Consider the following 288,358-nt stretch of genomic DNA (forward strand, 5'->3'; position numbering starts at 1 on the left):
ATACAAAGTTGGGATTGTTTTCATTTTGTTATACGTATGTTTCGAAACATACACTACTCCACTATTGATTGTGATATTATTTTTATCTTTCCATGATACTCAAAACTGACTCTCAATTTGTCAGGTGTACATTTGAATAGAAACACATATCTGATTATCCCTTTCAAAAGTTGAGTAGTATATACTTTGGTCCGATGTAAGCGTTAACTATCGGAAATAAGTGGTTGTGGTTACCTACTTGTATACTACATTGAGATTTATATTTATGTATTTTTCATACCAGTCTCGATTATCCGACGAAACATATTGGACGTAAAGGGCCAAACAGCGGTGAAAATATATGAATGGATAACTGAAAGATTTTGATCTATTACAATGTCAAGCAACTTTGTTGATGTGTGCATATGTTAAGGTCAGTGTGAAGCTAGTTTCAATCCCGATTAGTTATGTACAACGATATGAAGGAACAATATGTAATATATTTTCGTTCTTGCTCATCTGGGCAAAGAATTAAGGGCTTTGTGTTTTTGTTTGGGTTTTGTGTATATACCAATGTGTTTTGACCAATTGTATCATCAATATCGTGAAAATTAACATTAGTCTTCAGTTCCTAGTATATGTATATGTACAGTTCCTTTATTTCCGCTGGCATATATATGCATAGGTGGATGCTGCACAATGTCACGTGGTTCTACAACAGACAAGCGAATGTTATTCCAACTCAGACGTGCATTAGCCATCACCACAACGCCACAATTTCCCCGTATACGGGATGACAGATTAAAGATCAAACAATGACAAATGGTAATGTATAAGAGAAGTATAAACATGGGTTTTAATTTGGATGTAAACTTGGTGGAAACTGCCAATACACGCTGTCAAAGTCCAGCGTTTGATGCCCCGTCTGTGTCAACGGTATCCCGCCGTGTTGAACGTCACAGGAATGCCTGGGCAACCTCGTTCTGGCTCGGTTCTTGTGATAGCCTCTGTCATGCTGTTTGTGTATTCGGCCAGATTAAAATAAACAGTTTCAGTCACGTTTCCGCCTTGCCAAAATTTCTCTTTCGAATGAGCGATGTGATCTACTACATATGTGTCACTGCTTGTCTGTTTTAGAAACGTTTCATTTTTTTACTTGAACTTGTTTTTGACCACCGTGTTTATTTTGCGTCGATCAGTATTGTATTTGACTGATTAGTTTAAAACATGAAATTAGATCAAATGTAGGTATTTACCCGGATCTGTCTGTGTCTTGTCCATGTGACTGCGCAATAACAAGTCCAATGCATGAACATCGCGGCCCTGCGCTGGTGATATGTGACACGCTAAAAGTTACTGATGTCACAGAATGTTACTGATGCGGAGATACCCGTAGTCTCAAACCTATTACAGATGGGGGTTTCAACAGGTTAAAGGAAACATTGACGCGCTAAATTGTTTGTGAATTCTTTCCAGAATAGAAACGCCATTCATATGTACCTACCGGGCAATACACAGTTTTCATTATTACTTACACATCTGCCAGGACGTCAATTTTCAACGGGTATGCCTATAGGACGCCGCAGTTTCCGTCCGGGATAAGCACTTGAAAATGTAGGATTATGGTTTCAAGAATATAAAAACTGTAATATGCATGTTCCTTAAACACTGAAGTGGTGCCACTGACATTTGACCAGCAACACTGTGCAATAGCCATCGTATATTTCATGTCCTGTGAAAAATGTCACAGCCACTGGCGAAGGAGTGAGGGTATGCAAGGATTTACTTTCGTGGATCTGGTCAACCTCAACCCGTTACAGTCCTACCACTACTCTCCTCGTCCACCTGGTCCCGAAAATACTCTAAGGCGCCGCGATTCGCTGTGCAGAGTTGCGTCCCTTGGGCACGCCAGAAACCTATGATTGTGGGTTCCAATCCCGATTCTCCCCGTTTATGTTTCTAGGTTTGTCAGCACCATACCCGTGCTCGTGGGTTTCACCGAAGTGGTAAACGTCTGAGACCTGCATCACTTCGGGATTCATCCCATATTAAGCTGGCACGCCGTGATATAACTGGAATAATGTTAAAAGCGTTAAACCCAACTCACTCACTCACTCTGGACAATACTTCAGCTGTTTTGTGTATCATTATAACAATGTTTCACTTCGAAGTGTGCGTTGCTCTATTTTCGTACTAAGATGGCAACAGGTATAGTACAATGTATATACAGTATTGAGCAATAGACTGCCTTATGCTACATATATACTCACCGACAAAATAAACGCGACTATCATACATGAATTATTCATATTCAAGAAATGTTGGATTGGTTCGATGCACAAGCGAACATACTGTTACGTTGCGTGAACCGACGCTCATGAACGCTTGACATACGTCATAGATCCATGACTTGAGATGCACCATTTGTCTCGTGCAGGATTAGCGTGTACAGTTTGGAAATCACGTGCAGCATATCGTGATAAGAATAATGACACTCTGTAATAACACTTGACTGATTGCAAGTTTTGTCATTACGTGGGACAAACTGGAAACATCTCTTCTTAACGTACATACTTCTCTATATGTGTCTATGGTTCGCGTTTCTTTTGGCGCTGAGAACACATTTGTATGTACATGTGTGCACGATACATATACATGGACATGTTTCCTAATTTAACTGCATTAGACCTTGTGTTCACAGTGTTCGGATGGTATATACTTAATGCTAACAGCACCGTACCTTTGCTGGTGAGTTTCACCAAAGTGGTAAACGTCTGAGACCCGAATCACTTTTTAATCTTGCGTTACGCTGATACGCCTTGATCTAACTGGAATACTGTTCAAAACAGCGATAAACCAAACTCAATCACTCACTCACTTAATTCTAAACTAAGAATAGAAAGGACACACAAGCAGAAAATGATACTCATCTTCAACTCTATTAAGATTGCATAGTGAACATACATATATTTTCGAATTCCCTGGGACCGCCTCCGTGGTCTAGTGGTAGAGCGTCCGCCCGGAGAGCGGAAGGTCCGCAGTTCGATCCCCGGTCGCGTCATACCAAAAGACGTTAAAAGATGGTACGTGTTGTTACCCTGTCTGGCGCTCGGCATTAAGTGGCTAAAACAAGGATTGGTCGGCTCGGAGTCAGTATACTGTGTCTGAGTTGGGTAGTCATGTTAAACTGCGGCATGGTATCTCAGTGTGCTAGCACTATAAATCGGCATCAGTCCTCACTAGCTCAAGCAGCCACACACACTCGGACATGCACGTCGCTATATAAGTTAAACCCCATTTCACCTCACCTCACCTCGATTCCTTGGCCTCGGTTTGTCAGAATAGCGTCCACATTCAATTACAAGCAAGCTCCGACGTTCATACAGTTTGACTCCCACTCCATGAAGGTTCATTCACCAAAAGGAAAGTCAATTCTTAAATTAACTTAATATAAGAGTGGACGTACCTAGAATCCTTGCCATATTCACTATATGCCATAGCAATTTTGAGTGTTTTAACACCCAGAAACCTTTATTGAGCACATCGATGTAGCTTTTCAAATACATCAAATTTGTATAATACATCAAATTTGTATAATCCCCATTCTCCTGCCCCCCCCCCCCCCCCCCCCCCCCCACCCCCACCCCCACCCCTTTCTATACTCTATCTTTCATGAAAACATGTACACTTACTTTGGTATAACTACGGTTAACAGTTTGTGTCCACATATCAAAGCTCGACTCAAGTTAGTCTATATCCTTCTGTAAACCAGAAATGGTACTTACACAATATCATCAGCAAATAGTAACACAAATACTGTAGATATAAACAGTCTGTAAGTAACTGTATGACATTTTCACAGAATTTGTAAAGCAAGTTCATTGATGAAAAATGAAAACAAAAAGTGTTCAAATGCAACCTTGTCTAACACCAAGGTCATATTTTAGTGTTTCAGTTAAGTCGCCCTTGTTTCTGGTAGAAACCTTTACATTTTCATATATATATAACTCACCATTATTCTCGTTTTATTACTAAGACCATGTTCGTTTAAAATATTTCAGTATATTTCCTCGGACAGAATCAAAAGCTTTTGCAAATTCGACAAACATAACGTATACTTTCCCACCACTGGTACTGAAAGTGACCGTGTATCTTTCCCTAAAAAACTGCTGGTGACTCACTGTTTTATTCATTGTATCTGTTCAAAACACTAGTCCTTTGTTGATGATAAACGTGAATAATTTGCTAAAACACTTAACATTGTAATACCCCTGTATTTATTGGTGTTCTCCAACGCGCCTTGTTTGTACGTCACATTCCTGTATAAGCCTTGTTTGTACAATCAAAGAGCGTCATACGACTATTGCTCAAAAGTTGTTTGATCAAGGTTACAACATTCAAGGCCTCAGTAAGGCTTTCAAGACGTTTTATGGAAGACATGTGGATGCCATTTCAAGATTTCAACGCATCTGTGACACAAATGATATGTCTGCTGCAATTCCCTACTTTGTACCATATGTTGCCGTGTGTGTGTATTTTTCAGGTGAATAACTGACTTGCCTTTGCATGTGTTTGTAAATAAGTAAAGATAAATATAGATCTAAGTCCATTTCAGGGGTTAAGATCAAACGTGTTTAGATAAAACAACAAGACTTCTGTTTCCTTGAGGATTTAAACATGATCCTTAATAGGATTACACTAAACACGATTACCATATACACTTGTGGTAATACCTAAGGGACTGGTCATTTATTATAGGAGGGGGGGGGGGGGGTGTGTCATAAAAAAGGGACCAGTTCCAAGTAATATTTTTTCATCATTTTCACCAGCCTGGTAAACATCCATGAACTTCAACCTGAAATGGTGTTGAGAACGACGTTAAGCGCTAACTATATGAAAGACCCCTTACATAGCTGTGAATACAGGTTACACTCAGCTGACGCAGATCCTGCATACGATACGATGAGGGCGTGGCAGCATCCCCACCCCGTGCTAACTAATTGCCTGGTAGAGGTGGGAGTAGGATGCCCTGGGGTTATCAGAAGCACGAAGAAAGGGTGGGGAAGACAATAGTTCTGATGACGTCAAATCTACAGTTGAGGTGTTGCATGTGATAAATGTCACACGAAGGTCGCTTGGCACGTGTATTTCCGCAATTGAAAAGCTTTTTGTTCGGTTGTCTTTCAAACAAATGTTGACCATAGGTGTCTGGTACATTATCTCATAACCATCCGGGTTATCGCTGACGTCACATTCCTGTATAAGCATTTCAGATCGAAAACGAAAACTGGTTGCGGGTTTGTTGGGCCCTCATCTTTAAACCGTTAGCGGATTTGGTTTTTAAAAAATCGCAAATTAGATATATGATTATTCAAATATGTGGTTGTCACTATGGTAACAGAAAACACAGCAGAGTTTATGCATGTAAGAGGAACAAGGTCAGGGGCCCGCCGGGGATTCATGGTCAGAATGGTAATTCGTGAAAATCTGTGGCAGAATAGGTCTTCGGCCACCCTTACTTGCCATAAAAGGCATCTATGCTTGTCGTAAGAGGCGACTAATGGGATCGGGTGGTCAGGCTTGGTTGATGTCATCGTATCCCAATTGCGTGGATCGATGCTCATCTTATCAATCTCTGGTATGTCTGGTCCAGACTCCATTATTTACAGACCGCCGTCATACAGCAGGAATATTGCTGAGTGCGGCGTTAAACAACAACAACAACAAACAAATAAATCATAATTGATTTTGAGCGAAATCATGCTAGATGAAACATCTACATTACGTAATTTTGTTTTTGTGTCTAACAGGTGTGGTTTGGTGAGGTTGTTGGGATAACAATAGCCTTAACTTAAGCAATAAATATTTAAAAAACAAACAAACATAAAGATCAGAATGGCTCCCCAGGAATACACGTCAGCGCCAGCACAAACGTGGAACGGATGGTCTGGATGAGATTAGGCTGGTTGTACGTGTTCGAATCCCGGCGGTTTGGAGTTTCAGTATTGGTTTTCCTGGCCCAGACTCGATTATTCACCTGCCGCCGTGAGTGGCTGCAACATTGCTGACTGTGGCGTTCAACTACAAACGTCCAAACCATTGCTGAGGCTGCCAACCACCCTCTGGTATTCGGGATTCGGCGGGTCCATTTAACTGGTATTTGGGACACAGCAGTGTGGTTCAAATACAACCCTATTTGGTATGCAGATTGAATATGAATAACTAATGGGGTGCGTAAAAAATCAAATTGCACTCTTTTATGATCTAGGAATGTGGTTCTGTAGGTTTCCGTCTGTGATCAACATTCTGCCTTTGAAGAGAACATTGACATGTGCTTTTTGGATTTATGTTAGCGGATAGTATTCGAGATTCAAGGGTAGGCAAATGAAACTCATGGTAGATGGTATTCGTGATTAAGAGGAGGTATTTTGGCATCCTCATCACTTTAATATCACGTGTAATATTTCCACTGTCAAAGTTCTTACTTACATATTCACTTTGATGTGTTGATCATTCTTGTCCTCAAAATGAAAAAAAGGATGAAACTTTAAGTATCAATGTAACAATGTAATTAGCGTATGTGAAGAAATGTAATATAAAACATACATGCCTGTATACCACTCTTGAGCATCCCCGCTATACAAACACCGTAAAGATATACGTTTATACCTACCTGACATTGTGGCATTCAATCAGCAAGACGTGTGCAGAAAACAAGACGTAAAGTGGAACCGATTTGGTATTCTTGGCAAGTTCGAATTTCACAATTCAAAGTTAGAGTAGGACCTCGGTAACCTATGTTTGTCGTATGAGGCAACTAAATGGATGGATGGTCAGGCTGAGTGACTTCGTTGTCTACCTGTCATAGTACCCCGACGTTGTGGGTCGTTGTTCAAATCACTGGATTGTCTGGTCCCGATTTGATTAATTAGATGCCTGAGTCATGCATCTGCTATGTTGCTGAGTTCGCCACTAAATACAAACAAATATCGCCCGTCGGATATCGTGTCCATAGGAAATAGATTGTGGTCGGCAATTTTGTGTGTGATGAACAAATGTTCTCTTGGTAATTGTGTACTTTACCCATTTTGGGCCCACGATAGACAAGGAACAGGCATTAAGGTATCAAGGGTAGCATTGACGTTTTCTCAACCGTGGTAACAAGATCTCTCACCGCTGGAAGTTTGTAGATACTTATGCAGGTATATGAACTGTTGATGCAGACGGCCGTATTTAACCCAATCTTCATTAACGACGGGTGCTAATGGTAGGCCAGGACAAGCTCATCCGTTTAATGAACACCTGGTGTCAATACACCTCATGATGGGACGTTGTCATCATTATATAATCATTATGACTAACAAATAACCATGTTTCGTAGCCTAAATGCAATGTGGCGTTATCTTCCTATACCAACAAATTAATACGAAGGATTAAAGATTATATAAAGAAACAAAGTAATACATATTGACTATAAACATCGATTATCAAATCAACCACATGTATTTTCAGTTATAGAGTTTCATGTATAATAATCAATAATGTTAGCCTATGCGATTAAAATCGAATTCTCAACATTAAAAGAGTAGCTTAATCCCAACCCCTCCCGTCTCCATGGACACAGGTATTCCGGGTGTCGAGGCTATCCCTGGGGGTTCGCTACACTCTGAGGGGCAGCACGTAGGCACTACAGGATAGGCTGTGAATGCCAATAATTCGAACGTTTGTCCCCGCTCATCGTGGGAAACGCTTTATCGCAGTGTTCGACAACCCACGTAATCTTTACAAATACAGAGGACAACGGTTTAATCGAATAGCTGATAACTTTTGAAATTCCGAAATCTCTACAACTTTAGGGAGTTTTGTTCCCATTTGTAAATTTCCATGGATGTGCTGATATTTGTTCATATCGTGGTGGCAAGGAGGGGCAGAGTGATGATGGTATTGTCTACAGTAGATCTGGCTAAGAAAATGTTAGCTTGACAGGATAAGATAATTATTGTGCGCAGTAATTGTACTGTGGGCTTACAAACCACGTCGGTTTAACTGCAATTTTTCACCCTGTCAGTGTGCATCCTATCTGAAGGGAGCAGGAATGCTTTCAGATGCGATCATGGTTTTATGAAAATGTTCAATTCAATTTTCATGTTGCAATGTATACTTCTACAATTCTAGTGAACAACAGTGAATTGGTTTATATCGGTCTCATCCTTCCCATGCATGATATATTGTGCAATAATAAGTCAGTTACAATAAACAGAGGGACATTTAAGGATCATTTTCAGGGACCATTTTCTCTTTTGCCACAATAAAATCACTATAAAACTTATCACATATACATATACAACTACAATGTTAAAAATAAATAAAATGAAAAAGATTCATCTATTCATTTAACTATTCATACAAATCTACACACCCATACAAATATATATATTTTCGCACACACATTCATTACTCATATCCACACACACACACACACACACACACACACACACGCACGCACGCACGCACGCACGCACGCCCACACGCACACACGCACACACGCACACACACAGACATTAATACATTACACACGCTTGAGTAACATGTTGTACAAGTTGCGCCTCTTAACAACACTTAACAACAGCGACAACTAACGGGATCGGGTGGTCAAGTTCGCTGACTTGGTTGATGCAGGTCATCGGTCTCAATTGGGTGGATCGATGTTCATGATCTTTTTACAGTTGGAATACTGCTGAGTGCGGCTTAAAACAACAAACAAACAAACTTAACAAAACGTATGTTTCGTGTTTCAAGGAATGCATAAGGAAACGTTTAGTTAACGCAACGAATAACCTAAACACTTTTAGTATACGGAATTTTATCTGTAGGTATTATAATTGTGTACTTTCGTAACTAACTGTTTCCATTTACATTCTTTGAAACATGAAGAATACGTCTCTATTTTCATTTTCTTCTCTTATGTCTGATAAATGTGAATAAGAATACTCAAAAGGTCATGTCAGGGTTTTTTCATTCATAGTGTATATTTCCTTCACTCCTCCCAATTAAGGAGAGGAGAATATTTGCTAGCAGCGGCTGCATCTAAACATTGACATTAGATTGATAACGCACTCTGATGAAATGAATCCTAAAACGTTTCAAGTGGAGAGTTTATAAACCTGCACTCAGACCCAACGGTGCTGTTAACATGCTTGTTCGATAACGCCCTGTCTTCAACAGACTGCACCACGCACGGCCAATTAAGGCCCCGCTGCTCTACGTTCGCTTTCAATTGTTTAAAACGTACCTATAGTCTTTAAGTTTAAGAATTGTATTTGTAATAGTTTCGGCTGTCGTGAAAGCTGTGGTCGCTGGAACAGAAGGGTGAAGTATATTAAATAATCCTTATGTTATGTAATTTGTACGACAACCAACTTAATTAGGAAAACAGTTGAATTAAACGAAAGGAAAAGTAGGAATGACATTTATAAGAAGGGACGTATGATAATTAAAATATTAATGCTTGCCAGTGGAAGTTGTTACTGAATTTGTAGCAGTAACAATAGCAGTCGTATGAGTATGATTAAAAGTTGAACATGCATTATTCTAGAGGGCGAGGGTTGGGGTTGGGTGTTAAATAAAATTTACGCAGCTTTTACTAATACATAGTTGTTTGTTGGATGTTGTGAAACAAATGTTTGGTAACAAATATGGCTGCCCTTTCAGAGATAAAATGCGTGTCTTGAAGCAGATCTGTTGTAAGCCGCGTGCACACGGGACCGGGGCAGTTGTAGTGGGTTGTATGTCAGTGTACAGTATACGTTGTATCAAACAGTACTGAACGTGGTAGAATGTGCATTAATAACGTCATAGCAGTTGTCGATGTTGTAGTTGTGACAGTAGTGGTAAATGTGTAGAAGAAAAGAGAATTTAATCAGTCATAAACAAACAAACAGGGCCACGTTCACAAAGTGTTTGTAGCACTACGACTGTCGAAAGTCTTTGTTAAAGTGTGTTAAAGTAATTGCTGTCCAGATCTCCATGCGTCCGTTTAGTTCGTGTCTTCAGAGTGAACTTCAGTCAGTCTAGTAGCGATACTGAGCAGTGTTAGTGAGCATTGATCTAGCAGAATCATACCAACATCTGTCTGGGTGGGATACCAGGCTATCAGAAGGCAGTGACCAGAGACATATATAGGAATGTTACTATGTACATAAACACTTGATAAGAACAACCTCTCATCCTCATTTCGAACTTAATTCGCCATCTTTGATGTGTGTGTATGGTTGAGGAATGTGGTCATTTCGACATTCCAAAGAGAGATAACTCTAAGCTACAGAAGGGCAAAGAAGAAGGGAGACTGGGAGTTCTTGCATTGCTACACCAAACTACAGGGACAACGACAAAATAATTAATGTCGAGTTTGTTTTTTATGTAATTAAAAATTGAAAGAACTGTTGTTAAATTTGATTATGTCTATTTAACACGTCACCCATTCCTGCAACAGGTTGTAAAAATAATCTGTAGCTAGATAGTTTTGTGTAAAAATAAATTGGTTTCATGAAGACTGGTGTAAGAAAGGAACTTGCAAACCACGTGGCCTCTTCCGTGTTTGAAATATAACTTCATTTTTTAAGTTGGGATTTTAAGATATCCAGACATACCCCAGTTCCGTTTTATGAGATTTGTTTGTTTTTTACAAATTTTAAATCAAATATGAAATATGAAAATATGACCATGTAGAAGTATTGTTTTAGTGCCGACCAAGCGCTAGTACAGTTAGTTCATTTTCGATATGATATCGTTAAGTGAAGACATTTTCTATAGAAAATGAATCATATGATAAAATCAACTGAGAGATATAGTCTCTTTCGGTCCTCAGTTTATTCACCTAGGACAAAGTTACCTTAAATGTAAATGTTTATTGTATAAAAGGCTACCGGCCCAAATACGAGAAGTGCATAGTATGCAGTGAAGTATCATTTTACAAACAGATTCACATGTTCCATTCAAGTACAATTCTGCTTTTGTAGGCATATTTGAAATATGATATGACATATTTTAATTCGTGATAATTTGTAGTTGCCAGTTGCGAGTAAATTGTTGGATTGAAGGTCAAATTACTATTTGTTATGTATTGCTTTCGAATGTTTACTGAGGATGGACATATAAATGTAAAATTGATACACATCATTTAGGTTAAAATATGTAAATAATCTTCCTGTTTTTGTAATGATATGGTATTCCCATGTATCAATATTAAACCTTATAATCTAACTAGAGCACGGGCAAAATCACTAACAAATGTACAAAAATCGAATATGTTAAATATTTCTCTTCTTCTAGGCTTATCTTAAACAAATGTATAACCTTCATATCGAGTACTAGATGATAAGGTGTTATTCCATTTTTGGCTGCACATATATTTCAGTCTGGCTTGAAAGAGGTTAAGAAAACTAACTATACATCCAACATTTTGGTAAAATTTAAATTGCCAATCCAAAAGAATAACCAGCGTCGTAAAGCCAGGCTTAGCCAACTCCTGAACTTATCAGCATATGCCTGACAGTACTTGCCCAGGTCTGTCTACCTATTTAATCAAGATTAAATAACGTTTCGTGTAGCTTATTGGAAAGTCTATTAGTTGGCATATGATGTAGTTGTAGTAAATATTTAATGTATTTTATTGAAACTGTTTACGTTGAAAGTGGTAATACCTGTACCAAATATGTTCACAAGCTAGATATTGGACACTTTCGATTATCTCTAATCTTTGACGCCCCCACATTTCGTATTCACACAGTATGGATTTAAATTTTGAATCAGGCATTTCCAAGTAGGATATATCCATATGTCCAAACAAATTAAAACACAATTGATAGTTACTTTTTCCCATCAAAAGACAAATGTGACAGGGTTCTTGGTAAATTTAAAGATGGATTTATAAACAGTGCTTACATAGAATAAAAGTGCTTATATTCTGATAAACTTTTGCCATATGATTACGATAATGTCATTTCTCACATTTTTAACAATTCCACCTTTCCGGATAACAATTATTTTATGTTTTTGATAGGTTGACGTTTTACTTCCATGTCTTACAATAACACTACCAACAATACCCCCCCTTCTCCATCAGAAATAATAAACACGAGCAAACAGCAATAGAAATAATTCCTGCAAATCAGGGAATAATTGTACTCCTCTGGGACGCGTATCAAAAATTTCAGCAGCCAACTCATCAATAAAAAGTAAAAAAGGAAATTGGGCTTAATTTTCAGCCCTGTTTCGTCCAATAGGGTAATCGAAGCGTTGATTAAAACCAAGGTACACATGATGTCATAGAATAATTCATAGACTGAATCATATTTAACATTTTAACAGGTAGACAACATTTTGGAGGACATATGTAGCAGAGGTGGTCTACACGTCTACGGGTTGAAATTCCGTTTAGTAATAACCAAGTTGTGTGTATTTTTACACCCTGAAATACACAATAACACTCAGTGAGAGCATCATTTCTCACAGAGTAGAAAATAACAAATAAAACCACAGCATGATAATTATGTGACATGCGAATCCAAAGATGCATACCACATACATCATACACTTTCAGTACTTAGAGGACCGCCTCCGTGGCCTAGTGGATAGAGCCTTCGCCCGGAGAGCGGAAGGTCGTGGATTCAATGCCCAGCCGCGTCATACCAAAAGAACTTAGAAGATGGTACTTGTTGTTATCCTGCCTGGCTCTCGGGGGAAAAAACGTCAGCCCGTATCCCTCCTCAAAAAGTTATATATGTATGCATTGTTGCTTAATCATTTTAATCATATACCTTTTTAGGTGCGATACGGGCAGAAGTCTTACCCATAAATGTCCATATATTCACAATACACTACCATATGCATGATAAAAGCTTCATACAAATATTCAAATAATTGGCTGTCCTGGAGAATCATTCACTACATCTCTCACAAATCATAGAAAATGTATTATATCTTATTTAAATAATCTTATTAATGAAAAGATATATTTATATTTTTAATGTTTATGCAATTAGTTGTTAAGATACCTTAAAGGTAAGTCTTCAAAATGTGTCAACTTGCTGTCGTCTGTCAGTGACTCGTCAGTGTAGTGACAAAGGTGAAAGTGAGGGTTAAAAAGCAAAGCTGAACCTGAAGAAAACAATAGGTTCAGCCACTCAACCGGAACATCTGGCTGGAACGGGAATGGTAGTGACTGACCCAAGCGGAACTAAATTAAAATCTTAAAGGTGTAGTATCACCTCTTCATTAAAATCCTTAAAACCCATACTGCAAACTACTACTAATACTAAATGCTAATATTTATGCTAATACTAACTACACCATATGCTTACTATTGTTTAGGTCTGTGACTGACACACAGACATAAGTATTTTCCATCAACAGAATCAAATGTTGTTGTTTTTTATAAAGTCCACAAAGTATAATCTAGCTTTACGTTTACTTAAATATTTTCTTCATACAAGCAGTTAGTTATCCATTGTTCCATATCCGGACCTAAAATCTGCTTGTTCTTCACGTATTTTGTTAATATTTTCGGTCCATGTTTTTCATCTTCAGTTAATTTAATTACTGTTGCACATATCTTTCCGAATCTATATGACAAGGATTCATGCATTTAACTTTCTTCCAAAATAATTTACTGTTATCTAGGATCTCTCTAAGATGCTCTCTATAGATGCTCTTTCTTTGATGAAGTTCACTTACGAAATCTAGTGGTTGACTTGTATCTATTGCTAAAACCACTACATTACCCGTACTCTTTACCTTCAGAGTGCTCGTCGGGCTGTTTACTTTTATAGCATTCATCATTATACCATTGTCATGGGAATCATCTCCTAGTTGACATAGCCTTCCACTTAATTATAGAAGGAACTTGTAACAAAACCCATGAAAATGCTACCACAGAACTATCAATACAGCTTTTTTCAATATCAACACAGATCAAGTCTTATTTGCAGCTGGCAGAATGCAATCTAGTACAGAACTCATCAAATCGACACCCATCCCATAAACAACGTTCATGATGATTAGAAACTGTTCGTTCAGATTGCATCGTTTATGTTGAGGTGTACAGAGGTGTGATTCTGCTCTGCTGTGGTTTTATAATGACTTACACAAATTAAAAAAAAGTTTGTACTTGTACCATTGTGATAAATATATGTACATTCACCAAGGTTACTATATCCTCACTACAACGACCATGCATGATGTGGATATCTAAGGCAATACGTAAGTCAATGAGGCTTTGACCAAATCTGTTTACTACAGGATCTTTTGATTTACGGGGCTTATCAAACGGATCGTTAGTTTTACCAGCAATATTATTACTCGAGTAATCAGACACGTTTCAAGCATTTTAGCGCCACCCTTCTTTGTTGTAATACACCCAGACCGACTATGTATGTTAGTGAAATATCTACATGCGGCATTGGTATTCATTTTGATAACTATCTGAAATACCACACAGACCTGATGAAAGGTTAATACAAGACCACTGTATGTTTCTCTAGATGGTCCCAAGTACTGAGCCATAATCTGTGATGCCAAACAGCAGAGGAAAGAATTGAAAGGGTAAACGAAAAACAGGCTGTCATGAAAAGATACTATAAAACCGACAAAAGTGTTTTTTTCCATATTTATATGAACTCTCTGCCAATAGCAGAGTCAATTGTACGATTCCAACTATATCATGAGCATGTGTTAATGAATCACTCTCAAAAAGTGATGTTACCAGGTGTCCACGACAAAACATTAATCCGTTTCAGTTTCTGTTTTTTTTTCAATATGTTTGTGTCTAATTGTAAATAAAACACACAAACAGGATACGATTTCAGAAAATGGTGATGAATATGGTTATATATGGAAAGTAATGCTTCACGTTATCAAAGTGTACTGGTGTGTGAGGGATGATTATATTACATATTAGGAAGAACATTTATCCATATTTGGAAAAAACAAAAAACATAACAAGTTACATTGTTTAAGCTAGTCGATCTAAGCATAATATATTCCATTGTATGTTAATATATCTAAATTGTATGTGTGCATATTGTTCTTGAAAACTGAAAAGACGGTTATGATAAATAGACAAATATTAAACATGGATATACTCGTACATAGTTGATATATTAAAATATTTCTTTTGAGAAGAAGGTGTATTTATTTTTAGGGCTCTGGTCCATAATACAGTTACTTCACATTCATATTTTACAACGTGATTTTGCAGAAAGCGTTTTAACAGGTCAGGGTCTTTGGTGAAAAAGGGATTCACAAACTGGTTTAAATTTTCCGATATGTGCATCATTTGTAAATCAGTATATGCTGTATGTATGGTTAGAAATTGGAATTCCTCCTCAACAGAGTTTGCATAATTATGCTACTTAGACAACAATCAAGCAACCTCATGCATCTCCCCCTTTCAATTTCAGCATGTATTAGTCACCTGAAACGAATAACTCCCTGTTACACCCCCTCTACGACGACTATATGCGTTCTGTTGAAGCAGACAACGACGACGTGAGTCGTGACTCAGAAGGTCGTTACTTCAACACTAGGCGCGTGCCGGACTGAAAAAGTGGAATGCAATGGACAGCTTTCTTTTCAAGATGTCTACCTTGTCAATTCTGCCGTATTTAATTTTCTCGCTGAAATTGTGACACCCAAACTAATCATTTGTTGTTACTTCATCCGAGATAGGCGTGTAGCTGTGCGAGGTCGCTATCTCCCAGACGCTGGCTTGTGTCGGCAAATGCCCTCGTCTGTCATTTGTCATCATTTCATATCGCTATGTACATTGTACCTACCCATGCCTCCTCCGGATCATGACATACACCTGATATTGGTCTATCTTTATCATGAGTGGATACCTTTTATCCCAATCGTCATTCTGCCCACATTTATTCGTTCTTCCATGTGTTCAACCGAAAATGAGATTTGTGTTTGTCATTGCCATAACAACGCTTTTCACGAGCTTTCACATTTGACATACAGTTGGGGTAAATCAGGGTACGCCAATGAATAAGTATGATTCTGTTTATGATTTAAACATGTGATTGCTTAACCTGTCTCTGTCTGAATATGTATGCATATACTTTAATAATTACGAATATGCATGAACAATCATCTGTAAATATGTTGATAGATTTAGCCTGTAGCTTTTCTGGTCTTTTCATGTTCTGCTATATTTGTTTAGAATTGAAATGTACAGAATATTATTTCATGCATACAATTGAATATAAAATGTCAGTGCCATTTATGATGGGCGTGAGCAAGTCTCTCTCTCTCTCTCTCTCTGTCTCTCTCTCTCTGTCTCTCTCTCTCTCTCTCTCTCTCTCTCTCTCTCTCTCCCTCTCTTTCTCTCGCTCCCTCTCTCTCTCTCTCTCGCTCACTCACTCTCTATCTCTCTATCTCTCTATCTCTCACACACACACAGAGCAAATGTATATGGATGATAGGCATGTCAGGTCTCTCTTTTTCTCCCATTAGTGTGTTGCGAACACCTATTGTCATCCCCAATGTTTAGTGAGCCATTCATATTATTTTCGACGATATTTTCCCTTTTACGACATGTACGATCTGTGGTCTGTAAGAGAAGCTATAGTAAGCGTTCTGTGCACCAGGCGGACATAGCTATGAGAGAGCTCCTTTAAGGCCATGGCAGGTGTTAGGCCAGGCACCGTATCGTGCCATGTCCGTCTCTAGCTGCCAGTCTGTCGTACACAAGCATTCAACTAAGCTTGCTTTCGACAGTTGGAGATAAAGAAATGGTCAACGGTTAGAATGTTGTATCAAAATAAGAATAAATTAGTAATTTCTATCTCGTTTTCGGGTCATTGAATGCCCTATTAATCCCTGAGTTGCTAGTTTGATTTACACATAGTCAACGACTACCATACGGTGACTGCCAGAGTGCAACTTATTATTTAGTGTGTTGAATATACCATTGTTGTACAATGGTTTTAAAAAAACATTGTTTGCAAAATTGGTATAAATGTATATATGATATAAACACTGCCACACAACATATCCCATTCGAAATAAAGCTAAATGTTCAACGTGATTAATAAATTTGAAATGAAACCCCGTTAATCCGAACCATACCGTTCCCAGCAATATTGTCCGGATTAACTAATTGTTGGTACGTATTGATGTAGTGACTATTAATAGACGTCCAGTAGAGTATTCGTAGGGAAATGAGGTTACCGGATTGTAGAAGTCCAGCCTAACGAGGTTTCACTGTATTCATAGTTAAGTAGGAACACTTGCTTCATATATTAAGATCCACGTGAGTTCACTTTAAGTGCACTATCCTGCATTATCCGTATTCAGTAGCAACACCTATCGTTAGATCTCAGAGACACGTATGTGTCTTACATACTCAATGAAAGAGACATTCCCACATAGTGATATATTCGATTAATAAGGGTATTCGTTTCTCGGGCATCAGCGCCTCATTGCAAAAACATAGTTTTCAAATTCCCTGCGTCATATGAATCATATTCTGTTATCCCTAAAGAAATGCTTGACAACTACAACTGTATTAACGGCCGAGTTCAGTGTGTGCCCAGTTGTGTTTGTTGTTATTCTTGGTGGGAATAAAAATAAAAACAAAATAAAGTCATCCCGCCCTCCTCACTTTTCTAAAAAAATTGTGCCAGAGAAACATTTATCATTTTTATTTCTTATAAACGGACATTTTCATTGTTAGAATTTACTTTCGATTATCCCATTATGGATTTTATACACACTTTAAGTTCTCTGAGCATGTTTCATTGTACTTACAAGTTAGATGTGAATCTGGCCACTGTTGTACATTTTACTTCCTGGTGATTTTTTTAATGAAGAAGAAGAAGAAAAATTGTTTATTTTTGTCTTACCCATGGTCACAAAATACATAACACCACAAGATAAAACATGGCCACCCATTAATGTATATGTGGTTGTATCATATCTACATCCTTATAAAACAGGCGGGGATTGTCCTGCAATCACATCACCATGTACACATGTAATTAGAGAGAAGTTAGCAACTTAACCCCCAGTTTCCCCCTATCTCAACAGCACCACGGTGCCAACAATCCATCTGATAATATCCACCCTACACCTATTTACATTGTAGCTTTGATTTTTACATTTATTAGTTCTCGTGATAAATTGCATTCAGGAATTCGCCGGACTTCCCCGTTTGATTATATTATAAACAATGACGGTTTACTTCAACGAGTGTGCCTTTCTCTTATATGCCATTTATCGACTAAAATTTCTAGCAACGGTTTCACGGCCGCCGCCCAAGCCAACGGAGCTCCGAGCCCAGGCCGATGAGGTGACAAGGCACGGGAATAATTGACCCCCAGTGATGTTGCCCTCTCGGTGTCACGTGGCAACGTCAGAGCATCAATCAACCAATCATGTCACAGGTGTTGGCCATGTTTTAATGCGTGTGATACATGTTGGCATAATGCTTTTAATACCTGCATGTCTGGTATCATTGGGGTTTTTTCGCAAGCATAACTGGGATCTCTTTGATTAAGTGGGATATTTTGGAAAGTTGATGTAATGAAACGTAATTTATTTTAGGAAATAAGGAAAAAATGCTGATCCTTTTAAGTGATTTCCATGACAACATATGAAGTTTTTCTATATTGTTCGCGTGGTTTCGGAGCACCATCGAGAAGACCTTCCAGAAGTACCTGCATTTACCATGACTCATTATACCATCCTTAATCCAAAATCTAGGCGTCACGAATAAGTCTTTGCGATATAAATTATACAAAACTACCAAAGATTTTCTTTTAAAAGTGTACTAATGTAATATTTGTCGAGGGTTTTTTTTCTTTTGGATTGCTGTAATAATAACGTATAATGTGATTGATTATGTATTATCTGTGTAAACAGGCGTGATTCAACCAACATTGTTTTAGTTTTCAGATGTCGTTTCCAAAATGTTATGTTGTGTCGAACGAAACCAAGAAACGAAAAGACTTATATAAGCGGTACGGTTTCGAACAAAGTTTCTCATCTAGTTTCAACATGCATTTTGCCCCTTTAAAGTCCTAGTTATACGTCTGTCCATGTGGATGGGGACCCACGTTATACAACAGTTTTTCATCTTCTTTATGTTTCAGTTTGTGCCTTAATGTGTTCAATCAACATGTTCATCAGTTATTATGATTTGAATTAGTTTGTCGATGATCTGAAATAATGAGACTATTGTCTAAAGCTTGCTGATAAAAACAGCTTTATCGAGCAATTGTTTTTACTACTACTACTATTACTATTATTATTATTACTACTACTACTACTACTACTACTACTACCACCACCACCTCCACTACTCCTACTGACAGTAATTTTCTAAAGCTACGGATGTCACCTGTTGTGCAATCACAGGACATGCAACCATCCCTTCTGACAACATCAGGTGTTAATCTCCCCCAAAGTGTAGCAGCCACGCTCCATCAATGGTTATCTCTGTACAGGTGACACTAAGACACCCATGTCTTCCCCAACCAACACAGATATCAACACTGTATATACCATTGCCTGTTTTTAAGGTTTATCTATGTATAGTAGATTTCGTGATTCTGGTAATCTCGATTGGCAACAACTATAATGGCATGTATTATTATGACGAGGGTTGCGAACGAAAGCGACGTCATTGTTTGGGCGTTATCTGGCGATTACCTGTCAGGTGTTATACGCAGTTAATGCAATCAGTTGAGAGGAGGAGCAATGAGGTGTGACAGAAACGGGGTGTAGCCGCACGACTGAAAATATTACTGAACATACTGAGCACCAAAGACCAGTTAGTGATTAGAAGTATCCCCAATGGAATCATTTTATTAAAATATGACGTTCAATTAGGTATTGGCTCCAAAGCAGACAGACAGACAGACACATAATTTATTTGAGTCTCACCTCGTAACATATATAGTACATTTGGAATAAACTCTTTAAAAATATCTCAGGAAAAGGTTTATAAAGTAACGAGCCACTCCCTACGGAGTTATTAGAAACTATATTACATTGGTAAAAACATGTATACATTTGCACATATATTACATACGAAATAGATGGCTGTACCAGGCTATTCACAAAAGAGAATAATCTATAGTACTACATGGTGTAAAGCATCCGACCTGGTTGTCAAAATATTTTTGCAGATCTTGGAAGTTCAATTCTGGGCTGGACAGTATAAAACCTACTTTCTGTAAATTACTAAAACTATCAAAATTAGAACATACATAACGACATTTGGAAATAAGATAAAACTTAAGATCTTCATAGTGTGGACAATATAATAAAACAAGCCTTTTATCTTCTATTGTCGCTATCATTTGCTTGTGTAAGTTGGATAACACTCATTAATCACAACGTAAAGGGACCGACCATTTGTTATTATGGGGCTGGGATTTTATATATAAAAAATAATTTATCACAGAAAATTCTTGAAAAAAATATTTATGCTTCAGACTGTTAAACATACTTGTCTTGACACAACAAATACATTGTTGCAAGATGTTTAAAATATATATATTTAGACACATGATTAAATAAAAAATATATCTGCTTTTGCATCTGTAAAAAAAGGCAAAAAAGTATTTAGTCTCCTAAAAAAAATACTATCACGACCCCCCACCCCACCCCATTAAATGGTCGGTCTCTAACTTGTTTTGCCAAAACCAATATGGAGGAGTACAACACATCTGATGACATTCTTTCTAACCATGACAATGTGTATCAGCAACATTTATATTTCATTACATCCTCGAGTATAATATAGTTACAGAGTAGTGTACCAAGTGTGAACACCTTTCAAAATAGTTAGCATAAGAATCGAAACATTTTGAGATAGTTATATATACATCAAACTTTAAACCTAAATGTAACGTGCGGCAATGCTCGCCTTCATTGTATGTACATTGACTGGTGATATGAAATGCAGCAGGCATCTTGAATATTCAAAGGCTATAAAGTGTTATTTTTCGTAAAAGCGTGAAAAATATTTATATTCTTCTAACTGATTTACTAACATAAATCCAACATGGTATTTACATGCAATGTATTCGTTATTTATCTCCACGTTTATATATTTTGTAATCTAATAAACATTTATATTTGCGTGAGGTACTGTTATTTCATTCCAATATCATCTGTCCTTTGCCTTTTTCTGTTATTGGATAAGTTTTTATAATATCATATCAACTAAACATATTAGATCATCAGATCTTAAGGAAGAAAATGAAAACGGTTTCGTCAATACATGGGACTCGTCGAAAATGAAAGTTAAGATCAGGGTTATTTGACAAAAACAAATGTCAGATGAAGCTTTAAAGCAAATAATGTCAACATTTCTTGTTTCGAAATGCGGAAATAATTTTATATTTACTAGTGGCAAATGTTAATACATGTTCGTCATGAACATATTGATTGTCTGTGGCGGTATCATTATTTTAAATTTAAGTATTTTTTCACCTTCTTTTCCGTCGCTTGATATTGCCCTTTCATAACGTACATGTATAGTTGATTTCCACATTTGGAGAGAAAGATGTGAACAAATAGTTTATTTGGTGCGGATCGTCGTTTAAATTATTAAATTCACATTCCCTGAAATATGCTTAGCCATCGATATCTCTAAACGGTTTTCCCCTTCGCTTTAATTCTATTTCTGAAATAGTTATCTTTTTCTTATCCTTTTTTTTCAAAGTTTGCAGATATGAAACAAAAAAGTCATGCCAATACTGCCTCCATGTTTGTCTGTTTCCCGGCATCTGCTCCATCTTCAACGCGTGGATGACACTCAGCCTATCTGGGAGGAGGTGCCCCTTGCTGGGCCTCCACTCAATCAGCCAATCACAGCAGCGGGGGTGAAGACTTCGTCACACGTTCTTCCGTGTGATATTGACAAGCCATGTGGGTGGTACCTGTACTTCTTACTTGAGTCACCGCACAGGTGTAAGGTGTGGAGAAGAAACTTGCAGGTGTAAACAGGTAATTTAAACATTTTGTTTGCTTTCTCACACGTTATATGTAAATTTATGTAAATGTGTCACACCATGTATTCTACTGACTCTGTATGATTGCAATGTACTCGATTTGGACAAATGCTGTTTAAATATTTGATATTGTTGTTCTATTCAGAAACATTACGTTGCAAAAGTGTTGAACATTTAGTATATTTGTCGTTTTTCTCAAGACCCATGTTCATTTGAGATCCCTTCGGTTGGATAAATCATGATTAGTTATGCAAGAAACATGCTTTGTCTTTATGAAGATAATTACAAAATGAACGCATGGTGTATGACGTAATGAACGGCATGTCCCGTTTATATGTGTTCTTACACATGCAATTAGTTAGTGATAATCTATGGTAATTTTCTATAAAATTCTATGACAATATTGGTATAATAGTAAAGAATATAAATTCAGTAAATAAAAAAACCAGACTTAAAAACTCAGAAATGATGTACAGATGTTTACGTTTACATACAATTGAAAGGGTTCAACAACAACATAGATTTTCTGCCCAATACAAATCAAATAATTTAAATATAAGGACCGCATTTAAGCTATTTATTTCGGTTAACGTTGTCGATATTTGATTTTTGTATAAGTTTACGTTGAAACTTATAAACGTTGTTGATTAGATTATCATATGTAATTATAACACGTGTGGTAGGCACTTTATAAGTTCATATATATTATTGTCAACTTGTACCATATCTCTCTATTAAGCAGAAGGCTGTGATTAGCGATATGTATATAACAATATTTCTTAAACCATGTAATTGGTACCTCCGTATTGCCTCTGTGTGGGGGAATATATTCTCCTGAGTTAAACAATCTATATTTGCCCCTCAGTTCTGGAAGAAAACAATTTTTAAAATTGGATCAGAGTGAAAACAAAATGGAATAGTGCATTAAATAATTGCTATCTTCTGATTCCAGTGTTATTGCAACAATATAAGAAGACACGTTAAACGCTGATATCGTACGTAAATTAACATTTTCAGTTCACCCACCAACATGTATTTTGAACTGTGTACTGTATGGTAAGTAAAAAAGGAACTTGGGTGGGTTTTTCTATCTCAAATTAGTATTCATATATTTCAAAGATACTAATATATTATGTATGGGTTTAGAATAATTGAGCAAAATGTGTTCGTTTTTATATTCAAAATCTAAACAAGTGAAGAAGTAACATTTTGTCACCACTACTCTATAGAATACACATATATGTAAAACACTTCGAAATCATGCCTTGAGATGGAATACATCTCAGTTTACATCCCTCTGCCTTTCAAGCATCCCAATTCTTATGCACAGCGTAACAAAGACAAGAGCGGAGGGAGGAGGGTGCAAATTATACCATCACACACGTGTCACTGAGCCCTGTGAACCTTGTAATACCAGAAACAGCATGGAAAACATGACCAAATATAACACTATACTGATATTTGAACACATTTTTACTATTTACAAGTGGTACACTGTCTATGTATCAGTGTAGAAGGTTGCCATTTAAATATACTCACTCAATGAGACATTAGAAAGGGCTAAATGGGTATTGGGAACTAGAAGATTTGTGTTGACCGAAAAACCAGTATTAGATAAACCTCAATATTTACATTCAGAAAATGTTTGAGACTATGAATTGGAATATAGATTAGTGCGTGATGAATATTGTAACTTGATTAATCTTGTTGTGATATTGTACATACAGTGATGACTTAATGAAATATATTTTAACAGGAAATGTAGTCTTTTTAATACCCAACTTGCACTGATTTGATGGTTTTTCGCAAATTCTAAGATTTATATAATTTCGACATCGCTTTTACAAATAACCTTACTTTACCTCCCCAAACCTTAGCGGGGATGGTAACTTTCATCGAGAATGCTGTTTAAAACCATCACAGTCATTGCAGAATTTCTGTTGTTATTTCTATCTCGTAGTGATGACCCGGTGAACGCGCTACTTGTATTGCATAATGGTATAATATCAATACTAGGTGCATTGCATGTATAGGTGAATTTTAGGCCCAATAATAAGTGAGATATTTCTCTATAGTTTCCTGAGTATGCATATAAGTTAAAAACAGGTTCAACAACTTACAAGAAATGCATCCTTCAGTTGACACTAAATCATTTCAACCTGGCTTCCACCGTTGTGCATCATGTAGAGCACGGGTCAAAACGTTTCTGTCCAGATTGACGCTTTCAGTTATGTTTACAGACGACTCTGGCTGTCATAGCCAATACAAACAACTACAACATATTACACTGCCTATTCAATAAATGCTAGGAAGTACAGTATGATAGTTTAATTTGAAAAATAAAACATGTTTATAATTACCTGTTCCTTGTTCCGGTTATAATGATAACTAGTTGAAGATGTACAGTCTGTAAAGTTTAAAAACTTCTCTGCGATGTCAACCTATTGTCCGGAAACCTTTAAAGGGCCATTTGTTTTGTTTGTTTTTTTTAATTTCAAGATACTAAATTGAAATTTCAAGATACATACCATATTGAAATTTCAAGATAATAAATTATTATTTTTTTAATTTTAGTTTGAAATTTCAAAGTATGTATCTTGAAATTTCAACTTAGTATGTTACAATTATAACAAAGCATCTTGAGATTTCAACATAACATCTTGGAATTTCAACTTTAAAAAACGGAAAAAAACAAGTGCCCCTTAAAGACTCCGTACTATTGTTTAAACACTCCATTCGTTTTAAGGAATGAGCATTTGCTTGTGAATGTTTCATGCCTGTATTATCTTGAACTCACATTTCGATTAACGTAGGTTAATATTTGTTTTGACACTCATGTGATTTATTTATTATTTTGTTGATACTCGAACCCGCATCGTATGATTTGAAAACGTGAGTAAGTCGACCTCGGTTACGGCGGCACATGGTAGAACATAAACAAGAGTTTAACAAACTATGATACATCTATGATGATTTTGAAGATGCAGTTCTGTCATGGGAATCTTGTTTCATAGATTTCCCTACGATTATCAAGATGCAAGTTTGGGACGAAGAGGAAAACGTCTTCTATGACACTCACTGCACTGAATGAAAATCACACGTCTGTTGAATTCTCTAAATTGAAATAATTCAATAATCATAGGATTTGACTTATTTCAGTTATATACTGGGCGATTCTCCCATATGCTACACTGCATGTGTAATACATTTGGAATCGCAGATTTCGTTATTGGGAGCAATGTGGTAAATCGCGATGGAGCTTCAAGTTATCAATATTATATTAATATATCTGTACTTGTTCCTGTAATGCCCCCATAACAATCTGGCATATTTGAGTCACTGAGTCCCTGTATACTCTACAGTATTATATTTATTTACTTATTCTTTGCAAACATATGACTAAATAATAGAAAACGCTTAGGTTGATCGCTCATTATAGAGCGCCGCCGGAATAATAACATAAATGTGTTTATCTCATAGAACCTCAAGCCATTCGTGCCTCGCCCTGTATTCGACAGTTGATAAATACTACCAACAATATATTCCAGAAATAACAACATTATCGTCTACATTTGTTCTGTTTGTGTCTATTATCGAGGTGTACATTCCTCTCTGATAACCAAAAGATGAACACAGAGAGTCGTTCCATTTCTCACATCATGTCCTCCTTCTCATTGTGGTGTTATCTCCCCTGTCTATCACTCGTCTGACACGCATTGTCGCCAGGTGGCGCTATCCGTAACCAAGGTATCGTCTGTGCAGGCAGGGTGGGGCACACAGAGAGAGAATGTCTGTATATTGATGAGACAAGTCTGACGTTAACGTCCGAGACTGTGTTAGAAGTATGTTTTACACATGTTTGAGAGAAATCTTCACTTGTAATTGTTGATTAAAATTGAATGTAAAATTATGTGTCGGTTTAGGAATATACCTGGGACTTCATTTTCTCACCTGTGCCCATTCTGGGTCAGAATAAGTCTTCAGTATCTCCTGTTTGTCGTAACAGCCGACTGCAATGAGGATCGGTGACCCTGTTCTGTAACTCATCTAAATGTATGTCATTATACCCCGATGTCGCAGATTGTTGTTCTTGCTATCACTGGTTTGTCTGACTCAGACTTTAATATAATTCCGGTCGTCGTGATATATCTGGAATAGTTACAGACTGTGGCATTAAACAGAATTCACTCACTATCTCAGAATGAAATGTATTTCAAACTACAGTTATTCAAAGGCATGAAAACGTTGAAAGAAATTTAAATACAGTAAACTACATTTATAACACGATTATAACGAACAGACGGATATAACGAACTGGTTTTTTTTGTCCTGGCCATTTGCTGTACATATATATATATATGCTTATAACGAACTACGGTTATAACAAACTAAAATATGTGGTCCCCTTGAGTTTGTTATAACCGTAGTTTAGTAAGTTTAACATACACTTCAAAGCCTTTCAGACAGTACCCACTCGCAACAGCACCCTTGTTCAAGGTTCCCTACATTCGCTAACTTACTATTGAATCAGTCAAAGCAAGCATTCAATGATGAGCTATATCATCTATATCTCAACACATTTGTTAAACTGATTTAACATACTTCAAAAAAAGAAAGTGTAAAACGGAACATGTGTGGCCTTGATGATGGACGGGATCGTCGCAACCACTCCTCACATCCTACCCTAAAAGGAAACGTCCTTGAAATCATACCAAAACACAACCGTGCTTCTCTTATTATCATTAATAAATGGTACGATTATATCTAGGAACTGGGGCCCTGAAGTAATTGCTTAGCATTGGTATTCGTCAAGGTAGCATGGCTTCAGGAAGGAATACCCAGGATCATGTGTTTGTCAGGTTTTCCTACACAGCCGGACTGACTCTTGATCTGGATCAGTAGTGATGACGTTCAGTTATTGCAGGCACAAATTCATGGGATAGTCCTCATGTATTATCAATTTCACTTTGGCATGACGAGTTCCAGCCATTATATGTTCTCACATCAGTTTTGAAGTGGCTAAAGTTTTACGTTGGAGGTGCCATTTGGGAATTGCCCAGGGCACCGAGAATTGATTTTTATGTGATGTTTGAATCCAGTTCTAGCGTCTAGCTGTTCGTGTTGACAGCTGAGGCTCATCCATTTTTAGAAAATCATTAATTCCTGCGATAACAGCGCATTGTCCATACTCCCTAAACATGGGATGTCATGCTAACTATATCGGTCATCTTGGGATTCTCTACCGTGATAAAACTTTATCATGATTCCATTTTCGCAGTAAGAGTCATAATGGATTATATTCTTTATGCGTCGATGTTTAGTTTTTACTCGTAGGAACAGAGTAGCATTGACCTACTTTATTTTTTTAAATTTTCAGTCTATGATAAGATGTCTCAAAGACTCCAGATAAAAAAATGTCAAGATGTAAAGCAATAATTTATATGAATGTTGTGTTTCGTTACCTAGGCGGTCTAGGGTATCTGTAGAAAGTGTTATTGACAAATGTGATAATCTATCAAATTAGGTTTCAAGAGCTTTTCAAAGAGCTTGTGTATAGAATTCATATCGAATACCGATAAGGCAGTGAATTGAGAAAATATTACGGCATCTGTTAATCAAAAACTGTCAGTACAAACCAATGGAAATTCGCCTTGATGATTATACAACGTTAGATTGCAGCTTAGATAAACAACGTAATGATAACCTTATATGTACCGCTAAAAGGGGAGGTAACTGCCGTGGAGCATGAAAATGTCCGACAGGTAAATAGTCCAATTAGTCGCATGTTATTACAGCAGACGATAAATCCCCGTCTTCTGATTGGTTAAAGGCAGACAGCCCCGCCTCCCTTGTTGACAGGTCGATCTCATGTTAATGACAGCTCTTCTCTGTCATGTAACGGTCACTCAGATGCTCAACAGTCAAGTAGGACGCCATTTCGGAACATTTCGGAAACGTATTTAGGAAATACACTGCCATGAAAGACATACACCGTTCATGGTGAATCACTGCAGGAGAAAGCTGAACGTACCTGTAATTTTCGATCGACAGGTGAGTCGTTGCCCATTTGCACTATATCCCATATGAACATAAGGTGTCGAGCGTTTACATACATTACCACGCGTGTTATCTACCGATTGTTTACATTGCAGGTTATCTCAATGAAATACCCAGTCTATGCCAAACGACACGCCTGTATATCGTATTTACATCAAACACGAGTCCCTTGTGATTCATACCAGCATATTCAATAATTGCAATGAAACTGCTTGTAAATCACTTCCCGTCGGTATACAATCCCGAAATACACAACTTGCTTGTATGTTATTCGACAAAACCTAAGTTTATTCATATTTAAAAAATCTCGTCAATGAAAAACGCTTTTGTAAACATGGCAATTACTGTGTTGTTCTTAGTGGCATGGCATGCATATGTTTCTAACAGCCTTTATATTTAGTATACTAGTCTTGTGTTATTTCTTGAACTGATATTTCAGTGTGATAGACGTCCAATGTCGTCTTGACTTGTCATCACACATTTGCTAACTCTTCACGTCCCTCTCATCCTGCCCTATCCCCGCTCTCCGCAGGTGTTAGTCCGACACACAGCACTCCTCTTACAGCTGACAGACCGCCTCCGTGGTCTTGTGGTAGAGCGTCCGCCCGGAGAGCGGAAGGTCCAGGGTTCGATCCCGGGCCGCGTCATACAAAAAGACGTTAAAAGATTGTACTTGTTGTTACCCTGTCTGGCGCTCGGCATTAAGGGGCTAAAACAAGGACTGGTCGGCTCGGAGTCAGTATACTGTGTCTGAGTGGGGTATTCATGTTAAACTGCGGCATGGTATCTCAGTGAGCTAGCACTATAAATCGGCATCAGTCCGGACTAGTACAAGCAGCCACACACACACATACACGCGCATGCACGTCGCTATATAAGTGCAATAATCTTGGACGCGACGTTAAACCCAATTTCACCTCACCTCACCTACAGCTGACATATAAGTTTTAGAATAATATCTACGGTTAAGTTGGGACCTTCCAAAGATTTATCAAAAATCACTTCAGTATGCAGGGTCTACTCGAACAGCACGAACGAGAATGTTGTGTTGAGTGTGCGTTGAGCCTATCCCCCAACCCTCCATTCATCAATAGGGCAGATATACAAGGGGCTTGTCCCTATATCAAACTCTGTATAAATAATGTCTATCCACGAGTCGGTCGTGGTTTGCAGCGTGTCATTCTACTAAGCTCGATCTAACAGGTGAGTAAAAAGTCATGTACTCACGTCCACCCACTCACTCATTCTATCCATCATCGTCGACACCGCCTTGATGTGGTAGTTGAGGATGCCTTTACATCGGCACGTACACATGAGTAATTAAATATATGTCGTATAGATTACTTAACAAATATTAATGATATAAATTGGCAACTGCATATGCCAATGTCATCAGTTTGGACAACACGTCTATATTTTTTGTACATACCAATTGTAGAGTGTCCCAGACTATACGTCCATCTTCTACAATAGTTCTAGCGTATTGTACTATTTTGTTCTTTTTTAAGTCCAGTATTACCACTACACCGTCTCGCTATTACTACTGGTCAACCATTACAACTTCTACGTCTCAGTGTTATTACTAGCCTACTATTGCAACTACGTGATGCTCTTACTGCTTTTGTTACCAGTAGTCTAGCATAACAATAAAACTATCTAGCTACTACTAGTGTAGTGTTACCATGATTGGTGTATTTTAACTGCAACCATTCCTCGATGTTATTTGTTGATTAATGGTCTATTTTAACTACAACTATTCCTAGATGTTATTTGTCTATTATTAGTCAACTTCAGCTACAACTATTCCTAGATTTTATTTGTCCAATATTAGTCTATTTATCTACAACTATTCCTAGATGTTTTTGTCTACTATTGGTCTATTTATCTACATCTATTCCTCGATGTTATTTGTCTATTAATGGTCTATTTTAACTACAACTATTCCCAAATGTTATTTGTCTATTAATGGTCTATTTTAACTACAACTATTCCTAAATGTTATTTGTCTATTATTGGTCAATTTTAACTACAACTATTCCCAGATGTTATTAGTCTATTATTACAGCTAACACAACTTAATGTTACACCTAATCTAGTACTACTGCGTGCATTACGATTCTAGTGTTACAATGACTACTACAACTACTATGACTACAACTGGTATAGTGTTACAATTACTGCTTATCTAGTACCAGCTACACCGTGTCTTGTATTACAACAGCAAATATTTCAAATATAGTGCACCACATCAGTCTGCTTGTGGCTATCCCTACCACAAGCCACCTCTACCACTATCTATTTCGAATGAAGCAAGCAACGCTGTTGCCTTTTTACCCATGTTCTTTGTGTCTAAATAAGAATACAGTACAATAATAACCAATATAAATTAAACCGATCTCATAAACACGCAACCAAATGAAGGTTTAAAGAAAAATGTGTTACAAATCACAAGCCTAGAAATAGTTTACAGGGAAATGTTTCTTCCTGAATCAGAAAAAGTAAATATATTTTTTTGCAGAAGCGCACCAGATAGACATTGGGATACAATAAATTTAAATTTAATGTCTATAAATTTAAATGAAAGCTCGAAGCGTCAAACACAAGTGCAGGCGTTTAAAAATTTAGATCAGGCATAAAGCAATGTCCCACATAAGCACTGTGCTTTAACGCTAATCCTATTACCATACAGGGTTTGGTTGTAGATTGCAATCAGCGTGTTAGACACTGGTACGATATGCCACTCATAGCACTGACGCGGACAAGGACACGCCACGAGCATCGTCTCTGTGTGGTCCCCTAGTGGTATGGTACCCACACCACTTGTACACCCTTGGCGTTCGTTGCCCCCCTTGCACTTATTGACCATTTCAGATCAAACGCCGTAATAAGTGTCCAATCATCAACTTCAAATATACACCTGGACAAGACTACAAGTAGGTATTGACACCCTTGTAAAACCCATACATTAAAGTCAAGTACGTATTTGCATTTTATACACGGAGTCCATAGTAAGCCTGTGTGCTATTGTGTATTGTATGTGTATTGTTATTCTAGTTCCAATATTCCGGGTAATACATCGCATACAATGTTATTTTTTGCGTTTTATTAATGTATACTACTGCAATAAACAGTTTATTATTATATAGTACTATTAAGGGATATATAGAAATTCCGTGTGATAAGCAACTAATAGTTGATACTATGTATCCCAAAGCAACATAAATCACTATTTGATACTCTCAAAAATTTTGATGTGTTGATTTGGTAACAAGTATGGTCGTGGCTATCAAACATCTTTCATGTTATATCTGCTGCATGTGTTATTTTAAATGTATGTTGACATACAAAAACCTATTCCTGTGAACGAAGTAGCGACGGTTTTGTCATATGACACATTGTAGGCAGTTTCACAAGTATCAAACTTATCGAGCCCTCGTCTGAAAATGTTTTATTATTATTGTGTGAATTCAAAACAAAATGATAATACGTATTTTTCACAAACTAATTTGAGTTGCCACATGTAAAACTGTAAATATCAACTCTCTCTAAACGGTTGAGCAAACCTGGTTGAGCCCAAAATTATTTAGTTTTCTTGTTATCATTACAATCATTTACAAACCTAATCTCAAGTTATAAATTGAGCTGGAGCAGGATGACTTCTGAAGCCTGAAACTTCAAATTTTGTGGTAAATATATTGTTGTGTGGTTTTCGCCGAAAATAAACAAAGCGTATTGCATACAGAGGTTGAGTTTATCACTGCGGAGTCGGCGTGTCTGCGGTTGTTGTCTGTTGGCCTTGATGTACTGCGCCAGAAGCTAGACACTACTTGTGAAACACCCGGCTGCTTTCACCTTAAACAGGTTTGATCACAAACTGTCAAATAAATTCAAAGAATGCGATTAAGGATGTAGTGTCCTTCAACTTCTTCTTTAATACACACTGTTTCAGAATGGATATATATCACCAACCCAAATCGACAGTTCAGATGACACAACGGCAGTTAACGTGAAAAAATTGCCAGAACTCAATATGACTAAATTGACCGATAAATTTAAGCTACCCCAGGCCAGCTAAGTAAAAAATATGTGTCTATGTCGTAAAACGCCAAAGAAAAAGTATCCTACACATCCAAACTGTGTTCTAAAATCAGTCTACGTGTGGTATTAAATTGTCTTGCTGTTCATTAACTATTAGGTATGGACATAAATAAACGCGTCAATAACAAAAGCAGATCTGTTAAGAGAGTCGCCCGTAGATTATCTGGTGACACAGTGACTTAAAGCTTTAGTTTGAAGCGTGATATGTTGTTTCTCATTGGCCACACCGGACTATGTTAGAACTCGGCGTGTAGAACTATGATGTATATGTTTGTTATAGCTTGCTGTAAAGGGTGTTCCTTCGAATGATACTTGAACAGACTGGAAGCGTATTTGCTGAAGATTCACTTAAGTGTCTCATAACAATACACAGTAAATTGTAAGCTAGTTTAACCAATGTAATAACGCACCATTGTCTTTAAGTGGTGTCTGGAATCTGCATATCAACAGACATCGGTTATGTAGACACGAGCTGTAGACGCTATTTGCATATACCCGTGTGGGTGGTATTTTGTTGCCAAAAATACTTTAAGCCAATATTGAAACACCACATTCTGACAAATAGATTATACACATTTGTTTTAGATTAAATTTATTAGTAATATGTATTTTCTCATTTGCTATTGACGACAATATGTGCGATATATATATACACCTGTTATTGCCTGCAGATATTTCATACAGTCAACGGAAATCGTGATGCCATTTAACCTTTAACGTTTAAGTTATTATTGTCCCAGAAAATCATAGGGCCTTCGCTGTTTTCCTGTTTGTATCTCCCATAAACATATTAGGTTTTGTTTCATGTCAATGGGTGTTCGAAATGTACCTTCACAGCTCAAATGTATAATAAGTCATGATGTTACATTAGATGCAAATGACGCTTAATAATGAGTTCTTACGAAGGATATTGTTAGACCGATATACATATTACGATATTTCCGAAATAATAGTGAACGGAGATAGGAGATTTATGAGTATTGAATATCTTAAACCTTATGAATAGGAGTGAAAGGATGTTTAATGTAATTACAGAAGTCATTAATAAAGATATGTATGCCATTCATTGTCATTTAGAATGTTCTTCCTGGCGTGTGTCTGATGGCATATAAATTCATTGATATTATTTACATTTTCACTTTTACAGTTGGGCGTTTGAATTGAGAAGTAGATTGGTAGATGGGGTTATGGTGTCTGATGCATGTGTTACCAAAGCTGTGTTCTTAATTTTGCAATTATATATAGGAATACATTATTTTTCAAAATGGACCAAAACAGGTTGACGAAAACAGTCATTTCGTATTAGCAAAACTCTTACCAATATATACCCTTAACAGGCGCATAACGGGATGGTTGGTTTCGTCGTCTTGGTACCCTGTACAGTGACTGAGGTCAAGAACACCTGTAACACCTGTTCATGCCAATCACGATGCAGCTAACCATTACCTGCATTTGTGTTGGATGAAAAGTCCAATACCCGAGTCGTGTGAAATTATTTTCAGTCTAATAAGCTCAGATAATAATACTCCATATCGTTACACTAAAATCTATTGAAAATGATGCTAAGTTTGGGCTGGTAGCTACAGACGAAACGTTTTATGACACAGATTGGAACCATGCTCTCAAAGTGTTTCAAGTTTTACAAGTCTTGGCCTTTCATAAACATGTTACATTCACATAGACATATAATCACTTTTCTTCCGTAATGTATTAATACTATGTTATGGCAAGGTGTAATAGAGGAAAGTAAGATCATACCTCAAATCAGGCTATTCCTACATACGCTGCCGGACAAAAGAAAGTATACATATGGAAATTGGATTTATAAAAAATTACAAACGTTTTCATGACGTTACAAAGCTGAAAACAGTGGCCGAAACACTACAAACTTAAGGTCCCACACACACAACTATTTTACCTATTTCAAATACATCACCATCGAAATACCATTTCGTGTTTGTTTCATTTTAGCCACCATAAAAAATGGGTGAGTACTTTATTTTGCCCGGCAGTTTAGGAAGTAGGACATCAGCCGGGAGACTGTGGACAAACGAAATCAGAAATAAAGTTGTTTTTGAGCCACCAATACAAGTGTCAACGTCACGGCACCTCCCGACAAGAGATGGTATCCTTTTTGAAGCATTTCAATGGGGTGTTATGGCAGTAGATTGCAGCTATACCTAACCCGAGGCCTACTCCCTCAATTAGTTTTCTCTCCCCTGCCGGGTGTCAAAATCCCTCACCCTAGTTTTGGGGGATAACGCTCATTCAGAGAGGGTTTGATAAATGGGGAGGTGGACGGGGTGACGTGAGGGGGGACCACGCTGATTTGGGAAGAATCAATCATCAGCCACCCAGCCTGTAGACACGAACGCCGATCGCTGGATTTGTCAATAGTGGATTATTATGGTTGGTATTTATAAATGGCATTAGGTTTAACCATTATATGATTCGCTGGGATCTCCTATCACACGGCGGTCTGTGGGGGCGGTGGTTGACACAATGCTACAGTAAAGCGTCTTGCAGGCGCCTGGTGTTATAGCGAGTAGAACCCCTTGGCTGCAATGAACATTATTAAAGCTATGTGCAAGTCTAATTGAGAACAATTTTAAGAAATTTTAGTTTGTGAACTCATCTAAATAGGTATAGGTGTAAGTAAAGTCTTTATTAATTATCCAGCATCGTCCTGATTATGTTTCTTGGTTTCTCAGTGCCAGAACGTGCTCATGGGTTTCATCAAAATGGTAAACGTGGAAGACTTGCATTCAATAGAGCTGTCTTCACACACAAACTTGACGCGCCGTCATATAACTGAAATACTGTTCAAAGCGGCGTGAAGTCGAACTCACTGACACATTCTTTCTTAATCAACATAAATCGGGGGTATATGACGCATGTTTCCCTTCCAATTATAACATTGCTATCACATATTGTAGTTTTCCTTTGATGACGAGCCATCTGATAACGTGGAAATATCGAGTGGAAAAGCATGACAATGTTTCTCGAAATGTGAAACTTATCTCATGCTTGAGCTCATCCTACGGTGTTTAAGGGGCGGTGGGGTAGCCTAGTGGTTAAAGTGTTCGTTCGTCACGCCGAAGGTCCGGGTTCGATTCCCCACATGGACACAATGTGTGAAGCCCATGTCTGGTGTGCCGGGCCCCGCCGTTATATTGCTTGAATACTGCTGGCAGCGGTGTAAAACCAAACTCACTCACTCATCCATCTTCCCGAGACAAGGGAATTCACTGATTATAAAAGTCCAGTTTTTACCCTTGCCGAACTCGGCTGCAATTATGGAGTTATATTTTGGCTTGACTAACGAGTCCATGCATAGTCCAATCAAAAAACGCGTAACGAAATCGACATTCGTTTTGTAAACAACATAGATTTCAACGTGCAGATTTGGGTCGACTGCAGGATTTTCATGAGATGTGTGCTGTCAACTGGTCGTCGACAGATATTTTCCAAATCTTTACATGTTTATAATCAAGGTGGTCACGTGATTTGATGCACTTCGCGTGGTAAGACCCGTTTTATTTCTATTTATAACTTGATGTCGATCAGATCGTCTTGACTGGGCACCTCCATGTTTGTTTGAAGTAAATGCAAGTGACATGAGCGGTGGGATCTGATTGGTCAATAGGCGGGGCATAGAAGGGACATAACTCGTAATAGTCACTAGTGGCGCTACGATCGAGCCCAGAAATTCCATCCTAGTTCGGTAAGGGTGGAAACTGACCTTTTACAGTCACTTAACTCCCTTGCCTTGGGAAGATGTCACTAATTCTACATAACGCAATACTATATGGTACTGTATATAGAATGTGGTAGTCAACAATCTGTCAATAAACACAGTTGGGTAGCCCAGTGGTATTGATGGTTGAAGGGCCGAGTTCGAATCTCGAAATTTGTGTCATCTTCGAGGCAAATGAGAGGTTCCCTCTCCGTAATATAACTGGAATATTGCAAAAGCAGCGAAATAGCACACATACTCATAAACATGTGTATTATCTGAATCGGTCACCGTATGTCCAGTCCATCTTTAGTGGCGTATATTCATCTTTTTATGAAATCCAAGTCCATCTTTGGTGGTGTATTTTCATCATTGTATGAAATCCCAGTCCATCTTTGGTGGTGTATTTTCATCATTGTATGAAATCCCAGTCCATCTTTGGTGGCGTCCCAATTCATATTTTTATGAAATCCCAGTTCATCTTTGGAGGTGTCCAAATTCATCACTGTAGGAAATCCTAGTCCATCTCTGGTGGTGTCCCTATTCATCATTCTATGAATCCCAGTCCATCTTTAGTGGTGTATTTTCATCATTGTATGAATCCCAGTCCATCTTTGGTGGTGTCCCAATTCAATTTTTTATGAAATCCCAATCCATCTTTGGTGGTGTATATTCACCATTGTATGAAATCCGAGTCCATCTTTGGTGGTATCCCAGTGAATATTTGAAAGTGATCCAAATCCATGTTTCTATGTGGTCCCAAAGAATGTCACAATTCATAACTCGTTAGGTCCATACCTTTCTTTGGTGGTGTCTCAATTAATCCTTCTTGATTGTCTCAACCAAACATTGTAGATGGTGAAAAATGGGATGCTGAATATGACTGCAGTGGTGGTCATATAAAAAGTTGGGAATAAACCTGAGGGGAGTCAGCGTTGGGATGAGCCATGCAAAACTATTAGCACATAAAATATCATATCACATGGAAATCACCTGTCAAAACTTAACGCCAACCACAAATTCGTAAAGAGGTATTCCTACGGATCATTGTACAATATAGTGTATCACAACAACAACCCGAATCTATACATAGTCGGGACACGTTTTGACAAAGAACCGTATCCTTTTCTATATCATGTTTAGGGGTTATGGACGCAGCAGCCGCCTGAGTCACCTTAGTTCGCTTTACAGTGTTGCATCCCTTAGCCATACCAGGATCCGCTAGTGTTTGGTTCGAATCCAAAATTCGCCTAGATTATCCGTTTCACTAAGGTGGTAAATGTCTAAACGTACGCCATTTTGGGCTTCCCTCCCACAATATACTGACACGCTGTGATATAGCTGAAATAATGTCCAAAGGGGCGCTCACTCACTGTATTGATTTGATGCGCATGGTTTAAATAGAAAGGCGTCCTGATTTTGTACATACCACCTTCTGTTGCTTCACGTGTCCACTACACATCTTTAACTACACGTGTATGTGTTAATGCTCGTAACTTCCATCTGTTTGCTCGTATATTGACATATAACCACACTCTACACATAATCACTTTATCAGCTAATACATTGCCGTTACTATAACCTTATCACCTGTCAAAATGCGGAGCTTTCCATTCCGTCCGCCATGAGAAGTAGTTCGTGCGTAAAGATAGCACCTGAAGGGCCCTCAGTAAAGCTTAGGTGCACATTGAAAGTTTGAACATGAGTCTATGGGTTTGGACTCGGCAACATAGGAGTCTACAAGTACCTTCCTTCACGCCCGTGTGGCAGTAGGAGGATGCACCGGAAAGGGAAATGGTTGCGTTGGTGGCTTACGGGAATTGGCAAGGTAACTCCTGACACTGTTAGAAATAAGACGGTCATGTCACGAGCTGCAGCTTCAAACGTGACCTTTCGACTATTGTAGTTCTTTGATCGAAACGTTTTATAGCTGTATATATTAATGGCTGTAAATTATCACTTGTTCAGTTACTCCATGTTGATGAGCTACCGTGATGGTGAAATGAACTCCCTCTATGCTTCTTTGATATACTCTCTATATTCCACAATTCACTAAGTCGCGCTAGATTAAAGATATTTTTGATAATGCTTTCGTAGTTTTGCCGAATTTGATGATTCAATAAGTAGCAACATTGAGATAGGTAACGATATTTGTCACTGTTCCGAGAAAAGTATTCTTACAGACTAAATCTATAATTCAACTTCCCTCAGCTTAAACACAATTGTTTTCCCTCTACTTCCCTCTACCGCAACTGACACGTGAGGAAAGTGTTTGACGTGTCGTCTTCTCAGAAGCTGTCTCTCCTCAGATTCACTGTTGGACGTAGTTAGGAAGAGAGACGATTGTTCAGCAGCAGTAAACTGTTCATTACAGCTTATCTCCCGCTATAAATGTCTATGTAATTCACAGAACACAATAGCCAAGTGTCAGCAAGCAGCAGACGACACAAGCTGATAAAATAGGACACACACACACGCACAGCGGTAGCAGACGACAAAGTAGTGGAATTTGTTCAAGCAGGTCTAACTGTAGGATTAGAGATTTCGGAGGTGCAAAAAGTGCGTTAGCATCAGAAGTGGAAAACGTCCGTTGCAGATGCATTTATGTATTTGAAGCAGACGACACACTGGTCAAAGTCCAGATCTATCCTATCTGTGAGTATGACCGTCGTGGTTTAGTCCTTACCGGGGTGGGTCGGCTGATTAATGAAACCCTGGCAGGCAACAGAACAAACCGCCTTTTCCCTGCTGATCAGCCCACTTCATGTTACCACGTTGACTCGCAAGGAGATTGGACTAATGTACGACCTAAGTGTTTAGTTTGTGCTTACTGATTAGTTGTGTTCTCGTTCCAGGCAGACCGATCTGATAGTGACCGCTACACCGACCACACTGGGATATACAGCGGAAGGCAGCACATGGAGAACTGAAGGACATGACGCCAGCATCTGCTTCAAGTAAATTTGTCTCTCTGTGGGTGGTGATTTCCCGAGCTGTCGACATTTAGTGCAGGACCTAATAACACAAGGAGGCGGAATTGTGATACAACAACAGGGGATTCCAGGAAACTATTCACTGATGTTTTGGGCAGCATGTTGAAGTTTGAACTAGACTAGCTCAGAGGGAGTTTTCCAAAGGATGCATGGCACGGAAATAATGGCGGCTGTCCATAGTGCTCCTCATCTTCCTCAACCCATCCAGGTACATAACTTCCCATCAACCATCCTTAAAAAGAACTACGAACCGTATGTACGGGGTGTCGACAATCACTACGTCAACGATTTTGAAGATGATGACGACTTCAGTGATCATGACTCTCACTATTCCGAAGACCTCCAAGACGACCTAGACCGAGCTGAGGTCGTACAAAAGATACCCAATATAACACAACAATTACTGGACTTTACAGAAATGGTGAATGCGGATATCAAAAAGTTTTTTGGTCGGAATAAGAACGAGGAAGATGCATGTGACATATACGAGGACAAGTGGATGCCGACCAAGTCCGGGCGTGAACTGTATTACGCAGATCTGTTAAGAGTGGCTCAGGGGGACGTAGATGTGTCCAAAACCAAGGAGGTTGTATCCCCGATCTCACCAAAGACCGACCCTGATAACAGGCATAGGTTTAGTGGGAAACTAGATGCCAAGATAGGATTGGGTCCACTTAATGAACTATTTGACCTCGGTCTTCGGCCTTCAATTATAGAAAAAGATAATAAATTTAAGAGATTAAAACGAGTGAGGTTAGATGATCAGAAACAGACTGATGTGGTCCCCATGCACGACCGTACGTTTCCAGACTCGTTCTGGAAGGAACCTGGTAGTGAGCGGCCAACTGATAACCACAAAACGGAGACAACAACACCGGGTATTCTGAACTCTTCTAAACCTCCAGACTTTAGTGATCTCCTTCAAAGTTGGACAGGGGGGCATAGTAATTTCCCAGAGGAGATGTCTAGTGAGGGGAGTATGGACTCTTCAGTACCAGCTGATATACAACACTTGTAGCAGGCGATGTCTTTGTGTTTCCAGTTGCACAGAAAGTTGCAAGATTCTCATTGAAGTCACATTGACGTAAATCACTTCATATCATTAAATAGATACAGAAAACACGAAGAAGACGGCATTCGTATCGCCCAAGCGCGTATGCAATGAGCGCTTAAGAAGATCCATGACTGTGTCTTTGGAGTTCCATTATACAAATGACTCCAGTAACTGTCACCATTCTATGATTAATAGCGCTATTCGTAGAATCTCAAAATTGAATTTGATTGAACATGTTATCCGAAGATTTAGAACAGACTCGAACAGCCACATGGTACTCTGATCAGAATGCAACAGACTAGAACCTATTACTTCAAGACGTCAAAGAACTATAGGACCTTCACAGAATCAGTTGTACCGGACAGACTTTCTTCATGCGGCATAACCTTGCCATGCCATGTAGTCACAGCAGGCCTTTCAGTGCTGACTACTGGAACTCATGTTATTCATTACCTTATGTACGCCTCACTTAATCACATGTTTTGGTGTTTCCATGCTGGACACAGATCTGAGAATATATTATGTTTTATCATTTTTTGGAATCACTTTCTTTCTCACTGCCATTGATAATATAATGTAGTCCCACATCAGATGTCAATTTTTACTTTAGTGGCTTGTATGTATATTAGCTTTAAGATAAAGAGGTGATAAGCGCAAATTATATCACAATATGCACCGAAACCATTTACAGTGTTATTGGATACTGTTTGGAAAAAACTCAATTTGAAACATGAATATTTTGATAGAAAACTGGCATAGGTGCAATGCAAGATATTATCTAAATGTACTTCCATCATTGCATGAACTGACTAACAAATGTTATTCCAGATATCCTTCACAAGTCGATACTGACAAGTTACATGTTACCATTCTTTGGAACCGAGGGGATGTTAAGGGTATATTAATGTGTTTTGATAGCTATGTTTTCATTTATCACTTGCTCATTAACACAGGGTACAGTTTCAGTGCAATGGTTTGTAATGACTTTTATCAACATATCGCTTTAATTGCCATTCATCAGTGAGTGAGTGAGTGAGTATGGTTTAACGCCGCTTTTAGCAATATTCCAGCAATATCACGGCGGGGGACACCAGAAATGGGCTTCACACATTGTACCCATGTCGGGAATCGAACCCGGGTCTTCGGCGTGACGATCGAACGCTCTAACCACTAGGCTACCCGACCGCCCCCCATTCATCAGGAATAGACAGCAATGAATAATTATTTAATCATAAGCAAATGGATACATTCTGCCAATTTCCGATTGCCAGTGCAAGACACTTTGTTTTATTCAAGATGTCCTCGTGATGAACATGTTGTTCTCAATCGGAGAAGATTATGAGAATGAGGGCACGCGGAAGGGTTTAATCCGAATTTTGTATTTTTCAATATTTCATAATTTAACGACATGTATTTCAAAGATGCAACGTTAAAGAGATTATCCTGATAAATTATGACAAAATGTTCTCTTTACATGTTTCCTTATCGTAATTTCAAAATTCAAACGATATTTATGTATCACAAGGTCATAAACTATCTCATCTTATGTAAAAGTTTCATGTATTTTACACTCATTTTTGTCTTTTTCTATCTCATCCTGGGAGACCTTATAACCAGGATGTGTAAAACTGACGCGTTAGGATAAAAATGATATTTGTGTCAGCTTTAAGTTATTATTGATTATACAATGATTGCTGTGAGAGAAAGAGATTAATGCACGATAATAAAATAAGTCTTGCAAACCCATTTCCTTGTCTTTCTTGCGTATTGAGTATAAACAAACACGGAACACATATTCCTATTTATTTATTAAATCTATCATTAGAACATTCAGACAGACAGATTTATATCGTATATGTGTCCATGAGGCCAATAGTACAATGATATTTGTTGTAGGACAATTCGTCGTGCAGCACCACTGGTATTTTGCAGCTGAATAGATGTACATGTTTGAGTTTTATTAATATTCAATGTATCATCCTTCTTTCAAATATTTTATTTAAAAATCTGCGAGTTTGAGGAGAATGTGGCTATGTTTGCTGTTCATTAACTGTACACATTTTCTTTGCGTTGGATACGTGTAATAATAGTTAGGTAGGTATTTGATTCTTATACCTTCACATACTGGACATATTAATAACACATGGTATTCCTCTTCTTGGCAATATTTGCAGTAGGGACACAACGATGCTAAAACATCATTATGTTTGGAGTGTCTGTATAACTGTTTATTAAGGGTATCTATACCCCACCTGAACTTCGTTAAACATCTGTGTAAACAAATAGAACGAATAGTTGTTACATACATGTCTGGCATTATTTCCATACCATTTCCCATCTTTTCTAGTTACCTAACAAATGAAAAATGAAATACACATAGAGGACATTCAGTGTATACATGCATATTATTAGCTCACAACAAATGAATAGAAAGTATTGTACCGTAGTTTATTATTCGTCATCTTTCCGTCCGTCCTTGGCTAAAACCGACTCAAGGAATTCACAAAGATGTGTTCAAGCATGAGAAATTAAAAGAATACCGTTATACTACTTTAATCTCCTCAGAAACCGCAATTCCAAACGGGATGTCACTGAGAGGATGTCTAACACATCAGAGCCATCCGTGTCATATACACTGTATTGTTATCCTCTTCTCAGAGCTGAACTCTGGACAACACAACTGAACATATAGAGGCTCATCAAATTAAAATAATAGAGTTTAGTATGTTTCAAACTGATTTTGTAAACAAAACATTTCAAAAAAGTCCCCGAAACAACTGACACACGTGTATTGGTGCCATATGTATTCACATTACACAATTACATAACTATTTTATGTAGGAAAGTTTGTTGACGTTCAATAACACTACCTATAGAATAAAAATGGAAGGGTGTTTAAGGTAAAATTTACTTTATTCTCATATGGAAAAAAATGTGAATCAAGAAAAATGTATATGGAAATGTACATAGTACTGTAAGGGACACCTCACTGTGCCCTCGCCTATTATTCTGTTTAAAAGTGCAGTCAGCCATACTTTATGGGGAGACAATAGGGTAGTTAACTATAGTCTGTTGCAGAATATCAGGCATACGTTTATTCATTTATACATATACACATTACAAATATACAGATTATAATACGCAATATATTACAGTCAACATATTTAATGATTGACATGTACTGTCCATCCCACATCTATTTTATATATTAATGTCTACAGTAACTTGTAAACTATTCAAGTATACTGCAGTGTGTTCACCTTGATTTGCTAAGAAAAGCACACTTTTACCTGTGGACTATTAGTCGATATACCGAATTGATATACATCGTGACAAATAGAACTGAACGTGTTGTGTATTTATACAACATGACATACAAAATTCACAGGTGTTTGAATCTTCATCCAAATGTTGTCACACTTTTATTATAAATCCACACACAGCACATTCACTTCCACATGTCATGTTGTATCACTTTGTTGACGTTCAATAACACAAAGTAGAGAATAAAAGCGGAAACATATTTCATGTTGGTATATTTGATTCATTATATGCACATACATTTTCATTAATGTGTAAATATGATAATTATGATATAACTTGCATATGACACTTTAATGATATTCTGAACGCCGCACTGAGTCTTTCATATAAATCACATTGTCTGCAGTTTCCAGAATAAATTATCCCCAGGACCTTTACAGAAATAATTAATAAATACCACGTGGTGGTTTTAGTTATCCATTTCAATAAACCGATGATGGAATGCATATATAATTAAAGAATAAAACCTTTTAATCCAGCAAAGTGATTTTTATGATAACCAAAACATTCAATGTTTCATCACAGAAGTCCAATCAAGTGTCTAAAACATCTTCCTTCTAATGTTAAAGAAGGGTAAGTCATTGCCTCTTCTCGGACCAAACTCCACAGCAATTGCAGAATGTTCACAATGCAGTATCTTGCGGAAGATTTGTTACCGAGTTAATCTGAGGTTCATCGTGAGGGTTTAGGGATGGATCTTCTTACAAACTCGGGGGTAACAATATTGAAAATTAACAGCAATTGCTTTGTCTAAAAGGAAGTTATCTATATTTCGTGTAAATACGCTATTAGTTCGACGAGAGGGGGATTACAGGGGACAACGCTGCGTTGGCGTTAATCCCCCATTCCACCTTGACGTGGCAGGGGAGGAATCCCCCACAGCTGCCTCCCAGCGTCACTGACGAAGCAGATTTCTGTATGACAATCTTATATATTCATATCGATATGCTTTTTTTTTTATCTTACGGTCAGGAATGTGCCTGCGTTGGAGTGCCTATCTCTTTTTTACTTGAGATGATTAAAAGTATGATAACTGGTAGTGTAACTTGAACTAGTTATACGTGGATTACCTATTCATATTTTGATAAAGTCAGTTCGATTATACTGCCGGGGATATCATACAAATGGTATCATTATACAACACACGAACATGCACACACACACACACACACACACACACACACACACACACACACCTGACTTGACTTTGCATGTGAGTGTGACCGGTGCCACCGGTGGGGCAGGATACGCCCACCGTTTCGCGAATACGTCACTATTTAATGTGCTTACACATGCTTACGATTTAGTCGAGATTTCTTATGATTATGAAAAATGTTTTGTCGCTTGCATTATATAGAAGAAATAAAGGACGAGTGGGAGCTGTGTATCGTACAATAAAACACTGCAGGGAGAATAAACCATGTGGGGCGCAGCCAGTGGTAGCTGCCTATCTTACAATAAAACACAGCAGGGAGAATAAACCATGTGGGGCGCAGCCAGTGGGAGTTGTGTATCGTACAATAAAACACTGCAGGGAGAATAAACCATGTGGGGCGCAGCCAGTGGTAGCTGTGTATCTTACAATAAAACACTGCAGGGAGAATAAACCATGTGGGGCGCAGCCAGTGGTAGCTGTGTATCTTACAATAAAACACTGCAGGGAGAATAAACCATGTGGGGCGTAGCCCCAAGTGATTGATTCACACTGCAGTGTTTTATTGTACGATACACAACGACCACGAGTCGTTTATTTCTTATATGAGATATCAACAGTATGTACAGCATCTTAAATAATGATGATTCCCTGAATTGAATCCTCACCGCGGCAATGTCGGACAAGTCCATTTTATGAACAGGGTTTGGTCTTTCCCTCATATTCTCACAATTTTCACTTCAATTATTTGTACATTTTGTCCCAATACTGAGTGATATACTAAGTATCTCTTTTAATTTTGGAAGCGATCGTTCGGCCATTGTGTTTATCTACGTTAACCAGCTACATCTATGGGGAACAAGTCACTTGACACAGCCCTCTCAAAAATAACGATGTCCAATTTACGACGTCATCATTTCACCAGAAATGACGTCATGATAGAACAATGTTTTATCGGGAATTAAACCATGCCTCGTATTTCGTTGTTCTTTGCGTGGCTATCCTGTTTATCGCGCTAAATGTCCCTTATTGCGACTGAATCATCTTTACTTACCACAATACATACATGCAAGACACAACGGTAGGAGATGCATACATAGCTTGTATATAAATTAGCTCGTTTATCAGTCAAAATTAGTCAATAAATTATATTTGTGACAACATGTTAGCTAGTGGTTTAGTAATATATTTTTTTATGTTTGAACATGATAAGTAAGCTTCAAAAACACAAAGACACAGCACATTCAATTCTATGTCATGTTTTATAAAGACGCAACACCTACAGGTATATATGTCATGTTGTATATAAACACAACCCATTCAGGTTTGAATGTCATATCGTATACAGATACAACACTTTCAGTTCTATATGTCATGTTGTATACAGACACAACACATTCAGTTCTATATGTCATGCTGTATATAGACACAACACATTCAGGTCTTAATGTCATATCGTATATAGAAACAACACATTCAGTTCTATATGTCATGTTCTATACAGACACACCACATTCAGTTCTATATGTCATATCGTATATAGACACAACACATTCTGTTCTTTATGTCATGTTGTATATAGACACACCACATTCAGTTCTAAATGTCAAGTCGTATACAGATACAACACTTTCAGTTCTATATGTCATGTTGTATACAGACACAACACATTCAGTTCTATATGTCATGTTGTATATAGACACAACACATTCGGGTCTGTAAGTCATGTTGTATATAGACACAGCACATTCAAGTCTGTATGTCATGTTGTTTATAGACACAACACTTTCAGGTCGGTTTGTCGTGTTTTATATAGACACAACACCTTCAGATGTATATGTTATGTTGTATATAGACACAACACATAAAGGTCGGTATGTCGTGTTGTATATAGACACACCACCTTCAGATGTATATGTTATGTTGTATATAGACACAACACATTCAGTTCTATATATCATATCGTATATAGACACAACACATTCAGGTCTGTATGTCATGATGTATGTATAGACAACACATTCATGTCTATATGTCATATCATATACAGATACAACACTTTCAGTTCTATATGTCATGCTGCATACAGACACAACACATTCAGTTCTAAATGCCATATCGTATATAGATACAACACCTTCAATTCTATGTGTCATGTTGCATATAGACACAACACATTCATGTCTACATATCATGTTGTATATAGACACACCACATTCAGGTCTGTATGTCATGTTGTATATAGACACAACACATCCATGTCTATATGTCATGTTGCATATAGACACAACACATTCAAGTCTATATTTCATGTTGTATATAGACACAACGCATTCAGGTCTGTATGTCATGTTGTATATAGACACAACACATTCAGGTCTATATGCCATATATAGATACAACACATTCAGTTCTATATGTCATATCGTATATAGATACAACACATTCAGGTCTGTATGTCATGTTGTATATAGACACAACACATTCAAGTCTATATTTCATGTTGTATATAGACACAACGCATTCAGGTCTGTATGTCATGTTGTATATAGACACAACACATTCAGGTCTATATGCCATATATAGATACAACACATTCAGTTCTATATGTCATATCGTATATAGATACAACACATTCAGGTCTGTATGTCATGTTGTATATATAGACACAACACATTCAGGTCGGTATGTCGTGTTGTATATAGACACAACACCTTCAGATGTATATGTTATGTTGTATATAGACACAACACATTCAAGTCTATATGTCATGTTGTATATAGACACAACACCTTCAGATGTATATGTTATGTTGTATATAGACACAACACATTCAAGTCTATATGTTATGTTGTATATAGACACAACACCTTCAGATGTATATGTTATGTTGTATATAGACACAACACCTTCAGATGTATATGTTATGTTGTATGTAGACACAACACATTCAGGTCGGTATGTCGTGTTGTATATAGACACAACACCTTCAGATGTATATGTTATGTTGTATATAGACACAACACATTCAAGTCTATATGTCATGTTGTATATAGACACAACACATTCCTGTCTGTATGTCATTGTGTATATAGACACAACACATTCACGTCTATATGTCATGTTGTATATAGACACAACACATTCATGTCTATATGTCATATTGTAAACAGACACAACACATTCAGTTCTATATGTCATATCGTATATAGATACAACACATTCCTGTCTGTATGTCATGTTGTATATAGACACAACATATTCAGGTCTATATACCATATCGTATACAGATGCAACATATTCAGGTCTGTATGTCATGTTGTATATAGACACAGCACCTACAGGTCTGTATGTCATGTTGTATATAGACACAACACATCCAGGTCTCTATGTCATGTTGTATTTAGACACAACAAATTAAGGTCTGTATGTCATGTTGTATATATAGACACAACAACTTCAGTTCTATGTGTCATGTTGTATATAGACACAACACATTCAGGTCTATATGCCATATATAGATACAACACATTCAGTTCTATATATCATATCGTATATAGATACAACACATTCAGGTCTGTATGTCATGTTGTATATATAGACAACACATTCAGGTCTATATGTCATGTTGTATATAGACACAACACATTCACGTCTATATGTCATATCTCATATAGACACAACACATTCAGTTCTATATATAATTTCGTATATAGACACAACACATTCAGGTCTGTATGTCATGTTGTATATAGACACAACATATTCAGGTCTATATACCATATCGTATACAGATACAACATATTCAGGTCTGTATGTCATGTTGTATATAGACACAGCACCTACAGGTCTGTATGTCATGTTGTATATAGACACAACACATCCAGGTCTATATGTCATGTTGTATTTAGACACAACACATTAAGGTCTGTATGTCATGTTGTATATATAGACACAACACCTTCAGTTCTATGTGTCATGTTGTATATAGACACAACACATTCGGTTCTATATGCCATGTTGTATATAGATACAACACATTCAGGTCGGTTTGTCGTGTTTTATATAGACACAACACCTTCAGATGTATATGTTATGTTGTATATAGACAAAACACATTCAGGTCGGTATGTCGTGTTGTATATAGACACAACACATTAAGGTCTATATGTCATGTTGTTTATAGACACAACACTTTCAGATATGTATGTCATGTTGTATAAAGACACAACACATTCACGTCTATATGTCATATCGTATATAGACACAACACCTTCAGATGTATATGTTATGTTGTATATAGACACAACACATTCAGGTCGGTATGTCGTGTTGTATATAGACACAACACATAAAGGTCGGTATGTCGTGTTGTATATAGACACACCACCTTCAGATGTATATGTTATGTTGTATATAGACACAACACATTCACGTCTATATTTCATGTTGTATATAGACACAACACATTCCTGTCTGTATGTCATGTTGTATATAGACACAACACATTCACGTCTATATGTCATATCGTATATAGACACAACACTTTCAGGTCGGTTTGTCGTGTTTTATATAGACACAACACCTTCAGATGTATATGTTATGTTGTATATAGACACAACACCTTCAGATGTATATGTTATGTTGTATATAGACACAACACATAAAGGTCGGTATGTCGTGTTGTATATAGACACACCACCTTCAGATGTATATGTTATGTTGTATATAGACACAACACATTCAAGTCTATATTTCATGTTGTATATAGACACAACACATTCCTGTCTGTATGTCATGTTGTATATAGACACAACACATTCACGTCTATATGTCATATCGTATATAGACACAACACTTTCAGGTCGGTTTGTCGTGTTTTATATAGACACAACACCTTCAGATGTATATGTTATGTTGTATATAGACACAACACATAAAGGTCGGTATGTCGTGTTGTATATAGACACACCACCTTCAGATGTATATGTTATGTTGTATATAGACACAACACATTCACGTCTATATGTCATGTTGTATATAGACACAACACATTCCTGTCTGTATGTCAAGTTGTATATAGACACAACACATTCAGTTCTACGTCATTGATATATGCCATGTTGTATATAGACACAACACCTTCAGGTCTTTATGTCGTAGTGTACAAAGACACAACACATTCAGTTCTACGTCATTGATATATGTCATGTTGTACATCACGGCATGCTGTAGGAAGACTACATGGCGTCCAGTATAACACATACCGACTTCAAAGCTAGGTGGGAGATGCCAGGACCACTTCAAGCACCAACGGTTAACGTCCCAGTCGGTGCATGTATGAAATATACACTGATATTGGGATGCTAGTGTTTCATAAACTCAAATATACAAACAGACCATGAGTAAATGAAGTTATTCAATGGATGTATCTGAACAATTGTAAAAATGTTATGCACCATCTCGACATTTTTTTATTAATATTCCGAACTTATCTTTTGGCAATACCTTTGAGTTTGATCTAATTTTGATAAGATCTAAGATACAACGATATCTGCTGAAAAGTTGGTAAAAGAACACCGTGTGTTTCTCCGAAGCGAACGAATGGGTAGTCAACTATTGCCATGGCACACTTACAAAACATGTCTTTAGATAATCGATTTCGGTTTCTGTATGTCTATATGAGTATGCCACTTTGAAAAGAAAAACAAATTTGTTTCGTGAGAGAGTTAATACAGGATAAGATTTTTTTTAAACAGCTATTTCATATGGAAATATATTGGAAGCGGTGTTTAGCCTTTTTTCAAAGGCATACATTATACATAGTCATGTACGATGACACAGGCGATGTGACTAAGTTACAGTTCAAATTATCCTCTCGGTCCGACCTCAGACCCGAGACAAGATAGTTGTTACGGACAGAAGGCTTTGTTTAAATTTTGTCTAAAACTGAAGGCGGCTTAATCCCCTTTGATGTGGGTCGTGGGGGAACCTAACGCCAGACGCTGTCTGAAGACCCGAATTTCACCTGCGTCAACACAACAAGGATTTGAAATTTCATTTAGTTATTATAAATGTGTTGAATAAATACACATGAAGACGATGGCCATTAAGTATGTAAACAGCGCTCGTCGGCGAGTATCGGCCCCTCTAAAGCCGTAGCGGTGTAGCCTTATAACATTAGCTGAGTATGTGAGTATGCGTGATGGTTATCGTGGCATAGAGCACGCAGTAAGACATAATCAATTGTTTGCCTTTTAAAGACAACACTGGGCGTTCACTAGGATTACGATAGTCTTTGATTGTTGCTATGTCTAGTGCTCATATTCGAGAAGAGCATATTTCATATATAGCTAAACCTCGTTTATCCGGATGGTACAACTCCAGTGAAATCGTCCTGATTAATGTAAGTCCGTATACACGCACCATAGGTACTTTGTAATGTAACTTTGTAACAGTACGGGTAAATCGTATTTCTTCTGGTCACAATAATGTGTTATTCATTACACAGTTACTATTTTAGGGTCAGGAATAAGGTAAGCGCTCTGTCAGACACAAGGTACGGGTTTGGTCCTATTGTGCTGTATGCGAACCATGTCATGAGTCTTAATCTTCTTACGTCGTCGTCTTCGGCACAAACTATTAACAAATAGAGAACATCCATAAATCCTCTTTTGTAATTGAAAATAAATGATACTCTTATTGAATAATTCAACCATGATCAAACTAGTATTTTATTATTTGGGGCCGAAATCATAAATATCCCTTGACTGTATTTCATAACTACATTTCTATAAATTTATCTGGAGAAATGTATACATAAAGTTACAATTTCTTGAACTTTTACAAACATAAAATTTCATGACTTTATTTCGTTATAAATTTACTATCAGTTTCTCGGGAAATACTTAATATATCATGCATCAAGTTACGATTCCTTGAATCGAGGGACGTTGAACGTTGCTCATGATATCAATCACTGGATTGTTTGGTCCATACGCAATTTATTTACATGTTGTTGAGTGCGGCGTTTACAACAAGCAAAACTCTATTCACTGACGAACCTGGCCAGTCAAAAGGTTCGATAGATTAATATACTGACAGAAGCCAATGAGGACACACACACACACACACACACACACACACACACACACACACACACACACACACACACACACACACACATTCTGACATGCGTTGAATTTGTATGCGCGCTATTTCAAAATTTCAAATGTACTGGCAGTAAAGCTTATTTTCCTTTATTCCAATTGTTCCTTTAATCTATTCCATCAGTATTTGTTGTTTAATAAGGGTAATCTGATCAGAATGGGTCCCAGTTGCTTAATTATTGTTGTAAGAGGCGACTAAAACAGATATCAGGATGTGGTGGTCAGGGCATTGTGCTTTCAGTCATTGGTTTGTCTGGTCCAGATTTGATTTTTTACATGCCTTCGAGTCATAAAGCTGGAATATTGCTGATTGCGGCTTCAAACAACAAAATACATGCCTTCGTAATATAGCTGGACATTGCTGATTGGCGTTTAACAACATTCACGTTTTTTCCTGTACTAAAGACGTTACAATGGATTATTTGTCTCCTTGTTATCTTTGTCCTGTTTTATGACCAGAATATTGTTAAGAGTTTTTGCTCTCTCGATTTCAGATATTATGACACAATTATTGTATGTAGGGTTTTTTCATAATATTCAATGGCGTTATTAGAGTATGACTATAGTGCTACAGTGATTATGTTTAATTTATTGAATTGCGCTGAAGTATTATTTCAGAAATCTGGAAATTTAATACAAACATATTTTCTATTCGGCGAATACCAGTATTTCGTTTGAAGTCTGTAGAATATCCCTATGCAGTTGCCATGAACTAACTGTTACATTACCCGTGTTCCCTTATCAAAGTTTACCGTTAAAGGAAAATATTGTCCCCTTCTAACAGAATATATTTTAGATTTCTAGCTTCATCATTCACACATTTATTATTTCAAAAATAGTTTTTAAAAAGTATTCCACTTTTTTAAAGGACCATGTAATGTTATCGTACACTGACACAGTACAACGAAATGTAAGGTTTTCTTAAAGTCATTTTGAAATATGGATACATGTTATGTATGGCCGTAAGGGACGATAGATATACTGTTATGGCCGAGTGTTCCATATTTATGAATATAATGAAGAAGGGAATACATGTATATATCATTTGATTCAGAACTTACGATTATTCATAACATCAAAGAAAATAATGAGATGTCGACCTGGGCAAATACGAACATACTGAATTGTGTTGTTGTTGTAACTAGGTGCGGGTCTGAACGAAAAGAATTCTCAAACCATATATTTGATATAAATTTGATATTTCTTTCGCTGTTACTGGACAGTACTCAAATTATTGATTTAGGATATCAGAATAATTGATTTCAGAACATTAAAGACAATAAATTTTAGCCATTGCAATAAAGGAACATTTACACGGATAACACGTCAAACAAAATAACTATGAGCTACAACGGTAAATGGCACAAACAGTTTTTATCATATTAAAATACAAAATATAATAATTTACTCTCAATATCTGCCTGTCGTGTCCTGTGTATCACTTCGTTTTTTATGAAATATCAATTTTTGCGGGGGGTTCATGTGATAGACATGCTGTTATGACCGTAAATTGGACAATGGCATTTAAAATCATATGTGAAAAGTACGCTATACTCTATTGTAACATGCATTTATGCAGTAGTTATACGTTCTCATGGCAAAGTTCCATTTTTTGGCTTTTAAATTAGTGATTTTCTTGTGCAATAAAGGCTTTGGCGTTTACAATTGGGTATATTTACATTATAGAATAAACAATATTAAGCAATTTCTGGAGTCAACATTTCAGTGAATTTTCGTTAACTGTTCACGGGTTTCATTGTCACAAAAGACGTCAGAGATAGGTTCTATTCAAAACGCATGGGTTGTATTCAGGATCATATATGTTTATCAGTTATAATTAAAACATGACATGTATATGTAAATTCATATGGCAGGCACACACTCTGGTCATTTACTTCTTTAAACGGTATTACAACACTGAACATATAGTATGATTGCCCTAATGTTGTTATATACACTCACTTGTTGCTGTTGCTGAAATAATGTTGCTGAAATAATACATCTATGTGAACATTTCTAGTTCGACTGACAGCAAAACATGATACGTATTTTTCATTTTCAAGAAATATAGTATACAGCTTATTTCTTTTAGCATTGGTTTGTGGATACTGTTCCCTTTCATGTGACGACAGAGAAACGAGTATGAATACCCGTAAGGCTATGACGATTTCATGAATTACTTATTAATGTATATAGTCTCCTTATTTGGCATTTCTCTAGTCTTATTCGAATCATTCTTTACGCAAATAATATATTCTAATTACATGTTAAACAATCTATTGGTTTAGGAACAGCCATGGCGGTAAACATACTTTACTGTTAATGATAATAATAACTTGGAAAATACGAACTGTTTTGTAAGATCTAAATTTAGGTGAACAGAATTCATGAAAGATGTTAAATATAAATTTTTCTTTAAAAATTGGACTACATTAAGAGTATATGATTTAAGATCTTGATCGAATTGGTTCTGAACGTTAAATATTGTCTTTCTGTTTGTAAGCAGTTCCCGACAATAAACCGTTTTAGGTCTCACGCTACACGAATAATTTTCATACAAAATACATGTATATATGAGTTTGAACATTTTAGCATAATCAGATTTAGCCAAATTATGTTGACGTTTTGTCCGACAACATTTTGAGTATTTTCTGGAAAATTATGAGTTTTAACTTTAGAATAATAGTTTTGTCAATATACGACATGAGAGTTGATTTTTTAATAATTATTTATAACCAGATGCATAAATCATGTATAAATACCGCCGTCATATAGCTCTGCAATACTGCTGACAAACAAGCAAACATATGCATAGATGAATAGAGGGGTTAAAGTCACACCCTTCAGGCTGGTGGTTTCAAGTGGAAGAAATAAACATTCATTAAAGCATGAGGTACGGACAGGTTTAGATGTTGAGTGAAAACAGTTTACGTGTCGTTTCAGCCATTTACATAAACTTTTTCCATTCTGCGTTGTGTACATTTATTGTAAATTAAATTCCTACACACATGGCTCAGTGCCTGCAGTTGATTTCATGTTGATGTTTTGAAAATATGATATTATTATTTATAATTATCATCAAACACTAACCAAAATGATCCGTACTGAAGTTTATTTTTAATTGATTAGTAATGTTGTTTATTTATTAAGGTAATTTCATCCTAAATCTATATACGGCCTCAACATTGACACACTCCCTCCTCCGAGCCGGACAAACATGAGGACCATGATGAGGACAAGGACAACATGATGACCAGACTGGCCAAGTAATCAACAATGGGGCAGTGTAAACAGGAAATTATAAAAAGATGGTTAAGCGGATTTCAATACACGCAATTAGTTTAAATGGGAATGACAACCAAAAAATCAGTACCATGTCGACTACTTCATCAGATACACATGTTTCTGTTGATATGCAGACGCAAAAGAATGTAAATTACAATATAATAAAGCTGTGATGTTTGCGTATTTGTGGTTTAAATACACGAAGCGTCATAAAATACCGATGACATGGATTTCGTACAAAGTATTTAGACTATCATATTTTGTTTTGTTTTGTTTCTTTCAATGTAGCCTTCTATGTTTATATTCAGGTGAAATCGGAATTTGAAAAACTATATAGCATTAAAGGTAATGTTATATAATCTGTATTTCTACAAAGTACTGTTTTCATAATGTAGCAATTTGTCCTTATTTGTAATAATGCTTTTATTGTGTGTTTTCTAGCTCTATCTTTACTCTGTATTCTCACACTGTATGTCCATCGAGGTTAAAAGTTGCTTCCAAATCACACTGAACGTAGTGTGAAGTATCCAATGGCTACTCACAATATTATGGCGAAAATACTTAAAATAAAATGTCGGTTCGTCTTTTTCATTAAGTTGAATATTATTCAGAATGATTTATTTCTTATTTAATCTTAATTTATTTATTTTTTCATAGATATGTTATGAGATTTCATATTTTCTTTTCATGTTAAATAAAATTAAAATAAGGAGCATAAAAAAACAAAGCTTTCATATTTAATGCATACCTTTTACACGCAAAAAACAGATTATTTCAATACATGTGTTTAAAGGATGTTGGTTTTTTAACAGAAAAGACGGTAAGCGTCATTTATCTAGTCCAACCTGGCAATTACGGGTATCCCCCGGGGTGACAGTGGTTGATGTTACCAGGCGCTCTGCCGTCCCTGACAACGCCGGTCACATGGAGAGGGATGCTACCTACCCGTGTTGACCGTGGGGTGATTGATGGCCGGTAAGTGTGCCTAATTCCCCGGGGAGTTGCCAGCTCTCTGACGCCACATTCATGTCCCTGCTGCATGCCCACACAGAACCAGGAGCATCCACGTACTCGCTGCCATTTCGGTTCCTTGCTTTCAAAGACCCAACTCATTGTAGCTGTACTTGAGTATAGCGTCCCTACACATCGTACCTGGGGAACGTTCACTCTTGTCACTTTATTAATTTTTATTTATATTTTATTAGTTTGCAATAAGTAGAAAAGCATCCAAGGTCGTGTTTTTTTGTTTCTGCAGAACCGTTTCCCGCGAGAACATTGAACCAGTGTTTAAGCAGTGTTTAATGACATGTTAAGCATGAATCGACATTCTGGATGTCGTTCAATGAGAATAAATTGAGACACTGCAAATAATGTGAATAAACTTAAGTTGATAAAATTATGGTATGAAGCAACGTCATAAAAGCGCATAGAAAGGTTACCAACGCTGTTTTTTTCTAATCCGCCTTACCCTGATGACCACCGTCCAGTTTCAACCTGGATTTTCTCCTCCATGCTCTCGCGATAATCAACGAGATAACTGTCCTCAGAGAATCCGGGATTTGTCAAAAAGGGAAGCACACTACCAAAGTCATCAAGTAAAAAAACCATGCTATTGGAACTAACACAGGCTTGCCTGTGAGGGCACCCCTCCACCCTCCAGTGTATCAGTGCGCAGGGCACACCGGCCCACGAACAAATTGCGAGGCATGCCTGTTCATATCCTAGTTTCATGAGAAGGTTTTCTTCCAGACAACGTCATATCGTCCGTGTCGGCGGTGAACTGTACCACATCTAGGAGCACAAACGCCGATGTACCGGGGAAAGATATCAAGTGAAAAGTTTTGATTGGAAAGTGGAAAGGAGGGGATATCGATCAAATACGATGAAAGAAAAATATCCGTAGTCCCGTTTATATGGACACATGTGGACACTTGCGTATTATAGATTCGTTTATAATTACAAAGGTATGCAAAAGTGGCCATGGTTTGACGTCCACACGTATACTGGCCTAGGTATCATTAAAGATGCTACCCGTGAGGATCCGAGTTCGAACTGGCCACCAGCAACTCATACTTGCCGTTAGAGGAGACTAACGGGATCGGGTGGTCAGGCCAACTGACTTGGTTCATGCATGTCATCGTGGCCAATTGCGCAGATTGTCTGGTCCAGACTCGATTTATTTACAGACCGCCGTCATATAGATGGAATATTGCTGAGTGCGGCGTTAAACAACAGCAAACATCCTTTCGGTAACAGTTTTTTTCTGGTCTAGACTCGACTGCTTACTTGGTGTCCTGAAAAAACTGAATAGTTTTGATTGCAGCGTTTAACAACATTTACTCACTCACGGCGTTAAACAACAAACAAACAAATGCATGTCAATAGGTAGTGCTAATGTATATTTACACGTACATTATTTGGTCTCATAAATCCATATCATTGAAACAAACTTGGAAACTGCGTTTACGGCAACATAAGGGACTGACCACTAACGTGACTGGTGTGGCATGTAGATGTCCGTGCAGCAAGAACCATGGAAGGCGTTTGTTTCTCTGTCTCCAAAAAGTGTAAATGTCTCTATTCTGATAATCAGATATGATACATATGAACTTAACAATTGTTAGCTTAAAGTTACACCTCATTATGGGTAATATTAACGTGTGGTAATTATACTTATGCCTTTGGAAGTGCATTTACACAGAATGTATATATGCCTACATATGCAATTTGGGGGGGGGGGGGGGTAACCTCGTGCATGGTTAAAGCGTTCGCTCGTCACTCCGAAAGCTCGAGTTCGATTCTCCACATGGGTACAATGTGTGACGCCAATTTCCGCGATATTGTTGGGATATTGCTAGAGGCGGCGTCAACCATACTCACTCACATAGGCGACTTGGAGTCATATAAACGATACTAAGAAGCGAGAATCTGTTCTGAAGACATTGTCAGTGCAACTGTACAAATAGGTAGTTATATAGATGTTTTCGCGGATCTGCAACATTGTCATCTTCCTATTTTGCATATATTTTCTTGTATACTCATAACATGTTTCACTCTGCGTGTGGCGTTAACGGCTTATTACTTAAAAAGAACAAGTATTGCCTAAATCCAAATTCAAAATCAACCCAGCCTCAAATCTAATCAGAGTACCCCTCCCTCCCTTGCGGTGTTGAACCACACGTTTCAGCATTCCACTGCGCCTAGCGTCTGAGCTAGCCGGGACAGCGATCTCGCGGCTCAACCCACCGTCATGCGACCAGGAATACCACTACACACAACCAGGAAAATAGCTAGGATGCTATTTGTTGTCAATTGAGAAGATTGGCTCGTTTGATCTGTAGATAAGGCTATCTTGTCAAGTTGCTTTAATAACTGTTATGACTAGAGGCATTTGGGTCAGTTTGCTTTGACTCACGGGCTGATCGTTATTAAAATTATGAGAAAATGAAATATAATTATCGCATTTCATATATTCGTATTCGTATTATACTTATTGCACGTATATTGCGACGTACATACACGTGTGTGTGTGTGTGTGTGTGTGTGGCTGCTTCAGTAGCTATATAGTTGATTTATGCCGGTTTTATAGTTCTACCCCTCTGAAATACTATGCCGCAGTTTAACATGGCATACACCACTCGGAAACATTATACTGACTCCTGGTCTGTTAGTCCTTGTTTTAGTCCCTTAGTGCAGAGCACCAAGAAAGGTAAAAACAAGAGCCGTCCTTGAACGTATTTTTATGACGCGGCCATGGAATCGAACCACTGTCCTTCTGCTTTTCGGACAGACGCTCTCTGCTCTACCGACTACACTGTGGAGGCTGGCAGTATTAGCAGTTTAAGACTGTTAACAATATTTTTTCTTTTTCGCACTTTTAATTTCAATACGAATCAGCTTGACCCCACTCTCATCAGCTTGACCCCGCCCTCATCAGCTTGACCCTACCCTCATCAGCTTGACCCTACCCTAATCAGCTTGACCCTATCCTCATCAGCTTGACCCTATCCTCATCAGCTTGACCCTACCCTCATCAGCTTGACCCTACCCTCATCAGCTTGACCCCACCCTCATCAGCTCCACTCCATCCTCACTAGCTGCACCTCTTCATCATCAGACCCTAATTAGCAGCACCCCACGCACATCAGCTTCACCCCCACCCACATCAGATCCCAGCAGAGTATCTCAGTGGGTTAGCACTATAAAACCTGCATCACACACAAACACGCAGGCGCGCACGCACGCACGCACGCACAAACACACACACACACGCACGCATGCACCCACACACAAACATACATACACACGCACGCACGCAGACACACGCTATATAAGTGCATTAATCTTAAACGCGACTTTAAATCCCCTTCGCCCTCACCCTGCCCTCATCAGCTACACCCTGCGTTGAGCTGCAAGCCCGCGGGCGTGGAGGCGGATAGTCCTCTGTCTGTCTTACCCTTGACGAGTTTTTATAAATTACTTTCGATTTTGCTGACACTTTTCCGTTATCGTGCCTTCAATATATCCATTTGTGTTAACCCAGGCCAAGACCCGCAGATGCGTTTTCTCATATCTGTGTTAATTTCCCGAGCAAGCGGACTTTGATTCGCAAATACAGCCAATTGTCCCGAAACAATAGTTCCCTCCGATCTGCTGCCTGGCATCTTTCTCTAGCCAGCTAAATGTGCTGTTGTGTTTTGGCTTATTTAATATTACGCTCGACAAATTCATAACGCGTAGGTAGGCAAGAGGGGCGAGTAGCCGAGCACCCCCAACAACCACCTATTTGGGGTATCCACGCAGTCGCGAAATTATCGTCTGCTCACCTTAGCAGACGATAGCTAGATGATTTTCGCGGGAAATAATCATTGAAACTTGACGTCATCTGAACCGTATTTCTTCCACGTTAGAATGTACAACTGACAATTATCACATTGTGTTAAACACAATAAAACTCTTTAGACGTTTGAGCATGTGATAACTTTTCAACAGGCTATAGACAAATAACAAAAGACTGACCTAGGAAAACCAATGTCATTACAATTGTAATAATGTCACCATGGCATGACAAAGGGCAGCATACCTACATAGTAAGTAAATCACATCTTAGCACTAAACAACGCTTCAAGCACAGCACATCACAGAACAAGAGAGATCATCATTTACAAGACAACATGTCTTCTTAAATACATTTGAATAAATGCATTAGTTATCGTTCCTTACTCGGGAATGTGATAGCTGGCCACAACCCGTATTGGTATGATTTATTTTCTTATAACAGTCAATATATAAATATTGTCTGTGGTCATTGTTCAATTAATTCAAGACGACCTGCTTCAGTATAACGTCTCCGGTGTTTATGTCCGACTGTTGTGTGCTCATGCGAGCTGCATGCGGTACTGATAACGAGTGGTGAATGCACACTGAGAAGGGACATGGATGCAATAGCGTTGGAATAGTGATCTCCTTTATCTGGTTATAAAGATGGTTAATTGTCACGGTGTTTTTAATATTCTCACAAGCTGGACTCCGGTGGCAAAATTCTACTAGTCCTTATGATACCATAACTATTGGGCAGTTTGGCAAGGACGACGGGACTAGTGGCAATGTCTAGTGCTGTAAATGAGATTAAGACGGGGAGTGAAGTGGTGGGTCAGCAAAACAAATCACGACTGTATGCGAGGTGAATAGACCAGACACATCTAATCCGGATAACACATTCAAAGATTAATTTGCAGCACCGTGAGTGAGTGAGTGAGTGAGTGAGTGTTGTTAAACGCTGCTACCAACAAAATTCCAGGTTTTTTTCAAGACAACCAGTAAACAATCGAGTCTAGACCAGAAAAAAACTGTAACCGAAAGGATATTTGTTGTTGTTTAACGCCGCACTCAGCAATATTCCAGCTATATGACGGAGGTCAGTTAATAATCGAGTCAGGATCGGACCATCCAGTAATTTACATCATGAGCATCGATCTACGCAATTTGGATACGATGACATGCATCAACCAAGTCAACGAGCCTGACCACTCGATCCCGTTAGTCGCCTCTTACGGCAAGGATGGTTCCTGTAAACCTATTCTAACCCGGATTTTCACGGGTCAATCGAAAGGATGAGCAACGATGTACGACATTGAAGTACGATGCCCACCCAATCCCCACAATAGCAGGCTTGCAACAGAGATACTTGAGATCGACACTGACCCAAATCATCCATCTTCACGAAGCATGGGCGTTAACTGACTATAAAAGTCCAGGTCTACCCTTGCTGAACTAGGCTGAAATTTCCAGGCTCGATCGTAGCGCCACCAGTGGCTATTACGAGTTATATCCCTTCTATGTTCCTCCTACTGACCAATCAGATTCCATATACTAGTGTCATATCACTATTTTACCTAGTTTGGCAAGGGTGGAAACTGGACTTTCATAGTCGGATAACTCCCCTGCCTCGGGAAGATGCAATCCCCACGACACCTTTCACGAGGGCTGGTCAAAAAGTTCTGAGCCTGATTTAATCTCAACGATGGGCCATAACAAAGTGAACTAGTCAATGTAGTAAATTGTTTTAGTTGTTAATTGTGAGTGTATTTGGTCTGTTAAGGCCGCTTGTATATTAGTAACAGCCAGTTGAACGTGATAGGGGTCCAAATGGACACAGAAATGGAAAAGAACGAGTACCAAACTGTCATCAAGGTTTTTTTTACCTTTGAGACCAGTACTCCCCAAAAAATTCATGCCAGCATGTCATCAAGTGTATGAGGATAAGTCCCTTAGCTATTCCACTGTTAAACATTGGGCAGCTATGTTTAAGACTGGGAGAACAAGCTTTGATGATGACCCTAGGTTTGGACGTCCTTCAACTTCCATCAGTGAAGATTCAATCAAGGAGATAGAAAAAAACTTATACTGTCAGATAGACAGTATATAGTCAGACATATTACGATTGCTGAACTTGAGGAGTGAGTGAGTGAGTTGGGTTTAATGCCACTTTTAACATTATTCCAGTTATATCACGGCGTGTCAGCTTAAAGTGGGGGGAAAGCCCGAAGTGATGCAGGTCTCAGACGATTACCACTTGGGTGAAACCCACGAGCACGGGTATGGTGCTGACAAACTTAGAAACATAATCAGGGTGAACCGGGATTCGAACCAACAATCATAGGTTTCAGGCGTGTCTAGGAGCCCCAGTTGCACAGCGAATCGCGGCGTCTTAGGCCATCCGTGCTTCATATCAAAGTGTATGAGACTTTTTGTCCACATTATTAAATACCTTTTAGTTAACTATTATATTGAATTTTGATTTTGTAGTGGTTGTATGATCAGTCCTATGTGACTATTTGGGGATTACATAGTATATACCTTTTCTTCTTGGTTCCAGGGAATTTCTTCTCCAAACAATCTCCAAATATGTAGTAAAATAAATGCATGGTCAAAGGGAGATAATAGTGAAGGGGTTTTCCGTATGTAAGACCAATCTGACTGTAGGCAAAGTGAGTGTAGGCAAAAAGATCTGTAGGCAATCTGTTGGTAAAGTGAATGTAGGCAATGTGAATTATAGGTACTCTGACTGTAGGCAAAATGAACTGCAATAGTTGATTCGGTAAATTGAAATACCGTACTCATCTGCTCACTGAGACAGAGGGCAATTAGTTGTTCAATGTTTGCTGACTTTAATAAACATGGTTGTGTTCAATGGAATCTCATCAGTCTGACGTTGCAGTTTATCCAAATTACACATGGAAACAGTGGAGATTAGTGCCATTTTAACTAGCTGCAGTGCTCAAACGCAACATATATGAAATGTGACCAAAATCAAATCGTATCAATACAAAAACAGACAATTTAACCAAATAAAATTTCTAATACATATGTGTGCCCTACTCATGCAGGTGAGTCCCAAAGAAGGGCAGGTCGCCAGAAATTACTAAGGCTGAAGGCTACCTCTTTTACATTTAAAGCAACAAAAATGACCGCTGCTAAAATCAAAAGTATTGTTTAGTGCAACACGCGTAAGAAGACTGTCAGGAGAAATCATCATTTTTTATCTTGTGACTCTTGTCAGTGATGGACTCACAGAGTATGTGAACCTGGAAATATTGTCACCCAGTGCAAGGAGCTCACCCAGCAAGAGGACTTTTCCCCTTCACTTGCTGTCTGTGTTGAGGAAGGTGCTATGTCTACAAGTCGTGGAGGTTGTGATGCAGGATATTCAGTTTGAGGTAAGGTGGCAGTCCGAAACCTCCACTGCTACTGGAGATGTCACCATGGCACACAAAGAACAGTGCAGAATAGCTTAACAATAAAAATTTTTTGTAATTATACACTAAATATACTAAATCACTACGGATTTGTGATAGTTAATGAGGTTCAATTTCCAATAAAAATGTGGGTTAATTTTCTAAAAACAAATACAGGCCATTTTCATTAAATTTTGGACCATTTTCATTACATTTGGGGCCATTTTCTCTAAATTGTCTGTGGCCATTTTCTCCTGTCCTTGCATGCTCAGAAATTAGTTATTATAATAATCCAGATATTCAAAATGGAAATCAATTAGAAAGGATAACTTGCGGATGTATTTATTGATTTTATAACCGGTCTGTTCTGAAAAGAAAATTTGGACACTTTGACAAAATTGTCCTGGTCCGTTTTAGGCGTTGTCCATTTTTGTGACACCTGTAGACGATAAGCTCTCAACATAGTTTTGTACGACGCTGTCGCTGCATGGAGTATTAAAGGGAAGTAACTCTATTACCTACCATGCGTGGCAAGCGAAAACCGTGGACATGTCGATAACACAAATGCACGATGTCCTCAGAATCATTTGATAAACAGAGGGAAAGTTGTTTTGACGGACTAGACTTGAGCAGGAAGGGATCTATCGACGTCCCGATTGTTGATCTTGTAAAGCTGATAAATGACCAGTCCAACTATTTCACAACCAGCTCGTGTTCAGGAAGAATACTCTTGTTTGAACAGGTGAGACAGCACTGGTTTTCTTGTTAATATCAATGTTAGTATTATTTCCTACCCAATATGAATATATTATATTTGTTATGAATTGCGTATTCAATGGGATCCTAATTTGCCAGAAAACTTCACTTTGGTCATGTTAGTCGAATTTACTCGGCATTCAAACATTGCTATCGGACCCCTGCATTGGGATATAAGTTTGTTATGGAAACAAATTACCAAATAAACACAAATGAAAGAGAGTATGAGAAAAGAGAGTCCCCCACACTTGTGACTCGGATAGGCCCTATGGTCCTGTACCCACAACAATATCGTACAGCTTACTTTTTCTTTAAAATCGGGAAGACCAGTTCAATCCTTGATGGTTTTAGCTGTAGATCTACTCTAATCTATTTACTGTACAGTTGCATATACAAATTCATATGTACGTATTGAATGTATATGTCTTACAAAGCAACACAAAATTTTGGAAAGATTTTGAAGTTGTTCGGGGTGGTGAGGTAGCCTAGTGATTACCATGGTTACAGCATTCGTTCGTCATGCAAAACGCCTGGGTTCTATTCCCCACATTGAGTAAAAGCAGCTTAAAACCATACTCACTTAAACTTGTTCTTTCTGTATTTCTGTTTCGTCATCATGCTCATGTAGGTGCCATTTTAATGTATTAGATCATGTGAGATATGATGTTGTTAATATGTTTTGAACTTTAGTTTTTTGGGGAGGCTAGCGTGAAACTTTCTTGGGCAGATGTGACTTCTGTCTGATTATAACTAAACAAAAGGAGTTTATTTTTATCTTGTGTACATTAATATTACCACCTCTTAGTCCACTAAGTGATAGTATGTCAATTAATCACAGTCAATTGTCTAAGGCAGTACCTTTATCTGTTTAAGGATGTATTCAAGAAACCTCTGATTTTGGAATTAAATCCCAGATTTGTCCTGATTATGTTTCTAGGTTTGTTAGTACCATTCCAAGTTCTTTAGTTTCACTGAAGTGCTAAACATTGTTTACCTGCATCAATTTTGGCTTTCATTCCGCATCAAGCTGACATAGTGTAATGTGACTGACATACTGTGCAGCATCACACCTCGCTCCTTTAAACTGGCCACAGTGCCGCTGATATTTGGGGATGAGATGCCTATTTCCACATGGTATATGTGTCACCTGCAATGAAATTTTGAAGATTAACTGGAATGTTGACGTTCAAGAAAGAGAAAAGGACCAAGTACTGAACCCTGGAGTACCCCTGCACTGGTAGTTTCTCACTTTAGAAACTTCCCAAATTTGTGTTCAGCATATTCAGAACAAGTGTTTGAACAGGATTGCTTAAATAACTTTCAACCTTTGCCTTTGCCATTTTTGCCACCACTAGTGCCATACCACTTTTTTTATTATAATAATAAAAATGCATTTCTAAATTTATAAAAGTGTATGTTTTGATAAATATACAGCTAAGCATTCTTAGCTCCATCCATTGAAGCACCTTCACTCAGTACAGAAGGGAACACCTTTTAATACAGCTGTGGGAGTGGGGCGATACACAGATGCAAAGATGGATTGCAATTTTTTAATTATTGATACAAGTATTCAACATAGTCACATACTAAGTAAACAATATCAAATCTTACTATAAGTGTTTGCTTTAATAACAGTTACAGCATACACAAATATTAGTGAAAATTAGTAGTGGAAACATAATTATTTTCATCCATTGCACCATTCTTGACACTGCCAACTGTGAGTGATTGTGATACGTATCAGATCACACAGTAGGTGTACATGGTGTATGGTCGTGGACCTACTTTATAAGTAGTTGGTTTACCATGTTTACAGAGGGGTTTTTTTCATTTGTGTAATAAAATTAACTTATAAATTCTCTATTTTTGACTTTGCATTTTTGTGAAATTTGATAGTTAGTATTAAACATTCTATAGCATTTAACGGGCACAAGTTGGAATACTGGAGAAGCTATGTATTCATCAAACTACATCCAACACTTTGAGTGATGTTAGTGGGTCAGTATTAGTAACCTGGATCCCCTGACCTTGAACCTTGTCATCATGATCATAGCATTTGTCTCCATCAGGTATCATGGGTATTGTCCATATGTTATGCCACCAGCTACAGACAAACTGTGATTATGCTCATTTGAAAGCCGTTTTTTCTAGATACATACAGCAAATTACCATTTATCTTTAAAATGAATTTACAAAAACACAAACCAAATATCCTTATTTTATCATGTTTATAGAGTTGTTTGATAATGCAACATTGAACTTCTGAAAAGATTGTTTATCATATTTTATATCATTCTTATAATCTGTATTTCTGTGGCTTCTGTGAATGGTGTTGATGAGCATTAACATTGTACCAGGACTGCCTGTATTTAAGCCCCGGGCCTAATTACGGGAAATAGCACTTTCTCTTTTAAAATATGTTATCCAAAATCAAGCCTAGGGCTCAATTTCAGAAGTGCTTAAGCTTTCTTACCTAAATAATTATGCTGAAAAATAAGTAACTGTTAAGCTGTTTTAACTGAGAAAGTATATAACATAAGTTTTAACTTTGAATTGGAAATAACTTCATAGGATGCAAACCTTGAACTTGCACTTACTGTTGAATGCACATTAAGATTTGCCTCGTGTAGTGCATCGCCACATAATAACTATCAAAGGGATTTAAGTCATGAAGTTAAGGAAGATCACTCCAAAATAAATATCCGAATTTCATGTATTCATAGAATTATATCCGTTTCTAAGCCCATGAGCATAATTACACATGGGCCCTAATGCGGGAAGTTCACATCTTCAGGATGACCGTCACCGTTTGTCATGTTTTCTCTGTTCACACAGGACACAGGGAACCGAGTGAAGAAGAAGGGATGTAAATGGCTGTTTACCTCTCATGATTTCGTCCAACCAGAAGAAGTGGTAACGCATTATCTACATTATCTGTCATGTATCTGAAACCTTTTCCAGTATCCTATATTCTATACTATATTAACTGCCTGTAAGTTATCATCATTATTGTGAGGGGGCATAGGTGGCCACATTGTCCAACATGTCCAAGGTGCAGAGTTGCTCCCTTTAGGCATCACAGAAACATATGATCATGGGTTTGAATCCTAGATTCGCTGTTACTGCATTTCTTAGCATAACCATGGCATAACCATTCTCATGGGTTTCACCAAAGTGGTAAATGCCTAAGACCCCACTACTTCAGGGTTTCCTTCATGTGAGAACTGAAAGTGCAGTACTGTTCCAAGGGGCGTTAACACTTAAACCCAAATCACTCTTTAGCATGAGTGCTGAGAAAAGTGAGTGATATTCCCTGCAAGGTATCCGTGCGTGGTCCTCAAGGAGGAACTTGTCGAAGGAACTACCAACTGTAGCTGCTAGTGAACTAGATCTGAGGAACATTAGCAAGACATGTTGTCCTGATGCTAGCGGATGTTCTGCGCAGGTGAGCAGCCTCAGAGCCTTGGAGGGTGACGCTGTGTTTAAATTCGAGCCCATGGTCCTCCACGTCCAGTGCCGGTCAGTGGCAGATGCCCAGAGTCTGGTGAGATCTTGTAACATGTTAAATCAAGATATCTGATTTTGGCAGGAAAATAATAATAGTAATAATAATAATAATCATCATCATCTTTCATGATTCACAATTTTGTGTACTCTATGTGCATTTGACAGAGAGTAAAAGTTCGTAGGGAAAGGGTTTCTTGGAGCATATGTTTTTTGTCCTTTTTCTGAAAACAGACATGCTTTGTGATGATTTGACCATCAAGTGGCAAGTCTTTAGCATGTTTAGTGGCTGGTACACGTATGGAATGGATCTCTTTCCAAAAGTTAAGGATTTTATGTGAAGGATATGAAGAGGTATCTTGTGTTGAGATCTGAGCACACGTGATTGTGTGTCTGAAAGAGTAGCTCAGAGCTCAGAAGATGGGTCTGGGCTTAGTAGTAAATAATATTTTCCATTGAAAAAATGTTACATATTATCATGATTATTATTTCTTCATGCTGGCAATAAACATACTATGAAGTGCAAAACCAACATGAATTTTTAATGCTGATTTCCAAACCTTGAGAAATTGTTTGTCACAAAGGAATTCCTGCTGCAGTGATTGAGTAGAATAACTGTTTTATGTCAACACTGCCTGGGTGTGTGACAAGGGCATGTGTTTTCTCCTTCAGCATGCCTGTGCAGTTGCTTCAGGATTCAGGAACTCGGGCATAACCATCGGTTCTCGAGGCAAGATAATAACAGTAAGTTAAACCTGTCTTACTTGCTGGGAGGCTCTCCAAAATAGAATCAGTAATTCTACCATAAATTTCGAATTTACTCAATTGTGATTGGTCAGTCACAGACTATTAAATCACGATAAACCTCTGTGATTAAAATAGCTGGTTGGACGTCCGCATCTCCGCAGAAGCTAATATTCATAAGAATAGTACTTTTTTTCAGTCATTGTCGGTAGGCATATTTAAATAACTATATCCACAATTACAATTTACAAAATGCAAAGTTACTACAATTTTCATAGGATGTGTGGCAATACATTTCGTGCAGAAAACAGGATTCTACAAATAGAATGTGTTTTAAGTTTTGGGGACAATAGAGAGCTTGGAATTTGGCGCTTTTCTATATGTGATTGTGACGTCATATCTTTTGCGTCACAATGAACGATATGACATCATAATGGTGATGTGTGGTGTGGAATTAAGTTTTGCAAAGGGTGCTTAGTTTCTTTAAGGGTGCTCACCTCATGTTAGCGTTTTATTTAGTCATGGTAGAATGGCGATAAACGTACTGTGTTTTCAATGTAGAGCTAGGTTACCTGTAGATTGAATCTGTGCATTTGGCTCCAAATTCAATTTAGTGCAGTTAAATCTACAGGTAACCTATCTCTACATTGAAAACAAAGTATGTTTATTTCCTAAGTAAAACCAGTCTTACTGGGAGGTTTTCGGGGCAAGATAATCTATGTGTTTGTATGTTAACCATTCAGCTTTTGGGTCCCAATGCTTCTCATTCTGTGGGTGAATAGTTTCCCAGTGACTCATGCTTGTTGTAAGAATAATGAAAACTTCGTGGTGATAGTGTGTGGTCTGCTGATACCATGCTCATGATGTCAACCCCTGATTTGCCTAGTCAAGAATACATTTTTGACATGTCATCGTAGTATGGATGGACTATTTCCCAGTCACTCACTCAAACATCACCAGAAGACATAGGAGAGTAACCATTACATTATTCCTTCTCAGACTAGTCATAGCCTCCCTGAGACTAACCTCCCAGTGGTTTCTTCTGCCTGTGGGAGGGGGCACGGCTGGCCCAGTTGTCTAAGGCCCCACGATTTGCAGTGCAGAGTTACGTCCATGGGACACGCCAGAAACCTATGATTGTGGGTTCGAATCCGGGTTCGCCTCAATTATGTAACTAGGTTTGTCAGCACCATACCCATGCTAGTGGGTTTCATCAAAGTGGTAAACGTCTGAGACCTGCATCACTTTGGGCTTTCCTCCCACATTAAGCTGACATGCCATGATATAACTAGAATACTGATAAAGGAGCGTTAAACCCAACTCACTCACTCACTCTTCCTGTGGGGATCTTGTGATAGAATTGCTTATCAGCAACCTATCATGTTCATGAAAGCAACTTAATGGATCAGGTGGTCAGAGTCAGCGGTTTGGTTCATGTTATCAAACCCAAGTGACATGGGACTTTGCTTGTAATATCAATAACTGGTCACAATTAGACCACCGTCATATAGCTGGAATATCATAAACAACAATGAATTATTCCAATACTGCAAGTGCCTATAGGTTGTCTCATGTGGGACTGATGTGGCAGGTGAGAGTTGAGTGACGTGTACACTGCTTGGAGTCAGTTCCATGTTGGAGGCACCTGCGTTTGCCTTACGAGGACAATGTACAATGTGTGTAGCGAAACTCCAGACAATGTGTGGAGCTATTGTGGATGTACTCACATGTCATTATTTCTTATCCTGCTATTACTTTTGTTGCCAAATCTCACAACACAGCACCAAAAGACTCCCCCACTGGAGCCCCCACTGCACATGCTCTCCTCTTGCCATGCAATTTCTCCTACTACTTATCGCTTCAACTGTGCGGTGGGCTCTACGGTTGGCTCTCAAATCCTTTTGATGTGTGACTTAGGTTTTCTCAACTGTGTTTTCTTATCGTTTAAGAGGTGTGTATATGCTTGGGGGTGTTAGGTTGTCTTTTACGTACGTAGTTTTGAGTGGTTGGAGGTTAAGTCAGTTTGAGTGGGACGTGAGCCTTGTCGTCGTTTGCTTACGTATTTTCTCTCACTTTTACTCCTTTTTCTTCAAGTGGGCTTGTGTTTTGAAGTGTTATTTTTGCATTTATTGCTATTGTTGTGCATTTTGATATGTTCTATCAGATTATTTAGGTATGTTTAGTCTTTGATACCACTTTTTTCTGTATGCCCTCAGTAATTTGTCACGGCTGACTCTGAACTCATTCTTCATGAGTCTGGGTCAGGTAAGATCTACATGGAGGGTTGCCACCACCCCTCCCGCATCCTCCGTTCGGGGACTCTCTGGTCCCTCCTATGTCTACAGCAAGAGTACAGGGTGCAGTTCCTTGATTGTTAGCTCAGATTTCAGCGGTGGTCCCGTCCTTGGAGCGCCAATCTATCCTGCAGCAACAGAGGCATCCGCAGCAGCAGCAGCCAGGAGTTTCAACGTCGGCTTCCAGTCAACTTGAGATGTTGTCACCTAGACCCCTGATGCCTGCTGAGCGGTTGCAGATTGAGGAATTGGCAGGACGTCATCCATCATCTACAGGTCCTCTTTTGCAGCCAGACATGTTGCAGCCTGATGACTTGCTACAAAGTGATTGCAGTCCACCTGCAGTCACCTGGGCGTCAATTGCAGCCTGATGATTGTTGGCAGTCCAAGTATAGGGAGCCGTCGCAGCCGGAGGTATCTCCTGATCAGTGGAGGGGTTTGAGGGGTTGAGGGGTGCTGGTCTCCTAAAAGTTCATATCACCGATCACCAGCCAGTTGCAGATCTTCTGATCGGGCTCCATGTCATCGTTTGTCCACTTAGGGAGCTGGTGGCCGCTTGTCCTACTATGGTGGTCATTGTTCCTCTCCTGGTAGGTCACAGGATTGTCAGACAGAACATCTTCCATCCAGAGCTACCAGTCAGGCGTACAGCGGCAGATTGTTGGGGACAAGAGGTCTTCCACGTTCAACGTTAAGAGACACAGTGATTGTGGGGTTTTATTCCATTATTATCTTAGTTTCCACAAAACTCAGGAGGATTCACAACCTCAAACAGAGTTTCTTTGATAGACTTTGTTTCAACCCATCATCTGTTTGTTGACGCTTCTCTGATTGCTTAGGGGGCACATCTCGACCAACTAACAGCGTAGGGATTGTGGCAAATACAAGTTTGAGACTGGCACATGAACAAACTAGGGTTTCTAGCAGCCCTTCGGGGCTGTGCAGCATTGGTGGACTTCTCTCCATTCTGCCCAGGTCATGATACCAACGGACAACTCCACTGTGGCATATACATATAAACAAACAGGGATCAACTCAGCGTCTGATTGACATTCTTCAGATGCATGTTCAGGCTCGCCAAATACCAAGAGTGTCAAATATTCTGGCCAACACCCTTTTCCAGCCTGGGAAACTGGCTTCAACGGAATGGATGTTTCACTCCAATGCATTCTTGCTACCAGTGCACAAGTTGGGAACTGCAAACATGGACTTATTACTGCTGGTGTTTATGTCTCTCACTCCGGATGAGATGGCAGTCGATCGCGCTGTTCTGTTGATCAGTTGAGAGGGTCTCCATGCCTACACTTACCCTCCACGTGTATTGCCTAAGATTTCTGTGACAACCACTGTCCGTCTTACTGGCTGGCTCAGGTGTGGTTTCTGTCTGTCGTCCTGTCTGGTTACCATAGTGGTACGCAATCCTTCCTCCCATCAACACCATCTGTCTCCAGAGTCAATTGATCAGCAAGCCGTAAGGAAGAGAGGTTGTTCTGCGAGTGCGATTAATGCTGTGGGTCCAGCGCATCACAATTCCACTAGGTCTCTAAATGATGTTTGTGACTTATGCAGAGAAGTGTTTTAATCCTTCTGTTATACTGTATTAGCTTAAATTGTAACTAATTATCTGCTTTTCTTGTTGCCTTAGCTACATCGGTTTGTGAACTTCCTGCTTTGGATGTGACATGGCAAAGTGGTTTTGGGGTTATTTTGGAATTTTGTTGCTAAGAATCATCAGCTTGGACAGGAGGACCGCTGTGTCATGATGTTTAACCTTGTGCAGCTACCTTCTATTCTTGGGGATGAGGATGTAGAAAATTTATCTTTGTGCCCGTTTCGAGTGCTGCATCGTGATATCAAGTCACGAAGCCATTTCAGCATCAGATTGTTTCTCCCTACTTCTCAATCTTCTAATGTTGAAAGAATACTTTGGCTTACTGGTTGAGACTGACTATACTGGAGGCTTATGAACATGCTGGTGTACCGCCTCCTCAAACTCATAACCCTCATGAAATTAGGGCGTTGGCTTCGACGCTGGCTCTGCGCACCAACTGTTTGGTGACAGATATTGTCAAGGGTTGTTTCTGGGTTACTGACATTGCTTTCTCCAACTGTTATACCATGGACCGTTCTGTCAAGGACATCAATGGTCTTCACCAGTTCGGAACTCTTGTGTTAGTGCAGCAACTCAACAATCCTTGAAGGGAAATGATAGGTTCGTTGCTACCGTCTCTCCCTGCACCAAGTATCTACCTTTCATTGCTTGCCTGGGCAGTTCAATGGGGTTAGGGCTGTGGTGTGGTCTTATTGCAGTTTGTATCGTTTGTCCCATCTCCCCTCTGTTTCCAGTGGGTCTAGATGGAGACTAGTGAAGAGCGCCCTACAGTTGGACCACAAGAAGTATGACTTGAGTCTGGTCTATAACATTCGGCAGTCACCACCTGGGCTTCAGTTTGCAGATTCGCCAGTACCCTCCTCCTACTGAGTGATGCTTGCAGACAGTCGTAGCAGGATAAGAAATCATTTACAGTCATCTAATATTTATGATATTAGATACTTATCCTGTTAAGACAGGTCTCTAGGACCCACCCATCCGTCCCTGCTACTGTCAACCTCCATTGTACTGTGTTGAAGTAAGAAGGGGAAGTTGCATGGCGTGAGGGGAGCATGCAGGATGGTGTTTCTTCCACTTTACCCAGGCGATTTGGCAGAAAACACAGGAGCTTGGTCTTGCTGTTGGATACAGAGATAACCCCCTTGTGGAACAGTGGATCCGACGAGCTGCTGCCTTGCCTCTGCTGCCTCTTCAACAGGTTCAGGATGCATGGATTGACTCCATGAACCAGTCTCCCGATGTACCGAATGCTGACGAATTCAACGACTACATAGTCACAAACTGGGTGGATTATGAAGCCAGATTCCCTCTTTCACTGTGGAACCATCACCAGACATTCGGCCCAAGTACCAAGAACAACCTGGAGGGTTTCCACAGTCGCCTCAATGCATCACTGAATCATCGTCATCCTAATCTCTACAGGTTCATCGAGATCATCAAGAAGATTGAGAAATCTGAGAAGACCAAGCTATCTCAGACCTAGGTGCAGCTCCACCAGCAAGAAAGCGTGTGTAGGGGAGATTGACAATCGACTTTCCAGACTGAAGGATCAGCTATCCCAGGGTGTCAAGACACCACTCCAGTTCTTGGATGCTGTTGGCAAACTTCTGAAGATGGATTAAGGTTGTGTCAGTGTGACAACCTGGATGTGAACTGTGATGTGAACTGTGAAATAAACTTTAACTGAACTCTAAGGGGCAAATATTTTAAAACAATGGATTTAAGGGATGGATGAATTAGAATGTTGAATGAAATAAAGTAAAAGAGGGTATCAAGCATCTTGAGTCATTTCTTTTGTCTATAATAAGACAAGTCCATTTTCAGGATAGGGGTTAATTACCTGATTAACATGTGCAACCAGGTATGACATTGTTGTTTTAAGGTGTCTCACAACTGGGCTGTCTTACTAATGGGAGGAGACCCCTGTAGGGGAGTGTTTTGGCGCTGTATTATGGGTTTCTGGAACCAATAATACAAGTAGGAAATTGCAGACATTCTTAGCAGGATAGGCATCCAATACACATGTATCATTAATGTTAAATTACTGTAATTTTTTCTCACTTGGGACCATTCTTTTGGGTTGTGAACCTTTTTCAAATTTGCATCTGTCCACATAATGCCACAAGTGTGTTACATATTGCATAAGCTCCCAACAGTGATACATATCTTAGTTACAGTAAGTGACAAAGCACATTTTTGTATTATTCACTGCAGTAGAGTTCATATATACTACTCAAAATTTGATAAGGATCGTAGATATTTTTCTAAATAAAAAAACAAAATAACTGCATAACTGGCAATATTGTGTTCAAGTGAAATCAAAAACGTCTCCAACACACGTGCACGTGCATTTCATGCCATGGGAAATGCGTTTCACATCACAGTTCATGCTTTTGCTACCATTGCACGATTTCCAATCAGGCAACGGTGTCTGATTCATTGTGAAACTGTAAACTCAATTGAGTGTTTACACTACGTTTATCTACGCAATGCCCCCTCAACGTGTAAGGCGTCGCCTGACGACAGAACAACTGGGCAGATGTATTGGAATGCTTGATGCTGGCTATTCACAACGTGACGTTGCCAATGCACTAAATGTCAGCCAGAGCGTTGTAAGCAGGGCCTGGTCTCGACAGCAAAATTTTGGTACAGCAGCACACCGACATGGGGGTGGTCGTCAGAGGTCGACAACCCAACGCCAAGATCATTTTGTGGCTCTTCAGGCACGATGTCATCCCTTCTGGACAGCAACCAGCCTACGTAACGACCTCCTGAACGCCTCGGGGGTGAATGTGTCCACTCAGACGATACGGAATCGTCTTCACAATGCAGGTCTCTACTCGAGAAGGGCATGTGTCCGAATCCCCCTGACTGTTCGACACCGGCGGGAGCGATTGGAATTGGCTGAAGATCATGTCACTTGGACACGAAACGATTGGGTTCCAGTTCTGTTCACCGATGAGTCCAGGTATTGTTTGGACTTTACAGACAGGAGGCAGCGGGTGTGGCTACGACAACGTGAACGTTTCCATGATGCCAACATCAGTGAACATGACCGTTATGGTGGTGGTTCCATCATGGTCTGGGGTGGAATCAACAGAGATGGAAGGACAGATCTTCATGTCCTGGAGAGAGGAACAATGACGGGGGTGAGGTACCGGGATGAGATCCTCGATGTGTACGTCAGACCCTACGCTGGTGCTGTTGGCCCTGAGTTCATCCTGACGGATGATAACGCCCGTCCTCATCGCGCCAGGGTGGTTGAGCAGTAGCTTGAGCAGGACACAATTGTCCGCATGGATTGGCCAGCGCGCTCGCCGGACTTGAACCCGATTGAGCATGTCTGGAACATGCTGCAGGTTGCCCTTTCAAGCCGTAGAGCACAACCCACGACTTTGGCAGAGCTCGGACATGCCCTCGTGGAAGAGTGGAACAACCTTCCCATTGGGAACATCCGGGTGCTTATTGACAGCATATCTCGACGTTGTCAGGCCGTCATTGATGCAAGGGGAGGTCATACTCGATATTGACACTTCATCGACTAAGTGTAATGATGGACTATCCCTCATAACTGTGTAATTCTTTCTCTTGTTTGCTGTTAACATTTTTTAATGAAATGCCTTTTGGTGTTTGCAGATTTCAAACATTCCATATTGATACAAGTTCATGCCGTTCATGAGTTTTCATTCATAACATGATTAAACACGTTTCTGAGTCAGAGTCATGTCTTTTGTTATGTTTGTGGTAACTTACACACATATCACCTAGTGATCCTTATCAAATTTTGAGTAGTATATATGATGCCTTATTTGATCAGTAAATACAGATCTGGAGAGACATACAGCTACGCAAAAAAGGTACATTGGAAAATTACATGGTCATAGTGATCATGGTTATACTGTTGGTTTCTACAATCATGTCACAGGGCTCCAGGTAACTTTTGGAGCAGTTGAGTTTTTACTCAAAGGTTTTTATTTTAATTGGGTTATTACATATTTCATTGGGATTACCAATATTATTTCTCTCATCTATTCATCACCCTATTGGGTTTTTCCCAAAATGAGTAAGCATTTTGAAATTTAAAAAAAAATGAAATAATGCTTTAGATGTATATAACGGTCCTAAATATAGGCTTGACTTGGAAAGTAAATTAACTCGCAATTGTGTTTCGGAAATTAGCTCTGTTGTACGCATGCTGTAAAAGCTTCATTGGGCATTTACGAGTGCTGTCTTCAAACAATTGCATTTTCCATTTAATGCATGCGTATCTGTACACAAGTTAATTGGGTTTTGAGTAGTTTGGGGGGGTATTTTACTCAAATACGCAGCTTATTTGTAGCTCTGATTTCATGTGTATGTTTACGCGAGCAACTCATTATTAACTTAGGTTATGGTGGTTGATTGTGTATGTTAGTTCCTTAATGGATTGTTGCTCATGCTGTCAACCACTAGTTTGTCTTGCCCAGACTTTATTCACAAGCCATCATGAAATAGTGGGAAAACTGATAAATGTAGTATGTAACAACTCACTCACTGCTACTCTGTGTACACAGGCGGTGAGAAGCACTCATTCTCTGGAAGTTCCGCTGTCCAAGGATCGAAGATTGATGGTCTCACATGAGGTTCGGTGGTTTGTTTTTCTGTTACATTTGTGAGAGTCTCGTTTGGGTTGTCATAGCAACAATGGGCTATAAGCGTGATCAAGGGAGAAAAATGTAATGCTTATTTTCGTAATATAGGATTTTGTTTTGATAAAGAATGGGTATTTGGCCTAAAGTTCTCAACTGAAACAAACCATTCATAATGATGTGATGTTTATGAAGGACATCTGTACACAATGTACCTACTCCAGGAAAAGTGCTATGCATTATTTACAAAATGTTTTTCAATATTAAATTGCCAGTTTTTATAATCGGATCATGTATTATTTGTGACATTATCATATTGAAATACAGAAACTGTTATAGATAATGTAAGGACATTTGTAACTGTTCCTCAGTTGTTTGACACTTTCTGCTGCTTCCTCTACTTCTTTGTGTCTTATGATCATTCAGTGCCTGTGACCCTCTGGTGAAACAGTGACCTTGAGCCAACCTTTCAGCAGGTACTGGGGATTTCTAGGATATATAGCATCACACTGATCACACTTAGGTCGTTGGATTTCAAAGAAATCCCCAGTACCTGATGAAAGGTGGTCACAAGCATTATTGCATCTGTATATTCAGGATATACAAATGGGTTTATGGCACTAGTGATGCTATGTAGATACTCTTAGGGACACACATAATTTAGGGGTTATAAATGGCAGTTGGAGGGCTGATATGGGGGTTAAGGGTTGATTTGGGGTATGATATGAAAACTGCCTATAATAACCTTTTTATCATATACCCATAACATCTAATTGTAAAATGCATCCATTCATAAAACATCTCTAAATTCCATGCATGTTTGTTTTAACATGTTCATCTTGACGGAGGGGGCATGGGTGGCCCCGTCGTCTAAGGCGCCGCGATTCGCTGTGCAGAGTTGCGTCCCTTGGGCACGCCAGAAACCTGTGATTGTGGGTTCGAATCCCGGTTCGCCCCAATTATGTTTCTAGGTTTGTCAGCACCATACCCATGCTCATGGGTTTCACTGGACTGGTAAACGTCTTGAGACCCGAATCACTTCGGGCTTTCCTCCCACATCAAGCTGACATGCCGTGATATAACTGGAATACTGTTAAAAGCGGCGTTAAACCCAACTCACTCACTCACTCACTCATCTTGATGGAAGACATTGGCACGGGAAAGCAATATAAAGCACCAGGGAACGGAACTCTAGTCTCTCACCACCCGTGTTGATATTAATCGCACATTCAAAATGCATTGACATGCCATATCAGCCCTTCTGAGGGTGTTATACGGGTCTAGTTTGTTGCCCCTTGTGATCTGACCCTCTCAAAGTTTGCTCTATCGCACATGCTGAATGTCTCATATCATTGATGGGTATATGATAATAAGTATTAATGAATACTCCAAACCTAGCATGGAGCTTCACGATGAGATGATATAGTGAAGATAATGATGACTACATAGTAAAGTATGTGAAAATCACTTCTTTTGAAAGAAATTTTATTTTATTTATTTCAGTATTTGAAATTTCTTGCCGATTGTGCCAATGCCAAGATGCAAGAAAACTTGACAAGAATAGAAAGGTTGGTGTTGGCCCATCTCAAACATCCATGCCCTCAACATGTTCAGTGCAGCAATTAGGGGATAAACATTTTGTGTTTCATAGATTTGCTTATGGTGTTGGCTCCAAATTTAATTTCCAGGCATCAAATGCTCAACAACACAAAGGGAAAAAACAAAGACAGGTCGCAAGCCACTTTAGTACGGACTAGTACAAGCAGTCACACACATGTACATGCACATCACTATGTAAATGCATTAATTTTGACTGAAACGTAAGACCATTTCAACCATTTAATTAACCTCACCTGTTGCATATGGACTAGTGCTACAAAAGAATCACTGGTCCCACTGAAATTTCCTTGACTACGAGACATCAGAGCAAGATTTCATACCTTTCTGTTGCAATTGTCCACTTTTTTTTCTTTGTTAATGGTACCTTATTCTCTTGTTTGTAATGCACACCTTTTTTCACAGCAGTGTGAAGGAGGGTGTACATTATACAGAACAGATAATAAGTTTTGATTTTTTTATTAATGAATAGTTTTAAAATACAATGGAGTAAATACTCCAGAACTTTGGCAAATAAGACCTATTTAAAAAATTCCCAGTTTTTTAACAAAACTATTTTTACCCTATTTTGCCAGTCCAGGAAAGTAAGATGGAAGCCTAGATAAACGCCTGTGTTCCTGGAATATTGCTGACTGAGGCATTCACTCACATGGCTTATGAAGCTTTCATGTTAATTTTTAACACTTCAATGATCGTCGGTGCTGTTTTGAAATGTTACAATCTCATTAAAATCAGATCTTAGTTTTCGTTATCGCTAAACAAAGTTTTGAGGACACCCCATTACGGGTCACGTCAGAACGGCCTTTTATACGACCGATCAAAGCGTCACTTACCAGATCAAGAAAGTGAAGGTCGGAATGGGTTGTCTGATCATGCAACCTCGAAAACGTTAACACAGGGTATTCCAAATGAAAGTTACGGCCCGTACGACTGATTCCGTCAAAATTATTGTGTATCTCTCGCTTCCGTGGGATAAACATTTGAACAGAGGAAGTGTTGCACAGTATGTAGGAAGCACTGCAATACAATCTCAACCATATATTAAACATTCTGGAATGTTCGTTTGTTCAGTTTTCAAAATTTTAATCAAGAACTGTGTCAACATATTTTTCAAGCGTAGTCTGAAAAGGAAGTCGCCTCTTGATACGAGTGCCGTAAAGCTCGAGAAAGCTGCGTTGTAATTGGCTGATGTCGACTTCTTGTTAGTCATTTCAGTGGTCAGTCAAAGTTTGCGAAAGGTCATTCTGACGTGACCCTTAATGGGATGTCCTCAGATCTTTGTGTAGCAGCAACAAGAACTCAGATATGATTTTAATGAGATTGGAAATGTTAGGAACCAGGTTTGTCCAAGATTTTGTCAATGTGTTTTTTGCTGACGCTTAATCAGCGCTATTGTTTTTATGAAGATATTTGTGTTTTAGGTTTCATGAGAACTTCAGTGCGATGCTGTCGAAACCAGAGAGCGAGAAGACTAAGAAGAACAGGAAGAACAGAAAGGCCAGACCTGACACTGTGCAGCAGTCACCCTGCAATGCTGATGTTGAAGGGAAGAACAATGTCGTTGATGACGATATTAGTCCAAGTTTTTTGTTTGATAATACGTAAAAATAAACTGTTTCCTTTCTACTGCGCTTACTGTCATTCTTTTAACAGTACTGATTTAGTGCCCTGGTGTTACCATGGTTACATCCAACTTCTGAAACATGAGGTAGTGTTACATGATATCTTGAAATCGCACCAATGCAAATCTCTGCAAAAAAAGAAACCCAAAAGTGATTTAATACGTATATGTTATATATATATATAAATAAGCAAGGGTTGGTGATCGATTGGTCAAAATTTGCACTGTGGTTGACCTGGAGGGCCATCGCAGGATCTGGATGTTGTGATTCCTCAAAAAGACTGTTGCCAGTTTTGCCATGTGAGGTTGGGTATAGTCTGGTTGGCAAATGAAGTTCACTTGTTGCATATTGGGAAGGAAGTGTGGCCGAAGAATCTCATCCGTGTAACACTTTGCAGTTAAATTCCCTTGAACTTGCACCAAGTCAATTCTACCTGTATGCAGTTTCGGGTATAATGTACCCCGTGAAACCTGTAAACACGTCTCCCATCCGCACGACGAAGCAAAAAACGTCATCTCAAAACCAAACTTGTCGCAATCGCAGTTGTGGCCATACTCTGGGACCTTGGCACCATTGACGTTCCAGCCAACGTTGCTGTTCCTTCAAAATGATCCCTTGAGTTGGTTGTCTAGCGCGAAAAACCTGGGAGTCCGAATAATAAAAAATAAATCAATAAAGCAGAAGTTCCAAGATTAATTCTGTATATACACGAAGCATAGTGTGAAAGAGCAGGAGTGGGTACACACATCAGACAGCTGCTGTGCCAGGACCAAGGGTCAGAAGTGATGAAGGCCCTGGACGTCAGTGACAGAGATGTCACAGAGATAATTGGAAGCAAAGACTGTATCTGACTTCCAAAAGCACCCTTCCATAACAGCGGATAGGGAGCAGTTGCTCTGTAAGTCCATGGGAGAGGCGACGATTCAAGTCTCATGAGGATTGGACGTGACAGTAGCGGCCTGTAGTACGTAGTATGATTGACCTGGAGCAAAAGTGATCTTGGATGGAGAGGAACAATCACCATCAATCTGAACATCACACAAAGGTGAAGGAGCGCAAAGAGGGTCGACTAAAGGCGTATCCAAGGCAGCTTTGGATGCATCAGTGAATGATTCTGTAATATTCCAAAAAAACATCTCCACAGTGTGGCAATGAGAAAGACGATAAAGTGATCAGGTCATGTGAGGTCGCTATTCACAGGATTACAATGCTTGTTTGGGTGATGCTGGGATGTGTTTGGGTGAATTGTTTTTTAGAAGCTGGAAACTCTGTACGAGCACGTTTCCACGTAGGATTGAAGAAGAAAAAAGAATTGCAAAGTGTGAGGTTAGATAAGTTTTAAAATTGAGTGTTCTAAGTATTCAGAATATATATTGGGGACTTGTGACAGAAGAGAGAAAAAGTGGTCAAGTGGAGCCATATTGTTCATGCAACAGTATCTTTTTATCTTGAATTACTGTCACATTCTCTATCTGCCGTAGAGCACAGACAGTAAACTACATTTATCATGAACACAAACTGACGGATATAATAAACTCTTTTGGGGGTCTTGGCCATTTGCTGTAAATTTTATTATATAAACTTGATGGATATAACAAAAACACAAAATAAATGAGATGGCGAACTCACTATGTGGTCCCATGTGTACTCTGTCAATGACAAAGTTTATGTTTACAATGAACTGTTAAACACTGAGCTGCTCAATTATCACCAAACAGCCTATCAAAATATATCCGTGGCCATATGCATTTGTTCAAAGCAGCAATAATCAATTGAAGGCAAGTGATTAACTGCATTAAGTACTGACACCCTTTTTTTCAAATTACGCCCTCAATAAATAATAGTGATTAGGCTGTAGCAGTTGAAGTGGATATATTCTGTGTAGGAAATGTCTGGAGTGTGGAAATGTGACTTGATCCAAAATGTCTGACAGTCGAACTGCTTATAACGAATTAAAATTTGTAGTCCTATTGAGTTGGTTTTAACCGTTGTTTACTGTACTCAAGTTAGCACATCCATGTATCTAGTGAACAGCACTTTCCACTTAATCCAACAGCCCTGGCATCGGTGTAAATCTCGATGTCCATACATCTCAAGGGACACTGTAGTACAAAGTGTACAAGGTTTGAGGACATGGTCAGGATATTATTGTACAACACATGACCAAATTGACAAATCCCCACTTGACAGAGCCTTTACAGGGATTGATTTAGCAATATAAAAGATGCACCAATGGAACCTATTTTTGAAAATGTAACTTTATATTCATGTCTAAATGAATCGGGTGCATGTAAAAAAATAATCAAATTTGTGTCTGACTAACCACCCCCACAAAGTCGATCTTTGAACTCAATATCTGTAAGGTGTACTGACCAAACTACATCACCCTTTCCTGTACTATGTGTAATTTGTCATACGTTAATGGGCTTCATGCCGTCAAACTTGTAGTACTTCCAGATTATGGGCATGTTGCTATTGTGTTTTACATCAAAATGTTAATTTTTGTGACATTGGCAGCAGGCCATCCTGTTTGAACTTTGGTAAATTTATGGCACCAGGGTGCAACCTGGTTATGTGTGGTGCAGCTTGGTTTTCATGACAACATGCACCTGGTGCAAGAGTTGAATGAAGTTCCTCGAATCGAGCCCTGCTTTAGCTGTACTCTATTGATACTTGGTGTTACTTTCCAGAGTTATTCTCACGTGTCTCAATTATGAACACATGATACAAGTGTAGTGTAATCTCACTGTCAACACAACCCGTGAAGATCTGGGTAGAGTATAGGTCTTCAGCAACCCATGCTTGCCATAAGAGGTGACTATGCTTGTCGTAAGAGGCAACTAACAAGATCGGGTGGTCAGGCTCGCTGACTTGGTTGATGCATGTCATCATATCCCAATTGCATACAACAATGTTCATGATGTCAATCACTGGATTGTCCAGACTGGATATTTACAGACTGCGTCATATAACTGGAATATTGCTGAGTGCGTTGTGAAACAACAAACAAGTACTGTCAGCACAATATATGTGTTTCACAGAGGTGGTAGATGTGATCTTTCATCAAGTTCCTCCTACATCAAGAGACCCGTGAAGATCCAGGGTAGAATAGGTCTTCAGCAACCCATGCTTGCTGTAAAAGGCAACTGTGCTTGTTGTAAGAAGCAACTAACGGGATCGAGTTGTCAGACTCGCTGACTTGGTTGATGCATGTCATCGTATCCCAATTGCGTGGATCGATGCTCATGATATTAATCTCTGGTCTGTCTGGTCCAGACTCGATTATTTACAGACCGCCGTCATATAGCTGGAATATTGCTGAGTGCGACGTTAAACAACAAACAAACAAACAACCAATTTCACATCAAGGTGTGGTACCACTGGGATACATGTCCACTGTACCACTGTACCACTGTACCTAAACCCCCCACTCCTGAAGTATTACAGGGAGGAAAATATATTTTCTGAATTAATTATTGTCAACACATATTCACCAAAAACATTTTAAAATGCATCATATAGTTTATTTAGACAAACAGGATTTTGTTAAAAATATTAAAAAAAATATATTGCATCTATCTATAATTGTAATATTGAAAATATGAAAGTTATAAAATTGTCTGTACATATTAGGCTGTATCCACAAAATAGTGTATCACCATAATATATACACATCACAATAGCTGCTAATTCTGGTCACATGATACAAAACGTCTGTAGAGAGAGGCTAAACAACCCTCTGGTTCCATGCAAAATAGATCAGAGAGAGACTTGTACAAAGTTACACATTGAAAACAAAATGAACAAAATTATGACAGAACAGTGGCAACACAGAGATTTGGTTCCTATTATGCAATGTGTTGATTCTCAGGAAACAAATCACAGTACATTGTCTCCATTTGTTTTCTTTAAAACATTAAAAAACATATTTTAAGATTACCATGAGAACAACTGGTACTGGTTCATCATACAAATTAATGTACACAGAACAGAGAGGAACATGACATTAAACTTTGACAGATGCTTCTACGAGACAAACATTGTATTGCACCCTATTATCCAAGCATCACTTACAAGTTGTAGTCTACAGTTGAAAAAACATAAAGCTTTGAGCAATTCTTTTACCCTTTAAATGCTGATAGAATGGAATGGAGCATTGCAAAATGTGCTACCAACCCCACTATGATTCCTGTTCTGTGCAATATGAATAAGACATTTGAAACATTATTTTCTATCTTCCAATTGTTATTTAAATCATTCGTTACAGTGAAAAAACAACTTGCATGGAGCATATTTTGTATAAAGTTGCTGAGAGAAAAGTATTGAAGTTTTGGTTCATTTGTCGCATGATGATATGTTTATACCCTATCATGAGAAATTGAAAATTATGATACAAAAGTCATGTATAAAAAGTAAAAAGGTTGTATCATGTTGATATCGTCATACAAATACTTATTCAAATCTTGAAATCGACAGATCGACCTCTATTATATAACAATATTCTAGTAAATACTATAAAATATTATCCTCATTGGCAATGCTATTAACATGATAAAACAATCATTTGCATTGTTATCTTGCTTAACTGAATATGAAACAATATCACAAAACATATTGCAAATTGTTAAACTGAGTTGATGAAACATAGGTCCACATGCCTGAACATTTCAGGTGAAACTGAAAACCAAAATGTCCATTAGCAAGATTTATTGTTTGGTACATTTTAACGAATTTTGTTTTATATTCAAATATTATGCTAGCAATCAGTACAGTGTAAGGACTTCAGTGTCCACATTGATTTGTTTACAGCAGCTGAAACTATGAGTTTTGTGGTTATCATGCAAAACCAATTAGATGACAAAATTCTTTATCATAATTGCAAAATATGGATGTAAGTTTTACAAATACAGTTGCACAATAAAACTGTCACATTTGGTCTGAAGATTAAGGACGTTTTCACAAAACATTAAAGTCAGTCATCTGTTGGAAAAGCTGTTATAAATCACAATCTTGTATCAAACACCTTGTTATCGTCATCGAAGGCCTTGTTAATTTTGCCTTCCTTCATGGAGATGCTAGTGGAGGCCTGTGCAAGGTTGGCTGCGTATTGTGATGAGAATCTCTCATCTTGAGGGTCCGCCATATACTGTGGGTTCATGTACGCATATGTCTGATTGGAGAATGGTCCTGGGAGTATTCCTGACTGCTCTGATCCAGACTCCCCACCAGATGTGGACAGATCATCATCTTTATCAGATATGCTGTCAGATTGTTCTTGGGCGAAGTTGACAAACACCTGAAACAAATTCAATTCAGGTCTTAAAGCATGCAGAGTTCTTAAAAGGGGACTAGCCCTGGGGAAAATGGCAGTCCTAGCAAATTTAATTCCCACTTAAAATGACTCTGTAATAGTCTGCTAACTAAAATCATCAGTACACACAATCTCAAGGTTCTGGCCTGCTGGCCTTCATCAGGCACACTCCTTTGGTTTAGCACTACATTACTAAAGAAGCTTGTTCAAGGCAAGTGGTTAACTGCTGTTAGCTGTTGCTGAATTAAATTAACTTATATTTTATGATGAAGATTAACATGTTCCGGAGGAATGGATTAACTGACTGTAACAGTCAAGTTTATTATGAATTTCTGGGCTCAATCTATTGCCACCTGGGGCCATTACAAGTTCTGTCCCTTCTATTGACCAATCAGATTCCTCATCTCATATCACTTGCATTTGCTTCAGTAAAGATGATCTGATTGATATAATCAAGCTATTAAAATAAAACGGGTCTTACTCCGCGAAGTGCATCAAATCATGTGAGCACCTTGATTAAAAACATGAAAAGATTTTGACAGTATCTGTTAACACTAAGTTGACGATACACATGCTTCGCAAATCCTGCGAACGACCAAATTTCGTTACGCGATTTTGATTGGATTATCCATAGACTCATTAGTCCAGCCAAGAAATAACTCCATAATTACAGTCTAGTTCCTCCCTTGCCTCAGGAAGATGGAAGATTAATTGAACCAATACAGATAATGCAAAGTATCCAGAGAAGTTCTCAGCTTCACAAGTCATTACATCGTCTAGACCTTGGTTTCAGATGGGCACAAGATCACAGCGTGAAGTCTCACATAGAGATCTAGTTGCACACACAATTGGGATTTGTTGTTGCCTCACTTAAAGAGGTAAATCTGCTTCTGAGATGGAGAAGAGGCATTGATGGCAGGTATCAACTGTCTTCTGTCACTAAAGGGGCTTGAATTAAACTGAAGTATTAATACAATGTGATTCACTCATGACCATCATTATTGTGATGTGTATTAGCCAGAGAGTGTGACTAACAATATTGTTTGAGATATGGAATATCGTTATTTACAATACTTTAAGTATCCAGCGATGCTTGCGATAAGGAATATCGTTATTAACAATACTTACAGTATCCAGTGATGTTTGAGATATGGAATATTGTTATTAACAATACTTAAAGTATCCAGTGATGTTTGAGAGAGGGAATATCGTTATTAACAATACTTACAGTATCTAGTAATGTTTGAGATATGGAATATCATAATAAACAATACTTACAGTATCCAGTGATGTTTGAGCGAGGGAATATTGTTATTAACAATACTTACAGTATCCAGCGATGCTTGAGATATGGAATATTGTTATTAACAATACTTACAGTATCCAGTGATGTTTGAGATATGGAATATCATTATTAACAATACTTACAGTATCCAGTGATGTTTGAGATATGGAATATCATTATTAACAATACTTACAGTATCCAGTGATTTTTGAGATATGGAATATCATTTTTTATAGTACTTACAGTATCCAGTGATGTTTGAGATATGGAATATCATTTTTTAAAATACTTACAGTATCCAGTGTAGTTTGAGAGAGGGAGTATCTGGTGATGTGGTTTTTCTCTTGGGCTGTCTGGAGGATGGAGAACAGCTCTGACACAGATGTTGTGTTGCGCGGAATGCCAACTTCAAGTACACTGGTGTGCTGGTCCTGTAGTATTATCATGCACAAGTATTATCATGGGTGTACCCTGAACAACAGGCACAAGTATTATCATGGGTGTACCCTGAACAACAGGCACAAGTATTATCATGGGTGTACCCTGAACAACAGGCACAAGTATTATCATGGGTGTACCCTGAACAACAGGCACAAGTATTATCATGGGTGTACCCTTAACAACAGGCACGAGGAAGTCAGCATGGCCGGGCTCCCAGCCTATTCCATGGAACAACTAGTGTTATTAAAGTAATAGAGTGTGGGACAGACAGTAAACACTATTCCACACTGAGAGGCACCTATTCCTGGAAGGCCTCATTCTACATAGTGATCTGCTAGGTACTTCCTATATAGATGACACTGTGGCCCAATGTTTTCACTCGCATAGATCAATGTTGTGCTAAGTAGAACAATAATCTAATCATGTTGAAAACACAAACCCAAGTTAGATACAGCCCTATTCCCACTTTGTCAGACTTCAGCCCTATCCCCACTTTGTCAGACTTCAGCCCTATCAGACTTCACCCTATCCCCACTGACTTCAGCCCTATCCCTAGTTTGTCAGACTTCAGCCCTATCCCTAGTTTGTCAGACTTCAGCCCTATCCCTACTTTGTCAGACTTCAGCCCTATCAGACTTCACCCTGTCCCCACTGACTTCAGCGCTATCCCTAGTTTGTCAGACTTCAGCCCTATCCCCACTTTGTCAGACTTCAGCCCTATCAGACTTCACCCTGTCCCCACTGACTTCAGCGCTATCCCTAGTTTGTCAGACTTCAGCCCTATCCCCACTTTGTCAGACTTCAGCCCTATCAGACTTCACCCTGTCCCCACAGACTTCAGCCCTATCCCTAGTTTGTCAGACTTCAGCCCTATCCCCACTTTGTCAGACTTCAGCCCTATCCCCACTTTGTCAGACTTCAGCCCTATCAGACTTCACCCTGTCCCCACAGACTTCAGCCCTATCCCTAGTTTGTCAGACTTCACCCCTTTCCCCACTTTGTCAGATTTCACACCTATCAGACTTCACCCCACAATGGTAATTCTGCCCATGACTTCAGCATAAACTTGAGATATTTCTATAAAAAAGTGAACATTGACAAACCTCAATCCCATGGTATAGCTACACATGTCAATGTTTCACATTACGGGATCTTATGGTTTCTTAGAAGAGTTGTAAAGATTTTTCTTAAACTTGAAGTCTTTGATAGGCATTTAGAAGTTGCGAGAACATGGATGCATGACACTTTTTATGGATAGCAACCTGTATTCTTTGTTATGGCGTTTCAGAGCTACTTCTTGCTCTGTAAGTTCATGGATGGATGGATGGATGGATGATAGATAGATATGTTTACCTAACAAATTGTGGAATGAATGTACAGTAGAACATGGATATAACGAACTGCAAAGGACCGCAGAAATCAGTTCGTTATATACGTCGTTCGATATATACGTTATATATGTCGGAAACGTCCGCCATCTTGGCTCAAGAAAAACACAATACACATACACGTTTATCCACGTTTCCTCTCGCATCTACCGGTGATTCAGTTAAAAAGTACCCAATGATACAACTTCAAAATATTTTGATCTAGTTGTAGGATTAATGTTTGTTTTACAGACAAGATTGGTCCAAATTACATGGACAGGTAAGATTAACATAATGCAAGTTTAATAAGGTCGAATCATCACCAGTGATTGTGTTGATTCGCCGCTGATTGTGTACAGCCAATTGTCAGTGACACTTGACACTGAGTGATATTTCTCAGTTCGCTATACACGTCACTAATTAGTGGTAGATGGGCTTGTGGGGAATCAGATATCAGTTCATTATATCTGTTAGTTCGCTGTAGAGAGTTAATTATGTACGTAAATTTTATATGATAATATATAGGAGATAATTCAGGGATTTTTTAACAGTTTGTTGTATTTGTTTGTTCGCTCTATCCATGTTCGTTATAACCGTGTTCTACTGTACAAAGATGACAATGTAATGACAAAGCCTATGACATAGGATTAATGGACAAAGATAACAGTATAATGACAAAGCCTATGACATAGGATTAATGGACAAAGATAACAGTATAATGATGAAGTCAGAGAGATTCATCTTGTTTGGGTTTTTATTTAAAAAGCAATTTTTACAAATTTAATTCCATGAATCCTGTAATGATCCTCATAAAGTTTTAGGCTCTTCCAGCCAGTTTGGAGGAGTTTGAAAGTTAATAGATGGATGCACAGATGACATACCAATGCCACAAGTTCACTTTGACCTTTGGCCATGCTGACCTCAAATGTGTCCTTTACCAACCATGTTGACTTTTACATCAAGAGTTGATAAAGTAAACGATCAGAACTACTACAGTTCCTCAAACTGACCCTAAAGTGGTGACACAGATATAGAGGCTGGGGTTGGTACTAGTTCCATAGTGATTCTGCTGGGTCTACAATGTTCTACAGAGGCCTATAGGATTCAACAGTGTTCTATAGGATTCTACAGGATTCTACAGAGTTCACAGGTATATAACATAGCATCAATAGATAATATGAAAGTTCAAAAGCATTCAGAAGGATGACTGGGAGAACATCATACTCATTTGAATGTCACAAGGTGGAACATTTTATTGAATCATATATACATTTATATATAGTCTAAGGGATCCGAGCATTCTGAGGACATTGGAGAAGGAAGATTGTTGATCTGTGTCACTGGCCTTGGATGATAGCACAGGGAAGTTCATATAGCGACATGCAGAATCGATGTAAAACATAATAATATAATCAAAAGAGAAATGTTACACTGGAGTTAAGGTAAGGTGAGGTGAGGTGAGGTGAAATGAGGTTTGATGATGCTTTTAATGAGTATGGCATTAATATAGCGACGTGCATGAACGCATGTTTGTTTTTTAGTCCAGACTAATGTTGATTTTATAGTGAGAGCCCACTGAGATACCATGATGCAGTTTAACATTAATATTCCACACAGACACAGTATACAGACTCCTTGTTTTAGCACCTTAATTCCGAGTGCCAGGCAGGGTAACAACAAGGACCATTTTTGAATGTCTTTTGCTATGACACAGCCGGGAGGGAATCCCCGACCTTCCAATCTCCACTGGAATTAGTCAACTCTCTTTACCGACTTTCAAAGAGAGTGTATAGCCAATTGGAAAAAAGGAAGTGTGTCCGGCAGCACTCATTTGCTCCTTATCCCATGGTTCTCCTGCCATATCTACCTACCAATGTTCATGTCTAATGTGTTTCTCAGAAGATGACATGAAACTCTACTCAGGAGTTTCAAGCCAGTATGAGTATGTTCTATAACTTACTTACAATCAAATATTTAGAATGTTGAAAAGAACAGTTGATATTCAGAATGATGGTGATTAATATATTAACACGTCTCTCATCTTCAAGCACATCATCGTATGATGATGTTATGGATGTTTCTCTAGAGATGGCAAGATATGTACTGACATATAGATCTACCAAAACTGTGACATGAATTTTGCAGTATATAGTCACAATGTTGCCAATAAGAAACATCAACATGGTCAAGAAAAATATCAGAATACAAAAACTTGATAAACATTGAACAAGTGTTTTTAATAAAATACATGCTGCTTGAGGAGGTGGTCCTGCAGATCACCCACCAAACATGACATACATATCATGTTTTAACTCAGATTGCCAGGGTAACAAGCTTTTGTCAGCAAGAGTTTGTTATTTTGGTATATGTTCTCATCATGCTACAGTGAAACCCTTACAGTCCTTGCATCTGATGACATGTAACTGGAGGCAGATCTGTATAATGTGAGGGACTCCCATGATTAATTAAACAGGAGTTTCAGAAAATACTGTCTGGAATGTGAAGGTTTCACTGTATTCAACATATACCATCCAGGATAGAATTTGTAGCTACAAACTGATCATGCTGATAGAAGAAACATGGCACCAATGACCCAGTACACAGTATGACATACACCCTGATCACAAGTAGACACTGACATCCTTGACAATACTTTGTATCAACATCCCAACTTTCCTTACATGTCCTCCAATCTATTCTGACCCTGAATCCCTAGGTATTAACTACAGGCACATACAGACCATAGTATCCAAATAACCATACAAGGTACCCATCCTTCATGATTTAAGGGATTCACTGAGGCCACAACCTAAATTTGGTGAGACCCAAATGTTTGAAACCATTGTGCCATATTTCTTGAGTATTAGAAAAGGCTTGCCTTACTGTGAGATGTGCAGAGTTGAGAGAGTAGTGGTCAGTTGAGCTCAAGTAGGAATACAGCATCGCATGGTCCAGAGGGGAAATAAAATAATAACACTACTGACCTTGCCTCCCACACTGACCTTGATGGTCGCGCCAGGGAAGCGGTTGAGGAAGGCCTGCTCGATGTTGAAGCGGTTGTTGGACAAGCCCTGAATGTGCATTGTCACGGTATAGCCATCGCCGAACCTGGATTATTATAAGGAATTCATTAGATCCATATATGTAGGTCACTTTGTGAGTGAATTAGCAGCAGTTGGTTTTCACACACTCTTAACAATATTTCAGCATATCAAAGCTGGCAACACCAAAAATGGGCTTCAGACATTGCAACCATTGGGGTGAATGAATGTGTGAGGGAGTCTGGTTTTAGGCAGATTTTAGTAATATTCCTGCAATATCACAGCTGAGGGACACCAGAAATGGGCTTCACACATTGTACCCATGTGGGTAATCGAACCCGGGTCACTGGTATGACGAGCAAACGCTGTAACCACGAGGCTACCCCACAGCCCTGTAACCATTTGGGACTCAAACTGGCCGACTGTGACAACCTAATGCTAGGATACACTAGGATACCCCACCCAGGTAAAGGCACACCATATAAAAATCTAATACCGGTAATCTGTATACCAACCATGGCCTAACAAACGTCTGTTTGTTTGTATTTTTGTTGTGTCAATCAAATCTGTAAATCAAGATGATAATTTGGATTTGCCCAAAATGTAATAACATCTACCAGTATCTTTGAAACATTATTTAACATTTTTTCATGCATTGTAGAAGTATATGGTTGACTTACTTCGTCTTGAGATGCTGGGCACTGCCAAGACACATGAGTCTGCCATTGACCATGATGGCCAGTCGGGAACACAGGGAATCACATTCATCCATGCTGGAATCCAGTTCAACAGATATTGAATCAAAATAGTTTTATACATATATAAGAAATGTGTTCTTTGCAACACAGAATGAAAAAGACCAACAAAGTTATAACCAAATCATTTCCAGTGAGTGAGTGAGTGAGTATGGTCTTACGCCGCTTTTAGCAATATTCCAGCAATATCACGGTTGGGGACACCAGAAATGGGCTTCACACATTGTACCCATGTCGGGAATCGAACGCGGGTCTTCGGCGTGGCAAGCGAACGCTGTAACACTAGGCTACCTGACCGCCCCCAAATCGATTCCAAGCCACATATGTATGGAGTGAGTCAGTGAATGTTGTTTCTCTAGGTAGATCAGAGCAGCATGTAAACAATGGAGACTGGAACACCAGGGACTGACAGTCTAGGTAACGATCCACATCATCGGAGCACAAAGACATGCCAGCAGCAGCCCCACCTCAGAGCCTGACCACTGGTCTGTGTCCTTCTCAGATGGCTCGGCCATAAAATACTTGGTACCTACTCTGACCCGCCCTTCCTTTCATTCTTAACATTGGCTTCAAATCAATTAAATTTCTTAAAAAATTATTCTTAATTGAAGAAATTGTTATACTCACTGTGTCCGTCCATGTTGGACTGCAGTGCATATACGTTATTTGGGGGAAATAGTTCCTTAACTCACCTGTGTGAAGTAAGAACAATGGACTGTCCATTCTGTCCAGCCTTAGATATACACTTCCACACAAGCCTCCTGGTGGCAGGGTCCATGCCTGACGTGGGTTCATCCTGCAAGGGGAGGTAAGTGTACTGAATCCTAATCCAAATCCAGTCATGATATAGAAACTTTATCGGTGTAGGAATTATGGAAATCAACTTCTTTATGTGTGAAATTAACAACTGTCAATAAATTTGGTTTGATGCATGATGGCCCTTATAATAAGACAATGAGTGAAAGGAGTGAATATTGTTTTACACATTAATAAACAAGGCTTGGACCAGACAAACCAATGATTGATATGACGAGAAATGCCATCAGAGTGTGATCAACCAAGTCACAGACTCTGACCATTCCATGCCCAATTTTGTTGGCTTTAACAACAAGCATAAAGTGTTTCAGGCCAAGTGAGTCCCACGACTCCAACAGGGACAAAGATGGTGATATTTGAAGGACTAGGTTTGGGTATTTGAAGAACTAGGTTTTGAGTATTTGAAGATGAACTAGGTTTGAATATTTGAAGAAGAATGAGGTTAGAGTACTTTAAGACTGTCAGACTGAAGTGTATTTACCAGGAAGAGGACGGGTGGTTCTCCCAACATGGCGATGGCCAGTGACAGCTTCCTCTTGGTGCCACCACTGTATGTGTTGATGGTCTTCTGAGCGTAGGCAGCCAGGTGGAGCTTGCCCACCAAGTCCACAACCACCTGGTTTCACAAAAGAAACTCCTCTTAATAAACTTTGCAAGTATAAAGATGATAAACATCTTCCCAAGGCATGTGAGTTAACTTATGTTAAAAGTCCAGTTTCCACTCCTGCCAAACTGGACTCGATCGTAGCACCATCAGTGGCTATAATGAGTTATGTCCCTACTATGTCCCCCCACTGACCAATCATATTCCATATATTCAAAGTCAATATGATCCCATCGATAATAAAGATCTTTATTGCAATAAAACAGTTTTTACCTCGCAAGTACATCAAATCACTTGATCACCTTGATTAAAACATGAAATGATTTGGAAAATATCTGTCAACGCCCATTTGACAGTACACACTGTCTGCAAATCCTGCAATCCAACAAATTCACCATGGCAGTTGCCATGTTGTTTATGAACCGGATGTCGATTTCAATACAGGATTTTGATTGAACAATGCATAGACTCGTTAGTCCAGACAAAATATAACTCCATAATTCCAGCCTAGTTCAGCAAGGATGGCAACTGGACTTTTACAGTCAGTTAACTCCTTTGCTTCAGGCAGATGGATGATTACATGCTATTTAAACACTACTGTGAACAATTGACAACCACAGAAATGTCTTAATTTGCTATTGATCATTCCAGTTGTTTCTATGCATCATAATGCTTGCTTTCAGCCAGGCCAATTTGTGTCCCTGTTGTACCAAGGGTTTACAAAGGTTCTTGGGTCAAAGTGTGTCAATGAAATTTCATCTGTTCAAAATCAAACAAGGTATTTCTTTTCTTTCAAAAATGTACAGCAGACTGATCAATAAAACAGGAACAGTTCTGGCTTCATGTTATTTCTGGTGTAAGAGAATAGCACAATTGATCACCTTGTGAGCGTATTGTTCAGACATGCCCTTCAGTTTGGCATAGCAGAAGAGGATCTCCTCTCCACTGAGGAAACCATCCAACCCCCCCTCCTGTGGACAGTACCCTATCTCCTGACCAAGGTAGGGGTCGCCTGTGCTGATCCTGAAAAGTGAGTGAGTGAGTGAGTTTGGTTTACTGTCTTGGCGATTAATTCACTTATACCATTGTGAATCAGCTTAATATTGGAAGGAAGCCCCAAATTATGCATGATATTGACACTTACCATCTTGGTGACACCCACATTAAAGTGCTGACTCTGAGAGATGATTTTGAGCTTTTAACCCTATACTATCAGATAAGATACAAAGCTAAGGCCACACTTTTTTAAATTTTATGTTTCATGGATTTATTCCAGCTTTTCCACAAAAGTTTGTTTAAAAATATAAATTAGAATAAATGTCAATTATTAATTTATATGAAAGTCATTCTGCTGTGGAGGTAATGTGGCCTCTTGAATCACTGATAGTGATGTAGACATGGAATTCATATACAACATTTTTTATTGTATAAGAAGGTCTGTATTACTAGTTGAAGAGATAATAAAAATATTAGTATGTATAATTTTTTTTTTAGACTGGCTGCTTTTTAAGTAGGAGCGCCTGGCTCGTGAAACGAAAAATATATGATGTGTGGCCAAAGGGGCGTAACCCTTCACAGCAAATTGAGGCACCTCAAACCTCTGGGTTTGCTCAGGTATGCATCTCTGCTAGAGGTGTTCATGCACAACTTACTTGTGTCCATTCAGGTATGCAGCTCCGCTGGAGGTGTTGGTGTCCCCGGTCAACATCCGGAAGGTTGTTGTCTTGCCAGCTCCATTAACTCCCAGCAGCCCGAAACACTGAGTTGAAGAAGATAGTGGATATAAAACACATAGGAAAAGGGTGGTGGTATTTGTGACATCTTGTTTTAAGAAAAGTATGATTTATCCTTCACACATGACACAATGCTACGTGTCATTTGCATACTAGTAACCTAGTTATTGCTTCATACAAAACAACAGTTATGTAAAAGAGATAACAACAGTTAGGCAATATGAAGTGGTTGATAGCAAGAGGCATTAAGTTACAGTCTTCTGGAGACTAATCCAAGTATAACCAATACTTGGCAGCATTTTTACCACCTCATCCTACAAATATTTGTTTGATTGTGTGTTTCATGCAGCAGTCAACAATACTTCATAATATCAATCACTAGTTTGTTCAGCCCAGACTTCATGGTTTACAGGCTGTCATCAAATAGTTGGAATATGCTGAGTGCTGTGTGGAACAAACAAACCTTTTTCTATACAACATGTGGCTATAGATCGTGCAAATTAACATCATTATTATGTTATATAGTAGAACCTGACAATATTCTTATCTTCCTCAGTTCCTTACCTCTCCCTTTGAGACACCGAAGCACAGGTTGTCCACAGCCAGGAATCCCTTCATGTGTCGACGGTACATCTGCAGGAAGGTCAAGGTCACAATAATAACCAAGCTACAAATAGGACTCAACATCTATCTCAAGTAGAACCATGGTTTAAGAAGTGGATTGCACTGAATGCGAACAAGTTGACCCAAAACCTACACCAAATTACACTGTATGATGAAAGTGATCAACTTGATGAAAGCAGCAGCACATCTGTATAACCTTCTGGAAGACCAAACTACAAATCAGAAAAGCCTTGTTTTTCATTTCTTTTTTAACCACCTACAGACAGGATTAAAGACACAAAAAATGTCTCGTCTAAATATAGTCCAGGAATTTCAGTAAATTGATTTTATTAAACAATATCCTGCCCCACCTTTGAAAGTCCATTGACATAGAGAATGTCATCCTTTGTCTGTCCATGTTGTATACGAAGTCTCTCGTTGTGGACATCTCCATCTTCCTCAGGGATGTCCAACAGGCGGCTTGGGATTCTGCAGCAGGAGACATTCAGTTCAAGTCTTTATTTACGTTAAGCTTTTACAACTTATCCATGCAAAAGATTATTATAACATATAAATACAGGATTGATCACATATACACATGGAGATACACTGTCTCTTCTTGATTTGCTAGGTTTTGAAGAATGTACCAAGACAAGACATTTGTGTATCATTCGTTACGTACAGTTGTACAAAGAGCTTTTTACAGTAAGATGGTTTGATATAAAGATTTCTTAAATTATTGTACTATGGGCATTTTAATATTACATGTCAAATCTATAGGTCTTCAGCATGACAAGTGAACACATGACATTTATTGTTAATGATTTGTGACATCTTGTGAGCATAATTCCTGTGAACCTTATACTTAGAAATCCTTCTTTAGTCATCAACCAAATTGTTTTAAATAACATCAGAGAAAATGACTAAAGTTAAAAAAGAATGAGAAGGGTTTCATTCCAATTTTAACAGTATACCAGCAAGTAGGACTCCAACTCAGTCTCCTGTCAACCAATACTATAACAACTGGGCTACTCCATTGCTCTTACAAGAGAGTGAGTGAGTTGGGTTTAACACCACTTTGAACAGTATACCAGTAATATCACTGAATGTCAGCTTGATGTGGGAGGACAGCCTGGAGTGATGTAGGTTTTAGACTTATACCACTTTGGTTTGCCCATAAGGAAAGAAGACGGAGTTATACCTTGTCCATAATAAACAGGAGAGATGAAATGGAGGTTAACGTCGCTTGCAAGATTACTGCACTTATATAGCAACATGCATGCACATGTGTCTGAGTGGCTGCTTATACTAGTTCGGACTTATGACGATTTATAGTGCTAGCCCACTGAGATACCCTGCCGCAATAAACATGAATACCCCATTCAGACACAGCATACTGACTCTGAGCCGACCAGTCCTTGTTTTAGCCTCTTAATGCCAGCCACCAGGCAGGGTAACAACAAGTTCTATCTATTAATGTCTCTCCGGGCAGATGCTCTACCACTAGACCACAGGGGCAGCCCCATAATAAACAGGAGCACATTTTAACGTATGCACGACACATTGTACATATATTACAACTAAGAATATTAACTTCATAAAAGGATCTTATGAACATTTTGTTTTTGAAAAAAATTAAATGAGTTTGAATAGAGAATTCAAGAAGAACTTTTCAAACATAATAAACTAAAACATCACATTACAAAGGTTACCTTGCGCCATTGCTGCGTTTACTTTCAATAATGATTGTGATTATGAAGAACACGAGACCCTGAATCCCCATGGCAAGCAGGTTCCAGCCTAGCATCTCGAAGGAGAAGGGACTTTCATACACATCGTCTCCGAACCTAGCAAACAGCAGGTACTTGTAGTGGTTCACGGTGACATCAATGAGACCTTGACCCATGCAGAATTGAGGGAATATGAGGAACAAGTAGCGGCAGACATCGAAGGCTTCACCAATGCGCTGAAGAATGAAGGGATATTTTAAGTTTCTTTGTTTGTTTGTCAAACGTTTGTTTTGTTTAAGTTTATTTGTTTGTTGTTTAATGCCGCACTCAGCATTTAACTGCTATATTAGAGCTGTCTGTAGACAATCGAGTCTGGACCAGACAATCCAGTGATTGACATCATGATCATTGATAATTGGGATATGATGACATGCATCAACCAGGTCAGCGATCCCATTAGACGCCTCTTACGACAAGCATGGGTTGCTTTAGACCTTTTCGAACCCGGATCTTAAGGATAGATTTAGTGAATTCGCATGCTACCTGTGTATACAAACACAAACATTCTTAATTTGAGATCTGCTCATCATAACAGTGAAAGTTCTCATACTATTTCTCTATCATATCATATCATATCATAGCATACACACTGTGTCCTTATTTCATAGCATAATTATATAATAGTGTGAACTTTATGCACTTCAATATTTTCCAGTTTTCAAAATATATTCATTTCTAACGATGCCTGAAAACTGTAATATTAGGAACTACTGCCTCATGTTTATCCTACTTCAAGGCCTATTCTCAGTATTGTATGTAAGTAGCCTACCGTGCCGATAGTCTGGAAGATGATCAGCACAAAGATGGTGATGATGGTGAGTATGCCGATGAGCATGTTGATGCAGAACAGAGTGAGGTAGGCTGCTGATGCACTCTTGAATAGCTTCAGTGTCATGTACATCAGTGGTATCACGGACCATCTGGAGAAAAACAGGGGATTGTTAGCTCACCTGATCTTGTCAACTGTCATGGGTTTTGTCTGACATCAATGAAAAAACAAAATGGCTACCGCAGTATTTCAAGTTGTTGGATGATGGTTATGATATTCTTTACAATAAAGGTTTCATTTCGAAACATGAAATACATGCATGGCAGTCATAAGGAAAAATATGCACCTCAACTGACTATCACATTTTGTGAAAGTTGGAGAAAATCCAATCATACAGAAACACTCAGTTGATAAATGTTCAAAATAAGGATGCTTCAGACCAAATGAAGTATATTACAAAGAAGGAAAACACTGTTGTTTGTCTGTTTTTGTTGTTGTTTCTAACTCATCATATGAAAAAGCCTGTAAATGTTTGAATTCAGACCAGACAGTCCAGTGACTGTGTGCAACAATCCATGCCATCAGGGTACAATGACATGCAATCAACTAAGTCACCAGATCTGACCACCCAATCATTGTGTCACATCTTAAAAAACCCATAGGTTGCTAGGGGCGATTGTAACGCAGGTTCCACAAAGGGTGTTTTAGTCTGGGGTCATGAGGAACTGTGGACTGTACTTACCCGTACAACATGATGAGACTGACCACTGCAGCCAGGTTCTGTCTGTCCCAGTAAGGTCCGAGTCGGAATATGGCCAATGCCACCACAGCCAGGGCCACAGTAAAACTGTATAGTAACTGGGACACACAGATCAAAGGTTAAGTGAATTTGTTACAACATTCATTTTCAAATAAAGCAGCAATCTAATGGAGTGAGTGAGTGAGTGAGTGAGTAAGGGTACAGTTAGCAATATTCACGAGCTGTAAAATATCAAGTCTAGAGTTTAACGCTGCTTTTAACATTATTCCAGTTATATTTTGGTGTGTCAGCTTAATGTGGGAGGAGAGCCCTAAGTGATGCAGGTCTCAGACGTTTACCACTTCAATGTAGCCAACGAGCATGGGTATGGTGCTGACAAACCTAGAAACATAATCGAGGCGAACCGAGATTCAAACCCACAGTCATAGGTTTTTGGTGTGCCCAAGGGAACCAACTCTGCACAGCGAATCACAGCGCCTTCGACGACTGGGCCACCCGTGCCCCCGATAAACAAGTAACCGGAGGGTACCAACAATAGTCCATCAGGGCACGATGATAGGCAAACAACAAATCATCTCATCACCAATCTTACAACAGGCAAGGGACACTGACTCCCATTCAACCCAGAGTCCTACTTCACACATTGTACCCATGAGGGGAATAGAACCTGGGCCTTTGGCATGACAAGCAAGCACTTCAACCACTAGGCCACCCAACCTCTCTTCATCGGGAGACACTGAGTGAGTGAAGGTCCTCTTATGAGCAGGCAGCAGTTTATGATCATTATTGCTATTTATTATTATGATACTACTGACCATGTCCCATATGAATGAAGTGACCCAGTAGAGGACAGGCCCAACTCCGCTGATGAACTGCAGCTGTTTCTCTTTGTTCAGGTCTTCATTGACGAGGTAGACCATGAAGGCAGTGGAGATGAAGGTGAAGGCCAGCAGGAAGACCAATGAGATTCCAGCATCTGTGGCTTGCTGACCCCTATTAACATTGAATGCATTTGGTGTGATGCTGCCTTGAACAGTATTTCACTATGTCACAAACGTGTTTAGCATTTAGAAACACCATTATCATCAACCATCAAATATTTTATTATTTTGTCACATAAATAGGGAAGACTCATCCACTTAAATTTCTTTGTTTGTTGTTTAACGCTGCACTCAGCAATATTCCAGCTTTAAGACGGTGGTCTGTAAATAATCCAGTCTGGACCAGACAATCCAGTGATTGACATCATGAGCATCAATCCACACAATTGGGATACGATGGCATGCATCAACCAAGTCAGCAAGCCTGACCACCTGATCCCATTAGTCGCCTGTTACGGCAAACATAGTCGAATTTTATGGCAAGCATGGGTTGCTGCTCTACCCCGGATCTTCACAGGTCTATTTACTTAAGTGACAAGACTGATAACTAATATTATTCATCGAGATAAATAATTTGCTTTCATTTCAAAATATATCAAACTGTAAATTAAAGATGACTGGATATATGAAGAAGGTGCATACTCACATGCTATCCAGTGACAATGTCATTGTGTGCAATGTGATTGGATGACTGTAGACACTGATGCCATATTTGGATGGGTCCATACCAGCCTTCTGTCCTAATTTGGCTCTGAGGAGAGAGTTACTGAAGGCGTTGAAGAATGCTGGCATGGCATGGTAACCTTCGTTGTTGAACCACACAGTGGCAGCCATGTCTGTGTCTGTTCCCTCTGGGCCAACTTCGTAGGACCAACCTCCGTACCTGCATGGTCAGATGTACAGTGAGTGAATGCTATGTAACAGTGGCAGCAGACCAGGTAAACTAGCCAATAAGGATTAGCAATGATCCACACCATCAAGGTACAATGATCCACATCAAGGTACAATGATCCACATCAAAGTACAATGATCCACACCATCGAGATACAATGATCCACACCATTGAGATACAATGATCCACACCATCAAGGTACAATGATCCACACCATCAAGGTACAATAATCCACACCATCAAGGTACAATGATCCACACCATCAAGGTACAATAATCCACACCATCAAGGTACAATGATCCACACCATCAAGGTACAATGATCCAAACCATCAAGATACAATGATCCACACCATCAAGGTACAATGATCCACACCATCAAGGTACAATAATCCACACCATCAAGGTACAATGATCCACACCATCAAGTTCCAATGATCCACACCATCAAGGTACAATAATCCACACAATCAAGGTACAATGATCCACACCATCAAGGTACAATGATCCACACCATCAAGGTACAATAATCCACACCATCAAGGTTCCAATGATCCACACAATCCAGGTACAATGACCCACACCATCAAGGTACAATGATCTACACCATCTAGGTACAAAATAATCCACACCATCAAGGTACAATGATCTACACCATCTAGGTACAAAATAATCCATACCATCAAGGTACAATGATCTACACGATCAAGGTACAATGACATACAGCCAGCCAAAATACAGAGCCTGACAACCAAATCCCTAGTTTTAGCTGGCTCTTACAAGCATGTTGGTTCTGATATGTAACAAAAATGTTAAATAATTGTTTTTATGTTACTTCAGGCTGGCTCATCTATGAAAAATAAAATCAACAATTGTCTGCCCAAAATCACAAGAAATACATAAAAACATATTTCTCATATCAATGTTGTTTTCTTTGCTAATGTTCATCTTTCAAGAATACAATTGAATTGGATTTATTTTACCTTTTCTCTAGGAAGTCATCAAAACTGTGTAGAAGATACTGTGAGATGTCTTCGCCAAGCAGGTCTTGCAGGTAGTTGCCGGTCGGGGTTTGGATGTGTCTGGGAATTGGGACTGAACCAGGGGCACACTGCTGCTTGAAATTCTCACACTTACATCCATCGTTGTTTGTCTGGGGGACACGGGGGGTGAAGCTTCTATTCGTCCAGTCACATGTGATTGGTAAACTGAAAATGATGTTTTTACTTTGTAACACTCAGAACCTTGTTCCACAAAGCAATCTTATGATGATCATAAGTCCCATACTTTAACATAGACCTACGACAGCCATTGTGCTAAGACGATCATAAGTCCCATACGTCAACACAGGCCCTAACATGAAATGCCGCAATTTCAGAGCCAATTCTAAAAATAAAAGAGGAAAAAACAAACATGATGAATGGCTGATGGACACCATGCTATGACAAAAACTTGCATAAAAGTAAAACTTCAGGCAGGTTCTTACCCAGAATCAAATCCATCTAAACAAACAGTGCCGACGCCAGGCTTCTGGGTCAATGTTTCTGCGATTCTGTCACTCAGTGATTCATAGCTCATATCCCTGGAAAAAAACAATGCATATGTAAGCAAGCCCTATATTGTGAAACAAATCTTGACTAGTAACACATCAGATTGTATATTAGGAAATACAAGATAACTGAGGTTGAATAACGTTTGAGATGAGTCTATTGAAATGTATCTGTGTTGTCATTGATTTGTGCCAAAGCTATAAGATTTGTTTGTTTTTTGTTTAATGCCATACTCGATAACATTCCAGCTGTATGATGGTGGTCTGTAAATAATCAAGTGGACCAGAAAATCCAAAGATTGACATCATGAGCATCGATCTACACAATTGGGATATGATGACATGCATTAACCAAGTCAGCAGGCCTGACCACCCAATCCCATTAGTCGTCTTTTATGGCAAGCATGAGCTGCTGAAGACCTGTTCTAATCTGGACCTTCACGGGTACCAAAGGTATAAGAAAAATGGTTTAATGTGTAAACATGACATATAACTTTGATTCCCATTATAGGAGTGAGGTGAAATTTGCTGCTCTCAGTACATTGCATTGTTGTGTGAAGATGACAAATAAGCCTAGAGGTTTATACCGATATGGACAATCAAACTGGATAAGAACTACATACACAATAACAAATGGATTTGAAAGAAATGACGGTCAGTGTACATACTTGAAGAACATGTAGTTGTCAGGGCCATACATGTCAGGTGTGAGGAGCAAGCTAGGCATGGACTCCGTCTCGGGGCGGATCCTGGCAAAGCCCATTGATGCCAAAAATAGCAGGAACGGCAAAAGCACGATGGAGAGGTACATGCGCCAGTCACGGCGGTAGTGGTGGAAACGTTTCATCAACAACGCTGACATCTGCTGCAGCTTCAGGGACAAACCGGAGTATCTCAACCGACCGGTGTCCAGCATGTTCACTGTCGTCTCTGGGGAAATGGTGTTCACAAGTGTTCACAAGAGTTCACTGAACACATACACTTCAAATTTGTTTTTGCCTTGGCAAAATAGTTTACATACAAATACTTCAGATAATTGAAAATGGATTCCACAACCAATAAAGCATTGTTACCATAACAAAAACTCATAAAGTATGTTTCCATGACCAAGACTGAATATATTGTTATTACCTTCACCAAGATAGGATATTTCTTTGTGAAGAAGACTAATACTGTATGAATTAGTGTTAACTTGACTAAGCTGATATTAAATATTGTTACCTTGCCGTTTCAAGACTGTATTAAGTATTGTTACCCAAACTATGATTGAATTAAGTGTTGTTACCTTGACTGCTTGTCTCCGATGTTGTATCGCTTGCAGTCTCGGTGGTAGTGTGAGTACGTAATGGTTTGAGGCGCTCTTTCTCCAGGACTTCTTCATTGAGGACAACATTGTCATCTGCCAGAGCTGTCACTTTCAGGAACACCTGGAATGGTAAGATAAGCATCACAAAAGCTGATCCTCCCTTTTGAAACATATATAGGATTATGGGGTCAGTTATATGTTGCAAACTGAGATCATCATCAGGTGTTTCAGAAGTGAACAGAAATCAGGTTCTAAAAGATTTTACAAGACATTACATCATCCCATCTTGGTAAATTGTCAAAAAAAAAAATCAAAAATGTAATCTAGCTCTTCACAGGAAACCTTTTCATTGGAATGAATTCTTTCTCATTCATCAAAAGCCATTTTTATTTTTGATGTGAGCAGTAAATGATATATTGAAATCTGATGTTAGTGAGCGAGGGAAACTTCAATACCTCAGATCTCATGACCATAAAAAAATATGGATATATCCTTATCAGAAGAATGGAGTGGAAATGCGAGACCATAGTGCTGTTACTGATTCTGCTGGGAGTTAATAGTGTGGTTTAATTTCACAAGTAATTTATCAAAAATAATCAAGTTTTGATGTACTATGTAGTGTGAGTCAGCGACGTCTGAATGTGTTTTAAACACAATGAGAATTATATCCAAATTGTTTTTGCATTTCGGAAAACACATTATCGAGTTTAATCTACATTTGTTCATCTTACATCTTCAAGGGTAGTATCAGAGACGCCGTAGCTGCTTATACACAGGTGATTACAGTGTTCGTCGAGTCGTCTGAAGAATACGTCAAACGGTGTGTGGACACTGTCCTCTCGTGGCAGGTTGAAGGTCATCTCAGTCCCAAATTCCTCCACAAGCTGGGTTTTTGGCAACATTGTCTTCATGAAGGCCAGGACTTGAGTGCTAGTGCAGTCACCTGTATTGGAGGGAGGTCATGAGTGAAAAGCAATTTTAGTCAGAAATAATACAGCCATATAACATCCACCAGTGGTTATAGTGGTGATGTTTGTGAGATGCATCTGTTTAGGATGAAACGATGTGTGTTGTTGTTTCTGGTGTCCACTCATCTAAGTACTATCCATACAGACATTGTGTCCACATAATCCCCATTTTGTTGTTTTGTCAAACAGGCCCACCTATATGACACATGGACAGCTCAATGACAAGAATCTCTAATAATTCCCAATGACATCCTAATTATGCTGAGCATTTCTTTGATACTTCTATGTATGCTTTTGAATAATTACAGCCCCAGGGTACATCATTATTGGTTGTATTCATTTGTACTCACTTTGGTTTCCATTGAATGTTCCGGAGGCCTAAAAAATATAATTGTTTTCAGTTAAAATTCTAAGATTAATACATCATTTACCTTATAACCTAATCTTCTTAAAATATGTATTGTATATCAACAACAAAACAATAGCATGGCTCTATGTTTTAGCATTTGGATATCATTGATAATATTCATTTTCGAGATACAGAAAAAAGATCTGCTGGTACAAAGAAGTTAGAAGTTAGAACACTGATTGGCTCATGTGACTTCGTATGATAATGTCTTCAGATCTTCACAGAGTGGTAGTGTATAGGAGTCACAAATCTGATTGTAATAAGAGTGTTTAAACCCTTAATTCAGCTTACAGTGTTGGAAAGAATTGAGTCTAACGTCATAGTAATATACTACTCAAAATTTGATAAGGATCGTAGATATTTTTCTTAATAAAAAAACAAAATAACTGCATAACTGGCAATATTGTGTTCAAGTGAAATCAAAAACGTCTCCAACACACGTGCACGTGCATTTCATGCCATGGGAAATGCGTTTCACATCACAGTTCATGCTTTTGCTACCATTGCACGATTTCCAATCAGGCAACGGTGTCTGATTCATTGTGAAACTGTAAACTCAACTGAGTGTTTACACTACGTTTATCTACGCAATGCCCCCTCAACGTGTAAGGCGTCGCCTGACGACAGAATAACTGGGAAGATGTATTGGAATGCTTGATGCTGGCTATTCACAACGTGACGTTGCCAATGCACTAAACGTCAGCCAGAGCGTTGTAAGCAGGGCCTGGTCCCGACAGCAAAATTTTGGTACAGCAGCACACCCACATGGGGGTGGTCGTCAGAGGTCGACAACCCAACGCCAAGATCATTTTGTGGCTCTTCAGGCACGACGTCATCCCTTCTGGACAGCAACCAGCCTACGTAACGACCTCCTGAACGCCTCGGGGGTGAATGTGTCCACTCAGACGATACGGAATCGTCTTCACAATGCAGGTCTCTACTCGAGAAGGGCATGTGTCCGAATCCCCCTGACTGTTCGACTCCGGCGGGAGCGATTGGAATGGGCTGAAGATCATGTCACTTGGACACGGAACGATTGGGTTCCAGTTCTGTTCACCGATGAGTCCAGGTATTGTTTGGACTTTACAGACAGGAGGCAGCGGGTGTGGCGACGACAACGTGAACGTTTCCATGATGCCAACATTAGTGAACATGACCGTTATGGTGGTGGTTCCATCATGGTCTGGGGTGGAATCAACAGAGATGGAAGGACAGATCTTCATGTCTTGGAGAAAGGAACAATGACGGGGGTGAGGTACCGGGATGAGATCCTCGATGTGTACGTCAGACCCTACGCTGGTGCTGTTGGCCCTGAGTTCATCCTGATGGATAACACCCGTCCTCATCACGCCAGGGTGGTTGAGCAGTACCTTGAGCAGGAGACAATTGTCCGCATGGATTGGCCAGCGCGCTCGCCGGACTTGAACCCGATTGAGCATGTCTGGAACATGCTGCAGGTTGCCCTTTCACGCCGTAGAGCACAACCCACGACTTTGGCAGAGCTCGGACATGCCCTCGTGGAAGAGTGGAACAACCTTCCCATTGGGAACATCCGGGTGTTTATTGACAGCATATCTCGACGTTGTCAGGCCGTCATTGATGCAAGGGGAGGTCATACTCGATATTGACACTTCATCGACTAAGTGTAATGATGGACTATCCCTCATAACTGTGTAATTCTTTCTCTTGTTTGCTGTTAACATTTTTTAATGAAATGCCTTTTGGTGTTTGCAGATTTCAAACATTCCATATTGATACAAGTTCATGCCGTTCATGCATTTTCATTCATAACATGATTAAACACGTTTCTGAGTCAGAGTCATGTCTTTTGTTATGTTTGTGGTAACTTACACACATATCACCTAGTGATCCTTATCAAATTTTGAGTAGTATATTACAGCTACACAATAGCTGCAGCCATCATGGTTGCCTCTGAGCACCACTTCATAAATTGCTGCTGTGCAATCTCATTAAATCTGATCATTTACTCCAATATGACACGGGTCTGCAGAGATTATGGCATCTTCCGGAGGCAAGGGAGTTTAACTGACAGTAAAAGTCCTGTTTCTACCCTTGCTGAACTAGGCTGGAATTTCAGAGTTATATTTTGGCCGGACTCACAAGTCTATGCAAACCTCAATCAAAATCGTGCAATGAACTAGACATCCGGTTCGTAAACAACATGGATTCCAATGTGCTGATTTCAGTCGACTGCAGGATTTAGGCCTTGTCAGATATTTTGCAAACCTTTGCATATTTCTAATCATGGTACTCAAACGATTTGATGCACTTCGCGAAGTAAGACCTCTTTTATTACACAATAGATGCTTGAGTATCGATCAGATCATTTGACTGGGCACTGCAATTTTGTTTGAAGCAAATGCAAGTGATATGAGAGGTGTAAATTCAAATGTAGTTTGGCAAGGGTGGAAACTGGACTTTTGTAGTCAGTTGACACCTTGCCTCGGGAAGTATCATATCAGAGTAAAAGGTCTGATTTTAATGCAGAGAGGTATCATATCGTATAGTAGTAAAAGATCTGATTTTAATGCAGAGAGACACTGTATTGGAGTAAAAGATCTCACTTTAAGTGAAGCTTCTCTCTCAAAAAGAAATGAAACATGTCCAACCTCCATCTTGGTAGCCTTCTCCACAGTGAGATGGTACCCCCCACCCAGCTTCCCCTTCAGGAACATGGGGGACCCACAACACAGAATGTGACCCTCGTGCATGATGGCGATGGTGTCTCCGAGGGTATCGGCCTCATCCAGGTGATGCGTGGACAGCAGGATGGTCCGCTCTGGGATAGGTAAACAAATATAATTGTATGTAAAGGTGTTCCTGATTGTTGACTGGCCTATTGATTGAGTGAGGTTAGTGAACTACTCTCAGTATTTCAGTTACATCATGGACTCAGCTTGATGTGTGAAGAAACCCTGAGATGCAGATCTTGCAGATATTTACAACTTCGGTGAAACCAACGAGCACGGGCATGGTGCTGACAAACTTAGAAACATATCAGGGTGATCATATTTTTCTGTTATAGAACTCTGCACTTTGAGTTCCGGCTCCTTAGATGATTAGGCTATCCATATATATGATTAAGTTGATGGGAAAGCATTGTTTAATAGAATATCATGACAATTTTGAAGCTATTGTTTGCCTTCATATATATGAAAGTAATGTAAAAAACTCATTTATGGGGAGTAAATATTGAACAGAAATCAACAAGAATCTCAGAGGTATTCACATTTTTCAAAGGAGTAAACAATACAAATGTCTATCTTTTCCTAATATTCCCATTACCACTATCAGTATTACTGCTATACACTATGTTCTCACCAAGTCTCTGTTTCGTGATCAGGTTCCAAATGTGTTTCCTTGCGTGTGGGTCTACTCCACTGGTGGGTTCATCCAACACGACTGCCGTCGACCCTCCAACAAACGCTAGGGCCACACACAATCTACGCTTCATACCCCCAGACAGCTGACTGACTCGGACATAACGCACATGATACAAGTCGACATCAGAGAGGAGGCTGGAAGACAAATCAAGAGAGAAATCATAACAAAAATAATCAAATGTCTGAAACTCTAGCCAATTCAGGTGTTAATTTGAGCTTTTCTATATGTGCATAAAAAGATAGTTTCATTCATCTATTCTGGTGTTGTGAATAAAGCAGTAACTTAGCATACCTCTTGATTTCACTGGCTCGGTCACTGGACGACCAGTCACACTTGATGCCAGAATACAGCTCCATGTGCTCCAGGACGGTCATGCTGCAGGATAGGTACATGTGTGTTATACATAAACAAGTAGGAAACCAGTTAGATTAAAGCTATTATTCATTAATATTATATGTTATCCACCACACACATAGTTAAAAAGATTTAAATCCAAAACGTCCACTTTCCAACACCTCAGCTCTTACATGGTACTTCAATGTTTCATGAGAATGCTGGGCATCACTCCATTTTTTAAAGGGATGTGCACAAGCTTCTTCCTCTTTCATTTTTTCTAAAGTTTAAACTTATTCACTAAAATAACCGGGTGTTATGATTATGGGAGCTTGATTTTCTGATGAGGATGCAGCACCTCTAAACATGAAGTTTCTATTTTTAATACTTTCTTCATGTTGATGTCTAATTGTATATGGTGGGCTCTGTTTGGATGTCATATTAAACCATACAAATTCACCCAGAGTACATTTTTGGACCAGGCAAAACAGTGAATGACTGAATGATAGATTGGTCAGCAAACAATACAGTTGGGGTACAATGAAATGGCCAGTTAGGTCATAAATAGCAGCCAATCAATCCTCATTTGGGTTAGCAAGTATGGGGAACTAGTGATCTGTTCAGAATCCCCTGCTGAAGTCAATCTCTTAGAATGGAATGGAAGGTACAGACACCCTGAATCTCCAGAGACACTTACTAGTCTAGAAGTGTGTTGTGTTGAGGGCAGAAGCCAATGGCTCCAGCAGACCCCTTCTGGTTGATGAACACTTCTCCAGACGTGGGCTCCAAGATCCCAATCAACATTTTCCTGGGGAAGAGCATTGGTATTATATTTAGTATTTAGTAATAAGTATAATTTGGCAAAACACATATGTAAGTTTGTACTTGTTTTTTGCTTTAGGCAAAATTCAGCAATATTCCAGCCATGACTGCAGCCTGTAAATTTCATGGCTGGACCAGACAATTCAGAGATGAGACTGTGCACAGCCATCAGGGTACAATGACACATGATCAGCCAGGTCACTGAATCCGACCGCCCATTCGTTTTGTAGCCTCTTACAACAGTATAGGTTGCTGGGGACCTATTCTAATCCGGAAGCCCCACACGGGTAGTAAGTTTGAAACCTGCAGTGTCTTATATATCAATGTTGCATGCACATGTGTGAGTGTGGCTGCTTTGTACTGGTCAGAACTAATGCCAGTTTTATAATGTAAGCCCACTGAGATACCATGTTGAAGGCTTTACATGTATATCATACACAGACACAGTATACTGAATCTGAGCAGACATGTCCTTATTTTAAAGCTTAAAGGCCAAACACTAGTCAGTGTACAACAGCAAGTACCATCTTTTAACATGTGTTGGTATGACATGACCAGGTATCAAACCATTGCCCTTCTGCTCTCCAGGTAGATGCTCAAACAACTAAATCATGGAGGCGGTAATTGGTTGGTTTGTTGTTTAACGCCGCACTCAGCAATGTTCCAGCTATAGGACGGCGGTCTGTAAATAATTGAGTCTGGACCAGACAATCCAGTGAATGACAACAAGAGCATCAATCCTCAAGATTTGGATCGATGACATGCATCAACCAAGTCAGTGAGCCTGACCATCCGATCCCGTTAGTAGCCTCTCAAGCATAATCGCCTTTTACAGCAAGCATGGGTTGCTGAAGACCTATTCTACCCCACATATTCACGGGTCATGTGGAGGCAGTAATATTGGGGTATTGAACCAAGGTGTAACTTGAAAATAATTATGAAAATCTGACGGTAAGCCTACATTGTAGTTGTCTTGGCGGCACCGTTGTGTCCAAGTAGGGCAGTAACTTGTCCTTCATAGAAGTCGGCACTGATGTTGTCAACAGTCACTTTCTTCCCATACTTCTTGGTGAGATTCCTCACCGCCATGCCAGGTATTCCTGAACCACCTCCACTCGACTCGAACAGCGTGACTGAGAGTGAGAAGAGTGGGTGAGTTTTGTCTACAAATACCTTGATCAAAACTTCAGTTATATCACTACCTGCCCATGATCATAGGTTTCTGGCATGCCTAAGGGACACAACTCTCCACAACAAATTGTAGCACCAGGTATTTATCTAGTATTCCAAACTAAGTGCCCTTCTCAAGCAAATGAGAAAAAAAATCATTATTTTGTTCCAGAATGGGCTTTATTTTAAAGTTCTTATTTGCTTAAATTTGTAGGTATTTTAACATGGCTAAAACAAAATTGACATGAATTGGGAAGGTTTTAATTCTAATGCAGGAATTTGTATTGACAACTATTACTGACGTGAGACCAAATATCTGCCTCCGGGCAGGTCAAGATAAATCCATGGACACTTTAATCTTTAATGTGTAAATCTGGGCTTTGAACCCTTGACAAGTAGACCTGCCAGTCCCATGACATAACTCTGCAATGAACAGTGGTGCTAAGACCACAGCGGCAGTAAATTGTTGTTTTCTGCAGCTGTCAGTAATACAGTTATACAGTTACTGTTTGAACTGATCACAGTAAACTAGTTAAATCACAATACATGTTAAGCAAACTAATTACATTATCATGACAAAACAAAATTTCAACAGATTTCTCTTGTTCAAAAATACCCCTAAAGCATGGTTGAATAAGTACACTATCTAGAGTTCCCTCCCTTATCCTGCACATCACTTACCGTTCTGAGATTCTGTTCTGGAGGAAAGGGCAGTGTTTCCCTTGTTCTTCCTGCCACACCAGTAGGAGGGGGACACCGGGAAATACCATGGCTCGGAGGTGCCAAATTTACCTAATAGAACCACCATTTAATATTATTACTCATAAATTTTATATTTTATTTTTAAGTTTAAAAATCTTATCATGAACATTAGATTATCATGCATGAAGACAATCAGAATCATGTATACATGAGGAGAAAAATCAGGGCATCTTAGAAGATTGTACAGTCAAGTCCAGTTAATCCGACATGGTTGGTTGCATATGATTATGTGTGATTAACGAGTATGTCGGATAAACGAAATTAAGTAGTATCAACGTTCGTGATCGAAAATTGGACAACTTTACAATAGATAACGATACAAACACTAATTGTTCATTAATTGTATAGTTGTTAAGTAAGTTTATCTCTGCAGCCTTTGAAATATGCAGCTACCAGCCGACTTGTCTCGTATCAAAACACGGGCTGTGTACACGCGGGCAGATAACTGTGCCGGATTAACGAGACTGTTTAATGAGTGATTTTGGTAATTCGCTGCAAATTAGGTGTCTGAGTCGGAGCGCGAGACTGTCGGATGAATGGGTCTAAATAGCACTGAATTAATCGATTCCCATCATTAGTGTCGGATAAAGACGATTGTCGGGTTAACGAGTTTCGGATTAACAAGACTTGACTGTATAAGGACAAGGAAGCATCTTACCTGGCATTATAGTCCTGACATACCAGCCAAGGAAAAGATAGATGGCGCTGTCAATCAACATCATGTAGCACGCCCAGGAGAATGTCATAGGATCCTCAGCTACTGGACTGGATGCGATGTTGTCCCACTGCAGACCAATATTCTGCATCTCCAGACGAGACAAATATTGAGCAGCAAACCCAAATGCACTGGTAGATAGTAGACACTGGAAAACAAAAAACAAGTGATAAATTGTTTGGACAAAGACATATATCATCTCAGGAGCTCTGTCTTTGTTGCCTAATGCATTCAGTAATCCACAATTATTGTTAACTAATGGTACATAACACGTAGAGGTTACCAATATGTGCCTACCGCTATAGTTTTCTGCCAGAAGACCATGGACACCTCCATGGAGACAAGGACAATGTATGGCAGGTAGGACAGGAAGTAGACGATGAGCACCATCAGGATGGCCAAGGTCACACGGGTGAAGAATGAACTCACAAAGTAGCTGAAATCACAAGAAATGTATAAAATACACTGCTGAAAAAATCTGTTTTGAGGATTTCTTAAACAGATAAAGACAAAGAAAATGAAGAAGGTAAAGACAAAGAAGATGAAGACGATAAAGGCAAAGAAGGTGAAGATGATAAAGGCAAAGAAGGTGAAGATGATAAAGGCAAAGAAGGTGAAGATGATAAAGACAAAGGGGTGAAGATGATAAAGGCAAAGAAGGTGAAGATGATAAAGGCGAAGAAGGTGAAGACGATAAAGACAAAGAAGGTGAAGATGATAAAGGCAAAGAAGGTGACGATGATAAAGACAAAGGGGTGAAGACGATAAAGGCAAAGAAGATGAAGTTAAAGGCAAAGGGGTGAAGATGATAAAGGCAAAGAAGATGAAGACGATAAAGGCAAAGAAGATGAAGACAATAAAGGTAATGAAGGTGAAGATGATAAAGGCAAAGAAGGTCAAGATGATAAAGGCAAAGAAGATGAAGACGATAAAGACAAAGGGGTGAAGATGATAAAGGCAAAGAAGATGAAGACAATAAAGGCAAAGAAGATGAAGACAATAAAGGTAATGAATGTGAAGATGATAAAGGCAAAGAAGGTTAAGATGATAAAGGCAAAGAAGGTGAAGATGATAAAAACAAAGGGGTGAAGATGATAAAGGCAAAGGAGATGAAGACGATAAAGGTAATGAAGGTGAAGATGATAAAGGCAAAGAAGGTGAAGATGATTAAAGCAAAGAAGGTGAAGATGATAAAGACAAAGGGGTGAAGATGATAAAGGCAAAGAAGGTGAAGATGATAAAGGCGAAGAAGGTAAGACTATAAAGACGAAGAAGGTGACGATGATAAAGGCAAAGAAGGTGATGATGGTAAAGACAAAGGGGTGAAGACGATAAAGGCAAAGAAGATGAAGACGATAAAGGCAAAGAAGATGAATACGATAAAGGTAATGGAGGTGAAGATGATAAAGGCAAAGAAGGTTAAGATGATAAAGGCAAAGGGGGTGAAGACGATAAAGGCAAAGAAGATTAACATGATAAAGGCAAAGAAAATGAGAAATATAAGGACAAAGAAAAGATGATGAAGAAGTTAAAGTCAAAGAAGGTGAAGACGATAAAGATAAAGAAATTGAAGACGATAAAGATAAAGGTGAAGATGATAAAGACAAAGAAGGTGAAGAAGATAAAGGCAAAGTAAATGAGGAATATCAAGACAAAGAAGATGAAGACGGTAAAGACAAAGGAGTAGAAGATAAAGACAAAGGAGTAGAAGATAAAGACAAAATAGTAGAAGATAAAGACAAAGGAGTAGAAGATAAAGACAAAGGAGTAGAAGATAAAGACAAAGGAGTAGAAGATAAAGACAAAGGAATAGAAGATAAAGACAAAGGAGTAGAGATAAAGACAAAGGAGTAGAAGATAAAGACAAAGGAGTAGAAGATAAAGACAAAGGAGTAGAAGATAAAGACAAAGGAATAGAAGATAAAGACAAAGGAGTAGAAGATAAAGACAAAGGAAATGAAGAAGACAAAGACAAAGAAGGTGAAGAAGATGAGGACATGGGAGAAATTGATAATGACAAATTAGAAGACAAAGAATACGTAAAAGAAGAAGACGATACATTTATACTTACACCAACATGGTTGACGAGAAACAGAAGCAGATGAGATACAGGAAGACGATTGATGGGTCCGACATTCGGAAAAGCTGGCTGAACTTGAGGATTATGGTGAGAATGCCGCTGACAACCACCATCAGTATCAGTGTTGACACCAACCAGGCAAACCAGTTCAGGATGGGTTTCATTCCCATGATTCTTAGAGCCTACAGAGAAATCAATCATCATGGCGCTTTGCAAATGCTTTGAGAACTAAAAATAACAGCAATAATTTGAGGCAGCATCCAACCCAAAGCTGCCTTTTGAAACAATAGAAGGTTAACAGTCATATTACAATCTCATCCTACTTCTGGGTGAAGCCCTAGAAACTCACCAGTTAAGCATTACAAAAATAGTCACCATTCATACATTTTCCATGGCCAATATGCCTTAACTTCACCTGATTTGTGACCTGACTGTGTGCTGTACAGGACCACATGCCACCATGGGAAGCCATTCAAGGCTTCACTAGATCTAGAAATGACCTAAATAATCCATGACTAATGTTTGTTTGTTTGTTAGTTTGTTTGTTGTTTTATGCAGCAGTCAGCAATATTCCAGGTACATCATGGTGGCATCTAAACAATCAAGACTGGACCCTCTAAACCAGTGGTTAACATAATGAGCAATGTCCTATTGAGGTTTGATGCCAATTGATGCCAATTTGATGAAGAAGTGAAATATGTAACAAAAACAGAATTATGCTACTTACATCTTCTAGACCTTCCTCTCTGTCAATGACGAGGTTGCGGGTGGCAATGGCCAGAGCAGCCAGCCATGCAAAGGTCATCACAACTGGCAGCAAGTAAGATCCAAGCACACTAATGTATCTGAAATAGAACTAAACAATTAATTTCCAAACTAAAATATTTATGTTTCAAGTAGTCTGTGCATCATTAAAAATACATGACTTTGTTCGATATGTGCCTCTGTTCACCCAGCAGTGAGTGGGTACCCGGTAGGATGAGATGATAATGTGGCTGTGAACCTTCTAGCGCCTTACGGGCAGCTTGGGTTTGTACAATCCCCAAGGAGCTGAGAATGAAAATCAAGTGCTCACTGATCCACTGACCAGGGTAATAATGGTGTAGCGCCATGAGCATCCACTTGGTGAATGGAATCTGGCACTTATTATTATTATTATTATTATTATTATTATTATTATTATTATTATTATTATTATTATTATCATTATTATTATTATAGTTATATACATCTACTCTTTTATAGTATTCTATTTCTGTCTTTAGAACACCAGAGGCAACATCACACAGTAAAAAAGTAACTGCCTGAAAATTATTCAAAATTATTTTCTTTTCACAATTTTTATAGTCTTTATACTACTATTCCGAGAATACACTTAGCAGGATTTGTTTGTACCATAGTTCCATATGAGATTTGGGAATACTGCTTTACAGGTCATCAATCCAGTTTCAAATCAAGTCATATATGTAGACGTATTTTATAGGCACCAATCAAGGGTTGCACCGTGTCTAACACAAAAAGGCACAGTGGGCTGGAGAGAAATCACAGCTTGAAGGTGATACATAGATGGGGATGTTGCTATTTTTAGTAAGGTAGATAATAGAATGGAATGAGTGAGTGAGTGAGTTGGGTTTAATCCCTCTTTGAGCAGTATTTCAGTTATATCATGGTGTGTGTCAGTTTGACTTGGTCAGAAAGCAGAAAGTGATGCAGTCTTAGATTTAACCACCTTGGTGAGACACACGAGCACTGGTATGGGGCTGATAAACTAACATCATAATAAAGGTGAATTCGGAATTCAAACTCATCCTAAGGTTTCTGGCTCACCAAAGGAATGCAACCTCAGACAACAGGGCCACCTGTGCCGCCTAATGAAAACAAAGAACTGACAAACAAGTCGTTCATTAATCCAGGCCAGACAACAAGAGTACCATCACATGGACCCTACTGTGTCCTTTAAATCCTTGGTTTTCATACCAAGACCAATGTTGAAGAACCTGTGCTGTGATACCCAGAGTACAAAAAGCACTCACGAGTCATCCGAAATGCATGGGAAGGGGAACTGTTTGAGGTAGACGCCTGGCAGTGTGGCGTTTTCCCCGGTCTGTACGGCAATGATGGCTCGCTCTACCATGTCCTGGAGTTGCATGAAGCCGCGCAGATACTGGAGGTGGGATGCGAAGCGGTCGTAGGAATTCGGCTCCCAGAACCTAGCATACAACATAAGTGATCAATGTACACATATTCCATGCAGATCCAGTGATCCTAATAGTCTGGCAACATCCCAAACAATTACCGTAGGCAATATCTACTGAAGGCAAAGTCTACATTTATCCAAACCACATTAGTCCTTCCAATTATTCATTAATCTGAAACTGTATTATTCTGAAGACATTCACTAGTATGACAGTGAGATAAAAATCTACAGTTTCAGATTTTTATGTGTCGACAATTTGTATTTTACTAGTAAAAGAATATTTCTAAAGTGAGAAAACATAAAATAGCAATTGTTGTAAGTTATGATATAGTTTGATATTGCAAAGAAGCATAACTCACATTTGTACAAATTATTTTTGGAAACACTGACTGCCAATTTCAGTGTGCATTTTGCCAGTGTAGGCCACCATATGAAAGATATCTTCTTGCATTTTCAATAAATCATTGATGACACTATACCTTTTGGTAACTAAATAATACACCAGGTTTCCTTACTGTTTTAATTAACAACAAATAAGTCCTCATCCTGTAGAAGGTAGAAACATAAATTATAGAAATACAATTATATGATTTTATTAATCTTTTCCATGCATGACATACCTGGGTTTCAATCGGTTCGTAATTCTGACATTTTCTGACTCCATACGGATCTTATACTCCACATGGTCAGGTAGCTTATCGCCTCCAGTGTCTCTCTTCCTGCGGCGCCCACCACCAGATGGGAGATTGGTGAACACAACGCCTGCAACAACAAACATGTTTCTAGTTAAGCCTATTCATGGATGTGTAACTTAAATCATTCTTTTTCATTATGTAGTGATCATCTTTGCCAGGAGAAAACGTAATAATCAAAGGTCTGTTGTTGATAAAAGCAAGAAATGAAAGTCAACATATATTTAAAGAAATATACACTTTCCCAAATATTTGTATACATCTTAAATATAAATTGTCAATGCAAGAGAATAACCAGTTTAGAATGTTCACCGAAACAGATTCCATTTGGCGTAAAGGGCAAAATAGTTGTGAAAATTATATGAATGCACCACTGAAAATCATTGACACCAGGAGTTCACAAAAAGGGTAAGGATGTCCTACTGGTAAGTATACAACTTGTGCCAAAGACTACTTGGCTGTGCCAAGTAACACGTCATACAAAATTATAGCAAATCCTGAATATATTATTCTTCTGAACAGGACTGGTATCCATTTTCAGGTATTATACTATTTTCAAGTTTACATTCAACAAGATAAACTCATCAAATAAGTTATTATAAATTTACACACAAAAACATTCTTTATAAAGCTGTACACCAGATTACGTCTTTGATGGACATTTAACAGTTGGAAGAACATGAAGAAACTTTTTAAGGATAACAAATTCTTTATTGTTTGTAACATCTCCCCACCTGCCAAGAAGTTATTCGTGTCTGAAAGGCGGAATGCCATTTTTTCCATTTCTTCTTCCGATTCTGCAGCGACAAAGCGTTCAAGTTCCATACAGGAGGTGTAGTTGACGAGGAGGTCGGCAGCGACCTTCATGCCCTTCATACTGCTGGAGTTGAAGTTGCCAGAGTCAAGGGCTTCAATACCCGTCAGAAGTTGTTTGGCATCAAGACCAGAGGTCTGTTTCAGTAGAGATGTAATGAAGTCATTCTTTAAAATATCCTGCAAAAAAAGAATGATAAATTTCCCAAATAATTTACAGAAAAACACAATTTTACAAATGATAAAATATAAAAACATTTTTAAATTAAAATTGAATTTCATAATAACATTGAATAAAGGGAACTTGATCCATATATGGATTTAATTTGATTAAAAATTATTCTTAATTGTATTAGAGAAACCCTTGCATATTTGCACTTCAGATGTGGTGACACGTGGACCTGTGCACAGGTCACAGGTCACAAATCATGTGAAGTTAAGCAATGTCGGTCACGGAGAGTCCTTGAATGGGTGACAGCGTTTCGGCAGCTTGGCTCCTGAGAGTTTCCAGGGCTTCAATCCTGCCCCCTCACTGAAGCACATGTAATATCTCCTTGGGCAAGTGACTTTGTTCGAAATGTGCCTCTATACCCACCCAGCAGTGAGTGGGTACCTGGTAGGATGGGAAGTTAACCTTCTAGCGTCTAACAGGCAGCTTGGGTTGTATACTCCCATGGGAGCTGAGAATGATTCCTGAGTGCACACTGATCTAGTGGCTGGGATAATAATAGAACTTTGAGCATGCCCCTGAGTGGTGTGGAAATATGCGCAATATAAATAGCCTATCATTATATATTATTATGTGAAAACATATCATAACATATCAAGCCTTTTGTCTTACCTTGACTGCACCCATTTGTTTGGCTTTGTCTGTCATTGCCATCAGATTGGGAGTCCCCACTGACCACGCCTTTGCCACTCTCTGGACATCCTTAAGGACGTCAAATACGTTGTTGGCCTGGAATGAGTGAGTTTAGATACACAGAGAGACCAAAGATCATAATCAGAGTGAATCTGATACTGACACCTTTGACAACATATTTTAGTCTTCACAGTCATTTAAGGACAGAGCACTAAACCTATGTGTGTTTATCTTTCAGATAAGTATGTTCAATGGGAAAAGGTGGTGTTTCTATTGTTCTTCGGACAGTTTGGGAGCAGCTAAATTTTAAAAACAAACATCATCAGGATCAGGCAGCATCTTTAACAGTAAAATCTGAGCCTGACCAGCCAAGCCAAGTCACCTCTACAACCAGCACGTTCTAACCCTGAACCCTCAAGCAAGGCTTCCAGTGTTCACCCACCTTGCTGATGATCTGCCTGGTGAGCGGGGTGTCGGGGGTGTACAAGATCTTGCCCCTCATGATGGGTTTCAGGTACGCCCAGATGATGGAGCCCAGGTTCTGAGACTGGATGTCATTGTACAGTTGTTGACAGAAGTCACCTGGTTAAGTGAGAAAACCATGATAATATTTCACCCAAATGCCAAATAGAAAACATACACTTAGATATCTTTATCACTTTAACATGGAAAAAATTAGAGTGAGTGAGTTAATTAACACTTTGGTGAAACCCACAAGCACGGGTATGGTGCTGACAAACCTAGAAACATAATCAGGGCGAACCGGGATTCGTCCCACAATCATAGGTTTCTGGCGTGTCCAAGGAATGCAACTCTGTACAGCGAATCACAGCGCCCTAGACCACTGGGCTACCCGTGCCCCCGAAAAAGTTAGAAACACGTAACATATTAGAACAGATGCATATAATGCCATATTGTAAAGTTGTTGAGAATTTAGCTAGGTTGTTCCAATCATGCCAAATACAAAGCATATACATGTCCTTGAAAATTATGCTCTCAATTTGGAATACACCATTCAATTTAATATCGAGTCTAGATTATACATTTGTTCAAAATCATGCTCTCAAAGAATGGATATCAAATCTCACATCCTACAAACATATTTGTACCAAAAGTGGATTTAATCCAGAGAAACTCGGACCTAACTACATTTGTTTACAATTAAATAGGAATTTCCAGTAGGAGACTCAAAAAACATTGAAAATATTCCAGCCACCATCCAGGGCACTGTGCTAGACCCAAACTAGACATTTAGTCTCTCTAGGGTTGAGAATTCAAGTCAACCAATCCTACCTCCATTGTCCTTGTCAGCCTCAGCCAATTCACTGAGCTCCTGTTCACTGACTGTTGCCTTGGAGCCACTCCCCAGCACTGATGCCACATTGAAATCATCCCCGGCAAGATCTCCCGGCTTCTTGCCACACAGCAGAGGTTGGATGGAGTCCATAGTTTTAGCACCTGCATGAGATGAGGATAAAGACACTATGAAAATGATTCATTGTTGTATATAAAGATTGTAGTCCATTGCTGCATTTGAAGATTATTGACGTAGTGATAGTCCTAGTAAGAATGTAGTTCAGTATTTTGAATGATAAAAACTCATTAGGAGATACAAATTATTGGCGAACTGGATGACCTTTGACATCACCTAACCTTTAACCTGATATATTATTTGTGGACACTAAGTTCTTCACATTGTACAACTGTTTGGAATCCAATGTCATTACCAATCTGCTGTTTGGTTAGCATTAACCAATCATCAACCAACAACCACACTGGCAGATGTTCAGACCCATCTGCTGCTTGGTGAGCTTAAACCAATCATCTACCTACAGCCTTATTGGCAGAAGTTCAGACCCATCTGCTGCTTGGTGAGCTTAAACCAATCATCTACCTACAGCCTTGTTGGCAGAAGTTCAGACCCATCTGCTGCTTGGTGAGCTTAAACCAATCATCTACCTACAGCCTTGTTGGCAGAAGTTCAGACCCATCTGCTGCTTGGTGAGCTTAAACCAATCATCTACCTACAGCCTTGTTGGCAGAAGTTCAGACCCATCTGCTGCTTGGTGAGCTTAAACCAATCATCTACCTACAGCCTTGTTGGCAGAAGTTCAGACCCATCTGCTGCTTGGTGAGCATAAACCAATCATCTACCTACAGCCTTGTTGGCAGAAGTTCAGACACATCTGCTGCTTGGTGAGCATAAACCAATCATCTACCTACAGCCTTGTTGGCAGAAGTTCAGACCAATCTGCTGCTTGGTGAGCTTAAACCAATCATCTACCTACAGCCTTTTTGGCAGAAGTTCAGACCCATCTGCTGCTTGGTGAGCATAAACCAATTATCTACATACAGCCTTGTTGGCAGAAGTTCATTCCCATCTGCTGCTTGGTGAGCTTAAACCAATCATCTACCTACAGCCTTGTTGGCAGAAGTTCAGACCCATCTGCTGCTTGGTGAGCTTAAACCAATCATCTACCTACATCCTTGCTGGCAGAAGTTCATTCCCATCTGCTGCTTGGTGAGCTTAAACCAATCATCTACCTACAGCCTTGTTGGCAGAAGTTCAGACCCATCTGCTGCTTGGTGAGCATAAACCAATCATCTACATACAGCCTTGTTGGCAGAAGTTCAGACCCATCTGCTGCTTGGTGAGCTTAAACCAATCATCTACCTACAGCCTTGTTGGCAGAAGTTCAGACCAATCTGCTGCTTGGTGAGCTTAAACCAATCATCTACATACAGCCTTGTTGGCAGAAGTTCAGACCCATCTGCTGCTTGGTGAGCATAAACCAATCATCTACCTAAAGCCTTGCTGGCAGAAGTTCATTCCCATCTGCTGCTTGGTGAGCTTAAACCAATCATCTACCTACTGCCTTGTTGGCAGAAGTTCAGACCCATCTGCTGCTTGGTGAGCTTAAACCAATCATCTACCTACAGCCTTGTTGGCAGAAGTTCAGACCCATCTGCTGCTTGGTGAGCATAAACCAATCATCTACCTACAGCCTTGTTGGCAGAAGTTCATTCCCATCTGCTGCTTGGTGAGCATAAACCAATCATCTACCTACAGCCTTGTTGGCAGAAGTTCAGACCAATCTGCTGCTTGGTGAGCATAAACCAATCATCTACCTACAGCCTTGTTGGCAGAAGTTCTCACTCATCTGAAGCTTGGGGAGCATTAACCAATCATCTGTCCTGTGACCACTTTGATGGTGATTCTTACCAGTCTGTGCTTGAGGCAGCTTGAAGAGTTCTCCCAACATCTCGCTACTCTTGTAGTTCATGGTGTTGCTCTTTCCGGTCAGAAGTTCGGCAGCATGCACAAGGTCCTTTTGGGCGTTGTTGAGTTTGGTGGCCAGATCAGAAGCTTCTTCTGCCGTGATATTGGCAGACTTGAAAATGTCATCACCAGACAAAGTGACATACTGAAATTGGAATCAGTGGAATCTGATGAAATCTGCACACATAATTAAGATGCTTGGTTCAATATCCTTCTTGTTTTGACCACAAGAAATATACAACAAATATAAAAAATGAAAAAGGCAGGATTACAGAAATCGCTGAACATGACCTTACCCTTTGCAGGAGATCTCCTAAGGTAAATTGTGGGATGAGCAAGTTGGCAATCTCCAAGGCAACTGTTTCATTGATACGACACAGGTCATCCGTGACCTGTCTGATGTTGAGCGTGGTGGTGTTGAGGGAGAGGAGTCTGCTGAACATTTCAGTGCAAGGAATGTTGGCATCCAGGATGTATGAGGAGTTGAGGAACTAGAACAGGATATGGCCAATGACCACTATAATGCTGTGGTAAAGGAGTCAATAGGGTATAACACCATGTGTGTCATCACATGGCAACATGGGATGACTGGGGAAAGGGATAAACAGTTTGTTGTTTTCAAGTGCTTCAGGATTCTCAAGGCATATGAATTTAATGTTGGTGTTGCTTCAAGTGTTTTGAGGTTTTCACAGACTATCAGTTTAATGTGGTTGTTGCTTCAGGTGTTTCAGGGTTTTCACAGCATATCAGTTTAATGTGGTTGTTGCCTCAAGTGTTTCAGGGTTTTCACAGACTACCAGTTTAATGTGGTTGTTGCTTCAAGTGTTTCAGGGTTTTCACAGCATATCAGTTTAATGTGGTTGTTGCTTCAAGTGTTTCAGGGTTTTCACAGCATATCAGTTTAATGTGGTTGTTGCCTCAAGTGTTTCAGGGTTTTCACAGCATATCAGTTTAATGTGGTTGTTGCCTCAAGTATTTCAGGGTTTTCACAGCATATCAGTTTAATGTGGTTGTTGCTTCAAGTGTTTCAGGGTTTTCACAGACAATCAGTTTAATGTGGTTGTTGCTTCAAGTGTTTCAGGGTTTTCACAGCATGTCAGTTTAATGTGGTTGTTGCTTCAAGTGTTTCAGGGTTTTCACAGCATATCAGTTTAATGTGGTTGTTGCTTCAAGTGTTTCAGGGTTTTCACAGCATATCAGTTTAATGTGGTTGTTGCTTCAAGTGTTTCAGGGTTTTCACAGACTATCAGTTTAATGTGGTTGTTGCTTCAAGTGTTTCAGGGTTTTCACAGACTATCAGTTTAATGTGGTTGTTGCTTCAAGTGTTTCAGGGTTTTCACAGACTATCAGTTTAATGTGGTTGTTGCTTCAAGTGTTTCACGGTTTTCACAGAATGTCAGTTTAATTTGGTTGTTGCTTCAAGTGTTTCAGGGTTTTCACAGCATGTCAGTTTAATGTGGTTGTTGCTTCAAGTGTTTCAGGGTTTTCACAGCATATCAGTTTAATGTGGTTGTTGCTTCAAGTGTTTCAGGGTTTTCACAGCATATCAGTTTAATGTGGTTGTTGCTTCAAGTGTTTCAGGGTTTTCACAGACTATCAGTTTAATGTGGTTGTTGCTTCAAGTGTTTCAGGGTTTTCACAGACTGTCAGTTTAATGTGGTTGTTGCTTCAAGTGTTTCAGGGTTTTCACAGACTATCAGTTTAATGTGGTTGTTGCTTCAAGTGTTTCACGGTTTTCACAGAATGTCAGTTTAATTTGGTTGTTGCTTCAAGTGTTTTGGGGTTTTCACAGCATATCAGTTTAATGTGGTTGTTGCTTCAAGTGTTTCAGGGTTTTCACAGAATGTCAGTTTATTGTGGTTGTTGCTTCAAGTGTTTCAGGGTTTTCACAGCATATCAGTTTAATGTGGTTGTTGCTTCAAGTGTTTCAGGGTTTTCACAGACTATCAGTTTAATGTGGTTGTTGCTTCAAGTGTTTCAGGGTTTTCACAGCATGTCAGTTTAATGTGGTTGTTGCTTCAAGTGTTTCAGGGTTTTCACAGACAATCAGTTTAATGTGGTTGTTGCTTCAAGTGTTTCAGGGTTTTCACAGCATGTCAGTTTAATGTGGTTGTTGCTTCAAGTGTTTCAGGGTTTTCACAGCATGTAAATTTAATGTGGTTGTTGCTTCAAGTGTTTCAGGGTTTTCACAGCATATCAGTTTAATGTGGTTGTTGCCTCAAGTGTTTCAGGGTTTTCACAGCATGTCAGTTTAATGTGGTTGTTGCTTCAAGTGTTTCAGGACTTTTACAACGTAATGCAGGAGCAAAAACCACAATGACATTTGCCACTTTGTTGAAACCCAGTTTTGTAATGATGCTGTCAAACCTTTAAACATAAAATTGGAGATGTGAACTTACAATAAGTGGATCCTAGAATGGCTAAGGGGTGCAAGTTTGCCTCAAAGAAAACATAAATTTTTACCCCACTGATTTATTTCTAACAGAACTTGCATTGAGTAAACACCTGATTACCCCACAAGACTATAGCCCATTTAATAAGTGTATTTGCTTGTTGTTATTCAAGACACTGTTTGACAAAAAAAAGTGATTTTTATACTGACCACATTGATAGAAAATGTTCCCTCCAGAACAGTCCTGGCACTGCTGGGGGACATGCCAATCTGTATCAGGTAGTTGTACACAGCAGTAGGGCTCTTCACAAAGTCAGAAACAGTCACTGAAATTTAAAGGAGGTCCTACTACAGCATCTCATAGAAATTGTCATGTGGCATTACATTAAACAAAAACAAAACATTTCCATGGTTTCAGCAAAATTTAATTTTATCACAAAATTCTTTTTTTTCTTCTATCTGGGTATAATGTTAAAACATGTCAATTGTACTTTGAATTGATTACTGTTGTCATTCACTAAGTCAGGAAAAGGAGATGGGCCCAGAAGAAGCCACTGGCACTTTTTGAACTATTAATTTAAGGAATATGAGAGTTCTTTTACATGAAGACATTGACAAACTTGTCAGCAATACCTGTGGAGAAAGTGGAAAGTGTTCTCAACAGGTCATGCCACAAGCAGGGAGAGCTGGGACACATAAACTAACTTACACTGTAACTAACTCATTTTGTGTTATATAAAAATACTACTTGTATGTTAAACTCGTCACAAACTGCAACCCTCCAATGCTAATATACTAGTATTCTAGCCATGCTAAAATATCCTTAGGTGTGTGCATAGCTTGCAGTCCCCAACTATGTGGGTAACAACACATTTTATCAAACAGCAATTACAGTATTCGACGTAATAAGCACCCTGCTCTAATAAGCACCCACGGCAATATTTGTAAATAGATTGGCTCGTGAACAATACCAATTAGCACCCTTTCCGATTGATCAATGTACACAATACTTATTTATTCACATATAATACGCACTCGTGTTTTAAATGCCACCTTAATTATGGGCAATTAAATTCTGGAAAAATATATCTCTCATATAAAAACAATTCAGGCTGTCAGCATAAACCACTGAATTTATCTTTCCACTCTGTTTTTTTCGACAAAATAATATTCTAATAAGAGCCCCCTATTTCTAATTTTGAGAGCGCCCTGGGCGCTTATTACGTCGAATACTGTATTTAATCTAAACAGAGAAGTCCAGCTGATGATGTACATCATCAAGATGTTTAAACCTTTGTGGAACTGTTACTCACAAGCCTCTAAGAAGTATGACTGCACAATGTCTAGCCCAGCTAATCCCCTGATGAAAATTCCAATTTCTTTCAGCACGGTGTCGGCTTCACTGTTGGCAGGGAGGACTTTCTGGATGTCCTCCAGGATGTTAGTCAGACTGGACAGATAGCAATAGCACATTATGACCACATGCAGAGATGTTTCATTACTCTTCTTGACTGAAGACATGAAGTGAAATATGTAGAAGAGACAAAATATATTTCCATAATCAAAAGAAATCATGCTTAAAGCAGGATCCATTATATCACTCTCACTCACTCACTCACTCACTCACTCACTCACTCACCCACCCACCCACCCACTCACCCACCAACCCATCCACTCAACCACTCAACCAGCCACCTACCCGGGCAAATCAAGGTTTTGACAGTGGATCCTGGCACCAAAGATGTCAGTACAATGAATTTGGGAGCCTTGGATCATTGGGCTCTCCTTGGGCTGACTGATTAGAAAACAACTTTCACTGCAGGACATATATTTCTTAAGATTGACTTAAAATGTTAAAGGATCATGAAGATTGTTCCGTATCCATATCAGGTTCATGGAATGCCTTTGCACACTGATGCTTTGGAACTCAACATACCTCTGCACTATTCTCTCAGGGCCAGATGACATGAGAAATCTGTCGATCTTGGGAATATTGTCCCGAAGAGTATCAACATCGAAGCCACCGCTGAATATTCCAGCAATCTCTGTCACTAACTGAAGGTCTCCCACAAGGTTCAAGACATGGTTGCTGATGTTATTAAAGAATTGCTGATTCAGACCAGTTGATGTTGCTATGAGGGCCTACAAAAGAGAAGCAAAGGGTTATAGAGCCATAGAACACTGTTGTAGGAGCCAATTCGGCAACAGATGATGTCTAGACATATGTTTGTGCTTATGTCTATATTGGTGTGAAAGCCAAGTGGCCCGTGACGATCTAGAATAGGTCTTAAGCAACCCATGCTTTCCGTAAAAGGTGACTATGCTTGCCGTAAAATATGTACTTGACATGACAAACGTGAGAGATATATGTACCTGACATGACAAACATGTGAGACATATATGTACTTGACATGACAAACATGTGAGACATATATGTACCTGACATGACAAACATGTGAGACATATATGTACCTGACATGACAAACATGAGACATATATGTACTTGACATGACAAACATGTGAGATATAAATGTAGTTGACATGACAAACATGTGAGACATATATGTACTTTACATGACAAACATGTGAGATATATGTAGTTGACATGACAAACATGTGAGATATATATGTTGTTGACATGACAAACATGTGAGACATATATGTACTTGACATGACAAACATGTGAGATATATGTAGTTGACATGACAAACATGTGAGATATATATGTAGTTGACATGACAAACATGTGAGATATATATGTAGTTGACATGACAAACATGCGAGACAGATGCAAGATAGACATTGCCAGCTCCCACCTGCTGTATAATGGTAGCTGCTTCAGCTGCGCTCTTCAGGGCTGAGGCTGTGGTCAGGGAATCGTTTGTACAGATGAGTCGGCTGAGGGTGGGGATGTCAACGGTGAAGTCAGGGAGGGTGAGGACTTGCCCCAGACGTGTGGCGTTACACAGAATCTCCTGGATCTGCTCCACAGGCTGGTTCAGGAACATCGCCTACACAGAACAAAACCCTCCTCATTTACAACATATAGCATGATAGTGGCAAAGTGTATACATTAAATAGAACAGATTGAATTTTATGCCATTTGAAGAGTAATACAATTAAAAGTCATTTCACCATATTCAACTTCTTGGAAAGGTGCCAACATGTAACGTCGCGTTATTGCAGTAACATCGTCGCGTGCATGCACGTCTGTGTGTGTGTGGCTGCTGGTACTAGTATACCCCACTCAGACACAGTATACTGACACCGAACTGACACCGAACTGACCAGTTCATGTTTTAGCACCTTAATGCCAGGCGCCAGACAGGGTGACAACAAGTACCATCTGTTATCCTCTTTTGGTATGACGCGGCCAGGTATCGAACCCCGGACCTTCTGTTCTCCGGGTAGACGTCTACCGCTAGACCACGGAGGCGGTCCAATATGGAACAGATATTTATGACACCATCTACATAATCATTAGCAATATCGAATCCTGATGGGTTTTTAGTATATATGTGTTCTACATATGCAAATACCTATACTAGTGCTCCTTGAAATTGTTAAGTAACAGACAATGTGATATGAGATTGTTTTAGATTCTGTACCGAATCCAGGTTGATGGAGGACTTGAGGATGGAGGTCACTAGCTCTGGGGACAGTTTGAGGATCCCTGTGAGGTAGTCCTGTACTGTGGTGTCATTCTTCAACAGGTCAGAGAACTTCAACAGAACTGAAACGAAATCATATCAGTGATGAGACACCATTTTGTAACTTTATTAAGTGATGTATATTGTAGCACTGACAAGAAGGTAAAGACAAGCCTATTCAGGGACTGACCAGTTTACACCGGGAGAAGCCTGGGTTGGTTTAGATGAAATAATTTTGCTTCAGATTTTATATAAAAAATAACAGTACAAACGTCAACCTACACAACAAATGTTTACATCTTTGAAAGTAACAACACATCATTATTTATTAGTTTTTATAACATGGAGGTTTGCTTCTTGAAAAATCAATTTGAGAGTATATGTTTTTTGTGCATCAGAAAAATTTAAAGATATTTATCATATTAATATTACAACACCATTTTTTTTACTGATTTAGAATACTTTATTAAGTATCTTTTCAACAGTTATTACATACATCCAATACAACTACACATACCGGTTCTTTGTTCCGTGAAGACTCTTAGGACAAAATCCAAGACTGGAGTTAGACCTCCTTGTGCATTAAGCAACTGTTTGAGAGATGGATCTTGGATAAGGGACATAACATCAGTGGCGATACTGAAAGCACTGAAAATAGGAAGAGAAGAGTTAGTTCACTATTATGTTCATCAGCTTCTTGTTTGTTTTGCAGCATGTGTCTTATTCCAAGAATAATCTTGTGTACCATCTAACAAGAATGCTCTTATTCATGATCTAGCACAAATGTCCTCATGGACAATCTAACAAGAATGCTCTTATTCGTGATGTAGCACAAATGTCCTCATGGACCATCGAACAAGAATAGTCTTATTCGTGATCTAGCACAAATGTCCTCAAGTTCCATCAACTAGAAATGGTATCATGTACTATCTACATATGCTAGTCTATAAGTACCATCAACCAAGAATGCTACCATGAACCAGCTACCTCTCATGGATCAAGACTCAGTCTACAAGGCAATCACCTGTTAAGGCCAGCAGCAAAGGAACGGAAGTTCTTGGAACTGTCCACAAAACACTGTCCCATCTGGTCCCAATCTGGACCATTGCCCATGATGAAGGTACTGTTGATGACATTCCACAGGTTCATCCCTGTCTGAAGCGCCACAGAGCACTGGAGGCCGTCTGTGCCTCTGGGGTTCATTGTGGGATTTGTCTAGTGGTTAGAATAAGACAGTACTGCTTTAGCATCATACAATTATTTTGCTCTTGAAACCAGAACAGCAGACTGGACATTAAAGCTTTGGTGAAAAATCATCGCATACAATGGCACAGGCATGGAACAAAAATATTTTAGTTCATTTAGTTGAGAAGCAGAAAATAATTGTATTATATCAACATCAATTGCCATTATTGCATGTGTTTAAGTGAGTGAGTGAGTGAGTGAGTGAGTAAGTATGGTTTTACGCCGCTTTTAGCAATATTCCAGCAATATCACGGCGGGGGACACAATAAATTGGCTTCACACATTGTACCCATGTCGGTAATCGAACCCGGGTCTTCGGTGTGACGAGCCAACGCTTTAACCACTAGGCTACCCGACCGCCCCGCATGTGTTTAAGCATCATTTTAGAATTTGAAAGAATTCATGACTCATAATCAGATTCATTTTATGAACAGTTTGGGGTCTATATATGAAGACAGATCATATAAAGGTAAACAAAAGATTCATGAAAAAGGTTGCCTTCATGGTCTGGCTAAGGACAAAACTTCTTGAGAAACTTACAGGCATGAAAGCATATGAAATGTTTTAAAAGAATATATGTACAGAAACTATATACATATTCCTATCATGTGAGATGGAGAACTATCTCACTATTCATCTGGGGAACTATATCACTGTCCATCTGGGGAACTATCTCACTGTCCACCTTGGGAACTATCTCACTATCCACCTTGGGAACTATCTCACTATTCATCTGGGGAACTATCTCACTATCCATCTGGGGAACTATCTCACTGTCCACCTTGGGAACCATCTCACTATCCATCTGGGGAACTATCTCACTGTCCACCTTGGGAACTATCTCACTATCCATCTGGGGAACTATCTCACTATCCATCTGGGGAATATGTCATTCTACAGCCAGTAGGTTGGTATTACCTGAGTCAGAGAATCAAAGATTCCGGTGGTTTTCAGTATATCAACAGCACCTTTGAGATTCGCGTCTCGCACCAGAGTACACACAAAATCATCAGCCACTAAAAAAAAATAATTGCATATAAAACTTCCTAAAATATGTTTGTCTTAAACATTTTGTTACATTTAAAATACATATAAAATGTCTTTCTATTTTGTCATTTATGTATGGAAATCGTAAGTTTAAGAATCATGCGCATAAGTTCAAAACTACTACAACATGAACAAAAGTCTCATAAAGTTGCATTTATGCGGTTAATTGCTTTTCATTCTGAAGAATGTCCTTTGAAAAAATATAAGATTTTTAATCCATGCTAACCTTCAAGCAAAGGCATCTGATCTGCAATCAGCTTGATGTTGAAAACAGTCTGACTAATGATTGTCTGAACTTCACGGAACATGTCCGTTCCTCCCAGGTAGGTCACAAGGTCATTGCAGACTGCTAGGCCACTGAAAGTAGGGGGGACACACTGTGTAGACTGGTAACAAGCATCATTGAGTTGGCATCATCACTGCCATAAAAAATTGTTTTACACTGCTTTTCTTTCAATCAATCTGTATACTCCAATACTCTCCATGTTACCCATAGGAGAACAGGTATTGAGGAAATATGTCTCTGCAATTCAGTCTCACTAAGAATTGTAATAATTGCTTCATGCTGACTGGATAGTTCATGTATTCTGTTTCAGTTTGAGATGGCAAAAGCAATTTTTTTCTATTTGTTTGGAAAAACAACAACATTTGTAAACATATAAAATAACCTACTCACAACTTGGCTTATCTGTCCCTCACTAGTAAATATCAAAAGTAATGAAAAGTATTACTTCACTAAAGATAAATCATCTGTAATGTTGTGGAGGTTATTCACTATAATACTCCTCAGTCTTTATGACTTCCAACCGCCCCCTCTAGTGGTAGAACCTCCGTCGGGAGGGCGGAAGCCTCGGGGTTCGATCCCTGGCCAGGTCATACCAAAAGATGTTAAAAAATGGCATTTGCTGTAACCCTGCCTGGCGCTCAGCATTTAGGTGCTAAAACAAAGACTGGTTGGCTTGGAGTAGGTATACTGTGTCTGAGTGGGGTATTCATGTTAAACTGAGGCATGGTATCTCAGTGGGCGAGCACTATAAAATCGGCATTAGTACAAGGACTAGTACAAGGAGACACACACACACACATGCATGCACGTTGCTATATAAGTGTAATAATAATGGAAGCAACGTTAAACTCCATTTCTCTTCACCATATGACATCCTAGCATTAGAAGCCTGATTTTTAAAAGCATGAGAAACTGGGTTCCTAATGAGCCCATTTAGTGCATCCCTCAATCAACCTGTATGACAAGCCTCAGTGCCCTGTAAAACAAAACAATCACAGCACTACGACTGTAATGTTAAAGTATGTTGAAGAATTGTCTTAGTGCCATGATCGCTTTGTGGAACAGCATCCAGGAGTGTAGGATGAAAGTGCTGAAAGACATGGGAAGATGAAGGAGGACCCCTGTGTTGGCCTACCCGCTCATGGTTGGGTTCTGGAGGGCCTGTAGTGTGGCCAGGATGGGACTGAACCATGACATGGTAGCAGTGCCATTCACTCTGACGTGCTGAAGTTTCTCCAGGTTGCTGATTAGTCGAGTTGTGGTATTGTAGACTCTGTCCCATAAAGACATGCCGTATGTGGTGTTGGATGGTTGAGATGCCATCACTGCTTGTAACTGTAATGCAGTATATGCTTATGAAATAACAGAAATAACATTTTATGCCTGGTCATTTCTTAAGAACTAGTGTAGGTTTTTGTTAAACATTGAGTCAGGAGGCAGGGCAGTCTCTAGTTCTTGTGATGGCTGCAAAGTTGTTACAATGTTCATTATCCAGGAACAGCAAGATACTATGAATGGGTGGTGGGGGGTGAGGGGTTGAGGGTGGGGGTGGGGGGACAATGGAGGGGGAAAGTACAAAGAACATATATTATTATTCATTGTAATCAACTATTGAACTATCGAACTATTGAAATAGTAGCTAACAAACACATATAGTAGATGTCAAAATGTTTATTTAAAAGTAAGTTGTTCAGTGCCTACCTCTTTCAGGACCTTTCCAGCATCAAAGAGATTAATAAGTTGTTCCATACTGGAAGTTTGGTTGACAGCCATGGTGCACATGGCAGTCTGAATGGCACCAACGTGTGTGCCCGAAGGGAATGTAAATGTTGAATTAAACAAGACAGGGTCACAGAAAATGTTGACCCAAGTGGCAGGATTGGCCAGCTGGTCATAGATCTGTAAAGAAGCAAAACACTATGAGCACTACTTAGATATTGGTCTAGTATAGCCATACCTGTATAGCCATATTTGGACAAGTGTAAATCTTTGACTGATCCTTCTGATAGCTGCCTTTAATGACTTTCAACTTAATGATAGTTCTTTTAATGACATTCAATCCAATCATGGCACCTTTTAATGACATTCAATCCAATCATGGCGACCTTCAATGACATTCAATCCAATGATAGCACCCTTTAATGACATTCAATCCAATGATAGCACCCTTTAATGACATTCAATCCAATAATTGCAACCATTAATGACAATTAATCCAATGATATCACCTTTTAATGACATTCAATCCAATGATAGCTGCCCTTAATGACATTCAATCCAACGATAGCACCTTTGAATGACATTCAATCCAGTGCGATCTGCCTTTAATGACATTCAATCTAATGATAGCACCCTTTAAAGACATTCAATCCAATCATTGCTGCCTTTATTGACATTTAATCCAATGATAACACCCTTTACTGACATTCAATCCAATGATAGCACCCTTTAATGACATTCAATCCAATGATAGCACCTTTTAATGACATTCACTCCAATGATAGCACCCTTGAATGACATTCAATCCAATAATAGCACCTTTTAATGACATTCAGTCCAATTAGATATGCCTTTAATGACATTCAATCCAATGATACCACCCTTTAATGACGTTCAATCCAATGATAGTACACTTTAATGACATTCAATCCAATGATAGTACCCTTTAATGACATTCAATCCAATGATAGTACCCTTGAATGACATTCAATCCAATGATAGTACCCTTTAATGACATTCAATCCAATGATAGCACCCTTTAATGACATTCAATCCAATGATAGCACCTTTTAATGACATTCAATCCAATCATTGCTGCCTTTAATGACATTCAATCCAATGATAGCACCCTTTAATGACGTTCAATCCAATGATAGCACCTTTGAATGACATTCAATCCAATGATAGCATCTTTTAATGACATTCAATCCAGTGATAGCACCTTTTAATGACATTCAATCCAATTAGATCTGCCTTTAATGACATTCAATCCAATGAGGTCTGCCTTAAATTACTTTCATTCCAAACATTGTTGGCATTTAAGATAACAAATGCCCATGAGATATTCATTGTAGATCAAGAATGCATCGGTCAAAATGAGAACAACTTTTTTTTTCTTATTTTACCACGCATTCAGGAGATAAGCTTAAGAAAACTAATGTTTGTTTGTTGTTTAACACCACACTAAGCAATATTTCTGCCACATGATGGTGGTTTGTAAATAATTGAACCTGGACCTGACAACTCAATGATTGTGAATCAGTCCATGCATGTAATAATATACAATCCACCACTTCATCGAGACTGACCACCCAATCCTCTTAGTCGCCTCTTACACGAGCATAAATACCTGGGCACCGATGTTCTTACCTGGAATCAACACAGGACAAAACACTGATCCAAAGGATTCACTGGGTGAGTGAGTGAGTGAGTGAGTGATTGATTGAGATAGTTTTAACACAGCTTTGAAAAGTTGTATTTTCAAAAGATATTTTCAAAGCTGGGAGTTAAACACTACAGTCACTTGTCCCCTCTTTACTACTTACTTTGAGAGGGTTAAAAAGAGCAGTAAGAAACTCAGCAGCAGTGTCTTGACCAACAGCTGCAGCAAGGAGTTTGGCAACTTGCTTTGAGTCTGGGAAGACATCTTGTAGGTATATTTCAGATGTGGAGTCTGAAATAAGGAGAAGACTGACTCAGTGGATTTAACAATGATGCACATTGTATGATAAATAAAAGATTGCATGCTCATGTACTTCCAAGGACTATATTTCCAGGGGTTTCAAATTCAATGCTTTCAATGTTTCAATGTGTATTTTGATAAAGACAGCAACTTGTTTGAGATGAGTGCACATTAGTGCATGTTGTTATATGGTGATAAAGACAGCAACTTGTATGAGATGAGTGCACATTAGTGCATGTTGTTATATGGTGATAAAGGAAGACAAAGCTGTCTGCTCTTGTAGTAGGCAATAAATCCACAGCCTTGTTGGAGCACTTACTGGTGAACTTCTCAAGCATGCCATTAAGGTAAGAATTCATTGTCCCCACAAAGTGAATTATCTGTTTAAATCTGGACCATGTTTGACCTGACGTTTGAATGTCCACTGCCTTCATCACACCAAATGACCTGTAACACATACATTATCATTCCTTTACTAAACAAATCCTCATGACACAATTGACCTACATCACCTAGTGTATTCAGTGAGATGATTTTAACAGAGTCTTTGAAGAAGAATGCTTGTGATAAGCAGTTAGTTTCTAGCATTATATGAATCATCAAATTTGCCATCACATGACAACAAACTATGAGAGAACTCATGGAATGTTAGTTATGGAAATAAAACATTACATATTCATTACCAATAACATTAACACCTGTCAAAAATGGTATTTTTAGTTTCATATTATAATCATCATAAAAGTGATCATAAAAAATCATCACAATGACATGGTTTTGAAACACATTATTACTGCTGGTGGGATCAGAGGAATCTTTCATTAGCATTATTTCAGTGATGTCACTGCACGTTAGCTATGTGAAGAAGTGAGTGAGTATGGTTTTACACCGCTTTTAGCAATATTCCAGCATTATTACAGCGCGGGACACAGGAAATGGGCTTTACACATTGTACTCTTGTGGGAATTGAACCCAGGTCTCCGGCATGGTGAGTGAACACTATAACCACTAGGCCATCCCAACGCCCTGCTATGCAGAGGAAAGCCCACAGAGACAAGAACCAATGTTTAACACTTTGATAAACCCATGATCATGTTACAGTGCTGACTGACAAAAGATGATAATTAGGTCAAATCAGGGATTCAAAACTATAATCAGCAGATCCTGACACACTAGGTCACATAACTCTAGACATATGGAGCCATAGTGTCACACAGGCTCTGACTAACAAGACTAACAATGGTGAAGTTTGTAACAGGTGTTCAAGCAAAGAACAAGATACATGTCTTTTTCATTCACAAAATTAACCCACGTTTTTAACAAGTTTCCAAGGACAGATTTTCCAATACTGTTCCAAATTGCTTCTAAGCTTTCTCCAGCCTTGATGGCCGTCATATTCATTGTCCTCACTCCACCGCTCTCAGACAGGAACAGTTTGGTCATCTTCTCCATGTCAGACAGGAATTGTACCCATGTGATGTCGCTTGTCAGAGGATTCCAGACACTGATATCGCACTGAACCGGAGGACAAAGTCCATCTTGTGGGCAGTCCCATGAACATGTAGTGTCGAAATGATATTCTAATTGGAGGCTGGATAACTGAAACAATGACAAAATTTACATAGCAATTAATTACTGCAAAAAGGGGATGTCTTATGACTGAATAAAACTCAAAGAAGAGCACATCTGTACTTCATCTAAGAAGATTTCTTTCAATGTTGACAGGGTGGACTAAAGATTCAACTTTTTTTATTTTGTCAGTGTAACATTTCAGTACAGATGAAAGTACCGTTATATGCACTGTGCCAGCACATGTACCAAATCACATTGAAAGACCAGAAAAGTTGAAATCCACAAGTCAACCTATTTCAAAGATGGAGACAATTTAGGTCAGGTCAGTTGTCATTATTGTGCTATGGATGACTCAGTCTAAGAATATGAATAATATAACCAACTACAAATTTTGAAAATATTCTCTTATGATTAGTCAAGTTTCAAATCACAATAACCACCTGACTTGTCACAGTGAAACAATGCATTCAATTGAAGTTTTTGTGGAAATACCTCTGTGACATGAATTGTCCACAACAAAAGATTTCACTGTTACGAAATTCTTTTCATGTGAGGCTTAGAACGTATCAATCACCCCTTTCATGTACAGTGATAGGTTACAAAACGTACAGTTGCAGTTACAGTACAGTATTTAAAGTATGAATGACAATACATTAAGGCAGAGAACACACATAGATATTGAATAATAGACTATTCCAAAAGTTAGAGGACAACAGAGTTAGACATTTGGTGCTTTTCAATATGCAACTGTGACATCATATCTTTTGCATCTAAAGTTGATTCTTGACTAGAATATTTCAATCTGTTAGTATTAACTAAAGTTTCTTTTGCCCAATAACATTTCAGTTCAAGAGAAATGAGCAATGCACAAATAGAGTTGGAATGTTCCCAGTCTCACCTTCCCAGCGAGCCCATATATCTCCACGTTCCCTAGACCCAGTTGTCGGAGTTTGGGAACCCACATGGAGGGACGGTCGTGACACAGGATGTTGGCAATGCCCGGGGTGACAAGGGGGAGGATGTAAGACTCCACCAGGGTCGTGTTGCACAGAATGTTGGTAATGAAGTCAGTATTTTTAGCAATATGTTTGAACTGAAAAAGCAAACATAAATTTTATTTATGAACTCATCTTAAAATTAAGGCTTACAAAGAATGAAAATGATATTTTTCCAAACTTAAGAGAAAGAAAGGAAGGAAAATAGTGGAAAGAAAATGGATTGTTAAGTTCAATATTCAAATCATTACACATTATGACATAGGCTAAAAGATATGCAACTTCAAGGACACTGCTAAGGGCAGCGAGGGAAATAATAAATTAGTGAAATTTTTCCACTTACCATTGGTTTAGCAACAATTTCTACGGACAGACTCATCTGTGTGTCAAAGTCGGCCATGATACCCATTGCCTTGATCATCTTCATTGGATCGGTCAGTATGGATGAGAAAGACAGGCCATTATCTGAAGCCACAGATCATTACTATTCAAATACACACATTATATATATGCTCTGAGTGAGGAATGTATAAGTCATTGCTGTAATATTATTCTCATACTGATATGGAAATATTAGAATGGAATTTTAACATTCTAAAATTGACAAGACCGAGCAAATTCTTCACATACAAATGGCTGTTTGCTTAATACTGACATATAAGTTAATGGTAGAATGGTTCAAACATTCATAAACTGGATACAATAATCCGCATTAAGGTATCGACATTGACATTACTCTGTCACCATGTGCTGAGTACATATATACATTGACATTACTGTCACCAAGTGCTGAGTACATATGTACATTGACATTACTCCGTCACCATGTGCTGAGTACATATGTACATTGACATTACTCCATCACCATGTGCTGAGTACATATGTACATTGACATTACTCCGTCACCAAGTGCTGAGTACGTATGTACATTGACATTACTCCGTCACCATGTGCTGAGTACATATGTACATTGACATTACTCCGTCACCATGTGCTGAGTACATATGTACATTGACATTACTCCATCACCATGTGCTGAGTACATATGTACATTGACATTACTCCGTCACCATGTGCTGAGTACGTATGTACATTGACATTACTCCGTCACCATGTGCTGAGTACATATATACAATGACATTACTGTCACCATGTACTGGCTACATATATACAATGACATTAGTCCGTCACCATGTGCTGAGTACATATGTACATTGACATTACTCCGTCACCATGTGCTGAGTACATATGTACAATGACATTACTCCGTCACCATGTGCTGAGTACGTATATACATTGACATTACTCCGTCACCATGTGCTGAGTACATATGTACATTGACATTACTCCGTCACCATGTGCTGAGTACATATGTACATTGACATTACTCCGTCACCATGTGCTGAGTACGTATGTACATTGACATTACTCCGTCACCATGTGCTGAGTACATATGTACATTGACATTACTCCGTCACCATGTGCTGAGTACATATATACATTGACATTACTCCGTCACCATGTGCTGAGTACGTATGTACATTGACATTACTCCGTCACCATGTGCTGAGTACGTATGTACATTGACATTACTCCGTCACCATGTGCTGAGTACATATATACAATGACATTACTGTCACCATGTACTGGCTACATATATACAATGACATTACTCCGTCACCATGTGCTGAGTACATATGTACATTGACATTACTCCGTCACCATGTGCTGAGTACATATGTACATTGACATTACTCCATCACCATGTGCTGAGTACATATGTACATTGACATTACTCCGTCACCATGTGCTGAGTACGTATGTACATTGACATTACTCCGTCACCATGTGCTGAGTACATATATACAATGACATTACTGTCACCATGTACTGGCTACATATATACAATGACATTAGTCCGTCACCATGTGCTGAGTACATATGTACATTGACATTACTCCGTCACCATGTGCTGAGTACATATGTACAATGACATTACTCCGTCACCATGTGCTGAGTACGTATATACATTGACATTACTCCGTCACCATGTGCTGAGTACATATGTACATTGACATTACTCCGTCACCATGTGCTGAGTACATATGTACATTGACATTACTCCGTCACCATGTGCTGAGTACGTATGTACATTGACATTACTCCGTCACCATGTGCTGAGTACATATGTACATTGACATTACTCCGTCACCATGTGCTGAGTACATATATACATTGACATTACTCCGTCACCATGTGCTGAGTACGTATGTACATTGACATTACTCCGTCACCATGTGCTGAGTACGTATGTACATTGACATTACTCCGTCACCATGTGCTGAGTACATATATACAATGACATTACTGTCACCATGTACTGGCTACATATATACAATGACATTACTCCGTCACCATGTGCTGAGTACATATGTACATTGACATTACTCCGTCACCATGTGCTGAGTACATATGTACAATGACATTACTCCGTCACCATGTGCTGAGTACGTATATACATTGACATTACTCCGTCACCATGTGCTGAGTACATATGTACTCTGACATTACTCCGTCACCATGTGCTGAGTACATATGTACATTGACATTACTCCGTCACCATGTGCTGAGTACGTATGTACATTGACATTACTCCGTCACCATGTGCTGAGTACATATGTACATTGACATTACTCCGTCACCATGTGCTGAGTACATATATACATTGACATTACTCCGTCACCATGTGCTGAGTACGTATGTACATTGACATTACTCCGTCACCATGTGCTGAGTACATATGTACATTGACATTACTCCGTCACCATGTGCTGAGTACATATATACAATGACATTACTCCGTCACCATGTGCTGAGTACATATATACAATGACATTACTCCATCACCATGTGCTGAGTACATATGTACATTGACATTACTCCGTCACCATGTGCTGAGTACATATATACATTGACATTACTCCGTCACCATGTGCTGAGTACATATGTACATTGACATTACTCCGTCACCATGTGCTGAGTACATATGTACATTGACATTACTCCGTCACCATGTGCTGAGTACATATATACAATGACATTACTCCGTCACCATGTACTGAGTACATATGTACATTGACATTACTCCGTCACCATGTGCTGAGTACATATATACATTGACATTACTCCGTCACCATGTACTGGCTACATATATACAATGACATTACTGTCACCATGTGCTGGCTACATATCAATCTCCTCCTGTACTTACCACTGAGGATCTGCAAGTAGTGAGACACTGGGATGAGCATGACGGAGTCGATGCCGCTGAGGATGCTCCTCGCTACATCGTTCTGTAGGGGCTTGTCCAACACCAGGCCAAAAGGTTTCAAGAGGGTGAAGATCCTGCATGGAAGAGGTGCACATTGTCAATAGCAATTGTATTTACATAGACACCAGTATTGCTTGAATAAATATATCATTCACTCGAAGCAAGAGGCCAGATGTAGCATCAAACCATTGTGTATACATACGTTTATGTCCATGTATCTTGTATTTATACCAATTACCAAATTCTAAATCAGATTAAATAAAGTATTTTCACATTTACATTTCTCTCTGAGTGATTAAATGTTTATGTTCACCTCAGTCAGAAAATTACAAATGGCTGCCTGTGAATAATCAAGTTTGTTGTATGGAAACCCATCTTCCCAAGGCAAGGGAATTCACTGACCTTAAAAATCCAGTTTCCACCCTTCCTGAACTAGGCTGGAATTATGGAGTTATATTTTGGCAGTACAAATGTCTATGCATAGTCCAATCAAAATTGCCCAATGAACTAGTCATCCAGTTCATAAACAACATGGATGTCAACGTGCAGATTTTGATTGACTGCAGGATATGCAGAGCATGTGTACCGTCACTGGGCAGATATTTTCCTAATCTTTTCTTGTTTTTATTCAAGGTGCTCAAATGATTTGATGCACTTCACAAGATAGGACCCATTTTATTACACCACAGATGTGGATTGTCAATCAGGTCGTCTTGACTAGGCACTGTACTTTTTGTTTGAAGCAAATGTAAGTGATATGAGAGGTGGAATCTGATTGGTCATAATGGACATAGAAGGGACAGAACTCGTAATAGCTTCTGGTGGTGCTACAATCGAGCATGAAATTCCAGTGTAGTTCAGCAAGGGTGGAAACTGGACTTTTGTAGTCAGTTAACACCCTTGCCTCAGAGAGATGATGGAAGCCAGTAGTTGGTAACAAGTATCAATGTTGTCAATGTACGATTACACACAATGGTTATAGATAATCTTACTCGTGTATACTCTGAGAGCAAACATATCAAGATGAGTTGATAAAAGTTACAAATATAAAACGTTTGTTGAGGATATTTTTACTTCATCAACAAGTCTTGATATATTTGACCTTGGTAGACACAACGGCGAGATTCTATTTATCAACCAAAATCATTCTTCAATTTTTACTGTAAACTAATAAGCAGTGTTTCGAGTGTAAATAGAACAGGTACAGCTTGAGTGACACAGATATAAGTAATATCATGGGATTGTGACGTCATGGAAATTCATGATGCCACAATGGTTTGCAAGGATTGAACTACAACATACTTGTGTAAATTTCATGATTGAAATTTGAGTAAGTTATTTCATGACGTGTCTCCTTGATGTTGGCATCCTCTATATCTCCAGGTCTAGCATTTCGGTACGTTAGGCCAAGTACTGTAGCCAATCAAACTGGCTTAAGGAAATCAAGGGAGGGTAATTTGAGATAGCAAGAACTACAGGACTGTATCCACGGGTTAGTGTAGGTTTACAGAAATGCTAGCACTGGAGATATAGAGGATGTGATGTGGGTATTGTTAGACATTAACTTACAAAGAAGGATCTTTCACCAAATTATTGAGAGAGTTGAGTAGGCTGGAGAAGTCAAATGTATTCTTGAGTCCCTGTGACAGCTGGATGTTGCTCTGGGCTATCTGAGTCACCAGCTGGCTGAACCTCTCTACACTGGCCGAGTACCCTGCGAAGTCAGGACGTACCTCAACTGAGGAGTTCCAGATGTCAGATATCTATGGAAGGATGAAAAATAACAAGCACAGGTTACACTGGGGTCTTTAAAGATACTCATTTTCCAGTCTTGGTACCGTCTACAGTCAAAACATATTTACTGAGGCCAATAAAGATTAATAATTTATTTCAAATTCACTGAATCCAACACAACCCCAAAAAATAAGATGAGGAGAGGTGGGAGATTTTTGAGAAAATGGAGGGCACTAATGTGAAAGAACTCTGAAGGATGACCTGTTGTTGTATCTGCTGATAATCCACGAGACTGCTGAATTCCCTGGGGAGATCCGTCATGTAGGTACAGAGGACTGTCTGCAGGTTCCTCACCACGGTGTTGGGGGTGGTGCTGTTGGAGATGAATGCTGCCACTGTGCCAGCCTGACACCGTGAGGTCACCATAGACTGGTCACTCATCAGTTCAATGATCTGGTAAGGAACAAGGAACATTGAATTGGAAGACAAAATTTTTATACTAATTATATTTCATTTTATCAGGGAACATATACCATATCAACATACTGAGAACCCAGGACACATGAAACATTCAGCACTTATTCACTAGTTGAACCAGGATAAACTTCAAAAAGGGGGTTTGGGGAATAATAAGGGTACAAATATCATTAATACCAAAACGTTCCATTGTTTTAAGTTTGCGGATCCAAGATCGTTCAATTTGACATGTGCTATGCTAGATAGTTTTGTATCCTGATTAAGGATCTACAGAAGTGTTTTAAAGATATCAAAATGATAAAAACAGAAAGGAAATATCTATGTGCTTCTCCAGATGAAAGACACTTGACATGTTGCTTCCAAAACATATGGATGTGCCTAATACCAGGAACTGATCACAGAACTTGATTTGTTAAGTATGGTATATAGTCTCATATATAGTCATCTGATCAAGCTTTACAGAAATGTAACTTGTTTACAGATACAGCACTGACTTATACAACATATTGATCATACCCTCTGCATGTCAATCTGCCCATCCATCCAGGCCTGTAGTCCAAATTTTGTGACATTTATGTAGGCTTCCATCAGTGCCAACAGAGCAGGGGATTTGCCAGCCAGTGTATTAAGGGAGATGTTGCCACCTGGAGGGAAACAAACTTACAATCAATCATATTTGGACGTGGTGCAAAAAGCTCTTTTTTCCCGTCAACTGCCAGACTCCTTATGAAAAGCCTTTCATACCTTAACTTGATCATGAACAAAATGAAACATAAAGTACCTTTAATGTCCTCTAGTCTGTTGTTGAGGACATCCATGATGACCTTCATGGTGTTGATGGAGCGGGCCATGGAGCTGGCAGCATCAGGGTCGGGAATGGATGGCCAGAGGAGTGTGCTGATGCCTGTAGACCTGTGTGGAACATGGTACAAATTAGACATACTTTTGCCATGGTCTCTGGAGAAAATTGGACATACTTTTGCCATGGTCTCTGGAGAAAATTGGACATCATTTTTCTATTGTTTCTAGAGAATATTGGACATCACTTTGCTATGCAAGGTTTCCAGAGGATATCAGACATCATTTTGCCATGGTTTCCAGAAGGTAAAAGGACATCATTTTGACATGGTTTCTAGAGGATATCAGACATCATTTTGCTATGGTTTCTAGAGGATATTAGACATAATTTTGCCATGGTTTCTAGAAGATATTAGACATCATTTTGCTATGGTTTCTATAGGATATTAGACATCATTTTGCCATGGTTTCTAGAGGATATTGGACCATATTTTGCTATGGTTTCTAGAAAACATTATTTTGCAATTGTTCCAAATGGAACTCACAGTTGAGACGACAGTTGGATGAGTTTCTGCATGATGGTGCTCTGGAACTGGTTCAGAACATTCTGGAATCCAGCGACATTGACAAAGTTGTCTGCAGACAGGGAGCTGTTGGTGAGGCTGTTGGCAAATGCACTTATGAGGTTGATTGTCTTTGTGAGATCCGAGGTCAGCTCTGTGGTGTTGACGTTCACAGTGGAGGTGCCTCTTTCAAGTTCACCCATCAGAAGCATCATCTGTATTTGTATCATTCATGTTATATATGTACATGTACTTTTTCCTGCTGGGCTAAAAGAAACAGACTTCATACAGTACGAATTAAGAAATATCAAGCAATATCCAGTAATAATTCCCCATATAATAGCGGCCTCCAAATGAATCAAATCTGGGGCAGGTAAGAGGTTGTCGATAACACCAACAATTTTGTTTGTTTGTGTATTAACGCTGCACTCAGCAATATTCCAGCTATATGACGGCAGTCTGTAAATAATCGAGTCTGGACGAGACAATCCGGTGACTGATATCATGAGCATCGATCCACACAATTGGGATACGATGACATGCATCAACCAGGTTAGCAAGCCTAACCACCCGATGCCGTTAGTCTCCTCTTACGACAAGCATAGTCGCCTTTTACGGCAAGCATGGGTTGCTGCAGACCTATTCTACTCCTGATCTTCGCGGGTCTTATTGGGGTAGGATGACATCAGATTAAGCATCTGATCATCATGTCATCAGGTTGTAGGATGTGGAATCCCCTCTGGGGAATCAAGGGTGTATATGCATGGAGCACACACTGACCTGCTGGTAGAACTGGTACCCCTTGGCAGTGTTGGTGATAGTCTGCCACATGAGGACGGTGGTGTTGATGGAACACATCTGCTGCTGCAGGTACTCCAGGGCAGATGTATTCGTTGGTGTGACAAACGCTTCCCATAATGCACTGCTACAAACAGCAGTACCAGCATCTGGTGACTGCAACAGTTCCTGTAGCTGAAAAGGAAATAGAGTGATTTGAAAAAAAAAGCTTTTGAAACATGCAAGTCTTAATTTAATTTCCTATTAGTTAATTTGGTTCATAAATAGAGTGTTGGTGAGTTTGCTTGTAATGCTGCTTTAAACAGTATTTTAGCTATAGTGTGGTATGTATTATAGCTTATGTCAACCTGTACAAGTTAAGCACTGTCATGAAACTCACAAGCAAATAGTCCTGACCCACCAAGGATGATAATCTGGGTAAGTCTGGGACCAATGATCAGCAGATCCTGTCACAACTAAAGGATGCAACTCTTTACGGAGAATTTTGCTTTATTAGACCATAGACACATGCCAGTTCCTACATGCTTCGTTCAGGCATCAGGCAATCTATAACACACAAGTAATGTATGTTGGTTGAGATGAGAGTGAATCATACCTTGTCTGCTTTGATCTGGAGTTGGAGCAGCTGGTCCAGCCAGAGGGGGTCCGACATGATGGGAAGGAGAACACGACCCAGTTCAGTGTTCCTCACAAGCAGCTCAAGGCTCAGAGGTTGTCCTGTAGCAGGAAACCCATCATCATCAACATCCTAACTGTTATAACAACTAAGAAAGTTGCTGATGAACAAGTAATAAGCTACACATGGCCTTCTTTCAATGTTATTGAGAGGAATGCATACTATTTTAAATACTAAGACAATTTTAAACATAAAATATTATCTTGGAATAATCAGAAAGATAAGAGCTATGACCTGATATTGTTTCGAGGTTGTCGTTGAAGTACTTAAGATACAGGTCCATGATCTTGAGGGAGATAGCCACAGTTTTCCAGTCAGATGTATTCCTAAGACTCTGTTGTAAGGAATCCAACCTGCAAAACAAGATTGAAGTTAGGGGCGGATCCAGGATTTTAAAAAATGGGTGTTCCACTTGGGCCATTTGTAGCTTCAATGGGATGGGACGGGACGGGACGGGACGGGACAGGACGGGACGGGACGGGAAGGGACATGATGGGTCGGCAGGGCAGGGCAGGGCAGGGTATGGTATGTGGGGTAGGGTAGGGTATGGTATGGGATGTGGGGTAGGGTTGGGTACAGGGGTTCCCACCCAAAAGCCTACCCCAAAAATCATGAACAGTATATGTATGCGCCCCCCAACAAATCTATGTTACCTCACGGGATTCATGTGACGAGCATAGCCAAGTGTTTGATAACAGATTTAAGATAAAGCTAAAAAATGTTTACATTGTATTCAATCTATCCTAATGCAATGTTTACTTACAAAGTGTTTATGTAAGCAGGGTAGTCCCTCATGGCGGCAGCTGATTGTTGCTCCAACGCTTGAAGCAACGCGGTCATGTTCACCTGGGCCAGGCGTTCAAGGTCATAGTCTCCAAAGCTGACATTTCTTACACCTGTCAGCTCCATGATCTTATTGTTCAACTGCTGGTATACTGCCATGTAGGATGTCATGTTGAATGGCTGACGTCCTGTCTGCTGGAACTGTAGGAGAAAACAAACAATTTACATTTCTGTTCTTAGTGACTGAGTTCAATGTCCTTAGAACTAGGGCTGGGATGGATAACTGGGTCAGGTGGGTGCTGAGTAGGACCCAGGTACCAACAGGACTACCCGGACCCGTGGTAAGTCACGTGATTATATTGTTTAACAATCCTGACAGTGCAACACGTCAGTTTTAAATCACACACATTCAAGTACACACACATCTTCTTCTCATGTAGCCGCATTCAGCCACCAAACGCACAGGCTGCGGCCACCTAAACAAGTCTCCTGGTGGTAATTTAGGCCGGTAATCAACCAAGCACTAACGGTGACGTGATACCAGTACACAGGATATTTAAAGTCCTTTGCCCACGCACGCAAAAAAACGGGTACTGTAGTAGGAATTGAAAATCCATATCCCAAAGAGGCCACCCTGACTGTTTAATGGCAAAAATTATCTAGAACTCTATGGTTACACTATAAGTGACAAATTTCACATTTCTTTCCGACTGTGCAAACATCCCTTCTGACATTATATGTTTGCATAAAGATAAAACTTCAGTGTATGCATGACCAGATCATTTTATACCTGTATCTTAATACATTTTGACAGGAGTATGGTCAAACATTTCCCAATCGGACATTTTGTACCTATCTCTTGAGACCTACAGCTGGTACCTGGGTAGGGTCGGGTAATAGAGGGGTGGGTACCCGGGTAGTAAATTTGAACTCATCCCAGCCCTACTTAGAACAGTACCGGTATTTAATCTCATCATGAGTGTCAGCTTAATGTGGGAGGAGAGATTGAGTGATGTAGGTCTTAGATGTTTACCACTGTTGACACCTAGAACATGGATATGTTGTTGACAAGCCAAGGAGCAGTATCAAGGCAGATCTGGGACCCATGAGCACAATTTAGGGAGACTCCTCTGCTAGGTGAATTGCCGTGCGTCGAGGACTGAACCACCTCGAGATGTGCCTCAGTTTGTGTTCTTTGAGTAAAGACAAAAATATCAAACCTGTCAGACCTGTCAATAGTTTGGTGTATTTTCTGGACTTTTGAGGGAAATGAAGTGCACATTTTCACAGAATTTCTGCATGTGGAAAAAAAATGTACATTTGATGCTTGCCATCTTTTCTCACTTACTTTTGCAATTAAAGCTGATACCATGAAGTTTGAGTCAAGCTCTGAAGCCATGTTGGTGAAGTTGAGTCTACAGAGTTTGGGCAGGAGACTGGATAGGTTGAAGCCAGGGGCCACATTGAAATATTGCAGGAATACAGTCTCGTCACAAAACAAGGTGGCAAGCCGTTGTGGGTCAGCGACAAAAGCAGAAAAGGCCATTGACTGAAATATAATCATGGTCAAAGTATTGTCATGGTTGCATGGTTAAAAATTGTAATGACAGAAAAGAAGCATCTAAATAGAATGTGCTTGAGACAAAAGTGCCCAGGAATAATAACATTGCTGTTAATATAAACTAAGTATTTTTAAGGATGGACTAATCCAGGTTTTGTATTTTCCATTGTTACAGAAAGTGATCGTGTATCTGATACACTGTTCTTGACTCTATCAGAGAGATGATGCTTGAGGACAAATCCAGTCCTGGACGAATTCCACGATTACGCAATTGCAGAAAGATTTGTAGAAAATGTAACTTACCACAGAATCGCAGAATTTGGATTTTTTATCAGTAGATATTATTTCCGAGCTTTTCTATCAAATTTTGCACTCGAAAGATGCCCAAACAGTAAAGATACAATTCAAACTTACAAAATATGAATCCTTCCATGAAACAAAATTTGAAATATATCAATCTCACTTAAATGTTCCCGTGGGATTAAGACAATGTTTACATCTAACCATAAATAAATATCAGACACTATGCATGTGTATTTGCATATTTTTAAGTCTTGAAATGTTTAAATGCAAGATATTAGAAGCATATTTTAAAAGAGTTTGTATTAATATTTGAGGGGGAAAAGGTTTGAAAATGCTTTGACTGCAGAATTTACTACATTTGTAATTTGTAACTTTAGCCGCAGATTTATATTAATTCACCATAAATGTTTTTGATAATTTTACTGCAGAATTCATCTGGGACTGAAAATCACACTCATAGGTAAACATGTTCATGTCTGATAACACTCAAGCAAAATGCTCTGAACAGCTGGAATTTGATAGTTTGTCTTGGTTAAACATCACATGGAAGCAAGATTCAGTTGCATTTGGTATTTTGAATTATGTTGTTATGTATCACTGAAATAGTTATCTTGTTTAAAATCAGACACAATCAATCTGAGTGGATGAGTTGAACACACTGTCCCTTATATAAGTGTCAGCTAAATCTGTGAGGAAACCTAACATGCATTCCTAGATGTGGATCAGTTTGGTGAAACTCATGAAAACTGTATGGTGCTGACAGACTAAGGATCTGAAACCATGACTTGGCTAAGGGAGGCTACTTTGCAGAACAAGTCGCAGAATGGTGGATCCAGCATTTTTAAAAGGGAGGAGTCCACCATGAACCAAGTTTTGAAAAGAAATATCATCATGATATTTATAACAAGTATTATTCTCACCTGTGAATTCTTCAACTGTACTGAGGCAAGCGCTGTGATGGGATCGGGCCTCAGATGGAGCATAGTATTGATCAAACCAGTGAAGGTCGGACTTCCACTGAACACTGACCCAAGGTCAAGTGTCACACCATTTACTGCCATCTTCTGGAAGAGGTCATTGAGGAAGTTGAGGACAAGTGAAGCCCCATTCATGTATCCGTCCACAGCCTGGAACTCAGAACTGTTCCCAAACACTTGAGCCATAGCATTGTAGACGGTGACTAGGTTCCACAGGTTGGTCTCGTTGTAAGCTGTCTGGAGAATAGCAAGGCTAGCACTCACATTGAAGGCTGGTGGGTTCTGAATCAGATTGTTGATGTTTTGGGCAAGCATTTGAGACTGTGATAAAATGAGCTTCCAGTCAGGAATAACTGACATGTTGCTCAATCCTGCAATGACCCTCTCAAGGTCAAGATTTCTGACAAGGTTAGCAACCATGATGGATGTGTTTTGGCTGCAGATGGCTTGTGTGAAAGCAGAGAAGTTAAATGTCGCTGGAAGAAGTAGGATATCTCTCCAAACAACTGGTGAGGTACACACATTACTAGATGTGGGATCGAGTAGCGCCCGAGTGAAAAGCTCGGTATCTTTCACTGGTGCTGTCAACACTGTCTCCAGCATGTCGCCCCTCAATCCTAAGGCTGTTATCACATCCCTTAGGATGGGGACCTGATCAAACATGGATGTGACAGTCAGACTCTTGTTCTGGAGACCGACTATGTTCTCATTGAGCAGTCTCATCACAGCCTCCATCACTATCCCATATTGACGGAATGGTTCTTGCATCATCAGCGGACCCAACCTGGTCAGTAGGCTCTCAATCCTGAGAAAATAATGATTAGTGTCATTCTTTAGTTACCTAAGAAATAACCATCCATGACTCTTAAATGACTGCACTGTTAAATAATATTCACACACTCACACAGACTTCTATTATAAAATACTTCCTCAGTGTTATCATAATGAATGAAATAATAGACTTTTTGCTTAGTAAGCAATATTACATTTCATTCAAAGTAGCAGAGTTTGGTCTGGATTGACTAGCAGCTAGAATGATCACTTGTAGGCCTGAAGATAATTGTTCACAAGCTCAGGAAGGCCATAGCATTATGACAGCATGTTGGTTTACACTACAGTCAATTATATTCACGTAAAAGCACCATGACCTTGAAATAATCCAATCTGGACCAGGCAAACTAGTAGTTGCTAAAGCATGTGCAGTGGTCAGTGCAGCGGTCAGTGCTGTGGTCAGATCCTCCTTTTAGTGAAGTCATGTCAGCAGTATTTCAATTGTATTTTCGGCCAACATGTTAATGTGTTAGTAAGCATATTTCACCTCTGTCATGGCAAACAACAAAATGTATGATCTGTACGATCACAAGTTAAGTTGGTCTTAGTTGAATTTTCTTTGACAAAACTGTCCCACTTACTCAGCATTGATAGCAGCAGGATCTTGTCTAGCCATGGCATATTGCTCCAGCATGTTCAGCCAGTAGGATCCATTCTCCCAGTTGGCCGGCAAGACGACCGTGGGAGGCATGTGAACCCACCGGGTCACCAGCTCATACACACGCTGGAACTTAGCCCCAACTCCCAGCCAGTCTATTTGTTCTGATCCATTTGCCTACATAAACATAACAGTCATCAACACTTGCGTGAACAGAGTCAAGTACATGCCTGAAGCTTCAGTACCTCAATTCACCTAGATTAGCTTCGACAAAACTCTGAAGTAACTACAAATTAAGTATTTCCATCAATGTTTGAAATAATTCTTAAACCAACAGTCAGGCAGGTGACTCATAGATAGTGCCTATTTCAAAGTTACAGACATTCAGACATTATATATTGAAAATTGCGAAAAATAAGAGACAAATTGAAAATTGCGAAAAATAAGAGACAAATTGCATCTTGATTAAGTTGAAATAATACAAACAATTACTTGAGAATCTATGAGAAGTAATGATAAAACTGAATACATAAGTTGTCTTAAAGTCATCTGCCAGAAAGTTGGGCAGGTGGAGGAAAATTTCATTATAGTCTGACAGAAAAGTTACGGTGAGCAGGCCATTATTTCGGACACTGTTTCCATTTCCAGGTTTCCACATATTCCAAACATCCTGTTTCCTCATATTCCAGCCTCCCCACCCCACCTCACCCGACTTCCATACATTGTTTATATCATGAAAATGTTTCTATTATTTTATATTATTAAAAATAAAAAAACAAAAATATCTAATCATTGGTGAGTGAGTGAGTGAGTGAGTATGGTTTTACACTGCTTTTAGCAATATTTCAGCAATATCACGGCGGGAGACACCGGAAATGGGCTTCACACATTGTACCCATGTCGGGATCTAATCACTGGTATCTAATCCAATTACCAAGAGAGAAAATCAATATTTTCAGACTTTCATCAAAAAGACTTTTTGATATTTAAAAAGGATTTAGGGAGGTAATGTTCTCACTGGTAGATGCCACAGATTATGACCTATCTATAAGACCATAAACCAAGATCGCTACAAAACTGGCAGTCAAAAAAACATTTAGAGCTATACTGTAAGATTAACACACCACTCTCTGTATTCTTGGTATATCAAAGGCAGCGTAGACCTCGGGTTCCAGTTGTGTGATATTGATCCCACAAAAGCCGCTCTGAAGCTTGGACACATCAAAGGTGACACCCCGAGGTACTACCAGGTACTGGGAGATGTTGGCGCCGGGCCAGCACAGGGTCATGAAGACCTCGGTCACATTTGTCATTGCAAACAAAGGCGTCATCTGGAATGTGTGAAGTGAAGTAATATAAATTCATGATGTCAGGGAAACATGAGCTCATGACAGACACCTGTCTGCAACTCATGACATGCATACTTAATCTACAAGTCACTTCAATTCAGAGTACTCAACGGAGGCAAAGAACAGAGGCAGATACAGAAAACAAATGTAAAATATATGCAAATTCAAATCCAAATTCAAATCCAAAGTGACAAGAGACTGGTCATTCATTACAAAGGGTGGTGGACTGGTGGGATTGGTATCAGGTCTGTACAGGGATCAAGAAATGTTTTTTGGACAATCGGCATTTGCATTTTGGCACACAAAAATCATATCTGAGGTGTTGGATGAGTCATGCATGAACAAAAAGGATTTGTTTCGAATAATCCTCTTTCACATTCTACGATGGACAAAGGCAGTACACGACCGATCTCCATGTGCTTAACAATATTTGGGAACTGATCGGGCAATTTGTTGGGCTGGCAACAAGTTCTTTCACAATTTCGTCTTCGATTTGCTCTGATATGAGTTCTCTAAACTCAGATACGGCAGTGTCTTCTCTGCAGAGCTTTGAAGTTATCCCTGCTCCATTTACCTCGGCCAAGACATTCAAGGACTCATACTTGCCCATGGCAATGCACTCCTCTGAAATATAGCGTCGTCAGCTTGTCATTCAACGAAAGTTTGTAAGGGTTCTTCATTGAAATTGGTCTCTGATGTGGTGGCCCCTATATGCTCTTTTCCATCAGCATGGTCTGACAGGGCGGTTTTCCTGAAGATATTTTGCTTCCCATCCCATGTTTGGGAACATTGTTTTCCCACCCACCTCTATAATAAATTACTAGTCCTCGAGTAACATTATTCCATAACCATCATAAGTCTACGTCCATGTATCGGAGCCATGTAGACCTATTCTGACCCAGAATTCCCCAGGGTACAAGAGAGGTATCATTGAATAGGTCATGGAGCTCACCTTCTGAGAGTTGAGAGACTCCATGAGCACCACCAACACTCCAGGTTCCTGCAGCAAGTCTATCATGGCTTGAAGCTGAGGGGATTGGGGGAAGATATCTCGGGGGGCAAATGAAGTTGCTGAAAAGGAGATCAAGATAAGATAAGGCTCCATTGCAAACTATAAGTAAGAGCAGTTTGAAGGAATGACCCTCACTGGACTGAAACGTGTTCAACCCTTGTTCAGAAAAACTTTAATGTTTTGTCTGCCAAAATACCAATATATAGTGAATGAAAAAATAGTTAGTCAGAGAAAACTTACTAGGTGCATGATTAAGTATAACTTCCAAACATTCCATAGGTATCAAATCTTCAGTAACAGCACTATACTGTGCTCCAGTGACATGCAGGTTTTGTCAAGCAAACCATCTTTCACAGAACCTACCATTCTCCAGGATAAGCACTCGATCTAAGATGGTCTCCAAGACAATCATTACAATTTCCATCGGTTTCAGCTGACTACGAAGACCAGGGACACTGGAGACTATGTTTTGTGCAAGGAGAAACATAGACTTTGGAGACCTGTAGTAATATATGATTCAAGGGTAACTTATCTTCATAAAGAAATGAAAGCATAAACATGTTTTTGAATGTAACACCTTATTACTGATTATACATATCCATTCAGAGTGAATGCTGTTTTATTCTCAAGTCAGCATTCTTCCAGCTGTAATAGAATTGTCTGGAAAACACTGAATCTGGCAGTCAATGCATGGCTTGTCTTCCCCAGCAGGGCAAGGCGATGCAGCCTTCACATGGATAGGTATGACATTCTTTCTAGCAAATATTAACTAAATTTAACACTGATTATGTTCCATCATGTCTGTGTTTTTAATTGTTAAACACCACACTCAGCAATATTAACTTCACCTTACAGCAGCCTGTAATAATCGAATCTGGACCAGACAAACCAGTGGTTGATACTATGAGCATACAATGACACATAATCAACCAAGTCACCAAGACTGAAATTCAAAGCCCAAATTTGCCTCCCACGACAACCATGGGTTACTGGGGAACTGGAATGTCCACAGGGGAGTAGGGTCAATAAACAAATTATTTCAAACGTACAGAATTCTATGGAAGTCCATATGAGCCATATCATATTTCAAGATAAGTTGAAATGTCAAGTTATCATGTTGAAAGTTCAAGAATATACACTTAATGCTTTAACATTTATATGCAATTGAAATTTCAAGAAATAATAAAGATATATCTGTAATGGACTTTCATAGAATTCTTTTATACCCAGCAGAAAAACTGTATAAATCTCTTTCTGTTGAAGGAGTGTATGAAAGAGAAAGTCGTTGGCATCAAAGGCATGCTGGGAATCATGTAACACTGGAATTATTCTCTTTAAGAATCTGTTCTTACATAAGGGTAGTAACTGACTGGTTCAGGTATCCCCCCATCCTCTCAATCACAGCCGTCCATGTGGCCGCATCAAACAACCGAGGCAGGCCCTGCAGGATTCCATAAGTTGTGTTTCCATTGGTCAGTGTCTCAATAAGTTTCATCATCGTAAGAGGCAAGGCAGTCACATTCACTGGTTCAGTCATATTGCCAGAAATCTGTAACACATGAGCACAATGGCTGTATAGGCACCGGATGCTGGGAGCACCTGAATCATAGACTTGTGTGAACACTGCAATATTAACACTGAGTGAAAGTTGTTTCACTCTGCACTGCACAATATTCCAATTTGTAATTACTGTATTCGACGTAATAAGCGCTCCACTCTAATAAGCACCCATGGTGATATTTGCTTATATATCAGCTAGTAAACAATCCCAATTACCACCTCTTCCGATTGATCAAAGTACACAAGATTTATAATCCGCACAGACTTTTCTTTTGTATCATTTCAGGTACATAAACCTAGAAATTTACGATCTTTCAACACATTTTTTTTTTACCAAAGTTTTATTCTACTAAGAGCCCCCTATTTCTAATTTTGAGAGCAACCTGGGCGCTTATTACGTCAAATACGGTAATCGAGTGTCGGACTGGCGAATACATGGTTGATGGTGTCAGCAACAATTAGTGGTAGGATGACAAACAGTCATTAAGTTTTACACACTGTAACTGAACAAACGACAGTATCAGACTTCTGGGACTACAAACTAGAAATTGTGATTAAGATTGAGCTCAGCTTCTGGTCAAATAATACAAATTAGTACTAAATCAATGCTGCCAGCATTGAGGCATTATATTTCTTAAGAGACTAACCCTCTTTAGTTGTGCCATTTATAACTTTCCCTCCACAAGTTTTCCCAAATTCATGTGACCCGTTTAATTCCAAGAATATTTATGACTATGGTATCATTAGGACTATGTAAGTATAGGAGTTGCAACAATAGTATGAGTTACAGCAGTGTTAGTGCTAAGATCATGTGGAACCTACCAAAGCAGTGAGTCTATCACTCCCAGAATAACGCTGGGACTCCTCCATGAGAGCTGTGATGTTGATGGTACAGATGGTCCTTAAGAACGGCGCCATGCTGAACTGCAGTGTTGGGGGAATAGAGAATAGATTGGCAGGGTCTGTTCCACAGAATGTCTCAAATGACTGCATGGCTGCGCTCCACCGAGCAGTCTGAAACAAACACAGGTTCTCAGTAGGCAGTTTATTCATATTCCCACGGTGTTCATTTTGCATGTTGATTATTTGATTGTTGAAATCGAAGATACCTAATTTGAAAAAAAATAGTTGGATCTTTTGTAATTTATTGTGAGGCTCCAATAACTGTGTCCTCTTTGACAGACAGGGTGGTAGCTCGGGAAGTCTGGCTGTAAGTGTGACCTTAACTGACCTTCTCTGATGCAACCAGGTTGGTGTACAGTGTGACCTCCAGGACAAAGGGGATGTCATTCATCAGCTGCACAATCTTCAGCATGTTCGGGTAGTCTTGCAATGACTCATTCAGAGGTTCTGGCAATACACCATATGAAAATAAGACACTTATCAACTGGAGTGTCAGCTTAATGTGGAGGAAAGCCCGAAATGATGCAGGTCTCAGACGTTTACCACTTCGGTGAAACCCTCGAGCATGGGTATGGTGCTGACAAACCTAGAAACATAATCGGGGCGAACCAGGATTCGAACATTCCACATTCCACATTCAACAGACACTGTGACCATCATGTCCCCCCTTCAGCTGCTTCTCACAAATGATCAATTCCAGACAGATAGAAAGAACTCAGCATTCATAACAAATGGCACTTATGATAGGCAATTGTTGCAATATTTATATGACAATCAAACACATAGTACCAAAGTTCCTCTGTATCTGGCTGAGCATGATTTCTCCCATGACCTCCATGTACTTCATTGCTGTTCTGGCCTCTGGAATATCACCAAGGCTAGTGAGCATCATCCGCAACTGCATCTCCATCGCAACTCTGAAATGAGTAATACCGGTAATATATCTCTCACACAGCCAAACCACGAGTTATAATAAATCTCTTACACAGGGCTAGAGTTTGAGTGATAATAAATCTCTCACACAGGGCTAGAGCTTGAGTTATAATAAATCTCTCACACTGGGCTAGAGTTTGAGTGATAATAAATCTCTCACACAGGGCTAGAGTTCGAGTGATAATAAATCTCTCACACAGGGCTAGAGTTTGAGTGATAATAAATCTCTCACACTGGGCTAGAGTTTGAGTAATAATATATATATCTCACACAGGGCTAGAGTTTGAGTGATAATATATCTCTCACACAGCCAAACTTTGAGTAATAATAAATATCTCACACAGCCAGAATTTGAGTGATAATATATCTCTCACGTGGGTGTACAAGTATCACTTGTCCCCAACTTGATTCAAATAAAACTGTATTCTGCAACTGCCCCCCTGTCCGGTAGGCTGGCTACGGCACTGGTACTATACATAGAGATAAAAACGCCCGGAAGAAATTTGGGCATTGAAGCATACTAACCCTGGGTTCTGGTACTTGCTGAATATAACATTCATGTCCTGCAGGAAAGTCTCCCCAAGTTCAGTATAGATGGTAGCATTCATCCAGTTGTTGTTTGTGAAGAATACAATATTGGGCGGGTTCATGATAGTTCTGTTGAGCAGATCCATGAATGTTAGTTGGTCGGAGATGAGAGTGGAGGCGTTAACCCGAAGCTGTTCGACTGGGATTGTGTTCAGTGATATTCCCGTTATCTGAAAAAAATGATATTTTAAGACTTCGGTAGCGATTTGCCGTTACGGTGGTATGAATGTAAAGCTGGTGTTGCGCACTAAGTTCACACACTGCATACTTCGTCATTAACAGAAACAAATGTAAATGGAACAACATGAGGGTCATGCGGTATAATGCATCGCAAGCCTCGCCCACTCTTTTATCAGCCAATCAGGAAGTAGTAGTCCGCTAATGGGTGTGGCCCATTGTCTTACGTTTATGACAACATAAATGCTGAGCGATTTACTTGGCTGGCCAATCAAATGCCAAGGAATCACCAGCAGTCTTTTCATGATGAATAAAGGGACAGAAATGACGTGAATGTGTGGCTTCTTGTATCAGTCCGCACTTATACTGGTTTTATAGTCCTATTCTACTGAGATGCCATGCCAAAGTGTCATATGGATACCCCACTCAGATACAGTATACTGACTCCGAACCAATTAGTCCTTGTATCATGCCCTTGTTGTTGAACGCCAGGCAGGGTAACAACAAGTACCATTAGTAGCAGACGGATCATGACTGATATTGTGCGTAATTAGTGAGTGAGAGGAAGAGTATGGTTTTACGCCGCAGTAATATCACGGCGAGGGACAGCAGAAATGGGCTACCCGCCGCCCCTGTGAGTAATGATGTGGACAGGGTTAGAAGTTATGCTAGTAGTGCCAGTGATAAGGGATCTTTTTGTCTTGTTTCAATTCCGTGTTAGCAGCATAATAATCATTACTTTCTGGAATGACTATGCTTGAGGAGGTGATCCCCTTCAAATACAGACATTGTTGTACTTATTTATTATTTTACCAAGTGCCAGTATTAGATAACTTCCTCCTTTTTAAGTGATCTGCAAAGATACTGTAGACTTTGGGTTAATGGTTCCACAAAAAATATTATCTCAGAGTGTAATTTAATTTTTTTTAAATGCCTGTATGTCATATATTTCTAGTTGTTTATTAAAAAAAACCTTGAGAAGAGTAAAAACTAAAATGCCAAATTGTTTGAAATTGTATCGTAATAAATACCATTGAAGTGTTTATTTTTACAAAGGTTTAGGGCGGGCTCTTTTTAGAAGCATTAAGCCCATAGCCAAATGTTAACTTGTAATATGGAAGCCGCCTCAGGAACATCTACATATATATTGCATGCACAGACATGTCAGCGTGTTATCAGGATTGCATGAGGTGATTCCCCGAAACACGTTTAAAAGAAACGTTTTGACAAAAATATATAAACAAACAGATGTGAAGGTATATGTTTTCAATCAAACACATTTATAAATAGTTTTGTTGTACTTTTGCAACATTTAGGCAGACTCTTCAAGAAAATAAATTTGTCTGGCCTTATCCTAATCATCGTAGCATGCTCTTGAAATGCTTTAGTTTTAATCGTCATAATGTAATTTTTTAAATAGCCTTATTTGTAATCTCATAGGTATAAATGTAAGTTAAATGTAGGACCAGTAAAATCAAACTACTTACAGCATCTGCAAACTGAGCGAAGCCATCCCAGTTCTGCCTCAGTTCCATATACATGGCTGTGTAGTTGAGGTTGCCCGTAATAGAACACAGGACTGTCTGCAGAGTTGATGGGTCAGCACTGGACTTTGACGAGTCGAACACCGTTGTAAACACAGTCATATTCGAACACAACTGTCCCAAAAAGTCGGGCATGTTCAGGAACTTGTTAATCTGGAGAAGAGAAGGCAAGAAACGTCAGTGATGTTCACAGAATAGTAACAATTCCTTCTGGACAGCGGATACATTCACAGTGAAATTATCATAAATCGTCTTGAAGCAAGGGGTTCAGACAAACCGAACGTTTCACAGAACAGGACTTTCACCATGAAAGAATTGTTGTTTAATTTGTAACATTAAAATGATGTTGAGATAAACAAATGATCTCGAGCCCAAAGAAAAAAGCACCTGTCTTACAAAAGCAGTAACTGATATTAATTTCAAATAATTTTAGGTTTAGGCAGTAACAGTTTTCACCTTCTGTGGTTCGTTGAAGTAGGACACGAGTGAGTCCAACACGAGCTTGCTGAAGTCTGGTGCCAGTTCCGTCAGCCTGGAGGATGTCTTCAACTCATCAGAGCCCAGGTAGTCGTACACGTTCACTGTGCCATGTGCTGCAAATATTGAATGTGGTGTTCATATGGAATTTTGTTTCCCATCATCTCAAACATGAAGCAGTCATATTCCGAGGTCTTGAGTCTTACATACATAAGTTCATATATCTTCTTGCTAGGCCAGGCTTTAACTTATTTGCTTGTTGGACAAAGAAACTTCATGAGATATGTTTTTGTACATATATGCAAACAAAATGGTGTACAAAAAGCGAATTTCAATCAAACACAGCATTAAAACAAAATAAATTGGTTTGGTATAAACATTAGTATTTTGTAACTTTATCAGAAAAATGATTGCGTGAGTTCGATTTAACACCGCTTTGAAAAATATATCAGTTACATCACGGTGAGTGAGATTGATGTGGGAGGAAATTCCACTGTTATGCAGGTCTTAGACACATTTACAACTTTGGCGAAACCCACGAGTACGGGTATGGTGCTGACAAACCCAGAAACACAATCAAGCGACACTGACAACAGAAGCACTTACTTGAGAAGTACATGAGGATTTTATTTAAGAAGGCTAGGGTGTGGTGATTTATGTATAGTTGGCCATACAAGGAGTTGAGGATGAAGGCATCGGCGCTGCCATCTGTAGAGTTCACCATAGTCATGCCCAGCTTCTCCAGAGATATCTGGATCATTGTCACCAGATCTCCCAGTCTGCAAAAGAGTAGTGAGTGACATAAGCTGTATGCCACTTCAAGCAATATTCCAACGCTGTCAATACAGGGGACACCAAGAATAAGCTTTACAAGTACCACATGGGAAATTAAATATGTGTGACAAAACCCTTTCCATATTCATACAAAGTCGATTTATGATTCCAACTGTATTACCAGTATGTGTTTAAAGCTGCTTTCTACATTATTGCAGTTATATCACGGCGTGTCAGCTTAGTGTAGGAGGAAAGCCTGAAGTGATGCAGGTCTCAGACGTTTACCACTTCGGTGAAACCCACGAGCATGGGTATGGTGCTGACAAACCTAGAAACATAATCGGGGCGAATCGAGATTCGCACAGCAAATCGCGGCGCCTTAGACCACCAGGCCACCCGTGCCCCCTATATATGATCTAACTGATAACCAGTAGCAAAATTGTATAATATCTTATCATTACTTGATAAACAACCTATCTGATTCTAGTATAGAGTGAATGTTATTTCAACTGACCTCTGAATGTCAACATTCTGGAGAGATTTCATGGCAGCAACAAACTCGGTCCACTTCATGTCGATTGCAGAGACGTTGAAGGGAGCCATGTTAAACTGTGTGCTGCTGTTCATGACTAGTCCTTCAGTTATCCACTGTAGATACCGCTCTGTGTTGACCATAACCTCGGTCCAGTTGACCGTCACGTCTGGCAGGCTAGACAGGTCTGGGTTCGACAGGATAGCCACCTGGTGGATTAAAGCAACTTTGTAAGCGAACTGGAATGATCTGATATATTCTGATAAATGTGTTCATTGGGAATTCGAAAAATACAGAAAACTTGGAGAAAAAAGAGCTGAAAAAGATAATGAGAATCGTTCTCTGGAGATACTGGATGTTCCTGAAGAAAATGTGTTGCGCCTTGAAGTGAATTATATTTATATCCGATGTTGGTTCATAACTCAAGAGATACATCAAGGTTCCACAGGCTGCTTGTTCTGGAAACAACTCACCTGATTCGTATACTCCTGCATGTAGGGATCCTGCTGTAGAAGATCCATGCCAAAGGCTGTCCAGTTGAAGGAGCAGGTCTCTCGTTCAAATTCTATAAGGGAGCTGTTGCTGTCAATGTCCAGGAAATCGGTCAGCCAAGATGTTGAGCAGTCAGGACCAGCAAACCCAGCTTGGAGGTCAAAGATCTTTTTAACCAGCTGCAAACAAATTCCAGGAAATAATTTATATGAATAAATATGATAATATATAATGGGATATGCAAACATTCTGTGATGTCATTGCTAACTGTAATGATAATTCAATTAAACACTACGCAATTGTTTAAATACAGAGAACCCATTTAACACCATTGTCTTATTGTATCATTTTAAATAATGTACCTTTGTAGTCAAGGAAGATTCATATTGGCAAAATTAATCTTATTTTGGCACAATAGTCTAATTATGGCACTATGACCTAACTTTGGCATTTTCTGGTCCAATATTTGCACTTTGCTCTAATATCGCCATTGTGGTCCAATATCTTCAGTACGATCTACTTTTAAACATTATCTGGTCTAATATATGCAGCAGCATCTTACATCGTTTTTATTGTCTAAAACTGGCACTATGGTCTAATATTTGCACAGTGATCCAATATCGCCACTTTGGTCAAACATTGGCACTGTGATCTAATTTATAGCACTACCTGCCCTTATATTGGCTGTATGATCTTACATCGCCTCTATTGTCTACTGTTGCCACTATGGTTTAATAACTTTACATACATTTGATAACTTCACATATATTGATAACTTCACATATATTTGATAACTTCACATATATATTTGATAACTTTACATATATTTGATAACTTCACATACTATTTGAAAACTTCACATATATTTGATAACTTTTCAAATATTGATAACTTCACATATATTTGATAACTTTACATCAATTTGATAACTTTACATATATTTGATAACTTTTCAAATATTGATAACTTCACATATATTTGATAACTTTTCATATATTTGATAACTTTACATTGATAATTTTACATATATTTCATAACTTTACATATATTTGATATACACTACAAAGCTGTCCTACCTTCTCTGGATTTAGGATTGTATTTTTGAGGGCCTCGATGAAGTCTGGAGTCACCGATGCCATCTTCCTTGCATAAGCCTGGAACTCAGCTGGGAACGTCCTCAACAGGTCTGAGTAGCTGCTGCCCTCTGTACAGACACACGCGAGTTCAGCTTTATCACAGCATGTCATTTTTATGTGGGAGGGCAGTCAAACGTTTGTTTGTTTGTTGTTTTACATTAACATCAACTATATTCCGGCAGTGACGTCACTCCATAAATCATCATCAGCGAGTAGTCATAACTATGACAAACCAGTGACTGATATTTCCAACAACATCCCATGCCATCATACCATCAACCAAGTCACCTGATCCCTGTAGTGAATCTTACAACAGGCATAGGTGTTACTGGAACTTGTTCTAACCCTGGATTCACCACAGGGAAAGGTCAAAAGTGATTAATATCATATATGTATCCTATTTAGTCGGCTGGTTTAACACTGCGTTCAGGAGGTTTTCAGTTGAAAATTCAGTGTGTCAGCTTAATGCAGAAAGAATGCCCAAAGGAATGCAGGTTGCAGATGTGAATTGTGTGGTGCAAACATAATAAGGATAATAATTGGGATAATCTTTGATATGAAGCCATGATCAGCGGATCCTGACATGTTACAGGGACAAGACTCAGCAGGGAATAGAAGCCATAGATCCACTCTTCCCATTACCCAGAGTAATCGAAAAACAGACAGACACATTTACAGACATGGGACTGTAAACAGACTATACTGAATGGCTTGGGATTCTTAATTTGTCAGTTTTGTCATCAGAAACTATTTGGGGACATCAACCAGTGAACATTAGTACAGTGATGACAGACAAGATCAGGTGGATTCTGGGGTTCATACCCAAGATCAACACTATGGTTTAGAGGTAGTATCTGCCCTCTCGAGGATAATTTATTTCTCAGTTCCCAGGCAAAGGATTCTTTTACTGTCCCGTATATGTTAACAAAAGCAAGATCTTGAGACCAAACAAAATACGATTTGATCTGCTAGTTACTCACCAGTAATATTTGTGTAGTAGTGATTTACGAGTTTAAGGAACGCGTTGTATGCCAGGACGCTGTGCTCCATAATCTTCCAGTCATTGCTGTTCTGCATGGAGGATTCAAGTTGGTGTATCACAGCCAGGGAAATGTCCATAAGGCTGAAACACAACACACACCATAGAGTCCACAGAAGACTTGGGTAGACTTCAATATACAGGTGTACACACACCATAGAGTCTTCAGTAGACTTGGGTAGACTTCAATATACAGGTATACACACACCATAGAGTCGACAGTAGACTTGGGTAGACTTCAATATACAGGTATACAGACACCATACAGTCTGCAGTAGACTCTGGTAATGGGTGTTCTCATATCGGCCTTGATGTAGGTCCCCATGGATCTTTAGGTGTTATAATTCAAACATAATACTAACAACAACATGCCAAGAACATCACACCAACATACCAACAACAATGATACCAACAACATTGCACCCGTAACACCACATCAACAACAAGCCAGGAACATCACACCAAAATATGCAAGAGCATCATACCAACATACCAACATACCAACAACATCATGCCAACAGCATTACAACAATAACACCTCACCATCAACATCATGCCAACAGCATTACACCAATAACACCTCACCAACAACATCTTGCCAACAGTATTACACCAATAACACCTCACCAACAACATCTTGCCAACAGCATTACACCAGTAACACCTCACCAACAACATCATGCCAACAACATCGAGTACAGAAGCTTTACCTTGCCATATCCTTATATGTAAATCCCTCCATGATGTCACCCATCACTGCAAAGGTTTTGTCCATCCGTGTGAAGTTAGCAACTGTCATTAGGCTCACTGGACCCTCCACAAGCGCAAGCAGATTCCCTTGCTGACTCAGCATGGTCACAGTTCTTTCTGTGTAGTCCATGATCTCTGACCAGTCCTTCTGTAGGTCATAGCTGCGGCCAGGCTGTGGTTGAGTTGCATCGATTATCTGTGACGAATTACAAAGTGTACATCATCATAAACAGTGTACGGTTGTTTCTCATCCTCATGCATTTAGTACATAGTTAGTGAATGAGGGAGTTGATGTAACATTTTTTGGGGGCGAGTACTGGTACCAGAATCCCCACAACAAACCAAGAATGGGATACAGGGAACCTACTGTGTGCCAGAATCCCCACAACAAACCAAGCATGGGATACAGGGAACCTACTGTGTACCAGAATCCCCACAACAAACCAAGCATGGGATACAGTGAACTTAGTGTGTGCCAGAATCCCCACAACAAACCAAGAATGAGATACAGGGAACCTACTGTGTGCCAGAATCCCCACAACAAACCAAGCATGGGATACAGTGAACTTAGTGTGTGCCAGAATCCCCACAACAAACCAAGCATGGGATACAGGGAACCTACTGTGTACCAGAATCCCCACAACAAACCAAGCATGGGATACAGGGAACCTACTGTGTACCAGAATCCCCACAACAAACCAAGCATGGGATACAGGGAACTACTGTGTACCAGAATCCCCACAACAAACCAAGCATGGGATACAGGGAACCTATTGTTTACCAGAATGCCCACAACAAACCAAGCATGGGATACAGGGAACCTACTGTGTACCAGAATCCCCACAACAAACCAAGCATGGGATACAGGGAACCTACTGTGTACCAGAATCCCCACAACAAACCAAGAATGGGATACAGGGAACCTACTGTGTACCAGAATCCCCACAACAAACCAAGCATGGGATACAGGGAACCTACTGTGTACCAGAATCCCCACAACAAACCAAGAATGGGATACAGGGAACCTACTGTGTACCAGAATCCCCACAACAAACCAAGCATGGGATACAGGGAACCTACTGTGTACCAGAATCCCCACAACAAACCAAGCATGGGATACAGGGAACTACTGTGTACCAGAATCCCCACAACAAACCAAGCATGGGATACAGGGAACCTATTGTTTACCAGAATGCCCACAACAAACCAAGCATGGGATACAGGGAACCTACTGTGTACCAGAATCCCCACAACAAACCAAGCATGGGATACAGGGAACTACTGTGTACCAGAATCCCCACAACAAACCAAGCATGGGATACAGGGAACCTATTGTTTACCAGAATGCCCACAACAAACCAAGCATGGGATACAGGGAACTACTGTGTACCAGAATCCCCACAACAAACCAAGCATGGGATACAGGGAACCTATTGTTTACCAGAATGCCCACAACAAACCAAGCATGGGATACAGGGAACCTACTGTGTACCAGAATCCCCACAACAAACCAAGCATGGGATACAGGGAACTACTGTGTACCAGAATCCCCACAACAAACCAAGCATGGGATACAGGGAACCTATTGTTTACCAGAATGCCCACAACAAACCAAGCATGGGATACAGGGAACTACTGTGTACCAGAATCCCCACAACAAACCAAGCATGGGATACAGGGAACCTATTGTTTACCAGAATGCCCACAACAAACCAAGCATGGGATACAGGGAACCTACTGTGTACCAGAATCCCCACAACAAACCAAGAATGGGATACAGGGAACCTACTGTGTACCAGAATCCCCACAACAAACCAAGCATGGGATACAGGGAGCCTACTGTGTACCAGAATCCCCACAACAAACCAAGCATGGGATACAGGGAACCTACTGTGTACCAGAATCCCCACAACAAACCAAGCATGGGATACAGGGAACCTACTGTGTACCAAGCATAGGGTACTGGGCCCTGCTTTGTACCAGAATTCCCAGGAAGAACGTGCAAGAAACGATATATTCTTATGTACCTGCTCGACCAGAGTGTTCATAGTAGATGTCATGTTCATGGCTTGGTTGTACATCTCTGGGAGTCCATAACAGACGGCGTTGGACATGTCGGTGTGGGGGACGTATGCCGGTAGTGGCATCTGCTGAACCCAGGAACACATTGCTGCCATTGGATCCGTAATAGACACGATTTGAACAATCTGAAATCAATATCAAATAACATGTGATCACATGAAGAGATGTCCAACCTGATACAATGTTTGCTGAATGTTTGCTCTATAATTTACTTATTAATATAGGATGCAGTTCTCAAACAGGACAAAGCCTTACACATGCTTATGACATACAGTGAAGTCATAACACACAAGACTTCAACTTTCAAATGTTGTAAGCAAAAAATACTTTTGCCTAAGGTTTAATCAAAATAACACTGTTCACTATACAGACACAAAATGTTTCCTTTAAAAACATATAATTATTGGGCCGCTTCTTTCAAACATTTGAAGCTGTGACCAAATCTAATCCTGTCTCTGACAGGAATCTTTTTGTTTTGTTTGTTGTTTAACGCCGCACTCAGCAATATTCTAGCTATATGACGGCGGTCTGTAAATGATCCAGTCGGGACCAGACAATCTAGTGATTGACATCATGAGCATCGATCCACGCAACTGGGATACGATGGCATCCACCAAGTCAGCGTGACTGACCATCCAATCCTGTTAGACGCCTCTTACGACAAGCATAGTCGCTTTTTACGGCATGCATGGGTCGCTGAAGACCTATTGTTCCCCAAATTTTCAGGGGTCGAGCTTACAGGAAGAAAGCAATGGTGAATGAAGTTTTAGCCTTCATAATCAGAATGAACGATACAAGGTGGAATGTGAATACAAACAGCTTGACCAAGGACTGACCTGTGAAGGGTTCTTGGCCATGGTGGACATCGCCTGTAGAAGTTCTGGTGCATACGTGGTCACCATCTGCACCATACGACCTAACGTGGAGGTGGGCGAGTAGATGTCTTGGAACAAATAACATAGAAATAAAATATTGAAGAAAGAAGTTCTTTCTTCTTTTCAAGAAGAGTAAAGTGTATGTTACACAAAATAACTGTCTCATATATTTACATTAATCCACTTGGAACCATATAGGAATAAGTGAAGGAACCACAAAGGAATAAGTGAAGGAACCATATAGGAATAAGTGAAGGAACCATATAGGAATAAGTGAAGGAACCACAAAGGAATAAGTGAAGGAACCACAAAGGAATAAGTGAAGGAACCACAAAGGAATAAGTGAAGGAACCATATAGGAATAAGTGAAGGAACCACAAAGGAATAAGTGAAGGAACCATATAGGAATAAGTGAAGGAACCATATAGGAATAAGTGAAGGAACCATATAGGAATAAGTGAAGGAACCATATAGGAATAAGTGAAGGAACCATATAGGAATAAGTGAAGGAACCACAAAGGAATAAGTGAAGGAACCACAAAGGAATAAGTGAAGGAACCACAAAGGAATAAGTGAAGGAACCACAAAGGAATAAGTGAAGGAACCATATAGGAATAAGTGAAGGAACCATATAGGAATAAGTGAAGGAACCACAAAGGAATAAGTGAAGGAACCACAAAGGAATAAGTGAAGGAACCACAAAGGAATAAGTGAAGGAACCACAAAGGAATAAGTGAAGGAACCATATAGGAATAAGTGAAGGAACCACAAAGGAATAAGTGAAGGAACCACAAAGGAATAAGTGAAGGAACCATATAGGAATAAGTGAAGGAACCACAAAGGAATAAGTGAAGGAACCACAAAGGAATAAGTGAAGGAACCACATAGGAATAAGTGAAGGAACCATATAGGAATAAGTGAAGGAACCATATAGGAATAAGTGAAGGAACCACAAAGGAATAAGTGAAGGAACCACAAAGGAATAAGTGAAGGAACCATATAGGAATAAGTGAAGGAACCACATAGGAATAAGTGAAGGAACCACAAAGGAATAAGTGAAGGAACCATATAGGAATAAGTGAAGGAACCACAAAGGAATAAGTGAAGGAACCACAAAGGAATAAGTGAAGGAACCATATAGGAATAAGTGAAGGAACCACAAAGGAATAAGTGAAGGAACCACAAAGGAATAAGTGAAGGAACCATATAGGAATAAGTGAAGGAACCATATAGGAATAAGTGAAGGAACCACAAAGGAATAAGTGAAGGAACCATATAGGAATAAGTGAAGGAACCATATAGGAATAAGTGAAGAAAGTAGAAAAATACATTTTATGCTTAGAATAACTTGAAATATTCATGGACAATTTAATCATTATCCAACCTCTATGCAAATGATGAAATCAGGTATATACATTGCAACTTTTCGTTGTATTTACATATACATAGTAAGTTGTTTAATGCCACATTTCTGAATATTTCAGAGGCCTGTAAATAATCGATTCATGACCAAATAATATTACATTTACAATTGCATCCAAATATAAAATTATCAGGAAATCTTTGAAACAGAATTAAAATTCTTACCCAATAGCATCTGCATGTACTTGTAAAAATTCTTGATGACAGAATCTGCCATGTGTACATACTGGCCGATCATAGGACCAACGTTTCCATTATCCATGGCAGTACCAAAACCTCGGAACATCGCCAGAAACCTAGAGTAGTTACATACTATTAGATTTGTAACAAATACTTAATAGGTGAGTAAGGTAGTTGTTCTTTTAGTCACATTTAGCAATATCACAGTATTATCATGATAGGGACGACCAACAGACTCACATTAAACCTATCTGAGAATAGAACACTGGTCTTTGGCATGATAAGCAGCAAAGGTTTCAACCAATAAACTACCCCATCACTCGTATCCTTAATAAGTACCATACACTACAAGGCATAATCATCCTTTCTGTAACAATATATCTGAATCTTGGATAGGAATATCCGATGTTAATGAAGCAACTAGATGTTAATAAGAATTCATACAATGACAATTAACCCTCAACAAAGTCATCTCAAAATATTAATGACCATGAGAAAAAAAGCTTAATAAGTAAGGCCTCAAATTCTGTGTTTAAATAGTTATGAAAAGTCAATGACTTATTTAAGACTCTACTTTCATTGGAATCAACATTGTGAGTGAGTTATAAGGGAGATAGATGTCTACCCATGGTCAGTACTATCAACCCCTGATATCATGAAGCTGTCTATTACACCTTTAGACAACTAAGACTTTCTTGACCCCTATTTCAATAAGGTACAAATGAAAAAGGCATCGAGCAGAGGCATGATTATATGTCCGCCACATGTGACACAGGTATTGGACATTTACTACTTTGGTTAAACCCATGACCACGGATATGGTCCTTACAGGGCAAAGATTGTAAAGGGACGAAATTTTTAGTGAATGTATCAGCAGGTCCTGGTATGACAAAGGGAAGCAACTATGCATTGTAATTATGCCACGTTAGACCACTGGGTCACCATGCCCTCAAGAGTCTATTATATCCTGAATTGACTGTATACTGAGACGTAGGACTTACGCTGATGCTACATAATTCTGGTTCATCTGATCTAGAACCGGTTCCCATTGTCTTTCGGAAAGATCAATGTTTGGTAGACGGATTGTTGTGAAAACGTTCCGCCAGGTGGCATTAGTTATGTCAACAAAGTTCATGACAGCTGTTGCCATATCCTGGGCTCTCAGGAACACCATGGTCAGGTTTGCTGGGGGGATCTCGCCATTCATCAAGTTCCTGATCTTCATCACTGTATCATCCATCTGCAATTTAGGAGAAGGAACAGTCAGCTTCAACTCACAGCATGAGCAAAACACCAGAATCAGACTCCAATGACTACAAGCAATACAATATACACACCTGGTAAATATGAGCACACAAAAGAGAAGTAGAATTTCAAAAAATTTGCTTAACCTGTTTGATTTCTCATTTTATAGATTTCCTCTACCGTATGTGAAAGGATAAAAGATAAAAATCTAAAAGATAAAATTGACATATAAAATTAAATGTTTCGGGGTTAATTTGAGGTTAAGGTCCGTAAAACTACAACCTAAAAAGAGTATTGTAAAAAGTACATTGTTTAATCTTTTTGTTACCTGTTAACAATTTTCAATAAATCAAGACAATATGTAATCCTTGAATACATGTCTGTCATCATTTCTTTTCGGGTTTTAATCGTGCAGAATAGAACCATGCACTAGACTTACAATTCTCTCAATGTCTTGTGCTCTTAGTGACACAAACAGGTTGTTGACAGACGCTGAGATGTTGGCGGTGCACATAACTGCTCTCAAGTCTGCCACTACAGTAACATCAGTGGTTTGGGCCACATCATCCATGATGCCGTTGCAGAAGGCTTGGTAGGAGAAGGGGTACTCAAACAGTCGCTGTTCATAAAATGGAACATCACCAATTCATAAACAGTAATCAATGTAATTGCTGCAACAAGCATTTAATCGAAGGGGGTCAAATTGGAGCACTTCACAAAGAAATCACATCCACTGAAAGCTTTAGTTACTATTTTTCTTGTTTGGTTAGTTATCTTTGAACTACGACTATAGATGTGTTTTTCAAAGGCCAACTTCATGATGATACAATAGGGTCTTTCTTTATTCAAGAACAATTTTTACTATCACTTTGAGATCCTTGAACTCTTAGTTTGTTAACCAATGACATATGTTACTTGCACTTAACCTAGGAGAACAAAATCTATGTCAAATCATGTTAAATATATAAATTTCCATATCATGTATCTCATTCAAATCATTCAATCTAATTCAAGTCGGATCTTTTACTTTGATATGATATCTCTCTATGGTATCAGCGTACAGTGTTCATTGACTGATTGAAAGTCAAGGCAAATCCAAGCTCAACCTGAATAGCGGTATTTTTGGCACACATTTTGACCAGGATTATTGCCTGATAGATAGCATCACGCGTCTATGTGTCTACACGTACCGCCAATGCCTTAGAGTCAGTGAATGCTGACAAAACAGCCATAGTGATGTTGGGCCCTTTGTTGAAGAGTGTGGTCAGTGCTGATTGTGCTGGGCCAATCTTGTTTACCATGTCAGACACAACTGTCTCCAAATCTGTGAAAAAGATGATCAAATAATGATAAAGTAAACTGTTATAGTACCGATAAGAATATACATGGAGACCGGTCTTCACTCATTTTGTAAACACTTGGATTTCGTTTCAATAACTTTTATATGGGCTACAATACGATGACACACAATCAGCCAGGTCCATATTGTGACCACCCAATACACTTTTGAGTCGCACCTTACAAGAAGTATGAGCACCTATTCTGCACTTGAATCCAACTGGGATAGGCTGAAATTGAGTTACGATTTGATTAAATATGCTTCAACTCTGAGCAGATCTTAAGGGCCCTTTTCATTTCATGACAGTAGAACATATTATTGTTAAATGCATACACATCAAACCTACCCTTTGTCTCCTGAATCATGATGGTACTAATGTCTAGCATCCGGTTAATCACCATGACAACAGGAGCTGTTACATTCCAAATAAATGGTTGACTTTGAAGTGTGGTCTGCAGTTGCTGGAGGTTTTGTTCAGTTGCTCTGTTATAATAATAATAATAAAAATAATAATAATAATGATAATAATAATAATTGTTTTGACAATGATGTTTCAAAGACAACTTACAATTACTTTTTTGCCAAACAATCAAACCATGACCTTGTGAACTGCATATACGAGAAAAACGAAGCATTTTTAAACCAGTTCAATTGACCAAAATGATTAAGAAACTGATGTCTCTAAATTTTTGATCCCATATTTAAGCAAGGCTTTGGAATAATACTTCCAAACATGACGTTAGGAGTCGCTGCTTTATCATTAGACTCCCCTGTTGTGCCATAAGATACAGACTGGCCACACAGTTCAATTAAAGACACACGCCTAATCTTTTAAACTGGGAATTCAATACTAAAACACTGAATACAATTTTGTAGCTGAGTCAATCTCTCCACTGGTCTTTCATCATAAAAAAATACATATCTGAGAATAAGATCATTAATTATTTTTTGTCAGGGTGAAAAGGATCAAATCACAAAAAAATCAACACTACTCACTTGGTATTGATAGCACCATTGACTATCTGGTCGTAGATATTTAACCAATCCACCTGCGCCACTGCCCCAAGGAGCAGCTTCAAATCTAGTTGCATAGCTCCAGCCAACTGCTGCACATACTCTAGCATCTTCTGTGCGGAGCCAAAGAGTCGATTCATTGTGTCAGCGGCGGAACCATTGGTTTTCTGCTGTACGAGGTCAGACAAGTCTGCCGCCACCAGCACTGTATACTTCACAGCGTACCAGATGGTGTCGTTAGGTTTCAAGGTCTCCACCACAGGGTCCAGAATACCCACCAGTCTTACAAACCTACAAGAAACAACAAGATACAACATACTGTCTTCTAACAGATTCAGGGGAGCGGTGTCCAGGCGCTGTGATCCCCTTTCTATAGAAGGCCCCACATGTCTATGGAAGATCCAGTATGTGTAAACGGATGAATTACAAAATTTGTGACCGCTTACCGCTCCCCTATCTTCCCACCTCCCCAGAACTCCTTCACAGTCGGAGGACGATACTATTGAAGTCTTGGTGTCTATAATTATCACCAACATAAAGGATTGGTTAGGTTGGTTCATTTAGGAGATAGACGTACAATGCAGAGCTTTATTACCCTAAAATTGGAAGAAATGCAATAATATCAGGAAAGGACTTCATCATCTGACACAAGAGCACACTTTGTTTCCACAACAAGTAGGGAAAACAGATATACTTCATGAAAACCTTACAATTTCAAATTTATTTTCATATTGACGAAAGAAATGATAACATTGTTTAATATCTACATGTATACTTACGGTGTCATGTCAAAGTATCCCATCTGTTTTATTTTATCTATCATCTCCGGCAGTTTACGGATAAGGTCTGGCAGCTGTCTGAGACTGGACATGGATGCGAGAGCTGCCTGAAGAGAAGGAGACTTCATCGCCAGGTCAACCATGTCTGCAATGTCCCCGAAGGCTTGAGCAGATGTGTAGGGCATTCCAAGACGCTTCTTAAGCTTTTCGAACTTCCCCATCTAAAGGAGAAAGGACAATTTGTCATTTGTTTTATCCGTAATAACGTATTACTTGTATTCACCAGGAAAAAGCAAAAGAATTTTAAACATTCATGAGGGGAATCTACTCATTCATCATTTAAAGCAACAAACATCACACAAACCAATACACTCAAATATCCCACAATCGATGTACATATCCAGCTATCTATCACTTATCTATCAACTAATTCATCCAAATCACGCACAAATCATTCACGTATCAACTAACTGATCCATCCATTCCAAAACTTAGCAAATTTATAGCTTCTGGTTCGTCAGTCAAAGGTTTCAGACCACAATAACCACATGAGTAAAACAGGTTATTTTACATTTCCATGACCACGGAAGCTGTCATTTTATTGAAAAGAACTTCTCTCTCAATCAATATCAGTAGGTATTGTGAAATAAGGATATGTACAATGATATGTATGCTGGGTTGATCATTTCAAGCCCCAGGCTGCGCTTTAGTGGGCGCTTCAAACTTAGCAACGAGATGTCTGCAGTCAGTATACATGTAGCCCTACACAGTGTGTTGTGTTTGTTGTGTTTGTTGTTGAAAGACGCACTCAACAATATCCCAACTATATGAAGGATGCCTGGACCAGACGACCCAGTGATTGATATTGTGAACAACGCTCCACGCCATCAACAAACTCACCGCCCCATACGACCAACAGAAGTTGATGCGGACCAATTCTAACTGGGAATTCCCATTGGGTAGCTCTACACTGAAAACTCATTATGTTTAGCTCCCAAGTTACTAACCGACCCATCACTTATACTTACATCTGACAACCTACTCATCTACACATCCATCAGTCAACTCATTTATTGAGCCGTCTATTACTCATGCCCCCGTGTAACCATCAAGGATCACATTAACAGCGACAAAAGTCAAGAACTTCTCACAATGGTACTCAAGTCTATATCACTTATTCTAGTACCAAAGTTTTACAACTGTCACATCAACCATTCTTCCTCTTTGTTCCATAATGGTGGCATGGTGGACCAGTCATGCAAGGTGCTGAAGATAGCTGTGTGGAGTTGGGACCTTTAGGCGTGCCTGAAATCTATGTGCATGGGTTGGAATCCCAGATTCAACCTGATTATAATTCCAGGTTTGTCAGTTCCATACCTGTGCAAGTAGTAGGAGCTGCATCACTTCGGGCTTTACTCACCAAAGTAAGCTGACACACTGTCATTAAACCCAAGTCACTCACTCATTCAATTTTATCATCTACCTCATACAAATCAGCGACATACCATACCATGTATCACCTTCAAGCTGTGAAAGTGTGAAAGGTGTCATACATCACACTACAGAGTTGTTTCCCTTAACCATGCCAGGATCCACTGGTTTTTGGTTCCAATCAAAACTTAGTCCCATTAATGATCTTTGCTTATACTCGCACTCATGGGTTTCGAGCAGGCAGAACACTTACTGAGATCAACGTACACGTCCTTACATCAACCATTTCATCGCTTGTCAACCAAATGTCAATCCTAATACCCATACATCAACCATTCATTAACCTGAAAACAATGACACTTACAACCCTGACAAGCTCTGCTATGTCAAACTGGGACTGGAGGAACCTGCTGATCTCGGAGATCCTGTCGGCGCTGATGCTGCAGAGGCTGGCGGAGATGTTGCGGACATCGACATCGGGTTTGAACAATAGGAACTGGCTCAGTCGGGCAGGATTACAAGCAACACCGCGGAAGTCAGGATAACCAATGATGTCGAATATCTGCACAAGAATCAGGGTTTTAATCAACTTCAGATGGAAACAATGTCAGTTACAAGATATATATATATAGATATATATATATATATATATATCGACAAATAATGCAAAGCTTAGGCACAAAAACTATACCTCCATGCCATGTTTGTTGTTAAGTTCATTTATTCATGATTTGTACCTTGTTGATCATGATTAACAAACACAATTCTGTGTATGTCTGTGTGTCTGTGTCTGTGTGTGTGTGTGTGTGTGTGTGTGTGTGTGTGTGTGTGTGTGTGTGTGTGTGTGTGTGTGTTACCATAATTACCATAATTTCCTGACCATTTGGATCAACTGTGAAGTGTGGTTTTTTTAAATTACTGAATACGTTAACAGCCTTGGCGAGAAGAAAAAGAGACAATATCGTATTTCTAACTCACTGCACGTATTAATGGGTCTGTGAACCAAGTGCAGTCGACTCTAGGTACATAGAAACCGGATAACTAGAATATACAAATGAGTAGATACTTGTGTTGGATCCAAACTACATCCTTCTTCATCTATCCCCATCCGTAACTGGATACCTAGAATCGTGTAATTAGGAAACCTTGAATGACGGTTCCCTGGGTTCACAGGTAAACTGATCCTTGAACTAGGAAGGAACTGGTAGGGCAAATGTTCTGATGGGGCATGTCAGACCACTGCAACTGATTCAATAAGTTATTGAACGGTTTAAGGTGAGGTGAAATGGGGTTTAACGTCGCGTCCAAGATTATTGCACTTATAAAGCGACGTGCATGCACGTGTATGTATGTGTGTGGCTGCTTGTACTAGTCCGGACTGATGCCGATTTATAGTGATAGCTAACTGAGATACCATGCCGCAGTTTAACATGAATACCCCACTCAGACACAGTATACTGACTCCGAGCCCCATCAGACACAGTATACTGACTCCGAGCCGACCAGTCCTTGTTTTAGCCCCTTAATGCCAAGCGCCAGACAGGGTAACAACAAGTACCATCTTTTAACGTCTTTTGGTATGACGCGGTCCGGGATCGAACCCCGGACCTTCCGCTCTCCGGGCGGACGCTCAACCTTTAGACCATAGAGGCGGTCCGAACGGTTTAAGAACATGTACAATTAGTATGGATGTATTCTGGGTGTTGTAATGTCACTTCATGAAGCATAAGTGATAAAAAAGTTGGAAACATCCTTGTCGGGTGAGTGTGAGTGCAAACTGGATACCAGACACCTACCATAGTGATGTTGACAGTAGAATCCAACAAGGCATCCGCCTGTTCCTCGTTCATCACTTTATAGTTTGCCACTAGGACCTGTTTCACGTAATTTGGATCTTGGAAGAAACTCCGGACTGTTAGCATAGAATCTGGAAGGGTAAATTCGTCAGCTATACTTTTAGTTGGGCCAGATTTACCCACATAAATGTGTCATCCATGGCTGTACACATGACAGACTATGTTTTTCATTACCCTCCCCAAAGAATCCAAATTTGTCAACGTGGTATGTTTTGAAATCACAGAAACATTACTAAAATTCAACCACAACGGACCATATTTGCATAAATCTTGCACTGAACTTTCAATCCACAGTATAAAGACTCTTGTCACACAGCCAGGTTACTGTGGTTGCTGGAGACCGGTTCTATAGAGGAATCCACATACGGGGCATATTGACTATAAACCTACATTCGTATGAAACAAGCAATAACTTGCAACAATCAGATTGTGCAATATTTGATCCAGCTTGTCATTTTTTAATACTCTATATGCACTTCATGGAACCCTTGGTGATTCCAGTAATGAATACTCACCCAAGCCTGCCAGCATGTCGGAATCATTGGCAATGTTAACAAGTGCATCCATCACGGAGACGCCTTGATCCATAGCTAACAGACCCTGGATAACATCATCGGAAGCCAGACTCGGAGCTAGTTGTTGCACTAACTTGGACACACTGTAAAATATAATGTCGTATTAAAGCATGATACACACTTTAAGAGAAACATAACAAATATATAAAACGTCAACGCCAAAAAATATATAGCCATTCTCGATTATCCGACGAAACAGATCCCATTGGGCATAAGAGACAAAATAGCTGCGAAAATTATATGAATGAATCACTGAAAATCAGTGATGACACCATGTGTTCCCGAAAATGGTAAGCATGTCCTCCCCTACCGGTAGCACCATAAAATATAAGTGTTTGTTTGTTGCCTGACGTCGCACAGTAGTACTCCTGGCATTCGACGTCGACCTGTAAATAAACTAAATTGACGGACCAGAAAATCCAGAGACACGATTGCGCACTTACTGATTTTGTTGAAACTAAAAACGATATGTTAATTTAGAAGTACGTCTGAAACGCATGTAACGAATGTGTTGTTTTTCTTATCTAATGACCAATTGTTTCAATAATCCTAATTGCGTCAAAATGTCAGTGCCCATCAATCCAACCTTCTTCACTGTATGGGCATATCACTTAAATCTCTTTATGTAAAATATTTGACTAAAACATCGGGCTCATTATACAGGCAGCGATGCTATTTGAAAACATGTTTTAGATTTTTCCGTTTTCATGTCTTATGAGTCACTACAGTAACTGACCTAAACACATCTTGGGCCAAACAAATTCAATATATTAAATTTCAAATTATTATTTGTAATTAATCTGCAAACCGTTAACTAAAACAAGTTTGGCCTAATTGAGAATCTGTGCCACTTTGGTTTAGGAAACGTCAACCTTTATGACAATTATAATTGTGTACCCGGGCATATGCCGCTGTTTCGAGGCTGAGCTAAATTAGGTGTTGTGTAATACTATTACTGTCATCGTCACTTCTTTAGAAGTGTAATGTCTTCAATAGCAGTAGATCAGAGTGTGTGTGACTCTATAAATAGTTTTCTCTCTACAAGGAACCTTTTCCTTCTTTTTAAAAAAAATAAATGTCTCAATCCAAAACTACTTGCTTCTTAAACATTTTGCATGTGATTTACTTCCTGCCAACTATCTTTTAATTCATTTATATTACATGTCAGGAATGCCTGGATCACACAATAAATGTAAACATTACTTCATCTGACCCCATTCCTCATCCATGTATCTTCATACATATTTCATCATTTATCATCTGACATAAATAACTGTTGTGCAATATCCAGTCTAGGGGTGGCCCTGTAGCCATTACTCCATTGTCAAATATTAGTCAGCATGCTTACGTTCATTTCATTACATAGTAAACATATACTAGTATTTCGACCACTCCCACAAAACTAAACTAAAGCAAACGTATATAGTAACCATACTTAAAATATCTGATGACTCAGTAAATAGAAGAATTAAATTCAATCGCTAGTCTGTATCAGGTCAGTGATGTTTATGTAGCAAAGCCTTCAGCTAGGCAAACATATCCACAAACAATGCTTTGTACTTAGGTCTCCCATGCTCAAGTGACACAGTGAGAGTACTGGGAGGTGTTGTCACTAAGGTTTATACAAGAATCAAGGCGGTCAGTCTGAAGCACAGCTGCGCATCTTCAGGCAATGAGCACGAGTGAAGAATATGAAAATCACACATTGGGGATAATCAGATATTTCCTTTTTACATCTGTCTGCATGGTGGGTTTCCAAACATGCTCTGATATGAGTTTAGGCACTAGTCTGAACCCCGAGCCAACTCATATTTTGTTTGGTCTAAGCTCAGCTATTGACACTAACATCTACTGGTGTTAATTCTAAGAGCCAAGTTGAGGTTAGACTCAGACATGTTTGACACACTGATATCTAGACCTGCCACTCGCAGAAGGTAAATATCAAACATTTAAACGCCAGAGAATAATCAGTTTCGATTATCTCCAGAAACAGATTAAACCAGGACTGCAAGTTGGTATTGGGAAATTTCTGACTTGAGTTAATGCGGATATTAGATATGGCGAATCACGTGGGAACTTGAAGAGAGCCGATGCGCGAAATGGCTGACTATAGGCGATGGTATAAAGGAGGGATGACACTTGACGCCTGTGAACACCCCCCCTCCCAACCCAACCCCTCCCCCCCCCCGCCCCCCCTTCCGGCTCCACACACCCCACACACACACCAAGCTAGTGTCCGGGGGTGAATAAGTTACAGGGGTGATTAAGTTACAGGGGTGATTGAGTTACGGTAGCCTCGGTGGAACACAAGGATAGGTGCTGACTGCCAATGAATCATAACTGGCAAACTGATTCTTCACTAATCCCCAACTAGAACGCCGTTCGAGTTTTAATCGAAATCAGGCTTCTTCCTTAATCCGGATTAGGCAGGGGGTCTTCTCTAAAGCAAATAGCATATATTTCAAGGTTCACCGAATCAGATGTTGCGTTACATGGCCTTCGATGTGCAGAGTTGCGTCCCTTAGACACGCCAGAAACCTATGATCGTGGGTTCGACTTCCGGTTCCACCCTGATTATGTTTCCAGGTTTGTCATGGAGTTTTTATATTTCAATCTGTGTTTCCACCTTCCCTCTACCTATGCAGTGTATCCCAGGAATTAGTGAATGAGTGAGTATGGTTTTACACCGCTTTTAGCAATATTACAGCCATCGTCTGGGAAACCAGAAATGTCTACAACGTATATATTTAAATCATTAACAGTTGATAAAGAGTGTGGTTGTCTCACCTGTAGGTCGTCTCCTGGGCCCGATTCAGGGTATAGGGGCTGTGGCACTGGTTATCCAGGTTGCATACAAAAGTCTGTAGGAAGGGCACCACGCCCGCACTTGGCATAGCACGCTTTTGGTAGTGACCTTGAAATATTTAGAAACACAGTATTTCAAATTGAGTTAGTGAGTGAGTCAATGCCGCTTTTGAGCATTTGTTGTTTGTTTGTTTGTTGTTAATGACGCACTCAGCACTATTCCAGCTATATGACGGCAGTCTGTCAATAATCGAGTATGGACCAAAAAATCCAGTGAGTGACATCATGAGCATCAATCCATGCAATTGGGACCGATGACATGCATCAACCTAGTCAGTGAGCCTGACCACCCGAACCCGTTAGTCACCTCTTACGACAAGCACAGTCGCCTTTTACGGCAAGAATGGGTTGCTGAAGACCTATTCTACCCTGTATCCTTACGGGTCGAACATTTATTGACGCAATTTGAAGGTGTTATGATATGAACATATATTAACCAACAAAATTGTACTCCAATCACTCCGAGTTGGGGAGAGGAGAGAGATTTGCTGTAGTGAAACAACAGAATATCATCAGCATTACACAAATTGATATAAAACAACAAAGAGCCTACTTTGAGAGATGCTTACATGTATCTCTGTCTTGAGGTGGCACCCCTTGTCTGATGATGGCGATCACGGCGACGATCAACACCGGCCATGCTACCTCAAGGACGAGAGTGACCTGTAACAGATGCAGATACAGGTGGTCAAGTCGTGCATCTCTGTATGCAACCACTTTGTATAACTTCATCACTATTTGGCCCTTACGCACACAGCGCATGTATGGTTTTGTTTGGTTGGTTTGTTGTTCAACGTCCCCTCAAAAATAGTCCAGGGCCCCGTTCCTCAAAGCGATCTTAGCGCTACGACTGTCGTACGTCTTTGTTCAAGTATGGACGTTGCGATTATTTTAGTGCTGAGATCGCTTTGTGGAACGGGCCCCAGCTATGTGACGGCCGTCTGTCAATAATCGAGTATGGACCAAACAATCCAGTGAGTGACATTATGAGCATCAATCCAAGCAATTGGGATCAATGATATGCATCAACCTAGTCAGAGAGCCTGACCACCCGATCCCGTTAGTCGCCTTTTACGACAAGCATTGTCGCCTTTTACGACAAGTATGGGTTGCTGAAGATCTATTCTTCCCTGGATCTTCACGGGTCCAGTGACCTATGTGGTTGGTGTGATAACTAATGGCACTTTGTCAAAAATGTCCAACTTCATCGGAAACGACAGTCAAATAGAATCCTACATGTTAGTCTCTGGGGTCTTACAGGTAAGGAATGGTCCCAGCAACCTATGCTGGTCGTTTGAGGCGGCTAAATGGGTCGGGTGGTCAGGCAGGTTGAGTGTGTGCCATCTTACCCCGACACGTTGGTCGCTGCTCGTAACATCAACCATTGTTTGTCCGGTCCAGACTCGATTACTTACAAATAGTTTTTTTGCAACAACAAAAATTTCCCCAAAGTTAAAAGTCCGATACCCTGAATCTGAATTTATAACACTGCGATACGGCCTGAATATTATTAGCCAGAGTTGTATGGGAATGTAACTGAATAACGTCAACGTCACAGTACGCGGGATTCGGCGGCTCCATTAACTGGTATTCGGGACGCAGCAGTGTGGTTCGCGGGACGCAAATACAATCGTATTTGGTATGCAGATTCAATATCAATAACTAATGTGGTGCGTAGATATTTTCATTATAAATAATATTTTTTCGATATTTAATGTCCAGTATTAAATTTCAATCGCACCCTTCTTGGACCTAGGGACGTGTTCTGTAGGTATTCGTCTGTGATCAACATTGTGCCGTTGTGGAGAAAAGTCTGACATGTGCTTTTTAAATATTGTTAAAATAGTAATTGGGATTCTAGGGTGAGCAAATGAGATGGTATTTTTGCTTCGGGGTGGCACCCTCACTAATCAGTCTCGAATTATCTGTCGTGATCTGTCGTAAATTCAGTGATGACACCAGGTGTTCGTAAAAAGGGTTAGCATGTCCTGCTCTACCGGTAGCCCCGACCGATAACACAAATTGCATAAAAAGTTTGTATGTTGCCTTAAGTCCAAAATGAGTACTCTGTCATACGCTTTTAGACGACTCTCTGCACGAGGCACTGGGATGATGCCCTGCACTGGAATACCCTGTGGCAAGACCAGGGCCCGCTTGCACAAAGCGATCTTAGCGCTAAGATGATCGTAACTCCCATACTTTAACATAGGCTTACAATAGTCTTAGCGCTAAGATCGCTTTGTGCAAGTGGGCCCTGGTGTGCGTCGTGCCAAGTTAACATATCGAGATAGTGATAATCGGTGGGTGTGTGGGTAAAATTCCACACCGCCTCAAGTGTTATTCCTCTCACATACTGGTAATACCAAATCTTGGCATCATGTTATTCAGTATTTACCCATATCGAACAAACACTGGGCCATCATACCGTCCTTTTTTATTATTAGACGGGGAGGTTTGGCAACAAATAACGTTTACATTATAAGTTATAGCAGGATCACGAGGGGTACGTGGGGTTTTATGCGTCCCGGGTTTGGTATTACACCATGAGTCGGAGGAATGTGGAATACAACTTAACGAGGGGCGCAAAAAAAAACATGTAGCCGCAGTGACACTGTTACAACGAATGTATCTTTCAGACATGTTTTAATCTGATATTGCGAAGAATTAAAACAAATTCAAATTTGACAGAAAACAGCTGTTCGACTGAGCTGAGGTTAATTTGTGCTACGTCACGTGACTTTCATTGACCCGGAAAAAGCGTACGGCTTTTTGCTCCGAAGCGAGGTATATGAGAAATCCACGTGTTGCCTGTTTTCTTCGTGGCGGGGTGTACGGAATTTATTCTCCCTCGCAGGCGGGATACGCATTATTTTATCAAGATCACGTGGACCAATCAGATCTCACCATTCTGACATGGAGGTCAGAGGTCATAGGTCACAACGAAAAATATTCAAATTACTCTCTCCAAACATTCACTCAAAATGAATGGTGAGGTGAAATGGTGTTTAACGCCGTGTTCAAAATGACTGCACTAATATAGCGACGTGTGTGTGTGTGCGTGCGTGCGTGCGTGCTTGCGTGCTTGCGTGGCTTGCAATGAAGACAATAAAAAAGAGTGCAATACCCTTTGATGAAAAAAAATAATCAACTGCTCCAAAGTCAAATACGAAAAATAGTCACTTTGTCACTGGAGAGCCTGTTTGTAAGTCACATGACCTCATTCAATACTTGTCAGCAGATTATGTCCCGTCCAAACTAATACGGACGGCTCGAAAAGAATGTACACAATCTTTATGAAGATGTAAATGACACCAGCTGGTTCGCCTTCCCCAGAACACGACTATCTATACCAATATCCCCGACAGTATCACTCACAGCGACTCTGGCCAAATCAGGACACGGGGCGCCTATGTTTTGTAATCAGACTTACTAGAGTTCCCATATTCATATTAGAGCCCTGGTGCACTAATTGCCTCATCAGGTTTTACAGATAAAACTTCGTGTCTCTTACCACGTTAATATTTTCTTTCCGTCCAAAGTCTTTGAGTATGTTTATATCATAATGGGGCATTCAGGTGTTTAACCTCTGTAAAACGAAGTGGAATCAGTATCTTTTGCAAACGGATCCTAGCACGACTAAGTGGTATCTTGGTATTTAAGGATTATACTATACGTACTTTCAGCATTTGGTCAACAGTAGAAGATACATCATTAATTACACAAAGATAAAACAGTTCCTTGGCATATGTATAGCACCGGGACAGGTGCAACAACGTCATATTTATATACTGGTGTTCCTACACGGTTCCCGTATAATGCTTATTCTGTTGAGGGGAATATCCGAGTAATTCTATATTCTTTGAAAATAATGGAACCGAGGGCCAATTTATTGATCATTATTCGAATATCTTCGGTCGGATTTGTAATTTTACTTTGTAATTTTACTTAATGCTACTGTATTAAGTGTCCATTCTTGACCCGAAACTCGGCTAATTCGATTCATATTCGACAAGCGCTAGTCTAGCCGAATGAACCGGGTTTCACGGAATCACACATCTGCATGTTTTAAGTAATTTGCAAGAACATGTTTCTCAGCACGATGCCTCTGTTCAATGCTCCTTTGAAGAATTGTGTTGTTCTGTTTACAATAAAGTATAAATTTATGGCTGTATTGAAACAGTTTTCGTTTCACCACGACCTTCACCAGACCGTTGCTTTAACTTACTGTAACATATCTTGTTACATGTCAAGGAAAGAACATAATAATATATACATCTGGAAAAAGCTAAACACCGCTAACTACATATTTCCACTTAAATATCAACTTTTTAAAATAGTATCCCTTTCGATTTGTATGACACTCATAAGTTTTTGAAATACGAAAACAGAAATCGATTATCTAATGATATGTTTTGTGTCTGTTCTATGGCAAGCCTGATTACTTGAGTGCGCTTTCATTTCTTCCTCTGCCTATATATATCACGTGACCTGAACCAGTATTTGTGTCCATCAAGAATAACACATTTTCCTTTACCACCTTTTCATCAGGCATTGGTGGTATCTGGAGATATTTATAAAAAAATATAATTTAAGACATATCACAAAGAAGTTCAGGATATATGAAAAAAAAACGAGAGGGGCCTTATTTATATCCAGTTGTAAATATTCACCACGGAGGCGGTCCAGTCTCTTAACAACTCAGACAAAGAAATACTTTATGTTAAGAACAAGTTTCAATTTAAACGCCGACCATATAGCCTACCTGAGCCATTCATAATAAAACCTGCATTGTCAGAATTTTATTTTATATTAGAGTCACTCAACCGTAAAAAGAAAAACCTTAAAATCTTCACAGCGCATTATATCACATTTTAAAATGATATGAAACAGTTTGTTGTTTAACACATCACTCTGCAAAATTCCAGCTATATGACGGCGGTTGTACATAATTTACGTTATACATGAAACAGTGACAGAAATACTGGAAAATTTTCGTTTTGGGGGATCAGTAGTGAGTGTGTGAGTTTACTACGGCTTTAAACAGTATTTCAGTTATATCACGGCATGTCAGCTTAATGTGGAAGGAAAGGGTGGCGTCTGTCTCTGGCCCGCAATTATTCACAGCGAATCTCGGCGTCTTAAACGAAAGGGTCAGTCCTGCTCCGAGAGTCAAATGAAATACTGCTTACCTTAAAAAATAACCGAGTTTATCGCACGTCACATTCACTACCTAAATAAACTATAGAAATTGTTGCCAAGAGCTGTCAGCGCCTTTCTAAATGCAGCCGTCTTGTGTAAGCACTGACTTATTGAAATTACTGCAGTGTTCTATAGACTCACGGGATATGCTTGAAAGGACTTATTTCACACTCAAATAGATATGACATCCTTGTTGTTTATTTCAATGCACGCCCGGCGTCAGAAACTCGATCCCCCAAGGGTCGAATAATAAGCTGTGTGATCTTATTTACAATAGACTTGTTTGTTACATATATACTCTAATGTGGACGTGAGAATCTTTCAAAAGTGAGGAAGTGAGTGAGTTGTCATTTAGCAATATCCCTGAATATCAATGGCTTAACAAAGTGTGCCCATGTTGGGAATCGAAACCGGTGAATCCGACATGACTCCACCGCCCACTACGATGAGCCATTGATCAAAGTGATCTGTATGGAGACGACCAACTAGCCAAAAAAAGTCTCTTTTCTTTTCTTTTCGGTTTTCCAGAAGAAACAAAAAACATTACTTGTTGTTCGTAGTGCCTTTAATGCTGTAAGTTTCAACTTGGCTAGTACTTACAGGTTGCCTTTTTCGGAGAATGAAGTTCTTCTTGAACAACAAAAATAGCTGTTGAAAAACCCCCATTCCAGCTGCCTCGCTGGGGGTTCCGGTAGTGGTCAAGGACGATCAGTTAGTTGGTTCTGAAACAGATGCTATTCAGGTCAATATCGAAAAATCCAGACATTTCTGCAGTTTCACACAGGATATGTATCACGGAGTCTTATTGAGATAATAAACAAGAGCACCTCGTGTATTCGTGGCGTGTTGGTGTCCGGTGAGAGAATTGGATTAAACGCCACTGTGTATTTCAGTTTAATCAGTATTGTGACACGGGTCTCGGTCATTACCATTTTGAGGGAAACTCGCGAGAAGGGGCGGTGTTGAAAGACAAAGGTTCATCAGGGAGAAATTAGGATTCGATCAGCGGACATATCGACGGGGAGGGAATGAAACTTTGCACAGCGAGATGGGGACCTCCAACATGGCAAGCGTTTATAGGCCCGCAACTGTGGCAAGCGTTGGCACTAAGGTACCATACCACATTTAAAATATTTGAGCCTTCGGGTCTGACACCTTGAGATAAGTGTGGTTTAACGTCGCGTTCAAAATTATTGCACTGATATAACAACGTGCATGCACGTGTGTGTGTGTGTGTGTGTGTGTGTGTGTGTGTGTGTGTGTGTGTGTGTGTGTGTGTGCGTGTGCGTGCGTGCGCGCGTGCGCGCGCTAGTACTAGTCCGGACTAATGCTAGCACTAAGGTACCATTCCGCATTCAACAAGGACTCGGAGTCAGTATAATGTGTCTGAGTGGGGTATTCATGTTAAACTGCGGTAAACTTAGTGCCGAACGACGCCAGGCAGGGTAACAACAAGTACCATCTTTAACGTCTTTTGGTATGACGCGCCCGAGGATCGAACCCCCAACTACCCGCTCTCCCGGCAGACGATCTACCCCTCGACCACGGAGGCGGTCCATATGAAGCCATACGGCCTATAGTACACCATGTATACAGTACACACTTTACAGGGAAGAGCAAAACAATCTGTACAGTGTATAGTTGGAAGATTTAATTCACATGGACATAAATTATTATCAATATTGGAAGACTGGTTTATATATATTGGTACTTTGGATAGTGCTGTAGGGGGCACGGGTGGCCCAGTCGTCTAAGGCGCCGCAATTCGCTGTGCAGAGTTGTGTCCCTTGACTGTGGGTTCGAATCCCGGTTCGCCCCGATTATTCTTCTAGGTTTGTCATGACCATACCCGTGCTCGTGGGTTTCACCGAAGTAGTAAACGTCTAAGACCTGCATCACTTGGGGCTTTCCTCCAAAATTAAGCTGACACGCCGTGATATAACTGGAATACTGTTAAAAGCGGCGTTAAATACAACTCACTCACTATTTCTGTAAATATAAGTGAAAATATGGGACAAAGGAATGGCTAATTTACACAACAAGGTGTTCTGTCCAGCTCGTAATTATTCATTTCCTATTGTTATTGTATGACGACTGTGACGCGAAACAATTATTCAGCATGTGACGTTACCTTCACAATCTGTAACCATTGTCAACACACAGCTGATATGTTTGTAACTATATTTACGCAGTTAACAAAGTTTATGTAAACAGATTATGAATACAGCTCTGAATACATCAAGTATATTGGACCTCTACTGTCATATGTAACTAATCTTCACCATGTTTTTATTTCGCGAGTTATTCGAGTGGAAGAGTGATAGTTGGTCAATAACTGTCTTTAGTTACATGGCATGTAAATAGTCAATCTTGTTTACATACATATGTATATATGTTGTTTGTTTGTTCCTTGTTTAACGCCGCACTCAGCAGTATTCAAGCTATATGATGGCGGTCTGTAAATAATCGTGTCTGAACCAGACAATCCAGTGATTGACATCATGAGCATCGATCAACGCAATCAACAAAATCAGCGAGTCTGACCACCCGATCCCGTTAGCATAGTCGCCTTTTACGGCAAGCGTGTACAGGTATATGACAAAAGATGTCCTTAATTACCATTGTTTCTCCGGATGCGCCAACCGTAAAGCTTGCAAAAAGGGAAATATATACGTTCATAATTTGAGCCCCGTGAAGATTCGGGTTAGAATATGTACTTTAGCAATACTTGCCTTAAGAGGCGACTAAGCTTGTCGTAAGAGGCGACTAACGGGATCGCTGATTTGGTTGATGCATGTCATCGTATCCCAATTGAGTAAATCGCCGTCACAGAGCTGGAATATTGCTTAGTCATAATTTGATTTTGATCGAAAGCATGGTAGATGCAAGATCAACATTCCGAAGTTTTGATTTAGTGTCCAACAGGTGTGGTTGGGGTAAAAATAACCTTACACTTCAGGAAGAAATATTTGAAAATGTATCCTACTCCTGATATATACCATGAATATTAAGTACCACAACAAACCCCAGTCAAACTTGAGCCCTTTTTGATTGACTCTTGCCTGACAATGGTATAAGGATCTGTACCGAGCCGTGACATCAGAATAGAATAAAGAAGTTGTCATTAAATACTTTGTTACTCCTGTTTGCTTCATATCGTCAGGTCTGCCCCCCCCCCCCCCCCCCCCCCCCCCCCCCAACTCAGTTTAGACAGATATTTTAATACCAAGGTGTTTGGAGGATTGTTTTTCGCAACTCAATATCCACTGTCGGATTGTGTGACACTTACCTTGCAAGGATAATGTATCCTCGCAAACCTCCCTGTGGTACACCCTTCACAGAGACCAGGGAAACACGGTGACATATAATCCTGTATTCCTTCACGTTAACATTGTGGAATATAGTCAGGCGTCATTCCGACAGCTGTCTGGTGTGCACGGCTTGAGTTCAGATGGCTCGCCTCTCCCTACTATGTTGCGCAATGTGAATCACGTGGCTATTTCAACATCCCGTACTACAACGCTCAGAACACAATATACATATACAAACGTATAGTTACATTTAATCTCTCTCTCTCTCTCTCTTTCTCTCTCTCTCTCGCTCTCTCTCTCTCTCGCTCTCTCTCTCTCTCTCTGAAGCCATATTGTTTGACTTTTCCTAGAACATGGTCGTCTCGTAACGTTTTGTTTGTTTGTTTGTTTGTTTGTTTGTTTGTTTGTTGTTTAACGCCGCACTCAGCAATATTTCTGCTATATTGGCTGCAACCACATTGACAGTGTTATAACATATGACATGTAATACCTCTGTGTCTATGAGCTATGTGATCTCTTAAGTCGTATCCATGGAGGGATAAGTAACCGGACGAACACGGCAGCCATTTTGAAAATATCATTGTTGCACATTACTCTGCCATTTCTGATTGCATCGTTATAGGACAGTAAGTAGTATTTGTTGTAATATGTTGGCTATACATTTCTCTGATGTGAAGAGGCAAAATAATTCTCAAAATACATGTTCATCGAAAGAAATTGCTTGATGTATTCTATTGTGGACATGACACTCAATGTTGACACACACGAGTAAATAGTGGTTCAAAATTGGAGTTATGACGCCTTGATATCAAAACGTGTTACCACAAATCACGGTGGCACAGCAGTAAGGGTTCAATGCTTTGCATTTACGGTTGCTGATAATATGAAATTTAGGACTCTTTTTTCTAAATCATTCTTGTCCCATGCGGTTTACGGGGTAGCAATGGACTGATTTAACTCATTCGTGTCCTACGTTGGGTGTGGGTGTGCAATGCATTCCGCTGTTTTTAGAAATAGTTCAGCCATGATGGTGGTAGTGGGGAGTGGCCTATTGACTTAAGACTGGAAATAGACCGTGACGGACCAACGCTTGTCCGACATAGGGATCCCGACGAGCGACTATATCCCCAGTACCCTATACTTGTTGCTGGAGCCTACTAATGGTAGGATTGGATAGTTACAATGCATGACCTGCCTGATCTGTTACTTGGTGTAGATCGCTTTTCGTTTTTGCAGCTACTGGTTTGACTGGTCAAGACAATTATTATTTTCAAATACCTGGACTATATCCGCCTGAGACGTGTGGCAAGAATTCACTTACGCAAGTCCAGTCAAATGTGGAAATACTGCATGCTGTTAGTACCGAAGTACTGAAGCTCACCGTATAAAGAGGATACTTTGAGATAACATTTGTGTTCAAAATATCCTAACACGATTTAACTTGTTTACAAACTCATGATTCAGTTTAACTTATCTATGATAGCAATATCAATACAATATTGGACCAGAGACCATATAATCTATTATACGCACGCACGCACGCACGCACGCACGCACGCACGAAAGCTCGCACGCACATACACACAGAATGTTATTAAAAATTGATAAAAGCGTCAAACCCTTTCCAGAATCATATAAGAAATCTCTGCTGGTAGTGGTGATTCCTGGTGGTCGCAAAAAGTTGAGGTTATCCTGCCTCATCGGTAACACGCGTCACAAACACATGCAAAGGCAAGTCAAATATTAACCTTAACAAACACGGGAACATATGGTACAAGTCAAAATAGGAAATCAGACATTATTTTGGTCACTGATGCGACACATTGGGAAATGTCTTCCACATATATTCCCTGAAACATTTCGGAATCTGTACTAAGGTCTTGAATACCTGGAAACCTGATCAGTCCTGACCCTCTTTGAAATCTTCCCAGAAAAAACAAACATGATCGACTGTAACTCAAACGTTGTGAAATGTAGACACCAGACGCTGAAACTACTGGAATATTGCTCGACATAAAGGGAAAGTTGAAATTGGAAAGTTGAAGTCATTCCTCTTGCCATACAGTCTTTTGGAGAGTTTTTGTCACTCTGAATCTTCATGCATAGATCTAAATATGAAACAGATGGTCTCTCTGGCCTCTTATGTATTGTTCGGGTGGGTAAATCAGTGAAACGGAATTAGCTAATTGACCATAACTGAACGATATCAGATGACATATAAATTAATCTTCTTGGCCAAATATAACTATCAACAGATATAAATGTAATCGTTATTTATACCACATTTGTATAATTGTATAGCATATAGCATATATTCCATACAGTAAACGGAAACTGACAATGAAAAGTATATCTGATTACCGCAATAGACCCGCGACTTTTTAAAACTCACCTACAATGAATTTCAAGGGAGGCATACAAGTCTTTCCTACATTTAGCCTCTATCACGCTAAGCTGTTAAACACAATCCTAAACATGTCAAGATTATGGGACAAGGAACGCTTTTAGCTTTGTGTTTAGGATTTAAATACCTTTTTTGACAGTGTATAATTCTGACCTAAATTCAGCATTTGTTCAAGAGTGCACTGCCCTACAGTGTGATATCAATGTACGAAACCCTGTTAAATAAACGTAATTGGTGCACGTTCAGGGCATTAAGCAAACATCACAATTTAAAAATAGCACGTATCTATCTAGGCGAAAACAATGACAGCTGGAGTAGGATTCCACAAGCATACATGTAATGTCGTTACAGAAAACATATTTTTTTTAATAATTCAATGTAAACTTAGATGAGCAAAGATTTGAACAAGTCGTTTAGAGAGTGAGATGGTTTTAACCACGCAAAACCAAATCTGTGGATATTACGACATGACACCAGGCAAGGAAATCTAACCGAACACCGTTGTACATCACTAGGACAAGCCGGCAGCTAAATCATGAAATGTGGTATGCGATCAAAAGTAGATTAATAAGAAAATATATATAATTCATTTACAAACGTTTTCATGATATTACTCATAAGGATATGGCCTTTGGTCAGTGATATTAATCACAGGATACACACCGCCCATATCATCTCCACCCGGACAAATACATGTTCAAGTTCTTGACATCATCAATATACCATTACACGTGTCAGGATTATTTGCATGTTGGTACTACTGCTGTATTTGCATATGCTTATAATATAATATTCGGGATTAAGGATTGATAGTTAACGCCGATATAACAAGGACCAGATACTGTTAAAATATGTGTAGATCCCAGACACAAGCCTAAACACGTTCCTTGTGTTAAGGGTTGTGTTTAACAGCTAAACGTGTTTATTGTCTAAATGTTGGACAGACCCGTATACGCCTCCTGCTTGACGTGAATTGCATTTCCTTTGTAGTCGTATTATCACATTGATACAACAACATGATAGGTATTCATTAACATCGATTTACCATTGTTACTAAAATATGTAAATTATCCGTTTCCACTAGGAACATAATAAAGAAATACATTGTTTTTATATTTCCTCATAATTTTCTTTTTAATCGGACAAATTATGTTTTGGTTTACAAACTTACATACGCGTATTTAAATACAGAAACAGAAATTGTTTATGTAATGACTGATTTGTAAGACATGAGCGCAAATAGTCCTGGGAGTCAGATCAGAGTCAGGTCAGAGTCAGGTCAGAGTCAGGTCACCTAACATTTCTGCCAAAAGTAGAGATGATTGGACGATACCGACTATATCATGAGCATGCGTCCGTGAATCTCCATCAAGTAGTGATGATACCAGAGGTTCTCAAAGGGTCAATCTCATTAAAATCAGATCTTAGTCTCGCTACCGCTAACCAAAGATCTGAGGACATCCCTTTAGAACGACCTTTCGCGAACATTGACCGACCAATGAAATGACTGACAAGAAATCGACATTTGCCAATCAGAAGGCAGCTATCTCGAGCTTTACGGCACTAGTTTCAAACTGGCGACTACGATTCGAAACATATTTTGACGTATTCGCGATTAAAAAAATTAAAACTGACCAAAGCAACATTCTGGAATGGCTTATAGATGGCCTCGATTGTATGGATATAATCATAAAACCCGTAACTGTCGTTCGGAATACCCCGTGTTAAATATTTCGAGGTTGCATGATTAGAAAACACATTCGACTGTCACTTTCAGGATCTGGTAAGCGAAGCTCTGATTGGTTGGATAAAAGGCCGTGCCGACGTGACCCGTAATGGGATGTCCCCAGATCTTTGTTTATCGGTAGCGAGAGTGAGTGAGTGAATATGGTTTTACGCCGCTTTTAGCAATATCCCAGCAATATCACGGCGGGGGACACCAGAAATGGGCTTCACACATTGTATCCATGTCGGGAATCGACCCTGGGTCTTCGGCGTGACGAGCGAACGCTTTAACCACTAGGCTACCCGACCGCCCCTATCGGTAGCGAGAACTAAGATCTGATTTTAATGAGATAGTCGAAGGGTGAGCGAATCAAGTTTGGAAAAAATACCAAGTGCTTTTAGCAATATTCGAGCAATATCCCAGCAGGGGCACAAAAGAATTGGGCCTCACACATTGTACCCATGTGGGGAATCAAACCCAGGTCTTCGGCATGACAAGCGAACGCTTTAACCACTAGGCTACCCTACTGTGCCCTTGTAGGATTGGTCAGGGTGAAATAATATATTTCGGTTTTCGAAAGAACCTCATATCGGGTTTTCATAATATGCATAGCAGGTTAAACATGAGCATGCTTCAGTCTATTCAAAGATCATGGTGTATGCATGCACCTTGAAAGGGTTAAGCACCGGTTACTACACAAACTGACGCCAAAGAAACTACACTCATGCACATGGGATTTGACCCAAAAAGTACAAACGATACCATAACATTACAAGGCTGAGAACAGTTGCCGAAACACTGCATACATAAGGTCCAAACACAGTCATATACCCGTCACCATCACCATTATATAACCATCGAATAACCATTTCTTGTTTGTTTCATTTTAGCCACCACCAAACATGGGTGTGTAGTTGTTTCTGCCCGGCAGTGTATTTCCTTACTAAACTGCCCATTGTGGTATCGCCTTTGTTCTTGTTCACAAACCTCATACTCATCTTGAATTACAGAAATCGAAATGTATTTTTTCGAGACATGTTTCGTAACTGCCCCAGGGCAATAGCTTTTGACCACCGCTTCAACTTCTTCTTTGCATCATATATGTTTGTTTGTTCTTTAACGCCGCACTCAACAATATTCCAGCTATATATGACGGCGGTCTGTAAATAATCGAATCTGGACCAGACAATCCAGTGATTGACATCATGAACAACGATCCACGCAATTGGGATACGAAGACATGCATCAACCAAGTCAGCGAGCCTGACCACCCGATCCCGTTATTCGCCTTTTGCAACAAGCATAGTCGCTTTTTATGGCAAGAATTGGTTGCTGAAGACATATTCTACCCCGGACCTTCACGGGTCATGAACAATAAGTAGCTTAATTTATCCTAAGTAGAAACACTCTTTGGAACTTCCAAATTGTTTCCATGGAAACCCCAAAATATAAAAATTGAGCTCGTGGTCATTGAATATGTATAGTTTCATTCAAATATATTTGTTAGTTTGAGAGTTATGGCTCGGAAACGAAGCCTAGAATTGCTACCTATTTTAGAATTAAGTGTCATCGTCCCAAAACGTCACTGTTAGGTCTTACAAGTCTAAAGGTAGAACATCGTTTAAAACAAATACTAAATTTGCCATGGGAGTTTGTTCACTCCGCAATATGGCGATGGGGTTCAATGTAGTGTGTCTATATTGTACCAATGTAAAGAAAACAACGGGTCTTCGGCGTCGTGCGAGAAAGCTTCAACAACATACCCCCATATACACGAGGTAGTTAAAACAAATTCACCTTGATATATACAACATCTTTGCGTTAAACAGTGACCTATTTAAAACCTACCTTCAACACCTTAACTCCGTCGGGTGTAGCGGCCCTGTGTGCACAAGTACCTAGCTAGCTGTTCAAACGAGCTCGACCGACAAACTATGATTCACAGTCATTTCCAAATGACCCAGATAGTTCCATGGCGACATTATTGTGCAATACGTTTAAATCTATTCAAACGAAATGGTAAACATGTATTGAATTCCTTTTATTGTATATTTCTTTTGGAACGTATTTGGTTGATAATAGTTGTAAATAGGTGTGAGAGGCGATTGTGCTTGCGCAACGCTCGTGGACACATCCTGGGCGGTAATGGGAAACCTTCATTTACACCCCTTGTGGGGTTGACTCAATATGGGAGGTGCAGGGAGAAAGGTCGCGTGACGGTGAGACGGGGTATGTTATCCCATGGGACCTCCTTATTACTGTACACTGGTACGGGGAGGTGCGCGGGATGCAAAGCCCATCGAGGTCGTTGGACTGAGCGATATCACATTCGCTACCAACCTGTGTAATTCCGTGACTAGTCGAATGAGGTCAATTTTGTAGGTTACGGAAACATGCGAATGGTGACGAATGAGTACGTGCGCTTGATTATCAAAAATTGACTAAGCTGAGTCAACTAAGGTTACCCCATTTCTGAAAAAAATTAGCCTGTTTTGACAAGTGTTCATCAAGGATAACATCGGACAGAACCTGAATTCAGAATAGTTTATCGAGACCTGCTTGGAAGCCGATATTCGGCCCCAGGTCTGCAGTTAGGCTGTTTAACTGTTTAACTGTTTGTTTGTTTGTTGTTTGACGCAGCATTCAGCAATATCCCAGCTATATGACGGCGGTCTGTAAATATACCAGTGATTGACATTATAAGCATCGATCTACGCAATTGGGATAAGATGACATGCATTAAGCAAGTCAGCGAGCCTGACCACCCGATCCTGTTAGTTGCCTCTTAACCATACATTATCAGTCACCTTCCACGGCAACAACACGACTGTTACGGTTTTGTGGGAGACTGATGACTTGCATGACAATATGACCAATACCGAAAAGTCTTTAATGCCTAATTTTACATTATTGTACTAAATACAATGTTAAAATTAAATGTTGGAATACCTCTAAATTTAGGAAAGTAAGAACTCGCAAATATCGCAATTCTGAGCAATTTTAAGGGCACTTTGTTTGGAATCCTCGATACATCTCTTTGAAAAAGAACAAATGGACTATAGGATATGGCTGTCAGGGGTAGACACACTGTAGCCTTGTGAATTAATATTATAAAACTATGAGGGGTTAATAAAAATTAAAGCGACAAAACACATTCATATGAGATCTCTACTAAAAGTCAATTGTAAGATTCCGACAATATCATAAATATGTTTTATGAATCATTATCAAATAGGGATGATACCAGATTTCGCGAAAAGGTGTGCGTATCAACAAGTATTTTATTGGCGGACAACGTTGACATTGTACCTTTCCATATAATGCATGTAAAACGACAGGAAAGTTCACAATATTGAATAGGACACCAAATAGAGATTTAAAATCAACATCAAAGTTTCATATTGAGTCTGAAGTATCTATATCAACCATCCCTCGCGCATATCAAAATACATATATAATTTAAAGGTCTAGATAATTATGTTCGTTAGCATGCTTTCATTCGTGGTTGAATCAATCATTAGAACTAATTCGCTTTTACGATGACGTCACCTGGTGACTCCTAACCAGACAACCGCAACCAGGGGTTCAGTAGTTTAACTCTGGTTAACCGAAGTATGATGTCAATCAGTTAACATGTACTAACATTGGTCGACGAAAGTTTATTTCGGTCAGTCGCTGGTCAACACGCGTCCACCATTGTCGTCCAAGGTTTGACATCGAACCAAAACCACAGAAGTGGATCTATCCCAATGAGAGTTTAACCTTAATTCGAATACGTTACCCTATAGAAAAAACCAACAGCTAGTCGACCATGTGCCATGAGATAAAACAAGCATGTTTGCATGTTTTATTAAGTGTTATATATGACTTACCCATAGCCAGATCCATGTTTCCATTTGCCATGACAATAGTGCAGTACACCTATACTCTTTATTTGACCTCAGCATATATAATTGGCCATTCTAATGAGGGCGTGAACGGCATGTGTTTCAGGCTTCTGCAACTGACAATGTAACACGGCACGACATTGAAATGACAGCCGGACGTCAGACAACCTGGGCAAAATCCAATTAGGAAGAAATATCCCCTAATAACGCTCCTAACAAGTGCCACATTGTTGTGTTTTTACATCCCAAACTAAAGTTCGAACGCTACACGAGATGTCACAAAGAAAGGGATAGCCAAAGAGACGAGAGCCAGGACTTTATGTAACGTACCTCAAGTTACCTCGGATATTAAACCAGACTATGTAAGCTGTCTGAAACAGGAGACAATACTTAACATGTTACTTTGGTCAAACAAGTATCGATGCTTTCCATCTTGCTTATCAGGCCGCGCAAACGCGAATTGAAAAGGGTTAGTGAGTGTGGTTTAATGCCCCTTTCAACTGCATTTCAGTCACGGCGTGTCAGCTTGATGTGCGAAGAGTGAGTGAGTTGGGTTTTAACAGCGCTTTGAACAGTATTCCAGTTATAACACAATGTGTCAGCTTAATGGGGAGGAAAGCCCCAGTGATGAAGCTCTCAGATGTTGAACTTTGGTGAAGCCCACGAGCACGGGTGTGGTGCTGACAACATAATAAAGGCGAATCTTGGATTCGAATCCACGATATAAGGTTCTGATTTGCAGCGCTTTAGACGACTGTTACTCGTTTTAATAAATTAAATAAATTAAACAGAACAATATGACTTAAACTAGCTTAAACCCAATTCATATATTCAACTTCGAGGATTCGGGGTCCGTAGCATAGCTGTACTCGAGGTTCACCAACGTGGAAGGACTTAACAACCCGCGCCATGTCTGCTCTCTTCAAACAAGGGACAGAATTGAGCTACTGTTAAACCGCATATTCCCTCCTTGTTTGAGTTTTATATGACATGGACCTACAGCGTCACTGGATCGTTTGAGATTAGCATTGGTCGAAGTCAGTGAGGTTTAAATAATATGTGCATATCAAAGTAAACGACAAACGCTTTATGAATGAAGTGAGTGAGTGTTGTTTTGTGACCCCAATAAGTTGAAACAACATTTCAGCTTTCAGGCCCTTCCAATATGAATTAGACAGCAGTTTCAACTGGTATGCGGCTGAGGTGACTGCGGTATCTCACAGTGGAACATTCTTCTGTGATTCTGTGAAGTGAAAAATGAGGGTATAGAGAGGTTTGAAAAGCTAACCTGATCGTGTGAAGGGTCAGCCTGTCTGACAAGTCACCAACGTGGAAGGACTTAACAACCCGCGCCATGACGCAGTTTAACATGAATACCCCACTCAGACACAGTATACTGACTCCGAGCCGACCAGTCCATGTTTTAGCACCATAATGCCGAGCGCCAGACAGGGTAACAACAAGTACCATCTTTTAACGTCTTTTGGTATGAAACGGCCAGGTATCGAACCCCGGACCTTTAGCTCTCGGGGAGGACGCTCTACCACTAGACCACGTAAGCGGTCCCTCTCTTAATAACATAGAAAGTTTCCCCAAATGTGAAAAAATACATGCCGCAGTTTTCAAGTTAAAGGTCGCACAATAAAAGTCGTCGGAAGGAAGGACGGACGGACGAATTCCTTGGTGTAACTATATTTCCCCACCAATTTATATTGAACGAAGCAAAAACGTCTTTTACCAATTCACCTTCCAATATCTGCCAAGAGCATATTGACCGAAATAGAAGTCTTTATTTATGAGGATTAAAATCACGAGTAAGAAATTGATAGTTCGAATAAATAACGCAAGCAAAAGAATGTTCTTTCCGATAAACCAAACGGTAGCAAGTATTGTATCCAAAGTTGTAACAACTAGGCCGTGACGACGACGAGGGCGCACTACTACATCCATTATTCATGCGCATGACACGTGAATACTCCAACACTGGGGGATGTCGCAATGCCCCAAACAGAAGAATGAGCACAATTAAGTCTGAGTCAATAAGCACAGCCCAAACACAATTGTACACGTGTTCCTATCCCCGTATAGAAGGTACTAAAAACAACGCAACTAGGTATCACCACAGCCCGAACACAATTGTACACGTGTTCCTATCCCCGTATAGAAGGTACTAAAAACAACGCAACTAGGTATCACCACAGCCCAAACACAATTGTACACGTGTTCCTATTCCCGTATAGAAGGTACTAAAAACAACGCAACTAGGTTCCCCACAGCCCGAACACAATTGTACAAGTGTTCCTATTCCCGTATAGAAGGTAATAAAAACAACGCACACTAGTTATCACCACAGCCCGAACACAATTGTATAAGTGTTCCTATTCCCGTATAGAAGGTAATAAAACAACGCAACTAGGTATCACCACAGCCCGAACACAATTGTACAAGTGTTCCTATTCCCGTATAGAAGGTAATAAAACAACGCAACTAGGTATCACCACAGCCCAAACACAATTGTACAAGTGTTCTTATTCCCGTATAGAAGGTAATAAAACAACGCAACTAGATATCACCACAGCCCGAACACAATTGTACAAGTGTTCCTATTCCCGTATAGAAGGTAATAAAACAACGCAACTAGGTATCACCACAGCCCGAACACAATTGTACAAGTGTTCCTATTCCCGTATAGAAGGTAATAAAACAACGCAACTAGGTATCACCACAGCCCAAACACAATTGTACAAGTGTTCCTATTCCCGTATAGAAGGTAATAAAACAACGCAACTAGGTATCACCACAGCCCAAACACAATTGTACAAGTGTTCCTATTCCCGTATAGAAGGTAATAAAACAACGCAACTATGTATCACCACAGCCCGAACACAATTGTACAAGTGTTCTTATTCCCGTATAGAAGGTAATAAAACAACGCAACTAGGTATCACCACAGCCCGAACACAATTGTACAAGTGTTCCTATTCTCGTATAGAAAGTAATAAAACAACGCAAGTAGGAATCACCACAGCCCGAACACAATTGTACAAGTGTTCCTATTCCCGTATAGAAGGTAATAAAACAACGCAACTAGGTATCACCACAGCCCGAACACAATTGTACAAGTGTTCCTATTCCCGTATAGAAGGTAATAAAACAACGCAACTAGGTATCACCACAGCCCGAACACAATTGTACAAGTGTTCTTATTCCCGTATAGAAGGTAATAAAACAACGCAACTAGGAATCACCACAGCACGAGTGAGTGAGTTGGGTTTAACGCCGCTTTTAACAGTATTCCAGGTATATCACGGCGTGTCAGCTTAATGTGGGAGGAAAGACCGAAGTGATGCAGGTCTTAGATGTTTACCACTTCGGTGAAACCCACAAACACGGGTATGGTGCTGACAAACCTAGAAACATAATCGGGGCGAACCGGGATTCGAACCCTCAATCATAGGTTTCTGGCGTGCCCAAGGGACGCAACTCTGCACAGCGAATCGCGGCGCCTTAGACGACTGGGCCACCCGTGCCCCCCACCACAGCACGAACATATTCAGCACAAGGACATACATTGAACCGAAATGAATTAAGTTGGATGTCATTTTCTCCCGATATTTAAAACACACCCGACTATGACGTTCACTCCAGTGACATCAACCACTGTCTCCCAGGAGGATCCTATGTTAGTGAATCATCTGAGTAGACCCACTGACCAAGAAATACCCGACTCTCCGGGCACCTCAGGCATGCTGATGACCACTGCACTAGCCTGGGGCCAAACTGTACTTTCTCGTAGATAAGACAGGTCAACGCAATGGGCTCTGTTAATTTGCTTCAAATCCTAGTATTGGTATGCGGAGTTCTAGTCCAAGAGTAAAACACGAGAAATATTTTGTTTGACTGGAACACACACCAGTGAATGCCTAGGTGTGAAGTGATTAAACATCCACCTGGGTGACGTATGTATCACTGCATATATAGGCCACCGGGGTCGAGTTTGTTGCGGATTTGGGACAGGGTACACATTATGATGACTGTGTGCGTCTTCATTGTGAATATTCCACGGCATGTGCAGATCCGGAGGAAAAGGGGGCTTGATATCACCAACCACTCAAAATGATTATTATGGCCTAGAGTTCGGCATAAATATACATTCAAAATAACGAGCGAGACCTCGTTAAAGTAAGGGGGTTTACAACAAATCAAAACACTTTAATAAATGACACTTTAGCGGGAAAGTACGTTTCCATTAGTATTAAATATAAAACGTCAATGCAAGAGAATAACCACCGATTATTCTTAATTATTCACCGAAACAGATTCCGTTTGGGATTAAGTGAAAAGAACTGTGAAAAATATATGAATGGAACACTGAAAATCAGGTCTTCATTTATGCAGCCAGGAGTTCCCATTTGTATCTGAGAGATACGACGAACAGAATACTAATGGTCTAAACTCATTAGAATCAAGGCCCAAATGAATTAAACGTTAATGTAACATTAACGTGTCATTGAACCCCAAATAACTAATGTTCAATTAAATTCGGCTCTATCCACCTTTATATGACACAATCCGTACATAAACGGACCATAAATATACTAAATGGTGGTTTGGGGTACCAATAACTGACCACTAAATCAAACATCCCTTATAATAGACGATTGGACAGACAAAGATTGCACTGTGTTCACCCTCCAATGGAGATGTCATATCTTCACGGAGAGAGTTATCTTATCGGTGAAACATATCCGATTATATTGAGACTGACTAGCGGTCATTCGTAACACGTGTCATTCTAGGATTCCATTTTGGCGTATAGATATGTATTTAGAAAAACATCAAATATACATTTATTTTACAGCATGGCTTGTGAAAAAGTATATTTCTTTGATATGAACACTGACTAAGTTTCGGTATTTAAAGATTTGTCATTAATACAAGTAGCTTCTAACAATTGTTTTGTAAACATGGATTCGGATATAACGTTTATCATTACAAGATTTAACACAAGACAATCTGACAATCTTATATTGTTTCGAGGTGAGTTCCAAATAGAAATGCAAAGGGAACCTAGAAATCGGTTGGAACAGATCTAAATTCTGAAATCAGTGAAAATCCCACAACTTCAATGAATAAACAATACATTATATTCAAACATACAGTTCTAAGCATACAATTAAAAAGGCAATACACATTTCTCAGAAAATAAAATAAGGAAATCGACGCCGTTTGCATCTTCCTGTAACGGAACACCAGCACAAATGTCATTTGCATCCATTGCCAGCTTAAATGTTTTTTCATGTTTTCAAGACTGGTAAATTCATGAGTATACTCTTTCAAAAGCTGCCTTGCAGTGGTTATCCCAAAGACATTTTGTCGATTTGGACAACAAATTAATGTTAAGGGCCAGTTTTGATTGTCGGAACTATGAAATTTGTAATAGCTTCTGCTTTTGTATTGACCAGATGTACCTGACCTTGACCGAGTACATGCCCAAACAACACAACGTGTGCCTGAGCAAATTCACACTTTGCAAGATTTACAGTCAATTTTGCCCGAAACCAAAACATGACATATCGCTCCACGGAACTCTTTCGGTGAAGACGTTTTTTCTCTTTAAGGTTCCGTCACAGTCTATAGGTTCGCATGCACGCAGAAGGTAGTGCAATACTATCTGCCCTGAAATATGCCTGCCCGTATTACCATACATCTACCTGGCTTTGTGATTAACACTGGATTGAAAAGGCACTGGGTTAGGAACGGGCAGTCATAGCCCGCTTTATTCATATAAGGCATTCATTATAACCCACAAGGACTGCATATTAAAATGGTATTATGTATATCGATTATGCAAACCCAACACTATTTAATATCCAGACCTAAAATGGGAATATATGGATATATCGTTGTCTCCAAGTTGCATCAGCAGCCATTTGTTTTATATATACTGACACAAAATCAATGAATACTGTAATATGATAAACGGTGTGCATTGTAATACCACTATCCTAACTTGTCTTGGGTACACGTGACGTGCAGCTAAAAGGCAGTGAGTATGGTTTAAGTTTGTTTGTTGGTTTGTTTGTTGTTTAACTCAGCAATATTTCATGCATCAACCATGTCGGCACAACTGACCATGCCTCTCACAAGCATAGTCGCCTCTTACGACAAGCATGGGTTGTTGAAGACCTATTCCAACCCGGATCTTCACCAGTTTGAGGCCGTTTCAAGCAATGTTCCACCACTATCACAGCGGACCCGTGAAGATCCGGGGTAGAGTAGGTCTTCAGCAACTCATGCTTGCCGTAAAAAGCGACTGTGATTGTCGTAAGAGGCGAACAACGGGATCGGGTGGTCAGGCTCGCTGACTTGGTTGATGCATGTCATCGAATCCCAATTGCGTGCTCATGATATCAATCACTGGATTGTCTGGTCCAGACTCGATTATTTTCAGCCCGCCGTCATATAGCTGGAATAATGCTGAGTGCGGTGTAAAACAACAAACAAAAACTATCACATCGGGTAACACTATTATGCGGTAACATACAGTGGCCCATAAGGGACATGGAGTCTGTTTTCAATATTTTGATATTTCACTTACTGAAATACTGAATACAAATATGTGATAAATCATGCAAAAAGAAGATATTGAATCGCTGAAAAATGAAGCGAAAATGTCAAAAACTAAGATGAAAATGTCAAAAACAAAAACGAAAAGGTCAAAAACTAAAATGAAAATACAGAAAACTATTTCCACCGCGGTTAAAATTATTCCCACCGCGGTGGAAATAGTTTTCTGTATTTTCATTTTCGTTTTGACATTTTCACTTTTGTTTTTGACATTTTCGTTTTTGACATTTTTAATTAGGTTTTTGACATTTTCGCTTCACATTTCAGCGATTCAATAGCTACTTGAAAGTACATTTTCCATGTTTTCGGTTGTTTTTATACATGATTTATCACATATTTGTATGACAAATTGTGTTGATTTGCAAAACGTTACGATAAAAGTAAGTCAAATAGCAAAATATTGAAAAACAGACTCCATGTCCCTCATGGGCCACCGTAGAAACACATGAAATAATCAGTGGTTTTCGCTGCTTTTGATATTCCAGCAATGTCACGGCGGGCGACACGAGAAAAAGGTGCCACAGGGCGTTCTCATGTGGGATATCGAACACAAGTCTTCAGCGTGGAGATCTAACGCTTGATCTGCGTGGCTACCCGACCGCCCCAAACGCCGATGGGGAGAATGGAACCAAGGAGCACGGTTCAACATCAAGGCTAACACATAGATTTGAGTACAGACGTTACGACATATTACATTGATAGGTACGGAGTGCTCCTGTCTGCTGCATTGTTAGGTTGCCTGATGGGTCACAACTAAGGGCGTTAGTAACGCTGTAGATCACGCACCCTTCCACGTGTACAGTTCCATTTATAATGACCATCCACTGCAGAACAGTTGTTCGCGAGATCAGCAAGTACATCTGATCAGCATGTCTTTGGGTTAAAGAGGGGTCGTGCAAATTGGGTCCGGGAAAACTTAAATGAGGCCGTTTACCTGTTTGCTGAGACAAATGTCCTGATCTACATCAATCTCGGCAAATATGCCATTGATTATCCTAATTACATAGTCAATGTCTCAATTTCACACCTTGGCGGTTAGACTTACAATGAGAGAGGGTGAGCGAGGTTAAACGCCGCTTTGAACAGTATTCCAGTTATATCACGGCATGTCAGCTTGATGTGGGTCAAAGTCTGAAATGATGCAGGTCTCAGACGTTTGTCGCTTTGGTGAAACCCACGAGCACGGTATGGTGCTGAAACACCTAGCAATATAATCGGGGCGAACAGGGATTTGAACCCACAGTTATAGGTTTCTGGCATGCCCAAAGGACGAAACTCTGCACAGCGAATTGCGGTGCCTTGGACAACTGGGCGACCCGTGCCCCCTTTAAAATGTATAAATAAGTGGACACTTACTAAACTGTACATGGTGCAACAATAAATCATTTCTTTAAAAAAACACATGACATGCCTAACAATATATGCCTTGGACCATGCATTATCTGTTTTTAGGCTTACGTATTGTTTTAAGAATTAAGTGGTTGGTTGAAGAAAACTAAAAACAAAACATTAACCTGTTACATGTCTGAATAAAATCTTTTGGTATTGAAATTGGTTGGAAAATTGCTTGGCACTTGTCGGATTTAATCCCGTATTTTTGTTTAGTTTGCCAGAATATTTAATGTTTGGTTTGGTTTCTATGTATACACAACTTAATGTTTTTCATAGTTTCATAGTAACAATGAAGGATTGTTTGGGAAAACCAGAAACTTAATGTTAACTTAATGTTTTTCATAGTTTCATAGTAAAAATGAAGGTGAGGTGAAATTGTCCAAGATTATTGCACTTATATAGCGACGTGCATGCACGTGTATGTGTGTGTGTGTGTGTGTTTGTGTGTTTGTGTGTGTGTGTGTGACTGCTTGTACTAGTCCGGACTGATGCCGATTTATAGTGATAGCTCACTGAAATACCATGCCGAAGTTTAACATGAATACCCCACTCAGACACAGTATACTGACTCCGAGCCGACCAGTCCTTGTTTTAGCCCCTTAATGCCGAGCGCCAGACAAGTACCAACAAGTACCATATTTTAACGTCTTTTGGTATGATGCTGTCGGGGATCGAACCCCGGACCTTCCGCTGTCCGGGCGGACGCTCTACCATTAGACCACGGAGGCGGTCGTAAAAAATGAAGGATTGTTTGAGAAAACCAGACACTTAATGTTAACTTAATGTTTTTCATAATTTCATAGTAACAATGAATGATTGTTTGGGAAAACCAGAGACCATATAGTCTCTGGGAAAACGAAATATTTAATTGGTATTTTTTTCAAACGGTCTACAGTCTGAAAAACTAAAAAAAAGTGTCGCCTTAGGCCCTAACACTACAGGTAGCTTAACTCAGTCGGTAGGTCAACCAGTTTGCTTGGAATGCTGACAGAGAGAGGTTAAGACAAACAAAGAATTAGAATATTTACAAAGCAGGTGGTGACAAGACTTCCTCTCAACATACACTACACTGACAAGCGTGACCTAGATTCCTCAGCACTGTTCCCGTTAATCTACACACACAGTAACCAGGCCTCCGGCAACAAATGTGGCGCAATTAAAGGACTCAATGAACGCATTAATCATAGAAATATACATTTGAAATGGGTATGTATAAACACTAATATTTAAGGTTATAAAAAAAAGTTTAAAAATCTGAACTTCTCATTACAAAAATGAAATGTGTACTATCAAACACCACTTTCTCTATACTATTATACAAACGCCATGTGTGCGATGATTCTCTACAAATATTACTCACGCATAACGTGCTGTATTTGAATGTATATATCAATAAAAACGGCATACGGTCCCACAGTCTGTATTAATTTGACTTTGCAACTGCTACTATGAACACACTCCATACCTCCCCTACGTGTTCACTGCACGATGTTTCGCACGTTCTCCAACAATTTCTGTCTAGTCAAAGAATCTTGATTGCGCCACAAACATGACTGAACAGTGTTTAACTGAGTTGGATATATTTCGTTTGTAGCTTGACGTCATAGTTATCAATATGATGTGTTTGGACCAGAAAATCCAGTGATCGATATTGTGAGTACGATGACACGCAATCAAACCAAGTCACCGAACCTGAACCTCCGAGATTTGGGTGAGTGAGTGAGTGAGTTTGGTTAACATCGCTTTTAACATCATTCCAGTTATATCACGGCGTGTCAGCTTAATGTGGGAGGACAGCCCGAAGTGATGCAGGTCTCAGACGTTTACCACTTCGGTGAAGCCCACGAGCACGGGTATGGTGCTGACAAACCTAGAAACATAATCGGGGCGAACCGGGATTCGAACTCACACCCGAGATATGGATACAGAGTGTTACAAAGTGGCAAAGGTCGTGATGTGAGAGGAGAACCCGGGCCGTAGACGTGTGTGACCTCTTTGGTGAAAACCAACTACACAGGTAAGGAGCCGATAGACCAAGAATCAGATTTTGACTCGAACTCACGACCACGGGATCCTTATTCGGATAATGGAGGTAACTCTGAACGATACTAGCCATGTCCGTTTTCGTACCTCTTAACCCAAGCTAAGATGCATGATAGTAAATTAAAATTTTAAGGCATGAGCGAAATGGTTGGTTGGTTGGTTTGTTGTTTAACGCCGCACTCAGCAATATTCCAGCTATATGACAGCGGTCTGTAAATAATGGAGTCTGGACCAGACATACCAGAGATTGATAAGATAAGCATCGATCCACGCAATTGGGATACGATGACATCAACCAAGCCTGACCACCCGATCCCATTAGTCGCCTCTTACGACAAGCATAGATGCCTTTTACGGCAAGCATGGGTTGCTGAAGACCTATTCTACCCCGGAATCTTCCGAGCGAAATGAGGTCACTTATAGTGAGCGAGTATGATTTTCCGCTGCCTTTAGCATTATTCCAGCAATGTACTTCACGTATTGTACCATATGGGGAATGGAACCCGGACCTTCGCCTCAAAGAGCGACCGCTTCAACCTCTACCCTACTGCCCGTGTTGGCGGTAGCTTGTAATGGTGGACCCGACCCAAACAAAGAAAGTTGACCAACCGTTATACGACCGACAGTGGAAAGCGGAAAACACACTTGTTTGCGTATACATATGCGTATGCGTATTCGTTGTCTCAACAAATAATATATACGAGCAATGTCTATGCTTACGATAACGAATGCGTCAACATTCTACGTAAAACATGCAAAGTTGACTCCTTTCAACAAATTCCCATTTTGTATACGTACGCGTACGCGTCAAAATTAGCCCCCGGAAAGAATTCAATCGTATACGTATTCGTTAACACGCACCCCCAATACGCGAACAGAAACAAACGTGCCTTACCTTGTCATTATTTGTACCAAATCGATTTTGAAATACGCAAAGGCAAACTCGTGTGTTTCAGGCTTAAGACGAACATACAGTCCCCGAAATAACGTTGTGTATACTTAAATATATATAAGCCTATAAAGAAACCCTCGATTATAATGAACCGTCATGTCTCTTAATATAGAGTTACAGGGGCATGACCAGAATGTTACATTAGAGGAAGGCGTGAGATAGGAATGGGTGTAACCGTTTTATGTAAAATGTGCTGTGAGGTCTATATAAATGGCCCCCATAAAATCCAGTTGACTTACTGCTGAGTCACCATTGACCTACGTCATTTCTGTTCTCAGCGCTCTTACCTTACACGTCAACGTGATCCGTAACGTTTGCTACCGCCTTTCACAAGGTAACCACGTCAAATAATGTACGTTATGCTTCAAGATACTATACAAAGGTCAGTTTACTGCCTCTCCATTGTGAAACCTGTTATTACATTTCACGCGCTGTCTCCAGAACATGGGAAGGAAGGAGTCGTGGCTGGTTTACCTGGTAGTGATAGATGCTATTTATTTGTACAGAAACCATACACTGGTTTGAAAAAAGCTGTTGTATGGCAAGTGATGCGCATACCATAATGTGTCGCATCATCTGTGACGTGACAATCGTATAAGGAGGCTTGAGTACTGTGTACAGGGACGCTCCATCTCTCTTTGTTAGAGTTCCAAAAACCTATGACTGGTGTTCTGCTTCAACAATTCCATGAGAGCAATGTGTACACAGTCCTCTACACAGATATTCAAATACAGTCGGAACTCCACAACAGCGTCATGTTTCTTAATTATTAAACGTCATCGGGAATATCCTATCAGTGAGTGAGTATGGCTTTACGCCGCGTTTAGCAATATTCCAGCAAAATTCACAATCAAATAAATGCATTTGAGTGGTTCCAATCGAATGAATCAAATGTGGTTCAAACATCATAATTTGTTTTCTACATATCAAAGCTTTCATAAATTATATACACACATGTTGATATATCTGTTTTCTATCCGCCTGTTGCCTGTTTGCTTTCTAGGGACCTTGACCATTCAAAAATAACAACCATATTTAGTCCATTCAGCTGCAGACCTTTTCTGTGAGGTGTTCCAAATTCGGTGAATATCCTGTCATAAAAATTCAAGTTCTTAGATTATACGCAGTTTGCAGGCTTACTTAATAAGTATTGCCTTGCGCTGTAAAATCTACCAATCAAGTGCCAGACTAATAACCTAAGAATATAAAGGGTTTCTAAACGCCTTTTTGAATTTTAAAAATGAAAAGCGTAATTTGTCGTAAGAAAAGGACATGTAAAACAGGTAATTTGAAAATGATAACATTACGTTATTGATAATATAATAACACAGGCCACTCATAAAAATTGAAAAAGGTAAGTGTTTGTTGCCTGACGGTTGTAGTAGCGGAAGTGGCCGATTTCAAAGTAAGCTAAAAAGGACTTATCCTATTGGCACCACTGTCTCTGTATATGTTAGGTTTCCTTATTACACAAAGTTGTTTCTTAATGAATAAAGAAGCTTCGACATCGAGCTAACTTTATTCCCACATTAAGGTGTAAAATACACCGGGGATGTGCCAGCCCGGCCTTCCCCACGCAGTACCCTGGAACCCCAGTAACTCACTCTGAACTGCATCCATGTCTGTTTTTAGGTGAGTGAGTACAAAGTCCTCTACACAGTTATTCAAATACAATCGGAACTCTACAACAGCTCCATGTTTCTTTTTTAAACGTCATCGGGAATATCTTACCAGTGAGTGAGTATGGTTTTACTACGCTTTTGCCAATATTCCAGCAATATCACGGCGGGGGACACCAGAAATGGGCTTCACATATTGTACCCATGTCGGGAATCGAACCCGGGTCTTCGGCGTGACGAGCGAACGTTTTAACCACTAGGCTACCCGACCGTCCCAGTGTGTTTAGGTGACCCGTGAACATTCGGGGTAGAATAGGTAATTCTTGACGAAAAAGGCGACTATGCTTGTCGTAAGAGGCGACTAACGGGATCGGGTGGTCAGGCTCACTGACTTGGCTGATGCATGCCATCGTATTCCAATTGCGTGGATCGATGCTCATGATGTCAATCTATGGATTGTCTCGTCCAGACTAGATTATTTACAGACCGCCGTCGTATAGCTGGAATATTGCTGAGTGCGGCGTTAAACAACAAACAAACACAATTTTAAGTAACTTTACAGAAATAACTTTAAACCTAAACAATATCTTTTTGTCCTATCGAAGGTTAAATGAAAGCGACATCCTTTACGTCAGAAATTCGTTGAAGAATGAAAACACCCTTCTCAAGTGTCTGCATGTCATCGCGAGGTATATCTGCAACGACAAAAACCTTCGGATCCCCTCGATACGCCTTGGTAGACTGGTCACACAGTGACGCGGGATGTTATTTTTAACTCGTGTTGACTTACTTGAATGGGTAGTATGTGTGGATCGAGGGCCCATGTACCTGGAACCTTCGAGCTGTATGAGTTCCTTTGTGGCAGACAAATAACACCGTTGGAAGTAGGTCGCGTACATCTTATTGCACAACCCCTCTATCCAGCAAAACAAGTACAATCACAGGTAACAGGATTTCGATGTTTTAATGGCGTGTTGCCATAGAACATAATAGGATGGGAATTAACAGGTTTGTGGTTTGAGTTACCAACACAAGAACAGAATTATTTATATTTGACATTTAAGGTCCACTCGATATTCCACCCATAATGAATAAGATGCTGAAACTCATGCTCGTGTGTTTTACCAAAGTGGTAAACGTCTGAGACATGCATCACTTCGGGCTCATATGCCATGATATATCTGAAATACTGTTCAAAGCGGCGTTAAACCCAACTCACTCACTCACACTGCAAACTGAGCCGAATAGTCACATAACAACAAACACATGCTGTATTTGGATTGAGTGAGTGAGTGAGTATGATTTTACGCCGCGTTTAGCAATATTCCAGCAATATCAAGGCGGGGGACACCAGAAATGGGCTTCACAGATTGTACCCATGTCCTAAATCGAACCCGGGCCTTCGGCGTAACAAGTGAACGCTTTAACCACTAGGCTACCCGACCGCCCCGTATTTGGATTGACAATCATGACATGCACCTGCTGCATATGGAAACTGTGCAGCACGTGTCAGTCAGCGTGGTGCACATGCGCAGAGTGATGTCATAGGGTGACAGGTATGTTTTCACGTCTTCGTTTCACAAGGCCACATGGACAGAAGCAAGTGTCATTTAGAAACGAACTTAACGATTTTGCACACGGAAAGACCATCAAGCTGAAATATACATCGAATTCGTACACACAAAGATCGGAGTATTCTTCGAGTTCGCAGTCAAATCAACTTAATGCGTCCCTTATGAGACAACCGATCACTTGGAATACTGACGACTTGCAACCATTCCGACTTTTCCAAGAACATGGTCGTCTCGTAACGTTTTGTTTGTTTGTTTGTTGTTTAACACCGCACTCAGCAATATTTCAGCTATATGACGGCAGTCTGTAAATAATCGAGGATGGGTCAGACAATCCAGTGATTGATATCATGAGCATCGATCTTCATGGGTCTGGGATATGATGACATGCATCAACCAAGTCAGCGAGTCGAATCACCTGATCCTGTTAGTCGCCTCTTGCGACAAGCATGATCGCCCTTTCCAGCAAGCATGCTTCTCGTAACGGACGCAGTTGCTTGTATAGTGTAAATTCGGACAAATAATGTACACAGTTTTATTTTAACTTTTGGCTTGTTTTGGCGTTTCCTACTGACTAGTAACACTATGATGGATTTCTGGTGAATTTTTCAAACAATTATACCTTACCAAAAAGAATACAGAGACAATTTCAATAATTTCTTTTACGTCATACCTATTCCAGTGGTCTTCTAAGATAGGATTAGTTGTTGGTATAGTGATTGATAATATGCGCAATGATCCACGCCGTCGGAGTTCGATGATACCAACCAACCAAGTCAGCGAGTCTGGCCACCCGACACATAAGTTCGGCTTACGGCCAGCATAGTGTGCTTGGTACCTTGGCCCCCTTCCACCAAAAAAGGATCTTAGCGCTACGACGATCGTAAGCCCATGCATGTTAAAGTATGGGAGTTACGACCACCCGAGCGCTAAAATCGCTCTGTGTAATGTACCCCAGAATCCCAGTGATGCGGTTCTCGGTATGAATGAGTTCAGTGCAGCATATTGCAGTTCGGAACGTTGCAGAACAACATACCTCTGACAGACATACACTTTACCGTCACATGGTGGATGAGTCATCTGAATGTTCTTTACAGGCCTAGCGTAATTAATCACAAGATCTGTGTCAGCGTGCATGGTTTAATTCCGCTTTTATTGGTTGTGTTTCAGCCACAAGAAGACTCTCCCAAACTGAGATTGATATAGATTAACCTACCCTTTGGGTTTTTCCTCAATTAGCGCTATCATTTTGCGTTAGGGGATCCTGTTTTCGAAGAAATATTTGTGACCCGGCTAAGGATAGGTCTTTAGCAACCCATGCTTGCCGTAACAAGCGACTGACGGGATCGGGTGGTCAGGCTCGCTGCCTCGCATGTCATCGTATCCTAATTGATTGGATAGAAGCTTATGATATCAATCACTGGATTGTATGGCCCAGACTCGATTATTTACATGCAGACAGCCTTCATATTGCTGAGTGCAGCATTAAACAACAAACAAACAAAGTAATGTTTGTTTGTTTGTTTGTCATTTGTTTAACGCCGCACTCAGTAATATCCCAGCCTAAATATACATGTAAATAATCGAGTCTGGACTAGACAATCCAGTGATTAACATGAGCACCGTTCTGCGCAAATGGAAGGAAAGCCCGAACTGATGCAGGTCTCAGACGGTTACCACTTCGGTGAAACCCACGAGCACGGGTATGGTGCTGACAAACCTAGAAACATAATCGAGGCGAAATATGAAAACGAAATATTGCTGCTATAGCATTCAACGACTTTGAAAGGATTAACATGTCTCCCATCTACCAACAAACGGTGGCCCGGGGGACAAGTCATCGCAGGAGCCGCAATTCGCTGTGTAGATCGAGAAGTGCTTCTCTTGAGTGTGCCAGAAACATAGTCTTCGGTTCGAGTCCCAGATTCGCCCTTGTTAGGTTTGTCCGCACCATTCCATGCTCGTAGTATTTTTCAAAGTGGTAATGTCTGCATCATTTCGGGCTTTTCTCCAACATCAAGCTGACATGCCGTGATATAACGGAGCTTCTGTTCAAAGCGGCGTTAAAACCAACTCATTCACTAATTCATTCTATCAAATAACGCAATTACTGCGGAAGCAAAATAAATGAGAAGAATCTTCTTTCAATTTGTTTTAAAAAACGTAATTGTCTTTATTGTTTAGAGTTTGCCCATAAAAGAGTACATAAAACTTGTTACAATTTTCTTCATTTTTGCAGATAGCTATTAAAACTACAACATTTACACTGTGTTAGTGACAACGGGAAAAGACTCGGTCTATGTGGCAGTCACAGCAAGTCCCACTCAAGTTAGGGACCGGCAATTTAATACTCCAGAAAGCAATGGTCGGACCCACATTCAAAAGTTACTTTTTTGTTTGTTAACTGACATTCTATTATGTAGAAAACGCTTACCAAGTTAATCATAAGCCTCTGTGTATATACGTGTTTAACAGTGTGTCTGGGATTCGTGGTGTTGCAAGACAGTGTTTGCGCGACCTCTCCCACACTCCCCAATGCTAAGGGCTACTGACTCATGACAAAAGGCGTTACATATGTATAACATCAAATTGCCGCACTGGGAACTTTCCTCGGGCACATACACCATATCTAGCCAGGTTAATGTCTCATATCACAGTGTTCATATTCCATCTTTGTTATAGTCCGATGTATATATTATTCCTCGTCACTGGGAGTGTTTAACAAAATTTGAAACAGAACTTTATTTTATGACTCTTTGGAAACATTGTATCACAATTATTTTGTTGTTGCTGGGTAATAAATGTCAAACATTATGATATTGTATCAGTCACAAAATGATTACTGTTAAGTCAATGTGGCCTGATGATAATACAGGCTGGGCCAGGAAAACAAGTACTTGGTAGCAGTCAGGACACACGATCAAACAGGTCTGACATTGTGACCACCCAATCATCATTTGTTGACTCTTACGACGAGCATTGTTTGTTTGTTTGTTTGTTTGCGTGTTTTTTATCTCCACATTCAGCAATATTCCAGCTATATGACGGCGGTCTGTAATAATTGAGTCTGGACCAGAAAATCCCGTGATTGACATTACCAGCATCGATCCAAGCAATTGGGATACGATGACATGCATCAATCAAGACAGCGAGACTGGCCACCCGATCCCGTTAGTCGCCTCTTACGACAAACCTAGTCGCTTCTTACAACAAACATAGTCGCCTCTTACGACAAACATAGGTTGATGAAGACCTATTCTCTACCGGGGCCTCCACGGGTACAATCAGGTAGGTCACAAATTGCAACACACAATCAACATTAGTGTAATATTTAACATAGGCCATCAAGTGCAGGGTAACAGTACTGCGTACATCCGTACTCCGAGGAATAACTGTACGAAGTTCAGGTTCAGAGAGATATTAAATGTAACTATACGTTTGTATATGTATATTGTGTACTGAGCGTTGTAATACGGGATGTTGAAATAGCCACGTGATTCACATTGCGCAACATAGAGAGAGAGGAATGTTTATTTATGTGTCACAGACAGAAGCCGTCATGGTAAAAACATTTGGCATAGTATGATTTCAGAACAAAAACTTGTACATCTAGCCTTATTAGGCTTATGAGACACATTAAAATACAAGTGTATCCATTGTGAAATAATAATAATTATTATTATTATTATTATTAAATAAATAAATAAATAAATAAATAAAATAAATGTAAATATATGTACTATACTAATAAACATAAAAGTGGTGTTTAACTTTTTTAAAGTAACAATAATAATTGTAGTAATAATGATAATTAACTTTTATAGTATAATATAGACATTTAGCTGAAATGTGTTGCAGTGATTCCTCTTGCATAATAAAAATCAATTTGTCTGAGCTGCCTAAATTTAAAGAATCACTGTTAATAGCAAAAGCTTCTTGTAAAAGATCAAAACGTAAGTCATCATAAAAGTTACATTCGATTAAGAAATGGCATTCATCTTCAATATAAGTAGGGGAGCATCGTGATCATGGGAGTATATACAATATTTACATATCCTTTGATATAAAGGAGTTGGAGTCTCGGAGTATCGGCCGGTCTCAATGTGCAGTGGAAGATTACCGCATCTAAAAAAAGGCTAAAATTCTTCTATGATCCTTGAACTTTACATTCTTGACATAAAAATCGACATCCGGAAAACATTTATAAGTTCTATAAGTTCGTAATTTATTCCCGTTTGGTTTATTTCTGTCATCCCATACAGCGGCAAGCCATTTATCGTTATCATCAGAAGTGAGAACATTTCTAACATGAGCGATGCATTGTTTCATAGTCAAACCCGATCTCAATAAGAAGTCCACATTAAAATGAGTTAAAACCTTAAGAAATCTTTTATCCCAGGACTGTAATTTCTTAGAAGACCATTTGTGAACAACATAGGGGATACGCGAATGAGGCATATCATATAGTCTAAAATATAAACAACATTCAGTACGTTGTGTGACCTTCACAGATCCCCATCCCATATCACCTCTCATAGCAATAACGGATGCATTCTTTTTTACTCCTACAAATAGTCGACAGGCTTTATTTTGAACTACTCCAATCTCTTTATATGTATTTAAACTTAATAGGAGACCTCAAGCGAAACATGGGTGACCAGCGGTGGTGACCATCCGTGGCGTGGGTGAAAGATGTTACGTAATACCTGTATGGACTCTATGGACCTTGGAGACTCCTCAAATAATGGTTACGAGACACGCCCACCTACGTCACGGTGTACAGCGTTAGCTTCTCTTTACCTGTTCATGATGAACTCAAAGTGCATGACGCTGTTCAGTCGCTAAATAAGCCCGTTACAATTACCCATGACATCGACGTCGAGACAGTTCCAGAAGTACCAACGACTTATCTCAGTTTAACATGATCATTAGACCCATGACGATCCGGGGAGGAATAGGTCTTCAGCGCCCCATGGTTGCCGTGAAAGGCGACTGCTTGTCTTAAGAGGCGACTAACGGGATCGGGTGGTCAGGCACGCTGACTTGATTGATGCATGGCATCGTATCCCAATTGCGACAAACGATTAGAAAATGTGTGACTTTATTCTAACACCGTACAAGACACCAGAGGCTACACTGGTGTATGGTCTCTGAAAACACTTCGAGGCGAACGTGGCCCGGGGGACTTCAGGCCCGATGGCAAACCTGTTTTATCGATACTTATGGAAGCAAGTCGACTATGGGTATCTTCAATCTTCAAGGAAAATTGTGAGCATTTTAATTTCTGCACAAAGAAAATATAAAGTATCTGCTTGTCATGGATCAGTTATTGATTAATTATACGATTTTCTGTATGGTAAATTATTTACTGTTATTACATACAGAGGACATTTAACACAAGAGGGATAGACTCCACGTGTGCGAGCATAGTAAAATATATACTGTTACTCAATACCGAGGGATATTTATCTTCAAACACAACTCTGACGAGAAATTGTTTTGGAAACAGTGCACTGTTTAGTACTTTGTCATTTGTCTTTGCCCAAAACACACACACTTAAAACAACAAAAAGAAAAGATTCGCCTATGGGGCCCACGTTGTCCAGCAACTGATAGTATTCTTTGACGTGACGAAATTAACAAAGTGAACACTCTTTAACAGGCGTAGGGAGGGCTTAGAGACCATTAGAAGGACAGAGTTTGACAACGTGGGAACCGACGCCATAAATACGCTCTGCAATCAGAACGAGACGATGGAAGCTTCCCCACGTCATTATATTGTTGTGAGTGACAACTTGTCGATCACAACTGATTAATGTGTGCACGGTCGCACGGCTGTTTCCAAGATGTAGCAACAGATATGTCTGTATGCTGTTGTAACGTAAAAAGCACGGGCCAGGTATCGACAACAACACTCTAGTCCCAGCCAATTTAAATAGAATCACGAAAACTCGCGATGATTAATTGACAAAAATATCTGCATGTGTGCTAAGACTTAGAATGTGAAAACAAGCCACTACGCCGATGAGGAGTATTACTTACAGACAAGACAAAAATGACAAAGGGCGCTTTTCAAGAAATGTCCACTTGGCCATTTTTTTCATTACTGTAAGTAATAATCCTTATAGACGGAATAACTTGTTTTCACTTTATAAGTATTAGCACACATTAAGCTATCTTCGTTAATAAATCATCGCCATATTTCGTGATTATATTTCAAGTGGCGAGGACTACAGGCTTTGTTTTCATACAGTTCAATCATGGGCGAGAAATCAATGTCCGCAGAACTCACTGGCCCAAACTGTGACACTTAATAAATAAGGTATAATAATGTGATACCATAGCAATGAAATATCGCAACTATTATCGAAACTAAGCGATATGTTGTGTGGCCACACGTATTACAAAAATATGTACCTTGGAAATATTACCAATAATTTAAAAACGCAATGTTTGACAAAACAAGATCTTATGACCGTTGGAAATGTTCATTGGATATGCTTGAACGGGTATATAATTGGTGGTTTCGTCTTTGACATCAAAAACTGGCGTCACTCAAGTTACCTATATGAGGCTTGAACTCAGATCATGCATAACAAGCGAACACAGAGTCCACATGGCCACCTGGGTAAAACTTAATCTCATAACACTAACATCGTGATTGATAAATGCGAGTCTCGTTCCATAGGCGAGGATTACGGGCAAAATATTCTCTTACACTATCATTGAATATAGATTACAATGCAAACCAACTTATAATAACAGGCAAACATTATTTATACGTTTCAGACGCTTCACTGTGACGACATTAAGGATAATTCACAACCGAATGGTAAACACAGACACGAATCTTTGAGCATGTAAAACTATTGTACAATGACGGGGCTGTTTTCATATATTCAGGACTCTATACCACAATACGTCTGTATGGAAAGGCGCGTCGCACGGATAACCTCTTTCGAGTGCCCTCTTTCAAAACCACACACACCTACCTACACGGTACAATGGTTGTGAAAGTGTTAAAATGGCAGGACAATTTCGAAAGTCAATGACGTAGCACTTCATTCCAAGAATCGACTCTATCAAGACTTTTTCACACTTACAAGTAAATCAAAGCACTATCTAAAACCTGCAGTTGTTTAAACATATTAATTGTCAAATTTGAATAATATAAGTACACATCAGAGTAACACGACATTGAAGGATATCATTGTATACATTGTTGCTATCATTTGCCAGTCTCAAACGTATAACCAAGACAAGAAAGTAGAAAAGATAACTCAGAAAATATAGTAGCTCAGAAGAAAAATCCGGCACATCTGAAAGCGTGACAACAAAGCCAGTGGTCAGTCAGATGTTTACACACACTATTACTGGGTATATACCAACACTACGTACGACATATTGAGATGATGATTTAAAAGAGTTATGGACAATGACCTACCTGCGAGTTGAGGTTAGTTTCGCTTCGGGAGCGTAGCAAGGTTAATATCCACCCGATCGCCACTGCAAGCACAGCCTGACTGGGGCATAACTATCACTGAAAGGTGAAGGCCAGCTCCTGTACGTGTTCACTCAACCGACACGGTGAGCCAGTAGAAAAGCATCGCGACTTCAGGTGTAAGCGTTCTTAAAGTACAGCTGGGCTACAGCAGAGTATTGTTATCGAGACATTGTTTCAGACAAAAGATGTCCGAGTTTTACAGAACAATTAAGGGTTGGGTCTGACACGGGAGTGCATTTTTGTGAAAAGTGTTGTAGGTTAAACTCTTCTTGTGACGCGGACATGGGTTGTCGGGCGCCTATTGCAGTAGATGAACTGTTGTGAGATATTGGGACAGTTTTTACTACAATTACAAAGTAGTGTGTGATGTGATGACTACATTGACTTCCTCGGGATCTCTGCAAACATGCCCTGAAGCGGTGCGACGTCACAGGTTTACTCGTCAGTCATTGCTTACATTGAGTAGATGAGCAAGCTGAATATTGTCTGCTACGAAGTTACCATGATAACCCTTATGTCTCTTCAAACTTTTTGTATTTTTTTATAAATAATGGTAAAGATCTGGTGTGTTGATAATCGAACATTGTATCGATGTCAGCTATAAATTGTCACGGGGCCACGTGCAGTGCGTGTACAGTTCGACCGATCTTTATTGCCTTTAGTGGCTGTAATTACAGATGCAGTACATGATCGACCATTGAAATAGTGAACCTTGATATTTGCAACACACCGTTATATTGATGTGAGGTGAACATGGTGGATACTGTCAGAGTATGAATGATGGAGTGACTGAGTCTACAGCGTAAGATCAGTGGAAGATAACAACACATATACCACTCAAAAGAAGTTAAACACACCTTTCTTTAACTTTAGTAGTGCTATCAATTACCCATATACGATCGGTAACCATATAATCCTCACGCAGCGGCTCATGTAACACTAAACATGCAGTCGCCCCATGCAGCGGCTCATGTAACACTAAACACGCGGGGGTGACGGGGGTGGGGATAAATTCTGAGCCCCACACTGAAAGAGTTTACCTAAAGACGTTAACATTATTTATGCAGGCCTTCTCTTGGCTGCTATGGCGTCTTCGTTCGAGTCGAATCGGGTTCTGGCTGGAGCTTTCGTCATGTTCGGGAACTGATTGGAGTCAGACGGAGCCAGATCATGAGAATACGGTGGTTGATGAAGGTGTTCAAAGCTCCACGCGTTGACTGTAGCCAGAGTGATGCCTGGTTTGTGTACTGGCCCATTATCCATTGGAAGTGCACAGTCATTTCTCAGCTTCCCACATCTCTTAGTCTTAATTTCATCCCATAATTGTATCAAAATTGCAGCATAATATGTTCCGTTGATTGCCTCTCACTTTGTAAAGACAGTCCACAATGATGACAACATCGGCAGCCCAGAACACAGAGGACATAACCTAACCTGTTGAACGCATAGTCTTTGCCTTCTTTGGATGTGGTGATGCCAAATGCTGACTGTTTTGAATATTGGTTGGGCTCATGCTGGAAAAGGTGAACCAGATACAAATCGTAGCAAGAAGCTTTCCGGGAATTATAACGAGACATCGTGTGTGTGTGTGTGTGTGTGTGTGTGTGTGTGTGTTGGGGGAGGGGGCTCCATATGTTAACCAAGATGTCTGGATCCGCCCCTGTTATGCTGTGATAATAGAGTATTTAGTCTTGACAGTATTTAACATGGTTAAGAAATTTTATGGAAGAGTGTCCAAGAATTTACGAAATGTGACACGTTGCTTCTTTAAATGATACGCGATGCCATCCAATGACCTTTTACTATGACCTTTACATAAAGGTTTCACACCTCCTCGCCCACTGGCATAAACTTTAGTGGATCAGTGTTCAATCTTGCTAAAAGCGTATCCCGAAGACATGGATCATCACTAACTCTGCCCATCACTGGCTTGTCTAGTCCAGGCTCGATTGTTTACAGGTCTCCGTCGCCGGAGTAATACTGTGTGACGTCAGGCAACAAACAAACACTTACTTGTCAGGGAACCGTTTATAGAATTTCCATGACTATGTTGTCTATGGAATCTGTTTCGGCACCTATTCGAGACTGATTATACACTGGCGTTAACGTTTTGAAGTTGCTTCAAACGTTTACAGTGCGGCATTTGGTGCGTTGTCACAAAGTGCAAGAAATCATATACATATTAAGGTAGCATGGATAACTAAAGTTCCTAGGAAACACTTTTAACGGTAAAATGGTACTAATAGCCGCATAGCAGTTTATACTGATTCATCACTCGAAAAGATGGTTGTGTATATTTAATTACTTTAAATGTCATTAAGCACGCGTCTTAAGGTATAATGACGTATATCTGAAACCTAGTGTAACATTCTACAACTGCAAAATATAATAATTGAATTATATGGTGTGACAGATTAACTGTAGTAATATGAAAGAATCGAGAGTTCTTTGACTTCTTTTGAGTAAGTATCAACGCATCAACAAGAACCGAAAATCAACGGCATCACCGAAAAACACAAATCAAATACATGTATGGCATGGGGTTATTCATGAGTCACATGTGTGCCCTTAACATGACGGGCCACTAGCGGCAACACTGTACCATAACAACAGTCAGTGAGTGAGTTGGGTTTAACGCCGCTTTTTAACATTATTCCAGTTATATCACGACGTGTCAGCTTAATGTGGGAGGAAAGCCCGAATTGATGTAGGTCTAAGACGTTAACCACTTCGGTGAAACCCACGAGCACGGGTATGATACTGACAAACCTAGAAACATAATCGGGGCGAACCGAGATTCGAATCCACAATCATAGGTTTCTGGCGTGCCCAAAGGGACGCAACTCTGCACAGCGAATCGCGGCGCCTTAGACGACTGGGCCACCAGTGCCCCCTCCATAACAGGAGCCACGGATTAATTGTTCTTCCCAATTGAGAATGATGTTTCTGTTGGTTACCATTTTTAAAGACAATTCCTTTTGGCTTTCGTAATAAAACTTTTCAGTACGCCGCGGCATTTCATCTTGGTGTGTGAGGACTGTTGTGGGACGTAGATATGTGTCTCTTCGTAAAACACAAGTTATGTTATCTGTCAAAGTCTATATGGACTCCTGGTCAAACCAAGTATTGTAATCAGTGCGAATTTGGGATCCGAACCCACGACTAGTATCAGTACAACGCGATAGTATCAATACTGAAACTTGGCAAGATCTGTAACATACCTTTTCTACCCACACATATATCTTCTTCTAGACGCCACCTAGTTATGATGGCTAAGATGGCTTTGTAGGACGGGCCCTTGCCTTATATAGATGAGTCCTCTTTAAGTAAATAGATCTTCAGAGGTAATGTAAACACAACATGTAGACTACATATATGTCATGCCTACATGTAAGGTAAACAGGATAGTTTTATTGATTGTTTTCTCTCGTCGACATCATAATTCATAAATGTTGAATAAATTCATTCACTTCAGAAGCAAACGTAAGAAAAGTAACAAGTTTTCTTTCATTTGCTGTTAGCATGACCAATTAAATGATTGTTTCCGCGATTATATTTTTTTTCAAACAAATAAATCTATTACCATATTTTTTTAAAAAGAGGTACAATACTATGGTTAGCAATGATATTGTACTGCCTGCTTGTTCGCCTCCGAGGCCAAGGAGTAGGAATATGCTGGGGGTATAATGTAGTTGGCATTACACAATGACACTTTTGAAACATTTGATTGCATTTTAAGCAATTTCGTGCAGTTTGGACAAAATTCACACAAGAAATGTTATAAGTCAATGGCAAAAGCCAATAAGTCAAAATAAACAAAGATGGCGGATGCAGTAAAATTTCAAAGTTTAATCAGTATTTTTGAAAGATCGGGCATAGCTTCCGCGCACCCGGCTACCCGCTAGGTATAGGAGCAATATTGCCATAAACTTCACCCCCATCCCCCAGACACAAGGACAACTGTCATAAGTGTGCAATGTCTGACCCTTTTCCCCATGTTGAAGCATATTGAAAAGAAACTTACCTTTTGTTGTGAAAAAACTCCATTGCAAACATTAATACAACATATATTCCCGTGTTATGGGTTTTCCGACGCTGAAGAAACATTCATAGCATTCTCGCTAATCACATGAACAACTGTAAAATAGCTCATTCACTTACGGGCTAAAAGACAAATGTATATTAAAAACACTCAGGTGATGGCTGTTAAAAGCGGCGTTAAACCCAATACACTCACTCACTACAGGCTAAAAGACAAATGTATCTTAAAAACACGCCATCATCTGAGTATTTACAATTTCTGTGTGACGCCACACCCCACGTTATAGTGCAAGTATTCGTGATAGAACAAGTATTAGGTCCGAAACCCTATGATGCTGAAAGCTCTGATCGAAAACAGGACAATACGCGACAGTTGTCCGATTTTCGATAACATTTTTAGGAGTGTTTTATTTTTAATCTTTGATTATATTTTTCCGCGGAAGATGATTTTTTCCGAGGACTACTATTTAAAAAACGCAATTTTCCGCTGAGATTTCACATCCCTGCAATGTATATACGAAGTGCACGATCTATACAGCACGTTTTATATGAGCCAGCTGGCAGGTTTAATTTAAACGAGTTGTCGATCATGAAACGTCTCATATTACGGGCGACATGTGGAATGCTGCCAGCAACATAAGGTGCACTCGACCTCATTTGTTGGTGTAAGAATGCATGGACGAAACAAGCCCCCTTGCCATCACTGTATGTAAGTTTGATGCAAGAATTTCTTTGTAAAAATTATTATGTTTCTACTTGTCAGCACCATGCCCGTGCTTGTGGGTTTCACCAAAGAGATAAACTTGCATCACTTCAGGCTTTCCTTCCGTTTCAAGCTTGCACGCCGAGAAATACCGTTCAAAGCGGTGTTAAACCCAACTCACTCACTTGTGTCTCAATATATCTACACTTGAACAAAAGGCCAATCCAAGTCTTCAAAATGATTATTATCAAATGCATTTCAAAAGCCCCCGTCTTACAGCTCCATCAAGGTGGTGCAAGGTAATTACTGCCTAGAGCCAGTATTTAATTCGTCTTCATTGCAGCACTTGACACATTCGTTATAATCACGATAAATCTCGTTCGCGTCGCCGCTTCTATGTATGAGGATAGGTCGCCAAGTTATGGCTCTTGGTTCTTGAATAATGTGGTTATATTTAGTTTTGGATCTAACCATATTTCTCTGTGGTCCTAAAATTATGAAATAAAATTGTTCGTGTTGGCGAATTATTTTTCTCTACCAAAACACAGGTGACAGTAAAACAAAACCTGATCTTGCATCTTGAAGGCCCTATTCCTGAGTTGGACGAGGGTAAAAACAAGTGAAGTATCATTCCACTAGGGCATAACTATTAATGCGTCCATTATGAGACGACCAATCACGTGGAAACTGAAGTCTTGCACCAATTCCGACTTTTCCGAGAACATGGTCGTCTCGCAACGTTTTTTGTGTATTTTTTGTTTGTTGTTTAACTCCACATTCAGCAATATTCCAGCTATATGACGGCGGTCTGTAAATAATCGAGTCTGGACAATCGACCCAGGTTAGAATAGGTCTTCAGCAGTCCATGCTTGTCGTAAAAGGCGACTAACCGAATCGGGTGGTCAGGATGGCTGACTTGTTCATGCATGTCAACGTATCCCAATTTCGTAGATCGATGCTCATGATGTCAATCACTGAACCTTTGAAAAAATAAAATGTTCATACGATATTATCCTACACCACGTTACAAGAGGCGTGTCACATTTGGTATCACACTAACTTAGAAATGACATATGCTGTGTACATAATAATACAGGTGTATGTATACCCTTACTTATCGTACTCACATATCAACCGGTACTACGCAAGCTTAAGTAGAGGTGATGTACAGGTATCATAATATCATGGCTTCACTGAGATAAATATGATAGTATCCTGGACGTGAGAGTCAGTGATATTACCGAATATTTCCAACTGAAATTGAATCCGCTATTCCCTTGATCGTTTGTTCCGTTTGTACTTAAATTGATGAAACTTGACTCCTATTTCAAGGACATAAGATGAAAGTCATGCGTGCAGAAATCCACGATGACGCAATGGTTATATATAAACATGGACAACAGGAAGCAGCTGAAAACGTCGATGTGGAATTAAACACTTTTGAGACTGACTAGCGCTATAAATGATTTTTTTATTAAGCAGACATGAACACTAAAGTCCTTTCGTAATGCAGTTACGCCTTATACGTTTTCATCTTGCATGCATTCGTCTATACCTTTATGTTATCTTCTGGAATGTTATCCTCCATCCTCTGGAATGCTATTGTTATCCTCTGGAATGTTATCCTCACTCCTCTGGAATGCTATTGTTATCCTCTGGAATGCTATTGTTATCCTCTGGAATGTTATCCTCACTCCTCTGGAATGCTATTGTTATCCTCTGGAATGTTATCCTCACTCCTCTGGAATGTTATTGTTATCCTCTGGAATGTTATCCTCACTCCTCTGGAATGTTATCCTCACTCCTCTGGAATGCTATTGTTATCGTCCTATTGTCCGAAACTGGGTAATTACTACCTACTTATATACTTTTCATAGGGATAATCAGTTATGTCATTATGTTTAAATATACACTTGACATATTGTGAAAAACGTTTTATATATCATGATATGACTTAAAAAAGTATCCCTATCAAAAATAGAGTAGTGTGTTTTGCGGCAGATACCTGACCGGCTTAGGGAGCATCGTGACAGTTCGCGTTTTGGAATTAGCACAGGTGGTCATTGTGTTCACAAAGCATACAATCCCCACCCCGAACCGTGTTTACAGACAGGCTTGTCGGTGAATGGCGGTGTTAACGGTTAGAGGAGCAACACTGAACTTAGGTTCAAAGTGGAGGGGTATGGTAAACGCAAACGTCTAACATGGAGTGGAGACCGGAGTGATGAAATAACACATCCAACGGATTTTTGTTTCAATCCATCACTCCAGATGAACTCCCGAACGATATATCATGTGACTCGTACGTGTCTTTATATAGACTCTGATAAGTAAATGTTGCTCAACCCCATCTTGGTTGTTTACTTAACTTCTGGTAGTAATGGAATAGAGTGCGACGTGTTCGCGCACTTATAGCCTTGAACACCACTGTCGTATAGTGAGATAAGGGAGCTGATTACCCAGGCGTGGAAGATATAAGGAGAGAGGAGACAAACACATTCTTTCAAGGCATACAGCATGTCCAGTTTGTCTTATCACAAACTTATGGTCACATTATTTTTCCCCAGCATTTTCTGGAACATTGTGGTTGTAAAAAAATAAATATTATTTTCAATCATAAGAAATTTGTACTTTTAGATGTAATGTATTAAAATATCACTTCTAATGAGTATAATACCAACAATAATGAAATCAATGTCACTTCTCGCTCCATAGGGAATATATAAGAGATATTGTAGATCCTAAACAATATTCGTGGGCGGTGTCATTTCACAGCAAAATCAAACATTGTTTGTTTGTTGTTTAACGCCGCACTCAGCAATATTCCAGCTATGTGACGGCGGTCTGTGAATAATCGAGTCTGGGCCAGACAGTCCAGTGATTGACATCATGAGCATCGATCCACATAATTGGGATACGATGACATGCATCATTCAAGTCAGCGAGCCTGACCACCCGATCCCGTTAGTCGCCTCTTACGAAAGCATAGTCGCCTTTTACTGTGTCAAAAGAATTCCGAACAAACAATATGTTTGTTGTGCGGTGTGTATTTTTCGTTTCCATCCGCCAAAACGCATTTGCCGACGCCCATCGACCAGATCCAAAACTTTCACGGGAACTTTACCATATGTGTAAGAAAGTATTCAGATTAAAGTGTTTTATTTTCTTTTTTAAGGCAATTGAAAACTGAATGAATACAATAAGAATTGAGTTAAGGGCCATCACATGATGATATCACACACGACATTTCTAAAAGGATTCCTATTCAACTGATCCTATCCCTGTTTACACTTCCGCAGCTATTCACATAAATCTGACCCCCCAGAAACGCGTTTTTTTGGTGTGAGTACATTTGTGTAAATAGAGCTTATAATAAATCGGTTTTCGCTAAATAGGTGCTTCCTATTTTACATTTTAACCACGGGACGCCATCATATTGACCTGAGTTACCATGCAACTAAGGTAGCCATGCCAATGCGGCCGACGAATAAAACGAAATCATCCGTGTGAGCAATGATCATTCCGATAAAGGGAAAGCTGTTTAACAAGAGACACCACATGGTGAATGGACAGTTAGTGTAACTCAACTGGACATAACACTTTCTTAAACGTTTACCGGGGACTGAAGGGAAAGTGGTTACCAAAGTCGGTATATAAGCAATAGGTCGAAATATGCACGTTCTTAAACGTATTTGTCCCGTCTGACGTATTATATTTTTCTTCAGTACATCACTTTTGAAAACACTAAACTGTGTCTACAAACATTTAAATTATAATAGAGGTTGTGTCACCATACTCGATCCTTTCGTGTTCTTGACTCGAACTCTCCTAATCTGGCTGCATTCAAAGGTAAATGGTTTGGTACAAGGACGAACATGACCACGATATTCCTTTATATAAACTCAGAATTAGCATCGGACTTCAATAGTACGTTATCAAAGCGTGAATCGTAGCTATGTATTAGCGACCACTTAACTTCTTTTTCTTAATTTCTTAGATTTCACGAGCTTTATGGCACAAGTTTCAAATTGACCGCTTCCATTCCAGACTACGCTTTGAAAAATAGTATGATCAAGTTCTCGATTCAAAATTTGAAAACTGAATAAAACAAAACTCTGAAGAGGAGACGGGCTATGTAGAGTTTCTTCCGCTTCAAATGTCGGAAACGTCCGTTCGTTCGGAATGACCCTTCTTTGACTCTTCGTTCCGTGAAGTTCCCGGTCTTCAGCAACTCCAGCTTGTCGTAAGTGGCGACAAACGGGATCGAGTGGTCACTGGATTTTGTAGCATATCTACATATTGATGCAAGTACCTAAACTGTCATAGAGCGCACATGCGTAAATAAGTATTTTATATAAAAGTAGAAAACTAATATGAAAACAAAACTAGTAATATGTTGTCACAACAATGACTACTTGAAACGTTTGTTATACCTCGCTAAACGGAAACATGGTCAACATTTTACGTATAGCGATATGCTGCATGCCTGTACCCGACCTTCTCAACAGACAGTCCCGCTACACGGAAATGGGTCAACGTTTCACTGCAGTGAAAAGCTGTATGGGGAAAAAGGTAGGATAGAGCTAGGCTAAAGTACTCATGGAAATGAAAAAAAAATGTTTTGCTGGATTTAATAATAGACACAAAGCATTACGTAGATGTAAATACGAAAGAACAAAACAACTGGAAAAGTACTAGTCTGGATTTGCTAGTTTTATCTCAGTGCACAATACAAAATGTACTTTACAGGAGGTAATTTGTAGGCACTTTCAACATTCAAAAATAAAACTAAGTCCAAATTGACATGGCAGGAACAGGCTATAGGCATTATGCAAATTAGCCTGGAAAAAAGTTATCAAAACAACAATAAAAATAACAGCTATGTTTCTGTACATAATAATGACATGTAAGTTGTTGTTTGAGAAGGGAATATGTTACTTTTACGTTCTGATATGTTGACGATGATTCACTATCCCACAATGCCACTCACAAATCACTAACCACTGACAAATCACATGCACGTGATTCAATTACCTGTTTTTACCTGTCGTCAAGGTGTCATAGGTCATGGACATTCACCTTGATCTACTAACACCTGGTTATGCTCAGTTTCACAATAGTCTGTTTTGTTCATATTTTTACACACTTTTACGTGTAAAAAGACACAAAAACCTTTGATACGCTGTATTTGTGGCAAGGCCCAATTAGTACTAATTGGGTTGTTTGAATATTTATATATTTTGTATATAAACTGCATTTATTTAAAATCTGAGATCGAAAAAACATTTTTTTTCATTTCCGTGAGTACTTCAGTACCCTGCCCTTCGCCTCCTCGCGGCTGCAGCCGAGGAGCGCAAACGCTCGGGGCAGCTCTTGGACAGAGAGGGCCTCCCTCTAATGACTGTGTGATTGTTTTGCAATCTTTGCAACTAGTACTCATTCCCATGTAACTTTCTCAGGAAAACGGAGTCCCCGCTGGTCGCTTTGGAAACTAAGCTCTATTACAGTATTTTGGAGGTGTATGGATGTTTTATATCACGATGAGTCAGTTTAATATGGGGATCAACTCCATCTATGTGTGATCTACGAGTGTTTACATTTTTCGCGATATTCTCGCGCATGGGTATTTACTGACAAACCAAGGAACTAGTCAGGGCAGGTCTGGTGTTTAAACTCATGATCCCACTGCACAGTAGTGCCATTGACGACTTGGTCAACCGTGTTCCGCTTGATGTGTTGAAGTAAATTCATGATCAATTTATTGTGTTTCGTGCGAATGGGCATTTCAGAGTTGAGAAAAGTATATATGTTAGCCTAACAGTGAAGATCAATGGGACAGTCATGGTGGAAAGGTTTCGAAGATAAAACTGTAAAATGAAATGCAGCAGCATCTTTTCCCGAGAGATTCTCACGAAAAGCATAAACAACACGACACATTGAAAAAAAGTTAAAATATTGTATTTCATTCGCTTGCTTGTACATAATCATAGCAGTCTTTTACATTCAATATATACGCATGTTTCACGGCATAACATCCACGTTTTGTATGTCATGTACTGGAATTTCTTAAATTAGCACGCGCACGCGCACGCGCACGCGCACGTACACACACATGATAATAATAAAAAAATAATTGACAATGATGTAGCTTTAATACTAACCATCTCTTGGTATATAAATAGCACGCGGAATTAAGCTCCATCAACTGAGAACACCGTTGCCTAAATGCCAAACAACATTTGTTTAACCAATGGCCATCGGTCTTCAATTGCCGTAAACCAATAAGATTCCGGGTCTGATTGTACCACTGCACATTTGAATATTCGCGCCTTGGGTGAGAAAAGTGGGTCAAAACAGTGCAACCAGCGATGTTCAGACGATGGAGAGTGTGTCAGCTAAGAATAGCGGCTTGTATAACAACACTGCGAACCCATTTATTTCTGTCAAGTTTCGACACGAACATGCCAGGTAAACAAATACTTTGGAGTAAGATGTGTCAGGGTTACGTAACATAAATAGTACCTTCACATTGTTTTCAATGTTAGATTTACTTCAGCGCACAGCTGGCGAAACAAAATATAATGTTCGCAAGTTACTAGAATTTCTGTTAAATGTAGAATGCCCTGACGGTTGGTTATAATTTATCGGAAATCTCTTATAAACAAAATGACAGAGAAACATAACATTGTGCGAATTAAAAAGAAATCAGTACTTACTAAATCAGTTTTTATGTCCAATCAGATTCATGAAAACAAACAATATTATGCACAGGTTTAACATACAGGATCAAGTGTTTGGTATTCCTACACTTGTTTATGAGATTTCCTCCATACACGAATCAAGAGAGTGGACGTTTGGGTTGGGGATAGCTGACAAACCGTAGAGCTAGCTCCTCTTTTCTATACATCAACATCGGTAATGGGTAATATGTACAGTGAACGGCCACATAATTACGTACATTTTGGAATGGCGATGGTGTTATTTCAATGCTCATTAATAAGATGGTCAGTGCTCAAATACTACATCACGTGTCTGTGGGATCATCACGTGATTATCACTTGACGATATATTCATCCATTTCTCGTCTGCTACTTTTCCATTTGTCAGACACCCCAGTTTAAAGACAGTTTAAAATCACACATGTCGTGGCTGAGTACCCTTATTTCCAATAGCTTGCTCTGGTCCGTAAAATCGAGGAAACCGGTATACATTCCAGAACGACAACGTCCCGGTACTTCGAGCCTGTGTCGTTCAAGACTATAAGTTGCAGAATCATTGAATGGTATTACTGGAATGGTTGGCCTGTCCAAATTCCTGATACAAATATCATTGAAAATTGCTTGCTCCAACTGAAGAACACACTTCAGCAACGCCGAAATAATATTCATACCGCATCTGTCTTGGAACGTAATGTATTGGACATCTGTGAAAACCTGAAGATTGCATTAAAATTTTGTATCGATCAATTCCGAAGCGGATAGGGAAAATAATTAGAAACAAGGGAGAAAATATGGAGGTGAAATACTGTATATTACTCTTTGAACTGTGCCCTCTGCCTAGTGACAACACATTCGGCCATGTGTGAACGTAACAATATGGCCAGCCGCTATATTGTATTGATCAAATGTAATGGCTGAGCCAACCTATATACCTTGAAACATGGGTAGATGTTGTTAAAATTACAATATAGCAACGACTCGATCGACGATGGCACAGCCTTCCCCTCTTTTGTATTTTGAAGGACACTAAACATTCATATGTTTGGAATTTTAAAGGTGATCGGGTATATTAAGTGTACGTGTAGACGAAAACACTTGCTACAATGCATAACTACCTAAACTACCAAACTCAAATAAATTGACATTTTTGTTGTTTGCATTCAGGCAGCATGTTTTGTGTCTATACCTTGTTACCACCAAAAGCACCCATACACCTCCAAAATACTGTAAACCTCCAAAATACTGTAATAGCGCTTAGTTTCCCCACGGACACGCTTATTCTTTAGGAAAGCTTAGGCAGCATGCTTCACCAGTCGCACAACTTTGGCGCCGTTTCAGAAAACGTGATAGGAAAGAAACAGTAATTAATTAAGTACAATCTCTATGTTAGTGGATGAATGCTCATTATATGGTCAGAACTGTACAATCGACTCTGCTTTTGACAGATTTCTTATGAATATGGAAAGGGTTTTGTGGTTTTTATTGTAAAATGTAACAGTTTATAAAATGTGTGTGACGTGAAAAAATACAGCTTAAACGTGTGGAGGATATCCAGAATTTTCATCGGATCAGATGAAATTCGAAATACGGGTCGTGATATGTACAAATACTGACATTTGTATCTGTTAAATGTGTTTTGACAAGATCTACCAAGGAACACATAGAGGACTGTCTCATTTGTCATTAATCAACTATACCATTATATATATATGTCACATCTTCCCAAGGCAAGGGAGTTAACTGACTATAAAAGTCTAGTTTCCACCCTTGACGAACTAGGCTGGCATTATGGAGTTATATTTGGGCTGGACTAACGAGTCTATGCATCGCGTAATGCAATCGACATCCGGTTCGTAAACTGTCATACAGATTTCGGTCGCGTGCAGGGTTTGTAAAGAACCGTCTACAGCCAGCTCGGGATAAAAAAAAAAAAATCAAAATCATTTCATGTTTTAATTCAAAGTGCTCACGTGATTTGATGCACTTCGTGTGAAGTAAGACCCATTTTATTACAATATACAGTTCATGGGCGTGCAATTAAGATCTATTTATTGTCTTTGGTGGTAATTTATACAGAAATAAAGATTTTTTTCGAAATAAAAAGGGGGATGCGCACCCCCGCATTCCAGCCTAGTTAGGCAAGGGTGGAAACTGGACTTATACTTGTCAGTTAACGCCTTTGCCACGAGAAGATGATATGTGAAAGCCATACACACCTTAGAAGCCACACTCTTACGCTGGAAATAATGGAAATATGTGGCCATTGCTTACAGAGTAATTCAATGAGGACACCATGTAGGTTTTGTTTGGTTGGTTTGTTGTTTAACGCCGAACTCAGCAATATTCCAGCTATATGGCGGCGGTCTGTAAATAATCGAGTCTGGACCAGACAATCCAGTGATTGACAGCATGAGCATCGATCCACGCATTTGGGATCGATGACATGTATCAACCAAGTCAGCGAGCCTGACCACCCGACCCAGTTAGTCGCCTTTTACGGCAAGTATGGGTTGCTGAAGACCTATTCTACCCCAGAATCTTCACAGGTGGAGGACACCATGTACTGCAATAATGTACAATCAATGTATTAAGAATGTATACATACAAATCATAAATACAAAACAACTTCTTAATTTAAACATCATCAATCATGCAATATTAATGAACAATTTTATTCGTACTTAAATATATTTGTTTAACGACGTATAATAATTAACATCAATCAGGACTTTACATAACCTACGGTATCTGATGATAAATTATGAGTCATTACGTTTTTCTAAGGAGTCATCACAACAAAATGAGACTCATGACGTCTTCATTGAAAAGTAAAAAGTAATTTTCAATCATTACACAAAGTTTTCTATTGTTTAATATGAGCTGTTTGCGTACTAATGTAAGGTCAATGTATTGAAATATCTTTGCATTTAATTAATAATACGGTCGTTTTGGTGTTTTGAAGAGTTTTCAAGAAGCACAAGACACTTAACCGATTTTCGGATCCGTAATACAAAAACTACACCATCAGTAATCAGCATGTGTTTGAAACATGTGTCAAAACCTGGGACCCTGCTCCTCTGAAATCGTGCAATGAATGCTATAAGTTACCAGTGTTAGCAAGTACAAGGATTTTTAAATGGTTATGATGGCCAATGCAAGAAATTATGTTGTGTTTTCAGAAGATAATATTACTGCCAAACAAGCTTAAGAAACACAGCACCTTGGCACAGCAGGCGTTTTCGCGACAAGGGATGAATTTATTTCCACTGAACAGGGGACAGCGGTGGATTGTGTAATGTACGTGCTCAACTGTATTCGTCAATGCGCCACTTCGAAACGACTCAGTCGTTTACATCGCTGACCCACAAGCAAACCTTCCACCCCTGCTGTTGTTATCGACTGTACAGATTATGCTGATTAGCGGATTCTGAGCCTGGATTTATGTTTGTTTAGCAGTATCTCATGAAGTAATATGGCTCATTGGCTTGGTTTCATGTTGAATAAGCCTCCATGTTGACATGTACTGGTGCCTATATATTGCATTGGCTACCAGGAAAATAACATAAGGTGGCCGGTGGCTCCATTTGAAAATGATTTTTTTTCTGAAGACCTACTGAAAACATCTTTTTGTCAAAGTATTATAATCATAATAGAATTACGGTTCTCCCTTCCATTATACTCCTAGTCTGGTATGTATTAAGCTCAGCTAAGGGTCATTCTCAATCACTCAGGGTACGCACACACAAGGTTGTGAAACTGGATATTTCAGTCAGACACATTGGTTCATTAAGGATCTACTGTTACCGCCTTATTGTCATCCTTAATGAAATACGGTGTACTTATATCATCCAATATAACATATTGACAAAGTTGTTGGCATGAACAATATGATTCGTCCTTCGCTTTGCCGTTCTTGTTGATCATCTGCTGTTCCAATGTGTTTTAAGCTTCTAAATGCTAATTGAAGAAATAGATCACGTTTTTGTAAAAGTCATGATGGGTACCCAGTTTGTGCTTTGTTCGTCCAACACATAACCAACTTGATCCTCCACACTCCCACAGAGTGCGAGGCACATTCTTGGTGGATGTGAATTCCCACTAAATACACTCACTCAGCCCCTCTCTCTAGTCTCATCAGTTTCTCCATCATTCCACAATGTAGCAAACCAGAGTACTAGGTGAATCTGAAAATGAAAGTAAATAACAATTGAACAATACTTTACCTACATTTAAGGTAACATACTGTAACAAGGAATAGAATTAATGTAACATATTGTAACTAAGAATAGAATTAATGTAACATAATGTAACCATGAACAGAATTATTTTAACTTACTGTAACAAAGAATAGAATTAATGTAACATACTGTAACCATGAATAGAATTATTGTAAAATACCAGTACTGTAATAATGAATAGAATCAATGTAACATACTGTAACCATGAATAGAATTAATGTAACATACTGTATCAAATAGAATTAATGTAACATACTGAAACCATGAATAGAATGAATGTGATATACTGTATCAAAGAATAGAATTAATGTAACATACTGTAACCATAAATAGAATTAACGTAACCATGGTAACATAATGTAACTAAGAATAGAATTAATGTAACATAATGTACCCATAAATAGAATTAATGTAACTTACTGTAACAAAGAATAGAATTAATGTAATATACTGTAACCATGAATAGAATTAATGTAACATACTGTATCAAATAGAAATAATGTAACATACTGAAACCATGAATAGAATTAATGTGATATACTGTATCGAGAATAGAATTAATGTAACATACTGTAACCATAAATAGAATTAACGTAACATAATGTAACCATGAACAGAATTAATGTAATATACTGTAGCAAAGAATAAAATTCATGTAACCATGGTAACATACTGTAACCATGAATAGAATTAATGTAATATACTGTAGCAAAGAATAGAATTAATGTAACACACTGTAACCATGAATAGAAGTAATGTAACATACTGTAACCATGAACAGAATCAATGTAACATACTGTAACAATGAATATATGTAACATATTTTAACCATGAATAGATTTAATGTAACATACTGTAACAATGACTGTAAAATAATGTAACCATGAGCAGAATTAATGTAACATACCGTAACAATGAACAGAATTATTGTAACATACTGTAACAATGAATATATGTAACATATTTTAACCATGAATAGATTTAATGTAACATACTGTAACAATGACTGTAAAATAATGTAACCATGAGCAGAATTAATGTAACATACCGTAACAATGAACAGAATTATTGTAACATACTGTAACAAAGAAAACCATTCCAATTCAATTTAACAACTGATAAAGTAATGCATTCTTAATTCGCTAATATCCAGCATGTTTAACACACTTTTCAACACTTAAAATATTTACCTGGGAAGACACAATCTGAGTCATGTAGACATGACACAGCCCACTCACAGAAATCTGAGTCACTGTACCTATCAGAAATACAGAACAGTAACATTATTATCAAACGAGAACAATTAATTAGAAAAACATACTTTAAGAGAACATGAAAACATAGAATGTCAAATATATTTGGAGGGATAAAATATGTGTGAGGTTTATTTTGCAAATTTGTTCTTTCATAAACTCCTTCAATCAGAGAGACAGCATGGACAGATAACTTATTTCCGTAATCAGGCCACCGGCCCATAATATATTAATATAGCATGATAAATCATGCATGCTCAAGTAAAATACACACATTTTTATATATACATGACAAAAAGGTATAAGGTATTTCTTAAAATTTACTTCCATTCCAGTGGATACTCATAAGTACTCAAGAGTCAGACTCTGAAACACCTCTTGTTTTAAGTCTTACCTGAATCTCATAGCACCTCTCCCATCAGAAAGTGTCTTCTTCTGGGATTCCAAAACCACTCCATAAGCTGAAACCATTTCCTCTAATTCGGTAGTGTTTCCATCTTTAGGGACACCTTCAATCTGAATTACATTTGCACCAACAATTGTCCAAGAATCTGTGTGTTGTAACGGAAGTCCCTTCACATGTTTCACATCACAGGAGTCTGATACAACTGTTTTCTTTGAGTCTATCTTATCACCACTCATGTCATTTACGTCTGCTTCCACTGGGAGAGGTTCCCTCAGGGCAGATAACTCTAACATAGGCTTCACAGTAACATTTTCTTTACCAGGAATTCCCTCTGCATCACAAATCACATACTTGTCTCTCATAGTACCATCAGAATCTATATCCATACGCTGAGATTCTGTATCAACCATTCTGGTTTCGCTTCTGTTTTTATTTTCTGATTTTCGTTTCTTCTTTGACTTTTTGTCTTTCATTGGTTCAAAAATAATGTCTACATTTGTTACTTTCTTGCTTAGTCTTGGTGGTAAAGGTGGGAAAGTCCTCACCGATGTAGCTGCATTGTTGGTATTAGTGTTCACATCATTTTGAGGTGCTCCTCCAAGTGTTGGAAAATCATTTTTAGATTTGACATCAAAAGATTTAGTATGTTTCGGAGGTGGTAGAAAAGGGCGACTCACCATCCCTCTCTGTGATGGCAGCAGGATTTCTTCCTGATTCTCTTCATCAGACATGTAACACTAGAAAATAGCATTGGTAATTTTATCATAGTTATGACAATGAACAATTACACAATAGTACTATCAGATGTTTAAGAATCATTCTGCCAGACACACATGACCATGATGACAACAAAATGAAAAGAGGGTATTTAATATAACTCAATTTCAAAACAAACAGGATAAAAAAATGTCCAAAGTTAATGTCTTAGTGTCAATTCAAGTCATTGCTGTTCCTTGGCCTGGGCGGAGGCACTCAATGTGGTGGGAAGAGTAGGAGTATTTGAGAGACAAACATTTTGTTTTCATTTGAAACTGTCAGCGTTAGCCAGAGATTTCAAACCTTAAACTGTCCAGTCATCAAATTATTATTTAATGACTTCCATAACAAAAATATTTAAACTCTTAACTTACGTCAGAATCATCAAAAAGAGTTGTTCCAAAATCTGTTGAGCCTGTAGGATGCTCAAAAGGATGCTGAAACGGTGATTCTTTAGGTGTTCCCATGGAAACATGCCTAGCTGTACTTGTAGGGAATTGTTTAACCTGTTCTGCTTGATTGGCTGCATGCTGGGACAGTATGCGAGCTCTCCCCCTCCCCATACGCTTCTTGGTTGGAAGTATGCTTCTCAATTCGACGCTAGGCTGGAGATAAATAGAACTATTAACATGATTAATAAAATAAGATAGTAAACATCTCACTCCCAGCATAAAATATATTAAACATAAATTATACAAAAAGTTAATCATGTAAACATGATTTCATTACCTGCACTTGATCTGTGGTTGAAAAGTTTGACAGACAATATGAAGTGAAAAACTAGCCTTAAGCACATAAACACATTCAAAGTCTTTATAGATGAAATACTGCTGATGTAACAGTAAATGTTTACTCACTAACAAGTAAATAATACAGGCTTACATAACCATGACAGACATAAATGTACACTAGCTGCTGACCATGATTATATGTTCCTGCAGCAAACACACCTAAGTTATTTTACCATGATGAAATGCATAATTTCTAAAATGTTATTTACACATGCTTGATCATGTTGATGCAACAGATACATGAAACAAGATTTTTGTTGTTCTAAAAATACACATGCAGGATTTTACCTTGACTTACAATAATTAATTTAATTTTAAGGGGAAAAGTGGGTCCTGTAAAGTAATGAAATGGTTAGATAAATTAATTTATAGCCTAGAATGAATCGATGATATACGACGATTGATAGATGAAATGACAGACACCCATAATTGCTCTTGATGCCTTGTAGGTACAAAAAGTAATATTGTGCGTTGCCCAGGACGCATTATATTTACTTCTGCATCCATTCTCCACACTGGTGCGTCACGTAAAACCCTGCACATGTACGCAGTTCAGTTACATATGTTTTCCATGTTATGTACAGGGTTAGACCCTAAATTTCCGCCTCCATGGTCTAGTGGTAGAGCGTCCGCCCGGAGAGAAGAAGGTCCAGGGTTCGATCCCCGGCCGCGTCATACCAAAAGACGTTAAAAGATGGTACTTGTTATTACCATGTCTGGCGCTCAGCATTCAGGGGCTAAAACAAGGACTGGTCGGCTCGGAGTCAGTATACTGTGTCTGAGTGGGGTATTCATGTTAAACTGCGGCATGGTATCTCAGTGAGTTAGCACTATAAATCAGCATCAGTCCGGACTAGTACAAGCAGCCACACAAACACACACACGTACATGCACGTCGCTATATAAGTGCAATAATCTTGGACGCGACGTTAAACCCCATTTCACCTCACCAGCCTAAATTTCCACATTTCCCCATTGTTTTAAAGTTACAAGAGGATTTTATATTTATCCGGGCTAGTACTAATGTATATAGCTGCAATCATGGTAATGACAGTAGATATATGTTTATCAATACCATATTCAAATACTGGTATATACAATACTACAGCCATACAGACTCCTTAAACATGTTAAACATGAAATTTACATCATTGTACGATCAGTGTATAATGATATATATGAGAATTTCCTTACAACATTTGGTATTATTTACTCTGGTAATTCCATGAAGTGAAGATCACCTTGACCACTGAGATATTTTGACTTTAGGGATTAATCAAGGTATTCTCAGTAACCAATATTCAGCCCAAATTGGAATAAATCAGTTCCTAGTTATCATGGCTGTTATCATAATTATAACTAATGTTAACACTTATAGCCTTAACATTATCATGATTATTACACTGAACATGTTAAATCTTAAAATGCAATGGTAATTATGTCAAAGACAATATAATCCAGAACAAAATTATGCTTTTCCCATATTGGTCTGCCACTGGTACTTGGTTTAGAATCCAGGATATTTCTCTAACTGTAGACCGATTGCCAGATCGTAATGCTGACAAGAGTACAGTAGATGGTGAAATTGTATTCTACTTTTGATCAAAGATAACCATGTTATTCAACTTATTGTAAGGCAACACCCATAAACATGATCAGACTGAACAACTAACGTGAGTTCTAAAACTAAAAGTGCTTTCGTAAACTAGCGCTTGCTATTAAATGCGCCGCCGCAGGCTATATTCAGTGAACAAATATTCAAAACTCTCCACAGCGCTTGGCGTTTTCAATGACATTTCATGTAGAGATGATAGATCACTGGGAGGAGCTTATGCACACTCGATGACCCCTGACGTCACAGGGCATTGTTTCGCCGGTGTGACTGGCAACAAAATACTACAAATTTCGTCATAGGGTATTGTCACGTGTTTGAAAAAATTGTGGCACTGTATTCTAAAGGTAGGGCCAAATAACCATATACATAACATTTCTAACCATGCCAAGTGAATTGTTTCTTATATACTCAGGTAATGGTCCTACCAAAGCATTAGCAGCCACCAATGTGATTCCACGAGGTAGTCTTGGTACACAAATCTCTGCCTTTGTCTTTCCTCTGCCATAACAATGTGTCAGGACAAGAGTCTTCACTGCAGATCTGGTTTCAAAGTTGCTGAAGGGGGTGTATTCTTCAAAACTGTCGAGTTCCAGATGGTTTTGGAGACTTTCCAGACACAACATGTTGTCTGTGAAAAGAAATTTGACCGTTCTCCTCATGGATTAGTTGAATTCATTATATCAAACAAGCATTCAACTAGCAGATAATAGATTATAGATCATCTATCCGCACAGTAGACTTGCACAAATCTATATATGCTACTTGCTATAAGGCAATTATCATTTAGTTTAAATCATAATTTCTAGTTTATGTAAATAATAAGAACAATTTGTCTACATCAAATTTATACTGGCCGATTATCTAGACCTGCCTATTATAAGGATAGAATTGCCACACAACCACGGACTTATCATGGTAAGTACAGCCTTGGAGCAAGGCTAGTGTCACTTCATTGACCAATTTTTTAAGATGAGTTATATTTGTGGAAATGTTCAAAACAATAATTGAGCAGGTCTAGATCACAGGCTCCTGAAGTAGGATACTGATATTAATGAAACACCGAACCCATGTATCAAATGTTGTTGTCTATTTCGGCCTGTGATCTAAATATTAAAGGCAACCCCTGATACAATTTCATTGTCGTCAAACCAGACGAAGTCTAATTTGAACTTGTGTTGGTTATTCAAGCAACTTAACCATTGTCAACTCACATATCGTTTAGAACTTAAAGACGAACCGCATGTGCAACACTTGAATCGGCAAACTCAGGCGGGAAGAAGTCGAGCAGATACTAGTAATACATTTCTACAAGGCTCCCGAGCAGATGATGGCTTCTGTCAGTATAAAAATTAAACAAACTTAGTGGTTGGTTAGTACAAGCCGACCAGCCAATGAAATAGCAGGTTACAAACTGAGTCAAGGGGAGTTACTCTAAACACCAATGTACATTTCGTTTGGCTTGGAAGACCGAAGATGGCAACTCAAATGACATTTCAAAGAAGAGGCAGCGCTAAACCCCCAGACAAAGGAAGTTTTCCTCTTGACCACGAAGGTATGCTACCGTCGACTATGAAATAAATTGCCCAATAAATTGTTAACATTGAACTGGCTGAATAATAATTTTACACCAGAGACCATATACGGGGATATTTAGATCCAAATCTAGTATCCTGTGTTGTTCAGAATGTATAGATAATTGAGAAGAAAATGAGATCTCTTTTCAAACCCACGAAAACCTCAATTCTAAGGGACTACCATTATATCGATAGCCAGATATTTGAGATAATGGATTGTAAAAGTATTAAGTAAACTTAGTTCAGAATTATGGGATCATAGTTATCTGAAGTACCAGGTTAAAACTGTTCCCCAGCAATCTATGCAAGTCGTGCGAGGTGAATGTAAAAAACCGTGCATAGAGATTCAGTTCCTTGCATGTCACACTCACAGTACTCAGTCAGCTTGGATCATTGCTTATTATATCAATCATTGTTTTATCTGGTCAGGAATATATTGTTCAGTATGGTGTTAAAAATAAAACAAGCTTGTACATCATGTACATACATACCATGCATAACATCAGAATATATCTCAACATGGTGTGTGTCATGTTATCAACACAGTGTTTGTCATATTAATAGTGAGATGTACATATAAAGTTTCTAAATTGGATGCATTGTTTACTTTAAAACAATATTTCATTTCTTATTTTTGGGGAAAAGATTTTTTTTGTTTGACAGTGTTCAATGCTGTCATACATCAAGCTGCATGGTGGGGGACGTAAGCGTTTGATTATTGTTATAATCTAAAAATTACCATACATGCCTTTGAAGTGGTGGACAAATGGTTTGTGTATTGAGACCATCTCAGTGGTCTATTGGTAGCATCTGCCTGGAGAGGGAGGAAGGTCTGGGGTTCGATCTCCGGCTGCATCATACTAAAAGACATTAGAAATTGGTAAATGGTACTTGTTACCATGCCTAGAACTGGGCTAAAACAAGGATTGTGGGCTCTGAGTCAGTATACTGTGTCTGAGTGGGGTATTCATGTTAAACTGTGGCATGGTATCTCAGTGGGCCAGTACTATAAAATCTGCATTCGTCCAGACTAGTACAATCAGACACACACATACTTTGCTATATATGTGCAATAATCTTGGAGGCAATGTTAAAGCCCATTGCACCTCATCTTTGTGTATTGAATAAACTCTCGTACATGGATTCAGGTAGCATGTTCGATTTTGAATATTTTGTTTGACTTTGTCAGGTGAATGTAAAGACTTCATGTTCAAGTATATGAGATGCCTGAGGATAAACAAGCACGCAAATTCCGAATGTAGAGATGAATCAAAAGATTACCTACAGTGCCGAATGGACAGGTATGAGACTTATATTTATCTAATGATCTTAGCCAGAGCAATTTATTCTCATGTTATACAAATTAGTCTGCTCTAAAGTTTGCAAAGTTGACCTCCTAAAGACCGCTATTTTTGATGGAAAATTAGCTTATTTGGATCTTCTTCTTGCTTATATTTATTTATCTTTGATTTCCAAGATATATTTTGGGTTGGTTTTTTTTGTATGAAATTAACCTAAATCAGAATAGCAACACTGGCAAATTATCACCTGGATTGACTAAATACTGGCCTCTCCAGTCAAGGCATTGTTAGAGTGAGCATCAGTAGCTGTTATTGAAAATGGAAGTGTTCGACCAATGGATGTCAACAACACAGATTAATCTTGGTCCATCTTTTAATGGAGTAATAGTCCAGGAGTAATAAATGGGGTTCCAAGGCTGACGATATGAGGCAATTTAATGATTCTAACAGTGATGCCTTTTTGCTACCGTATATGACCGCGAATAAGCCGACCCCGTAGATATGCCGAGGTGTTAACTTGACCATTGAAATACGAATGAAAATTATATGACCCGCAGATTGGCGATTTCATCTATAGATTATATATTATAGCTGTGGATAACATATATTGTTACATGGAAAGATTGTGGAGTTTATGAAGAACGATAAACTTTGAACATTTAATTGAAAACTTATTATGGGAAGTAGTAACGTGCATAACATTTTTTTGATAATAACAACATTGGTGTATAATAACTTTATTGATTATTTATAACAATAATGGCTCTAGTCGTGGCAACATCCAAACTTTCGGGAAGTTGTAATCTATTGGACCGTCATTCAGGCGATGTTTCTGACAGATCACAATCTGAAAAATACTATCACGAAAGTGTATCCCGTGGATAAGCCGACTCCTTTCTTCAGAATCTCTTTTCTGCTCCTCAAAACTCGGCTTATACGCAGTCATATACGGTACCCAGAGCACTTGCAGTGTTAATTATTTGTGCCATTCTCAATTTGTACGTGTGTAGGATGCAATATTTGGTATCCAGGAAACCCTGCAACAGTCATAAGCAAAACAGTCACCTGCTGTCTCGTGATCCACTTTTTCAGGAACTTGATGACCAAGGAAAGTTGGGACAAGCTGGGATACACTACAGATTCACCGAAGGATACACATTCATGACAGATGTGAAATTTGCACATAGACTTTATCAGATGGTCAAAATTCCTGAATATATTACGCGAGACATAGGATGCAACTAAACTCTTACATCAGATTCCAGTGTCTGAAACATATATCTGATACACAGTTTCCCACATGTTGGAGAGGGATTAGAATTTACCTCGGTCTGTTTGGCAGTCCAGAGGACTTAGTACCAAGTTTGGGGGCCCTAGCTCTGATTACAATCGACAAATATGATGTTTTAATCGAAACTGGGTGATTGAGAAAAAATCTAACATGAACTGTCCAAAATTTGATTGTATTTTGTAAATCATGTTAAATTTCTAAAGTGTATGCTACAATTGAATTAATTGCAAAGATTCAAATTGACATACAGTTTTATTGCCATAGGACTAGCAGTGCATATTGTGTCAGGGTGGCCTCTTCTTTTTTGGCTTTTGAGGGGACAGTTTCTGTAACTCTAGGTTGAAATTCAATTTGAGCATTTCAGACCTGTATACATTCTCCATTCTCAGTGTTTATCACATAAACCATGGATGTAATTAAATAATTTTGAGAGCAGAAAAGGTATTTGTTGAAGATGTCTGATGGTTTGCTGTGGGGTTATGTAGAGGGGAATGTTTGAGTAACCATGGTAACTCTCCATTCCTTAAAATTAATGGAGCCAAGGCCCATTATTTTAAAGGAATGGAGAGTTAAGAGGATATTCCCCTACTTTACACTTTTACAAGACATTCTCTTGTGCAAAACATATGAAAAATAAACCAGAACTCTCTGTAGACTGTATTTATACTGTGTAAGTCGCCTTTGCATGATGAACGAGGAATACATTCTCTGCCACTGTTGCGCATGCGATGCACCAAGCTCCATCGAGAGCTGATATTTACAGTGCATGGTATACAGCTCTTAATAATTTCGTAGGGTCCTGTACTGGTATTGTATCAATCACTTGCACGTTGCAAATACATGCTGACTGGGATTTTATCAATTGTAGATCACTGAACATGCTGAACAAGGATATATATGTTCACCTGAATATTTTTCCCGTCAGGGGTTTATTGAATTGCTCTATTAAATATGAACATTGTTATAAGCACCCTGCTGTAACACAAGAGTATGTACATATTTGTTTTAGCAATTAGGGAGTATGCAAATTTTTGAAAATATATAATAGTTAATTTCACACCATACTGTCATCTGTCGCCATAGCTGAGGTCGACAATTAGACATCCTCATATCAAAAGACACATATTTTCCAACAAAATTTGAATTCATTCACTTGTATATTTATATAAAAAATAGTTCCGTCTATTCAAAGTGTACATTATTTGAAATGTTGGGTCAAGATAATGTATAATTGACAAACAATTATTTGAATTGTTTCCATTCCTGAAACCTAATAGAGCGTTTAAACAATAGAATGATGTCACAGATGTTTGGGATACTCAAAGGAATTGATAATAATCCTTCCTTAATTTAGGTATAATATAATATCAAAATGTTTGAAGAACAGCACATACATACAAATCTAGTGCTGAGGTATTCATGCACTCACTTATTTGAGATTTTTTGCTTGTTAGATGAAATGTTTGTTATTCATTAACTCACATTGACAACGTTGTACTGGTTTTAGTAAACAGTCAATTCAAATGGAAAGGCAATGGAAGATTTGGATATAATACACCACACCAAAAAGATCATGTAGCCACTGGAACATTTTGTTTGTAAATTCAGAGGTATTCCATAAGATTCTTCTGTATTATGACAATGAACTGAAGTTTGCCTCTTTTTTAAAAAAACATTAAGGGGCCACCATGATATGACTTTGAAATAGAGTGAAATTATCTAAATACCGAATGAAGTTTTTCACAATCTAAAATAATAATATGTTTATCAAGTGAAGTCGTTTAGTTTTTATATCTATAAACATTAATACATTATTTTCGTACATCCTTTCTTTTGAAGAATATATCAGTTCAAGATATCAAATATTGGAAGTTGGCCTTTTGAAAACATAAGAGCAAATTATCCATTCATCCATTGAAGGTGAGCTTCTGTACCCGTGCTCTGGTTGATGTATGGATCCTTTCAGGTCCATTGATCCCATTTGCGTGGATCGATGCTCACAATACCAATCACTGGATTGTCTGGTCCAGACTCCATTATTTACATACCGCCTTCATATAGCTGAGTGCGGCGTAAAATAACAAACCAAACCAGAACCTTTCAGGTAAGTTGAATGGATCAAGAAGTCTCAGCTCTTTAATTTTAATGTGATCTGAAAAGTGTGCAAACATAAACTTTGCTGTGTGTGACATGTAACAATCGTGAGCCCTACAGCACAGAATATGTAATATGCATCAGCAAAAGTGTTCTTGATCTTTATTTGACCTTTTATGAATTCGTAGACACATACGGACAATTAGTCTTGCTCGTTTTCATCTTTCATGGATTGGTTCTAATGTTAATGTCACTCACTGGGCATGTGTGCTGTAATCTATATAGCAGTATGCTGTTTGACTATTCAGCATGTTCAGATGAAATGCAAAGTGTATTTTCTCATATGAATAATAAATTTCATAAGAAGTATACAATATGCAGCTGATTTTGTCAAACTAATGCCTGTTATGTAAGACAATCATAAAACTACAGGGGACATGCATACATGTTTACTTGCAATCTAAGACCACAGCATGGAGTTGGTCAGAAGGTAATGGCAGCCATGAAGTATGAGGATGTACAACAGCGGAGAAGCAACAAATGATGTGATGCATAGTCTTCCCATCCTGTGGAGCAAGTGCTGGATAGTCTGGATCACAATAGTAACCCATGTGGATCGTGAAAGCTAGCTAAAATGAGTATTCAATGGTCACACTCGTACATCACGATCATGGATCATTACTCATGCTATTCAGTATTGACCACCAGTCAGCTTTGCCAAGACATAATTATTTACTGACCACCATAGCTTCATTTAGTTGTGTAAAATGACATTCACTCACTCAAGGGGATCACCAGTTGATGGTGGATGGGTTAAGCACATTATAAAGTTTGGCTTTACTGATCAATTTATTGAGAACAAGGATCACAAACAAAGCAGTTTCTCCCAAGATGTGGAACAGATGGTGATTTCACTATTTAATTGTGATCATCAGATAATTATTATACGCTTCGAGGTATTGTATTTAATTCATTAATACATTAATGCCTACGGTATTTCATATTCTTCAACAGTATTTCACCATAAAAGGTAACCTGGATATGAGCGGATAAATTAGTACCTACCATTTTCCTTAAAAACTGGACCTGTGAAGATCAGGAGTAGAATAGGTCTTCAGCAACCCATTCTTGCCATAGAAGGCGACTATGCTTGTCGTAAGAGGCGACTAACGGGAACGAGTGGTCAGGCTCGCTGACTTGGTTGAAGCATGTCATCGATCCCAATTGCATGGATCAATGCTCATTATATCAATCGCTGGATTGTCTGGTCCCGAATTTGATTATTTACAGACTGCGACATATAGCTGGAATATTGCTGAGTGCGGCGTGAAACAACAAACAAACGAAACAAATAGGAGCAATGGAGGTGTTGATGCTATTTCTGAAATGAACCTACATTGGATAATGGGTCCAGGGTGTTTATCATAACACAACAAGCAATAAAACAACAAACCAACCAACCAAGTTCACATACTGTCTGTACTTATAAGCCTGGCATTAGGTTCAAATGCTGCTTAAAGAGTGGCAGAGCAGATGGAGGGTTTGTTTGATCTTGATGAAGAGATGTATTCAAAGCACAGTGAAAGATCTGAGTGTCTCAATACTGAGTTTGTTGCATATTTGTTCCCAAACACTCATTTCATTCACTGACATACTGTAGCCAGTTCCCCAAACTTGGGAGAAGGTGTTGTTTGTTTGCAATATTCCAGCCATATGATGGCAGTCTAAATAATCAAATCTGGACCAGACAATCCAGTGACCTTACATCATGCACATAGATTTACGCAATTGGGATATGATGACATAGATCAACCAAGTCAGCGAGTCTGACCACCCAATCCTGTGAGGAGCCTCTTACGGCAAGTGTGGGTTGCTGAAGACAAATTCTGACCTGGAATCTTCACGCTACTGTGGTGAAGGTATATGTTTGTAACTTCAATATGTGGCTTGTCTGGAAGTCGCATCATCTAAATTAAGACCAGAGCAGTCTCGAAAGTAAAGTTACTTTAATTTGAGAGTTAGTGGAAAATTTATTCACAACTCTGATAAAGCCTCCTTTTAATGAGCCTGAAAGCACACTGTCCTTTCTTCTGTTACACAATTGACACCACATTGAATATATTATTTTTGTCAACTCCACTGCAGGATAGACCAGCTACTACACATGCACTAAGAGTGATCTCTTTCTTTGAAGGAATGAGTAGGGTTCAGTTCTGCTCTGAACACGGTCTGCTGGTCGATGAACAGTTTCTCATTCATCACTCAGGGTGCACACTATATATACTCAAGTCTCAATGCATGAAACTAAACAGATACACATAACAGGCTGTCATGTAAAGTGTCTGAAAGTAAGGGAGGGTGAGCATATGTGGCACACACACCCACCTCCCCTCTTGATCTCTCACAAAGGTGTTCACATAATTCCATCACAACCACCATCTTCTAGCGCTGCCTCCAACCATTCTAGGGATGTCACAATACAGGTGTCACATGATACGATACATATTTCATACACAAAATATTCCAGCAATTTTTAGTCCACAGACTCGCACATAAAGGTAAAGGAGGACAACTGACTTATACCCATCAACATGGCACTGAGTCAAGTCAACTATTCTGTGTGAGAAAATAATAAGAAACAAACAAGTATACGTACTGTATTATGACAGGCAGCAAGGATTGTCATGGGGCCTGTTTTGTATCCGAAAGACGACTAAGAAAGTTTTGAGGAATTATAAAATACTTTGTACTTGCTTATTGATATCGATGCGAGATAAACAAGGTCAATCGATATGGGGTTTAATTTGGATTGATGCCAAATTAAGTATATTGGGTTTTGTATCATGCAAAGTTTGCCAACAATGCACCAGTGAATAGCGACATCGCTAAGGCATTCACAAAATTTTACACACATACACCAGGAACAGCACATCAAGATGGTGATCACAATGGCAGTTTATGACTCCTCAGTACTATCAGCTTGTAGAAAGCCACTCCCAGCAGCAGTGAGTTGGCATACTTCTCCTTCTGTACATTGTTGAGATTCTTAAACGTGTCCCAGCGAGCATGTGGGATGTCCACATCCATCGCCACATCCGACTGCATTCTCTGAATGTCCTGCAGAACGTGCTGACCGCTTACCCTCTCCCCACCCACTGACAGACCGAAGAACTGACTGACCAGGGTTGGTGCTACCATGTATATCTTGTGGTCCCCACTTGATTCAAAGTCTCTGTTTAGGAGAGTGAAGAGCATTGCATCTAAAATCTTCATGTTGAAAAGGAAAGGCACCATGCGGGGATTGATGTTACGGAAAACCTTTCTTTCCATCACATATATGTCTGCTTCCGGAAGTTTGTCTTTTACTAAGAGCAACTGAAAATATAGTCAGGTGAATAATTTTAGTTTAAAGCATGTTTTTCTTTATGTCTTGTTTCACAAATCCGAAAACGTAAACACGTTGAAATGTATTACATTTGTTTCCATTTCTCATTTGAGCACTGAACTGGTGGTTTTTGAAAGTACAAGAACCAAGGCCCTATTTTTAACTGTAGAACAAAAGGTATGAACAGCATTAAAATCACTAAACAATCAAAAACCCTTTGAAAGTTTGGTCACTTTACATGCTTTAGCTGTAAAATGTGGCATAAAGCAACATTTAGTGAATACAGTGCATGCACTCAAATAATTTAAGTGCTGGATATTCTAAGTGTTTTACCCTGTTCATATCTTAATAAATCTTAGCAAAGGCTCCACATACAACCAAAAAGTATTTGTCCTGATCAATGACATTCAATAGGTGATATTGTGTTGAGTTTTCATATTGATAGGTGTACATCTGTAAATCACCATGGTGACAGAAACTTTCTTGATCCTCACCTTCTCCAAGAACTGATGGAGATCAAGTTTCAGATACACTTTATCGAAGAGGCTGATGTGATCCCAGCCTTCCACACGCAAGTTGCGATCTATCTTGGTCCATGTGATGCCATCGAGTTGAGCGTCCAGTGTCACGAGAGTCCTCACATTCTACAATCATAGCATGCCAGCTACAGTCAAGGGGATCACTGAGGCACCAAGAACACATGTCTGGTCTCCTCACAAACCCTAATCTAGAGACCCTGACCCAAACTGCATTTCCTTGTTTTTCTAAAGTTCACCATAGCTTTTATCACCATCCATATTTTATGCCATTTTTAAATGTATATCTGTTGCTCTTCACTGTTGTTAAACCAGTCATTTACAGAATAACAAAGTAACTTGCCTACCCCATTTTGAGATGGGCTTAAATCTGGAAATTGGAAACCCTAATATTTTGGGGGACAACAGACATATCCAAACATCCATTAAAAGTGCTTCCTAATCACACTGATCCTGTCTATGAACAAATTGTAAGTATTGATACAACTATTACCCTGAAACTATAATTTCGATAAATTGTTTATTTCCTATTTGAACCATGCTTTCATCATCTTAACTCCAATAATCAAGATCTACTTATCTAAAATGCCCCAATGAATTTAACAAGTTTCACTGTATCAACCAAACAAACATAAAACACAAACCTGGCAAGTCCTTTCCGATATATTTGGCTCTGCTTTTACTCTATCAAAATCTGCCTTAGATGTCTTTTCTTGAAGTGTTTCATAATCCAAAGTACGGAGAACATTACAAATCTTTTGGATTCCTAAAATGCCGACTCCGGGTACAAGTAAAATATCAGATAATGTCTGGAAGTTGCCGTTGTCCTTTCTGTGCTTGACAATGGAGGAAGCTTTGTGATGGTTCAGCTGCCTTGTATGCTGCAACTCATACTCGTTACATCGGTTGAATGTGTCAAGGATCTTCTCTTTCTCTGCATCAGAGTACAGGGTATCAAGAATACTTGCATCTTTGTGGAATGTCTTCTGAGCAAAACATCTACGGAGAACCTGGAACAAGAGTCATTAGGTATGAGAGAGAATGTTATTTTAGGTGAATCAACATTGTCAGCTCTATTCAAGCTGCTATTACAGCCTTGAAATAATCATGTTTTGGCCAGGTAAACCAATGGTTGATAGTATAAGTAACATTTCATACCATCAAGGAACAATGTTGCACTATCAACCAGGACACATACTGCAACCACCCAATCCTCACAGGGCGTGGTGCATTCATACTGGAGACATACTGTGTCTAGGTCACGTATGAAGCTTAAAGAGGGTCTGAATAAAAAAATATATTGCTGTAAAGCTCATTGATCTACCAGAGATGTACATGATATATAGATCCCCCTGCCAGAAGTTATATCTCCTTTGTATAGCCGCTCAATCCTTTTAATATAAAGTTTGGAGGGGGATACGGGCGGAGTCTTTCCATCAAATTAAAATTAGGGAGTTTACGGCAGTTCAATATCAAAGATCTAGTGGATAGCGACACAGGCTTGACATTATGCTATTTCCGAATAGCCTACTGTCATTCACATCAGTACTCTGGAGATTCTACTTACACTCACGTTTGAAGAAAAGGGTCTATTTCTTCCAACAACAGGTAATCGTAACATCGAGCAAATGCACTGCATTGCCGCATAAAACTTGACACTTGTTAACATGTGATGCCTATTTACGGAAGTGAATTTAAATGGCCCTCTGTAACAGAAGAGTAAAACTGATTATCTCCCTTTGGTTAAATGCTACAAAGGGAAGTTTTATATTTATTATGTCTTAGCAATGGTAGTCTAAATGCAGGATGTTACAAGAGCTTCAGTTAACTCTATTACTGTATGCCCCGAGTAAAATTATTTCTTGCTTGCTCGTGGTTTATCGGTTATGATTCTTCCGAGAAACAAAGTAGGACTGAAAACAGGACAAGTGTGCGGGTCAACGTTAAACATGATAAATCTTAAATGTTAACACAAGCTACCGGAAACATATTTGTCAATAAACAAAATAATGATCACAAAATATCGATTTTGGTGTAACGTGAAATGCATGTCAATCCACAACCAATGCACATTCAGCCCAAGATCGTTGACTCTGCACATTTGGAACATCTACTTGTAACGTTAACGGCTAGTGGGTAACTGGCCATTTTGTAGGCACACAGGAATCACACTGGAATGACGTCGACAAATGCCACCAAAGGGGGTTCTTTCACAGCCTACATAGAGGCAAAAGGATGGACCCCATGTAGGGTATGCATCAGTTCATCATCTACTATAATAAGATGTGTCACCCCTAGACTTTTCCTCTTTTTTTTCGGGAAAACCTGCTCACATCCCTGGTACTAGACTAACATATAGTCTCTGAAATGAACATATAGTACAGAATAAATACAGTTGTTCAGTTATCTTAATAAAAATCTAATAAAAACTACCCTGGTACTAGTAAAAAGAGAATATTATAATCGGACAATGTGTGTTCTTAACATAACATACACATGTAAAATCAACATACTTATGTCGTGTTATCCATTACCTCGTACCGCCTGTAGTTTCAATCTTGTGCTCATCCCCGTTTCACGTATCTTACACTAATATATTTATCATATAATGGGTAGGTTTCTCGGCAGGATAAAGCCAACGGATAAAAATGATATCCGTTGGGGGCATATGCGGATAGAGATGCAAATATCAAAGGTCAAGTAGGGACTACTTTCACTGTTTATAAACAAATATGGCGTCGCCCTCGTCATTCGGCGATCGAGTCAGAATTAAATATCGTGAATCTGGATAAACTACTGGGATAATTGCTATCATTATCAATAATAATATACTGAAAATCAGTGTCTAAGTCATTTTATAAGTTTTGGCAACTTTGGAGATATAAATTTCGAAACAATTTTGCGAGGGCATGAGGCCTAGCCAAGCGGGATCAGTAGCCATATCTGTGCTTGTAAATATTTTTCATTTACGTCATTTTGACATGAAGTGGACACGGAAGACCCAGTCGTCTAATGTGCCGCGATTTGCTGTGCAGAGTTGCGTCCCTTGGACACGCCAGAAACCTATGATTGTGGGTTCGATTCCCGGTTCGCCCCGATTATGTTTCTAGGTTTGTCAGCACCATACCCGTGCTCGTGGGTTTCACTAAAGTGGTACACGTCTGGGACCTGCATCACTTCGGGCTTTCCTCCCACATTAAGCTGACACGCCGTGATATAACTGGAATACTGTTAACCCAAACTCACTCACTCATACAACTGCATTTCATTTAACACTTCCTAATACTACCAGATATTATGAATTGAAACGTACATGCTCAACTTAGACATACGGTTGTTAAAAGCAGGTATTGCGTTACTTTTGAGTGTCAGTATATTCAGTTTATTTCAGTGTGTACCAGATAAACACTCAGTCCTGCGCCCCTCATTGTTTACTCTCCCTGTGGTGTTTTATTGCATGATAAACAACTCCCACTCGTCGTTTATTTACGTTTAGTAACGCTTCTTCTCCCATTTCTGTGTCGGGAAAATAATCGCAGTAACTGACTAGGACGCCAAGTGCATCAGCAACCATCAACACCACACGAATGTGTGTGCTCATTATTCTTGAGCCGTCAAGCCAGACGCTCATTCAAGGGTGAAGGGTGTGGTCTACGTGTTTTCTTAGTATGTCCCCCTCAAAGGATTGTGATTGTTACCTGGATTGCTTTTTGGATTCAATATAAGAGGAAGCAGGATATGTGGTTGCCACCGTCCCACTTACACTGCAGTGGACGGAGTTGTGGACTGACTTTCAGCGATTGCGCCGTCGTTGTGTCGGTCACGGAGTGTAAACACAGTATTCTAGTTATCAGCTGGGTACATGATAGTGCCGTCAGAACATTCAGTGTATTAGTTCGACCGTTCGGTCTCATGATGGGTAGTTCCTGTATTGGGCGTCAACTGTGAGTACATGTGTATTTTAAATATATCTGGGGCTTCCGTGTCTGCAACAAACACGTGCAACTTCAGCTATATTTAATCATTTGCTATATGTTGAGAGATTTGTCAAAGAATTCGAGGTATTCAAACACGCCGTGGGGTAGAAAATGGGTTAGCGTACCGGATGACATGGGGGGAGGGGAGGGGAGTAAATTTGAATCAAAGCATGGATTAAGTGTACGACATGACATGGAGTAAATTTGAATCAAAGCATGGATTAAGTGTACGACATGACATGGGGTAAATGACGGGGTTATATACCGGTAAGAGAGTCAGGGTGTCGTGATTTAACCGACGCTTTGAACAGTATTTCAGTTTTATCACGGCGCGACAGCTTGATGTGGGAGGGAAGCCCGAATTTATACAGACCCAGCACGCTTACCACTTCGTTGACACGCACAAACATGTGGGTCGACCAGGCCACCCCGTATACCCGATTGTAATGGTCAGGTGAGATGGGGGTTTAACGTCGCGTTCAAGAATGTTGCACTTATATAGCGACGTGTATGTACGTGTGAGTATATGTGGCTTCTTGGACTAGTCCAGACTGATGCCGATTTATAGTGCTAGCCCACTGAGATACCATGCCGAAGTTTAACATGAATACCCCCCTCAGACTAAGTACCCTGACTCCGATCCGACCAATCCTTGTTTTAGCCCCTAATGCCGAGCGCTAGGTATGGTAACAACAAGTATCACCCTTTAACGTATTTTGGTATGAAGCAGCCGGGAATCGAACTCTCGACCTTCCGGTCTCTTGGCGGACGCTTTACCACTAGACCACGGAGGCGGTCTGATTTAAATGACAGATAGGGCTGGGAAAGAAAGTTTTTAACGTGGCGTTGACGATGATTTCACCCATGCAACGACGTGTACACACGCGTCTGTGTGGCTTCTTGGCCGGATTTATGCCGTTTTTTATAGTGATAGCCAACTGAGATACGCCACTGATAACATGGATACCCCACTCAGGCATATATACTGACCCCGAGCGGAACAGTCGTTGTATTAAGCCCAGGCAGGGTAACAAGTAACGTCTTTTCACGTATTATGGTATCAGGCGATCAGGGGATCGAACAACCAAGCTTCCGCTCTCTGAGTAAGCAGGCTATCCACTTCATCACGGGCCATACTGGTCTATACTTGTAATGGGACACGTAAAGATCTGGGGTAGAAAAGGTTTAGCAACCCATGCTTGCCGTAAAAAGCGACTGATTGTCATAAGAGGCGACTAATGGGATCAAGTTGCCAGACTCGCTGCCTAGGTTGATGTATGTCATCGTATCCCAATTGCGTGGATGGATGCTCATAATGTCAATCACTTAATTGTCTGGGCCAGACTCGATTATTTACAGACCGCCGTCATATAGCTGGAATATTGCTGAGTGCGGCGTTTAACAACAAACAAAGCAAAAAATGGATGGTAATGGATGTTCCCCCCTGTCATTACATCCGATCGTATCTAACATGTCTGTTGGTATATCAATCCATGTTTTGTTTTCCTATTCGCAGGTCATGTTTGTTGGTAGCAGCCTTTATCCTGCTGCTGGTGTATTCGGCTCCTATATATCACCTCATCAAAGTAAATTTTCTCAAACGGCGTAGTCTGGTCCCTGTACAATATACGGGAGTGATGGGAAGGACGATTTCCCGTAATGAGACACGCAATAAGAACGACCAAGTATCAATGCATAATCTCAAGACAGTTCAGTTTGATTTGACAAAACCTGACACACGTGAACACGAAACGTCGTCCATAAGGTCTAACATTGGAAAGAAGGGACATCCACACAAATTGCTAGTCTGGCATATGATTCCAAGTCGTCATAAGCATTACAATGCCCATCATGTGAAGTGCAAGCATTACACGTGCATATTCTCTTCCAATACTTCGTATATACCGGAAGCAGATGCCGTCATTGTTGATGTGTTCTTGCTGTCAAGACACCGAAGCAAAGAAGTACCACTAAGATCTAGTCCAGACCAGGTGTGGATACTTTTTGCTCAAGAACCATGGGCTAACTACAGATCTCTTTTTCCTGCACAAAATTGGAATGGTATTTTTAACTGGACACTCACATATCAGCGTCATTCTGATTTCTGGGTACCCTACGGCGTTCTGAGGTACCAACGGAGTCAGAAACAACCTGACTGGAATAAGCTCATGAAACTGAAGACAAAGAAGGTCCTGTGGCTCGTAGGTAATTGTAAAGCACTGAGTAAACGAGAAGAATACGTCGAAGAGTTGAAGAAGTATATCCCTGTCGATATTGTCGGACGTTGTGGGAGGTCCAACGTAAACTGTACTTCCGGAAACATAACAGATGAAGATAAATGTTTGGAACAGTATAAGTTTTATCTCTCTTTTGAAAGTACTCTTTGTAAAGATTATGTGACAGAAAAGTTTTTCAAGACATTTCAAAGGGATCGTCATATCATTCCTATAGTTCGTGGTAATGGTGATTATGCAAAACATTATCCCAAAGACACGTACCTGAACACAGCTGACTTCCGGTCCCCTAAAGATCTGGCTGCGCATCTTTTATACCTGGATAAGAACTCCACTGCCTACCTTGACCTTCTCAAAACACATGCGCTGTATAGACATCACAGTGCGGGAAGAAAGATATGCGACATGTGTATAAGTCTCCACACCCTAGACCAACATAGAAAGTCGTACCCCGATATCTCGGGGTGGATGGACAGATGTGACAACGTGACAGATCTACATTGGTAAAACTATATACGTCAACAGTTGACAGGGTCAGTGAGAGGAGCCGACGCCGATGTATATTTAACAGGATATTTGAATAGAAAACATGTCTACCTACAAAACGAAATAATTTGAGAGGCACTGACGAACGTCTTTCCATTGATATTCACATGAAGCTCCATACTAAAAGTTTTTTTTGCTTTTTTAGTGTGTGTGCTGTTTTGTGTGTGTGTGTGTTTTGTTGATGGTGGTGGTGTTTTACGCCGCACTCAGCAATACTCCAGCTTTATGACGGCGTCTTGTAAATACTCGAGTATAGACCAGGGCCTTGTCCCTCAAACTTCGACTCTGTTAATGTATGGGAATAACGATCATCTTATGCGTGTAGAAATTAAAATACTGGGTATCCAGAATATCACCGACGTTAGGGGTCCAATGTGGCTCCTAAATGTGGAAACCTCTAACAGAGCTTAAGGTGCAAATATTGGTGCAAATTGGCCATATAGAAACGTGCTACAACACCTGTTAAAGCAAATCAGGTAAGGGAGATCAATTAATGTTTCAATTTATTTTTCCATGGGTTAAATAACGAAGAGGCTTAAAAACGTGCAGTCCCAGTCGGTACAGAATTACAATATAGCAGGTATTTACTGAAGCTTCAGTAAAATGATCACTTTTCTTAAATAGTCTTCTTGAGACAAACGGTAGTATAATAATATCCTGTATGAGGTGAGAAAGTTGCTGACTACTTGATAAAAAAGAAATTAGCATTTAATATAGAAACCTAGAATATAGAAATCAATAGGTTGCATTTTATGCATTTTATTTCGGGTACTGCACTATGTTCTCCTTGATTAACCTTGGATGAACCCAGTCAAGCCGGGTTGCCAGAAATGTGGTAACCTCGGTTGATTCAGGCCACTCCAATTTTAATAATCGTACGCACTTTTTACTGTTTCTGTATGACACTTACAGACAATGACACCGATGAAAACGTTGCATTTTCGCTTAGTGGCCCGACACATTTGTCCATATCAATATGAGCCCGTGGTTAGTCAAGATTGTCTTCACAGCAGCGAGGTAGATCTATTGCGTGAAGTCGATCGATAAGATGTCAACACTGAAACGCTAATGAACAAAAACTGGAAAGTTTTCAAATTTGCAACGTGTAACAATCATTTAGACGTTGAGCAGAAAACCCCATTTGTGTGATCTAATGTATAACCGGGGAGCAAAACACATTTTCTCAATATGAGTATATACACTTCCTCATCCTTCCTATCACTGATTCATAGTATTTCATGATGATGTGAAAATACTAAGGAATAGTAAATCTATTATTTAAAAAATCAAACGTATTAAGCGCTATCCTCACTTTTCTGAATGAAATGAATGTTAATAGAATATTTTTGTTGGTTGTCATGTAAAATGTGCCAGGTGTAGATGACGCATTGTTGTCATGTAAAATGTGCCAGGTGTAGATGACGCATTGTTGTCATGTAAAATGTGCCAGGTGTAGATGACGCATTGTTGTCATGTAAAATGTGCCAGGTGTAGATGACGCATTGTTGTCATGTAAAATGTGCCAGGTGTAGATGACACATTGTTGTCATGTAAAATGTGCCAGGTGTAGATGACGCATTGTTGTCATGTAAAATGTGCCAGGTGTAGATGACGCATTGTTGTCATGTAAAATGTGCCAGGTGTAGATGACACATTGTTGTCATGTAAAATGTGCCAGGTGTAGATGACGCATTGTTGTCATGTAAAATGTGCCAGGTGTAGATGACGCATTGTTGTCATGTAAAATGTGCCAGGTGTAGATGACGCATTGTTGTCATGTAAAATGTGCCAGGTGTAGATGACGCATTGTTGTCATGTAAAATGTGCCAGGTGTAGATGACGCATTGTTGTCATGTAAAATGTGCCAGGTGTAGATGACACATTGTTGTCATGTAAAATGTGCCAGGTGTAGATGACGCATTGTTGTCATGTAAAATGTGCCAGGTGTAGATGACGCATTGTTGTCATGTAAAATGTGCCAGGTGTAGATGACGCATTGTTGTCATGTAAAATGTGCCAGGTGTAGATGACGCATTGTTGTCATGTAAAATGTGCCAGGTGTAGATGACACATTGTTGTCATGTAAAATGTGCCAGGTGTAGATGACGCATTGTTGTCATGTAAAATGTGCCAGGTGTAGATGACGCATTGTTGTCATGTAAAATGTGCCAGGTGTAGATGACACATTGTTGTCATGTAAAATATGCCAGGTGTAGATGACGCTTACCATTGTCAAAGCATTGTTCATTGTGTTGTCTTTATGCCAAACATTTAGCCTAGGGCTAAAGCTAAATTTGTTTTCTATACAAATGAATGTTTGTGTTACGTTTATTGTCTAGTGATTGTGGTCAGTTAATACTGCCGTTTAAAAAGTTGTAATAATATGTACTTCATTCATCAACAGAGAGATGTTAGTGGCTAGTCTTGTTAAAAAACATCCACCATTATGCATGGTCTACCATATATGAGATATATATATATATACAAACGAAGAATGAAATAAACATAGACAATTTATTTAACAACAAATAAATGAAAATAACTGACAATAATACATTCAAATATTCCTCTCACATAATTTCCAAAAATATGTATCCCACATTAACTTAACGCCAGCTTTTTGTCACACAACCGGTTTGAAAAAAAACATGGGTCCGCCTCTCTGACTGATAATCGCTAATAAACATACATACAGTAAACTACGGTTATAACGAACTCGAAGGGACCACTTATTTTAGTTCGCAATAACCGTAGTTCGTTATAAGCATATATACAGCATTTATACGACAAATGGTCGGGACTAAAAAATAAGTTCGTTATATCGGTCAGTTCGTTATAAGCGTGTTCATTATAAACGTAGTTTACTGTACAATAAAACAAAAATGACAAACAAACATTTATTTCACATTTACCTGAAAAGCATTCCCGAGGCAAAAACTAAAACAATTTCTTAAACATCTTCATTTATACTAGTTATATCAAAAAGGTGTATATAATATACGTGCTGGTGAGTATTAACCATTGTTGTATTATACAATATTAAAATTCAGTTTGGCTCTCGGATTTCCGTAACACTTGTTACATTTGTTTAAAGAACAAGTAAACCCCACCGCAACACAATACCCCATTTCGTGTCTTTCATACACCGAAAATAACAGAAAATTCGTGTCATGTAGGTTAATGCAATGCAAACTAAGAGAAATGGCGGGCGTCTCTCAATTTTGGCGTCATAGCTCCATTTCGTTCTGTAGCCGGGATTTCGATATGCATACACGCTGGTTGTGTGTTCAGGGCAGTTGGCTGTTTCTTTTTATATTTCAAAATAGTAATTTAAAGACGCAGCCGTTACTAAATCCCTCGGATCTAATTCAGGTATTGACGGCTGGTATTTAATCTGGCGGAACAATTTCAATATATAATCAATATGCTTTCGTCCTTTCCCTTACACACCTGGAGCCAGTCACTAGGCTTCACGACTGCTGTGCTTTAGAGAGTGAAGTAACCGACACTAGTCTTAATGGTTGGTTGGTTTGTTGTTTTACGCCGCACTCAGCAATATTCCAGGTATATGACGGCGGTCTGTAAATAATCGAATCTGGACCAGGCAATCCAGTGATTGACATCATGAGCATCGATCAACGCAATTGAGATCGATGACATGCTTGAACCAAGTCAGCGAGCCTGACCATCCGATCCCGTTTGTCGCCTCTTACGACAAGCATACTAGTCTTGATGAACTGATTTACTTTGTAATCTCCTAAACACACACACACATGCCCAACGGATCCCCTGAAAACATGCGTTTCTGGTTTGAGGTAGTATTTACTACCATGTTGAAAATGACTGGTGTAAGATATACAAGATGTTTCACTATGTTTATGTGGTACCTAGAACGTCCTGGCCAATAGTACAAATGATACATGTACGCTAGTTAGCGTTGGCCAGGTGGGCAAATGGTATACATATACTGAACCAAATTAAAAACTTCACAATCCTAAAATTTTAACATTTTGACCAGTTATCATTGTGGGCCCTTATTGTGTATTTAAACAGTAATGGCCACGTATTGTCTTCAGATAACACCCGTTTTTTGTGCATGTGAATCTATCAAAATCATGTGCACACCACTATAGTGGCAACAGCTGTTTTTCATGTGCAACTGGTCACGTGGCCATAATACCGCACGTGTTTTCAGCCATACTTGTTAGCAGTCATTAACAAAAAAAGAAAAACACAAGAAAAAAAAGTCTTTACGGCCATTTGTCATGCCACGCCATTCAAATGTGCAACGTGAACGTGCCATCGGCATGTTGCAGACGGGAACGTCCGTAGCTGAAGTCGCAAGGACGATGGGTTGTAGTCGACGGACTGTTTATGATTTACAGACGCGTCTACAGCAAACGGGTACCACCGCTGATCGCCCTCGGCCAGGTCGACCACGTGTGACGTCACATGCAGAGGATCGTCAGATTGTCTTACGTCACCTCCGTAACCGATTTTTGACGGCTACATCAACCAGAAATGAACTGTTTAGGGGTAGACTGAGTGCGCAAACTGTTCGAAACCGTCTGAGAACTGCTCACCTTCAAGCACGACGGCCATACTGCGGGCCGATTCTGACTCAATTACACAGACGTTAACGTCAATTGTGGGCACAGCAACACTTACGATGGACTCGAGGAACTGTTGATGTTATTTCCGAATAAATGGAACAAATTATGGTTACCACCGTTAATTAAAATCCTTCTTTGGACATTAATGATTAAAAATTACCTTCTCTGATACATTTGTCCGTTGTATATCATATATGGGATTACTTTTAAAAATGTGACTGTTTTTAATTTGACTCAGTATATTAATCTAAATACATCCTTATACCGGCTGATGAATTTAATTTATATAGATTATATGTGATTTGTAATATCTGTTGATAAAAGCTGGTTATATTTCGTTCGAGAAATATTTGACATTTACACATTTGAAAACACGTACTAAGAAAAGCTTTCGAATTCTTGTATGATATGGACAGACCTAATGGAACTCATTTTGTCTTTTACTGCGTGATAATTACATTTGTTGCATTTCAGTAATTTTATAAGTCAGTATAAGCGTTGTCAAAATAATAAAAATATTCGGCACATATACACCAGATACGAATAAGAACGTTATCTCAAGTCGAAGATTTCTGGTTCTGGTATCGAGGTATGTAGAATGATGCTTAAGAAATGATATTTGGAATTGTAAATTCTAGCATCTTTGTTTTAAACATTATATAAAAAGAAATATATTTACTTAGCCGGGACCTTGGATAAATATGCTTGTTTTGGTACCAAATCTACTCCAAAACGTTATATAAAAAGAAATATATTTCCACAATCTTTCATGATCAAAACATGAAAATCATAAAGCAGTAAATAGTTCCAGAAGAGGTGCAGGGAACCATCACTCCAAAACCATATACATACATCTACTGCTTTATTTTGTTACTTGTTGTTCCCCTGTCTGGCGCTCGGCATTAAGGGGCAAAACAAGGACTGGTCGGCTCGGAGTCGGTTTACTGTGAGTGGGGTATTCATGTTACACAGTGGCGTTGTATCTCAGTGGACTAGCACTATAAAATGATAATATCCTCATATGTCCGGACTAATACACACACACACACACACACACACACACACACATGTATGTTTAAGAAATCACTTTTCTACATTCTTCCATATGTGTAACCCACAATTCCCAATCATATATTAATACAAAGCTAGTGTACTATCCAACGTTGTAGAAGCAACCTTATGAGATATAGACAGATAATTCTACAAACATTTCAAAACGGAAAAGAGAGTCTTCATTAACACATTATTTAGTGCTCTTTATCTGTCCACCATTTTTGCATAAAATTAAGGACTTCCCTAAGTCAAACACCATTGGTTCCGGTAACATTTCAACATATCAAGTTTCGAAACCACGATCATAGGTTTATGGCTCACCTCAGGGACGCAAGTGGCGGCGCCTGGGTCCCATGCCACACCCCTCACACCCCTCACTCTCATCACTCCTTACACTGTGACAGAGATACGATTAGGAACATCCTTAGACGTTTTTAATAATCTTTCCGACTTTCACATGTGTCCATCCAGCCGGAGATATCGGGGTACGACTTTCTATGTTGGTCTAGGGTGTGGAGACTAATACACATCTCGCAGCTATTTGGTTTGAAAGGAACCTTTTCATACTGCGCATGTGTTTTGAGAAGGTCAAGGTAGACAGATGTGTTCTTATCCAGATATGAAAGATGAGCACCCAGATCTTTAGGGGATCGGAAGTCAGCTGTGTTCAGGTACGTGTCTTTGGGGTAATGTTTTGCATAATCACCATTGCCACGAACTACAGGAATGATATGACGGTCATTTTGAAAAGTCTTCAAAAACTTCTCGGTGACATAATCTTTACAAAAATTACTTTCAAACGACAGGTAAAACTTATATTGTCTGTAACAGCTGTCTTCCTTTCCATCCACAGTGCAGTTGGGCCTCCCACAATCCCCGATAATATCGACTGGGATATACTTCTTTAACTCATCCACGTATTGCATTCTGTTGCTCGAACCTCCACAATTACTTACGAACCACAAGACCTTCTTTGTCTTCAGTCTCATGACTTGATTCCAATTAATCGTACTCAACTTCTGTCGTCTTCTCAGATGTCCGTAGCTCGCATGGAAATCAGATTTTCTCTCATATGTATAGGTCCAGTTAAAAACGCTGTTCCAGTTCTCACCTGGAAACTGATTGCGGTAGTTTGCCCAGGGTTCCAGAGTAAAGAATACCCACACCTGGTCCGGATGAATTCGCAATGGCGTCTCCTTGATGGAGGTCCTCGTCACAACCCAAGCATGAAATACAACAGCGTCTGCTTCGTGCAGATATGACGTGTTTGTGGAGAATATACACGTGTAACGCCCACACTTTACGTTTTGTGCATTGTATTGTTTCCAGTGGACTTTAGTTTTATACCAGACAATCAGTTTGTCTGTATGACTATTACGACTGTTCGAAGTGACGGGAGACTTTATGTCTCGTTGATCTGTCTTGATATCAAGTCCAAATAGTGGCTGGTTTGACAGTTTAAGGTCCATTGTTTCATCGAACCCTTCTGTATTCTTATCATTGAATAAATATTTTTGGACGAGGTAATATGTGAGTACATAAGATCCTTGTATGATGATGAATGCAGCCAAAAGCATGAAATATCTGAAAAGAAAAAAACAAAAAATATTTTATTCAGCAACTTCAGTTATAGCAAATCATGAAAAGTTTCATTATGTTATAAATTAAGTGCATCGGATTTGTGTTCAACTGTTTATATGTATTGCAATAAACAAACATCAGCATGAATTAGAATAGGTGAGGTTCCGAATTCACTCAAAGTGGCGTTAACCTTAAACAACCACTCAACATGCACGTCTCAAATATACACCAAGAGGTGAGGTGAAATTGGATTGACGTCGCGTCCATGATTATTGCACTTATATAGCGACGTGCATGTACGTGTGTGTTTGGGTTTGTGTGGCTGTTTGTACTAGTCCGGACTGATGCCGATTTATGGTGCTAGCTCACTGACATACCATGCCGAAGTTTAACATGAATACCCCACTCTGACACAGTATACTGACTCCGATCCGACCAGTCCTTGTCTTAGCCCCTTAATGCCGAGCGCAAGACAGGGTAAAAACAAGTACCATCTTTTAACGTCTTTTGGTATGACGCGGCCGGGGATCGAACCCCGGACCTTCCGTTCTCCGGGCGGAAACTCTGACACTAGACCACGGAGGCGGTCCATATACTATAAGAGAACATTGAGGCAGTGCAGCAAAGTAACGCGGCTAAAGGTGAGATGTAGAGAAGTTTTCTCAGGCATATCAAATTGGCCAGGTCTGAGGCTAGAGGAAAACCTGAAAAAACCAGTGTGGTTTCATGATGCAGGGAATCCAAATATATCATTTTAAGAACACGATCAACTAAATAAGTAATAATAATTCTTGTATAAAAACAATGCTTGATACAATTGAAATATTTCGTAAACGCGGATAACTGTTAATATGATATGACTTGAAATTTGTTTTATGATACTTTGTGGTTGGAATAGTTCACAAAACACAATTGTCCTGAATTAAGTTTGAATACAACTAACAACAAAAAGGCGACTTAAGGCACAGCATAGCCATTGTTTTTTCATACTAAGCTACATAGACGCAACGAATTCTATTTTTAATCAGCTTGACTTTGATTTACCAAAGCTACACATTCGTGGAATGCCAAATAAATTGTACGCAATTATGATTATGATGTGAGTATCTTAATTTGTACTACTAATAACAATACATTTCCTTTCGATATATGCGGAAATAACTGAAAAGAAATTATTGAAGATATCAAAAATAAGAATTTTAGGACTGATTTTGGTAATACATAAATAATGAATCAATGAATAAGGCCTGAATAGTGAACATGCCGATCCTTAATTATGTGGATAAATACAGGACATTACTGTGACAGCCGCATCACCAAATAACATTGTATTACATATTTAAAAACAGCTGTTTATTACACTCGGGTAAAAATATTCCCTTATTCTCTGGTCTTGGTGTGTTTCCCTTATACTTGGTCTAGCCTGCGAATGCAGTGAATTAATCGGATGAAGATATATTCTGTTCTGTGATTTCGAACTGTAATAACGCATAATCAACTTTTACTTGAAGGACAAGAAAACGGTTTCAGCAGTAACCCGAATGGGTATGATAATCGAGAAAGTGCGTGCACAAGAGCGGACAACCCTGTATGTGTAGTTAAATAGTAAATCTTAAACTATGAGGGTTGACTGATAAATTCTGAGCCGCACACAGAAGGATTTGCGTCGAAGTGAAATCATTTGCTGTGAACATTACATGACGAATGGGAAAAAGTAACTGTACCTTAAGTATCTAAAGTTCAATAAACATATATCTGCTGTGAAATTAAATAATGCATCTTTAAATACATATTCATGAAGACATCTCCACGATTAAACAATTTTATTTTAAAAACCATATAAAGACAGCCTATTTCATACAAAGCATGAAGATGAAATATATGATTATTGTATGTTCTTATACAAACCGTTTTCCACGAACCATGGCCACACCAGAAGGTATTCGCTGTCAGTATGAATGCAACAGAACAACTACATTTAAACGTATTAAGCGATAGAGGACTACGTGTGGTCATGTCAACCTGTATGGATTTAATAATACAATCTGTCAAGCAGGTGTGTGTTAATCGATCAAATGTAAATGTTTCCTGTTTGATCGGAGCTATGTTTATAGTTTATCCATTTTTCCGGAGACAAACATCCGAGCAGGCACATGATCTGAGATTGACACGTTGAAAGAAATTGTACCAACATTATTTCAACATTGCTGTTTGAAGATACGTTGAAATGTGACATTGCTTCAACATGCTTCAACTTTGACTTTTCAAGAGTAGCTGCGCCACTCATGACAATGTCAATAGGTCACAAGAAAAGTCATTTTTTTTATTTATTTGATCTCTCACCTCATCCTACATGTCTTGGTCTGAAAACCATAGAGTCGATCTGTTGGGCTAAAAGATAGTTCCGGCAAAATGTGTTATTTCGCCAGAATGAAATAAAACGTATTTTCCCCTGAGTGAAATATCGATATTTATGTTTTCAGATAAATAGAATATTTCATTTCTAAGTGCTTAAAGGGGAAGTGTACACGCAAAAATCACTTTCTTTCTTATTTTAAACAAAACGGAATTTTAGAATAAGTTAGTATCAGTGTTTGAAAATATACACTCATTTTTCTCACAGTCAATGTAGCGAGCTCACAATAAGTGTGAAAATGTCATGCCGTTATGAGGCCTTCGTTTTCCGAGCTAAACAGGCCTGAGTTATCCCCCTTAGATTATTACTGGGTCCCTGTTTTGTCACAACGCAAAAGATATCAAGTACCAGTTTATGGTGAAACAACATGGCATCCGATACCTTGCCTGGTCCGAAGAAGTTCCCTTGACCCTTCAAGAAATCGCAAAACCATACGATTTTGAACCAAAACGAGCAAGCTTCGCGGTACGGAAACGATGCAAATCAAGTGGAAACAAGAGAAGACCCACATCACCTAATATGCTCATTATTACGTTTTCAGAAGCGGAAACGTAATATTCTAAGAGATTTTTGTCACGCCTGGTGACCCGCATGCTTCGTCTGGCACACCCTGTTACGACCCTATCGCCGGTATCGGCATTGTCGTCAATCTGAGTTTGTCTGTATTAGGTGTAACTATTCCCACCACCTATAGGCTACAGATCAATGCTACTTGCCAATATCAAGAAACGTTGTCACTGCCAAACGTTGTCTCAACAAGATTACACATTAGGCCTACCAGCTGATGAGACCATATGCTTAGAGTAACACGAAAATGGGGTACGTCCCAGTACGTTTCTAAAGTCGGTTGCCGAGTGGAAACGCACTGGGGGTAAAATAGATTCTCTTTGATTTTTTCCCATCCGAGTTCAAAATACCTGCCATATTTATTGATAACTAATTGGATGTCGTACTTCACACTTCACACCGTCCCCATTTGAAAGTGAAAAGATAGATCACTCAATTGATTTGTTTAGTGTTTGAAATCAGTTACTGCAGTAGGCCCATTATCTTATTCTATTTAATAGATAATTGGTTATTGGTTTGTTCTGACAACCATTCATATAAAATGCATTGCAACTTTGCAGGGAAACTATTTATCATCTATTATGGGGCCAGATTTAAAAAAAAATGTTTAGAAACTATAAAAAAGAATCTAATATATAATTAATTATTACAAACAGTGGGTTGTTCAACTGAGTGGACCAGATACATGTAACATGTTTACAAAAAGCTCATTTACTGTCATAATCAATACATATAAATTATCTAAGAAACTATAAGTAAAACTTGTTGAATATTAGTGATAAATATTTGAAATTGTAAATCTTTGTTTGGAAATTAAGACCTCCCAACGTGACCTTTTGAGCAAAACGTCTGTAACAACCACCCCCTAAAATGCAAATGAAATATGCAATCATCTTTTTTATATGAGTGAGTGAGTAGGATTTTACCCCTCTTTAAGCAATATTCCAGCAATATCACAACTGGGGGACACCAGAAAAGGGCTTCACATGTTGTGCCCATGTGGGGAATCAAACTTGGGTCTTCAGTGTGACGATCGAACGCTTTCACCACAAGGCTAGCCCACCACCCTTTTTTATATTAACACTTGAAATGAAGTTTAGAGAACATATAATATGATTTACTTTCATCAATATATTTTATTATGCATTTTAAGATCTATCATGCACAACAAACAAATCTGACAAGTAAAATAAGAGATTCGAGTACCATAAATGTTTATTTGCCAGCAAGTTGTGAAAGCATAAGTAACTTGTAAGGTTATTAAATTACATCAGTGATATTGAAACATGCCCACAATATTTCAAGAAGTATTCAAACCTACAATAATAAACACATCATGTCAACATGATAGAACTATAAACTGTTTTGGTATTTATTGAATTATTCACATGTAATAAAAATTATGCATATATCATCAATACAAGTTACTTCTTATATAAGCATCCCTCCTGATTTAATGACAAAAAAATATACCGGTATGTAAATGGTATGATATTTTTTTGTAATGTTGTGCATAGCTTGACTAATAAAAGACACTTTTTCATTGCAGAATCTATCTACACCTCATTAACAAGAGGTTCACTTTGGGGATTTGCAGAAATAGTTGAAGAATCAGAGAAAGTTATTCCATCTTTTGTTGTCGAGGTGATTCATGAAAGATTTCCATCTGATGTATGTAATGTTTTTCTCTATGCTCATTAAAATTAAAAAAAAATCACTGAAATCTTGTTTTATGGTCTCTGATAACAATCAGCCTTTGCTGTTTCATTTGATAAGTTTCTGTAATACAGGATGGCTGATGCTGGATCAGGTAGTTTTGGGCAAGGGCGAAGGCCGGGGAAAAGACTGAAGAAAATATCACAAGCACTGGCTAAATGCTCAGTGGCAACTTGTTAGTGCACTGGTTGACTATTTCAAAAGTACAGCTCTCTTGTTGTCTAAAGCACTTTATCATATAATGGGTAGGTTTCTCGGCAGGATAAAGCCAACGGATAAAAACGATATCCGTTGGGGTCATATGCGGATAGAGATGCAAATATCAAAGGTCAAGTAGGGACTACTTTCAGTGTTTATAAACAAACATGGAGTCGCACTTGTCATTCGGCGATCGAGTCAGAATTAACCATCGTGAATCTGGATAAACTACAGGGATAATTGATACAATTATTAAAAAAAACAGTCTTATATACTGAAAGTCAGTGTCGAACTGCGACGTAACTAAGGAATTTTATAAGTTTGGGCAACTTTGGAGATATAAATTTCAAAACAATTTTGCGAGGGCACTAGGCCTAGCCAAGCGGGATCAGAAGCCATATCTGTGCTTGTAGACCTCTGCGGCTTGAAACCTTTTCCACAAATAAAAATAGTTGGGTTTAGGCGAAATATGTATGAATTGTTACCTTGTTTCGTTTTGGCGCTGTGTATACATCTGACTATACTTCTTAACGTTATGACAGAACAGGCCGACTGTGAACAATCACTGGCCGTGATGTCTCATAGACTAGGGTTAGAGTAGCTTCCCTTTGACAAAGGGCAGTTACTCTAGCGGACAGACCGATGGATTGTCGTGAAAGGCAAGTTAAAACAATTGTTGTTTTGTGTATATGTTGCTTCGCCACTGTATAAGAAACAGATTTCAGTTTGAACTATATTGGCTACTGTCACTGTCCGACTGACACATCACCTACCCTGTGACGTAATAAATATTCTACCATGAATTTGGAAGTTACTCGATTCTGATTGGTCAATCAGAGGCTATTAAATCACAATAAACCCCCTCTGATTGAAACAGCTGGTTTGACGGCCGCATCACCGCGGAAGCTAATATTCATAGAATAGTACTTTTTTCAGTCATTGTCGTTAGGCATATTTAAATAACTTTATCTACAATTACAGGTTACAAAATGCACAGATGCGGTTACTACAATATTCAAAGGATGTGTGGCGCTTTTCTATATACGACTGTGACGTCATATGTTTTGCGTCACAATGAGCGATATGACGTCATAATGTTGACATGCGATGTAGAGCGAAAGCTTTGCAATGCTTGCTTTGTTTTCTTTAGGGATGCCCACCTCATGTAAGCTTACCAAGTTGCCGTGCTTATATGCTTTCAATGCCTGTCATATGTTCGAGTGAAGTATTACGGTGTAAACAAACTGCTTGAGTATATACAGCACCGTGTTTTGATCGGTGATTCCGTAATTCAGTTCAATAACCCACTCAAAACACTGACCTCAACCCATGCCGCTTCACTCAGTATATTTGCTGAGAGTTCGCGTTTTATTTAGTCATGGTAGTCATGGTAGAATGGAGATAAACATACTGTGTTTTCAATGTAGAGCTAGGTTACCTGTAGATTTAACGGCGCTAAATTTAACATTTGAAACTTCACGCTGCGCGTTCAGTTCCAAATTCAATTTAGCGGGGTTAAATCTACAGGTAACCTAGCTCTACATTGAAAACACAGTATGTTTATCTCCTAATTAATGCGCGCATTCCAGGAAAACTCGCAATGTTAGGTAATGTATGTGAGTGAGAGGAAGCGATTTTCAAGCCCAGAATTGAAGAATGACATTATATGATAAAGAGGTTATCACGCTTGTGTGTTTAGGGATGGTAAATATCCTGTATTAGGAATAAACACAATGTTTATTCCTAATGCAGGATATTTACCATCCCCAAACACTCTCACGTGATAACCTATATGTACCTCACAAGACACTCTAATATTTTATGACTTGTAACTCTGCATGAAAATAAACACAATTTGTACGCAATGAAAATAGATCTCAACACCAGGGATTTCTTGAGACACCGTTGGGGCAGGATACTCTCACCTTTCGCGAACACCTGGTATTATCACTATTTGATAGCGATTCATTAACACGTGCTCATGATTTAGTCAGAATCGTACCACCAACTGTTTTTTACAGAGATTTCATATGAATATGGAAAGGGTTTTGTCGCATTTATACTCTTCCATATCATTGTGGGACCTGAAAAATATAAAAATAATTTTAACATAGATTTGTCAAAATAATATGTACACTGACTAAATAATTGTAAAAGAAGGTGGTAATAATCTTCAGCAGTGTCAGGCATGTCACTGGGTGCCTGAATACAAATATCATCAGTTAACTGTGTACAAATTGTATCAGATCTAAACTTTTACATGTCATTCACGGTATACGTTCATTTGTCATCCACACTACACTTTTACAACAAAAGACAACAATATAGAATATAATAGATACACCAAATAGTTCAATACAGAAATTATTTACATATAGTATTTACATTGTGTGATTATTTATTGTGAAAATATTATTTTGTACCTCATACTGTGAAGCACGGTGTGCCATGCTTCTGGTGTACATTGGACAGCGACTTTACACCATGATGGACTGGGGACCTGTACTTTCGGGGCATTGGTGTCTGGCATGACTTGGCTCGAAACTTCATATTTGAAAGATACAACATAGAAACATTAACACTTTTGTCATCTATATTTCACTATCACAAAATATAAAATGGTAATTTGATTTTTTTCATGTATAAATGTGCTATAAATTGTATATGTGTGTAAATTGCAACATGAAATTTGAATATTTTGGGTGCTAGGTGGGCGATGATTTTGTATAGTGACTGGATATTTTGTCAGCTACAAACCAGCAAAACCAGATATCTTTTTGAATAAAAATTATATAAAGCCCAAATATAAAAAATAAACATGTTGCAACAATGTATTTTTGCGGATTTTTGCTTCAACAGTCTGAATCATAATTATTGTACATGATTATTTAAAGATTAGGCACACACACACACACACACAGAATTTCAATGAGTTTATATAATTTATAATTTGTTTTCCTGTGTTATTATAAAGTTTATTAAATACCGAAATGAGATGATTTGTGTTAATTCCAGACGGGAATGGCTGTAAAACTAAAACATTACGTAACACAACTTACTCCATCAACAGGAGTTTGCTGCATACTGCAACGATCAGCTGATCAGGAGTATCGACATAACTGTTTCGTTATGTGTTTTGTTGTGTTCGAGAATGATGCATAACTAAAGGATCACAGGAAGCGTCTGCTTGAAGTTGGTTTTACTCCGGAAGTCAGTACATCAAGTCACGTGATGTCCCATTGACATATTTGGGGATGTGATGCACAAGATGAATATTACATATCGTAACATCTCTCTTTTTTTAGAAAACAATTAAAGTCAATGAGATGATAGGGAGTGTGAAACTGTTCACATTAAAGTCACTGTTCCTATTAAAGTCACTGTTGAAATAAAGAAACATATGCATGTAAATAAGATTAAAGTCCATGAAATTAAATTGATGTGCACCCAGCACTTAATAGATACACAAAATTAAAGTCATGTTCACACTTTCATGTTAAAGTCTTTCAAGTGTGCAGGTGGTCTTGAAACTCTACAACTTCTCGTGATTCTCGGTGATAAGTTGTTACTTGTTGTTGTTGTCACCGATGGCTGTGACTGTGACTGTTTAACTTTCTTGGGAGACAGTTGTTTCAGTGGCTGGTCTGTACCTGGCTCTGGTGCTTGTATAATTGCTGGTGCTTGAGCATGTTGAGATTCTGGTTCAGGTTCATGAGGTGTAAATGGTACTGGTCTCAAGTGACGTCTATTTCTCCTTAGTGTTTGACTATCATCAAGGTTAACTTCATATGATCTGATGTTAACTTGTTTGTTTACAGTGCCTTTTTTTCCATTCGTGATCACCTAGTCTGAGTGGTTGAATGCGCACTTGGTCGCCTTCATACAATGGCAACAGATCTTTTGCATGTCTGTTGAAATACTTCACATGACTCTCTACTTTCTTCCTCTTTTCAGATTTGACTGTTGGACAAATAAGCTGGTTGGAGTAACTGTTTGGTCGTAGGTAGTAGAGTCTTGGTGCGGCGATTGAACAGGCGCTGTGCAGGGGATGTAGACATTCCTTCAGCTGGTGTGTTGCGGATGTCTAACAAGGCTAGATAAGGGTCAGAACCTGCTTTTGAGCATTTCTTGATTAGTCTCTTGGCTGACTTTACCAGACTCGACTTTACCATTCGACTGTGGGAAGGCTGGTGAGCTTGTTATGTGAGTAAACTCATACTTGTTGGCGAGATCAGCAAAGTCCTGAGAATTGAACAGTGGACCATTGTCTGAGATTATGGTATCCGGTATTCCGTGTCTAGCCAAATGACTTTTGAGTTTCTGGATCACTTGTTTTCCTGTTTTGTCAGTGATCATATCTACTTCAAAGAAGTCACTGAAGTAGTCAACTAGGATTACATAGTCTTTCTGATTACAGTTGAACAAATCAATACCTAGCTTTGACCAGGGTCTTTCTGGAGTGTCATAAGGAATCAGAGGTTCCTTGGCTTGCTTGGAATCATAGATCTGGCAAACTTCACATTTGGATATGAAGTCTTTGATTTCAGCATTCATGTTAGGCCAATAAACACATTCACGGGCCCTTCGCCTGGTTGATTCTATGCCAGTGTGAGCATTGTGTAGACGTTTGAGAATGTCAGATCGTAATGCTATTGGAACAACACATCTGTTTCCATGAAACAGAATTCCATCTTGAACACTAAGTTCATTCCTCACATGAAAATATGGTGTTGCAAGATTAGGTATGTCACTCTTTGTCTCGGGCCATCCTACTTGTACCATCTTGGCTACAACCTGGAGGGTTTCATCCAGAGCGGTTGCACGTTGGATTTCAGTGAGTCTTTCATTAGACACAGGCAGGTAGTCGAACATGTGGATTTGTTCTGTTTCCATCTCCACATCCACAGCTTCTTCTGTCTGTCATGTATGCGCGAGACAGGGTGTCAGCAAGATAAATTTCCTTGCCTTTCTTGTATGTGATGGTATAGTCATACTCCTGCAAGACGAGAAGCATGCGTTGAAGACGCTTGGGAGCTGTGACCAGAGGTTTCTTGTGTATAGTCTCTAAGGGCTTATGGTCACTTTCGACTTGTACTTTGCGTCCATAGAGATACTGGTGGAATCTAGTGAATCCAAACAGGATGCTCAGGAGCTCTTTCTCAATTTGAGCATAGTTTCTTTCTGTGGGAGTAAGAGCTCTGCTAGCGTATGCTACTTGTTGTCCACCTTGAAGTAGAGTAGCTCCAAGTCCTGTTTCTGATGCGTCACTTTGAAGAGAGACTTCTTCATGACTGTTGAAGTACTTGAGAACAGGCGCTTGAATGACAGCTCGCTTGATAGAGTCGAAAGCAGCATCATGTTCGTGTGTCCAATTCCAAAGGATTCCTTTCTTCGTCAATTGTCGTATGGGTTCCCACAGATCTGACAAGTCTCTGAGGAACTTGGATAGATATGTAACCATCCCGATCACACGTTGGACACCTTGAACATCTGTAGGAGTAGGCATTTGAAGGATTGCTTTCACTCTTCTAGGGTCAGGTTTGAGTCCATGATCTGTTAGAAGATTTGTCTGAGTTGAGTTGAATACCTTTCTCTTGGCATCGTAGCATGAATTGCACAAACCGTTTGTCATGGTTTGCTATTCCTTCTTCCTTGGTAGAGCCTTCACCAATGATCAATATATCATCTGCTATCCTGAATACCCCAGGCAGATCTTGGAGAAGCTGATCGATTCTCTGCTTGAATATCTCTGGTGCAGGGGAAACACCAAAAGGAAGTCTGAACCACCGATAGCGTCCAAATGGCGTTCCAAAGGTTGTGAGATAACTAGAGTCCTCATCAAGTACGATATGCCAGAAACCATCTTTCAAGTCACATTTAGAGAACACCTTGGCTTCTGCAATATCTGGCAGTATATCTTCCATTACAGGCAATGGATAGTGACATCTTTTGAGAGCTTTATTGAGAAGTTTAGGATCTATGCAAACGTCCTTAGGGCTTCTTAACGATCAAGAGACTAGAGACCCAGTTTGTAGGTGTATCAACTGGAGTAATTACACCACGTTTTTCTAAACGTTCGAGTTCTGTCTTGAGGTCTTGCTTGAGAGCATGTGGAATTCTCCTGAGTGGCTGTTTGACAGGCGTTGTACTTGGATCAATTTCTAGCTTTTGAGTTCCTTCAAAAGTTCCAAGTTCATCGCTAAAGATGTCTGGGTATGTCTTCAGTATGTCCTCTTTAGTAAGACCAGTTGAGGATGTGACTTTCTCAGACGGAGGTTTCTCTTCAGAAACTTCAAGGATATTTTCATGGAGCACTTTGATAAAGTTCATTTGTTGAGCAGAACGGGATCCAATCAGTGGTGTTCTGTCCTCAGCAATCACAACAAACTTGCCATGACACTTTTTAGAGTTCTTGGGATTGTAAATGGAAATTAGCAGTTCCCATTGTAGTAAACTTGGACCCATTGTACATCTTCAGGTTAACAGACGTATCCTGCATGTCAGTATCCTCTGGGAGATACTTTTTAGAGATAATATTACAAGTAGCCCCGCAATCTACCTGAAATCGTACTGGTTGAGAGTTCACTACAAGTGTTGTGAAGATTTTAGTAGGGTATTGTCCTACAACACAGTTGACAGATTTTTCACAGGTATCTATAGTCATCAGTTCCTCTGTATGATCAATATCAAATTCATCACATTCATCATCGACTCTGTGTACTCGGGAAGAATGTTTCTTCTTACTTTTGCACATGGAGGCATAGTGTGAAAATCTACCACAGTTACTGCATTCGACGCCATATGCTGGGCAATGCTCTCGTTGAGGTGGGTGACGTTTACCACAATAGGGGGTGTAAGTAGGTCACGGGACTACGCGAGACATAGCGTTATTTAGTACTTCCGGTGACAAACAACGTCTCGCGGCAATGGCGACAGCAGTGTCACGTCGGACAGGGCCCGGCGAATCATATTTGGAACACACAGGTGTAACTTAGAAAAACATGACATTGTCACATGCATTAAAACACTCGAGATGGGGAACATGAATACCAAGTGTTGGCTTGTCAAAGCAGTTGCAGTGTTGTCAAGACGTCCTATGGTCGATGTGAAACTGGCCGCTACCCATTCATAAATATTGAGGTAAGTTTTTTGCACACTTCTGTTAAGTTGGTATAATTGTCAGTGTTGATAAGGCAATACTGGTCGGTTCATGGTTCATCATCACACGTACAATGGTGATGGCGTTGTAAAATGAGCATAAACATTCGTTCTGAAGGTATTTCAATATGCTCTCGGTTTATGCACCATACAATGTTATGGCAAATTTCCATTACATCTATCCTTAACCTTTTCCAATAATAAATGTTCAGCTCTGATAAGGAACGTCACAGAATTATATTTGTAGGTCCAGGGGAGATGACACAAACTATAGTCATATTTAAAGAAGGCCTATCATGTGCATGTTGGCAATGCAAATTTTGTCAATACTTAATGTTGTGCAAGGAGACTTATGGGGGTGCCTGTGTAAATAAATAAGGATATGTGCCAATATCACGATGATAGTGTTATGTGCCCTGAAAAATCAGGTTTTATTCACACACAAAAAAATTAATCTAATTTGTAAATAATGATGATTAAATCCTTGCAGTGTTTGTTTTTAAGATCTCTGAAAAGTGACCTCACTTAAATGTATTCTGTATGATGTGAATAGACTTGATCATTACAACCCCATTTAGCATTTGTTTATCATATTCAGTTGAAGGTACACGGTACATGCTTAATTTATTAAGTATATCTTGATGTGGGAATTGTAAGAAATGACTGGTATTTTAGAAGTATATATTATATGATCTCATAAGTGTTATTTATCTTTTGCAGTTAGCCATATTTCCATGTTTGAGGGGAGAAAGATTTCCTCATCTGACCCACGAGTAGATGCATATGGATCACCAGAATTACCTTGATGCCAAACATAACTGCACCTCAAGAGCATCTCGGACTATAATATATTTTTTGGAATATTTTGTGGTCAAGCATTGCATTGCCTATGAAAGAACAACTCTTGTTGTGTATACAGGTGTAAACATATTAAAGTTCTATCTGAAGTACTGGTTCTGTAAATGATGTCTGTGACCATCAGAATACACCATATACACTGGACACTTGCTGGAACAGGACCTACTTGTCATCAACATGGTGTTGCAGAACATCTTTGGACTCTCCAGTCCAGTGTGAATCTAGATACTGACACCAGTAACAGTGCATGCTGACACATTTATTTGTTCAGGTTTGGCATTTGGGAATATTTGCCATGAATGTTTAATACTTGTGACCTTGGAATAAAATTACTGAATAGATCTGAAGCTTATTTATTGTTTTTTGTCTGGGATAATGCCATACAAAAAAAGGTTTTTTAATTTTTCTGGTATCAGCCATGATACTGAATTGATATTGAATATAATATCATAACAATGCACATGGAATGTTAATGGGTCAAGAGTTTCCAAAAAAATACAGCAGATGCTTACCAATGAAAATTTAACTTAACCAATGGCATGGCAGTTGTTGCTTTGTGAAATGAATTCTTTGTTGAAATATCAACATGTCTTGTTTTTGCATCGCTGTTTTAGGGCCCAGCATGCAAATTACACTGATTCATAGAACAATAGCCAATAAACATTGACATTTCTTGACCAGATCTTAAAACAGATTGGTCCAAATGGATAGCGAAAAATGTGAAATGTCAGTTACCTCATTTGTTTGAAATACACAAATATATGAAAAATAGGTGCAACTGTTTCTATCTCTGCATCAAGTCAATATGGTTGCACTAAATTTGTGTTCATCAGTGTTGATTGAGTGATAAGGTGAATGTATTAATGTTTTGGACTTGGACTGACACAATTTCATTATGCCCATAATATTGTATATTCGAATGGAATTCGAAATCAAGGGATATGTGTGTTTTACAGGTTAGGGTTTGATATATTTATTTCAAATATAAATTATAGTCATCGATATAATGTATTGATATTTTATTATATATTATTTCAATAAACCATTTTTGAGTGTGTGTGTGTGTGTGTGTGTGTGTCTTCCTTAATTTTTGTCATCCTTTACATTTAGATGAGAGTAAAACTTTAGTTCAAGCCTACCAAAGTGCAAATAATACTAACTCTGCATGTTATAACTATTCACATTAAATATACAAACTAATTTTGACAATTACACAACAATTTATGCACATGCTTTATACATTGCATAAACCCTCCTTCATAAAACACATATTTTAAAAATAAGTTTCTCATCAAAGCTAACAAATGCCATAATGGAAAATTATTTACTTTATTAAAGGTGCGTGACAGAGCAAATATATATATATGACCAAATATAATGCATTTTTTTAATTTAAGTTTCAAACATATGACTGGTTTATCAAATATTATAAATACTAAAAAAATAAATTAATAGAATATCCTAAAATATATTTCACGTTTGAAAATATGATCATAGCATAAATTTTCCAAATTTCATCCCCCAAATCTTGCCTAATAATTAAATGCCTATTCAAACTGTCAAAGGCACGGCTTCCTTGACACTGCTCATGCTGTCAGATACCAGAATACCATGGTAAGTTGGGTAATGTGGCCTACCTATTAGTAGTTACATCTTCATAAATAATCTAACATCAGAGAAACATGTAACACATCCTCCGTAATCATAAAACACTGTCCACTGAGACTATAAATATGCGTCTGAACGATAGTACCGCACTGGTTGTTAAAATTATTTTAAAGGTAAAGAAAAGAACACATACCTTTACGAACGGTCCTATGGTTGTCAGTTGTCAATCAGGAACCAATAAACCTTGCAGGAATGACAAATAACCGATCATATTATACCGAAATAAGTAAACTTTTACGACTGTCAACAGCGGTGACAACCAAGCATGGTAGTATACTTGGTCCCGTCTACAGAGTTAGTTTTGGCGGTCGCGCATTTCGAAAGCAGAACTAGTTCATGAATATTGGCATGTCACCGGAAATGCTAGTACCGGAAGTAGCGCTTCGCGAGACTTACGGGCCCTATTGTGCTTAGCGTTGTATCTTGGACAGCTCGGCACCGAACAAAACAATAGCTAGGCTGCGCATCTGAGAAGACAGAACCACACACCTACATACACCACGTGAAACGCGTCTAATAAAGATCTAATAAAGTCTTATGACGTCATTCCTTTATCAATTGGCACCAATGACGTCATATGTGGTGTGTTTATTATGGAAATAGTACTCTCTGTAAGTGTGAAAAATATGAACCGATTTTATGAATAAAATTTGATACGTGTGATATTTTAATTGTTTTGCCTCGGAAACTACCAGGTAAATACTTTTCATGATGAAAAAGTACAAGAAAAATAGGTTTATTTTCGTGTGAACTTGCCCTTTAATATATAAAGAATCTCAATGTCTCGTGAACTTCCTATGGTATCTAACCTCGCTTTCGCTCGATCAGATACCATAGAAAGTCCACTCGTTTCGTAAAAACGGTATCTAACGAGAATGAGTGTAGTATTCTCTATTGACAGTTCTGGTACAGAAATTCGTCATTCGACACTGTTTTGTGTTTTAATATAATAAAATTATTAATTGTGATGTGCAAAGACATTAATGTTTTAAGAAACCACGTTCGTGACTTTATTAATAAAAAAAATACAGAGAAAAAAGCTTACAACGGAGGTACCAGATTTACAAATAGCAACGTCATAGAACACGATATAGGATGACGTCAGAAGCAACAAACGTGACGCCAATGACGTCACATTGCAAGATAATATAAGGTCTCCTTCGTCGGGCAGTTAATGGAAGACCTCGGACTTCTACAAACGATAATGCCCTGAAAAATAGCGTTTCCGGACTGCTATCAAGTTACAGTGGCCCGCAGATTTCAGATAACATGCGGGGATGTTTAGGATAATGGTATCCATTTTAGCTATAAATTTTAAATGTTCACATTTAGTGCATTACATATAGAGAATCTCATCCGAGTTTATAAAAGTGGAAAAACTCCGAGGCTCGCCGAGGATTTCTTCCACTTTTATCAACGAGTGTTGATATATTTCATATCAAAAGACACGAGGGTGAGATTTTATTTATCATCCAACACCATTCTTCCAACTTTTTCAGTTTGTAGACAGTAATTAGCAGTGTCTTAAGTGTAAAAAGTACTGCTTACAGCAGTAGCAGACGGGTCACGTCAGACCGACCTTGTGCGAACTTTGACCGGCCAATAGATTGACCAATCAGAAGGGAGCTTTCTCGTGCTTTACGGAACTAATTTCAAATTAGCGACTACGCTTCGAAACATATTTTGACAAATTCTCGATTACAAATTTGAAACCTGAACAAAAGATCATTCTGGAATGGCTAATAGATGGTATAGACTGTATGGATTCTGTCGTTTAACTCGTAACTATCGTTTAGAATTAAAGTGTTAAAGTTTTCGAGGTTGCATGATTAGAAATCACATTCCGACTGTCACTTTCATAATCTGGTAAGCAAAGCTCTGATTAGTCGGATAAAAGGTCGTTCTGACGTGACCCCTAATGGGATGTCTTCAGATCATTGTTTAGCGGTAGCGAGAACTAAGGTCTGATGAGACTGCTTAATGTCGGATTAATTTGCTTAATTTGCAATAGATCAGCAAAATCTGGGAAGTAAACATCCCAGGGGTTGTCTAATCAAATCCAAAATGGCTTTTTCTTTTTAAAAAAGAAACACTCATGTCAAAAAGCAGATGGATATAATCTTAATTGTCAGTGAGTGCGTGAGTGAGGTTTTACGCCGTTTTTATCAATATTCCAGCAATATCACGGCGGGAGACACCAGAAACGGGCTTCACACATTGTACCCATGTCGGGAATCGAACCCGGGTCTTCGGCGTGAGGAGCGAACGCTTAACAACTAGGCTAACCGACCGGCCCTTATTGTCAGTAATAGTGGCGACTAAGTTGCTCTCAAGGAATATCAAGTGAATTTCATTGTTTTTCTGCGATTTTGTTTTGATAACTACCAACGCTTGGACATTTGTAGACAGATTTCAGAAGACGCCCAAGCTTCTGCATTGCATGACAGTGATTTGACGACAGAATCACCCTGTCAGTCTGTGATTTCTATTTTACAGTAGGCAAATCAATCTACAATGAATGTTGTACCATACAACTCACTACATAAAAATCCCTTGTCTATTCAAAATCTATAAACAAAACGCTTCATGTGAAGAATGGGAAATAATATACGTTTGGGTATAAGTACTTCTTTTGGCAGAATCAAAAGTAACAACTGCATAATATATGTTTTTCAAACGATGTTTCAGTGGCTGTACCCGTGATGAGTTTGGATAGAATAATAACATGCATAAGATCAATTTTACAGGTTGTGGGTTATGCGGAAGAAGCATGATGTGACTAATTTTCTTGAATTACATGATAATCGTCTTTACCCTTGTAAGGCATTACATTGTTTACCAATATGTTGTATTTAATTAAGGTTTTATGATAAGTTTGCAACCATTTTTCTTATTTTGATTCCAATGAAAATTTGATCATTGGTAACATTACATTACAATTGTAAATGACGGGCATACAATTAAAAATAATACCCAAAGGTCAAACTACTGATCATATGAATCATATTATAGTAGCTTCGAGCGAAATAATCTGTTGCTCAGTTCGGTCATAAGATTATTTGATCATAGTTCTGAACTTAACCTGTTTTATTTGGCAGGTTTGATGACATTATAGGTGGAACTAATTGAATGTGAGGGGGGCACGTGTGACCTAGTCGTCTCAGGCGCCGCGATTCGCTGTGCAGAGTCGCGTCCATTGGGCACGCCAGAATTATTTATAAGCTGACACGTTGTGACATAACTGGAATACAGTTTAAAGCGGCGTTAAACCAAACTCACTTTCTTGAATGTGAGATTGTATAATGTAAGTGCATTCCCAGCCGGAAGTAAAGAAGTGTCGTCTGCTGTAGCTTGCTAGAGAGACATAAGGCAATTAATTATACAGCCGTCCTCGTCTTTATCAGTTCGAGGTGGGAGATTTGTTCATGTCAACCTTCACTAGAGGGATTTCTCCGGGGCCGCAGCTGCAGTTTATTTAGAGATGTGATATCAGATTAAAGTAGGCCACCGGTGACTGAAAGCTAGATCAAATAATAGGTATCGTATTTAGGATGACCCAGGGTGGAGAAATGAAATAAAAACACGTAACAGAATTCAGTAGAAAAACACTGAAACATGTATGCTGAAACGGAAATGTACTTAAATATAGGTGACGAGAGGGTGTTATATTTCAGGAGTTCTTGCCTGCTTGGAGAAGATTTGAAAAAAGTTCAATTTAACTATGAACCCCCCACAGTACAGACTTCCTAGGCCTAACTCCTCTTACCGTATGGTTAACTTTCGAAACAAAATTATCATACGAATGGACAGGGTGATATATAGTGTCTAGTATATACTAGACAAGTAATGTAACATGTGAACAAGTATGATAAATGTGAATAAGTCCAATAATAACTTAAACAAATTGTCAATGCTTTGTGTAAAATCCTGTGAAAGTCTATGTCTCCTGTCCCCAGGTTCTGTCAGAATATAGGACAGTCCCGCCACAACATAGCTGCTGCTGAAAGGAGATATAACATATAACACAGTGATGTGGGTCAGCTCACTGACATTTTTTATTGGCACATATGCCGATCAGTGGCATGAGCCTTCCCCATTAGACTAACATCTAGTCTCTGAAATGAACATATCGTACAGAAAACAGTTGTTCAGTTATCTTAATAAAAATGTAACAAAAGGGAGCCCAGTTACTCTCTTCATTTCCTGATACTGCAGTAATCTAGACTTGCCCAACATTATAGACTTGCATTGTCTGTATTTGATATATATTTGTATCAGAGTCTGTAAGACAGACTACCTTCCCTATATGCCGGTAAGTATCAGAGTATGATGTGTTTTTTGACGAATCAAAATGATGTCTCAGGACATATGACAAAACCTGGATTGCGGTGGAACACTTTATATAGATGGTTTCATCGTAATGAGAGTGGTGTGGGTTTTACAGTTAGTTGATCGAGTCGAACCTCGGTCGTTCCTGTCCTGGCTAGTTGTCTATTCAGAGATGGACTGAAGCTTGGTAAAGTTTATGTGAGTATCACACCTTGTGTTGTGTTAATACTGGTATGTGTGTGCGCCGGTATATGACTGTGTATGTAGGTAATTAGGAGCAACAATCGTCGGACCAAGTGCTCCTTGGCAAGGCAATGAGAGTTACAGAGTAATATCTTTGACTGACCATGGTGACACGGAATGACAATACGCATAGGTACCTGGTCCACCTTTGCCTTTCAGGTCATTCAAAAGATAATGTTGAATTCAATTAGACCCCTGACTAAAATATGGCACAGCCTTGAACGTTGGTTATTGTTGATAAATCCGCCTGGGACAAACTCATGCCTCGTTTAATAACAACAAACGCTTAAATATACTTATGAAACAAACAAAATCCGCTAAAAAAGCAGCAACAAAATCTTGAGACATGCCTTCAGTTTGCAGTCGGTCTTGGGAAATGGGAAACTCTTGATTCTATGTCACCCTATTGAAGGAGGTCTAATGCAGAAATAAAGACAAACTAAAATATCTCTTGGCTTGGAGCTAAGCGCCCCAAGTTTGCCTCCCGAGTCACACCAGGTATACTAATCCTTACCCATATCATGCTTGAGCCCCCTCCATATCCGTCATGTTCGGCTACATTGGAATCCTGAAATCTTTCTCCTTGTCTACGCCACACTCGGGCACAATGATCTGTGAAGTCTCGGTTCATCAATGAAAGGTACTGGAGCCCAAGCCGGTGCGTGCGTGACAATACACGTGAGCAGAAAACGACTTCCTCAGACTGTAATATTGGGATTCCCCGACATTCCGAAGTAATAAAAGTAGTCCGCTTCGGTAGGCGTGGACTAACTGTTTATATGCATAGGGGAAATGAATGCAAGAACACGTGAACAATTTAGCTAATCAGAATGCAGGAATTACATTAGTTTGTAGCACAGTAACACTAAACCACTGAACATCTTGACATCAAACAACATACATTAGTTTGTAGCACAGTAACACTAAACCACTGAACATCTTGACATCAAACAACATACATTAGTTTGTAGCACAGTAACACTAAACCATTGAACATCTTGATGTCAAGTTGACATACATTAGTTTGTAGCACAGTGACACTAAACCACTGAACATCTTGACATCAAACAACATACATTAGTTTGTAGCACAGTGACACTAAACCACTGAACATCTTGATGTCAAGTTGACATACATTAGTTTGTAGCACAGTGACACTAAACCAGTGAACATCTTGACATCAAACAACATACATTAGTTTGTAGCACAGTGACACTAAACCAGTGAACATCTTGACATCAAACAACATACATTAGTTTGTAGCACAGTAACACTAAACCATTGAACATCTTGACATCAAACAACATACATTAGTTTGTAGCACAGTGACACTAAACCACTGAACATCTTGATGTCAAGTTGACATACATTAGTTTGTAGCTCAGTGACACTAAACCATTGAACATCTTGACATCAAACAACATACATTAGTTTGTAGCACAGTGACACTAAACCATTGAACATCTTGACATCAAACAACATACATTAGTTTGTAGCAAAGTAACACTAAACAATTGAACATCTTGATGTCAAGTTGACATACATTAGTTTAAAGCAAGAGATGCAAATCATTATCGTTGTGTTTTTCAGTTAACGTCGCACACCGAAATATTCCAACCATATCATGACGGTCTGTCAATAATCGAGTCTGGACCAGGCAAATCAGTTACTCCTATTATAAGCAACGCCCAACGCTGTCAGGGTACGATGGTCCAAACAGCATTCAGCATACATAAGTGTATAATGCAGCGACTCTAATTTCACTAAATATCTTGACATCAAACAATATATGGGAGTGTATGAAATAGCGACACTAAACATGTTAAGCATCTTGACATGAAACTGTCTTGACATGAAGATTGCTAAACATCAAACAGCAATCATAAATGTACAAAACATCAGTACACATCAACTTTACATCAGTATACATCTCACGCTTATTTCTTCTACTTAAATATTGCATTAATGCTGTTCAAAATTTCAAAACACGAAATGTACTTCTATTGTTCAACTAGTGCTGTTTTCAAACTTTTATGTTCTGAGAAATACCATTGTCAGAATCCGGAACACTAAACGTAAAAAAACATCTTTCAAAGAGATGTGTCATCTGTTCGACTGTCATTTTTTATAGTGGTAAATACGCAGTTCTTTCACCGAATGACTTTTACGTGCATATTGCATTCCAGTGAGGATCCCATGTATTTCATTCCTCAGCTGATTAGTTTCTGTGAACTCATTGCGTTCATTGTGTTCTACCTTATTTGGATTATCAGCAGCATCACTGGGTACCTTGCGATAGGCCATTACTTACCTGTCTCTATTTTGCGTATCTTTTCTACCCAGTGTTTTACCTACAAATAAGTTGAAACTCACAGACAACCCTTCAAAATACACTATTAAAGATAGCGTTTGAAGGTATTCAACTTTAGTGATTGATTTGTGTGTTTGATAAGTCATTGGTCATGACACCTATGAGAGCATTAATCATCAGGAGAAAGGTGATAATAATAAACAGTACTAAGAGCGCCAACGCCACAAAATCCTAACTGGACGTGACTAGATCTTTGGGTTCGTACAAGCCTAGCATTAACTGTCCCATCGTCAAAAAAGACTTTCCATAGATCTCGAATTCGTCAACGTGGTTAGGAGTACCTACTTTGGACTAGAAATACAGAATACATTCCCACAGCGAAGATTACGACCTGGAGGCTAGTAACTATAATGGTGAAAGGAACGACGAAGATGAACAAAGCCTTATTGATGAGGACAATATAGACACTGAGGAAGGACCATCTTCTCAGAAAGAAAAGCAAGAGCCATGTGCCATGACCAATGCAAAAATCAGGCACTTGTTGTCAGCAACTACAAAATCGACAATGCTGTCTGCCATGAGAAGGATCGAGAATATGAAAGTTAGTACCCAGCATATGACTGCATGATAAATAGCGTGCCAAGCAAAGGGCTGCATCACAATGAACGATCTCAGAAACTCCTGGAAGACTTATAGCACAGCAATCAGCAGAAGAAACACCCTGGTGACTAGAAGGAAGTCAGCTGGAAAGAGATCCTGACCTCGAATCATGTGAGCTTTTCCAACAGCATAGACACTGAGCCAACTCATGAACAGGAAGTGCCACACAAAGAACAAAGAACACCACTTTCTATTTAATAACCATTTCCTTTTTATAATTTCCTCGACAATATCATGAGAAAACATATCAAGAGCCTTGCGGAGGGGAAGAGTACACAATAATTCTGTCACAAATTGTTGGCTGAAGGCGCTGCCAAGTGTCCTGCACGTTTGTATTTCTGGCCTCTTCTTATGCCGTGCTGACCATACCATTGTAGTTATGTCAAGTTCAGTAACGTTATACCGATGTATCTCGTACACTTCGTCATAGGGTCTGAGCTGGCGATAAATGTTCTCAATTGTCATGAGATATTTGAATATTTTGACTTGTCCAAATTCAGTTGCAAGCTGTAAAGCTGTTCTTTGATTGTTGTTTGTCAGAAGAGAATAACTTTGATATGTTTGTTTTGATCTTTTGTTAATTCAGCAGTATTCATTAATGTTTCGATCAAATACTTTACGGTGTCAACCGCAGCTTGCTCAGTAGATGGGTAGCAATGAACAAACCTCATGATGGTATGAAACACAGTATCGCTTCTGTAGTTCTTTTGCTTCCACGAGGCAGGGTGGCAATCATTTTTTCGCCATTTCTTTCATCTTCATCAATTCCTTTGTGCTTTTCGCTGATCAAACACAAGAAGGCAATACTCAAAGGAAGGTGGCCCATAAACACTGTGCTGCGTATTTTATTCCAACTGTTTGTATGGTCATCGGTTAGGTTTTCGAAACGCTTAACTTGCTTCATCTTTTCTACCAATTGGTAATTTCCTTGAGCAACTGCAATGTGAAATGGGGTGAGAGTGAATGTTTTCTCGGGGTTTGTGTCTGCCTTTACTCTAACGCCTCGGATGATAAGCTGTGGCCATTTTTCAATTAGTCTGAGGGCGGTTTCATTTTTCTGAAAGCAAATGGCAACATGTAGAACATTGTTTCCAAAAGACTCATCACCCTCCACTTAAAGTGGTGGATGTAGCCAATTGCGCAAATTCGCAAAACACTGTTTTATTTGAGTGTTTGCCTTTGTACGACATTCTGCATCAGGTGTAGCATCTTCTTCTTCTGAATCTGTAGAATTAACAAAGCTCCAATATATATACATTATGGTAATCTAACAATTGTATTAAGAATTCAACTGATTAATTGTAAAGTAACTAAAGCTTCAATCATTATTCTTTAATCATGGCAGTGGAAAGCTGGGCAATCTATTGCACTGCATGTATTTACTTTTGTTAACACAAACTATAATGTAGATACTTACAGAGAAATCACCGTGCCAACATAAATTATTAAGAACATCATTAATAGCAAATAACTATTTGAAGTACGTAATAAGTAAATAAATTCTCTTTCTGTTTCGTATAGATGTATAATCTTGTATGTTTATCATCTTTCCGAGTAAAGGGCATTAACTGGCTTTAAATTCCAGTTTCAACCCAGTTTCCAGCGAAAATAAAACTCCATAAGTCCAGCCTAGTTCGACAAGAGTGAAACTGGACTTTCATAGTCAGTTACTTCCTTGCCTAATGAAGACGTATGTTTAACGTATTGTCTGTGTGTTAAATCATGCCACCAAAACAAAATAAAAGGTCTGTTAAATTTCATCATTGGTTACGTGATATGTCATTATTAGGATAAAAGAATCACAAAATATCTTTAACTGTGTAGTTATTTCCGCAATATTCTTGACTGAAATGTTGGTCAAGGTCAGATTTGGAAAGACTTTCAACTTCTTTCACACAATGCTCATCGGATCTTGTGAACAAGGAGTCAACAAAAGGACCTTGAGTGAAAACAGGTGTGAATAAACAGCTGGGCACAACCATATAAATAAACGCAATATGATTTTGTTTGTTTGCAGTCAGAAATAGTGAGGCTATATCGCGACGGCCTGAGATCGAACTTGTCAAACCAGTGAGAAACGTCAGATTTTCTTTTGAAATGTTTCTTGAATGTGTCGTAATATACGTCATCAGAAAGGCTCATGTCGGACATACATTACCATAGCCTGACATATGAATATAATTTACTTTCGTTTGCATTGATTTATGACGGGTGCCACCGTTGGGGCAGGATACGCTCACCTTTTTTTCGCGAGCACCTGGTATCATTTTTTTATAGTGATTCAATAACACATGCTTGACTCTGTTTTGGCAGAGATTTCTTAAGAGAATATTGAAAAAGTTTTGTCGCTTATATTTATACATATTTATACATACTTATGTATGGACTTCTACAGCCGGTGTTCACATTCACGAGAATATCGAGTGCATGTAATGTGGGAGTGTTTTGTTTACTGAATATGATTAAGAGGGAAAAGCTACACATTAGAACTAATTCATATTTTAGAACAGGTGCATTTTGTTAGTCCATTAGTAACAAGTACGTTATAAACAGCGTCAAAAAGAAACTTTACCAACTGAAAATATAAATTTCAGACAAAGTATAAAAAAAATTCGCTGAAGTCTATCTAAAACACATAACCTAAATACAACAATAGTGTATGCAGAAAATGTTAATCCTCCGTTACATGTTTGCGAGATAACACGCGAAAAAGTGAAAAACACGTGCACCACGGACAACTGGAAATGCACGTGCGGGTAAGGGTATAAAACGATTGCAACGGCAAGTCAGACATTCACAGTGATAAAAAAACAAAACAAAAGAAATGCCACGACTCACAGTCGAACAACGTGAACGAGCCTTGGGTGGGAGCCACCCACGCCCATATTGCACGAACCTTCGGTTGCTCCCGTGTTGCCGTTACCAACTTGATGCAACGTTACAGACAGACAGGGCGAACCGCTGACAGGCCAAGAACAGGCAGACCCAGGGTGACCATGCCCCATGGTGACCGGTACTTGCGTACCTTGCACCTCCGAAATCGCTTCCTGACAGTGACGTCATCGGTGACAAATGCCTTAGGTCACAGGGTTAGTCGACAGACAGTGGCCAGGAGACTCAGGGCTCATGGAATCAGGGCTTTTAGACCATACAGAGGACAGCTATTGACAGCGCAACATCGTCGTCTGCGATTGACATGGACCCGGACTGTACGACGTTGGCAACGACGTGACTGGCAGAGGGTTGTCTTCACTGACGAAAGTCGATTCTGTATGTTTAGGGCTGATGGAAGACAACGTGTTTACCGCCGAATGGGTAAACGAACGGCGGCGTGTTGCGTGCAGGAGGTCGTACCATATGGTGGAGGGAGTGTCGTGGTGTGGGGAGGGATCTGTGGGCAGGAGAGGACACCGCTGGTCATCGTTGACGGAAACTTGACAGCTCAGCGTTACATGGATAACATTCTTCGTCCAGTTGTCCTACCATTTCTCCAACAGCAGCCATGTGGTGTCATTTATCAACATGACAACGCTAGAGCCCATACAGCCAGAATTGTCACTAACTTCCTCGCAGCCAACAACGTCAACGACCTGCCGTGGCCTGCACGCTCACCCGACATGTCCCCCATAGAACACCTCTGGGACTTGATGGATCGTCGTGTTCGACAACGACCACACTCTCCAGCCAACCGGCAAGAACTGATCTTGGCCCTCCAAGAAGAATGGCGTCAAATCCCACGTGACCTCATCAGACGACTGACTTTT

At 39.3% G+C, this 288,358-nt stretch overlaps 8 protein-coding genes across 12 annotated transcripts; 4 read left to right on the forward strand and 4 right to left on the reverse strand.

The window, feature by feature from the left end:
* The first annotated feature begins 21,967 nt into the window (after window positions 1-21,967).
* On the forward strand, window positions 21,968-41,638 carry LOC139469251 (protein PERCC1-like). 2 transcript variants are annotated; one of them, XM_071251390.1, is made up of 2 exons: window positions 21,968-21,999; window positions 38,751-41,638. In XM_071251390.1, the coding sequence occupies exon 2, from the start codon at window positions 39,034-39,036 to the stop codon at window positions 39,904-39,906; it is 873 nt and encodes a 290-aa protein (XP_071107491.1). In that variant the 5' UTR covers window positions 21,968-21,999; window positions 38,751-39,033; the 3' UTR covers window positions 39,907-41,638. The 2 variants fall into 2 exon arrangements, with proteins under 2 accessions (XP_071107491.1, XP_071107490.1); XM_071251389.1 differs by lacking the exon at window positions 21,968-21,999 and adding an exon at window positions 27,939-28,055.
* Window positions 41,639-63,610: 21,972 nt separating this feature from the next.
* Window positions 63,611-79,870, forward strand: LOC139469253 (tRNA wybutosine-synthesizing protein 3 homolog). Its single transcript, XM_071251393.1, has 7 exons — window positions 63,611-63,852; window positions 66,702-66,779; window positions 67,312-67,410; window positions 68,043-68,114; window positions 76,574-76,642; window positions 78,152-78,216; window positions 79,687-79,870. The coding sequence occupies exons 1-7, from the start codon at window positions 63,682-63,684 to the stop codon at window positions 79,868-79,870; spliced, it is 738 nt and encodes a 245-aa protein (XP_071107494.1). The 5' UTR covers window positions 63,611-63,681.
* A 3,525-nt stretch (window positions 79,871-83,395) lies between these two features.
* On the reverse strand, window positions 83,396-217,788 carry LOC139468221 (uncharacterized). 3 transcript variants are annotated; one of them, XM_071250043.1, is made up of 100 exons: window positions 217,704-217,788; window positions 185,325-185,446; window positions 180,095-180,188; window positions 179,448-179,574; window positions 176,601-176,743; window positions 176,026-176,156; window positions 174,594-174,791; window positions 172,799-173,019; window positions 172,002-172,310; window positions 171,352-171,488; window positions 170,857-170,990; window positions 170,106-170,285; window positions 169,423-169,661; window positions 168,407-168,537; window positions 166,781-166,887; window positions 165,890-166,069; window positions 163,823-164,058; window positions 163,054-163,196; window positions 162,014-162,141; window positions 160,919-161,116; window positions 160,428-160,654; window positions 159,746-159,918; window positions 159,119-159,255; window positions 158,606-158,815; window positions 156,879-157,111; window positions 156,210-156,337; window positions 155,749-155,867; window positions 155,340-155,531; window positions 154,310-154,506; window positions 153,321-153,457; window positions 152,898-153,016; window positions 151,721-151,927; window positions 150,580-150,773; window positions 149,111-149,972; window positions 147,675-147,875; window positions 146,307-146,527; window positions 145,778-145,896; window positions 145,463-145,584; window positions 144,850-145,041; window positions 144,052-144,284; window positions 143,490-143,620; window positions 143,225-143,352; window positions 142,493-142,684; window positions 142,067-142,260; window positions 140,438-140,571; window positions 137,510-137,631; window positions 137,070-137,264; window positions 135,912-136,198; window positions 134,919-135,046; window positions 134,463-134,590; window positions 132,619-132,816; window positions 132,053-132,252; window positions 130,858-130,988; window positions 130,503-130,600; window positions 129,364-129,554; window positions 128,857-128,987; window positions 128,298-128,422; window positions 127,506-127,700; window positions 126,626-126,831; window positions 126,003-126,139; window positions 124,900-125,015; window positions 122,594-122,788; window positions 122,241-122,442; window positions 120,311-120,475; window positions 119,460-119,599; window positions 118,997-119,113; window positions 118,077-118,335; window positions 117,271-117,412; window positions 116,487-116,663; window positions 115,181-115,298; window positions 114,445-114,635; window positions 112,671-112,809; window positions 112,317-112,521; window positions 111,578-111,688; window positions 110,688-110,859; window positions 109,602-109,712; window positions 108,863-108,946; window positions 108,509-108,705; window positions 107,797-107,966; window positions 105,108-105,135; window positions 104,521-104,732; window positions 103,769-103,910; window positions 103,152-103,413; window positions 102,421-102,516; window positions 101,918-102,142; window positions 100,690-100,926; window positions 99,978-100,155; window positions 99,145-99,260; window positions 98,403-98,553; window positions 97,556-97,809; window positions 96,215-96,332; window positions 95,805-95,873; window positions 95,160-95,266; window positions 94,389-94,530; window positions 93,385-93,519; window positions 92,780-92,883; window positions 92,013-92,105; window positions 91,294-91,399; window positions 86,777-86,914; window positions 83,396-85,183 (listed from the first exon to the last, which is right to left on the reverse strand). In XM_071250043.1, the coding sequence occupies exons 2-100, from the start codon at window positions 185,388-185,390 to the stop codon at window positions 84,890-84,892; spliced, it is 16,794 nt and encodes a 5,597-aa protein (XP_071106144.1). In that variant the 5' UTR covers window positions 185,391-185,446; window positions 217,704-217,788; the 3' UTR covers window positions 83,396-84,889. The 3 variants fall into 3 exon arrangements, with proteins under 3 accessions (XP_071106144.1, XP_071106142.1, XP_071106143.1); XM_071250041.1 differs by having other exon boundaries at window positions 91,276-91,399; XM_071250042.1 differs by lacking the exon at window positions 217,704-217,788 and adding an exon at window positions 194,014-194,098 and having other exon boundaries at window positions 91,276-91,399.
* A 15,271-nt stretch (window positions 217,789-233,059) lies between these two features.
* Window positions 233,060-239,584, reverse strand: LOC139469255 (uncharacterized). The gene is made up of 7 exons (XM_071251396.1): window positions 239,497-239,584; window positions 238,711-238,913; window positions 236,254-236,484; window positions 235,112-235,860; window positions 234,655-234,722; window positions 233,625-233,629; window positions 233,060-233,410 (listed from the first exon to the last, which is right to left on the reverse strand). Exons 2-7 carry the CDS (start codon window positions 238,906-238,908, stop codon window positions 233,339-233,341), a joined length of 1,323 nt encoding a protein of 440 aa, XP_071107497.1. The 5' UTR covers window positions 238,909-238,913; window positions 239,497-239,584; the 3' UTR covers window positions 233,060-233,338.
* Window positions 239,585-239,734: 150 nt separating this feature from the next.
* LOC139469256 (cytochrome c oxidase assembly protein COX19-like) lies at window positions 239,735-244,865 on the forward strand. Its single transcript, XM_071251397.1, has 3 exons — window positions 239,735-239,837; window positions 241,049-241,160; window positions 242,253-244,865. Exons 1-3 carry the CDS (start codon window positions 239,759-239,761, stop codon window positions 242,323-242,325), a joined length of 264 nt encoding a protein of 87 aa, XP_071107498.1. The 5' UTR covers window positions 239,735-239,758; the 3' UTR covers window positions 242,326-244,865.
* A 623-nt stretch (window positions 244,866-245,488) lies between these two features.
* LOC139469257 (transcription elongation factor, mitochondrial-like) lies at window positions 245,489-250,139 on the reverse strand. 2 transcript variants are annotated; one of them, XM_071251399.1, is made up of 4 exons: window positions 250,040-250,139; window positions 249,111-249,476; window positions 248,425-248,574; window positions 245,489-247,920 (listed from the first exon to the last, which is right to left on the reverse strand). In XM_071251399.1, exons 1-4 carry the CDS (start codon window positions 250,133-250,135, stop codon window positions 247,489-247,491), a joined length of 1,044 nt encoding a protein of 347 aa, XP_071107500.1. In that variant the 5' UTR covers window positions 250,136-250,139; the 3' UTR covers window positions 245,489-247,488. The 2 variants fall into 2 exon arrangements, with proteins under 2 accessions (XP_071107500.1, XP_071107499.1); XM_071251398.1 differs by having other exon boundaries at window positions 250,034-250,139.
* Window positions 250,140-251,074: 935 nt separating this feature from the next.
* LOC139467667 (3-galactosyl-N-acetylglucosaminide 4-alpha-L-fucosyltransferase FUT3-like) lies at window positions 251,075-255,859 on the forward strand. Its single transcript, XM_071249185.1, has 3 exons — window positions 251,075-251,078; window positions 252,086-252,410; window positions 253,960-255,859. The coding sequence occupies exons 1-3, from the start codon at window positions 251,075-251,077 to the stop codon at window positions 255,182-255,184; spliced, it is 1,554 nt and encodes a 517-aa protein (XP_071105286.1). The 3' UTR covers window positions 255,185-255,859.
* Window positions 255,860-261,323: 5,464 nt separating this feature from the next.
* On the reverse strand, window positions 261,324-262,358 carry LOC139467668 (glycoprotein 3-alpha-L-fucosyltransferase A-like). The gene has a single exon (XM_071249186.1). The coding sequence runs from the start codon at window positions 262,356-262,358 to the stop codon at window positions 261,324-261,326; it is 1,035 nt and encodes a 344-aa protein (XP_071105287.1).
* Between the last annotated feature and the right edge of the window lie 26,000 nt (window positions 262,359-288,358).

The sequence above is a fragment of the Haliotis cracherodii genome, unplaced genomic scaffold (genome assembly GCF_022045235.1).
Source record: "Haliotis cracherodii isolate W230 unplaced genomic scaffold, xgHalCrac1.p SCAF_2, whole genome shotgun sequence".
Lineage (NCBI taxonomy): Eukaryota > Metazoa > Mollusca > Gastropoda > Lepetellida > Haliotidae > Haliotis > Haliotis cracherodii.

Coding starts and splice junctions, on each gene's coding strand:
- LOC139469256 (XM_071251397.1), top strand. CDS start 239,759: ATGGCAACTCAAATGACATTTCAAAGAAGAGGCAGCGCTAAACCCCCA. Junction 239,838..241,048: donor TTTTCCTCTTGACCACGAAG/GTATGCTACCGT, acceptor TGACTTTGTCAG/GTGAATGTAAAGACTTCATG. Junction 241,161..242,252: donor CTACAGTGCCGAATGGACAG/GTATGAGACTTA, acceptor CCACTTTTTCAG/GAACTTGATGACCAAGGAAA.
- LOC139467668 (XM_071249186.1), bottom strand. CDS start 262,358: ATGGACCTTAAACTGTCAAACCAGCCACTATTTGGACTTGATATCAAG.
- LOC139469253 (XM_071251393.1), top strand. CDS start 63,682: ATGTCCTCAGAATCATTTGATAAACAGAGGGAAAGTTGTTTTGACGGA. Junction 76,643..78,151: donor GATTGATGGTCTCACATGAG/GTTCGGTGGTTT, acceptor TATTTATTTCAG/TATTTGAAATTTCTTGCCGA. Junction 78,217..79,686: donor AACTTGACAAGAATAGAAAG/GTTGGTGTTGGC, acceptor TTTGTGTTTTAG/GTTTCATGAGAACTTCAGTG.
- LOC139469257 (XM_071251398.1), bottom strand. CDS start 250,135: ATGTTAACAAGTGTCAAGTTTTATGCGGCAATGCAGTGCATTTGCTCG. Junction 249,477..250,033: donor CCTTTTCTTCAAACGTGAGT/GTAAGTAGAATC, acceptor CTCTTGTTCCAG/GTTCTCCGTAGATGTTTTGC. Junction 247,921..248,424: donor TCCATCAGTTCTTGGAGAAG/GTGAGGATCAAG, acceptor CTATATTTTCAG/TTGCTCTTAGTAAAAGACAA.
- LOC139469251 (XM_071251390.1), top strand. CDS start 39,034: ATGCATGGCACGGAAATAATGGCGGCTGTCCATAGTGCTCCTCATCTT.
- LOC139468221 (XM_071250041.1), bottom strand. CDS start 185,390: ATGGGGGTTTTTCAACAGCTATTTTTGTTGTTCAAGAAGAACTTCATT. Junction 129,555..130,502: donor TCTTTGATTCTCTGACTCAG/GTAATACCAACC, acceptor TCTAACCACTAG/ACAAATCCCACAATGAACCC. Junction 114,636..115,180: donor GAGAGGAAGGTCTAGAAGAT/GTAAGTAGCATA, acceptor ATTTCTCTGTAG/GCTCTAAGAATCATGGGAAT.
- LOC139467667 (XM_071249185.1), top strand. Junction 252,411..253,959: donor TCCTGTATTGGGCGTCAACT/GTGAGTACATGT, acceptor TCCTATTCGCAG/GTCATGTTTGTTGGTAGCAG.
- LOC139469255 (XM_071251396.1), bottom strand. CDS start 238,908: ATGTTGTGTCTGGAAAGTCTCCAAAACCATCTGGAACTCGACAGTTTT. Junction 235,861..236,253: donor CTCTTTTTGATGATTCTGAC/GTAAGTTAAGAG, acceptor GCTATTTTCTAG/TGTTACATGTCTGATGAAGA. Junction 234,723..235,111: donor AGAGGTGCTATGAGATTCAG/GTAAGACTTAAA, acceptor TATTTCTGATAG/GTACAGTGACTCAGATTTCT.